This window comes from Strix uralensis, chromosome 16, assembly GCF_047716275.1.
Source record: "Strix uralensis isolate ZFMK-TIS-50842 chromosome 16, bStrUra1, whole genome shotgun sequence".
NCBI classification, from domain to species: Eukaryota; Metazoa; Chordata; class Aves; order Strigiformes; family Strigidae; genus Strix; species Strix uralensis.
The window spans coordinates 11,475,630-11,711,540 of record NC_133987.1 but is presented as its reverse complement, the minus strand read 5'-3'; the positions used below and the strand labels follow the sequence as shown (position 1 = coordinate 11,711,540).

General features: G+C 38.2%; 12 protein-coding genes and 1 long non-coding RNA gene across 32 annotated transcripts; 5 read left to right on the top strand and 8 right to left on the bottom strand.

Moving 5' to 3' along the window:
* Positions 1-7,751: 7,751 nt before the first annotated feature.
* On the top strand, positions 7,752-24,073 carry SMIM10L3 (small integral membrane protein 10 like 3). Of its 5 annotated transcripts, none has more exons than XR_012631062.1 (4): positions 7,752-8,026; positions 19,240-19,352; positions 20,419-20,479; positions 22,305-24,073. XR_012631062.1 is itself a non-coding variant. In XM_074885460.1 (3 exons), exons 1-2 carry the CDS (start codon positions 7,841-7,843, stop codon positions 8,827-8,829), a joined length of 261 nt encoding a protein of 86 aa, XP_074741561.1. In that variant the 5' UTR covers positions 7,752-7,840; the 3' UTR covers positions 8,830-8,865; positions 9,572-16,145. The 5 variants fall into 5 exon arrangements, 3 of the variants coding, with proteins under 3 accessions (XP_074741561.1, XP_074741562.1, XP_074741563.1); XR_012631061.1 differs by having other exon boundaries at positions 20,419-20,700; XM_074885460.1 differs by lacking the exons at positions 19,240-19,352; positions 20,419-20,479; positions 22,305-24,073 and adding exons at positions 8,755-8,865; positions 9,572-16,145.
* LOC141950527 (uncharacterized) lies at positions 19,239-32,291 on the bottom strand. 9 transcript variants are annotated; one of them, XR_012631069.1, is made up of 7 exons: positions 31,613-32,128; positions 31,428-31,524; positions 29,523-29,693; positions 24,930-25,003; positions 24,722-24,818; positions 20,562-21,380; positions 19,239-19,290 (listed from the first exon to the last, which is right to left on the bottom strand). It is a non-coding gene; the product is annotated as an uncharacterized LOC141950527 (long non-coding RNA). The 9 variants fall into 9 exon arrangements; XR_012631068.1 differs by lacking the exon at positions 19,239-19,290 and adding an exon at positions 32,138-32,291 and having other exon boundaries at positions 19,401-21,380; positions 31,613-31,699; XR_012631065.1 differs by lacking the exon at positions 19,239-19,290 and adding an exon at positions 27,531-27,667 and having other exon boundaries at positions 19,401-21,380; positions 31,613-32,131.
* A 108-nt stretch (positions 32,292-32,399) lies between these two features.
* On the top strand, positions 32,400-86,203 carry CYTH3 (cytohesin 3). The gene is made up of 13 exons (XM_074886092.1): positions 32,400-32,567; positions 60,913-60,995; positions 61,560-61,624; positions 62,052-62,118; positions 66,309-66,427; positions 69,603-69,683; positions 71,767-71,879; positions 73,336-73,484; positions 74,268-74,379; positions 81,586-81,662; positions 81,744-81,815; positions 81,943-82,097; positions 82,718-86,203. The coding sequence occupies exons 1-13, from the start codon at positions 32,537-32,539 to the stop codon at positions 82,788-82,790; spliced, it is 1,197 nt and encodes a 398-aa protein (XP_074742193.1). The 5' UTR covers positions 32,400-32,536; the 3' UTR covers positions 82,791-86,203.
* Positions 86,204-87,260: 1,057 nt separating this feature from the next.
* USP42 (ubiquitin specific peptidase 42) lies at positions 87,261-107,323 on the bottom strand. Of its 2 annotated transcripts, none has more exons than XM_074886214.1 (17): positions 107,293-107,323; positions 103,432-103,666; positions 102,472-102,672; positions 101,146-101,256; positions 100,880-100,982; positions 100,646-100,713; positions 100,430-100,500; positions 99,828-99,910; positions 97,577-97,688; positions 97,033-97,173; positions 96,730-96,830; positions 96,130-96,268; positions 94,728-95,459; positions 94,230-94,318; positions 92,061-93,569; positions 91,317-91,594; positions 87,261-88,642 (listed from the first exon to the last, which is right to left on the bottom strand). In XM_074886214.1, the coding sequence occupies exons 2-17, from the start codon at positions 103,655-103,657 to the stop codon at positions 88,602-88,604; spliced, it is 4,005 nt and encodes a 1,334-aa protein (XP_074742315.1). In that variant the 5' UTR covers positions 103,658-103,666; positions 107,293-107,323; the 3' UTR covers positions 87,261-88,601. The 2 variants fall into 2 exon arrangements, with proteins under 2 accessions (XP_074742315.1, XP_074742314.1); XM_074886213.1 differs by lacking the exon at positions 107,293-107,323 and adding an exon at positions 105,894-106,132.
* A 199-nt stretch (positions 107,324-107,522) lies between these two features.
* EIF2AK1 (eukaryotic translation initiation factor 2 alpha kinase 1) lies at positions 107,523-124,699 on the top strand. Of its 3 annotated transcripts, XM_074886220.1 has the most exons (15): positions 107,523-108,044; positions 108,559-108,717; positions 110,577-110,713; positions 111,432-111,463; positions 111,933-112,032; positions 112,874-112,954; positions 113,361-113,460; positions 115,106-115,157; positions 115,855-116,224; positions 117,280-117,391; positions 118,915-119,021; positions 123,102-123,222; positions 123,354-123,433; positions 123,793-124,026; positions 124,510-124,699. In XM_074886220.1, the coding sequence occupies exons 1-15, from the start codon at positions 107,948-107,950 to the stop codon at positions 124,630-124,632; spliced, it is 1,905 nt and encodes a 634-aa protein (XP_074742321.1). In that variant the 5' UTR covers positions 107,523-107,947; the 3' UTR covers positions 124,633-124,699. The 3 variants fall into 3 exon arrangements, with proteins under 3 accessions (XP_074742321.1, XP_074742322.1, XP_074742323.1); XM_074886221.1 differs by lacking the exon at positions 112,874-112,954; XM_074886222.1 differs by lacking the exon at positions 107,523-108,044 and having other exon boundaries at positions 108,580-108,703.
* Positions 120,072-122,895, bottom strand: ANKRD61 (ankyrin repeat domain 61). The gene is given in 5 exon segments (XM_074885794.1): positions 120,072-120,362; positions 120,364-120,609; positions 120,611-120,673; positions 121,974-122,038; positions 122,838-122,895. Coding segments are annotated over 5 exon segments (723 nt in total).
* A 265-nt stretch (positions 124,700-124,964) lies between the features above and the next one.
* On the bottom strand, positions 124,965-129,019 carry AIMP2 (aminoacyl tRNA synthetase complex interacting multifunctional protein 2). The gene is made up of 4 exons (XM_074886225.1): positions 128,825-129,019; positions 126,795-127,001; positions 125,996-126,227; positions 124,965-125,487 (listed from the first exon to the last, which is right to left on the bottom strand). Exons 1-4 carry the CDS (start codon positions 128,954-128,956, stop codon positions 125,102-125,104), a joined length of 957 nt encoding a protein of 318 aa, XP_074742326.1. The 5' UTR covers positions 128,957-129,019; the 3' UTR covers positions 124,965-125,101.
* Positions 129,020-129,274: 255 nt separating this feature from the next.
* On the top strand, positions 129,275-144,322 carry PMS2 (PMS1 homolog 2, mismatch repair system component). 3 transcript variants are annotated; one of them, XR_012631183.1, is made up of 17 exons: positions 129,275-129,357; positions 129,756-129,895; positions 130,472-130,558; positions 131,685-131,787; positions 132,522-132,705; positions 133,202-133,369; positions 134,718-134,815; positions 135,585-135,684; positions 135,962-136,046; positions 136,537-136,689; positions 137,751-138,657; positions 139,500-139,667; positions 140,171-140,271; positions 141,211-141,380; positions 141,766-141,909; positions 142,529-142,586; positions 144,235-144,322. XR_012631183.1 is itself a non-coding variant. In XM_074886219.1 (15 exons), exons 1-15 carry the CDS (start codon positions 129,338-129,340, stop codon positions 141,907-141,909), a joined length of 2,628 nt encoding a protein of 875 aa, XP_074742320.1. In that variant the 5' UTR covers positions 129,275-129,337; the 3' UTR covers positions 141,910-142,186. The 3 variants fall into 3 exon arrangements, 1 of the variants encoding a protein (XP_074742320.1); XR_012631182.1 differs by having other exon boundaries at positions 142,524-142,586; XM_074886219.1 differs by lacking the exons at positions 142,529-142,586; positions 144,235-144,322 and having other exon boundaries at positions 141,766-142,186.
* On the top strand, positions 143,196-166,624 carry LOC141950843 (radial spoke head 10 homolog B2-like). 3 transcript variants are annotated; one of them, XM_074886217.1, is made up of 22 exons: positions 143,196-143,234; positions 144,111-144,415; positions 145,130-145,205; positions 145,470-145,538; positions 145,747-145,920; positions 146,946-147,031; positions 147,679-147,799; positions 148,654-148,830; positions 149,511-149,652; positions 150,119-150,243; positions 150,718-150,907; positions 151,636-151,747; positions 151,840-151,919; positions 152,022-152,170; positions 152,958-153,065; positions 154,131-154,307; positions 155,107-155,232; positions 156,274-156,325; positions 156,859-156,969; positions 158,018-158,213; positions 158,645-158,879; positions 166,473-166,624. In XM_074886217.1, the coding sequence occupies exons 2-21, from the start codon at positions 144,165-144,167 to the stop codon at positions 158,847-158,849; spliced, it is 2,727 nt and encodes a 908-aa protein (XP_074742318.1). In that variant the 5' UTR covers positions 143,196-143,234; positions 144,111-144,164; the 3' UTR covers positions 158,850-158,879; positions 166,473-166,624. The 3 variants fall into 3 exon arrangements, with proteins under 3 accessions (XP_074742318.1, XP_074742316.1, XP_074742319.1); XM_074886215.1 differs by lacking the exon at positions 143,196-143,234 and adding an exon at positions 143,332-143,488; XM_074886218.1 differs by lacking the exons at positions 143,196-143,234; positions 144,111-144,415; positions 145,130-145,205 and having other exon boundaries at positions 145,860-145,920.
* On the bottom strand, positions 159,354-174,953 carry CCZ1 (CCZ1 homolog, vacuolar protein trafficking and biogenesis associated). The gene is made up of 15 exons (XM_074886223.1): positions 174,731-174,953; positions 172,858-172,955; positions 172,640-172,733; positions 172,468-172,542; positions 171,365-171,412; positions 170,632-170,715; positions 168,057-168,232; positions 167,332-167,413; positions 166,619-166,680; positions 165,585-165,696; positions 164,959-164,992; positions 164,482-164,599; positions 162,067-162,225; positions 160,845-160,972; positions 159,354-159,700 (listed from the first exon to the last, which is right to left on the bottom strand). Exons 1-15 carry the CDS (start codon positions 174,833-174,835, stop codon positions 159,645-159,647), a joined length of 1,431 nt encoding a protein of 476 aa, XP_074742324.1. The 5' UTR covers positions 174,836-174,953; the 3' UTR covers positions 159,354-159,644.
* Positions 174,954-182,092: 7,139 nt separating this feature from the next.
* Positions 182,093-194,196, bottom strand: LOC141950632 (parvalbumin, thymic CPV3). Its single transcript, XM_074885740.1, has 6 exons — positions 194,127-194,196; positions 193,579-193,628; positions 184,900-184,967; positions 184,405-184,537; positions 183,868-183,977; positions 182,093-182,333 (listed from the first exon to the last, which is right to left on the bottom strand). The coding sequence occupies exons 3-6, from the start codon at positions 184,958-184,960 to the stop codon at positions 182,308-182,310; spliced, it is 330 nt and encodes a 109-aa protein (XP_074741841.1). The 5' UTR covers positions 184,961-184,967; positions 193,579-193,628; positions 194,127-194,196; the 3' UTR covers positions 182,093-182,307.
* Positions 193,603-195,946, bottom strand: LOC141950633 (parvalbumin beta-like). The gene is given in 5 exon segments (XM_074885741.1): positions 193,603-193,628; positions 194,127-194,177; positions 194,180-194,235; positions 195,018-195,150; positions 195,841-195,946. Coding segments are annotated over 5 exon segments (327 nt in total). The 5' UTR covers positions 195,902-195,946.
* Positions 195,947-201,519: 5,573 nt separating this feature from the next.
* On the bottom strand, positions 201,520-206,926 carry LOC141950694 (parvalbumin, thymic-like). The gene is given in 7 exon segments (XM_074885870.1): positions 201,520-202,389; positions 203,693-203,802; positions 204,069-204,201; positions 205,006-205,073; positions 206,815-206,849; positions 206,851-206,896; positions 206,898-206,926. Coding segments are annotated over 7 exon segments (447 nt in total). The 3' UTR covers positions 201,520-202,363.
* Positions 206,927-235,911: the final 28,985 nt, after the last annotated feature.

Genomic DNA, 235,911 nt, shown 5'->3' with positions numbered 1-235,911 from the left:
ACAGTTTGGATAGATGATGATGGTAACAGATGTATACAATTTTTTTCCCCACACATTTGTATATCTTTATTTCCTCAAATATGATAAAAAAAAGTCTTCTGGAATTGTTCAAAATTTTGCATTTGAAATACTAGTTGATATCTCTCTTAAAGTAACTTTCCTTATTTGCCCTGGAAGACAGATTGCTACTTGTGTGTATGTTCCCTAGAATACATGATGTGTTAATTATTCTATTATTAAATTTTACTATATTTCAGATACATTTTACTTTATTCTTGCATCATTTTTGTTTAACTAGTATGTAGTGTATTTGTTTTTAAAGAGAAACGAATAACTTACATGGTGCTACATATGCTTAACACTGTTTGCAGGTATGTTTTTTTCCCAGTGAATGGGAGGAGAGACTGACACAGGGAACATTTTGAAACATTAGTTTGAGAAAAAAAATCCTTGGAGAACTCTATGAAAGACAGGGCAAAGAAGTGAGAAGTTAGTAACAAACTACTTAATAGAAAAATTATGAGTTTGATAAATATGATTGCAGTGCTGAGTTGTATATAGAATACTTACAAATGCACTACACAGAGGAGTACGTAAAAAGAAAATAAATGGCAGTAACAATAACCAATTATAAATCTTTCCATACTTCTGATAAGATCATGAATCACAAAGCTGAGGCTTAGATCAGTCCTAATATTGTTCCACAATCTATCACCTTATCTTTTCTCATCCATTACAATTGTTGTTGAAAGTCTTTTTCTTAGACATTGAGAGGAAATCATTATTTAAAATTGTTTCAGACACTGTCTGAATGTGTGTATTGTGTATGTGCTGGCACTGAAGGAGGATTATTCTCCTTTGTGGATGGGGAGTGGCAGGGTAATCACGCTGATGCAATACTGGAAAGTTCTACTCACCATGACACAGACTATCAGCATTACAGAGACAATAATTATTTGCACTTTCATAGTATCTTTCATCCCAAACTATTACTGTGTTCTTTAACATGTTAGTTCATTAATAAAGCCACAAACAAGTGCACAGAGAAGTAGAGAAGTACCAGTGCACACATTGTACATCCAGGGAAACACGTCAGTGAAGCAAACAGAACACCTAAGAGTGATTCATAGGTGTATTCCGTACTCCTAGATGGCACTTCCTGCTGACACCACTTCTGTTCAGTTGCCTTCAGGAAACAGCAGGCTACAATATCTAGGTCAAAAGTAAAAGTCCTTACTGATACCATAAAAACTGTTTTAGGGGCAAAAAGCTGTAATGGTAATTCTCAGCCATTTGAAACTGGGGGTTGAACTGAAGTGCAGGAGCCAATTTTACGTGAAGCCAAGGTGTATCACAAAGCATCAGAGGGCTGACTAAGCTTTTCAGCATATTGCACTCTTTTCTCTTTAGATATTTCTATTAAAATCAGAAGCAAAGAAGCCCCACCCAAAACAACTGAAGAGAGATTTACTGCAGAAAAAAGGGGTTTCCAGATGCTTTTTTCATCTCAAAATAGCTAAAAGAATTGTCTTTAAAAATTGTACTTAAGGCTTGCTTTTATCCCAGTTTGAGTCAGGTGATTAATGGTAGTATTAGGGATATAGTAACTGCTAGAAAGAAATCAATGCACAGCACTCGGCATCTGAAATTCCTTCCTGGACTCTAGTTCTGCCTGTGGTGTTATCTGCCTTTGTGGCCTGCCACTCACCGAGCCCCTCTGCCTTCCCACTTTTAAATCAGGATAGTACTAGTTATTCAAGCTGTTTGGATAATAGCTAGCACTTCAAGATTCACACCTAACAGTTGCCTGAGAGTCTGAAGTTTTTTGCTTAATGATCTTTGAATTCTTTAGTTATGTGTCTTCATCAAGCTAATAGGGCACACAGTTTTAATTAGGGAAGCGACACTATTGCTGGAGAGGAAATTCAGAGTATCTTCACTGAAGTTGGGGAGTTACCGTGACATAAAGTTCATGTTAGAAAATAATATACTCCACAAGTAATGGTCCGCAATTTCTAGATATTCCAGGCAGACATTTTTGGCATGATTAGTTTCCTGAGTGTTGAAAAAAATCCCTGTACTAGCATGTGATATGTACGCTGTACAAATATAGCACTCAGTCTGCTCTAGAGGAACCAAAGCCAGCAATAAAAAAGGAACCACAACTTTTAAATGTCAGCATTTGCTGCATCAGAGAGAACAGATTAAAGGAGCATAAAAATAAAATGTTAGTATATAAATCTCTACATTAATAATAAAGCTCTGTAAAATAAATACATCACAGTCATATGATATTAGCATAGATGATTTAGCTGGTACACGTACACAATAGAAACAAGTCCTGTATTTTCTTTAGGTAGCTTCTGATAAATATCTCTTCTGTCAATAATTTCAGTTATAAAAACCACATAAGGCTTTGCATTCACTTATGTCTACCCTCAGGTTTAGCAAGCAGTAACAGACAGTGCTTACTACAGTGAGAACTGTTGTTGAAGGCAGTGGGACTATATACAGTAATCCCTGTATATGGCTGGAAGCCTTTTGGAACAGAGACATCATTATATATTTATAAACAAGGACCTGAGACTTCTCTGTGTCACTACAGTTTTTTATTGCTGTAACTCCCTCAGCAGAAATATGGGAATGAGCCTTTTCATAACTGTAAGCATCACATCATGCCAAGGTGAGGCATTGCTGAAGTACACAGATGTGTAAGCTGCAAGTTCTCCTCAACTTCTGCCTATCTTGATATCAAGAATTTCACAGAAATGAGCCTTAAAATATTAAGAAAAATGATCAAGGTTTAACCATTACATAAGCCCATTCAGTATTACTAGTTTTACTGCCTTCTGCTGCCCATTTTTCACACGAATAAAGACCGAAGGCTACAAACTTTAACCTGGCCACCTGCTTTGCTTAGAAAGATTTAGTGTTTCTTTTGCTCCAGGCTTGCAGACATGCTTATGGACTTTACTAGAGCTAAGGCCTAAAAGGATCAAGTCTTCTGTGGTCAGTCTCCCTGAGGACAAATGGAGTGGTAAGAAGCCTACTTCCCTCAGTCATACTCCACAGCTGTGACTCACATCCCGACTAACAACTTCTCTTGGAGTGGAAAGCAAGACAATAACCAGACAGCTTCAAAAACCACAGTAGATCAAAGCCAGAAATTAAAATCAGTGGTTCCTCATGTAGCACAGTCAGCATCCGGAACAGAAATGTGCATTTATTACAGAAATAAGACAATTGTCAAAAAGTGATGATATATTCTGGAATCTATTCCTCACTGGAATAATTTGTAGAAATTCTGAAGAACGTATAAGAGGAATAAATATAATAAATAAGTACAAAATAGCTTATTTTAGCATAAATAGAATATAGAAACGGTATGAAAAACTTACAATTTTTTCCCACAATGATTGTATGATGATAAGCTGCTAAGTAACAATTTCTGTGAAGAGGAAGACTTTCCAAAATAAGGTGTTTGACTTATTCTCCATTTCGTAAATCTAAAAATTACAAAGTTGTCCTGATTGCCAAACAGTCTAGGTTCATGGTTACACAGGTCAGTCGCCTTCTTTCTGTTTTACCAAGAGATGCAGTTGGGTCACTGGTATTTCTGCTTACTTCTGGCAGCTAAGTATTTTGATTTAATGTTAGATCCTGCCTTTATTAAACTGATGAAAAATACCTGTTCCAAGGAGGTCTTGTGCCTTTTTAATACTGCCTGTGTTAGAGCACCAATGCTCCTCAGTGCAAGCTGTGTTATAACACAACAGCTTCTGCAAGAGTTGTTCATATTGTCGGCAGCCTTCCATGTATCTAACTATAACTTGCCAACACTGTGTTGGTAGAATCCACAGTGTGTTGTACACATAATTTTCTGAAAGATTTTGGAGAGAGGAGGCTCTAAGCTCAACGTCATCACAAACCAAAAGAGTAAACTGAACACTTTTGTCACCAGGGACAATAAACTCTCTGAGGGGTGCCTGGGATTCCAGACGGCCAAGGCAGATCACTGCTGGGGAAGGAAGGCATGGCGTCAGCAGACAGGCTACCATAGCTGTTTCCTTGCAGTCCTAAAAAACCCACTCACAAGAAGGGGTTTGTTAGGAACCATCTGGCTTTTTTTAAACTGAACTTTCAGTCCAAAAAAGTACAGAAGATCACAGGAACTGAAGAGAACAAAATGTCTTATTGTTTAAAATATTTGACTTTCCCCCCTTTTCAAGTTACTGTTATGATCTCAGTCTTTTGCAATCATTTTATCAATAATTTTATCAATCATTTTATGCAATTTTTGCATACATAGCAATGGATATAAAAAGGCACCAGAAAAAAAGAACTGCAAGCACAAATAAGCCTAAACTGTCTCATTCGAATACTAAGTGTTTTTAGTTTATCTGTGTTGTTATTAGTTCTTCCAGAGAGCCCTGGAGACCTGATCACAAGCCCAAGGATAGTTCTGCGTCACGCTCCAGAGCAAAGAGAGGACCCTTCCCAGAAGAGATCTATCCCAAGCAGAGGGCAAACAGATACAGTTAAACACAGGAATGCAATTAGATAATTGGTCTATGTGGTAGGTACATCAAGGGCCTAATTTTTCATTCTTTTGGAAATATGGTAACTTACGAGCCCTGAAGGAGAATAGAGGAATCGTGGCATAAACCTACAAGGAACTACTAAATATAATGGATATATGTCAAGAAAGCTTAAGAAGACATTTTGAAACTGTAACAAGTAATGTGGACTAACAGCATTTTTTCTTTGAATAGAGGAATATTTGAATACCTGAGAAGAAATTTTAAGTAAAATGAAATAAAACATGAAAAGACTTGAAAAGATAAGGATGTGCTTGTCTGATGCAACAGAGAAAGAGGAGTCAGGGTTAGGAAGCAAAAATGGGATGATGGCATTAAAGTGATGGAAAATGATCTCTGCAGCCATCAGCCACAAACTGCATGTCAATAGTTCTGAACTTCTGCATATTAAAGTAATCAGTGTTCTAGCTAAATTGAAAATTATTTTACCGCCATGACAGAGATGAAATCAAAGGAGGAAGTGTGGGATGGTTTTGAGGTTTAGTTTCACTGTCCAGATAATTAGCTAATTTCCAAATCTTCATGTGACAAAATCTGGTGAATCTCTTCAATTGGTATTCAGTTGCATTATCCACTCCTTTCTTTGCTAGAAAGCTAAAGAGTGTTTTATCAATCTCACTATTTAATTAAATAATTAGATCCAAATCAATACCGATGCTAACTTGTTATTATGAACTAATTTATTAATTATATTACCTATTTTAGTGTGAAAAGTAATTTACATTTAATCAAGATTTTTAAATTGATACTGTGTCACATCTATTTCAATGTGCAACATGAGCCAGAACTAATGAGAATCTGGCAGATATCTACCAATAAATATAAAAGTTAACCAGCTCCCTGAGTTAACCTTTGTGTATCACATTGCATTCCAATTTAATCATGGAAAGCTGCTAAATGTCCCGTGGCAGCTAAATCACATTTGTGCGTAGCTGTTGAGAAGGTGGTCTCAGTACACATCATGGAGAAGGGAATGGAGACGATAGGGAATTAGAATTACCTTGGAATTCCAGAGTAGGGCCTGGACACATCTCAGTTCTTGTGCCTTCAGTACTAACAGGGTTATTACAAACTTCAGATGAGGAGGAAAAAAGAGATGCCACTGTCTTCACAAACCAGACATGCTGAGCTGACATAGAAGGGAGGCTGGGGACACCAGACAGTGGTAAAACCACTGCTGTGTACATTACTTCCCTGCTTGCAGAAGCACTATACCTGTCTTTGGAAAACTGTAACAGACGTTAAGACGCTGTGAAATTGGAAGCTGTTGCATGAACTTTATGGATAATACACATAACTTCTGGCTCCTGCTTTTTTTTTTTTTTTTTTTTTTTGGCATAACTTGCTGTAATAATAACCTGAAGGATACTTTTTGAATGAACTCATGAGGAGAGTGAAGGCTATTATTTCAAGTTCTCCAAAATGAAAACAGTGCAGATAACAAGTCCTTTGAAATTTTCCCTCTTTGGAATAGTACAGGTAGGCTCAAGACAACCAGGCACATGAAAGATATGAAATTATAAACAGATCAATCCTGGCCTCAGAGGGGATCATTCCTCTTTGATTAAAGAACTGACAGAAGTCTGTGACTAAAGAGGGATCTGAAGAGCTTTGAATCTGCTAGGATACCCTGTGGAAGATGAACAAGTTCCTGAGAAAGTAGGCTTTAAGAGACATTTTCTTTGAGACCTTTTTAATCTGTGTGAGTGGTGTTTTGCTTTGTAGGAGTCAATAGGATAATCTCAACTCTGAGCCATTTAACTCCACAGTCTGAATTTCACTCAGATCTACTTAGCAGACAGCAATGACCTGCAGCTGTCTGAAGTTGGAGAACTGCATCTGAAGGAAGTAGATCAGGGATTTTCACGATAAGAGGGAGCTATCTAAAGGTCTGAGATCCAAATGGGTTCCTTCAAGTCTGATCAGAGGCTGGATGGAGTTAAAAATTGTGTTAAGGACTGTTCTGCTCCCTGGTTCTGCCATTTATAACCTGCTCTACTTCTTCTGACCCCAGGGCAACACAGGTCAGGCCAGAGGGGCTTCCTCACCCTAACGCCACAAGCTCTCGAAACACAGTGTATCTGTAAAATAGTCCCATTCCTGAGAGCACAAGCTTGTGCCTGTAGTTTCCTTAATTGAACCATTTACAGTTTCCAGCTACACAGTGTTTGTTTTCCACTCTGTTACGTAACTAATGGATTACGGACAAAGGGATTGGAGATAAACTTGGGAAGGTGTCCAGTTTTGTTCTGGAATTCTTTCTTTGTGCACCAGCATGATTCTGTGGCAATAAAATAGTGTATTACAAGGAGTTCAGATCAAGATATTGATTTTTCTGTTTCATTTTAGAGTTATTAAAAGTTGATTGAATGAAAACTGTATAGAACAGTTCTGGGAGGAAAAAAAAAGGGCCATCTTCACAAACGGTATTGGTTGTCTACTAATCTTTTGGGGCATTTTCCCCTATCTGCAAAGCAAGTGTCATGATAATTTACGTCAAAGAGCTTCCTAGGAAGTGCTTGCAAAATGTTTCAGAAATCTTAGGTGCAACCTGTACTTGAACACTCTATTTAAATTTCAGAATAACTTAAGTGTTGGCTTAAAAAGCATAGAAAGTATTTCCTTGTGGAATTAACTGGCTCGCAGAATTTTTCTAAATGTCGTTCTGCATGAACAACAAAACGACAAAAAAACCCACCCAAACTCCGAAAGCATTATCAATATCGATGCCCCATGAGCTGCTTATTGAGAAGGTTAGAGCGCACACCTGGGCCAAGCCCTCAGGCTGCTCCGCCTCAGCTGAGCACAACTAGCTCCCCGGGAAACGGATTTTCGGAATCACAACAACTCCCCGTGAGCTCCCGCTACGATTTCAACACCCGAGGGCCGAGGCCTTGGCGAGGAAGCGCAGCCGGCGTGCGGCACGGCTGAGGGACGTGAGGGGGTCCCGGCTCCCGCCGGTCGCCCCTTCCCGCGCTCCGCCCTCAGGCGGGCCCCGCCACACGCCCGCCTCGGGCCGGCCCCGCCCTCCCCCGCGGGCATGCGCGGCGGGCAGAGGCCGGCGGGGCGGTCCCGCGCGTCAGCGCGCCGCGGCACCGCCCCCGGCGTACGGCGCGAGGGTCACGCACGTCCGCACGTCGCCGGCGCAGGGCTCCTCCCCGCTGGCGACACCCACCGCCGGGCGCGGGGAGGGGGCGGCTGCGGGGCCCGGGCGGCGCGGCGGGGGCCGCGGGCAGGGGTATATGGCGGCGGGTCTGTCCGCCCTGGCTGCCAGGCTCTCCCAGTCGGCCGCGGCCAGGTCCTACGGGGTGTTCTGCAAGGGGTTGACCCGGACCCTCCTCATCTTCTTCGACCTGGCCTGGAAGCTCCGCATCAACTTCCCCTACCTCTACATCGTCGCCTCCATGATGCTGAACGTGCGGCTGCAGGTGGGCGGCGGCAGGGGGCGGGGAGGGCTGGCGGCCCGGCTCTCAGCCCGGTGGGGCCGCCGCTGGGCGCGGGGGAGCGGTGACCGCTCGTTCCCGGGGGCGGCGGCTCGGAGCTGCTATCGCCTCCCCCCGCGTAGCGGTAAAGCGCCGCCGGACGTGTCCCTGGGCTGGGCTGGGGCGGGGGGAGGTCGCTGGGGTTCGGCGCGGCTGCGGTCGGCTGCGGAGACCCGCCTTTGCCTGCGTGCAGGGGTGAGTGCCCCGGCCCGCTGCTCGCTCTGGGCCGCAGCAGCACACGTGCCGCGTCCTCACCTCGAGTGCGTTCGTGTTACTGAGCCATAGTCAACTTAAAGACAGACCATAAATTGTGAATATGTGCGTGTTGGTAGTACATCCCTGCCACCCTCTAAGGAGCTAAGAAAATTTATTTCATAAGGTGTGTTTTTTTTTTTTAAAGTCAAGAACAATTGTAGCAGGGAAAACGTGGAGAGAGTTTTAAATAGTGTCACTATATGAAAATGACAGTTCAAATTTAATTTGCATGTCTCCTGTCTTGAGCCTGTTTCTTGAAAACACGGAACTCCCTCAAACAGCTTTGACCTAAAGACACGAGAGGCTCTCACTCTTCGTAAGGTTGAAGTTTCATTGGGTTTGTGATGAAATAAAAGCAATTTAACTGGCAACAGAAGCAGGCTATGGACTATGACAACAAACATCTGTTCTGGCCACAGATTGGACGCTTTCTTTTTCCTCATAAACATAACTGTAATGAAAGCTTTGACAACTGGCTAGTGTCCAAGTGCTGAAAGACAAGTCTGGTTGCAGTTTGTGACTTGTTAAAGGTGAGTTGAAATGGGAAGAGGTCAAAATGTGGTGTCTCATATTTTTATATTTGGGTCTCATCCTACAGTTCTGAAGCTTGAAATCAAGCCACGCTGCCAGGAGTTGTACACGTAGCTTAGTAGCCTTGGTGGCTAAAAATGCTTTGCCTTTTGCTTGTTATCTGTGCTGGTACACAATAGTTCTCTTGTAACAACATCAGCTTGTCATTTGATTACAATACAGGCAATGCCCTCTAACTGTGCTGGTGCAGCCAGTCTGACCAGTTCCCTCTGGGAAGCCGTGCGTGGTACACTGCTGATTTCCAGCACTGTGTATCTGATTTCAGCATGCACTTCTGTTTACAGGAGTATTATTTTAATATTTGCTTTTAATGTTAAGCCTTTAATCAGTTACAGTCTGCATTTTCTACTGTTACCCAGCAAATCTCTAGCTTCTCATTTGCTGACTTTGATGCCTGTTACCAAAAGAGAGTTTGTAGCAGATTAAACTGAAACTACAGAAGAAATTTTATATTTGGGTATCCTTCCTACCTCCTTGGATGTGCTCAAGCAGCCCATAGGGAGACTTGTCTGTTTGGACTACTCTTACTTTCTGCAGTTGGGTTGTTCTTTATGTTAAAGATTTTTTAAAAAAATTTTTTTATATACCAGGCATCAAGAAACTGGGATATTAGTGTAATAAATTTCTGCATTTTTTTCTCTTTAGGTCCATATCGAGATCCACTGACTTCGGACTTGCTGTGCTGCTTGCACTGTATGCTGCAACTAGAGTCAATTGCAGTCATCTTCAAATTCAGCCTGTCGTGAAACAGCAAAGCTATGCTCGTCTTCTCTAGGACTATGAAGAAAGATTTAAATCAGAAACGAGTATGTGACGGTGGCCCAGATCGTCACAAGGCAACAGCTCACCTGACCCATGTGCATTCCATGTTGAACAATTCTCAAAATCATAGTAGCAGTTTACAAGAATTATTTTATTTTAACACCAGGAATTGTTCTCTCGTTAATACTATACCTCTGCCTTCTGTTGGCAAGGATATGCCTCTGAGTTTGAGTGAATCAGCAGGGAGGAACTCAAGTGCAGCTGCTCCTTGGAAGGATTCATTTCATTTGCATTTTTCTTCTGGGAAAGACAGTCTTGATAGGGTTTTTCACTGCATTAATAGAATTTCAGTAATGGGCTGGCTGGAGAAAGCTTGCAGTTTTGCTGGAGACTTTAGCTCATGCAGTCCAGGAGACAACTTTGTATGTTTTGCACACTTCTGGCTGGGAAATTTGCAGTGTAATAAAACCCTACAGTTTCTGGAATTAGAAATGAGCAGTAGCAAAGAGAATGAATCACAGCTTGCATTTCGTAAAGAGATGGAGCTTGGTGGACTTCCTGATCTCTGTTCTATTCCAGTTGCCTCACTGAACGAATATGCTATGGGACTCTTAAACAATCAGAAACCGTGTTTTTTGATTTGTTACTTAAACCTTGTATCTTCAGAGCCAGCACTTGGATACAATCAAATGCTTTCAAATATACAATATGTGACTAATAATTTTCACATCGTACAGCTAGTAACTTCTGTGCTAGCTTTTGCACTTAGCAGGTGTCTCATATGCAGTAGTGAAGGTAAAAAAGTACTAAGATTTTAATAATTATTTTAACATTAATAGAAACTTAAATAGCAGAGACAAGGTTACAGTTCAGGTTTTAGTGAGAAGTAGACAGCTAAAGTAAAAATTATACTTGTGTAATTGCCAGTAAAACTGGCTGCTGGAAGAATAGGGACTTTTTTGGGAAGGAATACCTGCATCTGCGTGGAAAGAACTTCTTAAATCTCAGAAATCTTTGGGACTTCTGCAGGTCTGCTGTTAACACTAGACTAGAACCCAATGTGATTGTTTAGCACAGATCCTTTGTTTTCTTTAGGGTTTGTATTAGCAGAGTGTTCTGGCTATTATTTACAACCATTTCCAATGAGACTGTTTCTTGTAGAATTGAATTCCTGCTCTGAATTCAACAGTAACTAACATATCAGTCCTTAAAACACTTTGAACTGGAAAGGTGTTGGGAGGGTGATCTTCAATACAGCGTAATTCTCAGCAGTGTTCCTTTTCACAGTACTGCTCTAATTTAAACAATATCTCATGAGCTTTATTGGGCTACAAATAGACGCTATAAACAATTTTCTAAAAGAATGTTTTCTTTCCTTGAAAAAGTGATTGTTATCACTGAAGCATAGTAATTATTTCTTGGCCTGTTGACTTTGGCTTTGGGACAGACTTCTGACAACAGGGTTTGGCAAAAACTGGAGCAAGAATGTTGGAATCAGTAGAGCTGCTTGTGAATAAGAATTTGCAGGAATAGGCTCCCATGGGCTTTTAGATGAAGAAATTAATTGTGCAGTAGGTCAAAATTTGAACGCAGTGTCCAAAATTCTCAACAAGGGAGTTGGTATAGGTGGGCTTAATGTGCTCCAGGGGCTTACCTGAAGAAGGAAGTATTGATACGGTGAGTTAGAATGCATCATCAGCTCACCCTTCACCCTGAGTTAAAAGTGAGGACTTAATGCAGAGTAAAGTCATGCCAGTGATTTACACACCAAGTATCCTTTTTGCTACCTAGCTTAATTTTGGAAAGAGAGTAAGTGATGTTGCATTTAGTTTGAACTGAATTCACCTGGAAAGCCAGTAGAGTTTCTAATGTGGTGGTTATTTGGGTGTTGGCACACTTATATAGAAAAGACCTTGATCATGAAGATGAGATGCTGGTTATCAGTTTTATGGGGAAATATGTTGGAATTTTTTAATGTTATTTGAGTCCTGAAAGTAAGATATACTACTTTTTATGTTAAATGATATGTTGTGTTTTTATTATCCCTATTGGTTGGATATTTCTTCTGGATGTTAGAAGAGAGAAAAAGCCATTTACTTTAATTTAGAAAATAACTTTTTCCCTGGTGTGTACTTATATTAATTGTTTAACTTTTAGACTTTTGACCACATGATTACCTGTCACAAAATTATCAAATCCCACTAAATAATAGGGGATTATATACTGTAAGTAATTATTTTGACAGCAACAGTTTCCTCTTAGTCAAGCCATTCATGCTATTCACTCCCACCTCCACTGCTGCAATTTATCACCCTTGCAGTGGTATTAACACGAGATTAACAACAGATCGCTGAAGCAATGTGGATCTGAAACCCCGAAACACCAGAAACAAATATACTTCTCCAAAAGTCTGTGCCTTATTTGAGTTATGGTGTTAAGCTGTTGTCTGCATACAGCTTGACCCAAAACAGGCACTTGGCAGAGCTGGGGATAGAGGAATGGAGGTGGGGAGGTGTTGGAGCGTGTTTAAGCTGGCTTGACTGCTAAAGAAAACATTGTGCAACTGCATCTTAATCTCTATAACTATATAGGTAAAGAAATGCTCTCTTCCTGTATGGTGAGCTTTTTTTTTAAGTTGCACATAAACACAGTCCTGCATCTACAGTTGCATTTACTTCCTATATAAAGACTCAATTGGCACAGTTGTACCTGTAGCTGGTACTTGAGACCTTGTCTGTTCAGCTGAACGGTTTGGCCTGGAAGATTTTCTACTCTGCTGTACATAATTTGGGAACCATAGTCACATACAACAACTTGTAGGTGATATTGTCAGGTTAATAGGCAAGAGGAGTAGCTAAAGGCATAAAAGTATTAATCCAGTTTTTAACACAGCTGTTCTTTGTGGTGATTTTAAAGGGGAGGGAAAAAAAAAGGGAGGGGAAATGAAACATGAGAGAAACCACCTGTAAATTAGAATTTAAATGTGGGTACACTGGGGTGCCAGGGGTTGTCTCTATCCATGACAAGCCTATGCAGAAGGGGATCTTGGAACATTGAATCACATCATGTATCACAGTCCTGTTTTAAGCAAAATTTGCTTTGAGTAGCCTTTAATCACTTATTACAGGATCACTTTAAATACAGATACAACGCAGCAAAGCAGAATGATGGATTTTTTTTTTGTGTATATGTATATTGAACATAAGATATAAAGAATATGTCTTAAGTGAGTGGATTTAATCCATTTTAAGATAGTTTATGTACTTTGCCTTGGATTTTATTGCTTAAAACCTAAAAGGTAACCTTCTAACTTGAACATTCCTTCTGAATTTCAAATAAAGGATAGTTTGGTATGTTAAAATGTCATGTAATATACTGCACTTTAAGCTTGGGGAGGCCATAAATTGAAAGCACTGTTCTTGCACTAATAGAACTGTTTGACTGGCAGTGACAATGCTCAAATGGCTTTTACTGTCTGGGGGGAGAATAGTGAACCAGAAGGATGGCAATCCTTTGAAAATATATGTCAATCAAACACTATATGGTTTAGACCACTGTTGTCTTCCTACAAACGTTTTGATATTAACTCATCTCAAAAGATGGAAGGTGTCACAGCTAAGAACCAGTTTTCATGGAGTTTCGTGGCTTCAGTAAGTCAGCTGTGGAAAGCTTTTCTGAGTAAATATGCCATTAGGGCTGAGACTGGCTTGGATGATTATTATAATACAGAAGAATAACATTTTTAGTAGGGGTAAGGGACCTGTATACTGAACCGGAAGTTGCCTTCTTATTTCCAGTTCCTCTCTCATCTTGCTCTTCTCTTGGCGTTGGAAAGAGGTATTTCTAAGCAAAATGTCAGGGTTCTACTAAACAACTCATGCTTTCTGAAGTTTCATTGATTAGTGTCCAGATTCTTCCTGCACTACATAGCACAGAGTTCTATTTCTGCCATTAGAAAACAAGTAAGAAAATATTCAGTATTTAGAGAATTGCCTAGTAGTTTCCCATAAATTTACACTTGAGTGGAAATTTACTATATGGTATACTGCTTTGAAAACAAAAAAAAAAAACTTTTAAATGTATGCACACAGAGCTCTGCATGTAGATAAAAAGTGTTTTATCACAGTATGATGTTGGAATGCTTATGCAAATGCTTATTTACTTTCTGACATTACAATGCAAAATGCAGTAGAGATGGTGTTGTACTTCCCAGTGTGATATTAGCTAGTGCAATCTTTAAACTGTCTCATGGTGTATGATAATGCACACATAATTTCTATCTGTAGACCTTATTTAGCCTTTTGCTTTTTCAGTGTTGGGTTGTTTGGTTTTTTTGTTTGGGGCTTGGTGTTTTGTTGTTTTGGGGGTTTTTTGGTGGTGTTCTAGGACTGTAAAGACTGCACTTTCTTAAACTTTGCCAAAGTTTGCTTTCTTTCTGCTTTTTTCCTCCCTTGCCCCTCCTTATAGGTATACACACTTCTAACTTTTGGAAGAAGCAAGTCTGTATGTACTCTCCTAATATATCATCTTATTGTCTACCTGTTCCTTTTGGTTTTGTGGCCTGGTCTTACCTGTATCTTCCTTCTCTTCCCTCCCCATCACTTCTCAGTATAAGCATATGCTGATATTCTGTTTCAGGAACACTCCCCTGTAATGAATTATGCATAAAAAATTGACAGAAACCATGTAGAGATGTAGGCATCCATAGTCTGTCACTAGGGTGTGTGACAAGTGGTATATCTGACAGAGCAATAGGTATTCAATGTGACATATTTCTGCTTTTTCTCTTCAAAACAGCTGCTTTGCTTAAAAATCTAATATTTAATTTAAATTTGTAGTACCTCTGTCAGCTGAGAATTGCAGCTAGAACTTGTATCAAATACACTGAGGTCAGAACTTAAGAAACAGTTACACTAGCTTCAATACTCTTCAGGTTTTTAAGTTATTAGTGTAACTTTCTGAAAAACTCACATGAATGTACTCTGAAGGTTTAGAAACCTTTTTTTTCCCCTAGGAGTGCATAGAATAAAATGTGTTCTGACACGTGTTTCTGTGATGCAGTCAATAACCGGGGGGGGGGAACCCCACAAAACTTTTTAGGATTTTTAAAAAATATTTGTGATGAATCCCCTTCTAATATCTCGGACTACAAAGCCTCTAATCCTCAAGGAAGAGTTGCATTTGGTAGAACTTTCCAATAAACAACTTGTTGCCTATGAACATACTAGTATTTATGATCAGCTCACTTAAATACAATGATATAGATATCAATCTGCTGATGGTGTGAAAACAATAATATAGAAGTGCTAGAATAATGCTATCCTTTACCACCCTGCATGAAGTAAATCCTATTGGTGTGCACTTTGAAATTAATCCTGTATTGCATTCCAAAATCTCAATTATCTTAGTCTTTTTGGAATTGGTGATACAAGAGTCAGACCAAGTAGATGGTTCTTTTGTTGTTAATGATGAAATAAATTTAAAAGCTAAAACATTTTAGAAAATGGCCTGAGGGGCTTCCAGAAAGAATATCTGCCTTGAAGAGATCCAGTTTATCTCTGTGATCTCAATATATTTATAGTCTGTTTTGCAACTCTCTTTTCTTCCTTCTTTGTGGAAGATTGTATAAACCTGATGGCAAAAATTGTTAAAACCCAGATTTGTAAAATTAAAGAATACTGATACTTTTCTGTTTTGTAGTCAGTTTTATCTAGTATCAAAAATAAAAATACCTATATGTAATTTAAGCTGTTCTTAAAAGTAGGTAAATCTAATGCTTAGTTCCTGACGTATTACTTGAAGTTGAGTGTTTCATGAACTTCCTTGAAAATGGGGCCTGCTACCTGCTGGTGACTAACACTAACTTTAAATGCTGACACTTAATACTTCCTGTGAACTGTGATGTTATCCCTGCAGAACAATTTTAATTTATGGCCTTGGTCTTTGGCCCTAATCATTTTTTTTTTTTATAGCAATGTGGGAGATGGAGAAGGCTGCCACAAACCATTTTTGTTTGTTCCAGAGAAAGATGTTTACAAATTTGTATGTATTTTTAGAAATTTATTGTAACATTTCTTGAGAGGAGTTTCCATAGTAAACTTGAACCCTGTTGTCCTAATAAGGTGAATACAGACTTTTGAATAATATGGAGTGCTATTTAAGCTTCCAGAAGCTGTTGATTGTGATGCTGCTCGCTTATACCACAGGAGGGAGTTAAACATCAATCTTTTAAATATTTTCAGTTACTGCATCGTTTTTTCTTAGTACAGTGCATTTCAGTTTATAAAAGTATGCCGACTTTGGCTTGTCTTATGGATTGTCACTGCAAATAGGTTAATGTACAAAATCAATACACAGCAGTAATGTATTGTAACTGTTTACAATTGAATTCTGAGTACCAATTGATGGGTTTTATCAAGCTATTTAAAAACAGAAATAAAAGTCTTTTCAAAAATGATGTTTTGTCTGTGCTCTACAAAAGAGCTAGTTCTGGTGCTTCTCATTCCAATTGTATAAATTGTACAGATATACTTAAAGAGATCATGTTTCTGACTATAGTCATAGTGGCTTTTTCAGAGATAGTTTGAGCGCTGTCTCTTTACTGAAACAAATTTAAAACCTGCCTGAGAATAAAAAGGCTAAATGCCTTATGCTTGGCTTTGGAAACTTGGTATTTGAGCTCTAGGCTAGCTTAATCATGTTAGCCACCAATATTCATTCATAGGCATTCTCTTTACACACTTTTTTTTTAGTGCCACGCCTTAACAAACCAGTTACATTCAATGCAGTTCCAAGGTATTTCCTAACCAACTAGCTCTAATCTTGCATCAGAGTTTCATTTTACAAGGGGGAAGGAAACCATGCTAAATATGTAGAAAGGCCACAGGAACTCTCTTGCTTATGTCAGGATAACATTACTGGATGTTTCTCTTGAGTTAGAATCACTGCAGTATTAACAGATATGTCAGACCTCTTGTTTTTGCTGAACAAAGTATTTACATTAAAGGAGTGGAATAAACATGTATCTTCTGCTTAATGTTGAGCATTAAAAAACATTAAAAAAACCCTAGAAAACCCTCACTTTTCAGATCTCTCTTCTGAAAGTTGCTATCATGACTTTTTGATTCTAGACTCAAAAGACATGATTCACTTACAGTTTCTGTTTGATCTCAGGATCCCTTGATGCCACAAGTGATAACTTTGAGGAAGTATGTTATTGTTATGTGCTGTGTTTATTCTGAAAAGAAATGGTATTGACAACCCTGAGAAGGCTGATACCTTCAGTACAAAATTAATGTGTATTTTTTTCTTAATGACGAATGCTGAGAGTATCTTTCCCCTCAAAACATGCTTTTTTTTTTTTCTGTTACAAAAAAAAAAAAAGGTGAGGAGGTGAGGGGGAAGGAGAATGAATGTAATCATCTAATAAGATCTGTTAAGTTTTGGCATGTGGTTAGGCATCCACAGTTAAGAAAGTGCTATCAAGATGCTCTCTGCACTTCACTCTAGATTCCTCATTGCTTCTGCAATTCACGTGGTACGTACTGAAGTAATAGTTTCTAACCTGTTTGGATGCCCATGATGTTCCAGCCACCCCACTGTGACACTAATGTGATCTAGCCTTAATTACTCAAGTTGTCATCACTTTCAGATGGTTTATCAATAATTTTATATCTATTTATATAAATGGGTATGATACCTGCAGTACATGGAGAACTTCAAGGAACTTGGAATACTTTTGCAAATAAACTCAGGAATAGACGTGCTACCATGTGCATATCCAAATCTCTTCCTATTAGGATTTGAATTCAGATTCAAGTTGGTGGCCTGTGTCTTTGTCCATCCTGTACTGCAGAATTCTACGAGAGCAGCTAATCGGTACAGGAACCAAATTTCCTCTATGCAAATCTGAGACTGCCAGAGGACCTTTTAGCAATTTAGACCGATCACAGCATTTACCTCTTCAGTATGTTTCTCAGCTCTTGCCTTTCTGACAGATATGATAGCAACTTAAAATTAAAAAAAAACCCCTTGAACCAAACACAAATACCAAAGATTCTGCTGAAGATATTCACATTTCTTAAGGAGATGATTTTTTAAAAGTGGATGGAGTGCTTTACCTTCCATTAAAAAAAAATATTGGATGGGGGTCTTGTAATCAAGAACTATGGTGCGTTTGTAAAAATCACGTTATAAGACTCTTGAGGATTAGGAAGTGCTATGTCTATTTGTTATCACAAATATTTTCTAGACATGTCAAAATACTCCTTTACTTATCTTTAACCTCATAGTTCAAAGAAAAGAAAAAAAAAAACCCAAACACATTTTGGAATTCTGTCAAGTATTATGCATTGTTAAAAGTATCCCCAAGGGCAAAGGACCAAAATCAACACGGAAGTTAAATGCTCACCTCTTGCTCATTGAACAAAAATGACAAGCAGGATGTTTTCGATGCTCCTTTTTTTGGGGGCTAGTGGCTGGAGCCCTTAATCACTTCAGCTGGAAGTTATTCACAAATGACCCTTCTGAGCTCAGTAATCCTGTCTTGCTTCATATAATAAAAAAAATCCTTTCTACAGCAAAGATTCCTCAATTGCCTTTCAGATCATCGCCTTGCATTCCAAGTACTGCCCACAGAATGCAAGCATGTATGACCTGCTCCAGAGTTAGAATAGTTACATTTCCGATTTCTGGTCTTTGGTCCCCTCCTTTGATATAAAAGCATTTAAGATTAGAAAAACAAAAACTATTTTTATGATACTGTATAGCACCTTTCTAAGGCCTTGCTTGTACACCTTCAGGTGTCTGTCATTTTAGGTCAGGTTTGTCGATGTTGAATTTTCTATCAGGCTGAAAATCAGAGACTACTCCAAAAACTAGATTCACTTGTCAAGACAGAATGAAAATCCAAACCATTTTCAGAGTTGGACAGCCTTCTTTTATCTTCTGTTCCCTCTGGCTGCTTTCTGAGTGAGAACATCTGTACAGACTATAGCAGGTTTCAAGTACTTCACTTTGATATACAGTGTGTGTTCCCAACAATCTGTTGGTTAAAATAAAAGCTGTCTGGTGTGTGTTGTCACTGTCAAACATCATTTTCAGAGCTCTTCCTCACAGTTTCTTTCTGGTTTATAATCATTCATTCGTAGTTGATAACAGTATCTTCTGATTTCTTTCTATTTAGCTAAACTACTTACTTGCCAATGCCAGCAAGCTAGAAGTCTGTAGAGATTTTCATCACTGGATGTTTTGTTATGATCAGTTTGTCAAGCTTCTTCACTACTTGCTCAATTTACAGTTAATTCTAATATATTTTCATAAAGTATCCATAGACGTTGTAGCTATTCCTGAATGGATTATTTAGCAGTTTCTCTTTCCTCACATAGGAAGTGGTTTTTCTGAAGGCCTCTATTGAAACAGCATTGTCCAAAGGTTTGATTCCATTTTGTATATTGCTATTGTTACTACAGTTACTATAAAAGAATGCTTTTAACAGTGAAAATACCTCTGGTAAATCTTTGTTACTCACATGTGCTTGTTAAATCCATCAGCTGATCTGCCTGGGAGGGAACTGCACTTCTGCCTTGGAGCAGATATTCTAGCTGGGATAGATAATGACATACACAAGATGACCCTTCTCAACCTCACATATAAAACCTGAGAGGTAAGGAATAAACTCAGGGGGGAAATAAAAGACCAAGAAAAAAAAAAGTGCTTTGAACATAATCTTGGTTTAATTTTGATAGGTCATTTTGCCAGAAACATGGAATGAGAAGAAGTAAATTACAACTTGAGACAAGAGGCAACATAGATATGATCTGATTTTTCCTTCTAACAGGAACTCTGTCAAATAGTTCAGATTCCATGTAGGGGGTGGGGTTAAATAAGGACTGGAAATGGGCTCAGAGGAAATAAAAAAGCACAAGTATTTTACATCCATTTTATGGAAAAGGAAAATGACACTTTTACTATTTTCCCCCGAGTTATTTCTGTTGTCCTTCCAGTCCTACATATACCTTATGATAATGCAGAGTTAGAAGGTGAAGCAGCCCATTAAAAATGTGAGGAAAGCAAGCAAGGTTTTGGGGTTTTTTTTTGCATTTCAGAAAGTGTAATCAATAAGAAGAGAAATCTGATAGTAGGATTTATCTGTTTAAGTAACTTAGAGTGGTTTTAGTAAGACAAATCACAGCTTCAATCCTGTAATCCAATCACAGAAGATCAGTACTGATATCTAGCCTTGTTGACTTAATCAGAGCTCTGGAAGCATGAGGAACTCCCTATGTGAACCAAACTACAAGGTCTGGACTTGTGTATTTTATGGGAATATCCTTAAATTTAGGCCAGGTTAAAAGTCCAGGCCTACTGACAGTAGAGTTGATGTGAATCTTCCCAGCAATTCAAATGGAGACAATACCATGTTCCTGAAGTGCTTTGAAATTTATTGCATACTTCCCAAATACTGTACTCCTCATAGAAAAACAATCTTAAAATAGAAGTGTATTATTTTGAAACAAAGAATCAGCATTTAGTAACTGAGAATTACAAAAATAAAATACACAGTGTCCAAAGTTACAGCATACTGGATGGTCTTCTAAAACAGAGAAAACTCCCAGGAATTCCATTTGTAAAATGGTATAATTTACTACTTCATTCGCATGAATACATTTATAACAGCTTTTGCTACGAATTTTTACATAGCTTTAGTCACTCTTGTTTTTTAATTTTAGATATTCTCACATGAACTGCACAAGTCATTGTTAACAAGGTTATTACAGCTTTTTATGCAAAGTAAGTGTAACTTTCGTTGTTTTTTTTTTTCTTGGAGTATTAAATTTTAATTTTTTTTGTTTCTCAACTACACATTGTTTACCTGTGATATGCTGGGTTTTTCATTACTTTGTTTAAATTCAGCTGCTTGATGTTGGTGCTGCAATAAAAGAAATAGAAGTTTCATATTTTTATCTACTACTAATGATCAAGAAAATATATTGGACTATCTTCTTGAAATGGTGAGTTAATGAAGTCACACCAAATTCCATTAATAAGAAAGTCCTTACAAGAAATTAGGCTGTTAGAAGAAATATGTATGAAAAAATATTTTCAGAGCATTTTTTCTTTTCACAGTTTAAATCACAACAAATTCTGCTTTCGCATTACTCTGATGTTAAGTTGTAATAATTTCTTGTTATTGTATGGAAGAATCCACAGTTTCTCCCAGTTATTCTGAAGGGTGTTGTGACTGACACACACATCGGCAGAGTAGTAATAGAGTGTCCCCTTGTAATTTCTGCTTATAACATAAGGCACCCCAACTAATAGTATATTCAATAATTCAGGGAGAATTTTACATGACATTTTTAAAATTTGCTGCTATTACTGTTGGCTTTATTAAAGAAGTACTACAGAAGTGTTAAATAATTGCTGATTGTTAGCAGAAGGAGAGGATAAATTATTTTAATCAGGCAGACTCCAAACTCAGAAGTGGAGTCTCTGTCTAAACTTTTGCTAATGAGGTCTGTAAGGAAATCAAAAAAGAATTCCCATTATTCAACCGATTATTGAACGTGAGTGGACATGCCTCTGTTCAAAATTGGACTGAAACCAACGCAGTATATCCACACCAGCTTTGCAGCAGCCTTCAGAGAGTCTTTTGCTCATCATACTCCCAGCATACCTCTAATCTTGTGATCTAGAGATAAAAGACCATTTCATTAACATAAAATATGAAGTTGTAGTTTTCTGACTGCATATATAACCATATATAAATATTTACATATAAACATACACATGCATGAATGTCTTTGCTTGTTTACCTCACGAATAAATTTCTGCTTATGTGCTTTCCATAAATGGTAAAAAGTCCAGTAGCAAAGAATGGAAACACATCCCTAAGTGCTACATTAAGCATGGTAAAGCATACCTTTATTTTCTGTTGAATTATTCTGGAATTAATACATATATTCCAAAATTCCAGTGTGATAAAGGTACTGCTTTACTCATTCCTATTGCCTATGGTCAGCATTCTGGAATAACATCTTCAATTGATTAGCAGTTCAGATTTCTGAGAAAACTCGTTTATCTGCATTTATCTGTCATTACTTGCAGTTTCATAATCTAATAAAACCAATATTATCTCCTTTCTAATAGTTTCAAGAAAGCTTTTCATGATTTTAGCTGAAGAATATGAAGAAGAATTTATCTCTTAAGTCATAACTTATATCTCAGCTATACTAAACCAGAATGAAATACAAAAAGGGGATCTTTGTACAAATTATGCAGAAAGCCCAGACCATTTCAGGAAAAAGCAGCAGCTAGAAAAAGCACTGTCAGGCTACCGTTCGTCATAAATCTGGAAATTCTGTAGAAGCAATCAGGACACCAAAGATTCAAATATAAGAAATGCCCAGAAGTACTTCATGGAAACATTTAACCTATGAAGGAGATAATCACTCTTGTCAACAAGTTAAAAAAGGTTTTCACTGTGAGAGAACGAGACATTATTAAGAATATAAATAGTACTCAGATAACAGTCAATTTTTTCAACATCGTCATCACATTTGCAAAATAAATAATGTTTGTTTTAATTGTAGTTATCTGCTATCTTGTTTTTCAGGTTTGGAGTCTTCCATACATTTTGAGTCCTGGAAAAGCCTTACAGATGGGAATAAAGAACAAGGGCTCGATTTTGTTAGTCATGAGAATTCAGCTGTGCTCATTATCCATCTTCTATTGAAATGGTTTCTCTTCTAGCAGGAATACCAGAATGCAGGCCTTACACAGGCCAGAGAGGAGAAAACATCCTTGCAGAAAAGAATTCATTTGTTCTCAGCTGGTACAATAACTGAACTAAACATCCTAGATTCTCCTGCTTTTGAAGTGTTCTCAAGTGTTCTTAGTCAACAGCAGATTTCAAAAACTTTTGTGTGAAAAGTCTTTGTACGGTTACTTTGTACTGTTATTTCCTAAAGCTTTCGATTTTTCCTCACAAACATATAAGGAAATGGAGAAGATATTCTGTTTAAAAAAATATTCTTTATCCAGTGTGAAAACGTTGAGAAGTACACATTTACTTGAGTAGCTCTGTCAATTAAAATTGTGCAGTAAATATTTTAAATATGTGAATAATTTTTCTATAAACCATGCTTTAATAGTTCTGCTGTTTTGAAAGCAAAAGATTTGCTTTCAAAATAGATCTCCACCATCTTTGTTTAATTTTTGGATATTTGGAAATCTTCTACATCCTGCTGAATGGCACACCTGATGTAGACATCCTTAGAGGAGAGCTTGCATCTGTACAACTGAGATTTCTGGTATCTGAAAATATAATGAAGCTTTTAAAGATACCCATAAAAAAAGGAAACAAAAAAATTTTTAATTGAATTACTTTGTAGGACATTAGTTTTTCAAATGTATCTATTGTATTTTGTACACTAAGTCAATTTTTTTTTTACATTACATTGCCTGTTTTATCTGAAGCATGGCAATTTGCCAACCTTAGCTTTTAGTGATAAATTGTTCTATACAAAGCAAAAGTTTTTATATCTGAGGCCACTTCCTTCTGCTATTTTATCATCTTCCTGGTTTTGTCTGTTTTCAATAAATGCCTTTGTATTTTCACATCTTTTATATGCATGTATACACAGATCCTTTCCTCTGTATTAAAACTGATAGTTCCAAGTTGGTAAGGATAAAAAAGACAAGACTGTTGACTTCAATTTCATTGCACTAATATACTATATGGATGCTTTTATATTACAGTGTTAAAAGATCTTAACATATATTAAAAGTATTTCTTGAATCTGGGAGTGGGGTGGGGAAGCAGGGGTTGATGTTTCATAACAAGGTTTTAAAATGGAAATAATCTCTGGGTACAGCTATATTTGAGTACTACAGATTGACACATGAAGGCTGGGTTCTCACAGTGAAAATGCGTTATTTTAAAGCATCTCAAATTTAAGCATACTGAAATATAAAATCTAAAAAGAAATTATGGTGGAGGCCAAACATCTCTCCTTCATCTGTCCCAAGAGGTTGAATATGTCTGCCTGAGGAGAAAAATCTAGAAAACTCAGCAGTGTGGAGAAGCCACAGAGATCCCTGCACACACAGTGGAACCCAAAGAAACTTGAGGGAAAAGAGAACTGAATTAGGGGTAGTCAGGGGAGAAGAACAAGATCAGAGGAAAAAAGTTGAAGTTGCAATGCAGCAAACTGGAGAAAAGCTTTTGGAACTTACAAGAAAGAGAAGCTGTCCCTGACGTCACTGCCCATTTTAGCAGTCTGTCATTAATTCCTCTTTCCCACAAAAAACTGTTACTAAGGATGTAAGCTGCAAATCATCATGTACTAATCTTTTTATAAAGTCATTTTTGTTGTTGTTCTGTAGACCTATTGTTCTTTTATAATTGTATTAATGGACTAAAAATAACAAGGGCAATTCCATCAGACATAATTTACAATTTTGTTTCTTAAGAATAATTATTTTATATTGTTCTGATTGAGATCACAGAAATCCTTTTCTGACCACAGAGGTATAAGGTACCAAATTCATCCTTCATGTAACTGCACTGAGGTAAATGGAGTTACATAAGGAATTAATTTGACCTGTCTCCTCCATTTCCTTGGAAAAATTCTTTGTTTTAGTGCCTGCCAAGTTTTAACTTTGACTCTCCCTTGCTTCACATCTTCTTGTACTCAGAGACAGTTTTTCCTTCTTTAAGACTATGAAGAGAAATACAGCAGGAGAAAGACAATTAAGGTGAAGATCTGCTTTTAAAATTGAAAGTACGCTTCGACTATGGTAAGAAAATACCAAAACCTTTTTGCTTTGGTATAGAGGTGTATGGCATTATTCTTACATCCATGAGAATATGAAAGGAATAAAATAGTATGTATAGCCATGAGAGGGAAAGGATTTAAGTGATGTTTTTCTGCCTCAGACCTCGTGTGTTTCTTTATAACTGCAGCAGTTGGAATAAAGACAGACCTTTCTTGGTTAGAGACAGTAAGAATTTAAAATATTATACATCACCTCTTAACAAAGAATCACCTCCCCTTTTCATCTGGACTCAACAGGAGAAAAAATAGCGTACAAGAGAAGCTGAAGGCATATTCTCACCGGTATACAACTGCAATTTCATGATACAATAAATTTAGTTTTTGGATGGCAACATGGCACAAAATTCTTTGTACAAATTCAACCCACCAATACAAAGTTATTTATAAAACAAAACTCTCACCAAACAAGGAGTGAAGAGTGGTTTTACTCCTGATGATTTTACGTTGGAGTTGGTATCATCTGTCTTCCTGTTGCCTGTATAAAGCCAGGATAAAGCTTGGTCTAAACACTGTAACTCATAGCTGGTAAATCTTGGCAGCAATGCAATTATGTGGTCATATTTGATCTTGATCAATTTATTACCATTAGATGATCTAGTACTGCACAGATCAGACATTAACAAGCACATAAGTCTGACTAGGAGCACAGTCTGAGAAGGGCTGAGCATGAGGGATCAGGAAGTGAAATTGATGGAGAGTCTGTGGTTCAGAATAATGTTAGAATTATGCAGGGATATTGTCCCCACTGACAAAATAACTATCCACCAGCCTGCCTGCTTGCTTTCCACACCATCTGTGTGTCAGTCTACCAATGCTGCAACTGTGCCAATGCAACTGTTTGTGGGAGCAGAGTGTGAACTTAATAGATGGAATAATTCTGGATAAAAATTATTAGTTTAGACAGAACTTTTAAAATCTGGATTGAGTGATCCGATTTACAGCATGGCTTCACAAACGGTTGCATGAACAGCTGAGAGGGCACTAGAAGTCACAGTCATTAGTTGCCAGTTCCTGCTCCTGTCTAAATTTATGGTTCCATATTTATTAAATCCAGATTTGTGCACTGCTGACTAGCCAGCAACAAGATTTGAGCCAGCTCATGTAGAGATACACAATTGCATTTCAGAAGCTCACTGGTGAATCAACAAGAGCACCTGGTACTAACCCTTCTAACACTGTATGTCATGAGCAAGTCCAGCTTGTCACTTGGCTGCCATATGTACTGTGGGATGCCAGCCCTGTGACACTGTGGAGGTGTTTAAGAAGGCTTCTCTAGGCAGGGAGGAGGAAGGAACTGCAGGGGCCTTCCCTGTTATCAGCACTATTACAATAAATCCCTCAACTTCTGCTGTATGCATGCAGCTAGAGCACGACTCACGTACGGTCTGCAGCCCAGCTACGGCTCCCAGTGTAGTATGAATTAGGAATTTCAAATTCCCAGGCCTTTGTGAGACTGGAGAATGGTATGTGATAATACATTTAACCATCCAAGCTGGAGCTAGCTAGCAGAGGTGAATTCACAGACTGCAGCTACTGCTCAGGGTGGGAACAGAGTCTGGCCTTAATCAGTGCACTCTCCTTTGAGAATTACTTTACATCAAGCTCTTCCATTTTCCTGATAGAAAAACTCTCTCAAGCTTCATGCAAAATTCCACTCATGATCTGTTTCAGCCCATGTCCTTTGAATCTCTTTCTGTTATTTTAGGCACAGTTTTCATGCTAGAAAGCATCCTGTTTGTGTCTAGTACTATGCATAATTAATACAGGTAGAACAAGTTCTAATGCAAAGTATATTTCAGATCATAAGCATTACAGAGTTGGTGGACCTCCACAATTTCTAATGCGTTTGGTTTTCCTCACTGGGACATTCTGGTGTTCTTTACTCCATGAGTCACCAGTGGCCCTATCAGTGTTACACAATGGAAACAAACACTGACTTCCAAAACCAGTAATATCTGATGCTAGGAGTAGATTAAGCTCATTTAAAAGTCTTAAAAAACCCCAACAACCTCAAAATATGTCAAGAATTGGAATTTTAAATAAGCTGCAAATAAAATTCAGGATATGATTTAAAAGTTCATCTGGAGAAAAACCCATGCAAAATTCTTAGGAGAGAGGCATCTTTAAATTTGGGGTTTTTTTTACTATTTTAAGGGAATGAGCTCCCTATCCATACAAAAAAAGCACCATCATAAGAGGTGTTTGACTTGCTAAACTTCAGCTTTGATGTTCTGCAAAGCAATATAAAATACTTGCATGTAAATTTTTTTTGCACTAAATGAAAGGTGCAAGCACTTCTGAAACCGTTAAGACAACCAGCAAACAGGATTTTCTATAAATGTGTTTTTCCAGCTGAGACAAATAAGATATGTGTGACAGCATAAACATTTTAAGAAACAATAGATGGCTAAAACCCGTCTGCCAGACAGAGGAAGTCAAAGAGTTTGCCTTAGGGGTTTAAGAATACCAGATTATTCAAGTACTGATAAATAAAAAAAAATATAGGGGAAAAAAAGACATGATGATGGACTAAGACCTTCCTGTCTGGAAACTGTTAGGCAATGCTTCTTAAAAAAATAAAAATTGTTTGATCGTCTAGATTTGAAACAGAAGTATTCTTTAATACAATAGCTGAGTATCAGTGACAGTGATTCTGACCATCAACAAGATATTGTCTTAGGAAATTTAATGCTTGCACCATTTTTCTAAAAATGTCAGCATTTAAGTGAGCAAGTAGTAAAATCAACCAAATAGTTCTAGTTTACAAAATGTCACGCAACATCTGTATTCTTTAAGATGTATCTATATTCTTTAAGATATGTCTATATTCTTTGAGAATGTACATTATTATTCTTAAGACTGTACAGATGTTCATGTCTTTAAGATTAACTGTTCTCCTTAAGGGTAACTATAAAATCCTTCTTACCAAATCTAACAGAAGTCACAACAAGCCAGACTTACAAATTAGCAATGTCTTGACTGAATGCATGAAATGGGAATACCTGCATGCAGGATGGCTATCTCATTAAATAAGTTTTCAAAGATTCTTCTTTCCAACAGTAAGGTACATTATTCCATCTCCCTGTGTCTGATACTGATGTTTAGTCTGATGGCACAATGGCAGTTACTTTATTTCTTTCTGCATTGCGAAAAATCAGAATTGTATTTCTTGTCTTTGAATACAAGTTACTATCTACTTTGCAATTACTATCCATGTAATAAACATCATCATAGCTCATGCTTTTTAGAAATAAGTTTATGAAATCTATCATCATAAAATGTTTACATCACTGAAACATTTACATCACTGAAAGAGGAAATTTACCATAGTAAGATCAAGCTTATTTCTTTCTACAAGTAAACTGAAGATGAATGATGTTTTTTCAGAATTTCCATTAACCAGTAAAGAGCAATCCAGAAAAAAGGGAATCCACTCTTGCTGAGGAAAGGATGTGATAACCAACAGGGCTCTCCTACTCTTGAATTCTTTGATTATTAAAAAAAAGAAAAAAAAAAAAGGGAGGGGTAAAGAGTCATTTTCATTCACTGCTGCTTGGAATATGGTTCAAATTGAAATTCATAGAAATGGCTTAATATTTAATGAGCCTTTTAGACCACAAAAATGTGATGTAAGGGATTCAGTTGTCTTCACTGACTCTCTGCGTAGGGATGAATGTCATAACAGATGTGCTCCTGACCCCTTAAAATGAAAAATGACACGATAAAGGACTACTTAGTGGAAACTGAATCAGAACAGGTACTAAACTATCCAATGAGAAAAAAAGGACAAAGTGTATTATTACCTGAAAACTCAGCAAACAACCACACTTATCATTAAGGAATCAACCCTGCCAACAGCAGTTTTTGGAGAAAGCCCAATTTTCCCCTAAAAATAATTTCAACAGACCAGCTATTAGACTATTATTTACATGAATGACAGACTATGAAGTTCTTCCAACACAGAAGGTTAGACTTGTGGATATAAAACTGGCAAAACATACTTGTGGTAAAAATAGAGCTATGACTACAGAAGGGACTGCAAGAAAGAAAAAAAAGATCAAGCAATCTTCAGAAAACTGTTGATTGAAACCCTTATTAATATGGAGAGAAAAACAGAATTCATATGTATTTCAAAACAGAAGAATGATCAAAGTTCCAGAAGACAAAGTAGATGTGAGAGAATTATTCACATGAGTAGGAAATAGTTTATTGGAGTGTATCCTAAAACTTGCTGAGATTGTAACCTCTCTTGCTACTTGGCATCTTTGTTGGTAAGGAATTAACCAGTATTTAATGATAATGGCATTGTTACTGTCAAATTACCAAAAACTACAGAGTAGTTCTGCTATGGTAGAACTACTATAGCTACAATATAGAACTAGGACTGTAATTCTTTAGTTGATTTTGTACATTTTCAGAAAACCTATTTCTGACCTAGTTAGGTTTATACCCAGACATGAGACTTTATACACAGGAAAATGAGACAACATAAAAGGTTTGATCTTAAAAGCTTCTATCACACATCTCACCTGAAGATTAAACAGCTTTGTCCAGTAAGCACCTTGTATGCAGAACTACCAGTTTTATGCCTACAACACTTGCAGGATCAGGCCCATGCAACACCAAGTCTATTTATAGTTGTGCTGGGTTTGTGTGGTGGGGTTTTTGGTAGTGGCGGAGGGGGCTACAGTGGTGGCCCCCTGTGAGAAGCCTCTCCAAAGCTTCCCCTGCTCCAAGTCAGACCTGCCTCTGGCCAAGGCCCAGCCAATTAGCGATGGTGGCCACACCTCTGTGATAACATATTTAAGAAGGGAAACCTGAGAGAGGGTGAGGGACTCTGAGGAGGAGTTATGAGGACACTTATGTGAACACTGAAGTCAGTGGAAGGAAGGGGTGGAGGTGTGCCAGAGCAGAGAGCCCCCCTCTATCCCATGATGAGATGTCAGGGCCCCCCTGTGCCACCCCTGGGGGTCACCAGAGGAGCAGAGACCCACCTGTGGAGGATCCCTGGGAAGAAGCAGACCTCGTGGTTGTAGTTTGGTGCTGGGAGGACTGCAGCATGTGGGGGTGACCCACGCCAGAGCATCTCGAGAAGAATGGATCCCATGGGGAGGCCTCATGGCAGAGAGAGTTCGTGGAGGACTGTCTCCCGTGAGAGGGACGCCCTGTGGAGCAGGGAGAAGAATGCAGAGGAGTGCTTCCTCCACCCTGGAGGAGGCACTGGCAGAGTGCCTTAACCCCCATCCCCTGACACTGCACAGGAACAAAACTGGGCCTGGGAAGAAGGGAGGGGTGGAGGGAGGTGTTTTAAGACATGGTAATGCTTCTTCTCCCTGCCCCATTTTGTCTATTAAATGGTGGTGTTAGTGTGTGAATTAAAGTGATGTTCTTGTTTTTCTTCCCCTAACAAGTCTGTCTTTTGCCTGTAACCATTTAATGGGTGAGCCACCCCTCTCTGTCCTTATCTCCATTCCTGAGCCTTTTGATTAATTTTACTCCTTCCCAGCACTGGGGGGGGAAGGAGCAAGTGAACGGCTGCATGGTGCTCAGTTGCCCTCTGGGCCTAAACCACAACAATAATATACACCTTATGTATGAAAATTTCAAGTTTTAAGGAATATCTGCTATCATTTCAGAGACAGCCTTGAAGAAGACATTATAATTTCAATACTCTTTTGTACTATGTATCATGAATGTTATCCTACTAAAACAGGACTGGAAAGAATAGATTTTCCTTGAGATGGTATTGAATGACATATATTTCAAAGTTACAACAGAGTAAGCTACGTATTCAATAACGCAAAATACTGAAAATTTAACTGTTTGCTCAAGTTAATAATGAAGTTATAATAAAGAACATTTTGCTTATCTCACAAGTCTGACGTTGTCTGATTTCACCATAAAGTTTATATAAAATATCTCAACTGATCACATAACTAGAAGTCTTTTTTTTCATATATTGCTTGCATCACAAAATAATTTTTACCTTTGCTATTAATTTGAAGAATTTTAAAACCTAGTATTGCTTCCATGAATTAAACAGGAATTTTGTACTGAATTGGTGGGAGGAGGACTGTTCTCCACGGCTCACTCTTCTCTGCTGTTAGAATTAGTGATTGGGCTATCTTTTATTTTGCACTAGAATTTTCCTTATAGCTAAAGTATATTAAGTTACACTGAAACATAGGAAGGAAAAAAATTATACTGACAAAAACAACAAAGAAATATATTTTATATAAATATGTAAAAACAGATTAAATGAAAGCAAACAGTCTGTGATAAATTATAAAATTAGAATTTTTCATATGAACCAGATTCCCCTCTAATGTAAGTTAACAGTTTGCTCAGTGTGCAAAAATATTCAAAGCCCACTGTCAGTGTCTGCACTTATTTTAAAACCATCCTGCAATTGCACTTTATAGACACATTTCAAAATAAATCTCTTCCCAAGGTAATGCTTCTGTTTTATGTAATCATATCCTTTTTATACACTAACTCACTAAAATTATAACAATGTTTAATCTAAAATATGAAATACAGATGAGTATTTTAAAGGTTTGTATTGTTTATGATTTCTAGATGAGGTAAAACGCTTTATCACCAGAGCAGCTGTCAGAGCCAAACCTCAGCTCTCAGCAAAATGGGCTGTAATAACCACCTATTAGCAGCGGTGTCAAGAGGTGAGAGCTCCCGACACAGCTTCCTAGACAGTGCTCTGTCCCGTGCCAGCCTACAAAAGGAAAATGAAAACCCCAATATTTTCCTGTTGGCTGACCCTTTCCTCCCACAGCTTCCTGAGTAAAATTTTGACACCAAAGGTTTTAAAAAAATAAAGAGGGGTGGTGCCTGAGAAGGAAGGAAGGAAGAACAGTGGTCTGTGCCAGTACACTTCTGCTTACCTTTACAGACTTTGGAGGCTGCCGAACCCTGACTCCCGTGGTATCTCACTGAAGATCTTTACTGAGGACTTAAGAAATCCCACAGATACTCTGACTCCTAGGGCAGTGAGCAGCCAAATCCTTTCTGTTACCAACACAGACAATACACACCAACGCAAAACCCGTAGGGGAACCGTCCCACTTACACACACATGGCTCCTGCGGCGGGGGAAGCACCCAGCACCCCTCCAGCGCCGGACCGGACTCAAGAACAAGGAGCAAGCAAGAATCAGCTGAAAACATGCAGAAACGTCATATGCCTCAGGCTCCTTTTCGGAGACTTCAACCCACCTCGTCCCCCGTCACGAGGAGGCTTCAAGCCAGGTCGGCCCTTGCCTTCCTGTCACCTCCAGCTCTTTCTTCCCCCTTTTAGACCTCTCCAAAAGAGTCGGCGGCTCTGCAGACATTTTCTGGCTACCGCAGACCCCCAGAGAGACTCCCTACCGACATGACACCCAAGTGACTCGACGGCTCCCCTCAGCCCCTCCCGCCGTCGCCCTCAGGCTGCTCCCCAGCGGGTGCCCCGCAGACCAGGCTCCTCCCGCTCCCCGACCGCCGCGCTCGCCCCCTTCCCGCCGCGGCCGCCCCTCGCCCCACGGCGAAGCCCTTTTAGGGGCCTCAGCGCTGCCCAGGCCGCGCCGTGCGAAACCCGCCGGGGAGCGAACACCGACAAGGAGAGGCGGGAAAGCGGGAGCGACGCTCCCCGCCCCGGGCCCGCTCCGCCGCAGGGCACGGCCCGGGAGCTGCCGCCCCCTGAAGGGAGGAGGCAGCACGGCGGTGGCCGGCGACCCAGTGGCGGCGGGGGCGGTGGCGCGGGGCCGGCCGGGCCTGCTTTCCCCCCTCCGCCCCTCCGCGGGTCACATGAGAGGGGCGGGCGGCTGGGCCGAGGCGGCGGCTGCCGCCGGGGCAGGGCTGGGCGGAGAGGGACGGGGCAGAGGAGCGCGGCGGCAGAGCGCGGCGGCGGCGGCGGAGAAGGAGCAGAAGCGGCCGCGAGGCGCCGAGCGAGTGGAGCGAGCCCCGGGCCTCCCTCAGCCGCGGCCGCCGCGGAGCGCCCTGCCTGCGGCCCCAACATGGACGAAGAGGGCGGCGGAGGTGGCGGCGGTGAGTGGCGGCGCTGCTGCGGGGGCGGCGCGGAGGGAACGCGGCCCCTCACCTGGCCGCCGCGGGCCTGAGGAAAGCGCGTTCCCGGCCAGGGAGCCCCGTTCCCGGCCGGGGGGGCTGTGGGGGGGCCGCGGCTCGTCCGCCTCCGAGTCCGTGACACTTGCTGCCGCCGCCGCGGCCCCTCCGCGCCCCGCGCCGCGCCCTTCCCCTCAGCGCGGAGCTGCTCGCCGGTGCTGTGCCCCCGTCCTGCCCGGCTCCCCCCCGCGCACTGAGGGGCCGACTCGAGCGGAGCGACCGAGCAGTTCCCGGGAGCGGGGGAGAGTGGCGGCGGGGGCCAGCCCTTTCGCCGGCGGCCACAATGGGAGCTCTGTGCCCCGCGGCGGGCGCCCCCGCGCCCGGGAAGGGCCGGGTGGGGGGTGAGGCAGGGTCGGGCCGGCTCGGCTGGGCTCGGGCACAAAAGGGGCGGCGGGGCGGGGCAGGGCAGGGCAGGCGGGTCCCGGCCCCCGCCGCGGTGACAGCCCGGCGACATCGCTGCGCTCCCTGCGTGCAGCTGCTCGTCTGCTGGGAGAGGGGGGGAAGGGGAAAAAAAAAAAGTATGTGTCTTGCAGTGTACGAGCAAGTGAAAAGAATAATTAAGCTCTGCGAGGGCTCTGTTTGTGTGTGTCATCTTAATGGAGGCTCGGTGATAATCACGGGGTGGTTCATCCAGTTTAAACAGGGTGAAATGTTTCTAAAGGCAGCGGCGTTAACGTTGCCAGATACTACTTTTAGAAAATCCGGACTCGCATCTTGGGGGAGCTTTTATTCTTAATTTTTGTCTTTCGGAGACCGGCTTGTGCACCGTCCCAGTTGAAGGCACTGCAGACTTGCAACACGCTTCCCTCCTTTAATTTATAATGCGTTTTGTGAGCGCGTGTGTAAAGCTGCTGCCTGAAATAACCAGTTCTTATGTATCATCAGCGATAATGGTGGTTGCGGTGGCTGAGGAGTAGCTGAGCCTGCCTTGGGGCAGAGGGATTGACTGAATGGACCGCCCTATATTCTCTGTGTCTGTCAGCGTCTGTGTCGGTGGTGGTGGTACAGAATGAAGTGATGAGGATATATCTTAAATAAAATGCTAAACAGGCTGCGTTTGAATGAATGCATTGGCTGATTTCTAAATAGGTAAAGTAAGGGCTAAACCTTGTATGATTAATAGTTGTGCGGTGCTTGCTAATTCTAAGTATAATTACCAGAACTCGGAAATCAAGTGGGTGTGGTGTTTGTTTTGACAACTTGAAAAAAAAAATGCTATGATGATTCAGAAAAATAATTCTTCAAGCAGTTGTCTGGAAATGTGGCCGTTTCTCAGCAGGCACTTCTGCTCATTTTGTCAGTGATAGACTTAAAAAAAATCTGAAAAAGGAAAACAAAAGACAAAACAAGCCAGTCCTGAAAAGTTATTATTCAAAACAGTTGAGCACTAATTGTAAAGAGCAGAAAGCTCATTCAGCTCAAAATATGTTATTTTTACAGTATTATGGACTTGCATCTGTACTTAAGGGAAATGAACATGCTTATTACTGGCACTAACCTTGTGTAGTATAGTCCTTAATCACATGCAAGATGTAAACTAGAAAGTGGATGTATTGCTGAATCAATCTTTCATAAGGTGTTAAGCATTTCAAAGTTTGATTTTCATGGGAGGAAAAATACTCAGGACCTGGGGAGGAGACAGTCTATATTTAGCTAAAGGCTGGTTCTTAGGTGAAGTCAGATTTTTCACCTAGCATGCAAGTGAAGCTATTATTTTATTTATAACGTCATATGACATTAATAAGCATGTTGCTTTTTTTGGGTCAAATTACAGTATAGTTTATGTTCCTCCTTACTTGGCTTCATTGTAAACCAGTTGTAGACTAACAAGACTGGAAATTTTTTGCCATCAGTGTATTTGACATTTTACACTGCCTTCTTGTGAGTACTGCACTTTTTTCTTGAATAGAGATCCAGTCTGGCTTTTTCTTATGGACCACTGACAGTTTGGAACACCAGGATTAGTTAGGTCATTTCCAGCGAATTAATAGGTATTTTGAATTGAAAGTAGTTTTTTTTAATTTTTCTTTTTAAACAATAGAAAGCATGTGGAAGGTGTGGATTTCCCAGCCAGTTTTAAAATCCTTTATTGCCTCTGATTAGTGAGACTTGTGGGGTACCAAGGGAGTCTGACCAGGGCAGTCCAGTGTTTTGAACCTCAGCAGGACATTTGCAGTCCTCAAAAAATGGACATTATTGAGTGGGAAACTCATAGAGATAAGCATATCGCTGTGCACAGGTACTTCAGGAAGCATGCAAATTTTTTTGAGGACTGCACAGAATCACCCTAATTAGAGACTTGAACTAGATAAGCATCTAAATATCTAGGACATTAAACTGTGATTCAGAAGGTAAACTGCTATTCCCAGTTTAGTTCTGCCTGCTGCCTTGCTCTTCAGTTTAATTTGCATCCTATGCTTCAGTTCCCTTACTTGTCAAATGGGGGTCAGTTGTTTTACCACCTCTGATAAAAACTGTGAATGAAAACAGCTGTGTAAAGTTAGGATTTGTTATTTTAGAAGCACTTGATGGAAGAGAAATGTTAATTAAGGGAATTGTTCTTAGTACCGCTTTCTCTTTTGTATGTGGAGCCCTAAATAGGGGCATGCGTTTATATTATACAATCCACTTACACACAAGCCTCCCATTGATTTCAGCAGAGGCTCTGTTCATGGATTATTGATGCGATATGATCCGAGTCAGTTGGTGTTTGTCTCAACCTTCTTTTGTGTTCTGATTAAAATATCTCTGTGGTTCACTTAATCCAGGATATTTCTCCTCCTCCCTCTTCTTGCTTGATTTCAAACCGCATCTTTTGTGATTTGACTGAGGCTTTTTCTTACGTGCTTGCTGTTACGTGGTGCTGATGGTACCAGTGCACTGAGATCCTCACGTTGAATAGTGCTGTTGGCAGCAGATGATATGGTTGCATACTGCTAAACAGTAAGCAATCTTCTGTATAACGCTGAAATACATAAACAGGTAGTGCTGGAGGTGCAGAGTAGTACTTCTCTTTGTTTTTCTGAATTTCAGTCTAGTCATGCAGTGGCTTTGTAGTCCCCCAGATTCAACTCTGTGCCATTCCTCTTGGAAAAAACTGTAAGATTGACTACTTACCAACTTCTGTATATATGTTTGTTTTAAGCTGTCTCTACAAAGGGCTCTAAACAGACATCCCAAAAGGTTAAAATCCTGCTTCTTGACAAATAGGCAAAATTATAGCACTAATTATGGCATTGAGGTTTCCCTACTGGTCCTCCAAACTCTGTGCTTTATTTCTGAATTTTGAAGCTTTTTTGGGGAGAGAGCAGTTCAGTTGCCAAGCTCTGTTAGTTGCTGGCTGTATTTGCCAGTGATGGTGCCAGGTAGCATGTTGATTCTGTTATGTAGACAGCCGTTCACGAGGAACTAGACCGAGAGACCAGATCGTCTTACAGAGGACTCAGAAGAATGGATTTGCTGCCAAACCAGATTTATCAAGATGACTTCTGTTCTTCTGCAGGGCAAAGCAGTTACCCATTCATAGGTAAAAGCTGTTAAATGTAACAAAACCCCCAGATTTTTCTTAGAAAAAATGTTTTTAAATTGATTAAATTTATCTACCTATCTGTTTTGCGCTTTTAGACGTGAGCAGCCCGATCTCTTCTGTTCTTTTCACGTTGTAATATCTTTCACAGATGTTAAGGAGGATCCCGTGTGGCCTTGTGGTTATAGACATACTCTGAATTTTAGACTAAATCTGCATGTTTTGTTTATAATAAACTCATAAGAAATGTATTTTAACACAATGTTAAATATGTTTCACTCCCTACTCATCAAAGTGGATAACTTGTACTGGTAGTTTTAAAAAGTTGTCCCAAAAGTTCTTTAGAGGAGGGCTTGTAGTTTTAAATAGCACTCTAGGGAAATGCCAAGAATATAAAAATGCACCTGAGTGTTAGACTGACCACGTGAATTGATTCTAGGAAGAGAAGAGAGCAGATAGAGAGATAGAACACAAAACCCTAAATGACATAAATATGACTTTCATCAGCCAGCAGACCTTTATGCTGTCTCTTTTTGCTAAACAAATGCTAATCTCATATTTGTACAGGTTACCTGTCAGATCAGTAGTATCTTAATTTTTAGCCCAAAAAACATTTAATCTGTTATCACTCAAAAAGAAAGCCGTCGTAAAATATTAATAATTATGTTGTAAATATTAGTTATTTCTGGTGGTATCCAAAAATGGGCTTGTTAATTGCAGTAACACATGAATAAGTTTTTTCTTAGCCTAATGTTCAGTATTTTTAGCTGTGACTTGGAAGAAAACATTAAATTCTTGCTGATACAATTTCCAGAGGATAGTTGGTTGCCAAAATTGATGTATTGTTATATAATGGTATTTGATGACTTGTGCTCAGCAATGTAAGGATGCCATGGATTTAGGGGAACAGTATGCCTATCACATAATATCTGTGTGTACTATTACATCTAGGAAAGAAATCTGTAGGATTTACTTACAGGAACAGAGTGTACTTTGCAGAACAATGTCTGGGAATCATAGTAATAGCCACCTGAAAGTGGGCTCCCGATGTGCTACTGTTACTGAATCTTTTAATATCACTGGAGTTATAAGAGCTTTTACCAGTTGAGGGACTGCAGATCTTGAGGCAACAGACTGTTTTCCAAGATATATTCTGCAGTTCACATCAAATTTCTCAATCCCATCATATTTATTGTCTCCCCTTCTTTCTTTATAGGACTTTGAACACTTTTTCAAGGGAAAATGAATTAAATACACAGTGCCTTTCCTCCGGTTTCTTCTGCTTGCCATCTTTTTGTCCTATAAGTCTCCTTTCCTAGTACAACAGAAAAGTTTTAAAAGCTTTGAACTGTTTTGCTTATACTGTAGCTCCATCTTATCTGCTGCTAACTTTTGCTCCCTTCCTTTCCCTCCCAACGCAAACATACTTTAGTCTTGTTTCTTTTTGCATCCCATCTTTGGCCCCATTTACTTTTTGAACTACCACCCCATCTCCTTTTCATGTTGAAGGTCATTGAATGAGCTGTTTGCAGTCACTGTCCGAAGAGTATCCCCTCCAGGTTCATCCTAGGGTATTTCCACACTTGTCCTGACCCCTTGTACTCGGTACATTCCCTTCCTCCTCTTCGTCCTGTCAGCTGCTTCTCGTACTGTTTACTATACTTTTCTTTTTGAAATCTTGCTCTTTTTTTGGCTTCTTTGACTGTTTTCTCCTTGTTTCCCTCCTGTTTTGTTAATCGCTTTTTCATTTGGAAGATAATCTTTCTGCTTCCAACTTTTCTGTGAAGATTTACAGGACCCTGCACTTGGTTTAATGTTCTCTTCCTCTCTATATCTTGTTTCTGGATAATCAATTTTGCAAATAAAAATGGAACTATCATATTTAAACTGATGACTCACAGCATATACTGTGTGCTCTGGATCCAGTACCATCTGTTGGCTTGTTTGACATCTGAAGAATGTGTAATTGTCATCTTAAGCTTAATGAGTCTCAAAACAGAGCTCTTAACGTTGTTTCCACCCACTTCCTTTTTTTGATGTCTGTGGATGCACGCTGACATCCCGCATGGTTATTGACAAGTAAATAACAAGTGAGTTGTTATAATTTATTAGTTCTTAAAAAATAGTCTGTAGAAAAGATGTAATAAAAATGGCTGTAAAAGGGCAATGCGTAAGTATTGGAACACTTCTTCAATCTCCAAGTTATGAAAGAAGTTACATTCTCCTATGCAATATTAATTTTCCTGTTTGAACACACAAATAAACTTAATCTGGTTGTAAGTCACACGTGACATTTTCTGTAGACTTCTGCATGGGACTAGCCAGCATGTAGGATAGTGTTTTATGATGATTGAAGGAATCTATATGAATTTTTTTCCTTCCTTTTAAAGTAAAGTGATAGTTAATGTCTGCTTCACTTTTCTCTCCCTGTAGTTCATGAGTACTTAAGCACGTACAGAAGGATTGCACTTATTTTAGTGAAGAGTTTGGACACATTGACCATGTGCTTCATTCACAGAGGATAAAAATAAGTACTTAGCAGTTGGTTTATTAGAAAAACCTGTCAACTTACAGAACTGTAAGGCAGGAATCCCATGAAAGTGAAGAACACATGATACCTAAAATTTACAGAAGCAAAGGAAAAATCACGTACATGATCATGTACAGGAACACCAGTAATGTTGGCATTTCTGACTTCTTCACTGTGCATTCTTTTAAAGCAGTATGTTGTATAGGAAAGGTATGTGATTTAGGTAGTAAAAGTGTATTTAATTATGCGATTTGTATAACTTTTAACATCTAGTAAATTGTTTTTAATTGCATATGACTTCCTTCTTTTAATTCCAACAATTTCATGGGAAAACTTAGTAGTGCAAATTTTTTGGATAGCAGTGTTTCCTCTTAGTGGGATAGACACACAAAATCCACTAGAAAACCATGTGTTTTGTGGTCCTCTGAGATTTGCCTGAAGACGGAAATGGCTTGACCTATTTGGTTGCTATGAAGTAAAAACATTCTTGTTCTTTTTTTTTTTTTTTTTGTGAACATCTGTGTCACATTTATTTCATTAGTTTCTGAGGTTCTTTAAACCCATTACTTGGTAATATAAAGTTTTATTTAAGGAGAATAAAGTGATGCATAGCTGCTTCTACAATCTAATACCTATTTATACATAGGTATGATATAAGCAGGTAGGTTTTCCAATAAAAGTTGACATGTTAAAAGGCAAACACAAACATTATCTAACATTTCCTAGGAAAAAAGTATTTGACAAGTTCAATAGGATCTCATGGTGTTAAGAGGAAATGTTGCATGCTAGAAGCTTGTGAAATCTAAATCAGAATCTCATCTGGGATGTGGAGTACTGAAGATCTTTGATCTAATTTTTCAACAGATCAGGCTTCTTGGCGTGGTTTTACTAATTAGTCTCATTTTCAGATGTTCTGTTTATTATAAAAAGAAATAGTTACCTTATGTCAGGTATGCAAGAACTGTGAAGCTGATATTGTTATTTAGCAACCCAATGGAAATTGTGCCAACAAGCATAGGTTTTACTGCAAGGCGATTATCTAATAAGTCTTCTGAATTCCATAAGAAAATTCTTCAACAATAATTGAAGATCAGTTCATTTGTGAAAGTTGAATCTGAATTCAGGTCTGACTTTCACTGTCATGTCCAAGGGCTCAGTTGGATTTTGAGGAGCTGCTGCTGTTCTTTGCAGATGTGGGTCCTTAATACAAAAGGAGAAACCGATGTTGATTTTTAGGTGAAATACCTTGAGTTTCTTAAAAAAACAAAAAAAGTGTGTGAAAATGATGAAACACAAGTCTGCTGACTTGCAGGCTGAATAACAACTGTGGGAATTAATTTTAGTGGCTTTTCTCCCCAGCTACCGGCTCACACACAGCTTGTAGGAGTATCTACTCCTCAGTCAAATTAGATTGAAATTGAGTTCTACACTAGGCGTGCTTTGGCAGAAGGAGTTGACGGGTAGGAAAATAAATGTGTCCAGTCTCTCTTGTGCTCACTGTCATTCTCACACACATGTGTGTGCAAAAAAAGGCTAAAAAAAATGGCACGCGCAAGTAAAGAACTGCCTCTTACTGTTTACTCTAAGAGGAACTGAGAGATGTAATCATTTCATGAGTTACCTCTATATTTTTATACAACCGCCTCATTAATAGGCAGTGTAACTTAATTCTAGCATGGAGATTTGTTGGTTTTTTTTTTTCCACTATCTGATTCATATTGCAAAATACCATCCAGGTTGTTTTCTTGTTTAATTCCAAGTATTCAAGAGTCTTTATTTGCTGTTACATTTTTGCTTTCATGTACTGTAGATACCATGTTCTTTAATAAGATCCTTGTTTAGCTCATAAGCAGTGTTGTCTGTAGGGTCAAATTCTGACATAAACAGATCCTGTGGCCTTAATAGAAGAAAGGGGGAATTGTCAAAAGGGGCATTTGTAATTGCATTGGATATTACAAAATAAGGAATTATGGTCGCTTCAAGCAGTATTTCTTATATTCAGTAGTCAAATTCCAAGTAAGTGTTTTTTCTTTCTTGCTCATGTGAGTTTGGACTAATGAACTTCCTGCCTAGTCATTCTAATACACCAAGGAGGAATTTTCCCACCAGACTGTGTACTCTGTCTGAGTACAACTTTGACCACTTGCAAATGCAATTTTTGAAATTGTAAAGTTGCTGCATGTTTTTGTTTCAGTATCTCATAACTGGCCAGCTAGGGGATGTGGAGGGAAGTTTTCCCAAGAAGTTGAGGTTAAACCAAGTGGCTGTAAGAAGAGATGGTGGCTTTGTTATGGAGAAACTCTGTTCCTTGGGAAGAACCTTGCAAGTTAAATGCATTCTCTGACCATGCAACTCCTAATGTATACGGGACAGGGGCTTGGTCCTGCATAGGACCATTCTGAGTCCTTGAGAAGACCAAATGAACCTGACCCTTTGAATGTATAAAGTGCTCAGCTGTTTCTGATTGCCCACACAGGAGCTACTGTGTACAGATTGTGCAGACTGATGATCCATTGTAATAGATCCGTGGACTTTATTGCGTGGGGTACGTGAATGTGTGTTTATATACTGTTTTGTGGTTTCCCTTTTTTTCTTATTTCTGGTTCAATTTTTTTACATTTCTTTTTTCTTTTAACTGAAAGAGTTCTGCTTGGGACCCACCCAAAACAAACACTTAATATTTCAGGAATACACCTTCAAGAGCTTCTATCAGGCTGAAGTAATTCTTGGTTTAGTCTTGCATTTTGTAACCCCAGTATATACTAAATGGGGAAAACTCGTTTTTCATGCGGTATCCGCCATGTAAATGCCTAAATGGGTAGTCTGTATTATGGAAATATACATTTATTGTCTCAAAAGTAACTTTTTATATTTTATAGAACTTTATTATTTAACTTGCTTTTCTGCAGGTCAGGTTTTACCTAATGTACCACCCTTTTAGTTATTAAAATTATCATATCGCATACTTGCAAGATTTTAAAGCAGCATCCAACATTCATCTGGGGACAAGGAGAGTATCTGTGCTTTTTTTCCCACCATCTTTTATCATTTGTGCTGCTATTCCTGAATTGCCATTTGTATAGAAACTGTCCTAAGTGGCAGTTGAAACTGGTAGCTGAGGTTAGTCAGAGGCAAAGTTTAGAGAAATGGCTGTTGTGTCTATGAAAATGCCTGCAGTCACAGAACAGAGAGACTAAAAAGGTTTCAGGTGTGTGACTAATTTCTTCTTCTTGTAGGTGTTGCTGATTAATACGGAATCTTCGACTGTGCCTTAAGCCTATCTTCTGTGTATTATGTGAGGTGAACTTCTTTAGGCAGCGTGTGGCATTTCAGTTTGTTGTAGATGTTTTAGTAAGGACAGATAAATGGACCATATGGAGTTGATTATTTATTTGGCTATAGGAAGTGGATTTTTGTGCATTAAATATAGTAACTTTCTTTTTTTAAATATCTGAGAGGAAGCTTCCCCACCCCCAGTGATTTTTTTAAAAAATCAGAATACATGTAACTTCATTCTCATTTTGTGCAATGTAAGTTGCAAAGACTGCAATGTTTAGTCTTGGTCTTGTACCAATAAATGACATACTATCACATGAATGTTTTAAAAGATTAGGTGATATTTTATAAGAGCAAACATAAAAAGATGACTGGTTTAAGTCCTTCCGCTGTGAGTTCACTGATATCCAAAGTAAAGAGAGTCTACATTATGTTACTGTTCTTATTTTGCTGAAAAATTATTTTCCTTTTGTATCTAATACCCATGTTGTAAGCCTGAAAAAGTAACATGTGTTATGAAGGGGAAAGGTTGGGTGAAATTGGTAATCCAAATTAAATACAAATAATACTCTAAAGTTTATGGAGCCTGTGGGTGGGTGGACTTGGCAGATAGATCCATTGTGGTATGTTAGACTTGAAAGACCATATGGAGATTATTATTTTCTGGCATTTTGTAGTAAAGGTTTTTGAAGAAGGAATTGTTTTTTTATTTTGTAGAAGAGGGGTGAAAAATGGGAAGAATAACTTCAGTTTGCATTGAGTAGTAAAATAGCTTGTTGTAGTAGCATATGGAAAAACAATTTATTCAAAGGTAAGCTGCTAAAAGTTCTCCTACTGTTTTCCTATTGGCTCTCTTGTCTTCTGAAGGCAGCCAAAGATCCTGTGCAGCTGGGAATAATACAGGATCCAGCTGTAACTTTTTTTATTGTTGTTCAGATGTCCGGTGATGGTCAAATCTAAGTTATTGTGTGGAAATTCAGTAAAGGAAAAGGGTAGGGTGGGAAAAAAGTGACTCTCTGTAAAAATATTCCAGTAAAAGCAACAGGAACTAGGAGTATCCATTTCAGAACTCTGCCATAAATCCCATCCTGAAATACTTAAACGCCTTCAGATTTTGCTGTAGACTTTAAGTCATCTAAGAGTTCTTGGTTTATTTTTTAAACAGAAATGAAGTTAGCTGATTGGAGTGGGAAAGTGGCCGTTCTTTTAGATTACTTATGGAAGAAGGTACCATTTTCTCATTCATAGTACAAGGTTTTAGTTAAAACAAAATTCTTTACTGTCTTACATATTGTACCAATACTTTAAATGTTACAACATGGAGTATATCAAACAGTTTTGATTTACTAATTTCACTTATGCCGTGTTTTGCTAGTCTTTGTTTTACAGAGTCAAAGTATGTAAGGAGGGGAGAAGCCTAATAGTTTTCTGTAGAGTTTGGTTTACCTTTGGTATATTTGGTGCTTCCAACTCTGTAGATGATGCCTTGGATTGAGCTTAGACAAAATAAGTGAGCAATGCAGCAGGTAAATGGAATGGTGAGAATACTTGATGATGATCAAAATAATGCATCCTTTTTTCTTTCAAAACAGTTTGGTTTTTTTTCCTTGTTAAAAAGGTCATATTTCTCAAGTTTCTTCATAATTGTAGCCAGTGATCCTTTTTCTTAGTTACTTGAGACTAGTGATGCCAGTGTAGAAATGCACTGTCCTTTAGGTATCTTCTTCCTTTCCAAATCTTCCTTCCAAACTTGAACTTGCCAATGGAGTCCATCAGATGGCTAACTGAATTTCAGTTACTTGCACTGTTACTGAGTCTTTAGTTTTGAGTGTCGTTACTTAGTTTGTAATTATGCTAGTTTAATTTAGTAAGTTTAATAACACTAGTATACAAATTGTAAGTCCTAATTAACTGAAAGACCTATCTTGAAATACTGTAAGTTATTTCCATTACTAGTGAAGTGAAAGGAATTTTAAAACATAACTACTGTCTCAAGCATAATCCTGGACAGTATTAGTGCATTCCTTTCCATGTGCCTTAATTGGTTGTTGACATTAATTCTTTTATCGAGGAGGTGGGGGGGAAAAAAAAAAAGAAAAAAAGGAGAAAGATCTGTGGTTGGTTTGTTGGCTGTCAGACAGCCTGGCGTTTTGCCCCACAGTGCTAGAACATAACAGCAACAACAATTTATTTTCCTTCCTGAGCTAGTAGGAGCTGATCTGTGACTTCAAAGTGGAGGTGAAATGTGGACAAAACACTGTGCTGTGAAGGCAAAACACTTCTAACACAAATCAATTGCAATGCAAAAATATCTATGATGTCCATATAGTGATGTTTTAAAACGTAATAATTTTTGGAGTTCTTGAATGTGGTCACCAATACCAGTTGTATGAATGAGGAAGTTTTCTCGGTGGTAGGAGTGCTGCGGTCTGTGGGTAAGTGACAATAAGAGTTGATATTCTTTGCGTGGTGACTGAATTAATTCACTGTCAATGTGTTTTGTAAACCTGCAATCAAATTATTATTTTTTTTAAATCGACACGTGTTTCTTCTTTTTAATTAAGCAAATCATGACACTTATTTTGCTCTCTTACCGCACTGGGTGATGTATATTTTGTATTTATGTTTGGGCTTTGGTCAGATTGTTTCCCAAACTCTCTTGTATTTTATCTTCTTTTTATTTTATCTTATTTTTTAATACAGTATTATAAATGAATACAAGGCAAATAATTTGCTTTCCCTCTTTTTTTTTTTTCTGACATTGTAGTGATTAAATAAGCAGTACTACTTCATTTTGTTTTACAAGAATGGTAGTCAAAGTTCTTTTCTCCCAATTTTTAAAGGTTATGATCTTTATTTGAATTGTGAGGAGCCTAAAGGAATCTCTTTCAGTTTAATTGTTTTCTTGAAGTACAGGTCAACTTTCAGTGCTTTTTGCAAAATTGATTGTATGTAAGGTCTGACAATGTCAATTAAAATGCAACTAAAATAAGAAACTTTGCTTACAGATTAGCTGCGAGATGCTTTGGCTGTATTCGTGATATATTATAAGGAAAATTCAGAAAATATTCGTGGCTTGAGAATAAAATTTGCCAGCTAAATTGAAGAAGGTAGTATGATAACATGTTGCATCTTTGAGAGGGCGAATACTGTATTTCAGCTGTTATTTCATTGTATTTTTCTCTGGAGCTCATATGGATTTAGGAGATGATTTTCTAATGTGACGGGAGAACATCAAAAGGTCCTTTTCCATTTGAGAAATAATAGTATAACAATTCCAGTAAAGTTTTGGCTTTTCACTACCTCATTTTACATTTTGAAGAAAGGGTTTCCTGCTGAACAAACACATGTTAGCCTGATAGCATTTTCCTGTATTTGAATTGCGAACAGTCAAATGACTCAAAAAAAAATTTGTTATAGTAGATACAGAATTTTAACATAGAGTATGTGCATACAATAAATCTATTCAACTAATCAGTCTGCTTCCTTTCTCTCCCACCCGCTTGCAGCTGGAAGTTCATCAGCTTCTGCTACTATATCTAGCTTCCTCTTGAGACTTTCTGGAATAGAGTTAACAGTGGTGGCAGGCATTAATGAACAATGTCATGATTATATTCTGTGGGTCTGTATAAGTTGTCATTTTCCATTGCTACTAATTCTTATGGAAACTATGTCATCTATTTAGTATGAGCACATTATGAGTGCCATGCAAAGTTGCATGCTGTAGTATTTAGTGAAAGCATGTACATCATCATCAAATCAGTAGAAAATATTTTTAAATTTCTTTAGTGCCCAATCTGCCATTGAAAATGGAAAATTTATGATAAGATTTTATTTTCATAAGTTCTTAGCAAGTGCAATGCAGGATGGCTAGACTTCCTTTGATAGTTTGTAATTAATTATGTTTTGAGGTTTGTTGGCGTATAGTAAGACATTTTTTTAAGGTACAACTGTGCAGGAATCCAGGAAAAAGAAAAATTAGATGTTTCCATTTGTCTTAGCAGTTGTAAACTTTCATGATAAAATACCTGCAGTCAGGTCTAATGGAATCTAACAGCCTGATTAAAAAGTTGCATAACAGTGATTTTTGCTGACCTTTTTTCTTTAAAGAATTAAATGTAATCTTTCAGAACTAGCTTCTGGACATTTAGAGGTACTGGCTAAACATCTGCAGCTTCAGTTGGGTGTGACACTCAGGTGTTCTGATTGAGCTTCAAATACTTCAACAAAGTTTTAAGGTCCAATTTATTAAGACATTGAAAAGATGGTAGGACAGATGCTGTACTTGAAGAATCTTTTAGAACTAGTTTTTGTACAGTTTTGGACTGTAGATGGCCGCCTATCTAGACGTATGCTGTCAGGATTAGATGATGGTTGGTGACAAAAATCAATGCTTAATAGTGCCACCACTTTTATTACCAACCAGTTTTCTCAGTGGTTGAGAAATACTTAATAAAGAGTTCATATGTGAATGGTATTCTCCAGGTGTTTTGTATTCACTGCTGTATTGTCTGTGTTTGTGAAATCTGGAAGAACCTCTAAACTGCATTAATAAGTTTTCTCACTACCTATAGCATGAGCTGTGTCGGCAGAGTTGCAGACACTGTTGCTACAGACTGCTTAACAGAAGTTACAACTTGGTATTTCTGGTTGCCCTAAGGCAAATTTGGGATGATTGCAAGTATGTTAATAAGAGTCAGATTTTTTCAGCCTTATACGAAGTTTGTCTTTGTATAGTGAAAGCTCATGCCAGGTAGAGCACTGCTCTGAAGAAGAGACTACCTCTTTGGAAATGTGCTTACCAAAGCTACATATAACCACATTGTCAATGAAGCTGGTGTCTGCAGGTAAAAAAATACTGATTTGCTGTAGGTTTTACTCATTTAAGAAGTGATATCTTTTATTGTTACCTTTTGTCTGATGTTGAGGGGTAGCAGAACTAAAGCATTTGGTCCCACTCCATTGTTTCCTAGTCACCAAAAATGTTTCTTATTTGAGCATGGCAGGATGAAGTGGAAATCTGAGAAAGAATGTTTATTAATAGGAGTAGCAGGAGCTGGTGGATTTAAAAAGAGGTTGAGGGTTGAATGCCAGTTAGTTGCTTAAAGTTTTAAAATATCTATTCATTTTCAGGGAAAATGCTGAATTTTATATGCTGTAAGTCGGAGACATTGAGAGTATTAAAACTAAATTGCTTAGATCTTTGAAGTTGTAGGGATATTTTTTCTTAAGTACTTAGCTGAGAAAAAATGATTGAATTATTTGAAAATAAAGTACAAAAGATTATATGTTCAGATTATTTTTCACTGATCTCTGGAAGGAATGCAGTGATTTTTGCCAGCTTCAGGCAGAAAAAACAGCTTAGAAAGGGCAATGTAATATTTTAGCAGATCTGGCTGAAACTGTTAGGGAAAGTTTAAATAGGAAGAATGTATTTATTCAAATGAGTTTTTGATCAGAATGCCAGAAGGTCTGCTTGGAGTATGAAAAATCTTTCTTTTTGTAACATGGAACTTATGTCTGCACTTACAAGGATTCAAGCATATGCTGAATGTGCTATATTTTGGAAGTATGGCGAGCCAGATTTGGTATGAACTGCTGATGGTCTTTTGCCAAGCAAAGAAAGAGAGACCAGGGGTTTGACCTTATGGTAAGTGAATCCATCCAGCAAATTTCTTATCAGTGGACCAGATAAAAAGCTCTTTTATATCTGGATTAGTGACCTGTCAAGCTAATTGTTTCATGGTGTGATGGCAACCAATAATTCACAAAAGCTAAATATACTCTTTTCTGAAGAATCTGAAAATGCTTTACAGTCTTAAACTAAGCGTTACTATTCCTTCACTAACAAATCTGTGAATAAATTCCTGACCTCTCTTAGTGCCTCCTGTAGGCTGCAGGACATATGACAGTGGGCCTGTTGATGTAATAGCAAGAAGCTGGAGCAGTTGAAGCCTAAGATGGCCAAGAAACAAAATACTGTATTACCTATAGTTCATTTCTTTCCAAGTACTGCAGCTCCATGGTTTCCATAGCAGGTATCAGGGTTATTTTTTTGGAAGAGACTGCAGGAATGTCGAAGGCTCACACAACGTCAGGCATCACATTGTGCATCCTGGAATTTGTCTTGTTTTGGGGAAAGGTAAATGTTACTCGAGCAGTTATTCGATAAGTGAGCAGTCCTGTATGGGACTCTGTAGCTGCCTTTTGGAGACATTCTTCAGAGGATGAAGATTGCTTTCAAATCCAGCAGTTGCTCTACCTCCTCCAGCGTGCAACTGATCTAGCAAAATGAATAGATAGAAAGCTTCTGCAATAAATACTGCTTCTGAAATCTAACTCCAGAGCTGTGGCAGGCAGGGAGGGGGGAAGGGGAAAGATGAACTTTGCCTTGCTTTTTCTGCAAATTGGATTTGTGTGCTTTAGAAAGAGCCAGGAATCCTAAGTAAGCTAATGCTCTCCACTAATGAGTGAAGTATAGTGAGCAGCTCCCTTATTGCCAAGAGTAGATGTTACTGGAAATTTGTGACAGAAAGACTGTCTGAGCCCCAAATGTTTTGCTGGGACCATGGTAGGTCTGATGAGCTGTACCTGAATCTCTAGCAGGATTCGAGGGTATTGCTGGCGGGTGGCTGCAGGGGCTGGGCTCCGGGACCCCCCTGCAGCTGCTCAGCGACATTCCTGTCAATTTTCCATGCTGCTACTTGAAATGGATCTGACAGGAATGTCTGCTACTACTCTGGTGTGTTTGCTTTTCGAGTCTTTTTTCCAGGGTCTATCCTAGGAAAAAATGTAGGTGCATGCCAGCCAACCATTTCCTCTTCCCAGTAACTGGGGGTGCTGTGGGAAACACAGCCGTTTTGTAAGCGCAAAGCTGAAACATACTGCTACAATATTTTTTTTTTTTTTTTTCCTTCTCATAACATTTCAAATGCTGAAGGGATCAGTATGTTCTTGTTTGGCTCTTCCTCACCCAAGAGATTATAGAATCATAGAATGGTTGGGTTGGAAGGGACCTTAAAGATCATCTAATTCCAACCCCCCTGCCATGGACAGGCACACCTTCCACTAGCCCAGGTTGCTCAAAGCCCGGTCCAGCTTGGCCTTGAACCCTTCCAGGGAGGGGGCAGCCACAGCTTCTTTGGGCAACCTGTTCCAGTGCCTCACCACCCTCACAGTGAAGAATTTCTTCCTTACATCTAATCTAAACCTGCTCTCTTTCAGTTAAAAACCATTGCCCCTTGTCCTATCACTACATGACCTTGTAAAAAGTTCCTCTCCAGCTTTCTTGTAAGCCCCGTTTAAGTACTGGAAGGCCATGATAAAGTGTTCCCAGAGCCTCTCTTCTCCATGCTGAACAACCCCAACTCTCTCAGCCTGTCCTCATAAGGGAGGTGCTCCAGCCCCCTGATCATCTTCGTGGCCTCCCCTGGACCCGCTCAAGCAGGTCCATGTCCCTATGTTGGGGGCCCCAGAACTGAACGCAGTACTGCAGAGTAGAGGGGGAGAATCCCCTCCCTCGACCTGATGGTCATGCTTCTTTTGATGCCGCCCAGGATACGGTTGGCTTTATGGGCTGCAAACGCATATTGCTGGGTTGTGTTGAGCTTCTCGTCAACCAGCATCCCCAAGTCCTTATCCTTGGGGGTGCTCTCAATCCACTCATCGCCCAGCCTGTATTTGTGCTTGGGATTGCCCTGACCCATGGACAGGACCTTGCACTTGGCCTTGTTGAACTTCATGAGGTTCACACGGCCCCACCTTCCCAGCCTGTCCAGGTCCCTCTGGGTGGCACATCCCTTCCCTCCAGCGTGTCGGCCACACCACACAGCTTGGTGTCGTTGGTGAACTTGCTGAGGGTGCCTCGATCCCACTGTCCATGGCACCAACAAAGATGTTAAACAGCGCCGGTCCCAACACCGACCCCTGAGGATGCCACTCGTCACTGCTCTCCACTTGGACATCGAGCTGTTGACCACAACTCTTTGAGTGCGACCACCCAGCCAATCCCTTACCCACCGAGTGGTCCATCCATCAAATCCCTGTCTCTCCAGTTTAGAGACAAGGATGTTGTGTGGGACAGTGTCAGATGCTTTGCACAAGTCCAGTAGATGATGTCAGTTGCTCTTCCCTTATCCACCAGCGCTGTAACCCCATTGTAGAAGGCCACCAAATTTGTCAGGAATGATTTACCCTTAGTGAAGCCATATTGGCTGTCACCAATCACCTCCTTACTTTCCATAGCATGTGCTTATTTTTCTAGCATAGTTTCCAGGAGGATCTGCTCCATGATCTTGCCAGGCGCAGAGGTGAAACTGACTGGCCTGTAGTAACCCAGGTCGTCTTTTTTTCCCTTTTAAAAAATGGGTGTTATGTTTTCCCCTTCCCAGTTAGCAGGAACTTCACCGGACTGCCACGACTTCTCAAATATGATGGATAGTGGCTTAGTCACTTCATCTGCCAGTTCCCTCAGGATCTGTGGATGTATCTCATCAGGTCCCATGGTCTTGTCCACCCTCAGGTTCCTTAGATGGTCTCGAACCTGATCTTCTACAGTGGGCAGTTCTTCATTCTCCCTGTCCCTGCCTTTACATTCTGCGAGTTGGGTGGTGTGGCTGGAGCCCTTGCTGGTGAAGACTGAGGGGAAAAAAGTCATTGAGTCCCTCAGCCTTTTCCATGTCCTGGGTAACCAAGTCTCCTGTTTCCTTCCGCAGAGGGCTCACATTTTCCCTAGTCTTCCTTTTATCACCAATGTACCTATAGAAGCTTTTCTTTTTGTTCTTGACGTCCCTGGCCTGATCTAATTCTGTCAGGACTTTTGCCTTCCTAACCTGTTCCCTGGCTGCTCGGACAGTTTCTGTGTATTCCTCCCAGGCTACCTGTCCTTGCTTCCACCCTCTGTAGGCTTCCTTTTTGATGATGAAATAATCTCTGCTTTCAGAAGGAGTTGTCCCATCCTTGGTCTGAGGTGCTTGGATCCTGGAGCTGAAAGTAGTCTAGATGGGCTGCAGGACATCTGTGGTTAGTCCAGGTGTTTGCAGGGACTAGTGGGAGTTGTGTGCCAGCAGGAGATGGACTATCCCTGGTTTCTTTTTCAGCCACATGTACTCCTTGGGATTGTTGGGAGAAAGAGAGTCCAGTCGTGGTTGACAAAGAAAAGGAGTCGACAGAGGGGGATTTGCTCTTCTGTCAGTAATTTAAACTTTGCCTCACACTCCGCAGAATTGCTAGGAATCATCCCAAACCCTCCGAAGTGAACACAGAGCCAAATTCTGGTCAGTGGCGGCAGTAGTTAAGCAATCCAGCTTCCCAATCTGTACTGGCTTCCATTTGTTCACCTGTTTTCCATCAGCAGTCTGTGCTGATAGCTCTCCCATGCTGGTGAGCTGAAGATTATGTACAGGATCACCTTTGTTCTGTTAGAGGAGTGTGACTTTGGTGGTTGGAATGGAGGTAGTCCAGGGCTAACCACTTCCCATTTTACATGAAAAGGGAACGTAGTACAACTCAAAGGTGGATATTCTTTGCCAATTTTCTGATCTGGATTTGAACTAGATAATGTCTTAATATTATAGAGCATAATGTCAGTCTGCTGAAGACTTAGTGGAAATCTGTTAAAGCTTATCTGAAGTTTTGAAATCTTGCAGTTGTTTAAAGTGATATTAATTAATGTCAGTATGGCCTGTATACTTGGCTCAATCAGAAGTCAAGTGTGCTGTTGTAGAAATTAGTTGTGGGACCATCCAGTCCCTTTCCATCCCATTCTTCATATAATTCTGTTTAGTAATACACTACACTTTTATTGGGCAAAATCATAAATGCCCCAAGTTAAAAGGTACATGCTGCTTCTGTTCTATGGCTTAAGATACTATTCTGGGAAAGCTATTGCATCTACACTTTTTAATTTCAGAATTTTCTCATCCTTCTTGCAGGCAGTCCAAATCCACTGCTCTTTTGCTACCCATTCTTTCCACTGTAATGAATGAAGGGTTTCAATTAAATATGTGTTATCTTTAATGAGTCACTTAACTATGCTGTGCATATTTGGCATGGTGATCTGTTTCTATCACCTCCTAGGTAATGCTGAGGGGGATCCTGCATTTCCTTTCCCAAGACTCCCACTTAAAAAGTGGCTGTTGTTCTGCATTGCAGGTGGATACATTATGTGCTATCAGCTCTTACCTGTGGTCTCTCCTGGCATTGCTGAATCAATCTCTTACTCTGGGGTCCTAAAATTTCTTGTGACCTGGATCTTGCTATGAAAGTGAACAAAAGGAATTCAGAATTTGCAGACTTTTACTCTATAAAGACTAAAGTTTTGTGTTAATACTTACTGTAATGTAATATGCTATAAGCAAGGGCTTTCAAATGCAAACGTTGGAGAGAATTTATTTGATTTCAGCTGTAGCACTATGTAACCTACCTATTTGTTTCTCTGGTTTTTCACATATGGGTGCTCTGTGGGAGGAAAATTATTACTGAGTTCTTCCAAAATTATTTATCTGTGAGACTCTGCCTTGCAGCATACATATTGAGGGGGGGAAAAATTGATTCTGTTTGACAGTGTTTTGTTGATCTGATGCAGTGTAAAGAAAAGGCTTGAGACCTCTTATGTTTGGATGGGTAATTTCTGTATTTATACTGGTAGTGTTACTCACAAAGCTGATTCTGACCACCCCTCCCCATTATTCGCTGTGGGGGAAAGAAATCAGATGCAGTAATTTTGTAAAAAAGCTGAAAGCCAACTAAGAAAATTTTAAGGCAATATAAATGCACCACTGTCCCTAAACCAGCAAAACAATGCAGGACTGTGCATTTTTACTTAGGGTGCTTGGCACTGCAGGGTATTACATTTGTCCCACATTACCTCGATGTTACTGTTTTCCCTGTTGAAAGAGGACTATAATGTTAAGATGATAGTATGAGTGCCAGTGTATAGCTATAACACTGTTATCAGAATGGTGATTCACCAGATTTCTTGAACAATAATTGGTAACTGATGCTAATGAAGGCGCATGTTATCTTGGATAATTTCCTGTATCTGTGCTAATCTGTTCATAACCCTCTCCAAAATATGTGCCACTACAGTGTGGCCAACATCTCCCTTTATAATTTCCACATTAGCTAGCATAAAATTTTTCTTCAGTTCTTAAATATGCATGGTCATGCATATTTTAACAGTTTCTATTATTAATGCGAATATTAATGTATTTGGGTAAGGGACTTAGAATGTTAAGTTAAACTCACTTTTCATATTCAGTAATTTGTATTTACATATTTTAGAAAGAAGAGTTGGCCTAGAAGCATCTTCTGATCTTGAAGCAAGAGTAGAATGACTTCAAAAGAAAAATGCTTCTAAAAGGAGATCCACACTTATCTATTTTTAATATCAGATTGAACTACTTTTAGGATTTAGAGAATACAACCTTGTAAGGGTGGGGTTTCAGGGCTGAGCTGGGCTGGTTTTAGGGCTGGCTGATATCGAGGGAGTTGCTGTCCCCTGTTCCTCCCTGTTACCAGGGGTTTCTGTTGCACCTGTTGCGTTGTCTTGGGCAATTCTGTGAAACCATTGGGCCTGCTAACCTGGCAAAAAACAAACCCAGAAAAAACAGGATCCAGACAGGATCATATATGCAGGAGCAGCAAGTGGCAAAGTGATGCAGGAACATACAGGAGCCGGCACCAACTCGCTACCTGGGAAATCTCGCTCAGAGCTGGTCCCTGTGTGGTTTTTCTTCTTTCTCCCCAGGTGATGCTCCTTTATTTGCTTGAAGGTGGTTCTTTTATTTTGTTGTTGCAAAACCACTTGGCTTCCTAATGGAAATACATCAAAATTAGGAAATAAGATACATTATTGAATATAAGATGCAGAGGAAGCAAATATAATGTAATCGTGGCCTTCACTACTGCCTGTTCAAAAAAGTAACACATCATGATTAGTAAAAAAGAAATACTTGTTAACTTAATACTGCTTTCAAAAGGCAAATATCTGTGTCAATGGCATAATTAGGAACTAAAAAGCAAGGTAGATGTCTCCAGTTCTTTCTATGGAGATATATATATATATATAGCGCAAGGTGAAGATCTGAAAGCCGTTATAACAGCTCTGTATATACCTATTTGTGCTTCAGTGCCTTTAAGAAGGGCAACTAATAGCAGCAAGGGTTAGCAGCTCATGCGAGAGCTATGAAAAGCCTTTATGCTCTTCCACTTCACAGCTGTTGTTGCTCATGTTATCCACATACACAGTTTGTAAAGATACATATGCTGCAGCTGCAAGCTCCTGTTCTGTCAGGTTCAAGAAATGCATTTACTGTGCATTATACTTTATAGACAGAAGCATGTTTGCAGGCACCATGGCAAGGCAGCATTTCTGTGTGTGACAGCTGAAACCCAGTGTTTTTTGGAAGGCAGGTAAAATGGGTGGATTGGATCCCCCCCCTCCAAATCAGTGTTATCTGGACCCTGATTTTGAACAATTTTGGAACTGCCTGCTTTCTGCTTGACTAGAGATGCTAATTAAATTATATATGGCTATTTCTGACCAGGACAAAAACATAATCTTGCCTTATTCGAAGTAATTCTTATGGATTATAATAAATACTGTTTGTTTTTTAAAAGAAATTATTTAATAATTGGCAGTGCAGTTACCCTGCTGTCTCTTTTCTCTATAGAGTAAAAATGTATTTCATATTTCCAATTTTTATGCTTTTGTTTGTTCTTTCAAAAAAAAAAAAAAAAGAATGTGAATCACTGGTATAATTAAACCTACCTTGTGCTGGAAGTAAAAAAAATCATAAAAATTTAGTGGGTCATGTCAGAGGGAAACTGTGTCCTCTAAATTTCTCAAAACATATTTTCATGTGGTAATAGGATTAATGTTGTTTTCCTACCATGTATTATTAGAAGCCCAAAAGGACAGTATCTTAACTATAACTTGCCTGTAAAGTATCTCCTTATCCTAGAGTGAAAAATATTTTCAGGAACATCTTGTAATGGTGTAATTTCCAGCAGCTAAACAATGAGAGCGATGGATGTGAGTTTGAGGTTCTTTTCTGGGTTTGGCCACTAATGTGCTTTCTGGCCACAGTGTCCCTCGTGACTGAAAACTCTCAAAATAACTTTGCAAGCCATGGACTTGGTCCTAAATTCCTCATACCACCAACGGGTAGCTTTTGTATGTGAAAGGATACTGTGTACAGGATTAGTTCCCCTCTTAATGGAAGTGTGATCGCCTCTATGCTAGAACATGTTCAGCAGTGACTAAATAGCAAAGGTTGATGCTGTAAGGTAGTTAAAAGAAGGAAGCAACCAAATCCAGCTAGTTTTACTGATTGAATTTAATGCAGATAGGGTTTGGTTTTGCACTGTGAAATGAATCTATTCAGAAGGATGTCCTCCTACAAAAACTTCTATGGAATTTTTAATAGCCACAAGTGGTCACAGCTTTGTTTATACATCTTGTCTGAAAGCTGGAAAATGTTCCTATAATTAAGTTTAAAAAAAGGGAGCGTGTAGGGGGAAAGTAAGAGAGAATAGCCTGAGAATATCCGTTGAGACAAATGTCCTGAGACAATCAGATTTGTTCTCAGGGATGAATGTGTATTATTTTAAAGGCCAGAAGAAGCATGTCTACATTCTGTGTATGGGTGAGGATAGGTTTGTTTAGTTTTAAGCCTTGCATTGTGTAAATATCTTTACACTCACAAGATGTTTCAATTCCAGCAAAATTAAATTCTATCTAATTGTTCTTTGCTTGAATGGAAATACTTAAGACCACCAATTTGGGGCTGACATGGAAGAAGGAAAATATTTATGAAACCAAGTTAGTTGAGCAATGAGAGTCAGGGAGTTGTATTGCTTCATAAGTGGGGTTATAGAATTAGTGTTCTATCTGTTGTTAGATATTGTTGTTTGCTTTCTGCTGGCTATGGATTATTTTACTGTGTCCTCTTGAGAGACTGAACTCTGAAGTCAGCTGAAGTGGTAGAGTGAGGTTGCTTTACACCTTGGCCAGTGGCTGCTGATCAAAAAGCTATAAAAAATTTAAACACATGAGTTGTGGTTCATATGATACCACATACGGGAAAGGGTTTACTGTTTGCTATTGAAAAAGATGAAGGTATCAGGGGTATGGACTTGGAAAGTACTAGATTTCTATCTCCTGTTATGCGATTTGCTCCTAATTTTCAGTAACCTGTGGGACTTTCTTTGCAAATTGATGTGTTGCAGTTCTTTCTCAATCTGGAAAAGACTTGATTTTTTTTTTTTTTTTTTTTTTTTTTGGTGCCTGCTTGCTCAAAAATGCTTCTTATGTCTTCATAAATGTCCAAGTTCTGGGCTAATGCTCTTGTTTGGATACTGTACTTGGGTTGTCTGTAGTGGAAAAGCATTTAACAGAGTGATATCACAACTGCAGGACTATACACTGATTTCTGTGGCAGAAACAGTTGGGATTTTGTTTGGTTTTTTTCCTGACACATTTAAAGTAAAGAAACTTGTATTAAAAGTGTGTATTCCAGTGTTTGTTTACAGGAAATTAATTTAAGTACATTTAAATCAGTTACAGTAATTGAACAGAGATATGCCAAGTTGGAATATATTAAATTTTTCTTTTTTCTTTTTTTTTTTTCCCCTGTTGATAGTAGGAGGAGTAGTTGTAGTAGCAGCAGCATATATGGTGTTGTGTTGTGTTTTTGTCTCTTGCTACTTGGCCAAGAATATAATTTGTACTTTCAACAACTTTGTTCCTCTTAAATAAAATATCAGTAAGTATAATGACTTCCTATTTAGTAGTAGCTGAAACTCTGAAGCTTTAGAAAAAGGAAACGCTCTCCCTGTAAGCTAAAAGGTTTTCATACAAATGACTTGCATTCGAACTTTGTCTTTATATAAAGAATAGAAGATAGCATGAAAGCATGCTGCAGCTGCAGTTTGTTCACTACACTGAAATACTTTTGTTCTTTTGTAGTATTTAAATGTTCATGCTAACTCCTCCCATCCTGTCTACTTTGTGTTTAGATTGGTGAAAGACAAAAAACTTGGAAATGACTCAGGACAGCTAGAAAATTTATCTTACAGAACAAATGTGTAATATGTGCTCTATGAGCTCTTCTGTGTGGAGGATTATGTGAACACAAGGTTAGAAAAAGCAGAAGTGTTCTAGCTGCTGAAGTCAAAAAGGTGGCTCATGGAAGGGGTGTTGCCAGGGCAGATCATCACTTGTCAAGTATCTGCAATATTTGCTTAGGACTGTAAAGGTGTTTTAATGCACCACTGTTATTTGTCGGCCATTTTTGACCTCCTGTTTGCTTGACATGAGTCTTAACACCAGCCTTGACACCCAGCATCTCAATTGTGGTTTTCAAATTTTTTTGAATAAATAAAATTAACATTTTTCTTTTCAAATGAGAAATATTCAAAGTGCTTATTCCATTTACTAAGAACACCTGGGCACCACAGCTCTACAGGTTTGCTTTCCCAAGAAAATTATTTTCAGTTTCTCACTGTGGTTCCTGCATTGCAGGTTGCATAAGGCAGTTCATGTTCAAGTTAGGACTGATTGCCATTCCTCTTTAGAAGTAGGATGTATAGTTTTTAATGTTTTCTAGGTGGTTTTGAATCATTAGGGATCATTGAAAAGCAAAGAATAATTGATGTGGAAAACACAGATTCTTACGTTTCCTTACTGTAAGGAAGAGGTTTAACTAATGGTGGGTGCACTTTTGTGTTGGTGTGGTGTGATGTGTGGTGGTTTTTGTTTTGTTTTTTTTTTTTCCCCTTATTTAGCTGCAGTTGAATATCTTCCACTCTTTCTTTCCTTTCAGGTAAGGTAGGCACATCTTCTAATGTTAATATTTCAAAAGGCTTCATTGAAATACAGAAATATTGTTAGATTTTGGTTTAAGACAGAGAATTGAAACAACAGGGACAATAGACGTGAAGTCATGTAGCCTCCTGGAGTTGCAGGCTGTAATGCCACATATAGTCTCTTAAGAACCTTGTTTTGGTGAGTTCATTTTCCCATCGTAAGTTTTTCTCTTCAGTGTGAACAGCAGCACTGGAGAAGGGAGGCAGTGATGATAGGCAACTTAGAGAAGGATGAGAATAAGGCAAACATCTTCAGTATCTCACACTCATGTTAATTTATGGTGATGATAGGACAGTGCACTTAGGAGTCATCCTGACAAGTCAATCATCCCTTCTCTGTGCTGGTGGTGTGAGTGGAAGTAAAATATTGACTATACCAATAGTTTCTGGAAGCTGGCAGTACTGTAACCCCTGCTCAGTTGTATCCTGGTTCTTTTATTCTCAAAGATGCTGGAATCTTTTGGCTCTGATATTAATACCGTTATTTAAAGATGTTGCGTTAATGTGCAGTTTTCTTTAAGTGCTGTCTTCTAAGTGCTCTCCAAGTGCAGAATCTTCTTTTCCAGCAGACTTTTCTTGTCTTGCATCTGGCAGATAGATACTTGATGTTATTTCCTAATGCAAAAGGCAGTCTGACTCCATTTAGTTTATTTCCTTTTTGTCTAACAGCACCATTAATTATACTGTGAGGGTTGTGTCTCTGCTGTGGCTGTGATCAGAGGAAAGGAAAAAACACAGCAGTAAGTCTTTGGGTGCTGTAGGAAAAGAATTGAGGTGTTTGATTTCTTTTCTTTGGTGGGTTGCTTGAGCATAGAAAACTGTTGCAATTTTTGTTGATTCCAAGTTTCACTTGTTCTAGATACTCCAGACCTGTCCCAAGGAGCTTTCACTGTGTGGTAATGTAAGGGAGAAGAAACTGCAGTACCACTCACTGATGTTCTGCTTTGGGAAGAGCATGTGATAGCAGCTAATCCAGAGATTTTGTAACTCAGCTTGAAGAAAAATCAAGCACCATCTATGAATTCTAAATATTTAATGCTTTAAATATTATCTTCTGTTTGGGTTCTGATTAGTATTTCCAGTTGCCAACGAAGGTTAGAGTTACCAAAATGTCTGCTGTGGCAAAGAGTTACAAAATTAAGAACTCTTACTAATACTGGTACTGCAAAATTTTAATCTAATTTCATCTACCAATGTAACATGTCAAAAATGCTTTAAGAATACTTCAGCATACTTCCTACCTAAGAGAGTGATTGATTATACACAGTTTGCCTTTTTAATAATCAACATTGGGTAATATTTTTTTTTTTTTTTGTCAGTACTCAGTTAACTAATTGGAATGTTTATGGTATGGGTCTGTATATAGTGTTCGTATAGTCATAAAATCTCTTGACTTTTGATGGTTTAAGATCTTCGAGCATACATGTAAGACAAAGATGTGATGTAGGCACATGTGTTTATAAGGTTTGATGTGAAAAGAATCTTACCGGTATTTGCATACAAGGAATTTTTAGGAGTGGGTGAGTTTCTGATGAGATGAAGGGAAAAAAGCAGGTAAACATTTTGAAGTCTGGTATTAGTTCAACAGAAGACCGTCATTTCCTAAACTGGAAGTAATTGAATCATGTTTGTATCTGGAGTAGTTAAATGAGATCATTTGCCATAATTACTTCATGTCTGACAAGGTCTGTTGCCATTTGGATTTTATGTTATGATTTGAATCTTAAAAAGAGAGGAGCTTAACCACTGGATGTTGAAAATAACCAATATATTTAATTATTAAGATTGGAACAGAGGCTGTGTTTCAAATGTGTCTTTAAAAATCTCCTGTCAAGGTGAACCTTTGCTTGTGATCCTTTTGCTACAGTCTGTTAACATGTGTATATGACATAAAGAAACAGCTTTGGCCATCCCAAGTGACAGCATTTGTTGTGTGTTGCTCTTGGGACAGAACCATTTAAGTATCTTAATTATTTTTGTTGTTCCATTTTACTGAGCTAGAAGGAGAAGCTGTTCTATAATTAAGGAGCTATTTCCGAGAAAGTGGGTAGCATTAAAACTGTTTTTATAGGATCATTGCAGAGGAGGTGAATATTTGTGGTTGATGTCTAGTGCTGTAAAGTGAGTGAGAGTAATCTCTGTCCAAAGAAGTTTCTTGCTAGGGAAAAATCTAATTTCTCAAGAAAAGCAGAGGTTTTGTGTGAATAACTTTTCATGTTTCCTGGTTGTCAGAGACTACAGGGTAAGATGCTGCTGCTAGAGTGATGGACAGCCATAGCTGTGTACAGAAACATGTTTACATCTTCAGTAGCAAGTAATTCATATCAACAGGGTAACGTATTTGTTTTTGTGTAGCCAAGGAGAGACCTAAAATTGACTTAAATACTTCAGACTCAAATGATGTTATACAAAAACATAGGTTTGTGATACACTGCATTAAATAACTGATTTTGACTGTGTATTTATTTGTATATCCTACCGATGGAAAGTATTTAGGATGTTAATATGTTAGTATTGTACTTAACCTGCATCTCTGCTCTACAAAGCAACCAGATCAAGGGATGTTATCTGAAGTCAGCACCAGGATACGCATCTTGGTAACAAGTTGTATATAGCTTTGGCTTTTTTTTGGCTTTTTTCCCTGAAAGAGTCATGTCTTTTGAATCATAATTAATTTACATGAAGAATTTTGGTCTGTTACTGAAATAATTGGAATGATATCGGACTTGAATTTGGCAAATAAGCTGTAGAGCAAATCTTACCACGTATTATATGATAACAAGTTCCCTTTGATCGTCTAGCTTTCTTTTGAAAGATAGTTTCTATCCATAGTCATTCATTCAATTACCTTATGATTTTATAAAGTAGAATTCCAGTAAATTAGGTTTGTGGTTTTTGGTTGTGTGTTTTGGTTTGTGGGGTTTTTTGTGTTTTTTTTTTTTTTCTGAAAATGATTCCAACTTAAACAAAATGCCCTGATGGTTCATGTAAGCTTATTTTTCTTAATCAGGTTTCTGTGATGAAGGATGCTTGGAAATGCTAAGACTGTACATTTTGCTCTATTCCAGTGCCTGATGACCTCTCCATAGAAGAAAGAGAAGAGCTTCTAAATATTCGTCGCAGGAAAAAAGAACTGATTGATGATATTGAGGTAATTCATTTATCTGTAAAGGTCCTTAGAAGACTGATTCAGTAAATTAAGTATCAGTAAACTGCATACCTAGGTATGTATACCAGGCAATGTTTTTAAAAGCATAGAAATGGCTTAAGCTAAATCTTACTAATAATGAATAGGATTTATCCATCATTTGTGTGCTTTTAAAAATGCTAACTTCTGTATTTACATAATGCAATATGTGCATATGTACACATTTGTGTAATCAAGAATTCATTAAACAGCAGATTTGCATACAGGATAGGTGTGAGTGAGAAATCTGGGTAAAGAAATTCTATGCTGCAATTGGTAATGGCAGTTTGGTCTTCATACTCTGACATGAGCACACACTGGGAGTTTAGATCCATGTGTTTAACAGTCATTCAGTTGTGGTAAAATCTTTAAGCTAAATATCTAAGGAAGCCGTAAGATTCATCATTTTTCTTCAGGTGACAGCAAATATTAGAAAATAAAACCTAATGGATCATATTAATGTATGATAGATGATTTCAAAAAGTATTTTAATGTAGGTTAACATATTGTCCTTCCTTTTTTTGGCAGAGATTAAAATTTGAAATTGCTGAGGTTATGACAGAAATTGATAATCTGACTAGTGTAGAGGAAAGGTAAGTAATGCTAACATATGGACATGATTCAGTAAGACCTTGGAACAGGTCTTCCAGGAATAGCAAATAAAAATAGCTTTAGCATGCTAAACAAATATTGGATCACCTTTATTCAGTCTGTTATAAAGTCTCTAAAGCCTGACTTTATCCTGTTCAGGTGTGTCATTTGTTTGGCTAGAGAATATGCTGGATAGAATGTAGTATTTTAGACTGTCCAATTGGTAATGATCTAGTTCTCTGAAACTGTAATCATTTGAAAGAATAGTAACATAACTTTCCCCCTTATAAAAAGTGAATGTCTTGTTTTTGTAATAGAAAGTACAAAGTAGCCAAAATACAAATTAAAAGAAGCTCATCCAGAAGTTGTTGTTTTTGTAAAAGAGCAACTGGTAACTGCTTGTTGTTTTTATTTTTTCTCCATGTGTAGCAAAACTACACAAAGAAATAAGCAAATAGCCATGGGAAGGAAGAAGTTCAACATGGACCCTAAGAAGGTAGAGGATTTTTTTTTTTTCCACTTGTCAAGAATCAAGTTCCTGCTTGTAATATGATCTATGACAAATACAGTCGTGTTTTCTTAAGAAAACATTTCTGATAATATAAGTTCACAGGCCTTATTTGTATATCCTGTAACACACTGAGCAGAGAGTTAAATCAGAAGCAGTCATCTAGATATTTGCTAGTCGTGTGTGCTTTTTTCACTTAAGCGAACCTTTTTTGATAATGGAGGTTATTTATCAACAATCAAATATGACAGGTATTGATTGAATTGGCTTGCAGAAAGATTATATGTACCCGATAGAGGTGTTCTATGTTGATATGTCAAACTTAATTCTAAAAATATTTTGATGTTTGGTTATTAGTGAGGCCATATGGGTTTTTTTTATGCCCTGCTATTTTTTGTTTCTTCTAGAATACCTTTAACATGTTTTTTAATTTGTTCTATAGACTTTTATATTTGCATATCTAAATTCTGTTTGTGAAAAAGGCATGTGAACATTTGTGTGTTTGTATACATATATACCTATATATGTGTAACTATATGGCTTGTACAAACACCTACAGGTAGAAACTTGGTTACCAATTTCAAGAAGTGTACCATGCATTTTGCCAAGAAGTAGTTAATTTCTCTGCAGTGCCTCTACTTTTTTTTAAATAATTGTTAATTTTCTGGAAAATTCAGGGACCTCCACATTTTCTTACAGACCTCCCCCGATATATTTAAAAGAGCTGCTTTGACATATTTGACCTTTAGCCTTTACTTTTCATTTTACATCTTCCTTGCTTTGTTTTACTGTCTTCTGTTGTTTGTAATTGAGATTACATTTTGAATTTGTGGAGAGTCTTCTTTAAGGTCCTTTTGGAAATTGTTTAGCATTTGTTTTTCTGTGTTAATTCTTGACATGTTTTCTTTCCAATTGTATTGAATTCAGTTACAGTTTGTGGCTTTTCTGTGATGTTCCAAGTACAGTGCTGGCTGCTGTTCTTCAGGCTGTTTCCAGTCTACCAGAAACACTCAAATACTTTGAGATATAAAAACCCTTTTAAAGCTACTGACCATGTCTTTTATTTTTATTTTCCATTTTGGTGACTGTTTAACTTATGTTGAGGGCAGAATATCCCCAAATATCTGGATAGTTTGCTGTTGTCCTCCAGCTCTTTCACATCCTAGAAGTTTGTGGCAAAGTCACGGGGTGATGTCAGATGCTTTCATTCCCATGTTAACTATTTTTTGTTGCTGTTCTTGCTGGGTGAAATTTTTCTATAAATAGATGCCATGGCTGCATTGCTACTGTAATATAATTTAAATGTGGTAAACAGACTTACAGTAGTAATTTCTTAATATGTCTGTGAATCAGTGGTGGCCTGCAGTAGCTGGCTGCTCTAAAGCTAGATCATCGTGTTGTTTGCAGCTGCTACTTTAAATTACAGGCAGCTAAAACATACGTCCTTCTAATGTTGAGAGAATTAACTTGGAGTCATTGCAAAAAGGATGTTTTTCATTCATAAATGGGAGATGGTCTCTGGAGTTAGGAATGTGAAAGAACTGGGATAATATGACATGTGCTGAATCCCCCAAGTTTTCTTCTCTAAAACCAAATAAGAGATCAAATGCTTTCATATCAGCAGGAACAGAGTGAGGTAATTTTCTTTTACCGCTTTTATTTGAAGACCTTTACATGTTCTAGTATGTATGTAGAGCAGTTCTCCCTACCTCCACCCAGAAAATCCTTGTTCAGAATAGCTGTGTTTAACGCAGTTACATGATGTAATATCACGTACCCCGCTGTTTGGATTTGGTTAACTAGTGTGGGAAGGGCTGTAACGGTAAAGTTTGTAAAAACACTTCAAGAATCTCTGTGCAGAGGACATAAAGCCATGCTTGACATTTGCAGCACTGGAAGTCAGTACTGCCTGTGTCAGGCCCAGAAAATGAATTCTCTGACAAAGGCAGGGTTTAAATAACTGCAAAATTTGTAATTAAGCTACTGTAAAAGCTATGAAATTCAAAGCAGATTTAATTGCACTGACTTTAAAAAAAATCTATGGAATATTTGTAGTGAATATTGAATATTTCTGTAGCCATGAATTTTGTGTGGTGAGATAAAACTAGTACAGCTGTCTTCCTTAAGAAAATTTACATCAAGACAAAAGATAGTGTAGGAGTTGATGGGGGGTTGGCAGGCCTATTTTACCATTTATTCCAGACGCTAGAGATGATGTCCCAGACAAATTCCTTTTCCTGTATATTTAATTTGGGTTTCTTTAACAGTTTAAGAGTTTTTTTAAAAAAAAAAAAAAAAATCCAGAAAAAGGAGATTTAGATTTATTTTAGTAGTATGTTTAAGTATCTGCTTCTGTGCACAGAAATTTGTTTTCTGTGCTTCTAGCCATGTCCATTATCTTTTTCAGGAACTTGTACAACTTCTTTAAAAGTATTATGGTCAGTCTGTTTACACTAAGCGTGAATAATACTTGTTTATTGCAGGTGTTGAACAAGGGAATGTGCAACTGCTATTTCTGATGTCTTTTAGAAGGAAGGTTCTCTGTTGGTTGACAGCTGAGAGCTTTTTAAATAACTTGGTATGGGAAAAAACATTGTGTTTCATAGTCAAATGATTTTTTTTGTACAAATATTTAGTTATCAAGTAAGGTTTGAAGGGATCACTTTTGAGGAACGCTCAGCTATTTCCGCTTCAAGATAAAACGGATATATTCTTTGCAACGAAATCATGTCTGTTCTGAAATGACTTATCAAAATATTAAGTTGTCAGAATACCAGCCTGTCATTGAAATTAAGTTTTCAGATGATGATAAAATTGTGTTGAGAGAATTGCATTCCAGACTTTTTGAAAAAAGCTTCAAGCCTTATAACATCACAGTTCATTTTCTTTGTTAAATTAGGTCAGACAATTGACTTTTTTTTGTCAGTCAGGTAATAAATTCATTATAAAAAAACCAGAATCAACCAAACAGAAGGATAATTACTTTTCTGAATGTTGCTGCAGGGCCTCCTGTGCTATATCAAAAAATAATGGGAAGTTTTCCCAGTTGCAATGAAATAAAAAAGAAATATATTCCATTTGCAGAAATTGAAAAACTTCTACTATTTCTGAAATTATGAAATATTCTAGTAGAAAAGATTTGGAATAATTTATGAAGCTCTTCTGTTCGTATTTGGAATCCAAGACATTAAGGTTACTTACAGTTGCCATTTCTACTTTTCACTAACATGCTGTTAACAGCTTTGTGAAAACAGCAGAAATAGCAACATCTTCGTTGGGATGTGTGGTGGGAAAAAAAAGAGTGCTATCTCTTCATGACCTGCTGAGTGTTGGAGTAACATTCCTTCCATCCTTTATGTAATCTTTACATAACTCTTAGTCTCCTGTCTTTACCGCTTTGCAGAAAGTTCTCTGGGCATCCCTAGAGTGTGCCAGTTATAGGGCCAGTAATTTATGGAGGCATAGGAGACCAGGGGCTTGATCAAGCACCCACTGAGGGACAGGGTAAGACTCTCCTCCTGGTTTTGATAGAAGCTCCGTGGTAGAAGCTTGACTGGTTCATGAACAGTCCTTTGTGAATAGTTTAGTTTCAGCACAACCAGAAGTCACTGATAATCGCAGTGTCAGCATAAACTCTTATAAACTGATTTCAGTATCCTCAGCTGAGACTTCTACTGCAAGTAGTGGCTTGATGTATTGGGTTGCAGTTTGTAGATTATAACAGATGCTTTATTTTGTGTCATGATGGTAATTAAGTTATTCCTATGTACCTCTTAATTATATGATTTTACAGATTATGTCTCTGCAGATATTTATGCACTATTGTGACCAGGCCAACTCACACATTAACTCCAAAGAGCAACATGGAATCATTATTCAATTAATATTTGATATTTCTATTGTTGCGGGATTCAAACTGCCACCTAATACTTTTAGCCTTAAAAATGTGTTCTCAAGATAATCTTTAAACCAGTACTAAATATTGCTTATCTAACTGAAAAATATTTGTTTACCATTTCATTGTAAAAAAGAAAAAATTTGTAAGCTAATGTAATACTTAATGTGCTGTATATATGTCTGTGTCGGTATATTAATAACAAATGTTATGAGCGGTATTTACATAAATGCTTGTAGAAGAAAATATAACATTCCTTTTCCTCTGGAATTGCTCTTCCCAGGGAATACAGTTTCTGATAGAAAATGACCTCCTGCAGAACACTGCAGAAGACATTGCACAGTTCCTTTATAAAGGAGAAGGATTAAATAAAACAGTAATTGGAGATTACCTCGGTGAAAGGTAAAATAAAAATACTGAAACTTTGTTCTTGAGTTTGCAAAGCATACTTACGGGTTTTGGTAGTCACCTTCCCCTTCACAAGCTGGATGAGAGAGCTACTCTACTACTCTGAGATCTATAAAAGCTACAGTGGGAAGTAAAACTACCACAGTATTGTGATAGGTTTTTTTCTGTTAGCTTGTTGTTCTTTTTAAATGGGTACATAGTGGAATGATATTTAATTCATTGTAACTTACTGTTTTGAGAAAATACCCTTAAATTTGTCTATAGTGCAGAATTTAATACCATAAGCTTTGGAATGTCTGAGAGTTGTATTGCAACAGTTCCGGTAACTCTTGATACTGTCCCCAGAGAAGGAGTGATTTGCAATCACTAATAATTGGAATGTAAAGAAATTACTTATGAAAATAGGTAGTTCCTGGGACAATAGTTACAAGCAGCTTTTAGTGCTGTCGTCTTCCTGCACACAAACTCTCCATTAGTAAGGAGGAGTCTCAAAGGGCAGCCGCACCATATCTTTATCAATCTTAGTACAATAAACATGCAACATGCATATTTATGCATACTGTTGCAAAACACAATCAAAATGCAAATTATTCCATTGCTGTGCAACCCAGGAATTGATTTTGAAAAAGGCAGCAGAAAGAGGCAGAAGTGAAGAGTGGATTGGAGTATGTGTATCTGCATGCTTGTACATGTTCCAGTTCAGATGCCATTATGGAGGTTTTAAAAGTTGACTCATTTAGGATATACTCCTGTAGTGATACGTTCTGGCAGATCCCTTTTGAAGCACCCGTAATCTGTTTACAGCATGAATGGCTTAGTTTGTGCTCAGCAATTTCCTCCTGACTCTTAATAGGTTTAATGAAAGTTTTTACTGTAATATTTATATCTTGAAAATAGATCTTCACTATGAAGTTTCTGTACAGTATATGTAGACATTTCAGCAATTTTTATACAACAGTATTATGTGTCTCTTGAATATGCGGGCAATCAGTATTATAAAATCACTTATACGTTAATGTCCATAATTGCAAAGCTTGTATAAAGCAGTCTGTGTTCATTTTTGAGAGCTGCATTCTACCTTGGTATTGTCTTCTGAAATACTTCCAGTTTTTCTGTGAAGGGTGTAATATTAATATGGTAGTGGCAATATGGCAAGTGGTATTTCTGTCTTTTTTTCTTCACTTATATGAATTTATAAGGGGGGGTGGAGTTGAAGAGATGGCAATCTGATTTTCAGGAATATGTATGGAAATTTCAAGGTAGTCAGGTCTGGAATGGGGAACTGATTCATCATACTCCTTTGAACTGCATCATTAATTTCTTAGAATCCTTAATTTCCTAGAATTATTATTTTTATTCATGTTTCTCTGAAAATAATGTATTTGGCCTTTTGGTCCTGGGGTAAAATATACCCTGGAATAAAATAAAATGTGACCATTGAGGTGGTCTTACGAAACAGGCCATGAAGTGATTTGTGCAAATGGCGGTGCATATTATAGATGAGTGTTTGTTGAGTTATGTGCTATCATTTTATCAAGGCATTTGGAGTCTGAGGACGTTCTCTTCTATTTTGCCGCTCCCTCCTGGGGACCCATCATGAATTACTACTGCATTCTAGCTAAACATAGCTGAAGACAGGACCAGGGTAGTCAATGGAATTAAATATTTGTATAACATTTTGCCATGAAGAGTTATATTTTAAATTATTGACTTTTATAGCGTTATAGCACTCATCAAACTGGAAAAAAGTGAATGGTAAAATGGAACAAGATAATACCTAAAAATGTAAAATAAATAAGGGATTAATTACATCCTATAAAAGATTTAGGATTTCTTTATATGTTGGTAAGTTTTCATTTATTTTTTGAAGTGGCTTTGTAGACCTTTCATGATGTTTGGTTTGTGTCTTTGGAGCTGTACTCAGCACAGGTATCGCTGTTAATCCAGTCTACATTAAAACCTAGAAGAGCAGAGATTAGAGTATTAGACTAAGACTTATTAAGAGTATAAGACTAATACTTATTCTGAATTACTGCAGCTTTACGTGCATATAAGCAAAATCAATGTTTGGCTTAGAGTAACAAAGTACCCCTATTCAACCCTACAGTTGAATTGTGCAATACTAAATTCCATGAGAATTGCTTCGTTTTGCTTGACAGAGCTGATACTGTAAACAATATGGGGACATCCTAATGAATAAATAGTTTTAAGGTATTTACTTACAAGTGTTACAGGTTAGTCTGACTATGCAGTTAGTAACGCAACAGGTAATTCTTGGTGGATGCACACCATTCTGTTTTCGGGTGGAGGCTGATATGCAACATTCTGTCTTGGTGATGTATTTAAAGCACACCCTGAGGTTTATAAACCTTTATACTTCTGGCGTATGAACTCAGTGATGATGTAGACTAAATACTGTCTGCACCCAAATAGTTTTGTGTTCATTAATGTTTAAATGTTCTTTTGCATTTAGACACTTTTGTATCAAACAAAGCATAATTTGGCTCATGATTTACATAGCAATATAAAAGATAGGTGAGAGGAAGCCCATTCAAAACCTCTTCTGATTTTAGTAAACTTTCATTGTAACGATTTTTGAGACTGGAGTAAGAATATAGTATGTACTAAGTAGCTCTTTTAAAAGAAGTTGTTCTTTTTTTAGGTATGGTCAGTTGAAACATTTCTGTTCCTCTTTGTACATAAATTAATATACTGCTTTAATATTTTCTGTTCTTAGAGGAAAAAATGGGATAGTTTTTTTTTCATGTGTTTGCAAGGCTAAAGAAAAGTCTTCTGCAGAAATTGTCATGAATTCTTCAGTGGATAAGTTTATCAGATATTATCCCATATCAAGGCAGCTGCAGTAATAATAAATGTGAAGTGAAGAAGGCCAGGCCATTTTCAGGACATTTAAATAAGCAGTGCTAAAATCAGTTCAACTGTACTGGCTCTTGGTAACCTACTTTTTTAATGCCAGCAATAGTGGCTAAAATACTAGTGTTAAATATAAAAATACCTGTCAAATAAATCTGTAAATTATTTCTGATTATTTGATTTGATCAGTACGATCATTTATTTCCTTGCTTATTCTTGGAAGCAAATAGAGATAACTAACAAGCCTTTAAAGTTCAGAATTGTAATTCTCTATTTCCATTTTTGTCTTTCACAGAGATGAATTTAATATTAAAGTTCTTCAGGCTTTTGTTGAACTCCATGAGTTCGCTGATCTCAATCTTGTACAAGCCTTAAGGTGAGTAAATTCCTTCTTTTTTTTTTTTTTTTTTTGACCTGAGCTTCCTTGATTGAATTGCATGTTCATATGAGTCACTGTGTTGATTTATTTGCCAGAAAGCTGATCTAAAGCTTAGCACGGTTATACACATTACTGTGCAAGTTAGCAGAGACAGCTCTGTTTTAACCCTTCCAATTGCTTGTGTGTGTGCTGCCTTCGATAGGTGAAAACTTTTAACTATTTCAGACAAATACAAACAACTGGAACATAGCTGTAGCTCTGGAGTGCCTGCCATATGTGGACATTTGAAGATCTGTTTTTATATCTTAGCACAGAGATAGGTAAAAACCACTCAAACCCCTAACCCAAGCAAAGACACTTTATTTGCTGCCATCTTCTTTCTCCTTTCCTTCCACCTCAGTTTGTTCCTCTGGGTGGGGAGGGGGGGAATCCCACTGACCATAGTCGGTGATTATGTTCCGTTTACAAAGAGGTAAACTTTGAATGAAGTAATTTCCTTTTACTTTCCTCAGAGTTTCCCAAGTTGTCATATGAAAGAAAGTGTAATATCTTCGTATAGTTTTTTCCCTTGCTGAGTGATCAGTTTACTTGATTTCTCTGGCATGCCAGCATACAGTGACCTTGTGCAGTCCCTTCTTGTCTTGGTGGAAATCCATAATAGATCTAGCAAATTAAGTTGATTCAGACAGTTCTGCCAATTCCATTGCCACAAGTAACTCCCTCCTGACACCAGATAAATTGAAATGTCCATGTGATCTTTGTCTCTGGTGCAGTGCCTCGTGATGTGGAGTCAGAACAGCTTTGCTATGGTTGAGTGATGTGGTGGTGATGAGAACTTGAGCTGCCTGAGGCTTGAGCTAAGGAAGCCTTTTCTCTAGCTGCTGAGGCTTGTCAGGGAGGCTTCATATTCCTGTCTCTTTTACCCAATTTAATGTTAGGTTTGATTTTATTCTTCCTTAGCAGCCGCTACTATTAAATGTTTGTATTTTGGTAGCTTACAAAATTCGTGATCTGGGTTGGAACCTTGCATGAGGTGAGTAAAAGACAGTATATAGAGCTGACAAACTAAAGATGGCCTGTGACACTTTAATGTCCTAAAATGAAAACTGATGAAGACAGGAATAAATGGTTATTATATTGACACCCAGTGTACAGGGAATATTAAGAACTTGTTTTGCATGGCAGAGCATGTAACTTTGCTGGTTTAGATCCTGTTTTAATTCAGATAATTCTTTTGCTAAGAAAGAAAAGAATAAGTGATTAAATTAATTGGAGCTTTTTAGCGTCACAGTGTGCCAAAAGTGAATTTGTGAAGACTTCTGTCCTGTATGCATTCCAGTGTACCTATATATAAATATATAAATAGTAAGTTATGAAAGTAAAAACTGTATTCCAGTTCATGCTGCTAAACAGGAGCACAGATCTCCTGCATGTATTACAAAATTACTGGATGATACCATGTGTCTTTCTTTTTTACTGTCTGGGTCTGATTCTTGTAGGGTGAACTTAGACTAGACAGGCAGCACCTCTCTAAGCACTGGGGTTTTTTGTGGTGGTGTTACTATTTTTTCAATGGTTGAGGAGTTCAAGTAAAGATGTGTTGTTTTTTTTGTTTTTTTTTTTTTGCTCCTTGCTTCTGTTCCCCACCAGAAATACTTTATGTAATGTGTCTTTTTACATTGTAAGTATAGTCTAGCTGAGTGTTTATTGCTTTTAGTAGCCAGGAAACCCAGGGAGGATTGAACTGATTGTTTCCTCATAGCATTCTCATGGCAAAAATGGGATGCATACAGAAAATTGTTTACCAGTCTGGAAAAAAGAGAGTCTCAGAATATGAACTGCCATATTATCTTGCCTGATAGCATGCAGTGTTGCTGGCTGAATAACTGGGCTAGCCATCTGTGCATGTTGCTTTATAATAGCTCCTGACTTGTGTGTTGAGAGATTGAGAATATATTTCTAGGACACTTTATATAGACGTTGCTGGGGGTTTTTTTGTTGTTGTGTTTCTGATTATTAGTATGTATGTTTAATATATAAATAGTGGAATGAGCCTAACAACTATTCTTCCCTTCTGTAGGCAGTTTCTGTGGAGCTTCAGACTCCCAGGAGAGGCTCAAAAAATTGATCGTATGATGGAAGCTTTTGCTTCACGCTATTGCCTTTGTAACCCAGGAGTCTTCCAGTCTACAGGTTAGTCAGAGGAAACAATAGGATTTCTTAAGTGTATATGTTTTTGGTTTGTTGGTTTTTTTTTTTTTTTATCATATATGTTCTTCCACATCTGATGCAAGGAGACAATGGCCAGTTAGGAAGTTCAGGATAAAATAATATGTGAAATGAGAACTTTCTGAGAACTGAGAAAACAACTCTCTAATCCTACACTTTGTTTCCAGGAGTGCAAGCTTATGGTCAGAATGCATTTCCATTTATAAAACTTCAGCATTAATGGATATCTAACCCAATTAAAGTATAAAACACACTTTAGAAATGTCACCAAAGATTTTGGCTAGGAACTGGACAAGTATGATTCTCAGAGGCTTAAAGGCAGTAGAGACCAGTAGGTTGGGTAGTCTTGCCTGTCAGCTATAAGGACTTTACACATGATTAGCTCTGCATCAAGTCAACCTATATGTGGGTATAGTATATTATCTAGAAAGTCATCCATTTTTATGAGGACTGTAGCCTTTCTCTTTAGCAGTCTGTTCAACAATGATTATCTCAGTTAGAAATGCACCTCATTTTTCTGTTGAATTACTTGGTTTAGAATTACTCAAGTCATGAAAGCTAACAAAACTCTGTGATACTGCACAGAATGCCCTAGCATTCTGGCATTATTGGTCTGTTTAAATACACACATAGCTTGCTGTTGATCGCTTAGTTTGAGGAACAAATGGGCTAGGAAAAGGTTAAAGCAGGACTGCAAGAGCTGGAGAGGAAAATACCTATTGAAAACAAAATGCTGAAGATGCAAAAACATTTTTCCTTTTTGTAGCAGAGAGGTTTTCATCCTGCTCTTTCTTACACAGGATCTTGTACTTGAATTCTGGGAGAACTTACTATAGTCATAACTGTGTCAAGAGACATGATAAGATCTCCTTTGTAATCTTTTGATATTATTCAGTGGTACTAGCCACCTCATGTATGCTAAGAAAGTGAGTCAATGTCATTTCCAGTCTGTTTAAATGCAGTTCAAATATTATTTTGAAGAGACTGTTCTTTCTCTTTAGAGAAAGATTTAGAAGTACTTTGAGTAGGAGTTTGATAAAGTCTATTATAGGATCTACCAATATGATCTAGGCAAAATCTGTGTGCAGAAAACATTTTGCCCAACAACAATTCAGTGTTTCAAGGGAAATGTTAATTTAAGGTGATGGCAATGATTTCAAAGAGCTTAAAATTTTTTTTGGATTCTCTTGTACTATTTTCCTCATTTGCTTTTAATTTGAATTGCTATATATTTTGTCTTTTTAGGCTTACTTCAACAATTTTAAAGAAAGATTTGATACTTTGCTTTTGTGTATAGTGCTCAGGATTTTTTGACTACCTGTTTCTTTTTCTTTATCAGTCAGAATAAGCTATATATTCATTTTACAGGTTTGTGCCACAATGCATAGTAAGATAAATAATTTTTCAAATCTTATTTCAGATACATGCTATGTGCTTTCATTTGCCATCATTATGCTGAACACCAGTCTGCACAACCACAATGTAAGAGATAAACCAACAGTAGAGAGGTTTATTTCTATGAATCGTGGAATTAATGAAGGTGGAGACCTTCCAGAAGAATTACTACGGGTGAGTTAGATTGGGTAAGACAAGGCATTGCTTTGTGTTTTTAGTAGGAAACTTAGAAGTGTGTATGACAGTTCTCAGGCAAATTTGCAGAGGGACAGTAAGAAGAAGATTTTCTAGCATGTGAGTAGCTGAAAGAAGCATTTTCTGATATTCACAGCTGCTTTGAGCTAGTTCTCCCTGTATTCAATCTTTTGTTGAGGAGATTCCAGAGAAGACACTCTGTATATCTCTCAGTAGTTTGCTGTTGGCAAAATTCTTGTGGAATTGGTGGCTTATGGAAAAAAGTAGTATTTCTGGATAAGTCAGAGAAAGCTGGAAAAAATAGTAAAAATTGTTGTTTTGTTATTGCCTCTCATTTGTTCCCATGTGTCTTGTGGAGCTTCCTCCTGTCCCTTGAGATATCAGTAAAAATACTTATTTCTCTAAGACAGTATGATGGTCTAAACCATTTTCTGCAAAGCCAGATTCATTCGGCAAAACTTGTACCAAATGAGACCTGAAGCTGAAACCTTTGAAATACTGAATGCTGTAGTTAAAGAAAAAATGTCTTTGCTAGGAGCACTTATAAAATCTGTAAAAACAGACACTTGTTATAGATGAAGTAGTTTAAAATCAAACTTAATCAAAGTAGTAAGTAAAGATTTAGAAGAGATGGTCCAGAATTTTATGGACAGTATTTCCTATGCTTTTTATACAAATAGTCTGAGAAGCAATAAGATATCGTTGCATTTTCTGTTAGACATTTATTAATGAGGTCTTTTTCCTCTTTTTTTATTCTTCTAGAATTTATATGAAAGTATTAAGAATGAGCCATTTAAAATTCCAGAGGATGATGGAAATGATCTAACGCATACATTTTTTAATCCGGATAGAGAAGGTTGGCTGCTGAAATTAGGTTAGTTATAAGGGCAGTTTTGCTGCTATATGTTTGTTTGTTGTTAGCGTGTTTGCTGCTTCCATGTCTATCAGCTTTCTTGTGAAGGTAATAGGATTAACTTTGTAATTTATGTTTAAAAATGTATGAATCGGAGTAACTCCTTTACATCTGAAGGTTGTTACTTCCTATTTTACATATCCAAATTAGCAATCTTGTTTCAAACTTTGAAGTTTTATTTCTAATATATGAGAAAAACTCAGTGACAAAGAGGAAACGCTGTATGGTATTAACCACATGCTGTGACTGATAAATAACAACTAAGTCTCCGTAAGGTCATTTCAGAAAACTGTGTGATATTTCAACTCAGTTTTCTGTGTATAAAAAAAAAAAAAAAAAGGATTTCTCTTCAAATAGTTATTTTTGTATGTCTTTATTTTTCCATATTATTTGTGAGTTTCTCTTGGTTTGGTTTTGGCTATGATTTTTTAATGAGTGGTTTAAATGTGCCTTCTTGTTTTCCTTATGGCCTATGACCTATCACCTTTCTGTTCTGTGACTGGCTGTCTCTGCTTATTCTGCATTAGGAGGTACGTATCTGATTGCTTTCCAGTCTCCTCTTCTTCAGTTGCTCATTCTTTTATTTTCTTCCTCCTTCCTCCTTTTTTTTCTTTTCTTTTTTTTAAATCAAATTTATTGTAGCATTTTGCTTTTTCACTCAGTGTCACTAACAGTATCATCAGTGGTACTCTGAAAGACTGGCATGTCAGTGTCTAGCTCACATGCGAGTGTGTTCTGCAAAAGAAAGTGTGTACATGTAAAGCAGAAAAATAAAGGTGACTATTCAGCATGTTCTTCTTGTTCACTGAAGAACGTAACAAGGGAAGAATAATTTCTGCTGAGAGAAAACAGCATGTCTTACTCTTGTGAAGTTCCAGAGTGATTTTTTTTTTTTACTTGTACATTGATTAGATTATTGAAAGACTGATTACATTTGAACTATGCATTTATAAAAGCTGTTCTTTTTCTTACTTATTTTCCTTTTTAAATAACATATTTAGTTTACTTAACAGAATCTTAAATGAGCACCAAATCTAGGGTTGCAGAAACCTCTGGTAATTTGCAGTCTCCTGGCACTGCAAGGTGGCCTCATTTACAGACTCTTAAAGTTGATGCGATTCACTTTCTTACTTGGCCTTCAGGATTTTTTTTTTTCTATATAAAGGAGACTGAAATTTTATTTTAACATTTGTTTTTCAATGAAATAAACCTCTTTTATATAAAACACCAGTACACACTCCAGTAGAGTCAGTTGTTGGCCACTTTAACGTATAACTGTTTGTTAAAGGAAATTTGTGCTTGGAGGATGGTGACTAAAGTGCTGGGGGGTGCACATGGGGGTGAGTATGGTGCAAGTAGAGCCTGGTTAGAGCCATGGGCCTGCTTGACCAATTGCACCTGGAAATTAGTGATCATGCTAGTGCTGGAAGGAAATAGATGTGAAAAGGAAACATTTGGAATTCATTCACGTGCTCTCCAATGTCTTATTTTGACCTCGGCGCTACAGATGGTATAGAACTCTTTGTCTTTCTAACTACAAAAAAAGCAAAGCTCTTGCTTTTTCATGTGTGTTGGCTCAGCTGGCACAATTTCAAAGGTGACTTTGCAGCTTTTCTCCATTTAATGTGAGGTGATAGTTATCTCAACAGAAAAGGTTTTCAAGATGATGTAGATAAAATGTGCTTTCTGGAGAAGAGGTTGGGTATAAGCTCCTGCTGTGCATATTTCTGTTGCCAGTGTGCTCTCATATACTTAAACACATACTGAGAGCACAAGCAAGAGTGTGAGTGTGTGTAGAGTAGTGACAACATCTTTTGTGGAAGAGTCTGTCAGTAAAAGACATAAGAGATCTGATAAAAAATAGAGTAACAAAGAAATTGGAGAGAAAAGGTGACTGAAAGTCAGTGGGAGCTGCCAGGTACTTCTGCACTATCCATCTCTGGCTCTGGCACAAGGTCAATAAATCCAACTTTTCATTATGTACGATGTAGATGAGAGAGAGTGCACAGAAAGCCCAATAGTAAAAGCATCTGTGAAACGGAAGGGTGTTGCACATAACACTCCCATGGCGTGACGGTTATTTGAATAAAGAAATGAAACATGTCCAGGAGCCTCTGGTGAATCAGCCTGTAAATGAGTGAGGCTGCGCTTCCGTGAAAGACTCTGCATTTTTTTCAGCAGACATGGACTGGTGCAGACATGCATTTTGCTAGTTCAGATGCATTGACCAGAAATAAACCTGTCAATCTCTTTTTTTTTTTTTTTCTTTTTCTTTTCTTTCTCTCCCCTTCCTTGAGTTTCGTATTTGCTAGGAGGCTTCCAACTGTATGTTGAGAGTGCTCTCTTGATCCACATTGTTTGCATTTTTGCAGTCCTTTCTGTTGGGAAACACTTCTTGTGAAATGCGTAGGGTTTCCCTCAGTTTTGGAAGATGCTGGTATTAAAAATTTCAGTATTGTTGAAATGCTAAGGAGACTGTATTTCTGTGTGAGAATTTAAGTGCTCAGTTGTGATAGTACTTAAAAGTTGAAATAGAAAGTTGTATATAAAACTATAAATATGACTAAGACAACTTGCAAACCCTGAGTATATCAAGACAGTATTTTGTATTTGGTGTTTCTTATAGTCAACTCTTGCCATTTCTCTACTTGTGCCCCCTTTTTAATATTCCAGGTCACTGTATTGATTATCTTCTGGGCAGGAGATGGGTATCATGAAACTTTGATATACTGTAAAATTGATCTGTCCGGAAGACCACTCTAGCTCTTTAGCCTGGCATTGGGTTTTAGAAAGCTGGGAGGGTGCAAAATGCTTTTGGAGTGTTTGCTGGTCTGAATTGTTCAGAGGTGACTTTGTGTAAGTCCGAGTGCCAAACCTGGCAACCAGACAGCAATTCTGGTTTTATCTATCTAGACTCAGCTGGTGCCTTTATATAGATGTCTTTATCTTGGTAAACCTGAATTACCATTCTGTTCTACATTGTTTGAAGCATGGTGTAATGAAAATAAATGCTACAAGTAAAAAAAATGAAAGCTGCTGAGTGCTAATGAATCCTTGCATAGAGCAGCTTGAGACATTATGAGCTTTTAGGTTTTTCTGGATCATAATTATTAGTGGTGTATTTTGAACGTGTTGTCTCTGCTGTCTGTCCTAATGCCCAAGGTACAATCGTTTTGCAAAGGGAGGCGTTTCTTTGCCTAAAACAGCTTTTCTTGGCAAATAGCTTGGTTTGCGTAATATTTTATTCTGTTTAGAGGGAAACTGTGACATTATTTCACCAAACTGGAGAGGAAATGATTCGAGCCAGACACATAATGGTGTTAATTTTTTTTCTGCCAGTCAGGCAGCTGCTGAGAGCTTGGAGAGTGTCCAAAAGCTTTGCATCCGGGCCCATCCCGGCAGTGGCGCTTATCCCGGTGCCTCTCCTTGAGAGGATGTTGTTTCTCTTCCCTAATCTGGGGCAAGAGAATAGTGGTGGTTGGTCAGGAAACTGGTGCCTTCTGGTACCTGCCTGGCTCTCATGGTAACTGATGCTCTTCTAGGTTGAGGCAGTTAATGTTGCAGTCGAGGGAAACTTCTTTTTCAAAGAAACCCAAACTTTGATCCAGTCGTCTGTATAACTGCACAGTTCCTGAGTCCATTCCACCTAGTGGCATCTAAGTGAACTGAGAAGAAAAAACATTCTTGATACATGCCCCTTTCTCTCTTTCTCCTCTAAAACTATATAAATGTGCTGAAGATTTGGGTAGAATTTTTTAACTCTAGATACATTGCTCCCTTTAGTCTTAAGGCCTTTTTTAATTTTGAAATTGGTGTTTCCTAAGTCATTGCCAGTTGTTTTTCCCTTTAGTATAGGTGGTTTCTTTCACCTTTGTTTTCTAGTTTGTACTTCGCTCAGAGCTGAAAGAAAATAATCCTGTGTTGGGTTACATAGGCTAAGAGGGTTTCTGTTCCTCTTTCTGTACATTTTGCCTTGTTGTGAACTTTTCTTGTAGTTTCCTTAGATTTCCACCTACAAGATACTGTGCTGCTTTATTTTGTTGTTTGAGATGTCTTTGCATTTTAGTTAATCAGCTAGATCTTTCAGAAGTACATCACTTATCTCTCCATTTCTGTAAATGTTTATGGATTCATACTCTGATTTTATTGATCCTCTTTTACTAAATTAATTCCTTCCATTTTAATCTTTAAAAGTCTGGGAGCTGGAATAAGATACAAAGTATGGTACTAAACCCTTTGTTGTTGTTTTGTGAGCCTACAGCAATCTCCGCCAAGGGAAGGAATGTTTTGTTATCACGAGTTCTTTATCCATTAATCTTGCATGCAGTGTTTGCAGGCCACAAAGCCTTATCATCCGGCTTCTTGGGTTTTAGCCCATTGTAAAGGCATATTAAATGCATGTTATATGGTGACCCCTGCAAACTTGATGAGTACAGATTAGATTGCCTTTCAAGCTGTATTAGAGTTTCTGTGCGGTTGGCAGCTGCAACTAAGTAATGGGGTGGGGAGACAGAGGCTTATATGTGAAAATAGTTCCTTGTCCCGCCAAAAAATCCTGGCTTGCTGCTTTTTTCTGGAAGAGTAATTCATAGCTTGGTGGAGCAGCGACTTAGAGTGTATTTCCATGACTCACGTGAGTGCTGTAACCCGGTGAGCTACTGGCTGTTTTAGGGAGAAAGGAGCAGTAAGAGGCATGTTGTTGGAGATACTTAATCTTCTTTCTGGCTTCAACATCAATACTATCCTGGAGCTGGGAAATGTTTCATGACAAAAGCTTCATCAAAACTGCAGCATGATTATAAAAAGTTTTGGGTTTGAGCAATCTGTCTTTTCTGAAGAGAGGGGATGTTGTCAGGAAAAACTTCAGCAAATTCAACTGTCATTTTCTACTTGGCACTTCATATTGTTGTAGGAGGTGTGTGTTTTAAGTTCCTTGTTTCTGCCTTAAATTATAAGCAGGCCTTCTTTTAAATACATGGGTATTATCTGATTATTTTTTTTTTGTGTTTTGACATGTTATCACAGTTTGAGAAACACCTTTGTTCAGTTTAAGCTGCCTCTGTGATAGTAACCTGTTTGCCTGTTTGGTTCATCCTCTCTCCTGCTGAATTGTTTATCTACTAGAACTGGGCAAGCCATGACACTTGATGCTAGCTGATGTTACCTGTTAGCCTGAAAAACGAGGTGATGTTTCTGTTCCATAAAAATGTTAAATGATGTTAGCCTTGTTAACCTTAGATCAGAATATGACTTAAAGTCACAGCAGTGAACACTGGGTTATATGAAAAAGTGTCATGTTATGGCGATAGCAAGGACTGCCTTGGCAGTCATCTTGACTCAACTGCTGCTTATTCATTGATCTGGAAGTGAGTCAAGCTAAAGTTCGTTGGCTTTCCATTCCTAACCCAAATACTTCCTGATACTTGAACTAGCTCTCAGTCAAGGTGATGGGACTTTTTCTGGTGACTTACATATCAGTTTGAATGCTTCTACAGTGCTTTATGTAAGGATCTGTCACAGTGGTTGTTCTAAAATGGCACCAGTTCTTCACTCACTGTCTCCAGTTCACTCAACCATTCATTCTGTCACGGCTTCTGCATCTTGCACTATTTTGGCTTCTCTTATTTCACCGCACCTGCTTGCAGATCAAATTTTTCTTAAGATATGTGTGCGTGCAGTAGAAACATGAAGTTTGAGTACATTGAACGTTGGAGTGTGTTGGCACTGGGTTATCGTGTAAACCTGTTGTAAACTGTCTCGTGTAAACTGGGTTGTCATGAAACCAAGCGGAAGATACGACATGGAACATACTTAGTCTGCAATGCAAACATGTAGTGGGCTGGTATCAAGAAATTTCATTATATTCCTAGAAGTGTTCTTTAATATGATTTGGAAAATCGCACCTATCTCAAGTAGAACAAAAAGATTAAAAAATTATGCACGTCTTAGATTCAGTTATATGACTTGGATTAAATCGGGGGTCTTGTGTGTATTAATGGTGCTCTTTTATGCATGGGTGTTCAATAGCAAGATCAAGTATTTTGAAATGTTGGGTTAATGAGATTAAATCACGGCTGAATGGATGATGCACAGGTGGTGACATAATCCTGAAGTCAGATAACTATGGTGGAACTAAGCCTGTATATTAATAACACATGAATGCTTTATCTACAATCATCTTTCCTGGAAATGAGGTTTAAAAATAATGTAATTGTGGAATGCTAGACATGTTCTGAAGTAGCCGATGGCAGAAAACCAGCTGAAAGAGACGAGACTATAATGTGTGTTTCTAAAAGGAACTGTTCCCTACAGTGTAGGGACACTGACATTAGCAGGTGTAAGAAAGAGCTCCGTGGTTGCTCTTGTCTAAACTGTTAATGTAGGAAAAATTGGCATTTTTGGAGCAGTAGCTATTCCTTCTGTCAGGTGTACTCAAAGATATATTAACCCAGAAAGAGAACATACTCTTAAAATACTAAATTATGAAAAGTGACTAGAAGTGCTACGTTTTGGCATAGGATTTGCTCCTTATTGATGACACATCATATTTGTTCTGCTAATAATGTTTATAAGTATCTTATACAGTTGATGTTGAATCTGAAAGTAGAGATGGGTTCTTAATTACATGTCTGCTTATGAGTCAAGTGAAAGGAAGGTGACAAAATGCCCTTAATTTTATTGATGGGACCCTTTTCCTTGTACAAGACAGGCTGTGGAGAGGGTCAGTCCTGTTGCTGGAACCCAGTTACTGGTTTCGCTGGTGATTGGCCTCCCTTTGCCCTGGCAGCACTGAATGCATTTCTGAGGGCTAGATAGTATTAATATTTTTGATGCAGTAAACAACTGTGATGGCATGGACAGAGGGAGCAGGTCTGACTGTGAAACTATTACATTCTCTATGAGAGAGGAGACATCTGCAACTTAAGAGCATACAGTTTTTGTGGCTGGTCAGCAACACCATAGTTAAGGCTGTCTCAGGAGTTCGATCTTAGTATGAGAGTTACAGTAACGTGTTCCTTTAACCTCAGCTCATCTGTGCCTGATCCATTTACGATTAAGTAGTTAAGCTATATTTTGAAAAACAAGCAAAAGTAAATTACTTTCTTACCCATTGTTGAAGCCTTGACAGCAACACATGTTTAATTCAGCCATACCTTTTGATTGTAGGGGGAAGAGTAAAAACGTGGAAACGGAGATGGTTTATTCTGACTGATAATTGCCTGTATTACTTTGAATACACAACAGTAAGTATATATTACAGTGAACTTCGTTTGTAATCAAGATATTTAAATGGCTAATAATGTGATATTTTCCTAATTTTTTAGGACAAAGAACCTCGAGGAATTATTCCGTTAGAAAATCTTAGCATAAGAGAAGTTGAAGACCCTAGAAAACCAGTAAGATATCTTAATAATTTTTTTTTAAGTTAAGTAAACCCTATAGAATTCAGAAGTAGTGTTAAATTAAGATGTTTGTCAGTTTTGTTTTGGTTTTTAAATTTGTTTCTTCATCTCTACCCTCCAGAACTGCTTTGAGCTCTATAACCCCAGTCATAAAGGTCAAGTAATTAAAGCGTGTAAAACGGAAGCTGATGGTAGAGTGGTGGAAGGCAACCATGTAGTGTATAGAATATCTGCTCCCACCCCAGAAGAAAAGGAAGAGTGGATTAAATCTATCAAGTGAGTTTAAAGTCTTAAATGTCTTTCAGAAATGAAGTGTAAACTCTTTCCAGAGTAAGATACTAAGAGAATTTGTATTCTAACCTGTTTGAAGAATTCTGATGTCTCAATGTCCTCTAGGATTAATGACAAGCTACGTGGGGTTGACGGATCAAGACACGAGTCTGTTACTGTCTGGTCCTAAGGAAGTAGTGCTACTAACTCAAATGAGGAAAACATGAAATTTTTTTTTAAGCAGATGTAAAGCCTTGCGTGAATTGTCTTGAACCCTGATTTTATTAGCTTCTTACTTCACCTAATAATTAACTTTAGTGACATGTATCTTAAGCATGTTCACAGTGCAGCTTTAAACTTTCACAGCCTGACTTTATTTTGGAAGGTTTATAAAGCAGACCCGCAATTAAAGAAATAAATAGCGGTCAAGATGAAGGTATGAACTCTTAACAAATCACAGCTGAATAACATCTTTTTCTAAAGAAATATTTGTGATGCTTAGAAGTCAACCATCCATTATCTTATTAAGAGTGTGGAGTCATCCACAGGGAAGAGAACAAAATAGTTTCAGTTTTCAAAAACAGATATTTGTTAACCAAACGGATGGTTCCTTTTTTCTCTTCTAGAGCAAGTATCAGCAGGGATCCCTTTTATGATATGCTGGCAACAAGGAAACGAAGAATTGCAAATAAGAAATAGAACATGAACAGCAACTTGTATACCTGCATCAACATATAAATGAGCATACGGTTGAGTGATAATGTAAAAATTGGACAAACTAAATGAAGACAATAACTGTAAATTTTATATATAAACACTTCACTATGATGTAAAAACTTGGCAAGACCTTTCAGGGTAAATAGTTATTGGCATGTAATTTGAAGTAAGCTTCAGATCCCAGAGGATGACTATAATGAACTTAATTCAACTGAAAACATGGAAGCCTTGTTTTCACTTACATTAGTCACAACTCCAGCTTACTTGGGTTGGGAGGGAAGGAATTCGAGGCTAATAGTAAAATGTCCCATACCTGTTATTTGAGCGCATTTCCCATAAAAGGAGGAGTGATTATAAGACTTTCATCTCTCACTAAAATGCAGTACCAAAAGTGGAGTACAGCGTGATCTAGCACTTAATTTTTTCTTTAAGCAGAAATCCCACAATCTCAGTATGTTTTCAAATCTTGTGTGTTTCACAGTAAATGAACAGCTGAATGCAGCTTTCATTTAGGATTTGCTCTCCTTCCTTTATGGAAATAGCTTTTCTTCTTCGGAAATGCAACTCGGTGGTAGACTGGCACCTACGTGGTTAGCTAGTTGTGCCAAAGGGTTTGGTTGATATGCACTGAAGTATACACAGGTCCCAATGGCAAAGGTTTGAGTCTGGAGCCATGACACTAATTACAGATGTGGTTTGACATTTGCCCGTAGGCTAAAACTCATTCCTGTCTGCTCATACACTCACAATAAGCAGTAAGATTTAATGACTGGTTTAATCTGCTTTTTATATAGTAAGATCCTTCGTACGTTTTAGATATGTTGTAGTTTAATTAACACTAAGTTACTACTAAAAGAGTAAGATGACAGGGCTTGCATGAGTTTTTAAAGAGGAAAACCAGGAAGGTGAAATCTTTCTGCAGGATACAGCCCTAGAGAGTTAAGCAAGCAGGATTCATTCCTTTGCTTGATAACACACTTTGGACATACCGAAAAGTTCAGTATTTTTATTGCATTCTTAAAGGCGATTTTTCAGATCTGTGCTTCAGCAGTTGAAATTGAAAAAATGAATAGACAGCCTTATTTTTACTTTAGAAATAAAATCTTACACACTGATTACCTAGAGTAACTAAACTCCCCCACAAGCACGTGTCTCTCTTTTTTTGTAATTTGTGGAAGATCTTTCTGTGGTCCTACTGATAGTCTTTCAGTAACATGTAAACTGCTATGGCAGATTCTACTACAATGTTTTTCTATTGATCGTGCACTTACCATTCTTAAGTTAAAGCCCCTAATTCCACAGCGGGGGCAAAATCTGGGTTTTTTTGGACCCTACTGCTTCTGTTAGTACTCAGTTTTTCACAGACATGTTGAACCTGAGCCATGCCTACTGTGCCAATGAATGCTTTGGACACCCAATACATTGTCAAAGCAGTTTTGCTTGTTGGAGTTACAGAAGCATCTCTGGATACATTATAGGGAAATGTGCTGCACTGATGAAACCACAGACTTAGTAAGTTCTATTTCAAATCTCCTTTTAACTGTAAGGGAGAGTGTGTTTCATTGTTCCTGACTTACTGATTTGCCTGGTTTTGCATGGGGTGTCAGCCTGTGAATGTTTTGCTTTATTGTATGTTTGCAAAAAAGGCCGAGAGGAAAAGAACAAAGTAGACTTTTTTACACCTTAGATTTTCCCCAGAGACTGTGGAATTGCAGTCTACTTGGATGGCTGTTCAAATCTGAGTACTTTCAAGGGAGTGAAACTCAACTAAAGGAGGTAGAATCCTTGAATAAGTATCAGTGTGGGGACATGTTTGCTTAATGGAACACATTTAAACTCTTTATAGAAACAAATTAAGTTGTATGTCCTATGTTTGCAAAGCAGCATGATTATAGCATGCTGACATCATTTGTCTTGAGTCTTCTGTTCCACAACTCCCAAGCTTTGTTTTCAGCCAATGCATACATCAGTTTTAGCTTTGGACAAGTAGATTTGTAATGCAAATAGTGCTAAGCCAGAATCAGTGGTACTAATGAGTGTAAAGGTGAAAAGCAGCAAATAAATTATTTCTGGAGAAATGTGAGATGACAAAAGCATTAAAAAGTCATGAAGCACTTTTGTATCAATTCTTATCTTCTGAAATATCACCTTCAAGAAAATCTATTTATTTAACTAGGTGAGGATGTCTGCCTATAAGCATGAAGGAAATGCCTTGAGAGTTTATTTGCTGTATTTAGTTTGAAGTTCTTATATCCGGCAGAAATACTTATTTAGAGTAACATGTAACTGAGGATATTATAGCAGGAAATATATTATTTCTTAGCATTAAAATGCAACATCTTAAACAGCTCTTTGTGGTGCTCAATATATCTATTTAATTTACCAAAGCTAATGGAATAACATTCTTGTGTGTGATATTTGATTTCAAATGTTCTTTGTAACAGTATTAACAGGGAGTGAAACTGGCCCAAAATTTCCACTGGCCACGAGGCCAGTAAAACAAAGTGGCTTGTGAAAGTTTTGGCCAAATTAGGTACTATCCATGAGGGTGAAGAAAAATCTCTCGACCTTTCCCTTTTTTATTGGGCTTCAAGTCCAGGGGTGGCTACTAAGACTAGCTGCTCGGTGGCCTAAAGCAGTGTCTGTTATGGTTTGGCCATGCTGAGGAAAAGTCCTCTGGGGACAACAGACTTCTCCCTTCCTGTTGCACTGAAACTTGCATTAATTCTTCAACTCTTTGTTTTTAACATTGCCCTTTACAACTACAGGGGCCAGGAAGAGCCACTACTGCTTCTGCCATGTGCATGGCTTCGCACAGTGTCTAAACCATTTGGCCACTAACATCAGCCACGTTGCCAGTGCAATCTAGGGAGAGAACTGTATATAATACTTAAGCTCAGCTGGACTGACTTAAATTTTACAATATCTGATAAAATAAGCTCTACATCACTTAACATTTTGAACCGTTTTAAACTGGTACAAAACTGAACCTTTGTAAACTGAGCAGCATTTATAATGCTTCATATATAAAAACAATGCATATTTTTAAGATTTATTACATATCTATGTAGATATGCTTGCTGGAAAAGCTAGGTCTGTTGTAGACCAAATGCTACAAATTAAGACTTGTGGCTTACCAGTTTCATTTCTATATTTTCTTGGAAAATGTTTCTAGCTAGAGTTTAAATATAAAATGTAAATACTGTACAGATATGTATTGATATAAGTATTTACTTGGTGTACACAAGTGATTTGCATGACAAATACTCTGTATCAATCATTGTTAAAAATGTGATGTCCTATGTAAATCCACTGCAATATTAATGTTTTCATTTATCATTAAGACCTGTTGCTTAAATCTGGAGATTTTCTCAAAAATAAAGTGTGAAACTATACTATTGTATAGCTCCTCATTTACCAATAACACATGGGAGGCATTTTTTTTCTGAGAGCTTAAGTTTCAATTTTACAGCATAACTGCTCTTGTAAGTAAAAGGCCTCTTTTCCCTACGTTTAGGCACACTGATTTAAATTATCAGGTTTAAGTTTTCAGAGAGAAAAACCTTCAACTGCAAAATAGATTGTTTCAGTAAAGTATGCTACAACTATGAGTGCTGTTCCATTAAGAGATGGTTTCCCTTGAGAGCCACCCTAAATTAAGGAGGTATTTTGTCAGTTCCCTTCCATGAGTTTCAGTCAGATGTAAGTAGGGGGCAGAAATCAGATCTCTGCTCCTCAAGTAGATTAATTAGACCTCCCCCAATTAGTAATAGCTAATGCTGCTGCAGTTGCCCAGTTTGCTTTCTCCATAGCTCTGTCTGAAGCTGTCAGAAACTGCCCTCCCTCCAGTTACTGCTTGTTATCTACTTCAGGCAGTTGTTGCTTCTGAGGTACAGCAGTCAACACTTCAACTTTTATACATTTATGTCGGAATTACTCATCAGACAAAAGACAAGACACCAAATCTTGGAGCTAGAGGACAAAAGAGGAAAAAAAAGCCAGATACAGGAACGGTATGTGGTTTGTTTGTCATGTTACTTTATGTAACTTCACATAACTGTTGCCATAGGAACATTATGTACACTTACGTACACTTATGGTTTGGCTTTATGGTGTTCTCCATGTACCAAAATATTACTTTAAGTATTTAGTAAAACATTAACTTTGCTCCTTTCTTTTTTTAGTGTCACACACAGTAAAAAGCTACTGCTGAGCTTCCAACCTGTTGCCTGGTTTTGGAAGCTTTTAACTTCAAAGGAGAAAGCCTTCTGCATTCTTGTCTAGGCAGCTGAAGTCCCAAGTTACTTATCTTCTCTGGGTCACACCGACAGCATCTTCTCACCTACCACTGAAAGGAAGATCTGATTTCTTGAGTATCAAACACACTCTGAAAGCTGTCAATTCACATGACATATTGCATGTTAAATAACTCAAGTAAAACTCAAGTAAAAATCCATTTTAACTTTGCTGTATTTATATACTATATAAATTTTACATGCTATATATTTACAGTGGGGCAAGTGCTTTTTATCTTTAAAAAAACAAAGATCAAACTTTAGACATCTCTGAACAACACAGCTTGTATAAACCAGACAGATTATTCAGATGAACTGTATTTAATACAGGTTCCCCACTCATCTCCTGATGCAGGACCAGTGAATAATAAGTGCATCACAGTTTGATAGCATTTAATAATAAAAATAAAAATCACAGTATGAATTTGTCTGTAACTAGACACTTTAGAGAGACAAAACAGACAACTGAGACTTAAGACAAGTGACAGTATATTAAGAAAATGTAATAAAAACATATGGAAGAGTTTACAAATAGTCTTGAGAGATACATTCAGAACTGCATATTCGTTGTTTCACAATGTTGAAAACCAGCAGATTTTCTTCAGATCTTGAATATAACTCAAATGTGAAGTAAATTAGTTTCTAGTGTCAGACATCACGGAAAAAAGATGACGCTCTTGCAAAGCTCTAGTTGTTTGAGAGCTTGTGAAATTTTAAATAAGTCTTTAAATTAAATATACAGACTGTCAGTTGCAATTTTTATAAGTCCTGGTCACTCTTGCACCAGATGTCTAACTTGGAGTAACATTACATGAATAACATAAAGTCAACCTGAGTCTGTAATTAAGCAGCATTTGAGATGGTCTATTCCAGGGCATTACCTCACATGAGTGAGATATTTATGTGGTAATTTACAATGTTCAGCAGTTGTAAAAAGTTTCCACCCTTTTGGATTAGAAGTATATTTTAAAAAAGAAAGTCTCAAGTTAAAAACTAAAAAAAGTTCTTTCATGGTAAAATTCTGTAGAGAAATGTTAAGCACCACTTATGACTGAATTTTGTCTTGATGGTAATTGTTTCGATAATAGGTTTTGATGGTCAATATTGGTAATGTCGGGTTTGATGGTCAATATTGGTAATGTCGGGTTTGATGGTCAATATTGGTAATGTCGGGTTTGATGGTCAATATTGGTAATGTCGGGTTTGATGGTCAATATTGGTAATGTCGGGTTTGATGGTCAATATTGGTAATGTCGGGTTTGATGGTCAAAAGTTGTCGGGTTTGATGGTCAATATTGGTAATGTCGGGTTTGATGGTCAAAAGTTGTCGGGTTTGATGGTCAATATTGGTAATGTCGGGTTTGATGGTCAAAAGTTGTCGGGTTTGATGGTCAATATTGGTAATGTCGGGTTTGATGGTCAAAAGTTGTCGGGTTTGATGGTCAATATTGGTAATGTCGGGTTTGATGGTCAAAAGTTGTCGGGTTTGATGGTAGGTTTAGTTTGAGTAGTGAAGGCTTCCACCAGTAAGCTCCACAGCTGAAAGACAAAAGGAAGCAATGTCACTCCCTGTCGTGACATTCAACATAAAACTATGTCTCAGTGGTTTGATTTCTGAAAGAGAAGTCTCAAACCCGCCCACAGCTCCATCTGCTCTGTCACTACAGGATCCAGCTGACTCGAGAAGGTGGCTTCCTCACAATTAAACTGACTGCATTTCAGTTCTACGCTAACGTTGGTGAACTCTACAGAGTGTTAGGACAAAGCTACCTGCTTTAATAGCAAATGGTAGACCTGAGGTAAATTAAATTTTGTTGAAGTTTTGCCTAGACAGCATCCTTGTTTTACTAACAATCTTGTGGTCAAGCTGACCAAATCTTACAAACACAAGCCTTCAGAAACTTGCTGGAGAGAACATATAGGAGTATAGAAAATTAACTGCTTTAAAGCTGCTCTTTCTCCCATTTTAATCCTTAGGAATTTATTCAAAGTAACATGAGTCCTGGTGAAAAGGCACAACCTAACAATTCTTTCTCAGTTGTTCCTAGTCTGTCCCTGGCTTTGAGAGGTTCAACAATCTAAAAAGACAGTGCTGAAGTGGCCTTTTTTGAGATTAGATTCCATCATTCAGAAAAGCCTACTTGAGACCCCATTTTTTTAAAAAAGATTGACCTTCCACAAGATGAAGCTAATTAACATCCATGGACTTGATGAAATACTAAAATTCTCAAGACTTAAAAAATTGCTTTTCACAGCCCTCATATCCCTCTTGTGTTGCAATCAGTGTACCAAAGTGGGGTACTGTCATCATATTTAACAAAGAACATCTTTCACCCACATAGCCTGGTAATCTTAATGCCCCTGACCTGTGTAATGAGATGCAAGACATTTACTTTCTTACTATACTTTTGACTGGTTTAGAAAAAAAAACCAAGTTTGCCATCTGCTGGCTGGAGAATTCACTAAAGCCAAACCAGTATTAGAGCAGATGCATTTTCTTCTGGTTCCTGATCTATCAGCTAGAATAGACACAGTTTTAGTGCAATAAGGATTATTTTGACATTAGTGTCATAAAAAAAAGTATATTTTTACAACAATAGTATTTGAAAGACCTCAATTCAGTCCTCCTTCTTAAATTCTCCTTGTTAAAGAGATAAATATCATATTAAGTTTTACAAGAAGAATGTGTGAACCTTCAGCTTTCCCTCCATACTGTATTTTTAGAATAAAACTTTTGGTTGTCTATGTCCTAAAATACAATAATTGTTTTTCCACAAATGCACTTTCCTCTTCGCCTTAAGCAAACTTTTCAGTGCAAGAATCTACTGACTGGCAATTAACTTCAACGGGGAAACCACATGAAATTTTTGGAAATTAAAATCTATTCTAAGATTCAACTTCTCCAAATTGTGAAATGCATTCAGCTGTAATGCAATTCTTCTGGTTTTTATGCCAGAATGACATTTTCAACACCAGGCTATTAATGAACAGGATTGTCACTATTAAACCCAATTCTTAAATTGTGGGTACATATAAAATGTAGAAAATTTGGAAAAAAACCCTTGCTTTTGGACAGGGAGCTCTCTTCTTCAGGGATTACTTATCTATAAGAGTAAAATAGGTGGTTGAGGGTGTTGTTTGTTTATTAAAATATCTGAGTAACCAGGACTGTCTTTATGTCAGATAATGGGCATTTATGAAGGTTTTATTTTTATAATAAACACTTCTGTTCAGAAAAGTTTAATGGGAAATGTCAAATTTGATTTTAGATGTTGAATTTGTTCCAGTGTGCAATCTTCTTCATTGTATAATTCTAGAGCTAATTAACTTAAAACACAGTATCTACTGAGAGCCCAAGTCAGGGCTATGACAAGCAACAGCAGAGTTGTGTAAATTCAGTCAGGCACTCAAGCTTGTATTTAGTTTTTATAAGCAGCACCAAACTGACTTTTTAAATATTAAAAATTGGGAAAGAGCTGTTTCATCATTCCACTTCTCTGTATTTTTAAGCCTATACTAACAGAAAAACACCAGAGGTAAATAAAACAATAGCGGGAATCGAACATACTCTCCAGGTATTAAATTGCAAAGCGTCCTCTGGAGGACTAACAACTGTGCTTTGAAGGCAGATCTACATCTGAAACCACAGTATTTCAGTATTGTCACCAACTTATGTTACTTTGAATAAGCAGGCAGCACTGTTTGTATGTTATGAAACAGCTGAACATAGTATGTTATTTAAATCAATTACTCTGGCAGTCTTTTTTAGGAAGATGGTGCTTCACTACAATATTACTAACAACCTGGAAGGCTCATGTCACCATCTTCCATCCTGGCTACTGAACCTCCTGTCTATGTACTAGATTCTTTTTCAAGATATAGCTGCCCAAGGTTTTTTTTCCTAGTTAGCTGGACTGAATTTAATAAGGCATCTTGCATCTCTCCCACTTGTTCACCACTTAACCATCAGACCAAATTAAAATCACTTGCCCTTCAACCCCTTCGCAGTTTTATTTCAGACTTTCTTTCCTAGCAGTCATTTAAAAATAGGAAAAAAAAAAAAACCTATCAACTTTTTTTTATATTAATGCAGGCTGTTTGGGAGCCACGATAGAAAGCAGAGATTTCATCACACAAGCATTTAAAGATTGTTTTAAATAACAACGTCTATGTGAATAAAAAGCAGTCCTGCAAACATTCTGTGGTCCCTTACCTTTAACATACTCGGATGTGATGCAGCTGTATTTCTTGCTTTCACCTGCACCATCCTTGTAGGGTTGCTTACTGCCCTGGTTTCTGTATTGCTCACATAAATAGCCACCTGGAGGACAGGATTCTTCCCCCTTCTCCCGTGTTTTCTTCTGGAAACGATCATCTAAATATTCCAAGAAGCCTTTCAGTTTCCTGTCGTGTTTCTTCTTCTTCTTCTTTTTCTTATGTTTGCGATTGTCATTGTCAGAGCGGAGCATAGAGAAATCCAAATCACAAGGTCTGAGGAAACATGCAAGTTAAAAATAGAAAAACAGATGTGGCACTTGATGCATATATGAAACATTATTTATTTTACCACAGGTGATGACTTGCAGCATGTCAGCTATTTTGTGGGAACTTCTGCCCATCTAACTTATTTTAGATGCAGCAAACTTAAGCCCTCAGACTGAAGGACAATAGGTCCTGGTTTGTACACAAATCATTAACAGGGGCTAGTTGTGGAATATGTGGAATTAAACAAAAAAATTGTTGCAATCTAATCAAGAACGGTGTGCAGATGCGATTCTAACTATGTGGTCCAGATCTAGTGTTCTAAAACAATTCAGCCTTATCTTTCCTATGACCTGACCCCCAGCCAGATTATTCTATATAAATAACTTGGAAACAATGAAAAAAAGGCAAACATGAGAAACACCCAGAAAAGAATTAGGAAAAAATTGCTGATTATGCAGGAATCCTCGCTTACATGTAATCCTTCTCTCGATGTTTATCTTTGGACTTCTTTTTCTTCTTGACCTTCTTATATTTTTTCATTCTTTGGTCATCTATCTTTCGGCATTTCTTTTCTATTTCGCTTTCGCTTCCGCTTCCGCTTTCACTTCCGCTTCCGCTTCCTTCTGTGTGGGTATATTTTCTTTTGAGACTTCTTAGTTTTTCATTGTTCCGGGAAGAGTCCTCGAAATTTGAATGGGTTGATACAGGTGGAAGTGCATGCCTTTCACGAGAATATTTTTCAGACAGCTGCTGAGGTACTGAACAATGATGTAAGCTTGCTCTGTGGCTGCTAAAGTGATGTCCGTCTTCCTCTCTAGAGAGTGCATTGTGAGACCATCTGCTTTTGCAATGATAATCCTTATGTGACCTGTTATTGTAAGCTTGACTTGATTTGTCAAAGTCTTTATCACAATGAGAGGACCTTCTCTCTCTACCATCTCTTGTTCCATGAGCAGAATAATAATCATTGTAGTATCTGCATTTTTCCCATCTCCGTGGTTCATCTTGATAGTATCTTTCTCTGCTCCAAGTTCTCTCTCCTTTGGAATAATAATACCTATTCCTGTCTTGTTCTGTTCTTTCTCTGCTTCGGGATCGATAACGAGAATATTTTCCTGAGCTTTTGCCATTATTTGGACTGTTTCTGTCATTATGGGAAGATCTGTACTTGCTTTCATTGCAATATTCCTGCTTATGACGATTTTGCTTGTTTGTTTCCACACTGCGAGAGCGTCTGCTCTTGTGGGAATAATCATCTGGTTTGCTTCTGGTTTGCTTCTCCTTCTCTTCAGTGTCCGAGTTTTCTCTCCTCCTTCGGTAGTGCTCTTTGTCAGTTTTTTTAGAGTCATATATTCTTTTCTTATGTTTTTTCCTATGTTTATCTTCTTCACATTTTTTATTATTCAGTCCCTCATCTTCTCTAGAAAATTGACTCTCCAAAACTTTATCCAGCTTTGTAATAGAAGAGTCATTAACAGGTGGTACTGCTACATAGTCATCAGAAGTGTCCATTGGATCTTGGCATTCATCGGTAATATCTAGAGATGCAAGTCTACATTCAATGTCACACTTTAAAGAGGAAGTTTGCCCTAATTTCTCTCCGCTCTCAGGAGACCCTTTGATGTACAAAGGATTTTCTTTTGAAATGAGTTCAGGTTCTTTTGATCTTCTTGGTTTGTCTTTGTCTCTACCATCTTCATAGTCACACTGCCCAAGGAATTCATCTTCAGTGTCCAAGGATTTTTTCCTGACCTTGTGCTGCCCATTGATATTGAGTTGCGCATTATCAGCTTTTGTTATAATACTTTCAGCAACTTCTTCTTTGGTAGAAATGGTTTCAGAATCTGATTGAGTAAAAAGATTCTCAACCTCACAGCTAAAGTTGGAAGGAAGCTTCCTGGATTCTTCATAGGCAAACAGTGCTTCCATCACTACAGTTTCCATAAGAGCATCATTCTCAGATTTCTGAGGTCCAGGGACACTGCACAAAATAAAACCACATTTTTCACTTGAAAAAGTCCATCTAAAAGATGAATGTTAGGAGTAAAATCCCCTTAATTAAAAAATCTGGTGGCTACTGCAAAACTCTGAAAGACATTCTCTTTAGAAACCTATTCTTACACCTTCCTCAGCTCCCAGAGGAGGTTTTTCTTCTCTTGGTTCTGCAAGTACTGCATTAAAAACCCCACACCCAACACATCTGTCTCCCTGTACTTGCTGCTCTGAATCACATCAATAGGCAAAACCACTATATTTGCTCTCCCCCCAACTAGAAAAACAGTAAACACATGGATTTCCCTCTCTCCCCCACATGGGAGAGCAGATGGTGGGAATTTACATTCACACATCCTAGGATGGAAAAAAAGGGAAAGAGGAATAGAAAAGTATTCCAGACAATGGAAAAAATACAAAAACATTCTATGAAGAAACCAAAGTTTTCCAAAAGGCATCTCCCTGCATTTAATATCAGAATAATATATGCTCAGTGCTGATGTTTGCAACACTAGATGTACATTGTGGAATTCTCTGTACTGATTTAAATCTTTCTATTAAATAGTATTAGCAGACAGGTAAAACAATGATAAACCTGTACGAAATCTGGTTATGAAATCTGGTTTTAATCTGAGTGTACTCATTTTACCTTATTTCCTCTGACAAGCTGTTCAGCTGGCTGTATGCGAGAGATTCTAAGATTATTTCTTGAGGAATTGGTGACAAAGCTACAGGCATCTACAATTAAAACATAGAAGTTAACAGAAAGTTAACAGAAAAACAGAAATAAACAGAAAAAATACTATCTTTAGTAGAAAACTACTGTTTGCAAAATTTCTACATTAGATGTTAAACATGATCACTTTAAGTTATATGTGCTATCCCTATTTTGCACATCACCCCACTCACCGCCCCCAAACATATTTACAAAACTTATGAATATTATCACAGCTGAACTTCTCTTAAGTTGACATGTTCTCGTATGTCAGCTCAGCCCTGCAAATTCTAATGGGATAATAGCACAAAGTTTTATGATGAAATTTGTGCTGTTTTCTCAGTATTTCACATGAATTAGGAACATTACAATGTTTCTGAATACCAAATACATCATAGGTGAGAAATTCTAGATGGAACAAACATAACTCACTGGTTCAAACAATCCATTTGTTTTAGAAAAGAAAATCTCAGAAGGTTTAACAGGTTGGAGTTGGCAAGTGGAATCATCAAGTTTCAGTCCATTTTCTTTAGATTCATTATCTAAACTAATAGCACCATTTAGTGAATCATTTTTTGGCAGCTCATGTTGGGATCTTTCTTCTTCAGCATTCTGACAGGGAGAATGGGAATTCTGCAATGTATGGACCACCTTTCCAAGCAAAATTCCATTAGCAGATATTATGTTGCAATTCTTTTTAAACAAGCCCTTCGACTCCTCAGATCTTCCTGAAGATTCTGCACCGTAAGGGACAGTGTTATCAGAGCTGAGTTTAGGATTTCCATTCACTGCTGGCTCAACAAAAATTTCATCAGGAACTTCCTGTTTGGAAACATTAATAGCAAATGACATTGTAGATGCATTTGAGGTAGACTCTGCTGCAGTAGAATTTGTAAATGTGGATGAAGGAACAGGCTTGCTTAGATCCTCATCCTCCGCAGCACTAGGACAGGCAGGTTGTGACACAGTCTGACGGGCAGGCAATTTGTTGTGAATACTGATAGTGATCTTCTGGTTTTTTGATGGGTCTGTAATTGAAGGCCTGGCAATTGCCCAGTTTTGAACACAAGCTGTTGGTGGAGCTGAAGATGGCCTTTTTAGAGTGACACCAACAGTATTTGCATCCTCTTTTAGGGGTCCATTTCCATTTAAACGACTTGAGTTCTGTATTTAAAAAGAAGAGATTGCAAGATGGGTATGTGCAAATACACAGCATCTAAAGTTTTAAAACATGAAATTCTCCTACTAAATATTTCTATAAATTGCCTCAACACCTAAGAAGAAAACATACCCCCCTTCAAAGATAAATCTAAGTCCAACAAGTGTTCAATTCCTGCTTTTGGGTTACTGCATATTGGTATCAAATGAGCATTATTTCTGAAACCCACCCAAACATCTTAACATTGAAAGCTATTCCCAAATAGATTTATTTTCCCCTTTAAAGATTCCCTGAAAACACTGGAATAATTGTTCTGGTACTCAGGAACAAGACAGTTTGTTTTCACTGTCTCAGCTAAAGTGACACTGATGCGGGGGGTGGGGAAAGCTTTATGTTTTCTAAAAAATTATTTAAGCGTTAATTGACTACTTATATTGTCTCAGAAGAGTAGTTCTCAGTGCTTTAGAAAGCTGAGTTGGAAGTATTAAGTAATGAAGTAGCATGGCTGCACAATTTAGGATTAGCCACTGTTTGAATAATGCTGGCTGTAGCATGAGGGCTGTGAAGAAAGCTGCAGTGTGGGAGGGAAAATAAACCTAAAAATGCTAAAAAACAACAACAAAACCTATACCAAAACCAAAAAACAATATCAGCATGGTGCCCCCCTCAAGTTACCTTAATCATATGAGGAGGCAGTCGTGGTCCCATAAATCCAGTCTGCTTACTGTTGGCCCCCCGCTGACCAAGGAATGAACGGGAATAAGACGGTGCTGGTAAGTAGAAAGCACGGTCTCCGAGTGTCAAATCATAGCGCCTTGGGAAAAGAGCAGTGATCGTAGTTTAGAGCTTTTCTTTCAGCCTATTATTGGATTAAACCCCATACTATAATTTTATAGGAACAGTTTATATGACACAGAAGACATGTACAGAAGACTTAACCAAGACTACAAACTGAAAATTAGATAATGGTCTTCCTACAATGACTATCCTTTTCAGAGCAATAACTCATCCTTACACCATCTGTGGCGTTAACTTCTCCTCTTTTCTAAATTAGCCAGCTAGAGAGAGCAGATATAGAGCAACGTACACAAGTGCAGCAATTTAAGGCCAAGCAATGAAAGATAATAAATGACATGGGGAATTTCAGGTTAGACGGAACTGAATTATACAAACAGTAATCTTTTCCAAGGACAGAAAGAAAAACACTTTAAAAGAAGAAAAATATCAATAACAAGAAAGTAACATATTCGGAACGCATTTAGTATTTGTTATTACCTGATATAAAAAAGTACGTAAGCTTGCTGATTGAGAACTGTTTTGATATCAGAAAGCTCTACTGAGGCATCATTCATTCGATACCAAAGTCCATTACCGGCCTGCAAATAAAGACAACAATATCTTTAGATGAATTGCATGTTTTCCAGATGACATCACAGGTAGAACACTACAGAACAAAACATACCAGAACAAATCAAACCAAACATACAATGCAACCTCTTCCCCTAAACACAGTGGTTACCAGTAACATTTTAACTTGTCAGCAGATTTTACCCTGTTAGAAATCAAGCTGATATCTACCTTTATGAAGCAGAGATAGTGTCCAGCATTACAGTTGAAACCACTATGTACAAGAACTGCATATAAAGCATAGATGAGTGGTTCTCCAATTGACTGGGACATATATGCTCGAAGATCCAAATATTCAGGATATTTTACATCCTAAACACAAACGAAGAAGATTCAAAAATTATCCTGAAATACTTCAGGGAATAGCTCAAGAAAAACACCTCTAAAAACACAGCCTAGGATGATCTTAATATATTTAAAAGAAATATATAATTTAAAAATACCTATTCTCATAAACAACATTTAATAATTTAAGCTGCAGTGAACTGTCTTCTACAGAATTAGCTCTTTAAGAGTAAGGTATATTCTTATGGTCACACGGGAACTTTATTGTTATTAAAAAAGAAAGAAGAAGCCACAGTTGTTATACTGACTTTTCTCAGACTATAGTTATTAGTCTATACTTATCGCCTGCAAACGTTAACAACATTTAAAAGAGTATTCATCTTTGGAAAATCTCCCATTCCGATAAAGTGCATTACAGCTGTAAATATACCTTGTTGATCTTTCCACCTGTAAAATTTGCAAATCTTTTCAGTGATATTGTGAGAACGTTGGAAGAACGATGTATCGTATATCTCTTTGATGCAGGAACCATCTTTTTACACCTTAAAAACAAGCACAGACAAATGTTTTTCCCCCTCCAAAAGTCAAACAAGTTTTCATCTCTTGCACATAATCTTTACTTGCATAATATGTTTTTTCTTTTCATAAATCCATACACTGCATTTCAGGTTTGTTAATAGAAGATAGCAGGATATAAGAGGATATAAGCTCTACAGAATAAAGGATTTAGAACATATCTTTTGATAGCCAAACAAATGTCTGAACATGTATGTTTGTTATGCCGAAAACGTAAGGCTTCCCAACAACTCCAAGTGAAGCAGGACCAGGAATTTCTCACTAGAGCGCATCAGCAGAATGTGAGGCAAGGTAGTATTTCTTGTTATACTAAAGTGGCTATTTTGAACACATGTCCTGAATACATTCTTTCAACTTTCTGCAGCAATGCCAATACTAGAAGTGGAACAAGAGAGTCTCCATCCTCAGAACTAGAAACTGCAAGTAATTTCCAAAACGGATCATCTATCAACATAAAAAAATTCACTGGAAGGAAATAGTCATTCTGCAGGAGGGAGACATTGGACAGTACTAAGTTCTCACGTGCTGGGGTTGTGTAGAAAGACACTGAAACTATCTTTGAAACAAAATTGTTAACTGTTTGTTGCATTGCACACTCAAAGGTAAGACCTACAGAGTAAGCTGTGAAATTCAACCACGAGCACAAAGACTGCAACATGTCAGTTTGCATCATCAGGAAAAATACTGTTGATAGTTAACAAATAGAAAGAATTAAATAGCCTCTTTCCAAATCTGATGTCAAAACACAAGACAGAAAATTCCAAACTGATGGAGAATGCCTATGAACAAAAAAGAGATCCACCCAGAATAAGCAAAAGAGAAAAAAAAAAAGGCATTTTATAAAATTCTATGAAACTTGTAATTAGATACAAAGTTTTGAGGCAGTAATCTTTATTAGAAAAATTCGAAAAAAGGAAAACGTCAATTAGGAAAAACTTAGAAGTAGTAGAATAATTTACCAGCAATGGAAAAGATACCGTACATATGCTAAACTTTTCTTTTTAAACTCACAAAGACTGAAACTTCTGGTTTTATGTGTGACTGAACTGATCATACTGCACATTAATGAAGGATCATGCAACTGAGATGTGAAGTGCTTATTACAGTTATCTTACTCTTCCTTGACCATGATCTGTCAACTATGAGAATCCTTCATATATTACATGTTGCTTGCTAGGATCCACAGACTATAATGAACCTGGGATTAAATTATTGTAATAGCCTATTGGATGCTCTTTTATTCAGTATCTGCATTCAAATGTACTAATTAACTTACAGTTTTCCAACAACAAAAAGCAGGTATTGCATTTTTCATTTAGGAGGATCAGACAGGAATGTTACAGAACTGAGCCTGGCGGCTTTTGCTTTTCTCAGTTTATGTTTGAATAACAACTTGTTCTGCCAAAATCTCTCATACAAATGTTCAATGCTCTTACATACGTAGAAACATTTTACATATTGACCAGCAATAGGACATCGTAATTTCATATGTTTTCACTAAGCATAGATTAAGCTTAGGGTGACTCATTTCAGGCAAAGGTAGTCCACAGGTTTTAAAATTCAAGAACTGTGCAAGACATTGTTCAATGAGCCAGGCAGAGGTTGCGAATATTAATTATCACTTAGTCTGTTCACATTCACTGAGACCCAATCTCACTTTGTTTCACAGTGAACACTAGGACCTTCAGGAAGCTGATGTTGCTTCCCACCCCAAATCGTTTTCCTTAGCTCCGTGCTTCAGCTCACTGCTACTTATGGCCATTTAAATATTTCAGTGGGCAGATTCACACTTATGAAGACCGACAAGCCCCTGTGTAGACAGTATTAGGCATAAAAGTCTAACGTGAGGTAATAGCTACAATTCTTATATTTCCAAATATTCAAAGAGAAACAAAAAAATTACTCACTACAATACAAATGTATTATTTTCTAAGCTTTGAATAATTTCAGTGTATTAGTTATATAAACAAAACTAAATGAAAGAACAACAGAGCTGTGTCTCATTGTATTATTTCTACATGAAGTCAAAAGATAATTTATGCTCTCAGTCATGCAATACATTAAACTCATATCCTGTATTAAGATGTAATTAGTAATAATCTTACTTGCTGCACTTATAGCTGTTTTCGCCGTCAAGTTGTTCTGGCTTCACAAACTGCTCTAAGGCTTTAGTAACAGATGTAACCGCCTGAATGAGTAAGAAAGTAGAGCACTAAGTCACTGGAAATGCAAAATTTCAAACACTTACTAGTAGTTACAAGAGAACCTTGCTAGTTCATACTTAAGTGACCTACTGTGAACTAGCAAACACTGTGAAAAAGGAGGCAGAAACAGAGTTACCTCATTTGAAGATGATTCTACTTTGAATTAATAAATTTTGCAATGCCACAGAAAGCACCTGTGATATGCTTTGGCATCAGTAATGAGAACAATCAGTCTAACAATAGATGTACATTAAAGTAGAATAATCAAGAAGTATGATAGTATTACTGTTTGTGTAGATACAATTATTATTATTCCAGCTTAAATACAATGCCAACATGGAGACCATTTACATGGCTTCCACAGAAGAACAAAGTCTAATCCACTCCCATGCACCACCAAGCTCTTTTGTTTTAACAGTATACGTTTTCAAGTAAAATGACTTAATTTTAGAAAGCGCTACAAGTCTTTACACATCTTGACCCATATTCACAAAACATCTTACCTTTATATCCAAAGTAATATCAAGGAATGGCTCATATGTATCTGAAACCGCTTTGCAGTTCAAGCACTTGACTGGAATCAAAATACAAATGCTTAGCAATATGTGAAATTTAAATTATTAATACATATTACTTTAGTCAAACTACAAACTCCTTTACTACAGACAGACAAAAAGACACAGACCAGTTCAAAACACAGTGAGATTTTTAAAAAGTACCTCGGGATCTTAGATAGCCTCCGAATATCTGATAAATAAGTGTAGTGGCTTGAGATGATCTGTCCAATCTGGAAATAAATTATAATCAGATCTCAGAAGATTTAAGGCACCAAGTTAAAAAGCAAAACTGTTTGAAGAGTTATGAAAACCAAGGACATAGATTTTAATTTATGATAGTAAATAAAGGTGTAAGAGGGGCTAGAGAACATTGGAAGTTAATTTGTTTATGCTTACTTGGTGCTTCCATTCAAGCATGCCTTCTGCAAAGCGTCAACGGTGAAACATAAGAATTCATGGGCATCCTCTTGACTACCAAAATGGAAATGTTTTCCTATTCCTAATAAATAAGAAGGTTATTATATTTATCTCATATAAAATGAAAGAAACATCATATTTCTAAAATCTCTCTTCTTTAAAGTATCAAAATCATTTATACGCATCAAATAATTATTTGAAAAATTTAACAACATCAAAAAATAAAACCATCTGAAATGACTTACTTTTAAGGCCATTAATAACAGATGTCGGCTTGATGGCACTGTTAGAGGAGCAGAGGACCTGGTTAATGTGAGTCTCCATGGTACACATCATACAAAAACCTTCTTCATGACCTGAAGAGTGAAAAAAGAAAGCATCCCAGTCTAGTCAAATATACATTGCTATAAAGAAAAATCTAAAAAAAAATAATAATCTTTAAGTTATAGGTACAATGTCCACTCTCCACACTACATTGTCTTCTCCTAAGGTGTCAATATCCCAACACTGTTGTGACATTTTATTATGCAGAACTGTACAGAATAAAAATGTCAATTAAGTCTGTATTAACTTGCATTTTCTGATGAGAAACCTAAGTAACTATTGCAATATCTTTTTTTTTTTGCAGGCTGACAGGAATGTGAACTCCACAGACTGCAGAAGACATGAGGAAACAATATTGACATTGATGATACAGCACTAAGAGAGAATGTGTGTTATTTTCAGCACACTGCTGTTAGGTGAGCTGCATGAGAGAGCTAAGAATCCTCTGGGAGAAAGGAAAGATAAGTAATGCATGTATTAGTATTTCTGCCCTCCTTTATTCAACAGGATTCTTAACTGAAATAATTTTTATATATGGTAAGAAAACACAATTAAATTTCTAGGAACAAATACTAAGACATCAGACTAGAAAGCATACAGGTGCCTTTGTAAAAATACACATATATGGATACGAAAAGAGGCTCCTAGGCTTAAATAAATTAAAGTATAAAAGCAAAATTCAAAGAACACAAATTCAAGGGTTTAAAAACCACAAACTTTTATTTTGAATAAAATCAGTCTAAATTTTAATACAGTCCCACACAAATTTATATTTGAATTGATAAGAGTTAGCTCGTAGTGCTTTCTAGGATGTTGGGGTTTTTTTAATGGGTCAACAGTGAATGTATCAGTCATCGCAGTATCTAGGCGGCGAAGACTAAGAATCTATGATGCCAACATCTTAAATTTTACCACCTTTCTACCAGCAGGAAACCCAAATGCCAAATGTTCTTTGAACTCCTTACTTTACAAGGCACCTCACTATTCAAATGAAGCAAGAAATTATTCTTTTTTTTAAGTTTTATCATGGTGCATTACATGAACAAATGCACTTTATATGCAATTCTGAGCCTCCTGTTAATATAATCATAGAACCACTTTCCTAGGTTGGAAGAGACCTTTAAGATCACATTCAAAGCCAGCTTCTACAGATAAAATAAGACAACTAAGTTTTCGTCACAGGATCACTTGTTCTTTCACCTTCAGAGCTGTCCAACAGATTTATAATAACGTTAGAATGTACTCACATGACTGGGTGTGTTCGAGGGAAAGCATATAATTGGCAAGAGGTGGAGTGTAGGTCAAACACTGCAGGGTCGAATTGAGGAAACAGGTGTTGCCAAGATTGTGCAGGCCCACTCCAACGCTTTGAGTCTGCTGCCAATCCATGCAGATTTTCTCTGGCGGAAAGAGTATTCTTTGCGGTGGGGCGATTCCGTCATTAACAACTGCAAGAAAATTCTATTTTAGAAGAGATGTATTGTTTCTGTTTTAAAAAGGATATTTTAAAAGTAGCATTCTGCAGGAGCACCTGGAAGAACAGCTATACTCCAAACACAAACACATAAGTCGCACAGTTTTAACACTGCCACTTGAATTTGCTGGTCAACACACTGTTTTGGATAATAGTTTATTCAGCTGTTTTAATTCTTCTAATGCAAGACAAACTACCACTCTGATTTTGGTAACTATTGCCATCTATTGCCTTTAATCTGATTATTAATTCAATTATTTTTTCCTTATCGTAACTTAAACCATAAACTTACAATTATATACTAATAAATATAAGACCTAAGACAGAAAAATAAGCAAGTAGCTAGCACAGAAGGTAACCCTATAGACATCAGATCTCTTCCTGAGCAGTGTTATCATTCAAAGACTTGTGAATAATGGAAGCCATGAATAGCAATGGTAAAATGTACTTTTCTCTGCATAACAGAAAAGACCTGGGTAAGTCTGTGTATTATAAAAGGCTCCCCATAATTGATTGTAAATAGATCAAAACTAAGTTACAAATAGATTGTAAATAGATAAAATTAAGTTTTGCAACAGGTCCCTTCAGTTGCCTTAGGGGATTCTCAAAATGGAAGCCTACCGCTGAAGTCTTTATTTGTTGTAGTCCCATTTTATAGCAGAGCAACAAGCAAGAACTGAATTTTCTACTTTTGTTTTTAAGAAAAAGGGGGCAGGACAAAAGACACACTTACCTAGGTCTCTTTGGCCAAAAGGTTTAGATTTCTGAGAGGATCTGCAATAGATAGCACTCCCGGGTCCTTTGTCTACAGAGACCTTGTTCGTATCTTCTGGAGGTGCTACCCGGCCCAGATTGGCAGCGCGTGATGTCATTTTTTTTGAACGGGGTGCCTTGGATTTGTCTGATCGTCTTGACGATGATTTTTTAGAGTTTGAAGATTTCTGTTTAACTATTGTCATTGTTCATATCTGTAACAGAGGCAAAAGTTCTGGTTGACATAAGAACGTCAAGAAGCATTCCATAAAGAAAAGGAGAAATCCTGTCACTTAGTCTCAAAGAAATAACTTGAAGAACTAAGTAAGACTGATTAAAAACCAAAACCTGCAACCCAAAACTAAACACACAAAGCAAAATTTTCCATCAAAACTGTATCAATATTACTCTTAACTTCTGCAGAGCTGGTGACTGGTGACATTTCTTACACTTTCATGGGATTTTAATCCATTACAGTTATAAAGACTTTTTTTAAAGAAAAAAAAGGAGCTGTGAGCAGTGGCACATTCAAGTTCTGGCCTGTTAAGATCCAGGAGGAGCTGTTTGGCCCATCTTTTCACTCCTGGGAATCACACACCTCAGACACAGAGGATGGGAGATAGCTCTGACAAATCTTGGGAAAGGAGAGCAAGAAAATACTTGTAAATTTATTTCCACCTGGGTTTCTTCTGCCCTTCCAAGAAATATTTGTTTGGATACAATTTTGGCAGCAGTACTTGTGATATTTCGCACCTATCACGTTTACAACTCTTACTATCAACCAAAAAGCATCTTTTTCAGTTCTACTTATGTAAAGGTGTACATTTTTCACTGGCAAAACCACAGAGGAACATAAGCTTCAAAAAGGAAATGCCAAACATAAGAGAAAGCAAACCAAACCCTCAGCCCTCAAGGCCAAAGGCAATAACTGACATTAAGTCCTTTTTAACATGCTGATTAGGTTTCAAGATGATACATCTTTAAATATGTGTAATTGTGTGTGCATAGTAACCTGCTGAATAATTACATAATCAATTATCAATTTCTGTATTTAAATTTTTGCTACTATCCTACTACAGCACTTAGGATCTTTTTAAGTTTAGAAAAACTGTAAACTTAACTGAGGGTTTAAAGCACAAGCTGCTTTGTTATACTGAAATAACTGAGAGAACAAAGCATAAAGCAGTTTCAGATTTATGGCACAACTTGATTGCTACTGATAAAACTTAAGGTAGATTAAACAGAGCACAGTAAACTTCTAGTCCCACAAAAGAAATGTGCAAAGCCTTTAATTAGATCCTTTCCCCTTTAAATTTTCAATTTAAAATCCACTCAACACACATTTTCCAGTTCTGAGAAGGTAATACACAAAAGTGGAAAATTCTCTCTCATTTCACTGAGAAATGAAGACATCCTTGTCCATTTGGAAGACTAAGATGACAGTTCTTGGGCTCAGTGATTTTCAAGTAAGATCCTGTCTTCAAACTGCAGATACCAGTGGCATCTCCTTTTTCCAATTAAAAGGGAAAGCGTTTCAACAATGTATTTAAAACATATTTGTGGGACAAAAAACAGAATCAAGACTGTAGCGAAAGGCAAACTGAAGAATATTATCACAAAAGAGCTTTAGTGTTATATTGACCAACGTAAGCCTTATGCGTTTTTTAATTTTTTGACAACCAAGTGATACATCACCAGATACCAAGCACTATACAACAGCAAATATCAACACTAGTAAGAATGCACCACTTTTTCAAAATATCTCAATAAAAGTCCTAATTTGAACATAACATCTCTCTGACAAAGAAGTACAAAAACTATAAACACTGTCATTTCTTCCTCTCCCATTGTTCAACATACATACAGATTCTGTTCCTATACCACTGCTGAACATAAATTTACACTGTCATGTGTCTTGAGTGTTATTTCCCTGTGCGGATGTCCTAATAGACTTTTCCCAGTGTAATATTGAAAAGTAAAACAGATAAAATAGTTACTTTCCTCCCATTTGGAGTTTTGCATGAGCATTATTTAGATTTTTTTCATCAGTCTCATCACAAAACGCATCAGTTATGACTTGGATCTAAATATTTACATTTGGTCTCCACTTTGCATACAAAGCCACAGCTCAGGAAGATTTTATACAAGATCCCATTCACAAAGCTACGTTTAACCAGGGAGATGGTTAACCAGGTGATAATGCATTTACCTCATTACAAAACAAACATTTTCAGCAGCGATTGTAAAAAAATTACACACACAAAAATACCTAGGTAGCAATAAGGAGCGATAGAAAACTACTACAGCGTAGATACGAAGCCGAGGCACGTTTGAATCTCTAAATTACAAACTACACTTCCACCCTGCAACGCTACGGTAAGCAAAAAAAAATAAAGGAAGTGAAGAAACACTCCAAACACACACACGCCGCGCTAGTTTTACCTTCATCAAAAAATAATCCAGCCAGAAGCCAGGAAAGGCGAAATTAAGGATGGCTTTACCCTGCCCTGGAAGGCAGCGGCGGAGCGAGGCGCAGCCGGACGGTGCCCGGTCCCTGCTCCCCGGAGCTGCCCGTTGCGGCCGGTTGTTGTGACGCCGCCGCGTTCGGGAGCCGGGGCCGCCGGGGGCAGCCCCAGGGGCCGCCCCGGGCTTTACGACCAGTGCTAAGCTTAAGGCGCCGACCCGGCCACCTCGCGCCCCACCTTTCTGAAGGGGTTCGGTTCCTGAAAACGTTTTGACACCGGCAGTAAAAGGCGGCTTTCACGGACAGGCACAGCCCGCCTGCCCGCAACATGTCCGCGCTCGGGAGCGGCCAAACACACGCCCAAAACAAAACCGACCCCGACTACAGCGGGCGAGGGAGGGCCGGGGAACGGCTCTGAGGGAGCCTCCGCTTCGCCTCACCCCCCATCTGACGCCGCGCTCCGGCCCCGCCAGCGAGCCCCGCGGCCCCACCAGCAAGCTCCGCGGCCCCACCAGCAAGCTCCGCGGCTCCCCGCCCGGCTGGGGGCAGGCCCAGAGCCGTGCTGTGCCGCCTCAGCGCCCGCCCTCCCCGCCCCGGATTCACCTTTCTGGGCCCGAGCCGGAGCCCGCGTCAGCGCCCTGCGAGTCGTCCGGAGGCAGAACCGCCACTGGGATGGCCCCAACGGCGACTCCGTGCCCATGGCAACGCGGCGGGGCACGCGGTGGGGCACGCGGTGGGGGGGCGGGGACCGCCGGCGGGGGGGCGGGGAGGGGTGCGCGAGGAGGCGGCGGCCGCAAGGGGAGACGAATCGCACCGGACCCTCGGAGCGGGAGGCGGCAGGCCCGGCGGGGAACAACCGCGGGACTCGGGGCAAGGGGCTCCCGGTCGACCCTCCCGCCGGCACCGGGACGAGGGGAGGCAACGCCGAGTCCTTGCACCGGCAGGAGGAGGAGGGAGAGGCGGGCACCGGCGGGACCCTGACGGAGGCGGCGGGCGCGCAGCGGAGGCATCGCGCCGGGCACCGCCACCCCGCGTCGCGCCGGGAAGGGGCCGGTCCCGCCGGCCCAGGGGGTGGTGGCGGCGGCGGGGCTGGGTCCCTCCGCCGCGTGCTGGGGACGGCGCCCCGCCCCGCCCGGGGTCCCACCCCCTCCGGCTGCCCGCCAGCCAGGAGGGCAGCGGCCGAGCGCCCGGCCGGCGCCCCGGCGGGGCGGGGTGGGCTGAGCCGAGCCGGCTGCTCCCGCCGGTCGCTTTCCCTTCCCTTTCCCGGGCCGGCCCCTCCCCCCCGGCCCATTGATTTCCAGGCAGGGAGACGCACGCGGCGCTGCCGGGCTCCGCCAGGCCGCCGCCAGGCCCGACGCTTCCCCCCGGCCCCATTACCTGGCTCGGCCCCGCTTGACTCGGCGCTGCCGGGTCCCCCTCGCCGCAGCCCCCGCCTCAGCCCGGCCCGCTCCGCCTACTGTTACAGCCCGTCGGGGAACAATGACGTCCCTCCGCCGGCCTCTTGCATCCGGGGCCCGGCGCCGGCCGGGCAAGCGGGCGGGGGGAGGGAAGGAGGCGGCGGCGGCGGCGGCGGCGGCGGCGGCGGGAGGGGGGGGGAGAAGCGAGCTCCTCCGGGTCACACGGGGACCAGCACCGCCCCTGTGCCGCTGCCGGGAGCCGCTAGAGGGGGCTCGGCGACCCCCGGTCGGGGCGAGGGGGCTTCCGCGGGGCTGAGAGGGCGACGCGGGTCCCGCCGGGCGCTTGGCGGGCGATGCGGGGAGCCGCAGCCCCGCGCGGCGATCGGGGGTCCCGCCAGCCCCGCTGCGTGAGGGGACGCCTCAGCTCCCCGCTGCGACGCCTCGGCCGTAGCCGTCCCGCCCGTCTCTGCCTTCCGGGCCGCGGTTGTCCCTCTTCCATTTATTCCCCCAGTTAATGTTTTATTGCTCTGCGCTCAACGAGCGGCCATAAACGCTAGCCCGGCCCCCGGGGCCGCCCACAGGGAGGCGGGGAGGCCCCGCCGGCCGCAGTGAAGGCCCGGAGCTCAGCGCCCGGCATGTGGCGGGGCGGCCTCCCGCCGAGGGTCGCGGCCTCCCGCGCTCCGCCGCCCGCCATCGAGTTTCCTGAGGAGAGCCCGGAGCCTCGCTTTGACGGTAAGCGGGGCCCGCGGGGGCGGCCCCGTCCTCTGCTCTGGGGAAGGTGTGGGGGAGCAGGGGGGTGCCCCCCTTCCCGCGGGTGACGGCGGGGCCCCCGCCTGCCCCGCGTTGGCAAGCTGGGAGGGAGGGTAGAACCGCCGCCTTCCTCCTTCCCTTCGTCCCGTCCCCATCGCCTCAGGGCCGCGGCAGCCACGGGGGGTGACGCAAGAGCGGACAGGCCCTCAGCAGCGCGCCCTGCCCGGCCCTGCCGCCGCTGAGGGAGCGCCCCCCCCCCCCCCCCGCCCCGGGCGAGCCTCGTCCGCTCCGCTTAGCTTCCTTCCCGAGGCGCTTATAAAAATTAATTAGTTTCCTAATTAGTGTCTTAAACTTCTCGCTCAGCGGCAGCTCGTGTGGTGCCTTTTTGTGAGCCAGGGGTGTGCTGAAGCTGTGTGGGTAGGGATGTGGATTTGATGTCTTGGTAAATAGGCACAAATCGAGACTTCAATTCCTTCGTCTGACTGTCCTTTTCCAGAATCGGATGTGCCGGCGGAGCTGCGAGTTGCGAATGGGTCGCAAAAGTTTGTGAATTTCACTTCGACCATCCAAAACCAGCTGCTGCTCGTGTCGCTGCTGGAGCATCTCTGCCACATGTACACGCACAACCCCGTTCATTCGAGGTGTTTATTCCGAAGTTAGTATGAGTAGTTCTTTCCTGTCTCTTAAACTGCCTTACAGCAATATATACCAGATTCTTCTGTGCAGAATTACAGTATAATATCAATGCAAAACTGTAGGTCTCATGCCTTTGGGACAGGAGTAGTTCTGCAAAGAGGATGAGTACCCAGAATCGTGTTAATTGGGAATGAGGACCTGTCTTGTTTTTGAAAACATAATATTGTAGATGTGAGGATCAGACAGCTAAATCATGCGAGTTCCACACATTTAGTTCCAGCTAAATCATGTGACTAGCATCATGAGAAGGGTAGCAGGGTAAATTATCTAACTGTTAAATCTGATCTAAAAACACAGAATAGGAATTTAATAAAAATATTTATCAAGAAGTAGCTGTAGCATAGTCTTCACTAAATCTTTCAAAATTATAGTCTGTGAAAATCAGAGCAAATACCTTTAAGTCCTTTATTTTCCCACACAGTCTTTTGATGTAATTCAGGGAGCCCACATTTTTTAGGTCTGAAATCTGTCGTTTTGGTATGTGACTTATCTTAGGTATTTTGTTCATTTAGGCACATACTTAATGCATTTGAGAAACAGTCTCCAAGGTTTTTCTCCTTACCATACAATTGTAGAAAATAATTATATATTTATAACTGTATAAATAACTATATTGCTCGTACTTAAAATTGAAGACATAGCATCTAGTAACAGTGCAGACAGCTGTCATTTTTTCATTCTTGAAGTCTGATGTAGATGGTTGGCTCTGGGTCTTACTGTTATCTCCATCAAAGCCAAAAATATCAGGGAAAAAAAAATCCAAATTGCTTCCTTTTGGGGAAGGAACAAAAAAAACCCAAAACCTGGTCATCTTCCAAAGTATGTAGCTGCTTGGCTTCCCAGTATACTTCTGTAGAAAATGATGTTCCTCCATTGGTACAGTTTAAACCAGTTTCCCAAGTGGAATAAGCCTGATGAATAAAAAAAATACATATTGCAGTAATCTTGTCTGTTTTGTGGTTTTGTCTGGTATATTCACCTTGGCAAGAGTGGGTTTTTCCCACTTTTCCAGTATGTGTAACTGTATCCCTAAGGCTTGTGTAGCAAAATTCCTGATTCCTTATAGGTTCCCTTTCAATAAATGTCATCTCCTTTAAAAGATAAAGTAATAGGCTGGTTTTTAAATTGTCAGTACTAGAGAAACATCTTAAAAAAAACTCTTACAAGCAAGTTTGGTTTAAGACCTTGGAACTCCTAGAACTTTTAAGTGCATTTTTGTAGCATCCTTGCAGTTGCTCCCAATCTCCAGTATTGGTTAGGTTTTTGCCTGTGACAGTGTTGTTTTACTCCAGCTGAGAAAGACATGGTGCTTGGGGGTCGGGGGTGGAAGGGAGTGACTTCATTCTTTACTATGAGTATGTGCACAAGTGTGTGAGTTTGTACGTGAATTCATGTGAAATAATGTGAAATTCTTGATATTGCTACTTTTTATTATAAATGTGTCCTCGTAATTGTGAACATGCTTTGAATTTCTCTCTTCACTGATCAAAATGAGTCCAAGGGTAACAAGTGAATGGGTGGGTGTATGTATAGTTCATCTGCTGAGATAAGGAATAAGAGGAGATGTAGTTGTGACCGTGAAGGGCATGGTAAATAACTGTATTATGCAAAGAGATTCCCACAGAACAGCCCTAGTTTGGGTCTAAATAGTTTTTATTGCTAAGAGTATGGGAAACTGCATTAGAGTAGGAGTGACCATTCAGTTTTTCAGATGCACTATCTTTCAAACAAAGTTTCTCATTTAAAAAACAACAACTGTTTACATGGTCTTATTGGCAGGCTTTATTTAATGTGACCTTTCTCTGTTCCTTTATACAGTACTTCGTCAGGCTTTCACAAGAACAGGGTTGCTCTCCCCTTTTGCCTTCTGTAATGAATTTAGTACTGTAAGACTGCAACATAATAGAGCCATTACTGAACTAATGAAAGCAGCTAATCAACAAATACTTAATGGGGTAAGCTTTGTTAAATTTCTTTGGCAACCTCTGCATTAAGGAATTAACACATCATTGCATCCAAAGAAGCTTTTGTTTGGGGGTTCTTTTAATACTGGATTGGGTCTTTTTAATAATTATACAAAATGGTACTCCTGTTCTGCCTTAGCTGTTTGGGATGGCGTGTTCTGGTTCTATAGGTGCACACCAAAGCTTTTGAAACCAGCAATATTTTGTTCCTTATTTAATAATAAAAAAAACCAGGCAAGGTGTTTAAGTATTGCTACAGCTTTTTTCAACAATGGACAGACATCCATTTTCAACTTTTAACTGTTCCAGTTGATTTGGTTAACACCTTTGTATTCATATTAGTGGAGGGCATAATTTGTATACTGCATAATGTGCTTCAGGCTGAATCAGACCGGTTTGCTTATCTCGCTGCTTGAACTAAGCTAGTTAATTTTGTCTTAAGCACATTTTAGAGCCCTCATTTTATCCTGCTTGCCAGCAGAACTCTAAAAGGGCAGTAATCTCTCCAGCAGAGAGATGTTAGATTACTGGTGGGATAATAATACTTTAATTTGCTGAAGCTCTCTGCAGAATGTGAATGGCTATCAGTAACCTCATTTTCTTCTAAGAACATGGTTGTAGTTTCTGTTTTAAGCTGTCCATGCTGATGACATGGTAGACCTGTTATTCTGTATGGCATGTTTTTATGTTGGATTTTGTTGTTTTGTAGGAAATTGATAATGGAGATTCTCATGCAATTGGGTATGTATTCAAAAGATTTAGAAATATTAAACTTAACTCCCTCCCTAAAGTTCTGTGCTCCACTCTGAATTTAATTAGTACTGCATTTCATATTTTGGCTCTGAAACATAGGAAAAAAGTGAAACTTTCTCCAAACTCTCAAAACGATCTGGTAAAAATTCCTGCTTTAGTACAACTCTCGGGGTTAGTGCCACCATTTAGGAAAACAAGATTTATCAGGCATAAACTTAAATCATCTTAATACTCCTGTTAACGCAGAGTGCAGATTTGTAGCACGTGTGCATGCTGTTGCAGTCTGCTGGTTTTCAGCATTCACTGAAACAGTGAATGGTACAGTGTGGTAATAGCAAAGTATTTTCTTCTTTTCACAATGTAAATAGTATTTCTAGATTGTGTACACCTGCAGCCTATATAATACCTTACTTGTAAGTTGTAATTTAGTTTAATGCAGCCTAACTTTTTTGATTAGGGAAAAAGAAGTTCTCTTTGAAGCACAGACTTCTCGATACTTGAATGAATTTGATGAGGTTGCAATACTAGGAAAAGGAGGATATGGTAAAGTATACAAGGTATTCTTTACCTTCCATTTATAACTGATCAGTTTATATCTATTTTTTTCTTTGAAATTTAGAGGTACTGTTTCAGCTGTTTCTTTTATTTTTCTAACGGAAAACCAAAAATACTCATTTTCCAATAGAACAGGTGCGAACCTGCACACGTGAAGCATGTTGGCATTTCATTTCAAAAGATGCTCAGTTGTGATTTCTGTTTTGTTAGAAGCAGGATATGTCAGGTGTTTTACTTTGTGCATTTTGACTCTTTTAAACTGAACGAAAACTCCTTATTGTGTGAAATACTGTGATATATTGTATTGACTTAAAACAGCCACAGGAACTGATTAGTCTGCATACCCCAGTGTTCCAGTTGTGGCTGCTTGAAAAAAAGCAGCCTTAATATGAATGTAAACTGTCCAACCCCGTGTGAATTTTATTAAATATTTGTAGTGTATGGCTACATGTGTGCCATATGTAAATGACAGTTGTGGTCTCACAGATTTATTGAGAACCTGTTTAAGCAGTTATGAGGACCCTTCAGCATTTTTTAGTTCACAGAATCATCAAGGTTGGAAAAGACCTTGAATATCATCTAGTCCAACCATTGTTAATGGAAAGATAGCTGTAAAGCTATGTATTTCACAAGGAGATGTTTGCAGTCCTGAAAGAAGGCAAAAGTAGAGTATCCTTATCTTAGCTGGGGTCTAATTCCAGTTTCATTCTCTGATGCAGTTGAGGGGTTATGTGAATGGAGTGCAGAAATTAATTTTTGGAAAATAGTTCGTTCTAAAGTATTAGTAATTCATCAATCTAAACACATTAACATCTAATTTTGTCCTCTTGCAATTGATTTCAGGTCAGAAACAAGTTAGATGGTCAGTTCTATGCTATTAAAAAAATTAACATTAAGAAGGCTACAAGAAGAGATTGCATGAAGGTATTATTTTTCCTGTGTTTCATCTGTGTTTAACTCCCTGTCTGCTCTAGCTGATTCTGATTTAATTTAGGAATGCAATTAATATTTCCCAAAACATCAAAACTGTTAATAATACGCATGCTGAGCTTCTAAAGATTTGACTGTATCAATAACTAGCAGAAAAACTAGTAGAAAAAAACAAATGAGATGTATTTACGTCTATTAAAAGAAGTGTATTAACTTGAATTTGCTCATCTCTGCAACTATGAAAATCATAATTTGTTTTAAAGCATCCAAATTTTCTCCATTACTGTGATAATTTTATCCGTTCCTTGACTGTCAGAAACTGTTATTTTTTGTTAGCTTTTGGGTTTACTAAGTGTTCAGAATAAAGGACAGTTGTACTGTTTCTTTTTGGTCTTTTTAGGTGCTACGAGAAGTTAAAGTGCTGGCTGGCCTGCAGCATCCTAATATTGTAGGCTATCACACTGCTTGGATGGAACAAGTTCAAACATTACACCCAAAAGGAAAGTACAGTATACTGTGTAATTCTTGCTTGCATCCTGCTTATAATCTCTGCACTGTTGTTTGCAGGAGAGTATTACTTCTCTGATAAAATAACTATTTTTTTTCGCTCCTTAAAACAATGAAATAAAAGCAAACTACAGGTGCCCGCCAGCTCTTCATGTCCCTCTGTGCACTTCAATTTCTTGGCTAGTAACTCATCTGCTACTTAATGATGAATTTGAAGCTGTGGGAGTATTAACTTCACTTCTGGTAATACAGGAGGAGGATTTTAAAGTTGTGTGAAGTTCAGTGGAATGCGATGAAAACCTTTTAATGCAAAAAGTAGTGAGTTGACAAGGAGAAGAATGAATACTAGGGAATGAGCCACTTTTTGGGGAAAAGTGATGAATAGGAGAAAAAACCCACAAATTTGTTACCATGTTTTGAAATCTCAGAGTTGTAGCAAAACTAAAATAAGTTTGTCACTATGCTTCTCTTCCTATCTGGAAAAGAGTTTAGAAAAACTGAAAGAACCTGGAAATAAATACTTCAATGGCAAAAAAAAAAGAAAAAGTTCCCTCTTCTTTTGCTTTCCACAGGAAAGTTTTTTAATTTGATGAATTAAATAATTTCATAGTTCATAGTTTCATAGTTCTACAGTGGCAGAGCAATCTGGGGTTTTGTGTATCAGCTACTGTCTGTAACTGTTGAGAATTTATCTACTTTCATGTTAATTTTACACCTTCTTCCCTGCCCCCTTTTTTTTCCTCTTCAGTTTCTCTGTTCTCTGCTCTTCCCACACTTGGTCCTTTGGTCCCTTTGTAACCCTAATCCGTTGGTCCCTTTCTTTCTTGTCCTTTTCCGGAATGCCTTTAGCAGTTAAATCTTTTGATCCTCTCTTAGTGGGAGGTTTGCTTATGCCCTGTATGACTTTATTGCTTTCCAAGTCAGTGACGATGCCCAGTCAGCTATAAGCACAAAAGAAAATGCATAGGAAGTTGACAGTATAGTAAACCAGACAAGACTTTTTAACTGATGAAACTGAGAATCTCAAAGAATGCAACTTTTTAGTGCTAGGAGTACTTCACAAGTATTTAATGGTGATAATGTAAGTACATAACTAGATCTGTAGGTAGGTCCTGTGCTACTTAATGTTTTTCCTTGGCTTACAAGATTGGTGCATCATATTTGCTTCTGTGTGCTAAAACAAACTGCTTTTTCACATAAGTGTACAATGTAATGAAAATTATTTCCAAAATACTGAGTGTCTTCAAAACAGCAATAGGGTGATGCCAAGGGTGGGTGATGCCTTGTGGAGTTGCTTCTTTAACTGTGTATTATCATATATGTTATAAGCCCTAATTTTGAACAGGTTAACTTCTTAAAGGTGATACCTAGGTGAATATCTAAGAGAGCCCAGTACAACCCTTTCAGTGACCTTGTACAACATGTATTTTCTTTCCATTTAAAGAAAAATGAAGAACATACTAGGGTTGCTTCTTAGTAGACTAACAAGCACCTTTTGCAGCAGTAGAAATAGAGAAAAAGATATGGACAGATAATGAAGTTAAATTCAGTAAGATGCTGTAGCTTAAATGTTAACTTATAGTAAATATATGCATGCTTTGTTTTGTAAAATACTATATTTATCTTTTCATTCAATAGATAAAACAATAATGCAGTTGCAGCCATTATCTTTGGAGCAAGAGAGTAGCAAGTAAGTATTATAAATCTTAATGATAACATTTATTTGGCTTTAACATCAGGCTTTTTTTAAAGTAACATTGAAAGAGCCCAGAATCCAGCATATATTGCACAAGTGCTTTTTGCTTCCAAATTATCACCAAAAAAGTCTTAATTATCCTTGTCATTGTTTCTCTTGTTGCATAAGCTGAAGAATATTACCAGATGCTTCTACCTTTGGATCTCTCAGTTTCTGAGTGCCTGAATGTAGTACTGGGCTTCAAGTTTACTTCAAAAGTTCTGTGCCAGTCAGTGACACTGATTAGTACTGTGAAGTCTTATTAGAGTGATGGGGTGTTCTGTTTCTCAGAAGTGTTGATCAGCCCTTTTGATAAGGAGATGAAGCCCTGTGCAAAATACAGTGTGACTTCCTAAGTTTAAAGAAATGGTGATGCATCATACTTCTGTCCAGTGAATGCGGTGACCTGGGACTCCATGTACCTATGAGCTGTCTGGGTCAGCTATCAGAAATCCCCGCTGGGGGAAGGTATTAAAAAGGCTGGAGCCTACACTGCCAAGTATATAATCCTAAAGTTTTATATGGAGAAGCAGCTGAACTCTTACTCTGGAATGCAGCTTGCAATAAAAGTTTTCAGAATGATGTATCACAAATAGATGGTATAAAACTCTGGACATATTTTGATTTCTCTCCCTTACTTTATTATTTTCAGCCATCGCTGTCACATTCAGAGTGTGGAAAGTGGTAGTTCAATTATCTTTGCTGACCTTACTTCACAAGAAAAGAAGTCCTGTGACGATACCAGTCTTAGAAATCTGAGTAGTGAATCAGTGCAGAATATGAATGTAAGGAATGATTTTACAAACAGCAATAGTAAAGAGTGTATGAAACCAAATAAATGTGAATTATCCATAGAACTACAAGAAGACTCTGTAAGTAGGGTTAACAGTAGATCAACTGATGTGAAAAATCATTCATCATGGGGACCTCATTCTAGTCTGGATGAAGATTCTAGCACTGGGATTAAGTCCTGCACTGAAGCGTGCTCCAAGAACGATGTGGCTCTCTGTGGAGAGTTTGAGGTAAATACAGTTCTCTTTAAATATACTTAACTGCTGTCTAATTGAATGATGTTTGTAAAGTGGAGTGTGGTAGAATAATGATTTATAATGATAAATTTAAAAAAAAATGAAATGACTGTGATTAGAGTCAAAAATACAGACAATTTTTACTTAAGTGGGTAACACCATTACAAAGAAGCTGACGAGAGGAGCTGGCAAAACTCAGCACACAAGAAAGTTTCCATGTGTTAGTCATCTTGGGTCCTTTCAGAGTACGTACATGAATAGAAAGTACTACTCCCGCATAACAAAAACCAACCATCAAACTGGAAAATCTTCAGCATTCAGTAATGATGGCTAATTCAGATATTGATGAAAGTGTCTGGGTGTGTAACGTGGACCCTATACAGTGTAGGATTACATGTGGAAAAGAGAGAAGCATATTTAGGCAGGGAATCACCACTCTGCCTATGCTTCTAAAACTTCGTTTGCATTCATACCACTGAAAGGTTTTGTGTAACAGCCAGCTCTGGAATGCTGGAAGCTTTTGCTGTCATTTGGAGTTCCCTCTCGCAAGAAATCCAAGGTTTTAAAGGTGTTTGCTTGAGTTGTCCAGGTTATCAAATGAACTAGTGCATTATCAGAAACTGAATATGAAGTTACATATTCATGTTAATAAATCATGAAATCCCATATCAAGAAGTTGGGGGGTTTTTGCTATATTAATGTACACCATTTTCTTAAGCCAGAATGAACCTCTGTTCAGTATGTCTAGAAGCTTTTAAACTCTAATTTGAATATTAAGGTATGTAGCTGGCTGTCTTGTTAGCTTTTATCATAGAACAATTGTTAAAATTTGAGGAACAATCAAAAAAAAAAAACCAAAACCAGACAGTGGCGTTGTATCTGCTTCTTGAATGCAGTAGATTAGTAATACTGTATCTGATGTCATTTTGATATCTAACTTTTTCTAGTTTAATAAAAAATTTTGGTTTTATTAGCTTTAAAGAAAATAACTAAGAAAATACCATTCATATTACAGTGGCAAAATCATGGACGATTATTTTTTCCGTTAGGTGGAGTATCGTTTGATGCTTCATATACAAATGCAACTCTGTGAATTATCCTTGTGGGATTGGATTGTTGACCGTAATAAAAGATGCAATGAGAGAACAGAGGAAACTTCCAGTAAGATTCATCACTGTCTTAAAAATTTACTTATTCATTCAAAGCAAGTATTTCTTTTTTCCTAACTGGAAGTCCACTTGCCTGATTTTATGTTTTACTTCAGCAGCTTATATTATGGACCTTCTTCATTAGATTCTTTATTCACTTGATCAAATAACAACTAGTATCGAATCTTTGTATGAGAGATGTTAGTAAAAGAGATTAAAGTTCATGAGTTGTAGATGACTCTTGAAAAAAGAAAGAATGTATGCCTGAGGCATAGTTGTTACCTGGAGAGATCTGTGCCTGGGCAATACTACTTATTCGGAATAGAGTTTTTTTATTGACAGAATCTGCTTTTTCTCAGTAATCTGTTTAAATAATTAAATTTTTGCTTTGATAGTAGTCTTGCAGCTACTAAATAGAGCTCTTCACTGGCTAATTTATCTGCTGTGGAAAATACAAATACATCTTTTGTTCCAGACAAGTTAAAACATACTTAAAAGTTTTTAAGTTTACTCTTAACAATTTGATTAGCTCCTACACAGGCTGATTTGTCATTGGTCTAAAGAATCTAATATTTATTTTGCTTGAGTGGCCAGTTGGAGTTCTCATGCCCTGATACCAAGTGGTCTTCAGTAATTGCTGACATTTGGAAGAACAAGACTAATACTCTTAAAGCATTAGAGACATGTTCCTTTCTCTGGGGTGGTTTTATAAAAAAAGCATATGCTTAACAGATTGTAAGACATAAACTGTATGATTAATGTATAATCTTAGTTTTAATCACTATTAAGATTAAGATGTTCTCTTCAGTCATGGAGTCAGGTTTACCAGCTATCAGCTGACTTTCACTAATCTCTCCTGTAATCATAGTCTTTTAGCTTTCGTAAGCTAAAAGATGACATTCTTGGTCAGGGAATGACAGAATTACTAGGGCATTTAACCTTGGAAAACGCCATTTTCACAGGTAACAGGAAGGGAAAGGTGAATGCTATCATAGGTTAGACATTAAGAAACAGAAACCCAAGTAGGAGTAAATGGTGAGTGTTCAAAGTGGCAACAGACATGTTAGATCTGGGTCATTAGAGATTTGGGAATTCAGAGGGTAGCACAATAGCAGAAGGATTAGGATCCAAAAAGGAAGGGTGCAAATCAATACAGAAAACATGTCATTATGTAAATTAGTATGATTTTGTCTGGAACAGTATTTTTCATTCTAATTCAGCACTTACATGCAAGTGAAAGTTTGCTGAATTCATAACCAAAGAACTATCTGATGGGGTTTGGAGGAATCTTTTCAAGCAGACATATGTTCATGTCCTCTGAACTTTCCTTTTTGGAATTTTGGGGTTAGTGACTTTTTGCTGTTTCAAAAATACTATCTTAGGAGAAGCATGGGAAATTCCATTTTTAAACTATGCTCATTCTGTTAAAAATTTCTTCCACATCATAAATAAACAGAATTCAACAAGACATGCCACCGTAAACTTAAATAACTAAGTAAAATTAGCTGAAATAACTTAGATTTATATTGTTTTAAGGTCCATACCATATTGTGGATGCCCTCTGGACAATGAAAATTTTTCAAGAGTTATTAGAAGGAGTATGCTATATACACAGCATGGGAGTGATGCACCGAGACATTAAAGTAAGTTCATTGAATTATTATTTGAGGTTGAAGAAAACAAAGATAACTTACATTATGGGAGAATGAAAGCAACTTCATGTTTAAATTTGAGATGGCCTGGGCTCTTAAGAAGTTATCTATGTCACATATGAAAAAATAAATTTTTGTCCTCTATACCAGTACCATGCTTTCTTTACTATGAGCATAGTACTCAATTACATTGACTTACAAGTGAATTATGATTAAGTTCTGAAAATGTTTTCTCCTTTATGAAGCCATTGTCTTGTCCTAAACAGAGGTGGTCAGATTGGTTTTGTTTTGTCTTGGTCTTTCCTTAACCAGGGTAGGACCTGCATTACCTAATTACCTAAAAAAAAATTTCTTTTAGTTAATTATAAAAATAACAAAGCCCCTTGGCTACACCTCAATTTACTAACACCATATCACTTAGCTTTTGAAAATATCTTCAAGTTATAATTCCTTGCTTTTTAAAAAAAAATAAATTCCCTCAGTCACAAATAATTGCTGTCTTTCAGAATGGTTGCTGTCTCTTCTAAGGACTGAAATTGTAGGTGATGTTAGTGACTGAATGAAAAGTTGTGGTTTCATTCCTATTAAAAGTAATGAAGAGCAGACTTAAAATAATGATTAGAATAGGATGCCCTTTATATGTTTCTGTGAAGTTTTTTTGGAACTCTAATCATAAGAATAGTTTTGACTTACTGGCTGGCTTAAATGTGAAGCATAGGTAGATAGATCTTGCTTCCTGCGCCCTGTAACTGATAGACTTAAATAGCAAGGAAGTGAATTTTCCTACTCTGCTTACTACAGAGGTTCTCTGCATTTGATACAGTAGATATATGAGGAAATTAATGTAAAAATAATTTTGATTATTAAAATTTCACATGTGGAAACTTGGAACTGTGGAAAAAACCCAGAGTCTTGGTTCTAGATTAATTTTTCTGCCAACTGCTTTGGGATCAACAGTTTTTCAGTTTGCTTAGCAGCTTCATGGCCTTATTCTCCAAAGTCCTGGTAGTTGTATAAAGAATTTGATACGGTTACTGGGAGTCAGTGCTCCTTGTTTTCACCATATATTCTTCTAATGGTGATTTTGAAGATACCTTGCAGAGACAGTAATTTCTGTGATAATATTATAAGAAAGTCTTTCAGTGTTTGAAGTTCTGAGAACAGAAGTCCAGTGGGTGGGTGTCCTTGATTATCTCTTTACTTCACTGGATATGAGAAGCCTAGCAACTTCTCCAACAGTGCTGTATCTCTTAAATTTGGTCTGCATCGAAGAAATTAAAAGCGTGGAGATGGCCCATTTCTTGTTAAACTGTTCATGTCTGCTTTATACTCTTAACAGAAGATCAGCTATTTCCTTTCTGCCACCCGAGTAGGCCTCATGAATAGCTGTTTGTCCTTCATGATCTTGGGTATTTATGTTGCCTCTGTTACTTAATAGTAAATGGATGCAATCTGTATTGACACCTAAAATTCTGCTTGCTTTAGATGACGTTGTGCACACTGCAACGTGAAGGGCAGTTCTTCCACAAGTTGGGCTGGCAAAGTTAGTGTTTGCTCCAGAGGCAATTAAAGTGTGCTGCTACCTCTGTGTTTAGTGACCCTGTAGTTACATGAATAGGTGTCCAGCCAGACTTGCTGGTGTCCTTTTAAGTTAAGATAATACTCAAAAAGAATGGATATACGTGGAAAGGCATCATCAGACTGTTGGCCTAAACATAGAAGACTGTCATATTTGTAGTTACTGATTTTAGGATTTATCCAGTGATTTACATTTTGCAAGATACAGAGATGCTTTTTGGTATTATGCTGTGAAGTTGGTTGATTTCTCTGAAATTTGTCTGAAATGGATGTCCCATCTGTAAGTACTAAGCAATTTTAGTAAGAGAAGGTAAAGTGCTATGTAGGCTCTTGTTATTTCTGTATCATAAAACATTGGTTTAGGTTAATTTCTTTTTATTAAGATAAAATTACTTAGACTAAAACTTATGGGCTGGTAGGGCATAACATAGTAACAGGTCCCAAAACTTCAGTTGTCAGAACAAATATTACGAGTTGCCATGACCTAACAGAAGCTTGGTCATTAACTTATATTTGTTAACCACAGCTTGTTTAGGCCCAGCAGGAATGCATAAGGTGGTGTTAATGCCTTCAGTGCCTTTATTTCCTAGTTTTATAGCATGAGAAATGAGTCATCGTAGTTCAGCTTCAGGCCAGTGAAGCTCATAGAAGTGTAGGCAAGCAGAAGTTTCATCTCATCTGTACATACAGACTTAATCTGGCAGTGCTTGGGCCTATAGATTACAAAATCATAGAACGGTTTGGGTTGGAAGGGACCTTAAAGATCATCTAGTCCCACCCCTCTGCCATGGGCAGGGACACCTTCCACTAGCCCAGGTTGCTCAAAGCCCCGTCCAACCTGGCCTTGAACACTGCCAGGGAGGGGGCAGCCACAGCTTCTCTGGGCAACCTGTGCCAGGGCCTCGCCACCCTTATGTCTTCTTTACATCCAATCTAAATCTACCCTTTTTCAAGTTTAAAACTGTTGGCCCTTGTCCTGTTACTACTGGCACTGGTAGAAGGTCTCTTTTTTTTTTTTTTATAAGCTCCCATTATATATCATGACACTCACCATTCACTCTCCCTTTTCTAACCACTTACAAATACGTTGTTCAGCATAGTTCTTGGCAGAGATTCGTGCAAGAGTCAGTTGATGATACCTTCCACTGTGAAAGCTGACCATTTATCCTATTCTTTCTTTTATATCTTTAAGCTAGCTATCCATGTGGGGACCTTCCCTGTTCTGTTCAGTTTTTAAAAAATGTTAATTTCTTAATCTAAAATTATTTTTAATCACAAGTTACAATCCTGATCAAATGGTTACCTGGAGGGAGAGCAGGTCTATGAGGTGTAAGGGTCCTTCCCAGCACTCGCTGTTTCTCTGACAGGGTGATCAGCTAGTAAAGCTTTAACAGTGCTATTGTCATCTCCCATTACTACTTCATACAGCTCTTCATGGTGTGAATTTTATTTCTTCTGCCCACAGGAAAACACAGTGGCAGGCCTGCTGGCTCCTTTGATTATGTTACTCATAGACAAGGGAATTGTAATTTTTGTAATGAAAATCCATAATCAGAAATAGAGGATTTGGAATGGCACTTGAACAGTGTCATTCTTCGACATGTTGCAGGATGTCTGGTTCTAGAACAGCTTTGAAGTATCTGCATTATTCAGTGCAACATTTTAAAAGCACTACAAAACTAGCGAAAGTTTAAGAATTAAAAAAAAGGCTTGACTTTGCTTTCTTGCTGGTGCTAATTTCTATTTAGTAGGAAAAAACTCTGTACTAAGCAATAGTGCTTTCACTTCTCAACCAAACATACCTAAGCTCAGAAACCTTGTGATATAGACTAAGTAAACCCCGTGATTTCATATTACATTTTCTTTTGTCCAGCACATATGTGTTTTTTTTCTAGATACATAATGCTAGCATTTCTCCTCCTTAGTGGTCCTAAAGCCAAAATATATGGATAAAACTATTTCAGTTTTTCCAGACAGTGCTCTTGAGTCTCTCATAATTTTGTTTTGCTTCTTTAACAACTTCCCAGAACCAAGTAGCATGTTGAAGCTGTGCTTATTGTATAGAGAAGTATTTTGTTTTACATTATGTCTAGCCCAAAGATGGTATCTAGTACTCCATCCCGCTTACATCAGTTAAGTCTAATTTGCTGTGTGCTCTTGCCTGTTCCTGTTAACATTACTGTTCTGCAAACTTCCTATTTTCTGCTGGAAAAAAAGAAAGTACTTTACCTTTTACTAAATCTGTTTTTCCTATTTTGCTTTTCTTCCTTTTTTCTAGATCCTTCATACATGGTCTTTCTGCCCAAATGGTGTTGCTAACACATAATTTGGTTATCAGCTATGATTATTTTTTTCTCACTAATGAAAGTGTTAAATAATTATTATCTTGTACCTGTGAATTGCTAGATTTTATATTATCGACTTTGAAGCCACTGAAATGTTGTATTTCTTTATATAGATATATTTTAGATTTTATACTGTCTTGGTTTGTAGCCCAGAAATATCTTTCTACATGGATCAGATCATCATGTAAAAATAGGAGACTTCGGATTAGCCTGCAAAGACCTTCTTTGGGATGATGCAGACCAGTGGTTTAAGACAGAAAGGATAAATGGTAAGAGAAGAAAACTTCATAGGTTTCAGTGTTCAAGCTTCTATAATATTAAAACCATTAAATATTAAATTTGTAGGTGAAATGGTAACCATGTAACACTAGCTGAGTAAGTCTAAATTGCCTTTTTAAAGGACTGACACACACTTCAGGAGTGGGGACTTGCCTCTATGCCTCACCAGAACAATTGCAAGGATCTCACTATGACTTCAAGGTAGGGAGTATTTTTTCTTCTATTAACACGATGATAGATAATAGGAATAAAACAAGCCTTTCAGTAGGTAGATACATGATTATTCCTCCTACTGTCACTCCTAATGTTTTTGCTGAAACATGGGTTTCAACTTTGCCTTCTAGTTTGCTAATGCAAAAATTATTTGTTCCGAAGATTATCTCAAGGAATGTACATAATTTGAATTTGTGTTCCTTTAGTAGTGTCATGATACTTTTCATATCATCATGAAACTTCTTGTGAAACTTTTTCATATTGTGAATTTTTTACGAGAAAAAAGAATCTAGTGAGTATATAAAAATAGCAGTTATCCTGGAACTTTTTCTTCACCCCCTTACCAGTCTGACATGTACAGCATGGGTGTTATCCTGCTAGAACTCTTCCAACCATTTGGAACAGAGATGGAAAGAACAGAAGTTCTTACACATTTAAGGAATGGCCAGATTCCTCACACGTTCTACAAAGAATGGCCTATTCAAGCCAAGTACATTAAACTCCTTACCAGTCGGAGATCTACAGAAAGACCAACTGCTGCTCAGCTTCGTGAGAGTGAACTGTTTCATACCCCAGAACATGTAAGTTATGCCAGTAACCTCAACCTTTACAGGATAAAGAAATAGAGAAAAAAAAATGCCTTTTGTTTCCCTGAATTACAGGGTTCTTGTTTTGAACTTAAGAGGATTGTGTGACTGACACTTTTTTTCTGATTACAATATTTAGGCCACTGTATTAATGTTTCTGCTATCTCTGCAATGAGAAATTGTCATTAAGTGGAGGTAGCTTTTTGAAGACTGGACAGTTGATTTCCATACAGCTTGAGGTATTTTTATAGGTCAGAAAAGCTTCTGAAGCTTTTTATCAGCTCTGCAGAATCTTTTTATCATTTTCCCTTTCCTTGCCACAGTTTTTTGTTTGTGGATTAAGTTCTAGTATCAAATACACAGAATAGCTGTGGTGCTGCAGAATGTCTGTAGTGGATTGCAAACATAATTCAAAGAGGTTTATAAGGCTTTATGCTTGCCTGCCTATAAATGAATTAAACAGGCTCTCATTTTCAGGTTATTTCTAACCTACAACAGAAAGTGAGACAGCAAGAGGAAGAAATAAAGAAGCTGAGAGAGAGAATAAGACTGCTTTCTGATGAACAAGACGAACGTATGGAACTAGGTTCTCCTGTTTAAGTACAGGAAGAACTAACCTCTATTGTATGCTAAGTTATATAAAACGTTTCATTTTTACATAAATGCATTTTGATTTTCCTGTCTGTTCTTTAAAGGTATTCATCTTTTTGTCTTAGTTCAGAAGTCTCCAGTCAGAGACTGGAAGGATTCTTGTTACATTTGCTTCAGTACAATTGAACTTGTGTAAATAAGCATTTGTTTTACAGGGAAAAATAAGGAAAAACTAGAAGTGGAGCTTGTATTTACAGAGGACTACTTTAGATACCTTATAATCATTAAAAAAACATGCATGTTATGCATCAGTTACAAAAAACAAAGGTCACACTCAGAAGGCAGCTGTAATGTTTTTATTGATTTTAGAATTCTGTCCAACTGTAGAACTTGAATACATCTTAGGACGGACTCAAACCACTACAGCAGGCATGAGGGGGAGTAAGATTAAAAGTACACTATTATGAAGAGTACAGGCTTACTTTAGTAGTTTCATAACAGAGCTGAAAGGTGCCAAGTTCTCACATGACTTCATCCATTTTTGCACATTGGCTGGGGCAGCATTTGCACTACCTGTCTGCTGAAGCGCACCCCATGCAACAATGTCTGCTACGGTGAGTTCGTTTCCCACCAACCACGATGTCTTGCCCAGGGCAGCATTCATAGAGCGCAGGACTGCTCCCTTTTCCTTACTGCTACCTTCTTTTAGCTGGAAAATGGCTGTATCAACCCAGCTGTCAATCAGAGTTGAAGTAACTGCATTGTACTTCTGGCCAAACAGAGAAAAGAGAAATCTAGCGATGTTCCCCTCTCCTTCAATAGGGCACATTGTTTGAATGCTGAACTTCATCTGGGGTTTGGGAACTGAAATTAAGAAAAGAAAAAAGTGAATAAATACCACATGGTAGAAGTTAAATGTAACGGTAAGTCTACCATTATTTTTTTTTGTGATACCAGCAACACTGTTAGCTTCATTAACCTGATGAACAATTTTCAGTTTTCTTAGTCTAAATACTTAGACTACGGCAGGAACCCGGGGTAAAGAGATTACTTTTGGCAAACTTGAGCTCAATCGCCCACCTAATTTCTATTCTAGCTAATTTATTTGTAGAAATTGAAAAGCACTTCTATAAAAAAAATCCCGTGGGTACAAACAACCGTGTAAATGCCATGTGTATTTTAATAGCAGTAACCACAAACAAGAATCTTCCTCCTCTGTCCCCATCATTGTTCACAGCTATAAAAAGAGGGCAAAAATGTTATCAGCAGTACCTATCCATCACGTATCACCACAAAGACACCAGAGCATCTGTTGTCAAGGTTTTATAGCACAAATTTCAATCTATTGTAAAAAAGATAACTTTATTCTTACCATCCTTCCAAATAAGAGTAAAGCCCAACTGATATTCGTGACGTGGTTGCTTCTTAGTCTGCTCTCCAAAGCATTTCAAGAGGTTTTCTGGCACGCTTTTCACCGATGAATGTGTGTGAACAGCTGATAATATCTTATAGCGTTCACAAAGCAGACTGTGTAGTACTAACAGTGACAGTGGAGGTAGAGAAGGATTTGCATTGATTACAATGTCTTTCAGGGCGCCATAATCCTGAATGGAAAGTAAAACATTCAGCAGATAAGACATTCCAGATCAGACTTTGAAGTAGTGGAGTTATCATTTGACACCAAAACGTACACAGCCATTCACATGTGTATCTGAAATTCTAATTTTATTCAAATGAATCAATTCAAGTTTGGACATTTAAGGCTTGTTTAAACATCTTCCTTCCTTGACATACAATTCAAGAGCATGACAGAGGTCAATTCTAGTCCAAACTGAAGTCAAAATTTCCATTTAATAACAAACAAGAAACCAACTGTAGTAATTTCAAAATGAACCATTCTAGCTTGGAATTCTATCCAAATGAGAATATATAGGATTTAGTATTTATAATATATAATAAATTATTATTATATAATTCCAGTTATAAAACATTTATAAATGTTTGTATCTGTAATCTGGATGCCCAAAATGAAATAATGGTAGGTTATTTGTAAGGATATAAGACTTGTATATTGAGTTCTGAGTGCACCAGGTTTTAATGCCACTCTTCCAACCCTGGAAATCTGAGAGCAAAGAAAGTATCTATCAATCTATGTGCTCAACTAAACTTACCTTTCCAAGCATCAAATCCAAATCTGCTCCATTTGTTGTCAAAGGGGAACATTCATCACTTTGAATGATATTAGTTACATCAAAGTCAGCATCTGGGGTTTGTATCATCTTTGAGAGACCATCGACAGCACTCTTCAGTTCATACAAGCGTTTTAGAATCTCTTCCTGGCGGGATTCAAGTGCTTGAAGTGACGGGTCAGCCTCTTCCTATAGGAGAGGAAAAAACAAGGTCACATAAATGTTTGCTCAGCTCAGTGTCAAAATAGTGCACAGCTCACTTGACAGTAAGTTTTTAAAGACTTTAAATACATTCAAATAACCAGAACATCACGGAATGTCACGGTCTTACATCTGTTAACTGTCTCTCTTCTTTCGTCTGTATGATAATGTGGTGAGAGATGGGTTATTTAATCAAATCTGAAATCTTCCTGCTTAACCTATTTTTTTTAAACCACTCGCTACAGGAAACTCCATAACATAGTGAAAATCAGATCACAACCACAGAAACTTAAAGTTGGCAGTGAAATGCTGAATTAAAACCTGAAAAACCAGAGGTAGCTTGTCTGGATTCTTTTCAGCCCAGAAGTGCAGACTGATAAGAGTTTGTGTTGAGGCTGCCAAACAAGGCAACTTTTTGACAATTCAGATAGTTAATAAAAAAGCCTGCAGGTTTAGATGGATGGTATATCATATGAAATCACTCTTTGTAATCATTCTTTGTTTCACAGAATATAAACTATAGAGAAAAAAAGTCTTTGTTACATGTTAATCCTAATGCATCTTTTTGTTATCTCAACTATCTTACAAGTCTCTTATCTTACAGTGCTACCTCTTCTAAAGGATGAAAAGTATATTCCTGTGGGTGGTTTTAAGTCCACAAACTTACAATAATGTTAAAGAAAAATCTTTATATAGATAATCCATTTCTAATCATTCTGAATAAGGATTAACAAAACCCAACCTATGGAGCAAGCTTCCTTCTTTCAGTCTCATGGATGAAGAGATAACAAGCAAGGTATCCAAGTGAAATCTTGATACCCACTTTCACAATATTCTCAGACAAGACAGGGAAACACCTCTTAGTGACCATTCTTTGGCTAGTACACAATTCAGTGAAAGAAAAACCACTCTCAAAGCAGACTGGTAGTTAATACTTTTGTTGTTGCAATGGGAGGGCAACTTAGTTAGCATTCCTGTGAAGTTCTGCCCCAAGTCTGCTCCTACTCAGTATCTCCACCAGCAACCTGGGTGAGGGCACAGCAAGTACTCACTGAAAAGATGTAATAGTATCAAGCTAAAAACGGCCACAAGCAGCCTGGAAGAATTCAAAGCATTCCTGACGTTGGAGAGAGGCTGAAGTCAACTAAATTAACGTAACATATTATTTTGCATTTTTGCCTTATTTAATAAAGAAGTAACTGAGACTAGAAATGGAGAGTGTGTAGCTGGCCAGTTCCTAACTCAGCAGCAGAAAAGAAAATAGACTTGAGCCAACAAAGCGATGATGCGGCGGGAAGGGGTGAAGCCCGCTGGGCCACAGTCACCGACCTACGGGCTTGCACGGCCTCAGCTCAGCACGGCGCTCCAAATGCGGCCGCTTAAAAATAGAAACTGAAAGACACGCAGACCAGAGCCCAGAGAAGCCAAGTTAAGAATTACCGAAGGCCTTAAAACAGAGAAATTCCTGGAAAAGCTGAGCTTATTAACCCCCGACCGAGCCGCTGATAAGCGCGGAGGAACCAGCGCTACCGCGCTCCTCCTGCGGGCCAAGGCGGGGGATCGCGGGGACCCGGCCCCTGGGAGCTCCCCGGCGCCGGCCTTCTCCCAGCCCCGAGAAGCACGCCCGTCCGGAGCAAACACCGGCCCAGAGCGGGCGGAGGCAGCTCCGCCCGCCAGGCTCCCCGCCAGCGCGGCGCCAGGCGCCGGCCTGCTGCCCACGGCCGAGTCCGCCGTGGCGAGCACTGTGGGCCACGGCCCGGACAGGCCTTCCGCCCGGCCCGGTGGGCTCTCCCACGCCCCCTCGCTCCTACCTGCGGCGGCGGCGAGGCGGCGGGCGCGGGGCGGCGGTGCAGGTTGGGCAGGCGGTACATGCAGGAGGGCAGCTGCTCCGCCAGCACCTCCCCGCCGACCCTGTGGAAGGGCCTCACCTTGTACATGGGCATGGCGGCACCCGCCCGCACCGCGCACCCGCTCCCGGCCCGCCCGCGGGCCCGCCCGCCCGCTGCGCCAATTGGGCCAGGCGGGAGCACAGCGCCTTAACTGACTCACGCGCCGCCCAATGTGCGCTGGCGACTGCCGCACCGTCTCCTTGTCTTTCCTCTATTGGCCAGCGAGAGCAATTGATCCGTTCAGCGAGTCTCCATAGGGCGAAAGGTGCAGCTTCCAGCTCTGATTGGATGGTCCTATTGACCAATTGGTGTCAAGGGACTTAAAAACCCACGCGGGAGGGGTGGGCCCTTTTCTTCAGCAGCCAATGACTGGGCGGGGGCAGGGCCTGCGGAAGGGGATCCTGAGGAGAGGACGGCGCGATCCGCTGGGTCCCGATGGAGGCGGCTGCGCCTTGGTGAGCGCCTGCCCCGGGGCAGGCTGGAGCGGGCCCCGGCCCTGGGGCTGCCCCGCGCTCGCACTTCCCTGCTCGGGCCGCCTCTCCTCACGGCAGGCTCAGGGCCGCGCTCCCCCGCCGTGGGCCGTGCCCTGGCCGCTGGCGCGGTCGCGGCCTCCTCGGCCGCCGCTGGCTTCTCGGTTCCCGCCTCCCCTCCCGACTTGCTTGGGGAGGCCGGTGGGGCTTCTCGGGCGCTCCGCGTTCGGGTGCGGCCACCCGGGGTATCGGTGTTTTGCCCCCCGCCTCGCCTTTGGGCGGCGGTTGCCCTCACTTGCGAGGAACGAACGAGCGAGGCGCGGCGAGCCTTTGCCGCCTGCTTCACACTACCGTGTTTTTTCGTGTCTCTCCCCTCTTTCCAGCCTGCAGCCTGCCAAAGCCATCAAGCCCATCGACCGTAAGTCCGTTCATCGGATCTGTTCGGGACAGGTTGTGCTGAATCTTGGCACTGCCGTGAAAGAGTTAGTGGAAAACAGCCTGGATGCTGGAGCTACCAACATTGGTAACCTTCTTGCCATCATAATTTCATAGACTTATAAAGTACTTATCTTTCCTCAAAACAGAGTGCATATTAACAAATCAGTGCACATACTTTCTGTTTGGGCCAAGCACGTTTGCCGTGGTTTTACACCTCAGATAAATAAAGCATTTTGATTCCCAGGCTCTAGCTGGGCCCCTAGAGGTATGTGATTTTTGTCTGTGTTATTTTATTTGTAGCCCTTTTTGCCACTGAATAAGGCATGTGGCCTGTACAGCAGTGGTGATTAGACTCTGCTGGCTGCTGGTCTCAAGCTAGCAGGTGGTTAAGGCAGGGTTGCAGTTTCCAGAGCTGCCAGGATGATGATAGCTTTGTAATTGGGAAAACTTCTGTTCAGGCAGAAGTTCAGCAAAGCTGGACTGTTTGTGAGTACAGGCTGGTTTGCATTAGCTTGCTCTAACTTTTGACAGGTATGAGGATTTTTTTGTTCAAACTTGACGTGGAAAACAGTTACCTGATAAAATTGCTTCAAGTACATAATTAATACTGAACACTGTATGAACATACAGAATTAAAAGACTTTATTACTCAATTTTGTAGATATAAAACTTAAAGATCATGGAGCAGAACTGATAGAGGTTTCAGATAATGGAGGTGGAGTGGAAGAGGAAAACTTTGAAGGCTTAAGTAAGTTGAACCTTTTTCATAATTTATATTTGGACATTTTGAAAGCATGTTTTCAGTGAGAAAGCTACTTTTTTTAAAACAAACTTCCTAAGTTTAATAGTTCTTAACAGATACTCAGCTTTTATATAATGTGTGCATGACCTGCAAGACTTGGGCAAAACTAGACTGGACTTCTGTAGTGCTGTTGTGGTTATATTATTATTCTTGTAGCTCAGAAATAGACTTTGATTTGATTGCTTATTTAAGTGGAATGAATAACAGAAATATTTATAGAAGAGAGAGTCCTATAAATGTTGATTACATTCACTTGTGTTGAATCATCAGTCGCTGTTGAAGGAGTCAAGCTTTGTGAAAGTGATTGCTTTTGAGAGGTGAATTATAAACTTGAATGTTTGCTGAAAGTGAACTGTCATTGCATGCCCAACTGTCAAATTTTCCATTTGCTAGCTTTAAATTGCACAAAATGGGAGCAGAAACCATACTATATGATAAATGTAACTAGCCATTGCAACAGAAATACCCATACCCCTTTTTTTCATATAATGACTAGGGATCTCTTTCACCATGAGTTATTACTCGGTAACTTTGTGTGTTCACAGTATGTACATGGTACATCAGAAACTCCTTCTCCTATTGTTCCAGGACAGTGAAAGTTCAGGGGTCTGCTGCTAACTCAGTTTGTTACCTGGTGGCTAGTGCTAGTGCTGCAGTGACTGTGTAGGCTGAGGCCTCCTCATGTGTAGCCATGGTGGAATAGACTTACGCCTGTCTGCTATATACCATGCACAGTACAGCACTGCAGTTGCTTTCTTGCAGGGCAAAATCTGTGACGGGTACATCAGTAGCAGAGGCAGGTGCTGTGTACTGCTCTGAGGCATCTTATAATGCACATACCAATAATGCTGTATGAATTTGGGGTGTAAATATGGAATAACAGGTGTATCTGAGGATTTTCAAGGGATCTTGCTTATAGGGAAAAGGGAAAGGAGACAAGTATTAAATTATTTAATAATGATGTAAAATACAATGAATAATACAGAAGTTCTTTTGCTTCTTGATATGCATGCAAAATCTACTTGCATAGTCTCTTTGAAGTGAAATATGTATGTTAAATATCTTTTTCCAGCTCTGAAACATTATACATCAAAGATACAAGACTTTTCTGATCTAATACATGTTGAAACATTTGGGTTTCGAGGTGAAGCTCTGAGTTCACTGTGTGCATTAAGGTATTAATATTAACTTCTTATTAGTAGAAAGTTACTATATGCACAAAAATAACTGAAGCTGACTTTTCAGTTTACCGTTATTGATAAAATGAGGCTTTGGAAACTTCCAGTTCCTTAATGTTAGGTCGATTTTGAGCAATAGGTGGTGTGAAATCCCGAGTCCTTTCCAACCAAAATTATTCTGATTCTAAGCATTTGAAGTTATTCTATGATTCTGAGCACCTGATCGGTCCTTTTATGTACAAAATTTAGTGTTACTTAAGTATGAAAATCCTTACAGGATAGAACTGTGTACTTGCATAAGTGTTTGATCCTATAAAGCAGTGTAATATCTAAGTGCTGTTTTCTAGGTTGTAACTCATTAAAACTGTACTTAAACTCCTCCCAGATAAACTATACATTTGAAATAGCACACCTTTTGTATGCAGCTCTGTGCGTCAAGAATATTCTGCTGTTATGTATTAGTATGAGGAATGTAGTGTCCAACAAAACCCGACTTCAACATTGCATTTTATAAGAGAAGAATGAAAGGGGTACAAATAAAAATGTTTGCGTTCTAGCTAGGAAAATGTTACACCACTCTTTGGGTATATTTTTAGTTGTTTGTGGTGAAGAGTTAGTTTTAATTAAATCAATAGTATTGATGTAGTTTCTATGCCTGATTAGGTCATGAGGAATGGATAAGAAAATACAGTGCTCAGTGAGTAATTCTGTTGCCTCTTTCCTTCCATTAGTGATGTTACCATTTTTACCTGTCATAAATCTGCAAAGGTTGGGACTCGTTTGGTATTCGATCACAATGGTAAAATTACTCAGAAAACTCCTTTTCCACGACAACAAGGAACAACAGTTAACATACAGCAGTTATTTTATACTTTACCAGTGCGGCATAAGGAATTTCAAAGAAACATTAAAAAGGTAGGTTAGATCCGAAATTATTAATTCAAAGGAGTTTTACACTTCAGAATTTATTCACTGCTGAATATATTCAGTTCTCTGTAGAACACATGGATTATGTCAGACTATTTTATGCCTGTCTTATATCTTCATCAAATAAGAAATCAGTTGTCCTGTATTCTTTAGTCTTCTGTTTTGCCATGATCAATTTTACAGGTACATTCTCAAATTTTCAGATTTTGAAAAGAATCAACATCATGATCACTTTTTTGTATTTTAAAATCAGGAACTGCTGTTTTATGGCTAAATATCAATCTTGTAAACATGCTGTTTGTTTTTAAAGCACTATTTTTCACTTTCCTTTTAAATTTAGTTTGTAAAGATTTTTTTAAAGTATTAAACTCACTCCCCCACCCCCTCTTTGCATTACCTGCAAATGTTGAATGGTTTTTTTATACATTTTTGTTTTAAAAAGAGACATTTCATATAAATGTGAACTTTCCTTTTTCTTTAATAGGAATATGCAAAAATGGTCCAGGTATTGCAGGCTTACTGTATTGTTTCAAAAGGAGTGCGGATTAACTGCACTAATCAAGTTGGCCAAGGGAAAAAAAACTCTGTGGTATCCACTACTGGAAGTCCTAGTTTAAAGGAAAACATTGGAGCAGTATTTGGGCAAAAACAGGTATTACTTTTATAATTGAAAAGAGAGATGATATAGCTGTATAGACAGATTTTTAATATCTAATAAATAGAGGGGATGTAGGAAACCCTTAAAAACCGTAAGAGGTTGGAGCATGTGTTGGCTTCTAGCACACCCTACAGGTTGAAAAAGGAAAAACAGGGCAGCCTCCACGGATCCCCCTGAAGTTTCTAAATGTGCTTAGAGATGTTTTGATGGAAGAGAAATTATTTAGGAGATAGCGTTACTGCTTAATATCTCTCTGAAGCCAGGTTTATGAGCTGTAGTGCCAGCAAGCCTCTGAAGGTTTGTGCTTTTGAAAAACAGTACAGGCACTACAAGGTCTGTGTGTCACAAGAACAAGCAATTAAAAAAATTCTAATAATGGTATGATGTGAAAGTCTTAATTGAGGAATAGAAAAATGAGGTGTTTCTAGCTTTTGCAACCTCTTCCTGTGTTCTGGTTAACCTTTAAACGGGATTACAGTCAGCCCCTGTGCAGGTGTGGACTGCAATGCTTTCTAAATATTAGCTATAAAAAAAATTGTTCCAGAAGAAAGCAAAGATGAAAAAAAGCATAAAAACATCATTCCTACAACTGCATATTACAACCATCAGGAATATTGAGTGGTTGATAGCTGCTGGTTGTTGATAAGCTCTTCTTTCCTTCACAGTGCCTGTGTAGAGATTTCAAAGCCTGTTCATGCTGTGACTGAAAGGCGAGATGAAAGGTGTAACTTTGTCTTGCCACATAGCAACAAGCATAGCTGAAAATTCAGTGTTACCAGAATAGAATGTTTAGTGTATAGCCTGCTTACGTAATATCAAATACTTAAATGTAAAATCAGTAGAAGATGCTGTAATGACAGAAAAATAATCATGGCATGACTGGGAAAATGTTTGTAGTGAATGTATCTGTACTTAGGCAGCTCATGATTTAAATAACTTATCTTTTTTAATAGTTTTATTGTCCTTTCAAAAGAAACTTCCATCACTCTTTTTGCCTTTTGTTTTTGCATAAAACTTGATTAAGTCATATGTACATCCTGGAGAGTCCAAACTGTCAATCATTTTGTTGTTCTGTCTATGTACATTTTAAAATAAGGGTCTGTGAACTAACTAACACAGAAGTAGTGGTATCAAAGGATGAGAACAGCCACTCGTTTCTGTTTCTCAGTAAGCAGTGCTACTGTCTTCTGGTAGGTTTGGGTACTTTAAGTATTTGACTTGGTCAGGCAACTTGAAAAAACCCACCATTTTATCAAATAGATTTTAAGGCTAATAAATAACAATAAAATAGAAGGAAAAAATCTGTATGTTTAATGTTTCACTTCTTTGGTTTTTTTTTTAGTTGCAGAGCCTCATTCCCTTTGTTCAGTTATCTCCTAATGAAGCTGTTTGTGAAGAATATGGACTCAATGGTACTGACATACCACAAAATCTTTATAGGTAATTAGAAAAGTACAAACCACTGTTGCCAGTGGCATTTTACCATAACCCAAAATTTAAAAAAAAAAAAAAAGTGTGGTAGTTAATAGTATTAAAAATAACTAAGATAAGCATAATAGGTATTAGTATACAGTTTGGGAAAGACCATTACTGCATTTAAAAAGTTAATTCAGCACTAAGATGTTGCTAGTCAGATGAGTGGGAAGAGCAAAACTACTGTTCCTTGTGTCCTAGTTAGTTATATATTACAGTAATCTGCTGGACGTCACCTTTGTCAGTGCTCTGAGTAATTGGATGGATGAATTGTATCTGTTGTATTTCTGTATTTGTCCAGTAGCATTACTGAGAAATGGTATGAGCTGAGTGTGAATCAGTTTGTGTAAGTGAATTACCCTTTACTTTCTTAAAGTTAATTTTTTTTATCTCTCACTATACATGAGATCAGCAAATAGATGCATCAGTATTTGATCAATGACAGTTCACAGTTGACCCCTCCTGCTTTCAGAGCAGAAAATTTACAAATGCCACTTCTTTTGAAATCTGAGAGCGCTACTTTTTCAATTGTCTGATGCCTTTTTGGAGCTGAACATCTAGCCTTTGTCAGATAAGGAACTGGGAGAGGAAATACGTATATGTATTTACTGATACTGTATAATGGTGTTTCTTTTGGCCCCTTATAAAATACTTTTCCATTAAATATGCTCAGAGTCAGAAAAATTCCTTTTGCTTTGCTGCTCTATTTTACCTTACTGTTGTTATTATTCAACAGTATTACAGGCTTCATTTCTCGTTGTGATCATGGTGTTGGAAGGAGTACAACAGACAGACAGTTCTTCTTTATCAACCAACGTCCATGTGATCCAGCAAAGGTGAGGTTTTTATTTAATTATGATCACCAGCACTAACTTATTGAATATTCTCTGAAAACCACTGGATTAGTAGCTGATATGTATATTTGTGGCTTGATGCTGCAAGTTCCTGTGTCTGAAGTTTTTGTCTTCATTGCGTCTATTTGTGTGAACAAAAGCTCAATCATACAAGATATGATTTAGTACATTAATTGGTTTGAAGGGGGTTAAATAACGTACTGGTGGGAAACAGAAGATAATAGTATTGGCAGTTACTGTTTTTTCACCTTCTCTGCAGGTTGTCAAGCTTGTGAATGAAGTTTATCACTTATACAATAAACACCAGTATCCATTTGTTGTCCTTAACATTTGTGTAGATTCTGGTAAGTTATAAAAAATCTTCGGTAACCTTCAGTAAAGGCTATAACTTCATTGAAGAAGAAATTGTATTTATTTAGAGAATATTGTAACTTTTGTCTATATGACTTCGTGCGCTGTGGCGATTCTTTGACCTACAGTTAGAGGGGGACAGACTGGGTCTAGCTGTGGTTTCACTTCCCCCCTGCCCCTACTTTTTCTATAGTCAAAAGTAACTTCTTATCTCAAGTAACGAAAAGGAGGCGATCTTGTGGTTGGCTTAAATACAGGAAAACTTGTGTCATATTATTGAACAGAATTAGCTTCTGTTTTGTTTGCTGGGATGTTGAGAAAGTTAAAACTTTAATTTGCAGACATACTGTGAATGTTAACCGTGGCTTTCGTTTTAATCCTTTGAAATAAAAATGGAGGGAGAAACAGCAGAAAACTTTGAGCCAAGGGTGAATCTTTTAAAATTTTTTATTTAGAATGTGGTTGTTTTTCTTTTTTCTTTAGAGTGTGTCGACATCAATGTAACTCCAGACAAAAGGCAAATTTTACTTCAGGAGGAAAAGCTTTTATTAGCAATTTTAAAAACTTCTCTGATGGAGATGTTTGGTAGTGATGTTAACAAACTGAATGTCAATCAGAAACTCCTGGACATTGCAGGTAGGACACAAACTGTGAAAGTTTTGTGTATGATATATGGTAGAGAATTGAAAATGGCGAACTGTGTTTTTAGAAACCCAAAGAAGAAATGAAAAAAATGTCTGGCTGTTAATTGATACACTTTTTTCATGTATGGTTTACACTGAAAGATCGTTATTGACATCAAATAACAAAAGGAGGACCTTAAGTTATTAAGTGACTTAAGAAAATTATGCATGCCAGCACAACATGATTTACAGTCAACTTTATGGGGAAAAAATTAACACAAAATTAACTGATAATGCTTGAAAAAGATCTCTTCCACTATCTTGGGAGAAATCTGTGTTTCCTTTATTTAAATGTCCTTGAGAAAGAATGGTTAAGGTTTCATAAATAAAATCTGAAATTTGAGTTTATTGAATTTTGAACTTTGATTCTTTTATGAGAACTACAGAAATTGCTGATTCTCTTGTGTCAGTATAATCTTTCAAAATCGCTTTTCTATGTTAACAGAAAGGTGTTAACACCACCTCATCCTCCTCATTTCTTTCAACAGAATCCCTTCTAACTTCCTTTTTAGTGACATACAGAATCAGTTATAGCCTGATTCTTATTTTAAATTAATCTTTAGTAAAATACATGTCGGACCGACAATTTGTGAGGTTGAAGTCCTCTAATTATCTACAAATCACATACACTACAAGTATCTATTGTGTCAGCTCCTAAACACCTTGCCAGCGGACTTTTATAGTGACTATTAAAGTGTAAGAGCAATTCACTTTTCATTGTCACTCAGTCATTAAACTCTTTTGCTAATAGCTGGTTACTGTTCCAGTTTAAAGAGAGATTAAAAATTCATTCACACAAGTACCATTAAGTTTCTTAAAGTTGTAACTGCTTGTCTGTTGCATATTAATGCATTTCAGCCCCATACTCGGTCATTGTCTGAAGTTTAAGGGCTCCTTTGAGAATTTTGCTATATTTCTACCTCTCTTTTCATTTCCTTTACTAAAGCACATAATTTAATTCATGTTTTGAGGTAACTTAAAATCTTGAAATATTCTTTATTCTGGTTTTATTAGGCAACCTGAAGATGCTTCCTGAAGAGACAGAAAAGCCTCGGGTAGAAATACTGCCTGACTCTGAAACTGAAAATTCAGGTGGTGAAGGAAAAAGAATAATGACTCTTGCCAGATTAAGAGAGTCGTTCTCTCTTCATCAAACGACAGAGAGTAATTTTCGAAGCCCTAAAAAGGTAAAACAGCAGCACAGCTCACCTAGACAAATGTCACTTGATACCACTTTGAGTACTGTAAAGACTCAAAAGGCTGTCTTGACTAAGGAGTCTGAGAGTCATCGTAAGATGGACTCAAAGATGTCAGTTCCAAGCAGGTATCTGAGAAAATTAGAAGATAATACAGATTCCGGATTCTGTAGCACCTCCGAGTCAGATGCTGGATGTAGTACACCAGAAGCTGGGAGCTTCGTCAGTAGTGAAAGTGTAATTAATCCTCCTGAAGAATTCTGTAGCTCAGAAGAACAACTTCAAAATGAATGTCTTAAAACTGTTGGATGTAGTGAGAAATCACTGGAATGGGATGTTCAGGTCTTGGGTCCTGAACATAAGTTAAATCAAGTGAATGACTGCACTAATCAAAATAAGTTATCTCAAGAAGCTAATAGTTCTTCCCCAAGAGTAAAATGTTCCAAAAGCAGACACCTTAAAAGTGAAACAGATGATTTCAAGGCAGGTAAATGTCCTGAAGTGAAGAACAATAGGAACTACACAACAAGTGTTGATGTACTGGTGGAAGTTAAAAAGAAAACTGTGCCGCTTGAATTCTCTATGAAGGTTTTAGCAGAAAAGGTAAAAAAGGTAATACAGCAACAACAGAAAAGTACAGAAACACAAAATTACAGAAGATTTAAAGCAAAAATTAGTCCTGGAGAAAATAAAGTAGCAGAAGATGAATTAAGAAAAGAGATCAGGTATTATCACCTTCTTAACATATTGTATTCATTAATTAATAAAAATAGTTAAGGAAAAATATAAGAACTGTTTTGGGGCATGGGCAGGACACTTTACATCTCCCTGTTAGTTTTTGATATATCTTTTATTCAACTTACACCATTAAAATGTCCATTTGACAAGTTGTTTTACCTGACAGCAGCTGTTTGAACTAAGTGCAAATGGAATGTGGAAAAAGACACTAAAGAGAAGGCTACAAACATCATAAATTTGGTTTAGTTCAGACTTACAATTTGCAGTGAAGTCAGAGAAACACCAAATTTCACGAGATAAGAACACTGTGAAAAGACTGTATAACTCATTTCTTTCTCATGTGAATTTGAAATATGGTGAGACATGGCTGTGAAAATAAGCTACATTCAGATGGTCACTGGACAGTAGAAGTGTATGACCCGTTAATTTTGGATTGAAAAAAAAAGTGTTAGGAAAGCCTTCTAATTGCAAAAAGAAGGCAAATGTGTCAACTACCATTCTTCAAAACTCTGATGCTGCCTTCAGTGTTACTCACTTGGACTATTGCCATGCTGCCTGTTTCTGGTTTTATTATCACCAGTGGCTGTATTGAAAATGGGAGAATCCTGAATGAGTCCTGTCTTAATGCTGGATTGTGTTCTGTCTCATCAGTCCGTGGCAGATTCCAGATAGCTGTACTTTTTCACATTCATATCCTGCTCAAATGAGATTTTTTTTTTTAAAGTAAAGTCTGTTCTGCAAGGGAGAAAAAGATGTTTTTAAGTTTTATAGTCTAACATGATAACTGATGAAGTGTAATTTATAATCTGTTTATATTTTCTACATACAGTAAAGAAATGTTTGCAAAAATGGAAATCATTGGCCAGTTCAATTTAGGGTTTATAATAGCAAAGTTGAATTCTGATCTTTTCATAATTGACCAACATGCTACTGATGAGAAATACAACTTTGAGATGTTACAACAACACACTGTTCTTCAAGGTCAGAAGCTGATAGCGTAAGTATTTTCAGTGTTTTATCCTTCTGAAACATTGAGTTAAACATTATTCTTGTTATCTGTGATTATATTTATGTAGCATTTTACACATTCAAAACACTTAAGACAAAAGTTGGGTTTATATTCTGTGTTTCAAAGAGTCAATCTTCATATGAAAAATACATTCCACAGATACAGTCATAGCTATGCAGTGAGTGAGTGGTTGAACAGATTCCACAGTGGGCTTACATGGTTGTAAGCTTGGTAAGCGTGGTCATACAGCGAGGAGACATACAGTCATACATACAGTGAGGTACAGACAGTCACGCACTGGGAGTGCTGCCCAACCGACGTTACTCTGCTGAGTAACGCTTGGAAGTGATCTGTTCAGTAGTGAGACTTTTTTAACAAAGTGAAATGTTTTAATAGAGCTCTGTATTAGTGTCTCTAGATTGCTTCTGAAACCTATCTTAAGTGGTCTGCACTATGTGCCTATGCAATACCATATTTTCTGTCTCTTTCAGGCCTCAAAATCTCAATTTAACAGCTGTAAATGAAACTGTGTTGATTGAAAACCTGGAAATATTCAGAAAAAATGGGTTTGATTTTGTCATAAATGAAAACGGTGAGTTTTGGCCAGAATTAATGGAAGTAAAAAATGGTCAACAGTTTCATCTCATTTATCATGTAAAAGTCTCTTCTGGTAGTTATCAGAAACTTCAAAATAATATGCATTACAGTATATTTTTTTGTTTGTTTTTAAGACTTAGGATTCTGTGGTTTGTTTGCACTGTTTAACAGAACATTGTAGAGTATTTATCTCACCAGCTTTTTACGGAAGTTTCTGAAGACTCTTTGGGGTCACTGTTTGGCTATGTGGCTGGTGGTTTATTTTCTGGATGTGTTACATAAAAGTCGTTTTTTTTATACTGGTACACTTGCAGGTCCCAGCAGGGTTAGATGCAGGCAAATGATAAATCTAGTAACTTTAGAGTTCATAGATACCATGGATAAATAATGTTCTTTGGTTTTCTTTATGGCTTTAGCATTGACTTGCTGTGTAGTTTGGAGCAAACTGCATAACCTGCAAGCTCCTTATTGTTTTCCTTATACAGCAAGAATAATGCAAGTGCAGTGTGTTACCACTTTGGATTTGGGAAGTCGCTACAGACTTTCATCATATTCTTTATTCCAGAATCTCCAATTTTTGCCTAAAATGCTCTTGATTATCAATCACTTACCAAGAAAAATCCTTAATTATTTTGTAGTCGCATAACCTCAAAATAGCTTCATAAACTATTTGTTCTTTGAAATTGAAGGGTTTGTCAGAAATTAGATCTATCTGCTTTTAAGTTAACAAGCAGTTGTTTTGTTAAAGTTTAAAAGGATATCTGCCATAGTTATCATCATGGTTAGTTAGTGACCCCTGTCAAAAGACTAAATTTAAACCTTTGCATATATGCAGGTCACATCATATTAACATATCAAAGCAGTTTCTCAGTTCTCTCAGGAAGATGTAATTTCCTGTAATGCTCTGTTTGATTAATTACTGCAAATCTTTCAGCTCCTGTAACTCAAAGAGTTAAATTAATATCGTTGCCAACAAGCAAAAACTGGACTTTTGGTCCACAAGACATAGATGAGCTGATCTTCATGTTAAGTGACTGCCCTGGAGTCATGTGTAGGCCCTCCAGGGTCAGACAGATGTTTGCTTCCCGAGCTTGCAGGAAGTCTGTAAGTACAGCACTTGATGCTTGTTTTGAAATAAATACCATATTTTCTGTTGTGTTATAGGTGTCTGTCTCTCTCTATATATATATTGCAGAGGAAGTTTATTTACTATTGAGTGTCAACAGCTGATATCCTTCGTTTAGTGTCTTGTGTTTTTGTCTAGTGTAACTTGGGAAAAATTTCTGGTAGTTTTTTATTTTGTTTCAAGCTAGTGTGCTTATGAACATACTTAACTGTATTTTGTCTTCTGTTCATCTTGTAGGTCTTTCTGCTTTTAATGTCTTGCACAGTATTTATTTGCTCGGGTAGCTGAAGTACTGCTTTTACCTGTGTCAGTTGTCAATATGGAAAAAGAAAATAATAACTTTTTTTTTGCCTTTACTTGCAGGTGATGATTGGAACTGCACTGAATGTACAGGAAATGAGAAAACTGGTCACCCATATGGGCGAGATTGAGCATCCCTGGAACTGCCCCCATGGAAGGCCTACTATGAGACACGTAGTCAGTTTAGACTTGATTTCAACAGAATAAGTCAGTTTCTGTTTATTAACATGCTTGATTTTAATTCTTGGTGATACTTTGAACTTTTATCATGACTCCTTCATTTTGAGTAAAAATTTTAGCCAGTCTTCAAATTTGAAGACAGTAACACTTAAAGGTACTCTGCAGGGTTACATTGTTGTTCCTATCAGATCAACAATATCAGCATACTGGAATTCGTGTGTAAATAACATTTCTTTTATTACTATTTACTGTGTGTATTATTTTTGCAACTAAGGCTTTTAAATAATAAATGTTTATATATAAAGATCAAGAGTAGGTGAACCTCATTTGTAGCGGACTCTTAAAATTAAGTGGAATGTCAATTTAAGTCTCTAGTAATGCCATAAAACAAACATTATCATAGACAGGATCTATAAACATAGAATTTTAAAGAAAATATAAATGATGTACAAGTGAAAATACTTTTTTTTTTTTTACTTATACTAAAGCTGGGTTTCATTAGGTAACTACTTCAAGCATTAATACTGCATTTAATGCTTAACTTAATGGTATCTGTGTTTAAGACTTGAACAGAGTAATTCATCTGGCGTATTGCTATTAATTGGCATTGTTCCCATCCCTATTCCAAACTTTTTTTCAAGAACAGGGATTCCTTTTCTGAGAATGAATGGAAAAAAGCCATCTCGCCAGGCACTGCTGATCAGGTCAGTCCAAATTACATCTTGATAAAATCAAAATAGTTAGAAAACTGACTTTTTGAATCAGAAATCCATTAAAACAAATAGCTAGGCTCTTCCACTTCTGTAGGACCAGGATTTGACCTAAGAGTCTTTGTGTTTATGAATGGCTTTCCCTCAGCACCTCCATTTGCTGCTCACAGGGCGGTGCGGCTGTGGGGCTGCAGCCCTGGTGCCCAGAGCAGCACCAGCTGCTCCTCTCCGCTCTGTGGCTGTTCCGGCAGACCCAGGCCTAACGCCGTGACACCGTCACGCCCGTGGGCCCAGCACCGGCCCGGGGGCTGTGTGGGACATGTGCCCCGGCAGCTGCCCGCCGTCCTCCACCCCTGACTGCTCTGCATTACCCTGAGCCGAGCCCAGGCCCTTTCCCCCCCGGTCCTGGGTAACGAAGAATTCATCTGACTCAAGGCAAGCGCGAGGCCAGGCTGCCCTCAGCGGCGGCCCGGCCCGGCCCCGGGCGCACTGCCCACGGCGGGGCAGCGGGGAGGTCGCTTCCCTGAACGCAGCCTGGCCCGTCCCGGGCTCCGCTGAGGGGCCGGCGGCGGCGCCCCGTTTACCACGGGCAGGGCTGTGGCTCGGCGGCCCCGACGGGGGGCCGCGGCGCGCTTGGTGTGGGTACGGCAGCCACCGCCGCACTGCGGCTGCGCGGCCGGCGGCGGCATTTGTGAGGCGCGGGGCGGTGGCCGGGGACAGCGGGGGCTGGCAGCTCTGGCGGCGGTTCCCTGCGGGCGGGAAGGGCGGCGGGTCCCGGGCTGCCGGCCCCGGGCTGCCCTCACCGTCCGTCGCTCTGCTGCTCGGGCCCTTCGCGCAGCTGAGCTGATACTGTAGTTGCCCGAGTGGAACGGGGCGCTGGCTGGAACCGAGCGGTGGTGAGAACATGGCGGTTGCTTGAGGCTGTCCCTGTCAGCCCTCGCCACTGCAGCACGGGGATTTGATTCTTGTGTTACAAAGCAGCGATGATCGGTCTGTGAAATGAGTGGGAAATGTGATTACAGCTGTTCAAGCAGTGCTGTAACCTTCAAGGAATTCTTAACTGGCTAAAGAACTTTATAAGCTCTAGTGGTTATTCTATGTTGTGGTTCAATTTGCAGCTCATAAGTTTGAAAGCAAGTTAAGTCAATAATACTAGTGCAGCTGTAACATTCATCAAGTAACTCACCAAACTCATATCTTTGAGAAACGGTTTTCAAATCTTCCACAGGATTAGACACCTAAAAATCTCCATCTAGTAAAGATGGAGACCGCCATGTAGCAAAAGTAAGTCTACTGGCAACACTCCTGTCGTAGTGGTTCTGATTAACTTCTTAGAGGTAATTCCCAGGTAAGGCTTCCTGTTAGCCCTGCAGTCTGCCCACCATGACCTGAAACCACTGCCTTGAAGAACTGTTAATACAGAAGTAACTTAAAATACATGCATGTATAATAACTAAGGAAAATCATAATTTTTCATGTAGTTAGCTGGTTTTTGTTTTTTGTTTTTTTATCAAATAGATTATAGGGGGAAAAAAATCTTTACATAATACATGTTGAGACAATTCAGTAGTTATGGCAAAGGATAAAAAGAAAGATGTCAAGAAGGCAGAAAAACCTGTACATTCTCCTATTCCTGCACAAGATACTACAGCTGATGGTAGTTCAACAAAGCTGTCAGATTTGCAGACCTTAGTGAACAAAGTGGAAGAAACACAGGCAAATCCAGTGATACCAGATAAAGAACCAGCAGAGGTAGAGGAACCTCCAGTCCATGATGTTCCTCAGTACTATGAGGAGCCTATTCTTCAAGTTATTGTGAAAAGGTATGCTTCTTACGAATACACTGGTAAAGTTAAGAATTCTCATTTAATTGTGTGGTGTACCCAGTGTCATACAAACACATGCAAAGACTCTTGAGGCAGTGAATCAGGTTATTCGGACCTAGTAGTCGTGACACCTTACGAGACTGATACATGTGGAATTCTATTGTCTTCTTGCATCCTAGAGTGTTGCTGGTGATCTCTGGCTGCCAAAAGCCTCAGTTGTTTGGCTTGTTCACCTGTGATGAAGTTTTGTCTAAGTATATAGACAGTGAAGAAAGTGCATCTGTGTCATGTAATGTTCAGTTGTTGCTGCCTTATAATGTTTAGGGATGCTCATATCCCTTAACAATATCCTACACTGAGGAAGCAGGTGAATAGCAGTGTTAACCAAATCCTTTGGTAGTTCAAGGGGACTATATATGTTTCACATGCTGACTAGGTTGCCTGGTTGTAAGTAAGTAAATGCTACCGATGTGATTTGTTTTCTTAAGTGAAAGAAATACGGGTCTGAGGCAACACAACAATTGCATGAAATACACAAGGAAGGTGCAAAAACCTGGAAATTTTGTTGTAGCTCATTTTTCTCCACAAGATGCAACAACTGGCCTCTCTGTAGATCATGGTAAATCAAAGGTCGTTTATTTTATGTCTGTTGTGATTTAGGTCTACTAGCAGTGACTTGAAATCTTCACCTTTAGTTTGTTTTCCTTGTAGCTATGAAGGTGAAAAAGTCTGTGGATTGTATGAGGGAGAAGGATTTGCATATTTTGAGGGGGGAAATACATATAAGGTGAGTGTATAAATTAAAAAAAATTAGTAGTAGTGGATCAAGTTCTTTCTCTAGAACAGGCAGGATATTTCTTTTAATGTAGGTGAAGGTTGAGCACTCAATGTGTGAGCATTGAAAGCTCTGTTGGTTTCTGGTAATAAAACTTCATTTGAAACTAGTAGCTGGAGGGGTAATATGTCATTATTTTGAGATCTTACAGTTACTGTAGGCTTCAGTTGTGGTAAGAATAAATTTGTAAATGATGCCATTCTCTTCATTTTGAAGGGCATGTTTTCTGAAGGGTTTATGCATGGACACGGAACTTACACGTGGGCTGATGGAGTGAAGTATGAGGTAAAGTGCAATTTAACTTTTAACTGAACACAATTACAGGCAATTAGATGTGTAAATTCAAGGAGAGTAGATAAGCTGCAGTAATTGGTACAGTATGGGTGGCAACTGCAGAACTATGGCAGTGACTTCAATCACAAGCCTGATTTCTCCCAGATACTTGGAGAACAGCCAGTCTTAGTTTTTTAGATTTTGTAATTTAATCTTCTAGGGAATGTTTGTTAAGAATGTGCAGATGTTTAATGGCCGTTATACATGGAATGATGGCAGCATTTATGAAGGAGCAATCGAAAATGGAGTTAGGCATGGATTTGGATTTTTCAGGAGCGGTACTCGTCCTGTTTCTTACATTGGCTACTGGTATAAAGGCAAAAGACATGGAAAGGTAAGTAAGAACACCACATGAGAGCAAGGTCACTTACCTTCTAGAACAGCAAGCACTCTTGTGCAAAGATTTTGCAAAAATGTTTTGTGCTGTTGCATGGTCTTGTGCTATGTAGAGATTAGTTTTTCCTAGGGATCTTCTCTGAAGTCATGAATGCTAATTAAAACAATTGGGGTGGGATCTTGTTTGTAGTAGAAGGGATGAACGGTATCCTAAATTGGCCTGTTATGTGGTTTGTACTTTATGCTGCTCCAAGTGGATGATGACTGCATCAGTAGCCCCATAACAATGGCAGAACAATTAGCTTCACAGTAATGACAAAGTGATCCCACATCCCAAATGTGTTAAGCAGACCAAGTATGATATTTACAATTAAGACTGCCTTATCTAGTGTAAGTAACGTCTAGTTCCAACTTTGTAAAGACGAGTAGTGCTTTTATCTGTCTCTGTCTTGTGCGCTCAGATTGAGACACTCTTCTGGGCCCAAGATTTTGAAGCCCAGTGCTCAGCATGTGAAGAAAATCCATTCTAATCACATGGTTTTTTGTTCTGTGTCACTAGTGAGACACTAAAATCACACGGGCTGCTGTGGATGGTCATCAGTGCAGTGGTCTGACCAGTTTGTTCTGAGAGGAAGCTATCAGATAAAGACAGAAGAATTAACGCTGTAGACCTACTGTTGGAAGTTGAATACTGAATGAGTCAGAAAACTGATCTATCTCAGAGTGACTACTGTGATTAAGTTGCCAAAGTTAGCTCTCTGAAAGTATTTCCAAGTGGTTTGAAAAACATGTGGACTTTGACATAGTGTAATATAACTTTTTTTAACATTTGGGTTTTTTTAAGGTCTTAACTAATATTCATCAAAAGACGTTGCTTTTTTTATTTAATTTTATCGCTTCAGTTGCTTTCAGTACAGTGTCTCAAAATGACTATAAGAGCGTAATTACATGTGTCATATAATTTGTATGTGATGTTTAATGTAGTTGAATAGGTATTTAAATTGACTATACTGTTTGTTTCAGGGTACCATTTATTATGATCAGGAACACACCTCTTGGTATTCAGGCGACTGGGTAAATAACGTCAAAGAAGGATGGGGAATGAGATGGTAAACATAATAGCACTTGTTCTTCATATATTTTTTTTAATTATACGTGTATTATCATACAGTTTCTCCTATTGTTTAATATGGATACAAATGCTACCATTTCATGGTAGTGTGTATTTTCTGCAGTGGAATAAATAATTGTACAAAGCACTTTATAATAATAAAATAGACCTTCTCTATAACTTACATTTTTATGTTGGTGTATTTCTAGTGATCATTCCCACAAAAGAATGGCTAAAGACAAAATCCAGAATGATCGTTGGTAAACCACAAATCAACATTTAAAAACAATGATTTGAACTGATGTTGACTGATTTGAACAGACAGCTGCTTTCATGAATAAATGAATTATTTGTGGAATTATATATAAAATAATATTTTGATTAGCTATGGCAAAGACTCATTAGAAAAAAAGAGCCGCTTAATATTTTTACAGTGATTTGTAAGTTAAAAATAGGTGGCAAACAGTGGGTACAATCAAACCTCTGTATCCATGTCACAGTGAGCCAACTTTCAAGTAACGTTAATATTTCGCATTAATAAATGCTAACTTTATTAGCAATGAGGTTTTGCATAAACCTTGCTTTCATAAAATCTACTTAGAATTTAGTATGATTGAGTCATTAACTTTTATTGTTTTCTTGCAGCTATAAGTCTGGAAATATCTATGAAGGTCAGTGGGAGAAAAATGTACGTCACGGAAAAGGAAGAATGAGATGGTTGACAGCTAATCAAGAGTATATGGGACAGTGGGTGTATGGCATACAGGTATTAATATCTTCCCCAGCAACCTCTTTAGTTCAGCATCTGTCCATTACTCTAGTAAAACTAGATAGGGAGTTTTTTACAATATCAAAGGAGCTTTGTATGATTGTTTTTGCCAGCTGACATAGCGGAAATATGCTGTTTATTCTCATGTTAGCAATATTCAAATTTTTAAAAAACTTTTGACTTAGTCTTACAAAATCATAATATAATTATCTAATGGAAAATATAAAGCTTTTTAATTAAAAAAAAGTTTAAAAAGTTAAATGTTTGTGACTATGCTTAGCTTGAGATATGACTTCAGCAGTGAATATATGTGGCAGTTTGCTTCTGTGTCACCTGTAAAATATTAGACCACACTGTTCCTTCTTGTAAAAGTTTTATGATGGAAGGAGAAGATCTCTAGCATTTTCTGTTCCTTCCATTTCTGTTGTAAAAAGCATGTGAGCTGCTTTCCCTGTCTTTTCACTTTGCATAAAATTGTCAAGTAGTCCAGCTTCTGGAACACTGTGGTGCTCTGTCTGTCATGGTGTTCCTCGCCTGGCTGTTGAGCATTACAATCAAAAGGGTTCAGGCAGGAAGGATGTCTTTAGGAGTCCCGTGGTAGAGCTTGTTCAAGTATGTGTTGATTTGATGTATCTGCGTGGTTCTCCCATCCACTCCCATTTATACTTTGTAGGATATAGTTCTGTGCATGGTTTGAAGTACTGCAGCTATCAGCTGGGTGCTTTTATTGGAGAGATTTGCCAACAGTGACTCTTAAAGATGCCTCGGTGATTCTCTTTTTTAAAAGTCTGGATCTGTAGCAGTTCTAGCTCTTCTGGAGACTTTTTTTTTAAACACAAATTTTTTTTCAGCATGGATATGGCACCCACATATGGTTTTTGAAGAGAATGCATGCGTCTCAGTATCCTTTAAGGAACGAGTACATAGGTGATTTTGTAAATGGGGAACGACATGGACATGGGAAGTTCATGTATGCCGGTGGAGCAGTGTACGATGGTGAATGGGTTTGTAATAAGAAGCATGGCAAGGTGAGTATTGACACACAGTAAGACAAAACTACAGACCCCAGCAGAGGGGAGGCTGTTCTGCTTTGTATAATGGATCTCTAGATTTCTGTATGGAAAACTACATTCAATTTGCATTGTGGATGGAATCCCAACGTAAAGGGCAGAGTCCACTGAAAGCAGTAGGAGTCCTTCCAAGGACCTTGCTGGGCCACAGATTTGACTCCCTGGTTAGATGTGTGTTGTGCATGTGAAGAACTGCTTCTTACTGTGGAGATTTTCAGTGCAATAGGTGCATCTTGATTTTTGCAGTGGTTGGTCAGTACTTCCACTCTTACACTACGAGCTAATGGATTTCAAGCTATCCTTGCACATTAACAGATGTTTTAAAAAGCCCTGTGAGCAAAGTGCCACATGTGCAAAATAAAGATTGTAAACAAGTCTTTATATTTGGGGGGGTATTGTTTTTTCCTCAAAATACTTTTCAAAATCAAACATATATAGGCAATTCTTCATCCCAGCAGTGTACTTTAATAGATGACAAAGTACTTTATAAAAGAGGGTAGGAAAAATTATTTTGATTTATCTCTTATATTGCATTTTTGCCAAGATTCTTAACAGAAAATTTGATTTAGAGCATTAGTGTCATTTTTTCCTGATCTTTGATTTATATTTATATTGAAATGAATCAAATCTGTCCATAGGGCAAGTTTGTCTTCAAGAAAGGTTATGTTTATGAAGGAGAGTTCATAGATGATCATATAGTAGAATATCCTGCTTTTCAAGTGGATGCGATGAATGCGGAAGAGCTGAATGCTGTTTGCACAGGAAGTCATTTTGGCACTAGTAAGCAGCTTAAGAAAACAAATTCTACTCAGTTCACACTTTGTTGTTCCTTTTTTCTGTAATGTGAGCTGTTCATACTTACTCAAGAGCCAGACATATTTCTTCAAAGAACTTTGATAAAGATAGGAGTTATCTTAATAATTAATGACTTTTGGTCTCATGCTTCTTGGTTCCTGTACATGACACTTTGAGTTGAGTGACACATCTTGTAATGCTTTTGGAACACTGTTGTCTGAAAGTTTCATAACATATGTAATATCTACATTTCCTTTTAGCTAGGGGTTGAATTTGACAAAATTACTCTTCCACTGTTATGCTGTTGATTATTAAGTCTACTCCCTATAAAGGAGTCTGTTCTCAGTTTGAAGTCAGTAAAAGAAGAAGGAATAATATGTTTTATTTTCTCTGTGTGTGTGTACATATTTAACTTCATTTTAGTTTGTTCTAATTTATTTTATTTGCATAGTAGAAAACACCACAGTCATTAATGGCTCAGAAAATACTTTTGTTCTGGGATCAAATATTGAGTTGGATATATCTTCACTGCTTGACTTGTTGCCAGAGGAAGAGAGACATGAAGAACTGAAACAAGTAAGAGTCTACTGTTTGATACTTTCAATTTTCCCTCACAGTGTGTTTCATATTATTTCATTTCTGGTTTATTTGTATTAAAGTAACTCTTTCCATTACAGAATTATTTGAAAACCTAAAGGCCATGAAAACAGAAAAGCAAAAACAATGAGTAGACAGTATTGCCTCTTCCTGAGCTTTCACTAGAAGACAAAAAATGTTAACATTCTCTGGAAGGGCATTCAGCAACTGCCTTTAGCTACTGTGGGGTTTGTCGGCTAACAGAGACTAATTTATTTTTATCAGTCACCAAAAAATATGTATTATAACTACAGTTGAGTAATGCTCTCATGAACGCTTAACCAGGGGTTTGCTCTTGGAACTTACAAGCTCAAAAGCATATTGATTGGCATTATATGCCCAGTTACAGGATCAATACAAACTGATCTCTACTTGCTGTGAGACGATGCTGAAACCATACCCTGTTTTATTTAGGTAGAATTTGCTGTGTTGAGGCATATTACAGAACTGAGAAGAGTTTACACCTTCTACAGCAGCTTAGGCTGTGATCATTCTCTTGATAACACCTTCCTCATGACTAAACTCCAATTTTGGAGATTGCTGAAGGACTGCAAGTTTCATCACTCCAACATAACTCTTGCTGAAATGGATCGGATATTGAGTGGTTTGTATTTCTGTTGACTGGGGTCTTGAATCTAGAACTTTTAATAGTAAGCTGTGCAGAGTTGGAGTGGCAAGTTCTACAGATAGCTCAACTCTGGTAGTTCAGTGGCCCTGAGTGAGTACCTCTGTGCCTGTGAGATCTCAGTGGATGCATTAATGCTTCTCCAGGCGCTTCAGGTGCTTAAGTAAGAAAATGCAAAATTAAAATACCACTTAAAAAATTGTTCTAAAGAGCCATCTGTTCAAAAATTTTATTCAGCCCTGGTCTTGCCGTTACTATTGCATGTAGTTTTAAGAGGTCTGAGAAAGAGAAGAAACAGATCGATCTATTTTTTTTTTTTCTTTTTTCCAGTGCTCTTACCCTTAGTTTGCATGTAGTATGTTGTTTTTCTTCCATAGAGCCTGTTAATCAGTCAGTTCCCTTTAGACCTGCAGTGTCCCTAGTATGTGAAGGGTTTAACACCAACTTCACTTCCCCTTTCAATCCTGTATGCTGAGTGGACGCATTTCTAGGAAGAAGGGTTTTGATAAGATTCAGCTGTAGGTGGATGGTTCTCCCTTGACGTGCTTGTTTGAAAGTGATGCTGTGTCTGGTCTGATTCTTCTGGGAGTGTTGTTACACTGTAATAGGTAGAGATGGAGAGATAAGGCAGGCTGACAAGTCAATGTGCCTATAAGCATTTTAATGTACATTATAGCAATAGAGATTTATTTTTTCAATTTTTTTAGGTGATAAAACACAACTTGAGGAGATACATTGTCCACATGAGACTTTACTGTTCAGAAGATTTTTATCTTACCTTATTTATCTAGCATTTCATATCTATCATGAAGAGCAAAAGTAAGTTTCATCTTCTAATAAAATTTATTTCAATGTAATCCGTTTGAGTCTTCCCAGACAAGAGGTGTTGTTTTTTTTTTTTTCAACTGTAGAGAGAAAGGTCCTTATCTGCATAAGTGTTTCTTAGAAATGATGTCCAGGAATGTTATTCCCACTGCCTGTCATATCCAAGGTGAGTAATGGTATTTCTTCTGTGCTGTGCAGTTCATTAATTAGTACCACGTACGTCACAGTTTTATTGTAATGGTTTTTTTTTTCCAATCATTTTTTAAAGGTATCTTATTTTCTGAAGAACGATGTACAGTTTTTGCCATGAGCTACATTGACAAATGCTGGGAAATATACAGAGCTTTTCGTAGACCGAGTACCAGACCTCCATTTGAACCCACAATGACAATGAGGCACTTCCTTTGGATGTTGAACGTAATTTTTTTTTTTTTAATTTTGTGTGATTAGATGTGCTTTATTTGTTCAGTTTATATGAGCATTTTAAAATACTCCCTGTGGCTTCTGCACAGTTGAAAAGGTAGGAGCGATGTTAAAGGGACAGTTGTTCTACAGAAATTATTTATGTACTTTTGCATGGTTGAATTCTGATTTCATATTTGATCATTTCAAATAGTCAAATCTTAGACAAATGTGTTTTAAGGGAATATAAATATTTTTGCTGGCTTTGCAGACCCCACCCTGTAAAATGTATATATGAAAATGTCTTACTGGTAGAACTCAAAGACTGGCAGCTTTTGAAATAACACGGTAAACCACTTTAATAAAGTATTAATTTAATACATTGCAAGATGAACATGAGATTCTTTACTAAAATTCAGTAATTCAGGGACAGATCAAGATTACACTGAAGCTAGGGAACAATTCCCATTGATATGCCTGGGTTTTGTGTCACTGTCACTGTTTAAATCCAAGCTTTTTTTCATGAAAAAAATGAATTAAAATATCACATGGCAAAATTGAAATTTTTTATATTTTTAGTTATGAGCTTTCACAAGTTCTTTCTTAACACTGTTTTTTGCAGTCTAGGAAAAATGTCCATTGACATCAGTAGGGCCAGAATTTCACTCTGTGATTAATTACATATGTGGAAGTACTATTTGAAACCACTAGAAAATTCGACACAGACTTTAAAGGGAGTTAGATTACATCCATGTGAGAGTGCCTTAAGTGTTGTTAATATGTAACATTTATTCTTACCCAGGATTTTAAACTTCTCAGCAAACAATTAACTGCTTCCAGACTTGTGGAAATACTTGTCAAAGATTGTCCCTCCCTACAAGATAGCAGTAGTACCAACCTGGAGCCAGAGGTGTGTATGAAAAAAAATATAGTTCATTTCTACAGGAACAACTAAAATTACTTTTAAAAAATGCTGCAAATAGTGTCCTATCTGCTAGAAAGGAGGAAAAATAATTTATTCAAAAAAAATAAGAGAGTACAAACTTGAGCCTCTATATTTGTCTTCCTTTGTTCTGCCTGTATCTTCTAGTTTAGGTCACGTACTTTTATCTTTTGCGTATTATCTTGCCCTTTTTAATACAGTCTCAGCATACCTGACCATACAGGTAACTCCTTAAGAGTGCTGTAACCCAGAGGGTGAAATACCAATTTTCTAGGAGAGTGCTGCTAGTACTAGTTCTGTCTGTGGGGCAGTTGCCTGACAATATGTGTGTGCAGTGATTACGCAGGGATGAATCTCCCAGCTGCTGAGGCATGCACTGGAAATGTTAAGATGGGTCGATAATTAAGATGTGAACTCACTGATCTTGAAAATCTGGTGATCCAAGAAACCTGATTAGTGAAGTGCTGCCACCTCAATGAAGTTGACTAGTGACTGTGGAAGACTCTTGCGCTACCTGACAGCTGGCCTGCTATTGAGGGCCTTCACCCTTAAAGAAGGGCCTTCACACTTGCTCCGTGACAGTCTATTGTAAATGACATAATTGATTTACTGTTTTAAAACAGTATCTGATAAACTGAATGAACACCCAGTGTAAGTCTTACTAAGGGATTCATTATATACCTATTCTTGGGCTTTCTGGAAGCATCATATGCAATGAAATGTTTTAGGAAAAGCAATAGTTTTGTGTTATTTGTTAGAGAAATTTCTCGTAGCTCCAGATACAGCAAAAATCTATGCAGTGTTTTATTTCAGTATGACTTGTATAGGGCGTAACACAATATTTTTTTTTTTTAATTTTTTGAGCTTTGGCTGTTTTCAGTTTTTCTTCAGAAGAAGGGATGTTTGACTAGATAAATGAGGCCAGTGAGGCTTCACCATCACTTTTGAATTCTTTGCTCAGGTACATATGCCCATTAATGAAGGAATTTTGCAAAAATGAATTAATTAATCACCATATTTGTTTTACTCTAGTTGGTTTTTCTTGAATTTGTTGAAGCTCTTCTTGATTGTGCATTGGTGTATGTTACCAGTGATATGATTAAGGAACAAGTAACTTGTGATAATTGGAAAAGAAGTAGCTTTAGAACTGGAGGTCTCTCCGAGGGAACCACAACTATTTCTCTGTATCCAGAATATTCTCTGTCCCAGGTAAAGCTGCTGGAGACCTGTTAAATATTATACGACCCCTTAGAGGGCAAAGTCAGGCCCTGCAAATGTTCTGTGTTTCCTGAACGTAGAAACCAATTTCCTTTTATTGCATAAACAGTCGTTTGATTGGGTCCTTCTGCTTTTTCTGTCTGTTGCTACCTTAGATTGTAACATCAGTATAGACGTATTTGCACATTTTCCTAGATAACTATAAATACACATAAAATTCTAGCAAGTCTTCTGGTGTTCCAAGGGGAATTGAGGAATTGGTTGACTGGTGGAAGATATGCCGCTCCTGCTTTAAGTCACATATCTAAAACTGCTCTGTAAAAATGGCATTGCTGTTGTATGTAGCAAGACTTGCTGTTTCCCAGCAATTAAGCTATGCTCTTTTTGTTTTGCTAAACTTTTGAATAAGTATTTTGTAGATTGTAAGATGTTGCCTGTGACACTGGTACAATTTAGATGCACAGGGTAGTTGAAGGCATGAATTAGAATTGTTATTGTTTGGAATTATGCACAAGATTAAAGTATTTTTATTAATTCAAAGAGCATTCCTAAACACCTGATTTCATCACAGTGTCTGTAAGCCTGTAGTGCCACTGAACACCACCACTTCCCATTCTCTGGCCAGTTGTTCCCATCCTATGGAACCCATTCCCTTGTATCACTGCAAGTATTAGTGCTGTTGCACAGTGAAATGGCCTAGTTAAAATAGTCAGAATTTCCAAGACCAAAAGAAAATCTTAATTTAAAATATACTGAACATAAAATTCTTCTTGTGTTTACTTTTTATTAGTACAGCAGAAGTACAATTGGTACAGACTTAAATGATGACATTTCTGAGTCAGCTGAGCTTTACACTTGCTCATGGTTGTCTTCAAGCAAAAGTGTCATATCACAAGATGAAATAAAGAAACATGAGGTATGTAAAAAAAACCCACACTGCAAGATGGAGCAGAGGGTTTGCAATTCATGGGTGACAGAGTAGCCAAGGTAGTTTTAAGTTTGGAAAGGGACTAGAATTTCATCTAATATTAAATACAGTGTGTTCCCATGCCTGGATGCATGTATGAGCCTAGAAGTGGTACATTTCCATTGCTAGTAAAAGCATTTGCTCCCACACATACTCAGCTGCTGTTATTTAGAATATTTTGTGGTGTCTTCTACATTAACTAAAACAGTGGTGAACAAAGCTACAGTTTTATTTTATGCACAAGGTGGGGAGTGAGAGGCTGAGAAGTGGACAGAGATTTAGAAGCACTAGGGAAGGTAACTAATATAATTCCTAAAACATTTTTCAGAATTCTTCTAGCAAACCTTTCACCATCACTGCCTTTACAGTTATGTACCCAGTGTATGACTATAATGAGATTCTTGATATTCCAAAAACAGAACTGTGTTTGACCTAAGTTTTTGTGAGACTTTTACTGTCCCTTGTTTGAAAAGAGTGGCATCATCAGGCTGCAGAAGATGCTTGGGATGACAGTTGGAAAGATTTCAAAGCATCCTTTACAGATACACTCTTGAACGTTGTTCTCTTCTTTTCACTCAGTATATTTCACTTGGAGTATATTCCTATAGTCAGGAGTAGAAATTCATTATTGTTTCCTCAGGAGCAGATAAATACTACTATGTAGAGCAACATGTAAGAACAGAGGGACATGTCTAAGAACAAGAGCTTTCATTCTCTGTACTTCGATCTTTCCATAGCTCTGAAATAGGATAAATCCTACTTCCCTGGTTGATATCAAGGGTGAAGTGTTATGACAAATTTGCTAATACTTGAAAGTATGAAACATTATTGCAATTTAAATGTTTTGAAATAGGCATAATTGCAGAATGCATTGGATTGGCAGAATGTTTTGGAGCTAGGGATTTGCATGACTCGTGGACATGTGATTTCACTTTTTAATTTGAACACAAGTCCAGGCATTTAGTAACTGAATTTAAAACTTCTTGCCAGTCACTGAGATCTTCTGAAGACAGAGGGCAGCCTCTTCAAGGATTTCTACTGGGTGAGTACTGTGGTTACTATAAGCATCTATAAGCAATGGTGCTAGAGGAAATTAACTCTTTCTACAACTTTAAAGATGATTAAAACAGTGGCTGATCATTGAAATAGCCAATGAATTGCAGTTACAGAGGGTAAATGCATTCAGTTTGGCAATTGTGACAAGGTTCAGCTTTCCACACCTATACACAGATAGCTGGGTAAGTTTGAATTTCTGAACTTCTTGTGATTTTTTTTTTTTTTTTTTTTTTTTAATTAGAAGCTATCACATTTACCTTAAAAATAGCTTAAAGGCTTTTTAAAACTGAATTTTTCCTGTTCTGTCCCACTTATTTGGGCATGGAAACAGGAGATCAAACTCTGCACTGTGCTTTCATTATAAACAAATTTTTCATCAGTACAGAAGTGTTTGAATCACAGGTCTAGCTGTAAGGTCAGATGACAATTTATATTTGTTTGTGCTGAAGATCAAACCTGATATTTAATGCACAGAATTACAGACTGAGTAATTTTAATTTTCGTTCTTTGTGATATCAGATACTGTTCTCTCATTTCACACAACTCATGGAGATATCAAAGCTGTTCCGTCATTGTTCAGGTGGGATGCAGAAAAAGAACAAGATTTCTCCCCAGCAAAGGAATTGACAGGTAAAGCAGCCCTACTGTTTTAAGACTAACACAAAAAAATCTCTCATAGCTCTTGAATTGCAAAATTTTGTTGTATATGCAGATTTGTCACAAGAGGGCAGTAAATGAACATTAATTCTGGAGGAAGATTTTTAAAGAAAATTTCTAAAAGAAATTTTTTAAAGAAAATGAAACTTAATAAATGAGACTTTTAAGTACTGACTTAAATAGTTTCCCCATTTTTAAAATGCTGCATTTTATTTGTAGGGCATCTATAAGCTGTAATTTTGTTATTTTCTCTATGAAAAGCTCAGTTGGCAAGCCTGTCCAATTTTTTTTTAATGTGTTGGACAAATAAAACATATTACTGGTACTTAATATAAGAATTATTATTAATGGTGTGCCACCAGTAGTTGGGATGTCATATGATGGGCCAGCAGTCATGCAGAAGAGAAATCAGTGAGAGCGTTTTCATTTTTATACCATCTCCCTTCTGGCTGGTCTCATCTGGGTTGGTTTTTGTACTTGTTAAACGTTTTCCACAGATAAATAACCCAAATCCAAGAACATAGGTAGATAAGGATCTTTGTGTAGTCATCAGCTCTTCCACCGAAATCCAATGACTGAAAATTTACAGATCTGAAAAAACATTGCTTCCGAAAGAAACAGCATGGGCCCTAGCCTGTTTTTTGACAGTCCTGACAATTGGATGTTTGCATGCAATTCTGTTCTTTCAGGTAGTCATGTTTGTTCCTCCATTTCCCCATGCACAAGAGTAATGGATACTGAACTGTCATCAGATTACTGCAGAAGACATTTATCATAGGATTAAAGGGGAAAGTTCATGTTCTTTTGATGCCATTCCTAGGGACAGGTCACTCTGAAGACCCACAAAAGGGCCATCCCTTTTCACATGCATCAGTTAAAAGTTTCTCACAGTTGCCATCTTGAGTACCATGCAGAAGCCACTTTCCCATTGCAGGGTATCAGATCTGAAGTACTGTAGTCCAAAACACATTTGAAATAGAAGTGCCCTGCCAAATAAACATGTCTAATTTACATGTTGCAGATGAACCAAAAGAAGGCAAAACTGAACAAGATGAGGAATTTCGTCTGTGGATGTGTCAGGTGCAAATCTTTTTTACAACTAAGCTATTTCCTGCCTACCAGCATGAAAAAGTGCTGAGGGAAAAAATAAAAGAAAACCGAATACAAGATGCTGAATTAGCTGAGCTGAGAAAGATCAAGGATGAAGAGCTGGCAGAGTGAGTTGTTGTATCTTATCTTGAAGCACTGTCATATCTTCAACTAACAAAATTATTGAAAATAGGAAGTGGTATAGCATACTGTAACTAGGAAGACATCCAGGTATACTAAGCAACATACATAATAAAACTCATGTGACTTCTATTAGTGTCAGGAGTAACAAATACAGGCTGCTTTCAGGTTACAGAACTCTTAACTCTCTGCTATTTCCTGGCATTTGAGCCCTGCTCTGGGTAAAGGCAGTTAAGACATATTTTTTTTATATACCATAAGTCAGTCAGACTTGAAGTGGTAACTAGACAGATTTTCTGCTTCTCTACAATATGACAGTTTATACTGCTCATCCTGTGAATATAGCTGTAGTTGCTTAGCCAGTATAAATCTGTCTTCCCCTCCTGCAGTACATTAAATTTAAACTTTGTTCATTCAGACTTATTGCTGGAAGAGAAGCAGAAGAGGCAAAAAGCCAAGAAGCAGCTGCAGCAGAAAAAGCATTGGATTCCAAGAGTGCAGATTTTAAGGAGTTAGAGGAGCCTGTCACACAGTTAGTAACAACAGAGAGTGCTACAATGGGTGCCTCTTCCTTCCGAGGGGGCACTAAGGTGCCTGCTGGCAAAAAGAGAAAGAAAAAATAAATCTTCTGATGAGCACTGCTGAAGCTTCAAGTAAGTACTCTTTGAATAAGAAAAAAAAACCCAAAACAACCAACCACACTTGCAGTAAGGTCTAAAATACAAGTATGACGAAATTGTATGCACAAGACTTGCTCGTTTCAGAAGGGAACTGTCTGCTTTTACATTAAGGGGCTTGGGAAAGAGAACAATCATTTACATGAGTGTAACCCTTTAAACAAAACTATTCTAGAAGTCAGTATTTGACTTGTACCTAAAACTTCCCTCTGTTAAGTTGATATCAGTTCTTGTATCTTGTTGTGATCATATGTCCCAATGAAATGGTTTCTACTTAAAACATGGTTCATTTGACTGAAATACTGCATATAAACAAGTATGTAAATCAGGCTGAAGCAGGAGTTGCAAAGAATTGGGAGTCTTTTGTAACCAGTCTGGTTTACAGTGTTAGAAAACTAGCAGAAAGTCACACAATGATGCAAATGAACACAGGAAAACAAAAAGATGCCCTTAAAAGTGTAACAATTACTAGTTTTATTTTACTGGAAAATATTCACATAACAATATCAGAATGGAATGGTACAGATGAACTCAGCCTTGTTTAATTAGTTTGCACATAAACATTTTTAAAATCTAAAAATTTTATGATCAGAGTTTACAGATTTTAGTAGAAATTTTGATTCTTACAAAGCAAGTATTGCTTTACTATTGTCATTGTTCCAGTCAATAATATGACTAATAACTTTTCATGTTGAACAAGTGTCTGACATTGACATCCTCAATACATCAGCCCTTTGCAGATCAATCCAGGAAGAAAATATTATTAAACTGTGTTGCACAAAGTTTCTTCACTTCTTCTGTTAAAAAAAAATAAAATATTTCAGTATGATATTTGACTGTAACCTCTGCAAGAAAAACCCTGGGGATTATCAAGGTGAATTTAATTACATTCTAACAGAAAAAAAACCCTAGGAGTTTCTAATGTGGAAATACACTTAATGTTACTGTGTTTTCAGCACGAGAAAGTTGAGTCAAGTCAGACACGTCTCAGTGTCTGAAAGATGAGTTGTATTTGGAGTAGCTTAAGTGTAAATGATGGTTTGAGAATTTGTTGCTGGGCCATTCGTCTTGTCAAACTTTTACACTGCAACAGCAGAAGACCTAGCTTCAACACAAGGAAGTATACTGTAACCCCTTTTCAGGGGAAGGAGGGATTAGGGTAACCTGTTACAATAAATGAAGACAGCAAAACTTTTGCTTTGTGCTGTCCAGCAGACACCACTTCCTAAGTTTATCAGGCACAGAAACACTGATTTACTGTTTCTGTATGGCAGATTTGATCCTGAAAGACAATTAGAAATCATTCTGTAAGTCATGAAACTCATTCTTTTTAAAATTTATGTTGCTAAGCTTTGGTCTTGGAGAATTAGTAATTCTTTCCCATCATTCAAGTGAGCACATTGCCTCCTATTAAAACAGAGAGCCCTAAAAGTGCTGCAAGTAAGACTCAAAGTGCCATTTCTCTTGGTTTATTTAAAAGCTTTTTGCATCTTAATGTTAATTTGCACTCTTAGTCAGAGTAAGTAATTTTCAAAACAGCATTAGAAACAAGACAACAATGGGATGAGGATCACTGACAGGATAGACATTATGTCTAAGTAACCTACCCATGGATCACTGACAAATAAAACCTAACTCAGATGTAAATATGTTCATCTCTCACCTGTAATACACTTCATTACTCCTAAACTAAGCTCACAGAGCTCTCCTTTATTATTTGAAGGAGGAAGAATGACTGATTAATAATTAAGAACATCTGCTGAATATTTATGCTGTTCTTTCACAGCTGGTGGAAGGCAGACTAAAACCTTATGCAAACTTACCTGGTCTATCATAGATAAATCCCTCTCTAGATTTCTTGTGAGATGGATTTTATTACTTCTTCAGGGACATACATTTTAGTAGTAACTGTATTTAAAGGTAATAAGAAACAATCCTTACCATTAACTTCAATCAGATTTGCATTTTTTTGATTCAAAATAACATACAGTTCTCGCTGGTCAGACTTTTTCCCCACTACCCAGTAATCACTCATTGCCTTCACAATAATTTCCTCATCTTCATCAACTCTGAAAGAAGTTTTAAAAAGTAAAGAAGGTGGCAGCAAGTTCATCTTCAATAACTTTATTTGTAATCATTAGGACAGCTTAATGTCATAAATTGTTGTGGTTGTGCAGCATCGAAGAGAGACCACCAATACTAACTTAGACATAGTTTGGCAATCCAGGATGAAGGCTTTATAAATGGCTGCTTAGGACAATTACATCCCCAGATGAGTAAATTGTTAACTAGCCAAACACTCCAGTGCTCTGAAGAAAACAACTACCATCCATGCTGTTAAGAACACACTTCATAGAATTATGTGCTACACGGTGATCAAATAATGAAAGCTGGAGGTGGTATGGTAATACTAAGCTTTCATGTATCTAATTGTTAAACCTAGAACTAAACCATGCTCAACTAGATATATTACATAAAGCTGTCACTAACCCAAGTACTTCCACAATATGATGAAACATTCTTTTTTCATTTATAGAAAAATAAAAACCTTGTCCTTAAACAGAGTGGGAAAATTGCTAGTCACTAATTATAGACATCACAATCATTCAGCATTTTCATGTTCATTAATTTTTACACTGACAGAGGGTCTCTCCCACCTTGAAGCACAATACCCATTGACAAGAAGCCAGTTATCTTCTCTAACAGCAGTATTGTAGTAACTGCAAGGTTTGCATTTCATCTATTGTCTAATCCCTAAAAGCAGCCAGCTCTTTCAGAGGAGAGTATAATATAGGCAGAAGCAGGTTTCCCTGTCCTTTATACTACTTATCCAGGGACTAGACAGACTTAAGTGCAAAAGCACTTCACATTCCTTTTAAGTTTGTTACGGCTACTCTGAAGCTTCAGATAGACTAGATGTTTTCTTGGATAGAGGCCCTGGCCCTTCTTTAAATTATTTTTTTAAAAGGACAATGGAAGTTTTGTTTAAGACGAACTACTTATAAACCAACACAAAACACCAAATATGACCCATGTTACTCCATTTATCTCAGAGAGCTATGAATAGCCATCCATGAACAAAAAGACATGAAAGCTTCACTCATTTGAAAAAAATCTACTTGACTGAGAAGGAGCTACAGACTATTTAATAGTTAAGCATTACCTGGAGAAGTCACTGTTGATGTCACCGAGAATCTTCATGAGGTCAGGGTGAACAGATGCAAGTGATACACTGGGTGTTTTCCTCATGTGAATGGTACTTTTCTCTGCCAGGTTCATGTGATTGAAATAGATAAACTTAAACTGAGGCTCCTTCTCAGCTCTAGGAAGATTTAGAAAAAAAAAAAAGTGACTTGTGAATACTGACATGTTCCATAAGCACAGACTTCACAGAGAACATGTAACTAGCCCGTGCAAAGCTTCCTCAGACATCCTGAAGTTTTATCTTCACATTGAAGAGACCCAAGTACATTAAGACTTGTGGCACGATCAAACTTCATTTTAACACATTTATAAAAACAACAGTAAGCCTGCAAAACCAACCAGTTTTTCCCCTTCTGCTGCTTAGGTTGCTAGTAAATAGGCACTAGACTGCTAGTTAATAGGGGAGTCTAAAGGCCTTGTCCCACTTGCCAGTAGTAATTTTTCTAATGAGCTTTTTTTCTGTCCCCATTTTGTTTCCTTGCTGCTCTCCCCTCTGCCCGTCCAATCTAGTCTGAATGGATGCTAGGTCTTTAATCTGATCAATAAGTAATCTTCCAGTCTTTATTTGTTACAATCAAGAAGAAAGAACTCTTCCTTGATCCAGGCAATTAGATTTTCCCCCATCATTTGTGTGGGCCAAGCAAGAGACTATTTTCAAACTCCTGCCTTGGCAGTCTTCCTCCATTTCTTCTTTTATTGTTATATAAAATCTGTCACCTAGAACTCTGTTTTTGGTAGAAGTCACAACAAATTCAGACTGGCAAAAACTGGCTGTAGCAACTGGTACTTCAGGGTATGTATTATTTAGAATCAGGGAGATACTGTGATGACACCACTCACCTTAGCAAACAACTAGATACCCTTGCTCTCTGTCACCCAGATGCATTAGTGTCAAGAAACTGTATCATGTTTTCAGGACACTGTGGCATTAAACTTTTAAAAGAGTTAAAGTTGCCAAAGCCAGTCCCAGATGACATTAAAAAACCCCAAGTTTAATGATTTAGTAGATTGGCACAGTTTCAAGCACATCCTATTCTATACCCTGCGATTTTGCTGATTTGGCATGCTACCACTAAGTGAGTTCAGTCACACACCTATCTTTGCTTTAATTCCTCTTTTGTTGTCATAGGCAATGCTGTTCTTGCTTCCCCAACAAACAAATCTATCTACAAATAAATACAGTTTTATGGAAAGTCAGCTACAGTTTTAAGTGAAGGGTATTTTCCAAAACATGAACATCCTTTTTCATTTGACACTTCTTTTGCCCCTTAAGTAGTTAACCTTAGTCCTGCAAAATAGAAAAAAATAAGACAGTTTTTCCTCACCTACCATACACAGCGACAGTTCAAGAAGCAGTAATTCTGGCAAAAAGTACTAAACGGTAAAGCTTGCATTATAACAAGTAATCCATTCACTAAAATTCCCATTTCAAACTGAACTTGAACAAAAGTTGTTCTAGAATCTAGACCTTCATTTTCCTTTTGGATTTGTAACAGAGTTAAGAGTTACATACACTCCATCCAAGCAGTAGTACTTGTGTTTAAGGCAATACTCAACTAGTGATGTCAGTGTCCACCTGATGTGAAAAATTCAGTTCTTTTAAAATTATACAAAACAGCAGCCTAGGAAAGCAAAAGTCAAAGGAAATCGGCACAAAGAAGGACATGGGCACAAAGACAGTTGTATTTAATTTTTTTTTTTTTTTTAATAAACTGAAATGTTTTACTAGCCCAAGGGCTATTTGTGAACACTATGAAATTCCGTTTTTCCTCAAGAAAAGTTAGAAAGTATAGACTGAAGTTAAGATTTTGCAGGAACTGCTACTTCTGTACTTCAATATGGGGGACAGTGACAGAAGACTACCACTTCAGTTGGCATTTTTGCCATCTTGTATATATTTCTGCAAGCACAGTAATCTGCAGATCTCATCACCTCCACAGGTCAGCTAGTTTCAGTTCACATATCAAAGAAGCAAAACCTAGAAGTTCTACCTCTTGTATCTGAATAATCTGCTAACAGCTAGGGGATAGAGGCAGAATCTCAATTGATAATGGTGAGATTTATCTTAATATTTACATGATTTTTTCTGCAACAATTATGCATGTAGAAGAAAAAGGTTTCAGCTACACAATAAACACTCATTACTAAATTAATAACATGTATGTTGTTACTTGAAGGAGACCTAAATACGCAACAACAGGCGTTTTATAAATGCTTAAGATGCAGAAAGGTAGATAAACATCATTTAAAGTACGCAGTTAACTCAATGCTTTCGACATTTGGGCTCATGTTACCATTATTTAAGCAGTTCATTAAACCTAGTTTTTAACCAACTAATGAGGGACTGCAACAGGAACAGAAATGTGGTACAAACCCCGATATTCTTTTGTTGATGTTGTATTGTTCACATATGTCTGATGCTAACACAGTGAGTTGAGGCCCAACAATGCTGTCCAGTTTACGGCAAAACTCCAGCGTAGGCGGAATTGAAGCTAGGTGACAGGCAAAGAAAGGGAAGAGATGAGATTCCCTTCCCACAGTTGAAGGTGCAGTTTTTCTGTAGTTGTTTTCTTTAAACAGTGAGAGTCCTGGGACAAATTTCTCTCTTAATTATAACCTTACAGATCATTTTGAAAGTGCATCACTAACTGAAGCAATATTTTGTCATTTTTTTGTGTAAACTGAGTTACTTATACCACTGGAACAAATATCAAAAGACCAATAAAAGCACTCATGAAGAAGTGACTCCAGTAACAAATTAACATATTTTTCAAGAGTAAAACAAGTTGCATGTAATAGCATTTTGTACTAACTATGTCTTGGCAAATAAGTGATGCTAATAGGTACTTACCATCAATCATAAAGCAGACAGCTGCACTCATGGCCTGGAACAAAAAAGTTAAAGCAAAAAAACCATTTACAACAGGTTACCTCAACTACCTCAAATAAATGACAATACTTCAGTGAGGTCACACACAGGTAAACCAGTTCAAAAAAAATTTACTTTAAAAGTAACACCTTGACAGGATCATCTCTTTGCAATCCTGCACAACACAGGATAGTTACGATTTTAAAATTCAGCCCAGTTAACAGTTTAAGTTGTAGGGGAAAGGTAAAATTTGCTAAAAAAGCATTTCATACAAGGATATATTTCTGCAAGAAACTTGCATCTCATTTTTAAAAAATTAGGTTTTTGTTTATTAATGCTACATAAAGCCAGGTATGAAACTACTTAAAGTAACTGAAGGCTGGTATTTTGTTTTAATAAAACAACTGTTTGTTTTGAGGAAGGTACAGGAGAGGGGAAAAGAGAATTCAGGCTTTAAAGCTTGTTGCTAGAAACACCAAACAGTTTTCTGTCTCTTTGCTTTAACCTGGACATATCAATGCATCTTTCTATATAATTCATAAGTACTTCACATCATTGTATATAGATTCCTAATTCGTTAGAATAATTGCAGAAAAAAATGGTAATACCTTATAAACAATTAAATGAAGCTCTTCGTAAGTGTCATCAGTGTTAACAAATATTTTGGGGAAACGGCATTTTGCTTCTGGATCATTAAGATTTAAAGGTCCAGTAAGAAACCTAGAAAATAATTCAATACATCAGATGTGACAAATTCTTGTATTTCAGTTTTTCCTATTTAACGGATGTTCTTGAAATTAGCAATTACTTGCATGTATGAATATATTTGAATACAATGAGTTTTCAGCCATCCAGATAGTTGTAGAGCCCTTTATATATTATCTCAGCACTCTTACATTTCTGAAATATTATTTGCATATATGCTCCAGAGAGTTACAAGAAACAGGATCAGAAAGCCAGAATAATGCTAAAGACAAACTACGCAGATCAAAGCAGCAACGACAAAACTCTTCCCACATTCAAGTTGTGACTATCTTTAAAAACCCTTTTTTTGTTGCTACTGGGAAAGCACTCTTCCTTTGCTTTCCAACAGTACATTCAAATTAGTTTTATGTAGAACAGTGGTGTACAGAAGCACCTAAACTTGGGGGGACGGCAAGGCGGAACAGGGAGTGTGTGCTAATGCCTTGATCCCAAAAGAATACAATAAATCAGGCAAGAGGTATTATCCTGATTAAAGAAGATGTCCAAAGCCATAATTATTCAAAATAACATTGCCCAGCTGCTTAAGTACAGAATTCCCCACTCTTGACAGGCTGAGTACACAGGTAAAATAGATAAATCCCTAGATTAAATCTACACCTTTGTCTGAAGAGCCTGACTGAAAAGAAATGACCAGAGCAGTTCCAAATTTTATCATGCAGTGTATTAAGAAGAGTGGGAAAGAAAAAGAAATAGCAGTAATGTTAATGAAGCCTTTCCTCTTTTTTTTCCAGAGGTCAAGTTTTACATTGCACCAACTACTGTGTGATCCTCTGAAATGAACTATGTGTGGAATATGTACTCAAAATACATGTACTCCTCCCAAACATTTTGCCCTTGAGGGAGGAAGCAGCAGATGGTAACAGTAAACAAGAGCTACCTTCCATAGTGTTGTAGATTTCCTGGCATTTCAGCACGTATTGGAGAATCTCTTCCTGCTAACTGAAGCAAAAAAGAACACACACGAGAAAAAAACAGCTTAGAGGTATTTTCTGTTACATTTTGTGGACTGTCTTTAAATCAAATCAAAAGCAAACCATTTACAGAAATTGCCACTCACGAAGATATATACTCTTTGTGTAACATAAAGGAGGTAAAGCTAAAGTATAAGAGATGCTGATATAACAGGGCATTCTGATTTTGCATTTATTAATTTTAAAATTTAGTTATCCCTCCCGCCATCAAAAAGCTCCATAAGCTAACTCCATGTGGTCTCATGGCACTCCGTGCTGCATTTAGCCATTAAGCTGAAGTGATTCATTTGCAGTACTGAGCAGTCATCAGATATCAACATTCAGTAAGCTCCCTATCACCATCCATGTTCAAATTATCAGCATAATTCATATTGTAAGCTTTAGGTGCAAATACTACCAAGTTTAGTAAAGTGCCCCAAAAGCAATACATCTCAGAATTCCTAAACTAAAATTTAAGGAGGGGGAGGGTGGGGTGGAGAGAGATACTCCTTTTTGGTATTTTAGCCCTTAGTGGTACCAGGTAAACAGAAAGAAGAAAGAAAAAAACCACACACACAAAAAATAAAACCAACAACCACCTCCACCCCCCAACCCCAAAAATACCCCAGCTACCATATACCTCAGGCTCCATGTGCCTTGGAAACAGAGACGTTGTGAGATATTTGTACAAAATTCTCATGTCATCTTGTTCCAGTCCACTCCTAGAACATCAGGGAGAAAAGGAAACACAAGTGATGTTTGTGCTGCAGTTCATATCACATGTTCTCCTCTTAACCAGAACTCAGGCAAAGCACATACCAAAGCAGGGTAGCAACATTTCAGTGTCTCAGTAGATTGAATCCCAGAAATTAATTAGAAAATTAATTTCTAATAAAATGTTGGTTTATATGCTAAATACACAACACATCTAAGTTAGCCATAAACCAGAAGATAAATAGAAACAATATTTAAACAAAGATCAAGTTTGCTATTCTTAAGTCCATTTTTAAGTAGAACTCTTCACAAGCATTACAGCTTTCTGGTTCAGAACCATATAAAGAACAATCCTTTAACCTTCTCTACTAAAAGGTCCTACAGAGGAATTTGTGTATATACACAGAGGCTCTTGCAATGGAAACGACAAGGACACTTTAGCTACTCCTCAGGCCAACTTGGAAGTAATCATTTGGTACAGGTTAGAGATTTTAAAGCTAAAGACCAATGCCCTTCTTACCTATCACTCATCCACCATTCAGTTTTCTCTTTTTCATGCAACTCTTTCACTGATACAGAAGCTTTGCTATTATGGCACTTATTTATAGGATGAGAAATTGAAGACACACAAAAAAATATTGAAGTACCCACCAGATAAGCTGGTCGTTGTAGAGAAATGCAGTATACTTGACTATGTTCAGGCTTTCTTCCATCCTATTAATAAATGACTGAATTTTCAAGTAAGTCATTTTATCCAGTGGAAAGAAGCTGATTCCACAAAACACATCCAGCAGATCACAAGACTGTAAATGCAGCGTCTGCAAATACTAGGAGAATAATTACAGTTGGTTTTTAGAATTCAGAAAACTTCCAATGTGTAGATTTAAATGACAAATTTGAGTCTAATCCCTAGTAATCTAAACTAATGATCCAAAAAAAACCCCACCAAACTTCTTCCAGTTCTGCTTGTATGACAGACTCCATGTGGGGACAGACTTTTTAGTAGGGTCTGTAGTGACAGGACAAGGGGTAATGGTTTAAAACTAAAAGAAGATAGATTCAGACTACATATAAGGAAGAATTTTCGTATATTGAGGGTGGTGGAACACTGGCACAGGTTACCCAGAGAGGTGGTAGATGCCTCATCTCTGGAAACATTCAAGGTCAGGCTGGATGGGGCTTTGAGCAACCTGATCTAGTTGAAAATGTCCCTGCTCATTGCAGGGGGGTTGAACTACATGACCTTTAAAGGTCCCTTCCAACCCAAACTATTCCATGATTCTATGTGAGAGTGTGTGAATGTGATTCCAGGTATCAGCTTGCAATTATTTAATCATAGTGATAACAGCTTTTAAGGCTAGCTCAAGATCTTTTGAGAGTGTAAGCAAGTACAGCCTATTTTACTAATATTTAATTTAAGAAGTAACTCCATAGAAATATTAGCAGATAAATCCATTAGCTTTCAGTGTGCAAAGGAAAAGATAATTTCTACTACTCTCTTTCTTGATACTGTAACCTTTACCAAGAGATTTCAAATGCACTACCAAATGGTCTGCTCCATGAAAGATGAGTTATCCAATGGCTCCCTCTACAGTCATTCCACATTACCAAAAACCCCAAGAAGTTAAATACAAATAGTGTGACAGATGTGTCAGAGTTTATAATCTAAGTCTCATTTCCTTTCAGAGTTTCAGTGCAGTCCAAGCCTGCCAGCAACACGTAGCCAATTTGTTCAATAGGGTTATAATAGAACAACTTGCATGACCAAACTTTTTAAGCATTTTAATTTCCCAGCAAGAAAGAGAAACAACTTTTCTTTGGATTTCTGTTATACAAATCTATAGCGGTTACTGTTTTATCTCAGTAGGAACTTCAAAGAACAGCAGTGTTTTGAAGATAAAAATCTATTACTTCCCTTTTTGCCATGCTCTATTTTTTAGTCTAGAAAGAAGTATACACCAGCTAATCAAACAAGTACTCCTTGTGCCAACAGCGTTCATTCTAAAGTCTATGACAGTCTTACAAAAAACAAGCAAAAAACCTCCCCAAACCCACAAGCGAATCACAGAATCATTCAGGTTGGAAAAGACCCTTGGGATCACTGAGTCCAACCATCAGCCCTACTCTAGAAAGTTCTCCCCTACACCATATCCCCCAACATCTCATCTAAGGAAGGCTGTCCTAAAATCAGTGTAAACAAAAGTACAGTTCAGTCTACACTGTCACAACATTGTGCTATTTTAAAAACCTGTTAAGAGAACAAAATTTTAAACACCAGTATACAGTGTCTGCACTCCATGATTATCAGAGATATCAATACTCAACATCTCTACCACAAGAGAATTAACTGCTGACAGCAGTCCTCTGTTTCCTTCCGTGCAAACGAGAAAAATGGGGGCAGACAGACACTTGGTTTCCATCTTTTAAAGCTAGCTTGATAAAACTTTTCATGTAGGAACTCTAAAATTCTGCCAGACATGACCACTCAGTCAGTTACTTTGTGAGAAATACCTGAATAATATTTGATGGATTTCTTGCTCAGAAGTAAGTTTTGCTTTCTGTCCTTTCACTAAAACATTTGCTTTTAAAGACTGAAATTAAATTCTGAAGACCAGAGGCAGTATTTCCTGAAACTTTATCAGGCATGACTACTAATTCCACATGGGGGTTGGGGCAAAAAATTAGAAATTACAACTATCTATTACTTCACAGTACTATGGGACTTCAAGTCTGTATATGCAGGTTGTGGAATCTCCATCCCTGGGTATTTTCAAGACTGAATCAGCCAAAGGCCTAGTTTGAATTCAGTATTACCCTACTTTGAATAGGAGGCTGAACTGCATGACCTCATCAGATTCCTTCCAACCAGAATGATTCTGCAAGAGTTACTCAAATAGGTCTGCACAGATGGTTATCACACTAACCAATTCAAACATTACAACAGAATTTCCAGAGAATGAACATGATTCCATCAGAAAAAATATCCAACAGCTAAGCTGTTCCACCAAGCCATAACCCTGCTTGTTGTTCAACTCCACTTAAAGAACCTACCACATTAGTAAGAAGCAGGAAGTATTTGAAAAAATGAGTAACCAGACTTCCTGTGTTGCCACTACACCTTTTCCACGGCCTACATTTTATAGTCACGCTTCAGCCTCTTAGAGAAGATTTTTCCATTTTATTTCCAATGCAGAATCACACTGTATATGACTGAAAAATGCCTTACCCGATGGAAGAATTTCTCTAGTCTCTCCTTTAGAACTTTTACACCTCCATCTTCCATGGCTTTCAGGAATGTGCCATTGAAAAGCTAATAGTTAAAAGAAAAAAAAATAAATCAGTCAGTTGGGTAATCATTTACAATAATTTCTTATATTCATGGCTGAGTTATAGCTAGATTACAATACAGCTCCCGTTTCTCAGTATTTGGACTCCACATAGATCCAAATGTATCCCCTTTTTATTGAAAAAACATCTCTCAGATTTGCAGAGTCCAGGTATATATGGCAGCAGAGGCAGAATTAGAAAAGGAAACTAAATTCTCTAATGGTAGAGAAATTATATATCTGCGTTGCTTAAGTATCTTATGATCTTGTTTTGTAACTACCAGATTGATGGCCTTTATTGAGTATCATTTCTTCAGCAGATAATACCTAACGCCATCAAAATCAAATTCTTAGTAGTGTAACTGCCCATGAAAGAAGAAATGTGGACTTCACATTTTTTCACATTAATTCACAGAAATTAGAAGACCCTTATTTTTACAATAAACTAATGAACCAGCACAGGTAACTGCAAAAGCTTTATTTTTCTCTTCCATCAACACCATTGCAGCTTCAGGAAGAGAGCAAACAATAGTAATGAGACAAGAATGTCAAAGCGATGATGAGCTTGCACATCCAAATGGTACCATGAGGATCCCTTCCTCTGCCCAGAAGAGCCTCTCGTATTAACTCTACCTTGTACATACTGTAGCACTGCTGTAGGACCGAACTATAAACCTTGTCCTGCAGAAAACAGAACAGGACATTAGTGTAAGCAGAGATAGATTTTCAGATATTTTGGCTGAGCTACACATACGTTTTCAAAGAGCCAGCAAACACACAAATTAGATATATCCATCTCAGAAAAATTAAAATGCATTTTCAGTCAGCATCTAGAAATTTCTTTGTACTTATAAACTACTATTTCAATAAAGGGAGTCCCTTTCCCCTTTACATTTAACACCAAAAGTGCCTTATTAACTCATGCACAAGATACCAGTTAGAAATAGTGCCCTTCCCTAAGGCCAGTGGTCAGTGAAAATGAACTTATTTCTGACTGGTTTTCTCTTCATCCAGGTCAAAGCCTAAAGGAGGTGGGACACAATTGCACATTTTTATTGGGCTAGGATCTTAATCCAGATGAAAAAAGAGACTATTGTTTATCTGGCAAAACAGAGTGCCTATGACACCAATCCTTTCCTTTGAACACAATGAGGAACAGAACTAGTGCACACTGTAATGAATGGAGGCAGCATAAGCAACCAGCTTTTTAAATATTATCCCACCTGGCCAAATACCCTTTCTGTATACAATTAAACTTACCTAATGATGCTGCAGTTTGGACAAGAAATCCCATGATAGTTGTTTGTTTTTCCAGATTGTTAGTAAAGATTACTAACAGTCTTAAGAAAGTAGTAACATATATATTTAAACTTTATAAAAATACATAGATTTAAAATCTTGCAAGAATTTTATTAAACAAACAGATCCTAAGAAATATTTGTCTATTCCTAGCTAAAAGTCTCACAGCTGTATATTTCACTGATGTGTATCGGGTGATCTTGAACTTCTATCTGGATAATTCTCTGTCTTGCTCTCTTCTTTAAACTTTATTGAAAATTACTTTTCCCTTTTTCCATTTATGGAGGGATATATATATTTATATAGAGAGAGATATATATCAAAAATCAAATTGGCAGCAGTTCAAGAAGAATCAAACTAAGATATTTCTGGAGGTACTCTTAAAATACAAAATAACCCATTAAAAAAATAAATAAAAGGAAAAATTTCAGTATTACCAGTAATTCTTCTTCCTGATATTCATAGACTGGCTTTCCATCTTTGTGTTTTTCTATTATGGGATTCCGTACAACCTAGGAAGTGGAACAGGCTGGTATTAGACAATGCAGAATGCATTGAGAACATTGCGATACGATGTTTTAGAAATATGCATATCACATGCATAAGTACCATGACCATCCAGAAGTTTTCTTCAGGTTCATGGAAAAATTGTCTGTTCTTCTGCGTATGTAGAGATTTTGCAGGTTTTGTTGGACTAAAGGTCCTGGAAAGAAAACGTATATGTAGACATAGATATTTATACACGGTCACAAAAAGAAAACGTATGATTAGGAAATTTAAAATACAGTGCTTGTGCTAATAGTGAGCCATGCAATCAGACTTCATACCTTGTGAATTGCACTATAGCTTCACATAGTCCCACATTTCTAATTTTTTCATTCTTTTCAACTTCATTGGGGTGATAGAAGAGAATCTTCTTTTCTTCCTATAATTTGAAAAAAGAATCAAAGCAAATCAGAATTAAAGGACACTGAATTCATGATTTGCTTGTTTTTTAACTTTAATCCCTTAATTTCCCAGGCAGAATTTTATCTTGTACCTAAATGAGCTTCTGTAATAATGGATAAAAGGCATCTTTAAGCACACTGAAGCAGTCAGTCATCACAAGATATCTCAAAATGCTTTATAAACTGAAGGGTATTGAAACCATAGGCCCTAGTCAGTTCATAGCTAGTTCAAAGCAAGGCTAGCTTCAAAGTCAGATCAAAGCATGGCTAGCTTCAAAGCTAGCTCAGATTGCTCAAGGCCTTGTCCAGTGAAGTTCTGAATATCTCTAAAGATGGAGATTTCACAACCTTTCCGGGCCCTGCTCTGCTGTTTGACCACTTCACTGTGAAGAATTTTTTCTTCCATCTCATCAGAATGTTCCTTGGTGGAACTTCTTCCATTACCTGTCATCACTTCAAGAACCTGACTCCATCCTCTATACCCACCCTCGAGGCAGGTGAAGACAGCCATCAGACCCCCTTCTACATTGTCTCTTCAGGCTGCACAAATCCAGTTATCTAAGGCTCTCCTGGAACATCGCAGGCTGCAGCCCCCTGACTAACTCAGGGGCCCTCCACTGGGCCTACTTCAGTTTGACAGGATTTTTCCTCCTCTGGGAAGCCCCCGAGGAACACAGTGCCCACCAGCAGTCTCACAAGTGCTGAACAGAGGGGAAGCAATCCCTTCACTTGACCTGCTAACGCACGCTCGCTCACGCAGCCTGGTACGCTGTTAGTTTTCACTGCCACAAGGGCACACTGCTGATTCACGTACAACCTGTTGTTCACTACAACGCCCGGGTCCTGTTTCTGCAAAGCTGCTTTCTAACCAGTTGGCCCCTGGCCTGTCACGGCACACGAGATGATTTCATCCCACATGCAGGACTTTGCTTTTGCCTTCCTTGAGCTCCACGAGGTTTCTGCGAGCCCATTTCCCCAGCTCGCTGAGGGTCGCTCTGAATAGCAGCCCTGCCCTCCAGTGTATCAGCAGCTTCCCGGGGTTTGGAGTCACCCAGGGACTTGGTGAGGGGGCACTGTCTCATCACCCTGGTCACTAATAAGTACGTAAGTACGCTGTGTACAAAAACTATTAAAACTGAAGATTATCACATGAACCATACAATATGCTGTTATCTAAAAATAGAGACTATAGTTTCTTGAATGCGCTTATTAAAGATCACAATGGCAAGAAAATGCTTGCAATAACTTGAATTTAACTAAGTTAAACATTAAGCTTTCTACCATGTTGTATCTACCTGGAGAAATTTATTTTTCCAAAAAGTTACTGCATCAGTAAAACATTCTTATTAACCGACTAGCCCCCCCCCCCCGCCCCCCAATATTTAAAACACTCCCGGTTACTGTTCCTTTTTAGCCTGAAGCAAACAGATCCAGGCGTGCGAGGCCCCCGTCCCTGGCCCGGCTGCAGACCGCCGGTACACAAGCCCAGCGGCGGCCGCGAGCAGGGAAAGCCGCGGCTCCCCCCCGCCCAGCGAGGCTGCGCCAAGGCCGCCTTTGTTCGGGGATGCTCCGCGGAGGGAAGCGTCAATCCCGCGGGCACATGCTGCGGCCCAGGCCTCGGAGAGCGACAGCAGAGCTGAGACAGCTGCCCCGGGAGCCCCTGCGGCAACCGAGGCCGGAACAGCGCCGGGCCGGGAGCGTAACCCCCTCTCCCCACAACCCTGGGCCGCGACGCGACGCCCCGCTCCGGTACCTCTCCCTCTTTGGGCCCCAGCTTGGGGTTGTAGATGAAGAAACTGAGCAGGGTCGGAGCGAGCTGTTTCTCCTGGCCGGCTCCCCCCGCCGCCGCCGTCGCCATACCGACCCTGAAGCAAGCGCGCCTGGGGCCGGCAGCCGCCACACACCATCAGGGAGCAACCCGGGGCCGTCCGCCGGCACCGGCCCCGCAGCACTTCCGCCTTCTCCCCCCGCCCCGGAAGAGCTCGGCGCGGGCCCGGAAGCGCTCCCGGGGCGGGCGGGGGGCGATGCTCCGCCGCGCCCCCGCCGGCGGGGCGAGGAAAGGCAAGTGGCGGGCCGGGGCACTGCCTGGGGAGCTGCGGGGGTCCGGTCTTCCCTCAGCAAGAGGTTGTACCTGGCCAGCGACCCGTGAGCCCTGCGGGAGCTTCCCAGCACAGCCCTCTGCAGGCGGGAAGGTGCGGCCGGCGGGAGCGGCGGGTGCTGCAGTGCCAAATCACCACCTGGCTGTGACACCCCTCTTCTGAAGAGCGAACACAGCGCAGTTCAGTTCCCCTCTGATTCGTTCAAAGCTACCTGGCAGCTGAAAAAAGTAGAATCGCTTTATATTTAGAGGTAAAATCCGAGATTTGAAAGATGAGATCTGTAAGTTTGCATATGTTGAAGGAAATGTCATCGAGCATCACTTAGTGCAGGTAATCCTTTCTCCATAAATAGATACATTACGTTTGTTCCGATTATTTTTTGGGGTTTTGTCTGGCACACTTAAGATAGTGGCATTTAACTAATAAAATATTCCAGAAGCTTTTCTGTTACTTTTCAATTCCCATTTTAATCAACATTCAGCCTGAACTAAATTGTAAGTAAAAAACATCTACCTGGTAAGAGATGTATCACTTTGCTTCTCTAGTTTAGGAATCTGATGCACTACAGTTACATAATTGGTTAAATAAACACCAAGGTAAGGTATAAAAGATACAATTTACCATCTTATTCCAGCAAGTAATTTAGAAAAGTGTACCTGTAAGCTTTCTTAAAGTTGTGCCAGATTAAATCTGACAGAAGACACTATTTCTTGAGATTTTCATTTTTCACTTATTATTTCAGTTCCTATCATCACTCTTAGTTTATATTTACTTTCAGTGCTAGTAGTGTCATTCTGGATAGTCCTCATCAGCCTCAGCAGTTGATGGTTTACTTGAGAACCCAATTCAGTGCTGTAGGAGCACTGTGTGGAATAATGATGCTGTAAGACTGCAGTACTTTAATATGTGTACTCAAAGAGTGATGTAAGCAAGAGAGAGAGAGAACCACTATTTCACCCTGGGCTGGTAGAGTCTCACATCCCTACTGCCATGCCATGGCTGCAAACCCTCCTGGTACCTGGCCTGAGGGAGGGGAGGCACAAAATGGAGGGGGCTGCCTCCTGTGAGGCACAAAATGGAGGGGGCTGCTTCTTGTGAGGGAGGGGAAGCACAAAATGGTGGAAACTGCCTTCTATGAGGGAGGGGAGGCACTAAATGAAGAGCGTAGCTTCTTGTGAGGGACAGAGGCACAAAATGGGAGGGTTGCTTTTTGCGAGGGAAGGGAGGCACAAAATGGAGCAGGCTGCGTCTTGTGAGGCATGAAATGGAGGTGCTGGCTGACTGGTCTGGTAAGCCAGGTGGGCAGCCACACTGAGGCCCTCTCAGGCTGGTTCAACACGGAGTTTGAATATGTAAATTCATGTGATTGTAGTGTGTGTGCAGACTCCCTTTCCATGAGTGCAGAGCTTATCACCACCTTGGCTGTCACCTTTCCTGCCTGCACACATGGCATTTAACCAAACCCCTCAAGAGCTGAGCAGGTCCTCATGTGTGGACTAGGCAGGTAGGAGTGGCACAACGGTCTGAGCCATAGCAGCAGACAGGCCTCAAACAGCTGTAGGAAATGCTTCCAAAGCTGCAGAGAGAATCTGATTTATAATTTAATGCAGGTGTTTTCAGAGAGGCCATGGCGGAAGGTGACCCTTGCCAACACAAGAAGGCATGATGGGGGAAGGCCCTGCTGTGCTGAGCTCCACGGGGTTTCCCTGAGCAGGGGCTGAGTAAGGATCAGACCAAATGTGTTAGGATGAGGCATCCAAATACAGTAATTCTCACTTCCCACCCTACAGCTCTGAGTTAGAATTCAGTAGTGTGCGCAGATCAGCCCTTTAGCATTATGGTCTGTCCACTTGAAGTCTGTAACACAGATGAGACAATTTCTGGGAACATCCAGTCAGGATTGAATATATAAAATGAGAAAAGCAAAGTCCCCCTCCTTGCTTGTGCTATACCCGGGAGGGGCGGGGGGGCAGAGTTGGGTGGTGGTGATCAGGACTGCAGGTCACAGGGGAAGTTAATTTCTTTATACTACTCACCTAAAGCAGAACATGGAAATTCTTACAATTGGTGGTATTGATAGTCAAGTTAATTAATTTCTTACCAAATAAATTATAAAACTGCAGTGACTGTGGATTTGGCCTTGTGTTGGGTTAAATCTTTGGATGTGTGTTTGTTTGGGACTTAACACAATGGAGATCCTGGTCTATGACTAGGGTGCCTGTTTACTGCTGTAATACAAATACTGTTTGTTGCAAGGGATATATTGTAGTGGCATGCATGGTTGGACAGCGGATACTTATTGTAATTGGTGATTGCTAAGGAAGGTGTTTCCATGCCAAACTTTCCCCAGAAAGGGAATTAATGTATGTGTAGTGATTGCTAAAATATAATTCTGCTCAGTGCAACCTCATCTGTAACTTGACATTGCTTTTGGTGGAAGTATTTGTGAAAATCTACAAAGAGTAAGTGATAACAGATTCAATTAAATTATTACATTTCTAATGTACAAATTAACAGGGCAGGAAGAAACTTCGATTGTGGTTCCAATTTCATCCCATCTTCTTAATTGTATGTGCAGTAACACCACACCTTGACATTTGCAAAGTGGCATCAGATCACCCTGAGTTTGAAATGTGATTCCTAGCCCATGATTATGTAAAATTAAACTGCTGCATAAGTACGTTGGGAATTTGACAGGACAACCCCTGCATCAAGAGACAAATATTTAAAAACTTTATGAGTGCTTTCCAATTTATTAAAAAAACATTACATAGGAGTAAGAAATAATATTGTATAGTCATATGTTTTGGTTTGTTGAACCTATTTCTAGGTACTATTTCAAGCATTTCTGTCAGCTGCATAGTAGCAGACTTAACAAAAAGGTACACTATAAATCACTCTGGGTATTAGAGCTGACAGCTGTAAATAAATACAGCTGACAGCTCAAATAGCTGTTCCATTGACAGTATGTGGTCTAAATGTGTTAACAAATGTGTAGACTCAGCAGTTTGGGATTAGTTTAGCAAATAAATTACAAAATAGCGCTGTGATCCAGCAAAAAGCACAATGCCTATGTATCCTTGGTCTGCACGCTTTGTTAATGCTGTAACAGGCCTTTGTAGCTCTGTGTGAAAATACAACACTGCAGCTAGATGCAGGGGTCCTGCTAAGAGTATCATTCATCTCCCTCAGATTTCTTCTTAGCGTGGTGGCAAGGAATGTGAGCAACTGAGTGTCGTGGTGAGTAGAGATGGTTTAATAATGGATGTATTTGCTTTGCAGGATCAGAGGTTTCATAAAGGTAGTAACTTTACACTAGCTTTGGTTATGATTAAGGATGCAAAGTTACTGAACAGCAAAAAAACCTCTTTCACGCAAAACTTGAGATATTTAAATATTTTGACTTGTTTAATGTGTTTAATAGGCATGTTTAACAGGAATGCCTTGAGTGTTGTTACTAGCCTGGATCCATAGTACATGTGAAAGAAAAGCTGGGAAAAGAAGATGAGGAAGGGTCTAGACAGTTAAAAGAATTTCAGCTCTGAAGATTAATTATAGTAATATGTTAGTTATTTCCTCGCTGATCACAGCAAGAAATGAGAGAGAGAATTACATGAAGAATTATGCCATAGTTTGACATATTTAAGGCACAGTATTTTTTATGCATAGAGGTTGAATAAAGCCACTGTTTATTATTATATATTTTCATTTTAACTATTCACAGACAGGGTAATATGGTACAAGGTATTATGGGGTAAATAATGTGGACATGAAATGGAACTCTGGAGACCTGTATTTTAATGAAATCACAAGTATTCCGGTATTTTCTAAAAATGTATTTTTATAGTTGTTGTGTCTAGTGAATAGTTTTAGTATACAATGTACAAGTGGTAATTCTGATAACTAGTTGCAACTTCTGTTGCAGTCCGTAAGCATGCTTGTCAGTAGTGGCTGATTTCTGAAAGCTGTCTCTCATGTCAAATCTTTCTAGCCAATGCAGTTGATGAATGCAGTCCTTATTTCCACCCCATTCATTAAATATATGATTATAGAAAGTGGCTGCTCATTCGCTTCAGTGAGTACCCATATCCACATGTTAAATGGTGATTAAATATGGTAAACAGGGCAAATTGTGCCTGACAATTTTCGTGGCCCTCTACAGCATTGGTGGATAAGGAAAGGGCAACTAACGTCATCTACCTGGACTTGTGCAAAGCATCTGACACTGTCCCACACAACATCCTTGTCTCTAAACTGGAGAGACAGGGATTTGATGGATGGACCACTCGGTGGGTAAGGGATTGGCTGGGTGGTCACACTCAAAGAGTTGTGGTCAACAGCTCGATGTCCAAGTGGAGAGCAGTGACGAGTGGCATCCTCAGGGGTCGGTGTTGGGACCGACGCTGTTTAACATCTTTGTTGGTGCCATGGACAGTGGGATCGAGGCACCCTCAGCAAGTTCACCAACGACACCAAGCTGTGTGGTGCGGCCGACACACTGGAGGGGAGGGATGTGCCATCCAGAGGGACCTGGACATGCTGGAGAGGTGGCCTGTGGAACCTCATGAAGTTCAACAAGGCCAAGTGCAAGGTCCTGCCCATGGGTCAGGGCAATGCCAAGCACAAATACAGGCTGGGTAAAGAGCAGATTGAGAGCAGCCCCAAGGAGAAGGACTTGGGGGTGTTAGTGGATGAGAAACTGACTATAAGCCAGCAATGTGTGCTCACAGCCCAGAAAGCCAACCGTGTCCTGGGCTGCATCAAGATTGGGCCTAAGTACATTTTGTATATTTCAGATGTTTTACAGGAACTTCAGATGCAGACAGCTGTGATATAGTCTTCTTTCTGGGAAATGAAGAAAGTTCTAATTTCACTCTCAGATTTTTTGCGGGCCATGGCACTGCATGAATCTTCTGTCCACCTCTGTCCAGTGACCTGCCCCAGTAATGTGTTGCATCTTAACTGAGAATAACAGAATTTGGACTTTGCCTCTGGGTTTCTTTGTCTAGGTCCATGGTGCAAAGGCTGAGCCATTGAGAGGAGCTAGAGTTCAGAGTGCAACAGCAACTGGAAGATTCTTTATTTCACATGCATTTGCCTGTCTGACATAATGTGATTAGTCAAGGTCAGGACACTTAATTGTCAGTGAAATGGAGGGCAATTTGGTCGTTACTTACATGTGAACTATTCCAAGACCCTTTTGTCATCAGACTGTTTTTCATTGTATTTCACACACTTTATTTTTTGTGAATATACTGTGACATCCATCTTATGCTATGAGAATCTCCATGACTCAGATCCTCATGGGTCAGATCCTCAGCTCGAGTACCTCTGTTTAAGTCGCTGATACACTAGTGATTTATGCCAAGGGAGCATATTTCATAATGTTAAGAAATATTGTTAAAATTCAATGTTCATTTTTTATCAGTTTGTGGTAATTTTGCACAGTAAGAGGAAAAATGTGGTGACCGTAGTAAATTATCATGTGTACTGAGTATACCAGCTTACAAACCAAATTAAGCTGCTTGCAAACATTTTGAAATGGGACAAAAATTCTGTTTTCACTCGTCAACTGCTTAGAATTGTGGTTAGAACATGGTTTTTTAAAAGGCAGTAGATTTTTCATGGCTGGCTCTCCAGTACTTGGCTTCCAAAAGAGTATATGGCTGCAGGGAAGACATAGAGGTGAGTACTTGGGGATGAATCATTATACAATTTTTATTGGTGCAGCTGCCTAGGGTGACTTGGAGGATGGCACTCCATGAACATTTCTTCACACTGAGTAAAGGAGAATTTTAATTTATTTAACTGCTTTTGCTTCAATGATGAACATGTTTGAGGCCAACAGGAATTTTTCTATGACTGCTTTGTTAGGTTTGCAAAATACAGACTGGAAGAGAGAAAAGGGCCCAGCATATCAAAGCATTAGCCATATGGACTTTGTGACTTTTTTGCTCCGAAAGATATACATTCCTTCTTGCAAGTGCATTCAGATTCTTTAGTCTCTTTCCCAGCAATAGCTGGTTATCTCATAAACAATTCAGCTCTGGTTTGGGTGTTTTTCTGCACGATTACCAGTATTTATAGAGATGTTTGAAAAGAAAAAAATACACTTAATTTTGAATGTAGTCATCTGCAGCAAAGGAAGAAATGCACTGAAACTGCAGTAACTAAACCATTCACTTTGCTGAAAAGGCTTCTATTGTGTTCTAGTGACTCCTGCAAGCTGCATGTGTGTGAACTGCAGTATATAGCCCTTGTTAGTGTTGAGAAAACAAGTGAATATGTAAATACTCCATAAGAGCATCTGAACACCTCTCTTTTCTAATGACTGAATTGTTCATAAAAAGACATTTCTTCAGCAAACCCAGAGATGGATGTTTTTATGAAGGACATTTTTAGTACAGCAGACATAGCCCAGAAATACCAGGTAGAGTACATTGGAGCTTCTTCAACATGCAGTTCTACAAATTCTCCCTCCACACTTTTAGTCCTCCCAATTGAAAAAGCTAGAAAATACCACAAAGATACCTTTTTCTTCCCCTCTGCTTTTTAAAACCTTACAGTTATCTGAAACCTCAAGTCCACATAGGCTTTCCTTTTAATTCTTTCTGCAGGAAAGCGTGTGGTTTTTACTTTCTTGTTCTCTTAATTGGCTAATGAAACTCTCATGCAGAAAGAGTGAAATCTCATGCAGAAACCACTTCTTAAGCAAAACGTATGACTGCTTTTCACTTGGAATTCAATGAGAGATTTTATCCTCACTTACCTTACAACTACATCTGAGCTCCTAGTCTTTGATGAAGATCTGACTGTTTTGAGAACTTCAGGCTTAATCCAGAAGGCCTATTGTAAACAGAACTCCCACTGATTTCAAAAAACATTCCATATATGAAGGTGCGATAAGATCAAGATCTTGGAGGGATTAACACTTTTAGTTTAAGAATTCACATATTTCAGTTTAGCAGTCAGAAAAACAGACACAAGCTACAGTATATGATTAATTTTTATTGGATGTTTTTAAGGGAAGTGTCTGCTAAAGTAGAGTTTAGAACATGGTAAATAGTCCACACAATGAAAAAAGTCATTAATCAGTGTTTCATTATGTTGCTAAGGCAATGAACAAATAACAGACACTGTCAAGATAATTAAGGGACTCCTGATTTTCAAGGTTTTGGAGTGTCTTGTGCAGATTCATCCCAATTCTATCTTGTTTGGTCCTTTTGAACCTCTAAGACTGCACCATTTCCTGGAATTCTGCAAAAGATAAGAGAATATTTACAGTAGAAATATTAAAATGAAAGGATTAGGAGTAAAAGATTAGTGGCTTATCAAGAGATTTAGAATAGAAATGAACAGAAAACAATTACCTGATAGATGACCAGGGGAGAAGAAACATGTATGGAAGAGAGACATTGCCTAAACTTCCTCTTCTAAACAACAGATAGAAGAGCAGTGTTTTGTTGACATTTTTAAGGAATAATAAAATGTTCAAGGTAGTTTTAGCTTCTCTCTGAATAATACTGATTTTAGGCAAAAATAATGGAATGGCTAATACAGAATTTGAGTAGGAAGTTAAGAGCTGAAGTAAAGGAATTAAAAGTGAGTCCATGTGTCTTATTAGCTGTTTGCAATGCTGCTGCAGTTGGGAATTATTGATTTGGAGCACAGTCTAAAGCTGAAAACATTGTGCAGTTCCATGTAGTATGATACTGAAGTATTGTGTTGTACAATAAGATATTGTTATTTGGAAGATCTTTCAAATGTTTCGCTTCTGTGAGTATATGATCAGTCCCATCCCTGAACAACTGTATTAGTATATAGATTGCTTCATAAATCATGTATGTTTATTCTGGCACATTTCCTAAGGAACTGGATTTAATTCCTTCTGAAGAAAGAAACAGAAGAGTTCTGTCCTCCTAGCGCAGTGAGCTAGGGAATCTGCACACCAGCACATTCCCTGCGTGCTATTCCCTAAGCCCCTTTCATGCTTGTCTAGGCAGCTTGCTTCTCTCATGGAGCAATCTGCCATTGGCTGCAAGCCTTTTGTGTGAGCGTGAGCTTCCTGTTCAAAGTGGGACACAGAAATACAGAATTATGAGCTCAGAAGGTTTCTGCACTGAGCAGCCGTTAAATCACACTGGCATTTCCACAGGGTGAGTGCAATATGCTGCTTCCTAAAACAGCTGCTCCTTCCTATCTGGTCCAGCCTGCCACTGAAGATAAATGGCAACCATGCCCATGCACAGAGCCTGTTGTGGCATCTCGTGTCGGGTAGTGACACTTGATCATTCTGTTCTTATTATGCGGAACAAATACTGAACTACGGGCTGCTAGCTCTTGCATATTGTGAATGATTTCACTGACTAGTGGAATTTCTGTTGGGAGATAACTGCTGTAAATGAGCTGATGTATGTGCTGTTTATTCTCCTGTGTAGAGCTGCTTCTTTTGTCCTTGATTTTACATTTGTGTATTACAAATGATGCTAGCAGAGTAAGTGGGAGGAGAAATAAGGGGTAGTTCCTTTCAAAACAACTGGAAATTTGTGAGTGAGTGGCAATGAGAGAGTTCCTTAGGGCAGCCTAGGTGGATTTTTTTGACTTGCTCGTGCAAAAGGAGTTGCAGACATGAACCTGTGACATGAACCTTTCTGCCCTTAAACAGGTTGCTACTGCAAGGGTTTCAGTAAAATCACTCAGGTACATTAAGGTACCATCAACATAAAAGAGAATGACACATCATTACAGCACATCCTGAGGAGCCTTATTCTGTATATAAATAAGTTAATACCTTCAGCCCCAATTTTACCATCCCCATCATGGTCTGCAGTTGCCAAGAAGGTCTTGGTTTCTGAGGTGGTTAACACTCTGGCTCCACACTCAAACCTCTGAAGGAAATACCTAGGAGGAAAACAACTTTGATTGTGATTTTCACAGAATATTATTCTTTTATGCTGGTTGTATAACCAAACTGATAGGTATCTATAAATAAATTATTTACGAAAATAGCCAAGTCCTCCAAACAATGCTTTGTTTGACAAGTTAAATGTTAGTCATACACATTTCTGCTTTGTAAGTCCAGCCCCGATACAACTGATTCTGCCCACTACCAAAATCCAGCCCCGGCAGTTATCTTTTTCTATACTGAGCATTAAAGGCAGGTATTTGCTAATTTGTTTTTCTCTGGAGGGATTATCTACTTAAATACAACTTTCACAATCTGCTGAAGGTCTTATCAATGTTTAGCATAACTTGTGCTTTAAAGAACAATTCTAGAAAGAAAAAAGTGCTGATTTTTGGATAGCCTCTAAATAGTTAAAATTCTTACTTGAGTTCATCTTCCTCAATAAAGCCACTTTGATCATTGTCGAGAATCCGGAAGATCTCCTTGAGCTGGCTGCTACTCTTTTTAGACATCCCACTGATCTGAAAGAATTTTTTGGGACTAAAGGAATCTGGAGCTGAAAATAAATTAACAAATAAATTAACCCCAGACCACTGCGTTCACTGTTCCTAAAGGGTCTGAGGATGCTGCTTTGTTACATTCTATTTGTTCTAAACATGAAAGATAGATAAAGCCTGTCAAAGAATGAGCTTTGCCATACTGCACCATACCCTCCTAAACATCAAAAAAACTCACATAGGGATAAGTTACAAACTGACAATATAAACCAGTCATGAACAAATATACTGTGACAGCTAAGTAAAGAGATTACAGAAATCTGTTTACAGTATGTGCTTCTTCAGTATTCCTTTGGAACTGAATTAAACTTGCTATGTGTTACACAAATTAATAGATTTTTAGTTTTAATTGTTTTCTCACCTTGGCAGTCCCGCAGAGCAGCAGCAATATCAGAAGGGCTTAGAAAGTCTGTAAGGCTCATTTTAAACCTGTGCAAAATAGTATATTGCAAACAGATTTGTGAAATGCAATATGAAGAATACTGTGTAGAATATGTAGAATACTATATGGCTAACAAGACTTCTCAGGGTAAATGGATCTAATCGATCAAACCAACATCGCTGCTATTCCTAAACAAATCAGAAGATTCAGTACATTACTTCCTCAAAAATAGCAATGCTGAAATAGTACTTTTTAATGAGATGGATTACGTAAATGATGTTGTGAGTTGATGATCAAGTTTGTATCATTTACCTGCATCCTGTTTAAGTACAACACATTTTTAAACTCTATGTAACTGTTAATCTAATAATTAATCTTACTGGAATGCATGGCATCTGGCAATATAAGTAACAGTATATGCAGTGGAAAACAGAAAGTCAAGAAGGTTTGCTTCTGTTTTCTCCCCCAACAGCTCTGAAGAATAAAAAGAAAACTGATACTTATCTATATAATGTCCATCCATATGTAATACCAGCAATTAAAAGAAAAATCTTAGAACAATGGTTATTGTACTTACTACTGGTGCAGCTCTGCACAGTAATTTCATTTAATTAATCTCAAGTCAGCTGCTCACCTTTATAGTTTTCTCAGCTCGGTAAAGGAAAAATGGCTGAGGAGATACCAGGCAAAATAGTAATGTTGGATCTGGCTTGCCACTCTGGCTTATAAAGGATTCAAAAGGTGACAATAACCACTACTTAGGTTACTGTTTCATGGATCAAATGTTTGATTTGAGACCTAGCTCAAATTTCTTCCTTAACTAATTAAACTTTTCTTTCTATTTATATCCTAAGATAATATGGACAAGAAGAACAGTTTTTTTAATAAATCCGCTTGCTCTTAATTAAGTACAACTCTGTCATCAAAACATAGCCTTTCAATCTCCAAGTATGCTAAAGATTTTCAGTTAACCTCTGGACCTTAAAGTCACTCATTGGAAGATGACTCCAGCAGTCAAATCCTTATGAAAAGAAACTAGTTTGGTTTCCTTAAGTCTTTTGATCCTTTGGAATGTATAAAGGAAGTTGGAGATGAAAGCTCAGAGGTGACAATGTGTCATTCTGATAACTTGTCACTAGGCTAGAGGAAAGCATGCTATACCTTGGGGTGAGCTTTCTACAGTAAGCTTCATTTCATATTTCCTGACCCTTTTCTAAATTACAGCGCTGTCCCTGATCAGGGGTAGAACAGAAACCAGTGCCTTCAGTGACAGCAAAATTCTGAAACTAGGTAAAGCTGAATAAGATAATCCTGTTGTCTGTATTCCTTGGAAGATGATGTATATTCAGATGGCCTACTTAATAATCTATTTTGAATATTTTAAATTACATGAAATCAATAACAGACTTACTTGAAGTTGTAGGAATCAGACTTTGTTAGTGTGGAGGTAGATTTCTGTACATTTTACAACACACACTCTTACAATCTATTTCCTTCATATGAAAATCTATTTCCTTAATATGAACTAAGTAGGGGTTTATTATATTTTTCAAGAGCATTAATTTTTGGAAAAAAATTTAAGGAAATTTGCAACAGCAGATATGAGGTTTTCCTTCTCAGAAAAAAATCTATTTCCGTCTTTAAGGGCATTTATGTGGACAGAATTCTAGGATGAACACCAATAAAAAACACATGTATTTTGGTTAGAGTTTATTGTATAACAGTCTATTAAGGTACCTAAAGTAATGTTCTCCTAATACATGCACATCGTTTTATTTTGTAGTGAATGGAAATAGCATGGTACACTGAACAAGTAATATTTTTTATATTAGCAAAAGTTACAAATTATGCTGTGGAGTAGAGTAGTAATATAGCTAAGCCTTAGTGTAAGTTAATGGACTACAGTGGGTTTACTCCTGATTGGTTTAATGACAGTGAGAATAGTATCAAACATGACAATTGTTCCATAGCACCTGTTGGTCTGAATTTGGATAGAGGAATACAGGGTATAATTAACACGAAAATGCAGACATCATTTAATGGTACTTTTACCTTTTTTGTGATCTCTTTTGTATGCAAAAGAAGGTGGCATAAATCACAAATAATCAGATTTAACTTTAATTCCAAATATCAGCTCTCTAGTAATGAAAGAATGCTCTCTTCTGTCTCTTTCAGTAGGAAAACTGTTTATAGTAATCTGGAAGAACACTTTCCCATTAAACATAAGAACCATGGGCTGTTCTAAATTAGTATTGTCTGATTAAAAGAAATTGAACGATGCCGATTTGTACAAGTTGAAGATCTGGTCTCAGGTCTTTTGGTGTTCTTTCTGTTTATCTTCTTCATTCAGTACTATATATTCATATTGCTTTCTGTCTGAGATTTGCATGATATTATGATCTGTCAGATAGTGGCAGTGGGAATGAAGCGCATATTGTGCTTTCTGCAGAATCATCCTGAAATAGTTTTCATCCTTGAAGGTACCTTTTTGAACTCTTGTGATTTTTCTCCTTTATGATGATCTCAAGTTGATATGAGTTTGAACAGAAGGGGGTTTTACTGATTCCTCTTGACACTTTTATTGCCAAGATGCTTCTAGAGAAAAGGTTTTTTTAGACCTCTGCGATAGTGCCATAGAAGTTACTTTATAGGGGGCTTCCTTTATTTCTGCTTGCTCCTACACACTGCTCATTGAACTGCTTGCTTTGTTTAAATTTTTGACTTGCCATACAAAACTAATTATTAAAAGTTAATGAGAATAAGGAAAATGAAATGAAGTAGAGGAAAATTACGAGATCAAGGCAAGCATATAATACTCAAGCTCAAAATATATCTGCAACTAATTCAGGCATTGTATTCATGTAAGTACCAAATGCTCAAAGAATGACATCTGGTTACCTCATACACTCTGCCATGGCACACAGGGTGCTGAACTGGTTTTGTGTGTATTCAACAGTAGTAAAGTAACCAGAATTAGTATTATATTAAAATATGATCTCAAATAAAAGTGAGCTAATTGCTACAGTAAGTTCACTATTATTGCTTATGAAGGGATCTTTTAATGTTTGAAATTCAACACTGACAACAAAAGTGATGCTAATCCTGGCTGAAAGATGGTCTACAAAAGCCTAAAAGAGCTGAATTTCAGAATCAAGTTGATGTCACTGTATATTGATACAGGTGGGAATCTAGGGTTACTGGGTTTTATTTATTTATTAATGACACTTCATCTGAAGTACAGGTTTCCCTCTGCTACAATTAGAATGAAATAATCAGGGATGAGTATATTATAAAAGGGATATTTTAAGTAGATAATCTATTCTACAGTTAAATTATCTGCCTGTTTTCCTTACTTCTGTGGATATGTGTTAGTTTTGGTGATTGTAATCACTTTAGGGCTTCAAAAACCGAGATCTAGAAAAGAATTTTTCTAAAAGATGTTATACAAGCAATGTAATACTATAAAGAAAATACATAATAATTCAACCATATAGAATAGCTTCTAGGTAACGGACAGCTAACAATAGTGCAAAATCTGGTACAGAATCTGAGTATTGCACAGTTTCCAGGAATGTTTAGCACTTGTTCCTATGAAATTCAAGAAAAACTATTAATTTTTGTTTGTTTGTTTATTTGTTTTCGGTTTTTGCTCTACTAGGGACATTTGAAAGTGCTGTTGAGTTGTTCATGTGAATTTTTATGTCCTTCTGTAACTTCACCTCTGTTGTTTTGCCCCAAGGTGTCTTCATGTGCAGTATATACAGGAATATTAAAGCCTTTTTTTGTTGTTGTTGTTGTTTCAGACTTCCAGAACTAAGCGTGAAGGTGTAGTTCTGAGAAATACAGAACATTCATATTGATAAGTTCTTGCTAGGAATCTAAACATCTATACCCACTGTTTTCAAATCAAGTACCATTCACTTCTCTAATAAACAAAATAAAGTTGTATTTTGGTAAATCATTGACAGGTTGTGGACTAGTCTTGTACTCTTTGTGTTCTGTTTGGTATAAAGTACAGAGTTAATTAGCAGCGGCAATCAACCAAAGACATGACTTCAAGTAGATGCAAAAGAAACATCAGCAGTTGTCTCAGATGAGATCAGAGGAGAGGTGTTAACCTGAGACCAACTACAATAGCGTAAAGAGATGCTGTAGCAGCTGTTAAAACCCACACAACTCCATCTTTCAGCCCTGGTTGTGTTAGGGCCAGAACAATTGTATCATGATCCTGGGTAACAGATTCTGTCTTTGTAATGAGTTTGGAAGTAACTAAAATAGATACTCAGTAACCTATGCGGTTGATCATTAGTGTTGATGTCTCAGTGGTGATGTCAGAGAACCTTCATGTGAATATAGCTATAATCATTAGAAAGGGCCTTTACAACAAAGTGAGTTATATCCTGCCACTTCAAGTGTCTCTTAAGGCACATGCTTTAATCATATAGGAATCATTACAGCATCTGATTTGAATGGTTGCTTGGACCATAGTCTTTTACTATATTTAACAGAGAAGTTCAATAACATGGTTTAGTATTTGACTCTTTTGGTACTGTGCATTATTACAATAAAGGATGAAATCCAGGCCTTGGAAGCCTCAGTGACAAAATTTTCTTTCCCTGCAGCAAGTAGAGGATATTACCCAGAGCACTGAAAAGAGATGTGGACTGTAGACTCCAAGATACAAGATACATCCTGTGGCACTGTGGGTCTGGAGCTAGACTAAGACAGGTACTTCTCTCACATTAGGAGAAATGTCTTGTGTACTTTCCCCAGTTTAAATTATGTCCTTATCATTCTGTGTAAATGAGATTGATTTCTGTTTGAAAATGATAGCAGAATAGACTAATATAACTGGTTAATAGTGTAACTAATTCATAGAGATTGGTCTGATCAGGATATTTTTTCACTTAAAGAGCTGTCCTGGAAGATCTCTGCTAGCATTTGATATGCTGTGCGTTTGCCTTTAAATGCACTTGCAAGTGCTTCTGTGACTCAGTACACAATTTTCTGTCTCTGACCCTAAATATAATTGTCTAAGATGTTTCTATCTGCTGTCAGCATTATAGACAGTGTCAGATCTTCAAAAGTAATCTTTAAAAAGTAATCTTTAAAAGTCTAAATTGTTCAGGTTTTTTGCGTATTTTAATAACTGTGCCCTAAGGTTGGAGTCTGTGAAATAATCTGTATGCTGCCTTTTGTGACATGTAAAAGATATGTACAGTGGTACTATACTGTTACAAAAGACTTTTTGCACATGGCTTATTTCACTATGATCCACAGTGTAAGAAGCCATGGTAAAATAAAACAAATAGCACTGAAGTGGTTCCAACTATTTCTATAGTCACTGTCTGTCCTCATTGGTGTCAGTGGGATTTCTGCCATTAATTTCAGCTGTAGGAGGATGTATAACCCTTAGTGAAGTATAAAGTAAAAATACCCTATAATTAGAGTTAACCTTATAAGTAAACATCAAAAGTCACTTGTTTAACAGAAATGGCCTTCTAAGTAAAGGAAAAGCAGGTGTCTAGATTCAGACAAGCGCTTAAAACACATGCGTAAAGCATGTGACAAAATTCTGTTTACAAAAGGCAACCACATACTTAGGGACTCTGGTGGAAAGAGTTGGATAGAAACACTTGCAGAATGCAGGTCATGGTCTCAGGCCTCCAGATCTATGATTCTAGAAGAGTGTTCTTCACTTTAAGGAAGCTGTGTGGAAATGTGTTTATGATCATGCAGCACTCTTTCCAGCTGTGGCCTTACAGGCACAATTTGAAGAGCTTTCTTCAAGCACATGATAGGCAGTTACAGAAATTTCCCAGTACCTGACAGCCTGTGTGAGTGAGAGACAGAGAGGAAGAGAAAGAAAGTGTATTCTTGTAGACAGAAAACAGTATTTTCTCCACCAGTCTGCTTAGTGGTAATACTGAAAGAAGGAAAGGTCTAAAAAAGCCTCTAGTCACAAGCTCTTCTTAACTTTCTGATCACTGAAGCTGATATCAGACTTACCCTGTCATTAATTTTTTACTGTTCTTAATGGAATGGTAAGTGGTGAAATTGTCTTAGATTTGTAGACCTAGCAGGCTAATCAGTGTGGAAGTAAGTGTGGTTAAATAAAGGACCTGCCTGCTAACTCAAAACTTATCTGAGCTGTCTGTGCCTTTCTCTCTCATTTAGCCATTAATATTGGTATGATGCTTGAAGATCTTCAGGTGACCCATATTAAATAGTGAAAATATAAAAGATAATATCAGCTGAGATACCTAGCATTTTCTGACAATAGTGAGAGCTTTTGGCCTTGCAATCAGACTGCAGTTACCAATTCTTCAGAATTTCCTTTGTTTATTGCTCTCCTGAGATGATACTGAAACCATAAATGTGAATTTGTTTGATGGACAATTCTTTTTTCACTGTTAAGGAAAATTCTACAATATTAGGGCCTGATTCATTCATTAGAGTTAATGGAAATTGATTTTTTGCTAACATATAAGGCATGAACACATTATTGAGTATTCATTAACATCCTGTAGATTGCTTTAATTTTGTGTAATATGATGATTTCCCAACATTGTGTTGATGTTTCCTTCCTTCTCCATAATGTTTTATCATAAATGTATTATGCATCAGAACCACTATAGCATTAGCAGATAATTTTGAAATGAAGATTTTTGATTTGCAAACATTGAAACATCTTCTTAAATAGCTCCCACAAATACAGTATGAGGCAGTCATCATACAGTTTTTCCAAGATTAATGCCCAAGAACAGACTCTTCCAAGAGTTGCAAATTTTTCAAAAAGAGTATATAGGAGTAACTATCATGTTGGAAATATAATGTTCTGGATGATTAAAGCCATCTAGATTTTTTTTAAAGGCTGTTTGGATATCTGTTTATTTTTATCACATGTATAAGCCTAAAAACCCCCATACACTGTAGTGTCTAGTTAGGTACTGTTAGCAATTATTTAATTTTTGTAACCCAATTTGATTGCTGTGTGTGTTTCTATTATGACAAGATCACAATGACATCACACTCTTACTTTCCAACCAGAACCCTAACCTAGTGCACAAGCTGCATGAACAACTATGAGCAACTGTTCAGAATTTTGCATTCTCCTCATTCCTATTTCCAGCTTGCTATTTCAATCTGTCTGTGAAGAAAAAAGATTTATTTCTTAGCGATTTTTTATGGAGGTCTTAATTTTATGATACTTTCCTCACAAACATTTATGCATTTGTTTTTACAACCCTGTGAGACGTGGGTGTTATGTTACCCTCAGTTTTAAGATGGAGAAAAGCAGCAAAACACTGATTATTGGGGCAACATGCCGCAGTTTTCCATTATGGAGCATCAGGGACTTGATTTTTCCAAGTGCTTTTCACCTAGCTATATCCAAAATACATCTTCCTTTGCCTTCAGTTACATTTGTGAGGGTTGTAAAAACACATCTTCTCTAATTAGACTTCCATGCAAAATAAACAGCTTAGAATTGTGCTAACAATTAATACTCTTTACATTGATCTTGCAAGAACTCATTTTAGCATAAATCATGTTGGTATGATTAAAGGGTACCGAATCTCTGTTCTGGCTGTCTGGGTGCAGACCTTCAAGTCTCATACTGACAGAGAGAGGAACTCTGGGCTCCTGACTCCTACCCCTGTGCAGGTAGACCCATGTCTTGCTCCTTTGTATCTCTGTGCCGTGGTGTGCAACTTGCCAAGTACAGCCTGGTATGCTGCATTATTTAGTGCCATATGGATGGCACTAAAGGGCATTCAGTGTGCAAAGTGGACCCGGTAAAAGGTATTTATTCCCTGACTGCAAACTAGCACCACAGACCTTTCCTGAGACCTCTGTCCTGCTCCCAAGATCTGAGGCATAGGGAAACTTTCTCCTTTGGAAAACAAAATGTTAGCATTCTGTGTTCAGAGATGATTTAATCGGGAAAACTGAGTCATCATCAGAAGTGGGCATGTGGGATACTAGAAGTGTTCTGACTTGAATTAATTCAAGCAGATAGAATACTGTTTTAACTTCTTGTAAGTGGAACAATAGTGCCATCAGGTGGGCAAGAAGGTGAGTGATTCCCTGGAGAGTTTTGAATGTATTGCTTTTCAGTAATCTAGATTCATCTTGGATCCGGTTGATCTTATATTAAAATTGACAGCTTAATTAGTGCTAGGTCCTGCCATTTAATTATTATATGAAATATAATAAGTTGCATAAAGAATGACATAAAAAGATATGAACCATTGAATACACCTTTTGATTAAATACCACCACTGCTAGTTACCATAACCAGTTTTACACCTGGTCATTTTATTAATTCTAGTTTTTTACAACAGGTGCTAGCTATTTATGCAAATATTGAAAATTAAATGTCCCACAGAGATGCTTTATTTTCTCCTGCTCTTAATATTTTTACTAGTATCTTTGATGCCCAAAACACAGATGAGCAGAGTGGATTCCAATTCAGTGTCCCCATTGTATAAAGACCTTCTGCTTAAAGCACTGGGGAAAGTGGTTTAAGTAGTGCTTGCACTTGTTTTCCAGCAATATGAAATCACTTGGCAGCAATTGTTCATGACCTTCCAGGGTACAAAATGTGTAAATACATAGTAGGCTTGCAATAGGAGAGATTGTTTATGGCACAGATACCTTGGTCTTTATCTTGACTGCTTGTTAAGATTTGACCAGAGCTTGAAACCCTGAAAAACAAATAAAAGAATAATAAAATGGGACCACATTTTGTAATTGCACACTCAAAAAAGTACTTTCTTAATTTGAAGAGTTAAAATGGGAAACTAATGATACTTCCTCTGATAATCATTCCTTAAAGGTAGCACATTGTATATTCATAATAATAGATACTTAAGACAGAGGAACTGTGCATTTAAATGTCACATTGTACCATAGTTCAATGGTAAAAAGCAGTGAAATTATATACTGAAATTTTATAAATATATCAATTTAGGTTCCAGTCCTGCAAAAATCTCTGTAGATGTAAAAAGGGACTGACCACCTGTAGCCAAGGGCAGAATATAGACCAGCTCCTGTGTTAGATTCTCTCTACAATACAGAGCAGATTTGAGCCCCACAGAATCAGATCCATAACATCCAGTGTATGGAGCAGGGCAGCTGCCTAGAGCGAGTCATTAGAAAGTCTCAAAGGCAGATGTTATTCTGTTTAATAAAGGCAGTCTTACCATCCACTCCAATTTTACCGTCTCCATCACTATCACCTGCTGCCAGGAATGCTTGGTCTCAGCATCAGTCAAAGCTCTGGCACTGGCTGAGAAATTCTGCAGGAAAAGTGTTAAAGGTGAGAGGACAAATGAGTGAGACATACTCAGTACTGAAAGCATATAGAGTTTGTTATTGGTAATAGCTGTAAGATTCTACGCCTGATTCAGTTCTTGAGACTATTTCAAAAGCTCTTTGTAAATCATTTTGAATTCAAGGGCAAAACTTCCTCTAACTTCAGTGAGAGTAAGGGTAAGAAAGTTAAGGGAATGTTGCATCACAACATGTAAAAATCCTTGATGACATTTTGGTTTCATTAGATTAAGAAGGCAAAATTAAAACTGACTCCATAATGGCAGGATTCATCTTCCCTCCTGTGTTATCTTTCTTATTTTCTTCTAAGATGTAGACTCTTAAGAGTGGAAAGAATTTTTCTGACTTTACTTTTTAAATTCAAAGCCAGATGAATATGATCTGGAAGATAGAATTCATATGATAGAAAGATGAGAGAAAAATAGCCCTTTGAATTCAGTCTAGTAAAAAATCTTGCAATAATAAAAAGCAAACTCTAGCAGAACTGCTATTTTTATCTTCACAGTCTGTCAGTTATCCCTACATGAAACAAGTATTTTCGGTGCTATTAGAGTGTTTTGTCGTTGTGATCCAGCCTTTGTTATTTGTCTTGCAGGTCCTTCAGCACAAGCACGCACACACGTGCGTGCACATGTACACACACTCACAGGTTTGTCTCTCATCTAGAGAGACAGAAGGAAAGGGAGTATTTCTGATCTTATCCTGCATTTTTAGACAATGAAACACAAGCCTGCTGGTTACTCATTTATTTATTTACTTACTTCAGTTCATCTTCCTCAGTAAAGTCACTCCTGTCCTGATCAAGAATTCCAAAGGCTTTGGTGAGCTGGTCTTTGGACTTGGAGTTGAGACCCACTTTGACAAAAATGGTTTTGTAATTGAATGAATGAGCAGCTGAAATGAGCAGGGTGAGATGAAAAAAAGTAGTTCAAGATCTGGAACAAAAAAAAAAAAAAAGCTTTTTCGTCAAAAAGCAACAAACTGTTTTGCAATACAGTGAGGGTCATTACAAGCCCCAATCAACAATCTTTGATTTTCCTGAGTTTATTTCAGATTAATGGGATTTTTTCCATCAATGATCTCTCAAACCTAGGAAGATAAATATTGAATGTGGTCTTCATCATGCAAGAACATACATTTGTAAATAGATAGTTCACCCAAAAATAAATTCACAGAACTTGAGGATAAATATTGTGCTTGTATTGAAATCAGCAGTTTTATTATTATTCTCTGAAAAAAACAGGCTTCCAGGCTCTGGATTTTTTCATATGTAAAATTGCTTCAATGCACAAGTGATGATGGGTGCCTGTACCTTGGCTGGCAAAGATTAAAACTTGCATCTGTTCCATTACCTTGCCTCCTTTTCCTCTTTTTGATAAAACAATTAAAGCTGTAATTAGCAACCAGACGTAACAAGAACATCTTACCATGTATCCTGAAGAGGAAATCAATATTTTACTGTCTAGTTCATCCTTTCAGCCTTTTCTGTTTCCATTGGAATTGGGATGTTGGGGTAGTGGGGTAGTGAGGACAAAGGAATTTGATAAATAAACTGAACCCCCAAATTTAAAACGTAAATGTTACCTTGAGAGCTCTGTAGGCCAGCAGCAATTTCAGCTTATGTCAGGACAGCAGAAAGAGCCATGTCAAAGCTACTGTAAAATGAAAAATACTATTGGGTAGAGTTCATATTGATCTTGCTCTATCAGCCTTTGATGCTGCCCCACAAGGAGAGCCAAGTTTGACTAGTGGGGCAGTTGCAACCTAGGTCCCAGGGCAAGCCAGGGGAGCTGCCCTGCAGGATCCACCTGTTCCATCCTTTAGTTCAGATACATGGAGTGCATCTGGCTTGCTGTTATCTCTAGTTAAGTCTTCAGGTGCACAAGCTGAGGACAAAACCAAACGTATCTGTAGAACTGCACAGCATTTGGGGATCTTTGGTTATTTCCATGCATTTTTTGTGTGGATTATTGCGATGTCTTCAAAAGCTCCAGAGGAAAGATTGAACTCACCTTGACACTTAGTATTCCCAAAGCCAAGAACAGAAAAAACTGTAGGGTAAAAGATTTGCAGAGTCCTCTTGACTTAATTATTTTTCAAATGACAGAGGTAATGATTTACATAGACCTCAGTTAAGCCCTCTCAACCTTTTACAGAATTCCTAGAGCTACGTGGTGGCTCAGATACCCCAGGGGATAAGTTACTGTGGCTGAGAAGACCTGCTAGCTAATCACATTGATATTTATATCCCAAAGGAATGTGTGTGGTGTTTTAGAAAATATATAAGGTTTAGTGCCATACAAAGTAAATCCTCTCAGCTTACACCTACTTTTAGTCTAGTGAATGATTTTTGATCTGTGAATGAAAAAATATTTTTTTTAATTGCTTAGTGATAGCAACAAATGGACATCTTCATGGTAGACTTTGACTTTTAAGGCCCTGATCCTGATAGGAATTACCCATGAAACTTTACTCCCTCAGTAGTCTTCAAATAATAATAGTCTTCAAATAATACTAATACTGATAAATTTGTAATAGATATATCTGACATACAAGTAGAATCTCACAGATAAAAATTTTAATTTTAAATCAGACCAAAGTATTTTTAATAAACTGCTATATAAGCTTTGATTACCCAGTTACTGAAATATGTACTTTAGACTGTAAAAGTCTAATATTGAGGACATTTGCTCAGTATTAATTCATTGCATGGTGCACATTTTAAATCATCATAATAAATGTGTCCATTTTTAGAAGGTTGTCGGTTGTTCAGCAGCATACAGGAATATGCATCAACTAATGGTAAGGAGTGAAACTGAGCAGTGAAATATGTGATATTTGGCTCTTTCTTTCTGCACTGAAAAAATAAACTCCTGTAAGGATTCAAACAGTAGCTATGATCAAAGTGCACCTTTTCTCTTACTGGTTATCAATAGGATCCTCCACTCAACTACCTCATGAAATCTGTTGGACCTTAATGGCCTCAAGAATGGCTGAAATCAGCTGATGGTGTGAAAAACCATTGGGAGAACATTTCACACCCACACATACGTAATAAATGTGCACAGAGTTATCATTGTAGATTTAAATAATATTTGAATTATGCCATTACATTTAAAATAAAGCCTAGCACTTGGTCAGTATAACATAAAGCTGCTGTCTTTTCTTTCAAAAATTATACACATGAAAATACAGACAAAACCTCATCTTGCACATCTTAGTTTCCTTTGATCATTTCTTCAAGAGAAGAATGCTTATGAGAAGCGCTAACTAAATTATTCTAAACCCATGCTGTGTGGTAAATGGAACATTGTGAAAGCAAAGTTTTCTGGACTGTAAAGATCAACGGAGCAAGTTACTTTTAAAGGCATTTTAAATCCTGAAATGGTGGATTTATAAACTAAATGATCCAGTCTTTCCATTTGGGAATCTAGTTTTGCCTTTCTTTCAGATTCCTAGAAAATAATTGAGATTATGGCCTGGGATCAGAGAGGATCTGATAATTGTATTGGAATTACTGAATATTCAAAAAATAGTCCTTGTGAGAAGACCACATAGAGATTACCAAGCATTTATCGATAAAAGTTTTGAGTATTTCTGTGACAGACCAGAGTTTGCCTGTAGATGGCACCAAAGACAGTCAAGTCCAGACGTGAAATCTCTCCGGGACTACTTCGGGTGTGAGAAAACCAAGGAACTGAGAATGAGAACAGGTTAACAGGTGAGGGTTCATGAGCAAGGAAGAGAGGAGGAAGGAGCAGATATTTAAAAGCAAAAAGTCTAGTCTACCAAATCACTCGAAAGACTGGAATATAAACAGACTAAATTAAAAACTCAGAAATAATTCTGGAGGACTTTCCTTTAATGATGATTAGGAAGAATTGGGTTTTACTGTGTTTATTTGGCTAAATATTACAGTCTGTTAGGGAGATCATTGCAAAGATAAGATCAGTTTGTTCTGGAAGCCTTGGAGTTAGAGTAGAAAGTTAGTATCTAGAAAAGACCAGCTGATTAATATCTAGTTGTGATGAAACTGCTGTGATTTCCTTTGAGTCAAGTATTCACATATTCGACTTTGACATAAATTCCCCTTTGAACTTGGGGTCAATAATGTCTTTGTAACTTCAGGGGAAGGTGTTGTCTAGGCGTACCGTCTGTTCATATTGTATCCTGGAGTTTGATACACGGAAACTGATTTTCTTGTTTTCATGGGTGTAGGACATACTCATAAGCAAATCAAAAGTTATGGAGCAGCCACATCCCAACTGCTAGATAGTGTGCTCTATAGGCCTTTGGTACAGAAAGCGTACCAGAAAGGGCCTAGCCATGTAATGGTATCTTTCTCCGCTTGCAAGCAAAAGTAGTATAAATATTAAGTTTCATAGAATGTGAACACTTTAAATTAGTTCATATTCCACAGCATCCACTTATTAAAATGTTTTAAAATATATGAACAATTAAGCATGAAAATGTTAGGTACATGTCTGTTCAGGGATTTAATCAAGATGTATCTATTTCAGTAACCCATTCCAGGAAATGAATCCAGTCTTGGCCCCCTCTGCCCATACTGTATGTGTGAAGAGCTCCAGGCGCCTCTGATGATGCTGCATCAAAGATTTTCCACATAGGCTGGCTGCTAACTCAAAGAAGAAACTTTACCAGTCTATGTGTGCAATGAATGTTCTGACATCCCCTTGCCCTTTCTATGCTCTCTTACTTGTTAGAAGATGACTGTGAGATTTTGAACAGTTGGGGATCTGAAATTGAATCTGAAGTTTACAAATGACTCTAGGTTGGGATTTCCAAAGGAACATGAAGTTAGGAGGCAGCCAGCTTCCACTAAATACCAGGGGATTTTATCTTATGCATGATTCTGCTCTTTTATCAGGTCAACCCAAAATTTCGGTTTAAGGGAGTTGATGGATTCAGTGGCTAGAGCACTAGGGTGGGTTTGGGATATTAGGTTGAACACCCTGGCCCTCTATATCCTTTTTCTAAGAGCTTGTGTAGGACAATCAATTTATTTGTGTTTAGTTCCCACTCTAAGGCATCATAGTATAGCTTTATTTCACAGGAAGTATTGGGAGGATTAAACTGCTCATACAGTGTAATGAGGAGACTGAGGTATGTCTGAGAACTCCCAGTCTTTGGGCTCAGTGGAACTCAGATCTGCCACTCACATTTTGGGTTGTTCTCTAATTGTCTTAAGTAAAGGTAAAACATATAAACAACTTTTCCTTTGGAACTGTGAAGCAGTATTATACTGAGTAGGATGGTCTTACTCTAAACTGGAAAAAAGGTTATTGGTGTGATAATATAGGGTGTAGTTAGATCCTTTCTGATCTGATGTAGCATAAACAATTTCTAACAGAACTTTGATTTTTAACTGTGTGGTCAGCAGTGTTTTATTTGTGTAAGTCATTCATAAAAGCTCGATGCAGAGGATTTAATCCTTACTTATTAGATTGCCCAGAGAGGTTATAGAACCTCCATCCTTGAAGATACTCAAACTCAGCTTAGAGCAGTGTGCCCTAAGCTGGCCCTCTGAGGAAGTGATTGAACCAGAGACCTCCAGAGATCCTTTCCAGCATGAATTACTCTGTGATTCTATACCTCATTGTGGTAACATTGTGATATCACCATTTGTCTCTTTGCTACTTCAGATGGCATCCACATAGACATCCTGCAACCAAAGGTTTTCTCTAGGGCAATGACACTGTCACATTCATAGAACACTCCATGCTATTCCTTAAGAAAATTGAAGGCTGCCACTGGCTGAACTTAAATTCAGTGAGATGAACCTTCCATGAAAACTAAATTTTTGGAATTTGTTTCCTTTAGGTGGGAAATATTATCTTCTTGTTTGGTTAGCTCTAAAAATGCGAATCCCAGTGCCAACAGAAGACTTAATAGGGACTAGGTGTTGTTTTTGCTGAACAGTCTGTGGGCTTTTTTTTGAAATTGGGGACTTTTTTGAATTTATTGTTGTTCCTTCTAATGAAATGGCTGGATGGTTTTAATAAGATTTAAAACTCATCTTCTTGCCACGAGTTACTGTTTAAGAAAAAGAGATTTTCTCATAAACAAAATTCTCTGAGTTTTACTTGAAGTTGCAACCTACACAAGAATTGACTGATTCTCAGAAGTACTTAATGCCCCCTTGTGGCAACAGAAGGCAGTGATGTGCAGTTGTTTAGCATCTCTGTAATACAGGATAGGCCACTATGTAGTCTTGCATTTCTTGCATTCCACATGAGACTTTCAGATGTGCAAGGAATGCAGTATCAGGTCTGTCACTTATGTATTGTGTGTGCCGTCTGCTTGTGAACTAGTGACCGGACATTTTAGTGATTAGTAGTGTGAAGTGCTAATGTATATATTACATCTGTATATTGCTGCAGATCTGGATTGTCTGGTTTTTTTTCTTCAGCAGATAGGAAAACGAATAAGGTAAAAGGAACCAACAGAGTCTCATCATTATGCAAAATATTTCAGTGCTGCAATTAACAGCAGCTACAATTTAAGCCCAGATTTAACATCAAAGGCGGTGAGGATAGAATTAGGATTTATATTCATTATAACTCTGCCAAGGCTTCAGTGAGTCTGATTGCTAGAATTCCTCTTTTGCATTAGCCATCTTAAATCTGCCAAACAGCTCTCTTACATGCCTGGGTATGAGTGAGCTGTACTTGCCTCACATAATCATCTCACAATTCATGGAAATGCCAACATTGAATGTTACATAAAAGTTCCAGAAGTCTTTGTTTCTGCTCTTCTTCAAAACAGCTGCCAAATTATGTTATAATTATCATCCAGTTTCAGCAGAGTATTAAAATGACAGTCTACTTGTGAGCTGGAAACACGTCATGATAGATGGGAAAGAAGACAACTAAATGTTGGTGGGGAAATTTCCAACCCACTCAGCCAGAAATGCACAACATCTACTCAGTCTATTGAGCTCTGCATTTAACCATGAACATTATTTACTTTGTCCATTAATGAAGACAATGCTATAACTAGCTCTAAATCCTGTAAGACACTTATCAAAGGAAAGACTATTTCTCAGTAATTTTCAGACTTGAGAAAATTGCGAATATTATGGATTATATAGATGAGTATTAATATAATAAATGAAAGAATGGAGTAATAGCCATCAGTTAGCAATGTAACAGAGCTTTAAGGTAATCAAGCAGCAAGATTGGCTGTTTTTTTGTCTGTAGGAAACACAGAAATTTACAAATGTGGCAAAGTATTATTGTTTTGTACATATTAAATGATAATAAGCAACATGTTCATGATTCACAGAAAAACCTCCAGGCCTGTGGCCCATGTTGTCAGGGGACTGTGACTTGTGACAGTGTCAGAGTTGGGATTAGACCCTTCTCCTCTATCTCACAGCTGTCTTAGATTTCATGAAAGATAAATCTTCTTAAGGGAGAGTTACATTTTAGGCCATAAACACTTTCTGATGATACATGCTGTAGCCTAGTACTTCATTTTGTAAAATTACCCACAAACTTATTCCATGTTTTGAGCTATGTGTCAACTCCTCTTAATTTTTTTTCCTCATATTCTCAGGATTGGGACATAATAAAAATTATTTTTAGGTATCTTGTTAGCATTGCTTTTCCTCAAGGATCAGAGAATTAAGCAGAAATAAAACTTAATGAAAGCCTTAAAAGATGTCATATTGTTTAAGATCATTGCCAGACACAGGTCTGGCAAGTCAGCATGGTATGAGGATGGAAAGTCAGCATAAGTATGAGGATGGAAAACCTAAACAAAATTTAAAAAACAGCTTTTTCCCCCAAGGTTGTGGTTTTTTAAAATTTTTTTTTCCTCCCCTCTTCCAGCCACAATTTCAACATTATGAGTGGCTGAAAATCACAAAGTCCCGTCTTTACAATGGAAATGTAACAATACCACGTGACCAAAACATCTGTACATTGCAAGATTTCTCAGCAATCCGGTGTCTGAACTTGATGTATGGGGAATTGTTTACTCCTGCAACAATATAACAATGTACAAACACATGCTGAGTGCGAAGTGCTTGTTGGACGAGGTAACTGGAAGAGTCAGTCCAAGATTGCCTTTGGTCTAATGCTGTTTATGCCTTCACCAGAGATTGGAATTCTGTCAAGGAAGAAAATGAGAAAGGCAGGGAATAAAACTAGATGAAAGCGGTTCTTAACATCTTTAGAAAAGACAGATAAAAATTACTTAAACTCCTAGCCATGGAGGGCTCCCGAAGTTATTATAACACTGCACAAGCTACTGCTAAACTGAGATTCTGGGGGCGTAACAGATTTTTCACTCCTTAAAAAGAGTAAGTGCAGAGAGGAGGAGTGCGTCTGTAAATTCATATTTGTGGGAAATCCTGAGTTAAAGGTAAACTATCTTTAACCCGTTACAAACTCTGATAATAGCCAAGGAAGCAGAGAGTGAATTAGGTCGAGCCTGTAGCTTTCAATATGAGGGATTTTTTAGTTTTGTTATTCCAAAGAAAAAAATATCAGTAGTGATGTAATTTCAAAATGGGAGATTCAATGGTTAAGGGCTAAGATCTGCATAATATAATGCCCTATTTGGGGCTCATAAACAGAAGCTGCAAAAGCTGCTGCTAAAGCAAATTCCTCCAACAGTGTATCTCTCTCCTCCCAAACTCTGGCTAAGATTAGCACGTGTGTTTGTTAGAGTTATTGCCACCTGTCCTAGTTCAGCTGAGACAGCCCTGTTTTCAGTGACTTCATCTCTAATATATGATGTATAATGTCCTATTTTCCTTTGCTGCAATTCTAAAAGAAATATCCTGACCAGTTCACATCATCCCTGTGAGGTTTTCTTTAGGAATTTGATTTAGTTTCTCGTAGGACTGCCCAGTGAAATTTGCACTTATCAGATGATTCTCCAGCACAAAATTCTGTACTGCATTGCAGCAGTTCTAGCCTTGAAAAACAATACCAGTCTTATTTTACATTACTGAATTAACCACTCAGTAATATTGGCTAATGTTTGATAGTGGTAGATGAAGAAATAAGTTTATGTAGGTGGAAGTGTGTTTAAAAATGAAAGTGACATATGGCCAGAAGTGCAGAGCACCCACCGCCGAAATGGAAATTCAGAGAGTGAATAGGTGTTCAGGATGTTTTAAAAATCTGGCACTTTTTGTCTATGGATCAGACACGTGACAAATTAACCCCAAAGCTGTTATTATTGATTGGAAGAACAAGCTTTACACTGGGCCTAGATATGCTGTTGCTGCAACAGAGACCTAATGGGAATAAAGCTATGACAATAAAGGAGTATTCGCTAGTATAAAAATTGTGGCAGAAAGCACCAGGCCAAAGTACTTGGATGTACTCTTCATGCCACAGTTTAAATGCAGCCCTAAATGCATTTTTAAACACAAATTTGATGAAGTTTCCAATAATCTTACCTTCCACTCCAATTTTGCCATCACCATCAGTGTCACCTGCAGCCAGAAAAGCCTTGGTCTCCGCGGAGGTGAGGACTCTGGCACTCGAAGAGAAATTCTTCAGAAACAACCTGAAATAGAACAGGGTAGAGTGCTGTGCTTGAGTTTTATTCTCTGAAAAGTCCTTGACGTATTGGTATTTCTTGTTTTCTTAAACCCATGTCAAAAAACCCATAAGGTAATGCCTGCTCTTAGTATCTGAGAAAATCCAACAGATTCAAGGAAAGATAAGGAATTGTGTTTTGTTTTTAAAATAACAGCAAGTTTCTTCTAGGACACCAAGCAAATTCAAAGGTTTGGGTTGTTTAAAGAAATACAGCAGCTGAACAGTACTTACTGAAGCTCTTCTTCTTCAATGAAACCACTCTTGTCCTGATCAAGGATTCCAAAAACTTTCTTTATCTGATCAGGAGTTTTGCTGGTTAAACCAACCGTGGAGAAGAAAGACTTGTAGTTGAAGGAGTCATCAACTGGAAGAAATAGAAGTTGTTTAAATATTTTCCCTTGAAGTTGCTACTACTGTATGTGTCCTTGGGAATATGCGTTTTCTTAATCATCAGCCTGCTCCTCTTTCTTGTGTTCCCCAGTGTAGCAAAAAAGAAGATACAGTGGATAATTTCTCTTTTTAATCACTCTGTGCCTGTGGTCATGTATCCTTTCAGCCAGTTTGAAGTTTTCTGCTACAATGCACATTCTGCTAAATCAGGATTTGTGCAATGTGTCAAATGCAATTAATAACAAATATTTAGAGGCTGCTACTGTGGCTTACAGACCAACTCCTATAATTCTTACTTTATCTTCACTTAGTCCTTACTTTGGTGAAGGAGTTGGTAGAAAAGTAACTCACTCACAGACAAACTAGCTCTTTGAGCATTTGGAAAATTGTCTTGATCTTGCCGAGGAACTCTTAAGAGAACTGAGACTGGTCATTGCTTCACAAATGACACTTTGATTCTGCAAGCTGAGGCTTTTTTTGACATTTTGAAGGAAAAGTCTATTTAAATGTAAGTCTTTAATAGTTTGAAAAATTGACAGAGTTTAGAGTTAAGCCAGCCCTAACTGAAACTGTGGCCCTTTAATTGCTGCTCTGTGTTTTGGGGAATGTTACCCACCAAATAACCACTTGTGAGACTTTCTGAATTCAAGGGGCTATAGTGTAATGTAGCTAGAAAGAGATCTCACAGGGAAGGAATCTAAGGGGAAAATGATAGGCATGTCATCTTAAGACATAAAAATGATATGCATCTTCTGGCTGCAGAGAGACCATTCCTTACCCTGGCAGCTGGAGAGTGCAGATTCAATATCTTTAGCAGAAAGGATGTCAGTGATGGCCATTGTTGAACTGTAAAATAAATTAAATGTGAGCTACTTAGTCATTAAAATGACTTCTCTACCTCTTTCATGGCTCTATTTGAAGTTGCTGCTGTGACAGTACATGATAAGGGAGACATTATTCATCTAATTGTAAGCGGAGCATACTGTAACAGATGTCTGCAGCAGGTGCTTCCACTTAAAGCTGGGTAATGAGGGAGGAATTCTGCATGCAGGAAGATCTGATGCCTGTACTGCACTGGGAGAGCAAATCAAAGGTGTCTAGCACCACAAAACTTCATGACTTTTTTCTGGTTTCTGGAGGTGGATTATTATTAAATTAAAATAGGCATATATTTACAGCATACATAAAAGATAAGGCTTAGTATGTCTCCTGGAATAAATGTAATTGGAATTTAAAAAATCTAGTAGTATTATCAATAAATGTAGTGATATTTTCAAAGAATGAAAATAATAGTGTAGAATAAGTAATAATAATTTTACTCATTTCAAGGAAATCTAAATTTGAAGAGTAAGTTTCTCTGTTTAGTTGCAACAATAAAAGTAACTACGCTATAAATTTGGCTTGCTGAGCTGCTGCATCATTAAAAAACTACATTTCATGATAGCTTTATAAAAAAGTTTTCCTAAGTATGTTGTGGGGTTTTTTTTAATTCCACGTAGGTGATAATAAACCATATTTTTATCCAGATTTTGGCATTTCAGTATATTGATGTGCTTAGAACAGAGGTATTGATACTTAATATTCATTCCTAGCAGAGTGGAGGAGGCGTTTTCTTCTGACACAGCAGCATTTGACAAAAGATACTCTTTGTACCATTCAGCCATGAACAGCTGCAATAGTTTGCCAACATAATACATATTGCTCAAGAAAATGCTAAAAGGCCCGAATTTCTAGCCAATTTTTTAGTGTGAACATAGCATCAATGCATTTACAGTTTGGTAAACTGCACACACCAGTGCAGACTGGTTACAATTTAAAACTTGCAGCATTACTGTAAAGTAGCTTCATGTTAGTGAAGGAAGGGGAACTAAGGCATAGAAAAGTTATTCCTGAAAGCCCCAAGAGAACAGAAATACCTTTTCATAAATCCCTAACTGATCTTTAAGAACATCATTCCTCCTGTTTAAGCATGGAAAGCAGCATTCATGAGAAGGAAACCAGTGCTGGTAGCCATTTCTAGTTGGTGCGCTGGTTTGAGATCTACACACAGGTTTAAACTTTGCCTAAAATACGAAATGGCTGCCTCTGTACCTGTTGGTTTGCAGCAGAGGAAATTGTCTATCACTTCAGTCCCTTTCTGAATATCTCAGAAGGTGTAAGGAGGCAATGGGAGAAATTCACGCTGATGGCGATGGGTACTTCTCCAGCTAAAGCGGATGAGTTACTTCTGTTTTGCTAGCAATTATTTTGTCCCAGTCGCTTCTTGTGCAAAGTGCTTTCCCCCTCTCAGCACTACGCAAGATAATTTGGAGCTCTGCCATTCACCTAATTCTCACTGCTGACAGGATTAAAAGTGGGGAAGAGTTGAAGGAAAAACTAAAAATTGCAGCATTTTTTACAAGGGGCATCATTCCTGTCTTTTTCCATCCTGTGATCTGAATGCTGATTCTATTCTATGTTAGCTTGTAAAAATACAACATACTGGAAGCTGATATAAGAATAGTTATTTTAATTGCGTAGGCTCTTTCCATTTAGGGAGCATTTTGCTTTGTGCTTTTTCTGAAAGCAGGGGATCTAATCAGCTTACCTTTGTGGTCTTCTTGGCTGGATAAGGAAGCAATCTGGTTGGGAGGAACGTACTTGCTGTGTGTCTCCAGCAGAGCTGAGCTTGCATATATATACTTTAAGTTGTATACCATATACAGATTTTAGATTTCAGCGTCACGAAGGGGGAATGGTGTCAAATGAACTTGCCTAACTAATCATCTTGCACTATTTTTATCTCAAGAGAATACATATGATATTTGCAAACGAAACAAGATAAGTGGCTGGATAGGCGAAAAGGACAGAGTCATATTAAATTTCTTCTGATTTAAGCAGAAAATAGCAACTTCTCTATATGATGTAGGACAGGAAAAAACCCCCACTATCTGATATGCTTGATCCAAGGAGTCAGATGAAATGAAGCACTACTAACTTCTGAAGAGATGCCTTTAATGAATGTTTAAATGCGATAACTTGTTATCTTATCTGTAGACGCTGCATGTGATAGAGTTCCATCATTAGAGCACTAAACAAACAAACAAAAAATATCCTCTTCAAATATTGTTCGTGTAGCAAATAATTTAGGGAAAACAATAGTCATGTTGTCTCCCAGAATGTCTGGTTTGTTGTTTTGAAAAAAACCCCACACAGTCAATTTGTTGCTACAGGAGGTAAAATAATATTATGTCAATCCATCGGAACAGTTGGTTGGGGGAGGGTATTTTGTCTGGTATGTTTCCAGAGAAAATCTTACAATTCTGCAAGGTTCTGACATCCTGTTTAGTCATGTATGTATGAAGCAAAGGGGTTGTGATCTACCCAGCTGTCTCTAAGACAAAAACCCCTGAGCCCTACATGAAGGATCTTTGCTTTCAGAACAGAGAGAAAAATTTCAATGGCAGCATCACTGCAGGGAACAATATGTGAAGAGTGGCATTGCAATTTTTTAGCCTACCCTCCGATCTCTTTTAGAGAAGTGATTATTTTTTAAATGTTTTGGCCAGTGCTGTTTCCAAGTGTTCCTTTGTGTTAGTTACTTTAAAAAAAAAAAAAAAAAAAAAGCATAGAAACAATTTGATCATCTGTTTTCTTTGTGAACGTTGTATCCTAACTGGCTGAAGAGCCTGTCAGCTTGGATCTCACTTGTGCCTTGAGGCAGCAGAACAGTGAAAGACAAGTCATATGGATGACAGCACAAGATAGCATTATGGCCGGGGTAAGGGATGGCAAGAGATGACAGTGCAATTGGCATCACAACTTGAGGTGGTGGCACAGTAAGAGGTGACAGTGCAGAGACTGTCTTAATGTCAGAGACAGTATCAAGGAATCTTTTTTCCAAAGCATTTCCCTCTAAGATGGAAGGCAAACCTAGCCAAGCACTGAAGCCAACCACTAGTAAATAGATCATAGTATGAGGCAGAAAAAGTGGCAAATGGGGTACCTATGAGCCCTTAGTGCATCCAACATTGACAGCAGCTGTTGAAAAAGCAACAAAAGACTATTGCAAAAGATACTGTGTGTGGAGGGGGTGTTATTTTTCTTACTGCATATAAACATAAGAAAAACTATTGCTACGAGGTTTTTTCTCTTTTTACAAATTCTGAATGTCTGTCCTTCATGAAAAAGTTTCAGACACAGATAATTCTTGTGAGGGGAAGAACCAGTGGTTAAGAATGGCTGTGGAAGATTTCAGCTTTCCCAGTTTTGTGAATGGGTTGTTGACCAGCTGACGCTGAAAAATTTCAAGAAGAATTTGATGGATAGATATTTAATACTGGCTCTTGTTGCCACTGGTGACATCTGGTAGAAGGGATACAAATATCACTTTCCCCCCTCAAAGTCTTCTAAGAAATGACTTTTATTCTACATGGGAAAAAAATTCCTCCCTTGTGCACACACCACCCTTTTCTCCCTCTCCAATTCGGAAAATTGCCTACATAGTGCCAACAACTGATGTGAAGTAAGTAGGGCGTCCAACATAAAAACTGATGGCATGATATGACCTAATGAAGCTAAGTTAAGAGGAAGGCCAAATTCTGCTGAAACTCTTGGACTGCAGGAGTCTACATGGGAATTTGGTCTCCGGTGTCTATTTCAGAGAATGCATTTGATTTTAGATGCAATGGCTTCTCATTTTGCCCAGAGCTAATTCCACATATGTTAACCCCTCGCCCCCACTCTTCCCTTTAAAAATAGCATTGATTGCTGTTATTTCCCTTAATGCCTGTGGACTGTTGCCATTAGGTTGAACTTCTGTATGTGAATCACATAAGGATGGAGTCTTTAAAAAGTGTGCTTTGTTTTCTAAGAGGCTTCAACAAGATGATTCATTTTGTTCTTTGAAATTTTAAGGATAAAGCATGAAAGTTAAATGATTTATGGTGGTAATCTGTTGAGTTGCATTCAGACTCCAACAAATTTTGGAGTCACTTTTGCAGTGAGATTGGAGGCACTAGAGATCCAGAACACATGCACTGGCTGGCAGGGTGAAATGCACAAGGATCATGTAACTATTTACAACCAGCCTCCAACATTTTATTTTCAAGCCCTACATTAGAGATTGCAAAAACATCTGTCCAGTCATTTTTACTTTCTTAAATCAAATACTGTTAGTAACTTTCCAGCTGTCATCCAACTTGGCAGGGAGAGGAACTGGGGAAGTATTAAAAAGTACGGAGAAGATATCCCTTTCAGATTGTCAGGTTACCACTAAAAGCAGCTTTAAACCCTGGGACTTGAGCATTTCACTTTGCTTGAGTCTCATTGCCTTCTAGAGGATTCTCTAATGGAAGGCTCCTCTCTTGTTTTATTCTTCCCATTTTCAATCTTAACTCTTCTAACACCTGAAGTTACCTCCCCAGGTTGAAAAGCTATCTCTTAAGTAATCATAAACTCTGTGATTGTTCTATAATATATTCTTATCATTTTTCTTTGAGTGCTGACATGAATTGTGTGTGCAATAGAATAACAAAAATACACTAAACACTTGTGAATGCCAACTTTAAATAAGCGTGATTTGCTGCCCTTGTATATGCCTGAGATCATTTTCCCTGAATGCTTATGATAGGAGTATCCATAGTCACCAGTCAAAAGGAATAGAAATCACCTTATGAAATGTGTTTAACCTATTGTTAAAAGACATGTGAATAGGGAAAGTAGAATATTCATTCACCTTGTAATATGCTTTTGGAATACATGAGTTGAAAGAAATTGTATGAATGTAATTTAGTGTAATTGTATTAATGCATCATGCTCTGGCATTTGAGGAACGTAACTCTTGGAGTGATCTGGAAATATTTGTGAGTGGTTTTAGGTTTATATTACCTAATTTAACATCTGTAGGTAACGTGTAACTAACCCCTAGTAAAATGCTGAAAAACGCTAAAGCAGTTGCTATGGGGTGTGGAAGCTGTACACGGGAAACATACCAAATAACATCTATTTTATTTTTACAAACTTGAATGAGTCGCAAAAATTAAGTAATTTATTTTTCACCAGTTATCCAGTTACCAGTTCTAGTGTCAAGTGGCTTCAATCTCTGAGATAGATTTTCAGAGATTCTAGGAATTTACAATGTAACTTTTCAACTTCAAGTGCCCTTTAAAGTGCTAATGTACAAAATTTCTTCAGTCATATTTTTCTTATATGTGTAAAGCTTAATTTTTAAGCCAATTGGATTGTTTACATAAATAAAAAAATTTCTGGTTCTGCATATCTAAAATTTGCAAGAGAGAGTTAAAATTCTTATTCCAAAATTTGAAAGGAATATGGTCCAGATGTAAAATCTATGTGATTTCTCAAGCTGTAGCTTGAGATTTTTGTTTCTGAATTCAATCTTTCCAGTTCACTTTGTTTCTTTCTGAAAATGTTCATGCATTGATGCAGAAAGAAAAAGGCCTTTTTTTGAAGAAAGAAATTGACATAGAATGATTTCTGAAATGATAAATTCCTGGGGCTGTTAAATCTGATACAATCATTTGTAAATGGACAAAATACTTGAACCTCCAGATGACTCTATCCATAGTTTAAAAATTACATGCAGCAAGTGTCAGAAAGCCTATAGAGTAACTAATTTTCCTGCTTTAATTCTGAAGCAAATAGCTTACTATTTTTGGAAGTATCCTAATAAAATTGCCAGTAAAAAGGTATGTGTGGGTTAATCATGTTTTCTGAGTAGAAAATAAAATCAGTTTTTTCAAGGCAATCTTCTTTAGCTAAGTTGAAAGTGAGGAAATATGCTGAAGACAGAAGTTCTATTCAATATTTGATTACTATATTCTGTTCATGAGCTATGTTTTTCAACTCCCGTCTGCTAACATCCCTAAGGAGGATCCTTGTTACAGGAATTGTAACATTAGTCTGTGTGTTTACACTGCGCAGCCCAGTGCAGTCCTGCTCCCTGACTGTGGTTTATAAGCACTATAAATAATCATCAGTTGCAGCAGGCTTTCAAATATAGATATGGTTGAAATTAACTCAGATGTTTTTGAGCCTGTCTGTATGTTCTTGTATAGGCCTTATCACACTGTGTAAACAGTGTATCCCACTGTAAACAGAAACAGCTCCTTGTAGTTATGTAATTGCAGGAGCGTGAAATAAGAATTAGGTCATTATTCATACATATACTAATCTAGTACTGATATTGCTGAATAAAGCAGTGCCTTTGATTTTTCTGGCAGAGTTGCTTGTCAAGGATATATATATTTCAAGGATATATGGGTTTCAAAAAAACCCAAATGCTAGCTGACATAAAATTGACTCTTAGAGATGTTTTTCCTGTGCACAAAGCCCATACCCAACCTGATTTACAGGTGCCCCATGAGGTGTGACTTAACTCCCTGCCTCTCCATTTGCTGAGATCAGTAAATGGTAAAACTTGTCACAGCTCCAGTCCAGCTTGTGTACTTGGGCTTCTTTTCTATGGAAACTAGAGTGTGATAAGGGGCTGACCTGTGTTTGTCCAAATGTGGAGTTCATGTCTCCAGGGCATGCACCCAGACTCAGGAACTCAGAAGCATTCCTTCGTCCCTCATTAGACACTGCCAACAACGCTGACAATAATTAGAATGTGGATTTTTCTATGAAAAGTAAGTTGAATTAATATGGAAATTGGTACTAGAGACATAATGGCATTGGATGTGAAAGCATTAAGTCTTTACAAACAAGAATTCATTGAGCATTTGAGAGCTAAGCCTGGTTTAATCAAATGGTGCATCAATAAAGTGATTCCACTGTTCAAATATTTAAAGGATCAGTGGGATGAAAAGACAGAAGCAGGCATTGTTCTTACTATACAGTGCTGCATTTGTGCTGCAGCTCCTGTGTAATACCACTGTCCAGATAGTCCAGTGATTTCAGGCTTTAATTGTATAGTATGGAACAACACAGACAGAAAATGTGAGTTCTTATTACTCATTTATAGGCAAACTGCATCATATTCACTATGGATCCTATTAGCAAGTTGCTGCAGTCAGGTGTAAAGTAAATCACTTCAAATCTGTTGCTCTGAATGAAAAAATAAATTTATTGTATTCTAGTGATAAATTCGTGTAACAGTCTTTCCTTGAATAGTCTTGGCCTCCATCTGAGCTGGATTATAGCACTGATTGCACTTTACTAAAATGATACATTTAAAAAGGAATTTTACTAAACTGGAAACTTCAGGAGGAAAAGGCTAGGTGGATCTCTGGGGCAGAAGGCCTGTCTCCTTAACAGAAATTCAAGTCTGGCTGTGACTGGTTAGCAGATGTAGCAGAAAATGTCCTTGAACTGTTCAGAAATCGACTATGAGCTCTTGCTCACCCAAGACGAGGCCTGCCAGCAGTAAATGGGGAGATGCTTGATTGAATCTATTCTCTGAGCCAACTTGCAGAGTAGTAGTATAATCCATAGACAACAAATAGGTGAAGAAAACTTTTGAGGATCAATCTTACAATTTTTGAAGGATTTGACTAATTTTTTAACTTTTACATTTGGATATACTATATGGCAACTTCCAGATTTGAAAATCCAGAAGGTTACAGCAGAAGGTATCTTGCTGATTCCTGAATTCTCTGTATTGGCTTGTCCTTTTCTGAGTAGAGGTGGATGGAAGCAGGTGTTAAGTAAAATATATGCTTAAGTGCTTTGCTGATTTTGAAAAGTAAGACCATTTTGCAAGTGTATTGTATGTCCTACACAATGCTGAGCTGGGCTGTACAAGCTGCAGTTCTGGGCAAAACTTGGCACTTACAATTTTTTGCTGGAATGTTAATTAGTTCTGTGCACAATGTGATGTTACTGAAATTTGATTATCATATGAAATGTGAAGCTTTTACTAAGCAGTGCTCCAAAGCTCTTATCTCAGAACACCATGGTAAGGTAATTTCAGAATACCAAATCCCAGCTATTTCCTGAAAGTTACAGCTATATAAAACTTTACTTAACAGTGATGTTGAAAAATGCATGCTAATCAGGGCAGAAGATCTTCCCCATCACATAACATTATAATTAATGGTGTCATCAACAGCAGAGACAGTCATTTAAATTATGAATGCTTCTGGTTATGAATGATGGAATTTTTTGGCATAGGAATTAAAGTGTATGCATTATTAGAACTAGTAGAAGAATTCAAATCATGCTTTGGAAAAAAGTACAAAGTTAGACATGGTTTAATGTTCATGAATATTTGGGTAACCAAGCATATTTTTCTATTAAATATGTAGGTATTACAAAACAGATAGAGAAGCAACCACTGAATAATGTTTGAAAGTTGTTCTAAGCCTTGCTGAAGTTGGTATATAAGGCCACTACTCTTAAATTAAAATATCTATAAGCAGTTATGTCAGTGCCTTTATGGATGCAGGAAGCTGAAATGATCAGCTTAATCTTTGTCAATCTGTTCTATTTTGACGGAGCTAGTCTAGGGAGCTTTCTGCTGAGCAGTGACTCTGATGGATCTGAGGGAGAGTGACTTCCTACATAGGAGTGACCTGCTGATCTGGAGTGTTTGCCTGAATATCTTCTATAATCATCTTTATTTGCAGAATACACTTCTATTTAGACCCCGAGTATATTGACAGCATTTAGTTATGTGTTATTAACAAAACAAAGAAAAACATGGGAACTCACCTTCTGCTGATATGGCCAGCAGGTCACCTTCCAAAAAGAGGATTTCCTTTGGGTGAGTGGAATTGGATTTAAAAACCAGAAGTATGAAAAACACGACCTGATAATCAAGCATCCCTTTCACTGTATCTTGGTGTCCTAATTCTGCCAGTTCTTCAGGAAGCCCCTAGAGTTTTCCAAGGAAAACTGTGTAAACAACAACAATGACAAAAATAGCAAGACAGCTATTAGAAAAACAAAACTAATCAGTAAAATGGAAAATAAAAGTGCAATCTTTAGAGGTTAAAATGCTGTAACTCCCTTTCCACAATTGCTTTTATGCTCTTCTGTCGAGGGAAACATCCATAAACCTCCTGGAGACTGCACTCTGGAGTATCCCCTGTGTAGGGATACTGCCTAGGAGGTGGGATTTGCGTGTTGGCTCTGGGATGAGGCCATGGCGCTTTGGCCCTTGTTATCCCAGCTTCTCCAGTAAGCCCAGTTAGAGCCCACGGCAGCTTGTGGAGATTGCAGCTGGCTCTAGGCAGTGCAGAAGGCATCATTACACAGCCTAACTCAGCTGTGCAATGCACCTCTAGGAAGAAAAATAGCCTGAAATTCAGTTTTCTCAAAAGAGCAAAATCTGTTTTGAGATACTGTCTCATTATATATAACTGAGGAGAGTTTGAGAGTTTTTTTGTTTATATAAAATAGTCTGGGTAAGCTTGATTGAAATAGAGCAGCGATTTGTTTCTCTAAAGTGATCTTACAGCGCATACTTCAAAGTGCAAGCAGTGGACTGTAGGCCAGTTGCTACAACAGTTTTACAGCCCTGCTATAAGCAGTAGGAGTAAAACTAAATATCGTAACCTACTGACTTGTAATGACATGGGCTTGATGTAAGAAATTCAGAACTGAGCTAATATAGTTACTAAACTGTCTGTCTGTGTCCAGGGAATGCTGAACACATGCGGAGCAGATGGAAGAGATTAAAAAAGCATAGAATTATAGATGAGAAATGTTCACAATTAAAGTGACAAACAGATTTCTATGTATGTCTCTTTTCTGATTATTTTGAAGTGTGTTAGGGTGAAAAAGGCCTAACATATAAAAATTATTGTTAACTCCATTTAGAATCAAATTCATTTGACTCAAACAATGCTTTTCAAAATGATCTTTGTTTCCTTGCACTCCAGCCTAGCAAAAGCAGATCATTATGTTTAACTCCACCACTTAATTTATGACCATTTTAAGTTGTCTGATGAATTTGATAATTCAGCTTGTCCTCTACTGTTTCAGCTACTAAGGAAATTCCAGTTAGGATCTGCTGGATCAGATATCCTGTGTCTCAGCTGACCCAAAATCCCCATGATGGCTTTAGCACCATTCTTAAGACAACCATGCAGACTTAGTGACTAACAGACTTGTTTACCTGATCATGGCAGGGGATTTAATTTAAAAGATAATGGCATCAGTATTAGAAACCTTAGAATTAAAGGATGGTGTCTTGAATATTCTTATTTTTTGCTGCTATTTAGTGCAATTCATTAATGGCAATGAATTAAGTAGAAAATAGAAGCTTAATGGATCCCTCTTGTTGGTGGGAAATTCTCTCCACCAAAATTGTAAGTGAAGAGTAGAAATCTTTCTAGGAACCTTAGATGTTTTTTTCAAAACTCTGCTTTCTAAGGATCATGTATCTTACTTCCACTGTGCTTATACTGAGCAAAGCTGAATAATACTATAGTAAGAACTATCTAGCTTGTGCTGCTGCTCACAACACTAATGGTGTGGTCTTGGTGCAAAAGCAACAGTACCAAAGTGAAAAAGACCATTAATTTTACTCCAGCCCCAGGGTTTTCTAAAAGGACAGGCTCTCAGCCAGCTAAACAGACCTAGTTCATGTTAAGACTGTTTTTATGGATCCCTGACAGGGTGTAAAATTACAGAGTGGTCAATGCAGATAAAGCTGACACATACTTTCAATCCTAGTGAGAGTTTAGGGCTATATTTAACAAAAACACTGCGTTCGGTGTTTGGGTAATACACTCTGCCTCTGTACCCAAAACAGTCACTGGAATCCAAACTCTCTCCAGTTTCTCCCGTTGATTACATCCTACATACTGGTTTCAAATTTTATCAGATTGTGTGTGCTTGGGGAAAGAGGTATGGTTTTGAGGTAAACACACAGAAGATATTTTCTTTAAATGCATCCAATTTTTAACTCTCAAGGACTTAGTCTCTTCTCTCCATAGTGTTGGTAAAAATGCAGCATTGTATTTCATGTCTTTTCATGCAGGTGAAAAAGTGCAATCTTGACAAGCTAGGGAGAATGGACATATTTTCTGATGATGCTAGAGCGTGTCTTTAAACCAGAGCTAACAGTCTGTCTCCTGCACAATGTGGACAAAACACCTATTTTTGCCTTTATCTCATAGTTGATAACATTAGACTACTAGAGTTAGGTTTTTGAAAGCGCTGCGTACTGAATGCTGAGTTTTAAAAATCTATCTGTAAATATCATAGTAGAAGCTGCTGGTACAGTGAAAAACCTGGGCAAAATGACTCTTCTTAACGCTGAAAATTAGGCCCTCTCCCCAAACAAACGTAATGCGCTGTCTGTATTGTGTCAACTTTGAAATCTATGCAATTACTGTTCTAAACTCCATTTGAATCATATGTGACAGAAGTCATTCCCTGGTGGTAACGGCTATTTCTGTTCTGAGGAACGCTGAGCACTTTCCAGATCTTTCTGAGATAGTTTGCATCATCTGACATTTCTGCAGGCAACATTTGGTCGGTGGCGAATTGGATTGTAAATTCTACAGCTGTGAAATTATAGGAAACAGGAGTCTTGGCAAATCTCTAAATAGGGCTCTGGTAAGGAGTGAGTGGGAATTTAATGAATACAGATTGTGGAATCGGTCTCTTAATTTGTTTTGATTAGGGTAAAATGCCTATATAATAGGTTTTTCTGTATTGCATTAGTAAGTATGACAACACTGAAATTTATCGTGTGCACCTCTTTATATTCTTTTTCTTTGCTTTTCATTCTTATAAAACTTTTGAGTTTCTCAGCATCGGGATTGTGGCCTCTTTTAACTTAGTATTTGTATTTAAATCCTCCCAGCTGAACAACTTACAAAGAAATGATCGTTTGAAGTCAGTAACACTTGGAAAGGATTTTCCTCTGTGCATGGAAAGACAGGCTCTGTACGTGTGTGGTAGCTGTGTCAGACTTTTCTTTATGATTTTTTGTATTTACAGCTTTATAAGAAGAGGATGTTTAAAGAATTGCACTTTATAGCAACTGATAGTAATCAGGAGGTTTTATCCTGCATTAAGGAATCCCTCTGACCAGAAATAGTTTTTCTGGTGAATGAATCTAGTTAAGATCTCAGTGTGTCTCACCCTGGGTATCCCCATATTCTGTCCAGGACCAGCAATATCCCTGTGTCCTGCCTCTTTACCCTTGCCAGTTCATATAGCACAGTGACAGGTCACTTTGGCTGAGGAGGGCTGGACATAGCTCTTCCAGAGGCTGGTGCTGTCAATTCTGTATTGGCTAGAGAACAGATGAAATTGCAGAATGAAATTAACTTTCCCTTACAGGAATAAATTCAACCTGCACAGTGTTCCTGGGTCCAGGACAAGGAAATTCCATGGCTTTTTACAGGGAGTGGAGTAAGATTCAGCCTTCCAAGCAGAGCAATCATTTATAAATTATAGGACAAACATATGATATTTATAAATGCCTACTATACAGAGACTTCCTGATTCCATTGAAGTCAATGGCAAAATTCCCATTGACTTCAGTGCCAACAGAATCTGGACCGCAATAAGACAAATGTTTCCCATTAAAATGATGATATAATTAGCATTGGGAAACTGCTTAATGACGTGGATCTGATAGCTACAGAAGCTGTGGATCATTAGTATGAATTGGATCTTTCTTTGTTTCTCTACTACTTTAATTTAAAATTAAATAGTGTCCTTGTTTTTACCAAGCTCTTTAAATTTTTCATCCTGTACCACATTGTGGTTAATGCCATCATAGTATTATTATTAGTATTATTATTATTAGTGAAACCTACATTGTGGACTTTGTCAAAACAAGTGGAAGTTTCTGTTAGGGCAATGTGATTATTATCAGTCATATTCTTCAGAATATTAGCTGTATTCTTAAATTTAGTTTCCAGTCAAAAGAGGAACATTTCAACATACAGTGAAAGAAAGATGGTAATTTTCAGTATAAGGAGGAAACAGACACTCTTGAGACAGCAATGGTTGCAGGATCTCCAGGAATGGTAGCAGGTTGATATTGGGCTGAATAGTTCGCATGAGCTGAGTTTAGGACTAAGGATCTACTCTGTTAGGGAACAACAGCAAGTACAGGACTGGACCCCACTACTGTACATTCTGTAGTTCTGCCACCAGGTAGCTTCTGTCTTTATATTTAAATTGTTTACACTTATCAGAGAGACATACACAAAACCCAGGATGGAATATCTGAATTCTAATTCTGATGCTGATGTTGAGCCTCCCCGTGGCCCTGGGCAGCTATTATTTATTGCAGTCTGACACACATGCATTTAAGTGATAGGCTTTGTCCCTAAAAGAGGGTCAAAGAAAGAGGGCAAAGCCTAAAAGGCAAATTGTGATATCACCTCAGTGTATGTTGAATAGATTCTTGTGCTACAAACAGCTTCATGACAAGATAGGTGAATCTAGGAATCAGTTCCTACTGAGTGTAAGTGTATCACAAAGTTGTTGCTATAGGTTATTAAAGATGCTGTTTCTCTACAAGTAAAACATAGCTAATTTCTTTAATGACTTCAAAAGGTGTTGTATGAACTTGCTAGTTACAATTAATTAATTCTGGAGATGAAAAATTGTACTTAAATACAGGCCAGTACTTTTTTTTTAGTTTTTCTCTAAGTTCTCCATTTTGGTAAAAACAGAATTTGGCTTATGTCAGTCCTGCACTCTTGCTTATCCCTTTATTGCCAAAGCTTCTACTGGAAGTCCTTTGAAGTTTTACCTGATTTAGGGCTGCTTTATGGTGGATTTGGTCCATGCATTAATTTTCCCAGTTATCAACATGGTAGTTTTATTTTAAACTGAAATAGTCCCATCTGATCTGCTATGCAAGACAATAATAAATGGCAAAATACTCAATTCAGAAAAATTAAATTATTAGTATTTTTTCTACACTTCATTTTGTGCTGTAGAGTTCATCCTGGGTTGGGTAATGAAACAAATATTGTTATGGAGAGCAAAGAAAGAATATAAATATATTTATGTATTTCTAATTTTGTCTTTGGGTGTTGAATTGCCCTGGGTTAAGTTGCGTAATGATAAGTAAAGCAACTGGACACAATCCAGTGCGAAGTGATGCATGAAACCAGCACTTTTCCCCCCTAGTGCGTGAAAATTTGTATCAGCAAGAAACAGATAGTCTAACTTGTATGTAGTTGGAGAACTGCCTGCATTTTGATACCTACATTCTTTTAAAATGAATCATTCTTCAGTTCAGACACAAGATCCCTAGCTTACTGAAGCTAAGCAGTGAGATGCTGACACGGCTACATTAACCCTCCATCTTCACTAACTTCTGTGAACTAATGTGACCCTCATAAGCGGTGACCAAAGAGGAGCTGTGGTCAAGGCTGTGGCGATAGTAATTATTGTGCAGTGTTACAGCACAATACTGTACTTTGCAAATCCATACTGGAGCCAGGGTTAGAGCCAGGGTTACATCTGAAATCTGCTAACATCTTGTCACAAATCCAGTCACTAAGCTCCTCATCACTGGTACTTTAGCGTATGATTGCTTGGAGTGGCCTGGTTGCAAAACTCACCATCCTGTTCAGCCACTTTTTGTCCAGAAGATGGGGCAAGGTGCTTCCTTTTTAAGGAAAGGGCCAGTCATTGCTTTTCTACTGGTAATCAGATATATTAGTCATTATGGGCTCAACAATTATCATAAAAGTAAATGCTTATGGTAATGATTTTGTTTAAGCATCTTTCACCCTGAAAACCTAACACATGACTTTCTATCAACTATATACCAGGGAACCCTCGTGTATAAAAAAAGCCTTTGGTGTTAAAGGAAATTACATTTTTTAATAAATAACTTACTTTTAAAACAACCCTCTGGCATCAGATAGTAATCAGGGAATAATTTTTCTGTTTTGCCTTTTTTTAAAAGTAAAAAATTTAAAGCTTTCTATTTTTAGGTACCTGCCCAACAGCTACTTTTATAAAGCATAGAATAATAGCATTTGTGTGAAAGAAAGAGGGAAAGGTTCAATTCTAGAACGAAGCTCCTATTTGGATCTGGTTTTGTTGTTTTTTTTTTTCAAAATCCACATTCTCTGGGAGGTAGGTGCTGTACTGGGATTTGGAGCAGTGCAAGAATAAATATGTAAATAAATCAGATTAGTCTCAGGAGTAGGGAATGTTTTAAGTAATGTTACAGACTAAGCCAGTGTTAAAATGTGGGTAAAGATCATGCAGATTTTGACTGTTGCTCAATCAGTCAGTTAGCAATTCTGCACTTACGTTTTTCTCAGTGTGTCTCCTTTAAATAAGGCACAGATATATAAACACACTGCAGATTTATCTTACTTTGTCAGGTGAAGATCTGCAGCCTAATTGCAATTAAAAGTAGCTGTTTATGGCTGGTTTATAGACCTCCCAGAGTTGAAACTAGCAATGGGAAAGCAAGCACATCGTTCTCCTCTGTGATAGATACCGCTGTCCTTTGAATGTACAGCAGGCCTTTTCAAAACTGCTGGGGTGTATTAAACACTTTGTTTGTTCTGATTGATAAAGGGGCAACTGAACAAATCATAAATCATCATGGATATTGTAATGCATCTCTGTGATCTCTGAATGGCATTTAAAGATTGAGAATTTGTTCCCGAGTGAAGCAGCGAGGTGGGAATTGAGGTCTTCCAGATTTTTGTAGCAGATGTGCAGTACTTTGCTTTTGGAGGAGGTATAACTTAAACTATACTGTTGAGCAGTCAACTGTGGAGTATTCTGCTTCTACAATGGTCAGAGGAATGCTGTATGTTGGATAACCATTGCTGGAGCAGTAGAGGGATCAAGCTGGGCAAATTGACTGGTTTAACTAAAACCAAAGTGGAAGGATAAATACTGTCTCCTTTAGCTTAGTTGAGGCATTCAGCAGTGGCCCAGAGCTGTCTCACAGGGCCAATGGGCACTGTGCCACTGGAGGCTTTTTAATGACTCTGGTGTTGCTGTGATGCTCCTGGAGGCTGATATGAAGCAATGGCAGTGGATTTTTATTTATCCCAAACATACACCTTGCACTCCACTTTCTAGCTATGTAACAATCAACAACCATGGAACTAGTCTTTTCAAAGGATGTGGCCACTGTGTGTGGACTCATTAAATTCTACACCCACTTGGCAGTCAATCCTTGCAGATTAGATTATTTTTGGACTCCTGTGTGATCATGGAGCAGGCAGGATTTGCCTAAGAGGAAATGTCATAAAAATAGGATGGAAAAGAAGAGTGAATTCTGTTGCTTAAAGGCTGGTCCTTGAAGAATAGAAGGGATAATGCACTAATCAAATTCTGACAAGGTATTAAGGAGAAAAGAAAGGAAAGCATTTTTGAGCTGCCTGCACTAAAGCTGGATGCCTGAAAAATAAAGCAGTTCTTATGCATAAACATAATTTTGATTTAGTTGGCATTACCCAGGGATAAGTCATACAACTATAGCAGCCATAGACGTCAATGCATTCGAGAATGGGCCTCGCACATGCTGGTGATGCCAAGAAATCAGGGAGACCACCTGTTCTGAGATGAAGTACAGTATAAATAAATGCAGCTACCTAATCTTGCCCAGCTAGTATCAACACAGGTAGCACACGTTGCATGTAATGCACATTGACATGATTATGTGAATAAAGCATGCATGGCCTGACCTGCTTTTACAGGAGAAATATAAGTAACAGAGGATGTGATCATAATCAAGAACTGTTTAGGGAGAGCTTTTCGTTGTGATCAGTGAGGTTTAGTTGTCTTCACTGTGATATTTATGTAAATGTAAGTTCTTCAAACAGAAGCTGATTTTCAGACTACAGTGAAAGGCGTATGATCCATCTCTGAATTGCCCTCTGCAGTCTGGCTCTGCTGCAGCCGTGGTGGCAAAGATGGGGAGATCAAAGCTTTGTACATGTCAGTCAGGGGTTGGCTTGCTGAATCTTCTTCCTTTATGTTTTCTGAGACTACACAGGAGAAGCAGAGAATGGAGACTGAAGAGAAATAAATAGGCAGGGAGCAGAGAATGTCCAAGAGACAGGAAAATAACAAGAGTGAAAATGTGAACAAGATCTTGTGTTGTACTACACATCTTAGGCTATCTTGCCTTTCTCATTTTTGCTTCCATTGTCTGAGCTTGGCAGGAAGAAGAGGGCACGTGTGGTAAGCCTGCAAATGCTGAGCTACAAGCTCTGGTAGGATTGACATCAGTATGTTAGGATGTCTCTTGGCTACCCCAATTTTATTTTCTTTCATATCTTACCATAACATGTTTATTACAGTTCATAAGAGTTCTTAAAATGTAAAGCCTTTAGACGTGGCAGATTTGCAAACACTGATGTAGAAAACAGTTGTTAAGGACCAAGTGTGTGAAGTGCTCACCCAACTTGGCTCCCAGCCACTAGACTGTCTCTGGGCCAGCTCAGCATCGAGCCGTTTGAGAGGGCCAGGCCGAGAGCACTCAGCGAGGTCGATGAGCACCATCTCGTGGCTGCTGGGCTGCGGCCGAGGTCCCTGGGCTGCTGGGGCAGCAGGGGCTGGGGAGGGCTTCCCCCAGTGCCAGAGGCAGCAGGATCAGGCCGTGGGTTAATTGCACTCCTGCAGAACAGAATGCCCTGTCGGCATGCTCTGGGGTGCTACAGTACGCGTGCGAGCTATGCAGACAAGCTGAGGCCTTGAGTATGTGAAAAATCAAGCCTGTAAACCACTTGTAATCATATTTTATGAAAAAAAGCTATCCCTCTTACACTGCTGAGTTAGCTGGGAGAATGAGGATTTATTGATAGGTCACTAAATCCTGCCCTGCTAGTGCGAAAATTGAGAGACAAAATGCCAGCAGCAAAGTCAAGGAAGTTCCCAGTGCTGCCCCTTCCAGTTGCTCTGTTGTTTTGGGTCCCCTCTGTCTGTGACTCCTCTGGTTCCCACAAGTGAGCATAGAGGTGCTCTGAGATAACCCAAACCCCTTTCACCCTGCCAGAGTATCTTGCCCATGAGCCTTCATCCCACTGCCATCTTATCTAGTGCATTTCTCCACAGTGGAGGTTCAGTTCTCCAGAAGGATTTTCCCCTATAGTCTTGATTCTCTCATCAAGCTGTGAATAGCTCCCATTGGCACTGCTACCTGAATCGTAGCCACCCATGCTAAACCTTATGTAGATGCCTTCTATTATGTAGAAACCTCAGAAAGTGGATCCCCGAATAAATAAAGGACCCAATTTCAAACAAAGCAGTCCTTTGGGATTTGAAATATCCTGCAGTGCTATATCCACTGGGACACAGAAGTGTCTAAGTGCACAGTCAGAACCTATTAGAATTACGCTTATTCTAAGAGAATAAACCAGTTTATCCTGACAGGATACAAATTACGGAGGATTTTGTGATTAAATCAGAATTATTCATACCAATTTTGCATGTTCAAAAATCCAGAAAAATAAGAAAAGATTTCATGTGATGGACAACCTGAGTGGGCTACGTGAGAGCTCTAGAGACAGATTATGATACCATCAGGAAAGAGCTTAAAAGGAACATGACAGAGTGAGTTCAAACCATGGTAAATGTGTTGTTGTTGTTGTTACTGTTATTAATACTATTCCCACAATTGTTTGAGATGTCGTAGGTATTTCTCAGACATACAAGAAAGGATTATATTCGGCCAGGTAGTTCATAGTGGGATATGAGGTTTTTTTCAGTTTGACTTGGAAACAAATAAAATAAACACAATATTAGCAATTACTTTGCTTCCTGTTGAGAACACGTTATGTAACTATTCTGGCTTTCTTTCCTCATAAAATAGGGTGGAGAAGATGATAGCTGTAGAGAAAAGAATAATATGAAGACATTCATCCATCCTCCAATAGTTCAGGGAATCACATTTGGCAGGTACAGAAGTGGTGTCCTTGAACTTATATAGCGTCACAGCAGAAATTCTTTATCGCATACCACACTTTGATAAAAGAGAAGAATCAATAAAGCAGAGAATGTAGACTGAGCAGCTGATGCTGAACAGAATTCTTAGGTGGCAAAGGGTGTTTGAAAAGAATATAATAAGCAATCGAAGTTTCTCAAGTCCTCTATAATAACCCATGTCAAATTTCAATTACCGAGGGGGGGCCTACAGGATGGTTGCTCCCGATTTATACCAAGATAGGTAAGAATAAAAAAAGCAAGCACTTAAGGAATGAAAATTCAGCCATAAAATTGTAGAGGATAAAATGTCAACCAATAATTAGTTTAGGCGATGGAAGAGAGCGCATTATGTTTGAAATGGGAGAGCACTTTCAGGTGATGTGCTACTGCACTGGAGCCAGTGCAGCAGAAGGGGACTGGAGAGGAGGAGCTGGTCCAGTGAGGTCCCATCGTGTGTGTCCTTCCACACATCAGTACACCCAGGTACAAATCACAGCTGTCTGGGATGAGAAGTAGATCATTTAGCTGTGTCTCATCCAATGCAACGTGCGCTTCCTAGGCAGATGTCTTCTTTCAGGGGTGAAGCTGAACAATTGGCAAAGCTCCAGTGTTTCATAGAAATGTGAAAAAACCTCAGAAGCTAACTTGTGCAGCAATGGGGATGTTTTGGGAGGAACCCACTGGTTCCCTGTTGGTGAAACCTTTTGGCAATCAGAAAGCTCTGTGAAGCATGGGATCCATACACAAGAAATACAGAGCAAGAGAGATCTAGTCTTGTTTCAAACCTCTTTAGGTATATCCAAAACATTTATTGATCACAGACTCATTTTCTTACTTATACAACTCTTCCATGGGTATATCGAGTTCCATCTCAAGAATATTTAGGTTTCTTGCCCTTACTGCTCTCTTTGAAAGATCATGCCAATGTGTGATCTCCTTGAATAGTTAGAAAGGTTTTATTTAGTTTTCAGTCTAAACATACTGCTGATCAGATTATAAAAATTTGATCTCACAGTCATGTTAACCTTTAACTTAGTTCTTTTTCCATGTTGTTTATCTCAAAATCTATTTATAAAGGACTTGCATATTGTTTCTCCACTCTCACACTGAAAAAACCACGCTCTTTTTATCTCTCCCTAAGACTGATATTTCTGTAGTTGTTCTAATAGCTCGTTTGCACCGATTCCAGTTTAAGCTTATCTTTCTCAACACTGTTGACTGGAATTGTATAAATATTTCACACAAAATCTTACCAGTGCCTTGTCTAGAAGTCCCAATATTTCCTTCTCTACTAAAAATGTCACCTAACCCATCTGAACATTACATTATCTGTTTCCACAGCTGCGCCGTACTGGCAGCTCTGGCGCACTGACAGTCTATCAGAACACTTGGATCTTTTTCCTCCTCTGTTGCTTTCAGCTGATGAATCCTAAGAACATGATTTTGCAGTTCACATTATTAAATTTCTATCACTGCAGGCAAGAAGGTCATCTAATTCCTGTGTGATGAACTGATCCTCCTCAGTATTGGCAATACCTTCTACCTTCCAGCTTTGTATCACATGCAAACCTTTGAGGCTGGGCCTGATCATTATTCCTAATTCATGGAAGTATACATTAAATGGTATTGCTCCAAAGACTGATCCCTGGGGAACACTGTTGGGTAATTTGCTCCATTCTTATAACTCCTTTTTTATTATAACCTGTTGCTCCTTGTTCACATTGCTTTTGTATTAATCCCTATCATCTCCACTTTCAGTAATGATTTCCTATAGAGCACTGTATCAAGTGATCTGTTTCAACTTCAATAGACTGAGTTCACTGCATTATTCAGTTCTAAAAAGACAATCACGTTACTCAAAACATGCTAGCTCAGTCTGACATCCTCTACTTTGGTAAACCATGTATATTTTTTCACATTCTGTTTGCCTCCCTACAATTAATTGTTCTTTCCTTCAAAATTTGTTCTAAGACTTAGCATTATACTGAATTTTAAAAACACATTTTAGAATATATATACTTTCTAACAATACTTTTTAGAATATAAACATTATATTTGCTATACTGAAGTCCTAGGCAAGCTTTCATTCAAATTTATTAAACACTGGCTGCTTTTACTTGTAATTTCACATACCAGTTATCTCAGTAAGCTAGGGAAGAGTTTGTATGTATCCCTCAGTGTTTTTTGCATTAAGAAATACAGTTTGTTTCTCCTAAGATATTGTGATTTCTGTTAACCTGATTCCTTTATATGTCATTCCCATCTGTCATTAGCCTCATGTAAATCAAAGCAAAAGTCCTCTTTGCTCACTCTGAAGTTAACACCATCTCTTGTTTATTAATAGATCATTAAAGAAAAACATCTTTTACCATCCCTATGCCTTTGATGGAACTCCTCCATCACTGGTGACATTTATTTTCTGCTTTATGTCTGGGAAATTAAAGTCTTCTATAAACAGAGAATTGTGTTTATTATTTTTGTGTCATTTTACATCCCTTATAATTTATATCCAAGTTTGAATAGAGGAAGGAGTCTGTAAAAGATCCTCATCACTATCCTTCTGGGGCAGTTAGTGTCATCTCTTGTCCCAGAGGTTTCCACCCAAACAGAATCTATTTCATCAATGTGATCGCAGATTTCTTTACACTTAGCCATTTCCTTTATGTTCAGAGATACCTTTCCTCCCTTGCTTTCATTCCTGTCTTTCCTAAGAAGCTCCCTATGCAATGCATTAGTGGGAATATTCTGTCCCCAGCTGAAGTGCAGGAGGCATCTCCATGCTCCAGCAGAGTTCTATAAAGACCTTGTTGCTTCTGATTTCTAATATTGCCTTTGGCATTGCCATTCTGTCTATGCAAGACAATTTTCAAAAGAGACGGGGCATGTTCCATCTGAGGCATGCAGAAGAGAAGCTGTGTACTGCCAGTGGTCAGCTGGTAACTGAATATTTTTCACAGTCAAAGATGGTCTGAAATAGACATTTCATTATTTAGTGTCTGTCTGAACACCCTGACTCCATAGGTCCTCAGGCCCTGACTACCCACTCAGGGTTATCAGAGAGAAGTATTAATATGAAGTTAGAGCACAGAAACACTCTTTTTCATGCTTATTGATTTGTTCCCCTGTGGATATAATTTTTTTCAGTATTTTTTCTGGCATTCAGAGCCAATGAGAATAGTCAGGGTGCTTCCTACAGAGAGATCTATTTGAGCTAACAAGTCATCTCTATCTCTTATTTGTTCTTTACTTCTTCAGAGAAATTATTTTAGCCACATCATGAAGGCATTCACTGAGATTATAAGTTTCAGCAGGGCCAGGGGCCGGGGGAGAAATGCACTACAACTTACCTGATCCCCTGAATCCACCAGAGATTTGCTTCTTGGCAGTGAGTGCAACATCAAACAAAAACTAAAGGACCTGTTGACAAACGACATTGCTGAAGTTCTTTTCACTGCAGTCACTTGTGGCTGCACACACCCAGCTGCTGTTGTTGGGAGTGCCTCCTCCAGACAGAGCTGGATGATGCAAAGCATTTTTCAGATGTTTACACAATGAAGAATTGCCATCGTAGGGTCAGGAGCAACTGTTTTCAGAAAGTAAATATTCTGCATTTCTATGTTAGATAATAGCTAAGGGCTGCATGCATTGTAGCTGGAGCCTAAAGGGAAAGCATGGCAGTGAGGCGAAAGAGGTATTCTTGTCTCCTGAATCTGGATGAGATTTCTGCTGTGTGGTTCAAGTGATGTTTCCCTTTCATCTGCTACTACTGGCTGCAATGCATCATGCTTAATTTTTCAGAGATGTAAAATTAAATTAGAAAGGGGGAGAGTAGCAAAAGGTTCAGTGAATTGGAGAAAGAGTAATAATTTTCTATCTGACTCATCGTCAAACCATTCCATCAGATCAAAAATAGCTCAACTCCTCTTCAAAGATAAGTGCCAGCAACAGCATCCCAGCAGTTTCACAATGTTTACAATTTAGCAGCTCTGGTCGGGACTTCTGCATTTCTCCATGTAGCAAGAACAGTCTTCTTTAACTACAATGTTATGAATTCAAATACCATAACTCTCCTGCCTGTTATCTGATAACACTTTTTGACTATGTTTCACTACTGTTGTTCTCATACCTTTCCATTGTCGTATGTTACTTACAGAAAGGATTGGCACTTACCTGACTTACTGTAGCTGCAGACGGTTTTAGTAGGTCTTCATTAGTAGTTCTCAAAGTATATTAGGAGGTAATTTCTCAATAGAAAGGATAAGAACAGAAAGTTTAGTATTGGAATGTCCCACTGGCATATCTGTGGGCTCTGTTTGATGCTCAGAATATGTTTTGAACAGATGTTTGGTCAGAGTCATGTCTTTTGAGGAGTTTGGGGACTGACTACTTGCAAAAGGACAATATGGTTTAGTTGTAGCACCAGTGCAATAGTGTTTCTAAAATCATAGAATGATTTGTAAAGAACTTTTGGCCTGCTGGTAACAAATTTTATATGCTTTATTCCCACTAGCTGAATGGCAGGAAACTATCTGAAGTTTTTGTCTTCTTAGCAAGGCACCAGATAGTCTGCATGAGGCTCTAAGAGTGAAACATCTAGAATGAAGACAACAGGCAGCACAGTCACAAGGGCACAGAATGAGTTGAGTAGAATTGAATATCGAGTTAACCTGATAGTACTAACATTCATTACATTGCACAGTGTTATCCTAAGCTTGCTTCTGGCTGGAAGGGACAGCCAAAGGGGAATTTATACCTTCAGTGAATGAGATTGGAGGGGATATAGATATGAAATGGTCAGCTGGAGGAAGTGATGGAATCTATCTAGACTAGGACAAAGCCAGCATCCTTCCTTATCCTCAGGAGTGGCCAGCTGCTAAGAGATTTGCAGCATGACTGAAGTCCTTGTTTTGTCTTCTGCCTAACTTCATTAAGAACTGAAACATCTTTTTGCCTGTTGCAACTCAGTTGAAGTCAACAGATTTGCATGCAAGAGTTTGGAGCAGAGGCTGGTATGCTGTCTGTTGTCAGTTCTCTTTGCATGCCTCTGCTGACAGGTGGGTGAGACAGGAGGGCTGTTTCACATGGGGGGAAGAATTACAGGTGGGAAATGACAGCTGAAATAAACACTTGATCTTGTGCCTGTAGTTTTAGATAAGAGTGAACATGAGTCTTACCTAGGGTTGGTGAGCAGATCCAGCTTGTGTGATTCATGAGTATTTCCATGCAGTCTATATAGTGCTCCTTGGGTTGTAAGGTCCACTGCACAGATATGATTTTGTCCATGATGTCAGCTCTTAGGCAGTATGTCACTGCAAATACTACCAAAATTAAATGCTGATGAAGAAAATTGGGCAATTGTGTGCTCTGTTTCTGAACATCATCTTTCAGCTCCAACTCAGGTGGCATTTTGTACATGTAGCAGTACATGTGACAGCTTAAGAGAGATGACAAAACAAGCCTGAAACATTAATTATTGTATGGGCACAACTACATGCTATGTAACATGTTTCTTAGAGATACCAGTGCAAATATATGATAGTACTAATGGTACTATCATTGATACTGTTTGTATTTTAATAGTACATAACTCCCAATATATGTCCCAGGTCCAATTAGGGATGCCTGAGTGGTTTGGAAAACCAAGTATTTTTGGTGCCTTCTCAGTCAAGGCAGTTATCAGTTCAGCTATTTATAGTCTACATCATCAATCCAGGTCTTTTCAAAGCATTATATTCACACTATGTTTTTGACAAAAAACTTTGCAATGGGAACTTTCATTCTGATTTTAACTCTTTCAGGCAGTATTACCAAATCAGGATTGTGATCCTATAAGATGCATGAGTCAACATTGGGACACATATAGCTGAAGTTCTTCTGACTGCAGAATCAGAGTTCAGAGACTCAATTGACTTGTGGGATAGAGAAGCCTTACACAGTATCTCACATCTTGTTCTATAATCTGAAGATACATAACGTGAGTTTCCAGGGGATGTTTGCTTGAGAGTTGAGCAGAAGGGAAGATCCCAACAGCCTAGCCTATTATTTTGTTTCACCATAGATTCATTAGGAGTTAGGAAAAATGTTTTATAAGTGATCACATATTTGTTTGTTCAAAACTGTATTGTAATGTGAATTACATACCAGTGAAAATACAGAATAATCATTCCTGTTTACAGAACCACAGCTGCACAGTCTAGACCTCAATTTCCCCGAAGTCTGTGGTATTTATTTAAAGCTTCAGTTTTGACCTAGATCCAACTCTCATTTCTGAAAGCTACATAAAGTTCTGACTTGCAGCAATTTTCTTCTTAAGGTCGTTAATGTATATGTATGTAAAATCAAGAATTTCAGCCCCTTATGTGAACTATATAGTATTTTCAAGAAGAGTCATCATTTCTACATAAAGATATGCACAGGATATTGCAGACAGGGGAAAAAATGTGTGGGCCACATATATTTGTTATTAACTGCTTTAACTTGACTTATCTGGTTTTATAAGCAGCATTGTCAGGGGAATTAATTGCATCAGAGTCAGTGGAGAGAAAAATCAAGGAAATTCTACTCAACAAATTAAGATTTAATACTGCAAAGTTGTCATGTGTATCAAAGGCTGCTGAAAGTCATGTTGCTGGGAACAACTAGGGGGCTTGTTAATGCAATCATGATCATCTTTCTGACAGAAGCTCACTTTTGGGAAATGTGATATGAAATTTTCCTTAGGTTCTCATCTCATTCCCATACTGTTTATTTCACTCTTAGTGTGCTCCCTCTAATTTCTCAGTTAGGAACTCATTTTTCAGCATCTACAAAACTGTATAATGAATGATGAGCAAGTCTGAAAGGAGCCTTAAGTGAATGCAAGTTACATCTTCTTTTCCTAGTTTTGGGAGTGGGGGTTTCCTCAACTAATTTGAGTTGGGGCCCTTGCATAAATAGGGTCATGTTGTGCTTCTAAACATAGCCACAATAGAAGGCAGATCCCTAATTTCTGCTTCTTGTAGTTCCATTTTGAAAGACTATTTTCTTCCTAGCATGTCCTTTTTTAGGAGACTAAGCCCTAAGTGGGTGTATTTCTTCCTTTCTAGTGATTTCTACAATATCTTATCAGTCTCTTAGGGGCTGACCCTTCATTCTGTGAATGGCCGGAACTGCTATTGAAGTCTGTAGTGGTTAAAAGAAGTGCAAAATCAAAGAGGTATTCTGCTGGCAGTTTAAAGCCTTACAGCATTTGTAGCACTAATGTAGACATTGTTTCTCTGGGATTTTATGTGCATTCTTATGTATGTCTATCACATGCAAATCTATCTGTGGAATTCCTTTTCCATCCTTCCTCAGTAATTTATTTTTTGTAAGATTGGGCAGGAGCCTGAGTTCTTTTGCCAAATGTAGTAACATGAAGCAAAAAGCAAAAGCATATCAATAATAATGTAGTAGGCAGAGAACACATGAATGCCTGTTCTGCTTCAAATCCATTTGACGATGTCTCATTTATGCCAAGATCGCTCTACACTGATCATGCAGAAAACAATCAGACCCAGTATAAGAGTCTCTTTCTTTTCCAGAGTGGTGTAAATAAACATGACTATAAATGATAGCTGTTCCCAGTATTTCCTGGGCCAGATGATGAATTGTACTCAAAATTACATAAACAAAATGCATGACCAATTGCATATTTTAATTTGTAATTATCACAAGTGCATATGCTAATTGCTTGTTATGCAGTAGCATAAAATAAAAAAGCCCGTTTCAGTTTTCATTGTCAGTACATTTTCAGTGTACAACTAATTTATTGGTCCTCTGAATGTAATGGATATTCTTTCTCTGTGTGGATGATCTATATATATCTATAAAGCCTTAAACGCAAGATTCCTTCAACCCAGGGTCAGAAAATCCATAAGTTATTAGGTACGTGTTGTGTTCCAAATGGCGACCTTCATATCTGTGTCTTACTTAGCTTTTAGCCTATTTAACAGTGGGCTGAGCATTGTGTTTTCATTGTACAGCACTAAGCATACTTTCTCTGATATTCTGTTATGTCTTGCAATTCTGTACAGCAATACAAAACTCTGCTTAAAGGAAGCAAATATTCAGAGCCATCTGGAGATGTACTTAATTTCTCAGTGGTGGATAAAACTGTATTTCAGACAAGGACAGGAATGACAGAGCAGAAAAGCAGTTAGAGCACATATGAGAAGCAACATAGACCAGTGAGCTCTTTGGACACTAAACCAATCCATGGCAGAGCTCCTATGTGTTTCTCACTCAGAGTTTATTCTAACTATAAGGAGAACTGTGTACATTAATTGAGGCAGCTGCATAAGTGCCACAGCACCAGAGGCTACAGAGAAGGTTAGCCTGGGTTCAAGCTGTAACTGGTGCTGTTCACATCTCCATGGGAGTCAGTGGCAGGTGATGGTGGGGCACAGACAGGATCTCCTGCCTTTCAGTGATCACCTTGTTGTTGTAGAGGACCTCCTTCTCCACTTTCTCTCCTATTAGTACCTCCTCTACAGGATGAGGCTCCCAGTAGATGAGACCAGAAATCCTCAGCATGGGTATTTCCTCTCCAGTGGGTCTGCCCAGGCAGGGAATCTAGCTCAACATGGAGAATGCTACCAGATTGTTGCCAGGCTTGTGTTTGCCAGCTGGAGCAAAGCACATTGCAGCAAGGACATGTGTACAAGCCTATTCCCAGTGGTGGGACCAGCTAATTGTTCAACACTGGCAGTGAAGAGGAAAGCTCCTGTAACTATCCTGGTCTCTAACAGCTGTAATCAAATACTAGACAGAGGAAAAAACAGACATGATTATGCACAAAGAGCAGTGCAAGATTTTTGTATAAGATAGGAATATTTAACCTGTAGGAATGTAATATGAGTTGTGTTAATTTGCTTGATAAAAATAATATTTTCTGTTACTTACATTCAGTGAGCCAGCATTTTTATACACGTCTGACAAAAATAAATGTGTCTAGAGGTTTGTGTGGTATGAAGATTGTATCTGGGTTAAATTAAAAAGTGGTCCATACTGTGTTGGATGGTTAAGCTGTAAAATTTAGCCAATGAAAGGGTAAAAGTGATAATACTTTTACCAGCTCAGCAGTAAACAGAGCAGGTGCAAGCCATGTTTAATCCATGACCCCTGGGAAATGGTAATGTTAATTTCTGTTGTCTTCCTGTGCCAGATGTCAGGCTCCCCAAATTTCTAATTGAGAGCACTAGCTAGAAAGACTGATAAGGCACAACTGAGCACCTGTGTCGCATCAAAATGAGAATAGCTCTCTTAACTGCTGCTTATTGTAATATCCCACTGTAGGCAACACCTGTGGTATGACTTTATAAATAGATAACCTGAGCTATGTTCACACAAGGTTAATTCAGGAGTTGTCAGCTTATTAGGCAGCTTTCCAGCCATTTGCTGATGGCACATGCTCATAACATAAGAGGAAATCATACTCAAGTTTATATGGTACATTATGACATAAAGTTGTTATTTTTTTCCCTTATATTTAGAATTCCTAGTCTGTTTCTGCATTAAAAGTATGTTTCAAGTAGATGTGATTTTAACATTTTCTAATGTCTCGGAGTATGTTACCTGCCATGTTCTAAAAACATTTGGATAGTTAAAATTACTTAGCACTGGTAGCATATACTTGCAGAGGAATTAAAATTTTGGCAAAGGTGCTGTTAACTGTTTTCTCACGTAGTTTAATGTTATCATGTTTTTTTCTCAATTTACAGTGATAGTCACTGTACCCCATGGAGTTTACAGCACTGAAACAGCACATCCTTTTGGTATTGTGTACAGATCTGAATAAGAGATCCTCTTGCTGAACATCCTATAGGCCTTGGATTTTGATTAGCTTTGAGTCTTTAGACTGAATTTCCTTCATGTTCAAATAATTGACATTTGGAAATTATGAAGAAAAAAACGCAACTTGTCAGCCACCATTTCTTCCTAATTACTCAGTGTATATGGAGGTTGATTCACGAGATTCATAAATAGTGAACAATTTATCACTAAACCCCTTGGTACTGTTCAGTAGTTATTTAGATTCTGTGTTGTCTCATATATCATAAACATCCTACTAAGGTATATTTATTGGTTTCTACATTACTTTGATAGCAATAGAAAACACCAATTCTCCATAAATGCATTTTTTTGTTTGGATGAATTTTTCCTTTCCTGGATTGGAGAAGAAAATTATAGCTACTGACATTTATTGAATGAAATTAGACCTTTTCAGTTTAGTCAAAACTTTGAAAAGTAGCAAAGAGGTGAGCATTTTGAAAAATGTCTTTTGTGCTCAGGTAGCTACTGCTCATACAAGATAGGATCATTCCCTGGGGTTTTCTAGAGTTCATCAGTAAAAATATGAGACATATTTCTGCATATACTTGCACACATGAGTAATATCAATTACATAAGCAGCACTACTCCCTTGTATAGGGCAGAATTAAAGGACATGCAATACTCCTATGATGCTGTAACAAGGTGGGGGGGGGGGGGAGGAATATCCCACACAGCGAGTTGAGCTCATTAAGTTGTTAGTATTGGGAGTGAAAAAACAGCTGCAGTATGATCCTTGCTTAAATTTTCACTATATTTTTATCTGTCTCTATTTTGTAATCCTACTAGTGAAGAAACTTCACCTGTAAGACTCCAAACTTTTAAATAATTTTGCAAACCAGTTTCTGCTGGATTAGTTTTATTAAAAAGATGAGGAAGGGACTGTGGAAGATAGGAGGTCTTTGATTCTTGGATGATCTTTAGACTCTCGGACTGCAAGGATAAGGAAAATAAGCTACGTATTTCAGGTCTGATTGGTTTTTGTAAGTAACCAGTTAAAATTAATAAGTAAACTTTAAAAAAAAGACACTGACCTTAATAGTGCCAAGATTTTTTAAAATACATCTGCAATTTGGTTTTAGTGAGTTGTTCTTTGTCTGCGGCATAACCTTTGCTCATGGGTTTTCATCGCTTTCTCTGTAACAAATTTTCATTGAGGTATTTTATACCTTTTCCTGTTCTGATTACCAAATAGTGCAGAAATTTATGTTTAATTACTACCTTTGATAAATGGTTCTTGTTCTGAATTTTGTCTTTTGAACCCATAGCTATTAAAAATAAATGAAAGTATCAAAAATTATGTTTTCCAGTGTACATGTGCTGGATATATTGGTTTGTGCTCCTTGCTCAGTTGACAAGATTCTTCCTGATCCTGCTTAATTTGTCTTGATTCACCTCGATTCTTCTCTGCCTAATTGGTCATGTTGAAAATTCAGTGCTCTGGAAGGCAACATTCATTAATATAAGAAGAATAAGTAAGATTGCAAAGCATCAGCATTTCCATACAAGGTAGATCCTTCCTTCCCTTACAGTGCTTCAAGGAACTGTACCTTCCTTTAAATCTTGAATACTTGGGTTTTTCTTCCAAGTGTGCACTTTAGCCGAAAGCATCAGACCAGTTGTCTGTATGTCAGCAGCTTACTAGGCTGTTTTATTTACCCCTTTCTGGATCTGGCCTCTAGATGCAAGTGCTTCTTTTAAAAATTCCTTTTGGCAGTATTGCAAATTATTTCCAAATTGGGATGCTTCCCCTCCATACACAAAGTGGTCTTAGCCTGAAGTCTTTGCTTATACTTTTACTAAAACTAAGTGTGGAAGCCAATGAGAGACTGTTGAAGGGGAATGCAAGTGGTCTAAGATAATTTCTAGTTTAATTTTGGAGCAGTTACTTAGGATCGGGTTATTAAAGATACTTAAAATGAGAGGGGAGTGCTTACATATGTAAAAAATTGTCCTTTAATCTTCCCTGAACTTTGGCTTGCTCAATGTTAATGAGAACTAG

What these genes read in the sequence shown, in the direction of transcription:
- SMIM10L3 (XM_074885460.1), top strand. Translation starts at nt 7,841, where the DNA reads ATGGCGGCGGGTCTGTCCGCCCTGGCTGCCAGGCTCTCCCAGTCGGCC. An exon ending in TGCTGAACGTGCGGCTGCAG is followed by an intron (nt 8,027 to 8,754) that starts GTGGGCGGCGGC and finishes TTCTGGCCACAG; the next exon opens with ATTGGACGCTTTCTTTTTCC.
- CYTH3 (XM_074886092.1), top strand. Translation starts at nt 32,537, where the DNA reads ATGGACGAAGAGGGCGGCGGAGGTGGCGGCG. An exon ending in TCAACATGGACCCTAAGAAG is followed by an intron (nt 62,119 to 66,308) that starts GTAGAGGATTTT and finishes TGCTCTTCCCAG; the next exon opens with GGAATACAGTTTCTGATAGA. An exon ending in ATTACTTTGAATACACAACA is followed by an intron (nt 81,663 to 81,743) that starts GTAAGTATATAT and finishes CTAATTTTTTAG; the next exon opens with GACAAAGAACCTCGAGGAAT.
- USP42 (XM_074886214.1), bottom strand. Translation starts at nt 103,657, where the DNA reads ATGACAATAGTTAAACAGAAATCTTCAAACTCTAAAAAATCATCGTCA. An exon ending in CAGGTGGAAAGATCAACAAG is followed by an intron (nt 97,174 to 97,576) that starts GTATATTTACAG and finishes GTTTGTGTTTAG; the next exon opens with GATGTAAAATATCCTGAATA. An exon ending in CAAATGGATTGTTTGAACCA is followed by an intron (nt 94,319 to 94,727) that starts GTGAGTTATGTT and finishes TTTTAATTGTAG; the next exon opens with ATGCCTGTAGCTTTGTCACC.
- EIF2AK1 (XM_074886220.1), top strand. Translation starts at nt 107,948, where the DNA reads ATGTGGCGGGGCGGCCTCCCGCCGAGGGTCGCGGCCTCCCGCGCTCCG. An exon ending in GGAGATTCTCATGCAATTGG is followed by an intron (nt 111,464 to 111,932) that starts GTATGTATTCAA and finishes TTTTTTGATTAG; the next exon opens with GGAAAAAGAAGTTCTCTTTG. An exon ending in TCAAACATTACACCCAAAAG is followed by an intron (nt 113,461 to 115,105) that starts GAAAGTACAGTA and finishes TTCATTCAATAG; the next exon opens with ATAAAACAATAATGCAGTTG.
- AIMP2 (XM_074886225.1), bottom strand. Translation starts at nt 128,956, where the DNA reads ATGCCCATGTACAAGGTGAGGCCCTTCCACAGGGTCGGCGGGGAGGTG. An exon ending in CCGCCTCGCCGCCGCCGCAG is followed by an intron (nt 127,002 to 128,824) that starts GTAGGAGCGAGG and finishes CCTCTCCTATAG; the next exon opens with GAAGAGGCTGACCCGTCACT. An exon ending in TACTCTTATTTGGAAGGATG is followed by an intron (nt 125,488 to 125,995) that starts GTAAGAATAAAG and finishes TCTTAATTTCAG; the next exon opens with TTCCCAAACCCCAGATGAAG.
- PMS2 (XM_074886219.1), top strand. Translation starts at nt 129,338, where the DNA reads ATGGAGGCGGCTGCGCCTTG. An exon ending in ATGGAGGCGGCTGCGCCTTG is followed by an intron (nt 129,358 to 129,755) that starts GTGAGCGCCTGC and finishes CCCTCTTTCCAG; the next exon opens with CCTGCAGCCTGCCAAAGCCA. An exon ending in ATACCACAAAATCTTTATAG is followed by an intron (nt 134,816 to 135,584) that starts GTAATTAGAAAA and finishes ATTATTCAACAG; the next exon opens with TATTACAGGCTTCATTTCTC.
- LOC141950843 (XM_074886217.1), top strand. Translation starts at nt 144,165, where the DNA reads ATGGCAAAGGATAAAAAGAAAGATGTCAAGAAGGCAGAAAAACCTGTA. An exon ending in CTGATGGAGTGAAGTATGAG is followed by an intron (nt 145,539 to 145,746) that starts GTAAAGTGCAAT and finishes TTAATCTTCTAG; the next exon opens with GGAATGTTTGTTAAGAATGT. An exon ending in AAGGATGAAGAGCTGGCAGA is followed by an intron (nt 158,214 to 158,644) that starts GTGAGTTGTTGT and finishes TTGTTCATTCAG; the next exon opens with ACTTATTGCTGGAAGAGAAG.
- CCZ1 (XM_074886223.1), bottom strand. Translation starts at nt 174,835, where the DNA reads ATGGCGACGGCGGCGGCGGGGGGAGCCGGCCAGGAGAAACAGCTCGCT. An exon ending in GCTATAGTGCAATTCACAAG is followed by an intron (nt 172,734 to 172,857) that starts GTATGAAGTCTG and finishes TTTTCTTTCCAG; the next exon opens with GACCTTTAGTCCAACAAAAC. An exon ending in ATCAACAGTGACTTCTCCAG is followed by an intron (nt 160,973 to 162,066) that starts GTAATGCTTAAC and finishes AACTTCTTTCAG; the next exon opens with AGTTGATGAAGATGAGGAAA.
- LOC141950632 (XM_074885740.1), bottom strand. Translation starts at nt 184,960, where the DNA reads ATGAGCCTTACAGACTTTCTAAGCCCTTCTGATATTGCTGCTGCTCTG. An exon ending in TGCTCTGCGGGACTGCCAAG is followed by an intron (nt 184,538 to 184,899) that starts GTGAGAAAACAA and finishes ATTTATTTTCAG; the next exon opens with CTCCAGATTCCTTTAGTCCC. An exon ending in TGGTAAAATTGGGGCTGAAG is followed by an intron (nt 182,334 to 183,867) that starts GTATTAACTTAT and finishes TATCTTTTGCAG; the next exon opens with AATTCCAGGAAATGGTGCAG.